Raw genomic sequence first — 259347 nt, 5'->3', positions numbered from 1 at the left:
AAAAACCATTATAAGAAACCATATTATATGAATATATACATATATTTTTTTTACTGATTTACTCTAAAACAATAACATATAGTTTTAATCTTGTCCAAAAAATGTCAAATAGTTTGCACCAGTTATTGGGTGTCTTTTGTGTTTTATTTAAAGCTGTGATTCTTGTCATATTAATTGATACATAACAATGAATGAATTGGGTAGTAATTAAAAAACAAGCAAATTTAAGAAAATTTTTTCCATTAACTGTTGAAAAAATTACTATTTTTCTCAGTATAAAATTAATTAACGAAATATTGCATTTATTAAGAGTAAAAATTTTCATAAACTTAATAGATTTATTTTAGATTTTCCTAAATTTTTAGAATAATTTTACATAATTACTTTTTTTTTCTCAAGACATAACTAGAAGTGACAGACATCTAATGGTTTCTAGTTACACTAATTAAGTTAAAAAAAAAGGAATAAATGAGACATTAAAGTTATAATGACAATATGTATACTTAAAAGATTTAAAAACTTATTAAGAAACTACTTCAGTCAACCGTACACTAATAGACGACTATCAAATATGAATAGAAATCTACATATCACTCTTAAATAGAAATCTAACGATTTCTATTGTCTTTGATATCATCATTCTACATATTAATCCGAAGTTTGCTCGCTTGGAGTAACTCATCGGCTTCGGAGACAGTCAAATAGTTTTTACTATCAAGGAAGTCCCAGTAAAAGCGTTGCACCTGTAAAATATAAATCATAAGCCTACTATTTAAATGATTTAATTAAATTGTGTCTGAAAATAGCCGATATCTAATAATTTTCACACACACACACACGCACACACACACACGCGCGCGCGCACTTATATATATATATATACACACACACACATATATATATATATATATATATATATATATATATATTACATACCTAGGCCAGTAAAATACAAAAAGTCTCAGATCACAAGTTTGTCAGCCTCAGCTTCGCCTCAGCCAACAATTACAATGATCTGAGACTTTTTTTATCTTACTGGTATAGACATGTAATAAACAATTTTTTTTCTTTTTGAATAAATAAATTATAATAAAGAAAAAAATTTATGAAATGGATACATGTCAAAATTGAATATTTATAAGTTGAATTAAAAAATAAATTTTTTCTTGATATAATTTACTTGCTAAAACAAATATGATTATCATTAGATTGTAAATGTCAGGTTCATAAACAATTTAAAATTTACCTTGTTGAAATGCAACTATGTTTACGTATGCCTCAAAGTCATTGGATCCCATGGATGATTAAAGTAATTTGACGAGTCCTCGTATTTTGCCATGATGGATGGAAAAACTAACTTGGTTATTGTAATTCTGAATCAAACTTAAAACAAAATTCTTTTATTAACAAAAAATATGATTCGTATTTACTACTCAGCAATAGAAACAAATAAACATAATAATTTTGTTGTTTTTTCAGAAAAAATTTATAAAAAACTTTTAATAAAAACGTATACATCTAGATATTCCAAAAAACAACTTTTTCTTTAAATAATTCATTTTCCAAAATATCCAAAAATGGTCGAGGCCTATGAATTTCAATGTCATACTACTCAGTAATAAAAACTGACAGTTATATAATGATTTTTGATCTGTTTTTACGAATTATTTATGAAAAAAATTATAAATACTTAACTGAAAATTTGGAAAACTAAAGGCATTTTTTTTTAACTATTATTTTTTTGATGAAACATCTGGAAATTATTGACGGTCCGAACTCTAATATCATATGATTATTTAATAACGTATTTTATTCATGTTTTTCATTTAATAAATTATTCATTTCACTCACCAATTATTTATGTACATTTAATGGATTTTACTGCTCTTTCAAGAAAACGAGAATGAATATAGAATACATGACGAGGCTAAGCATCATTTCCTAAAGGTCGTCTCAAAAATAAAAGTATTTAATGGTAAGCAATTACCGATTTTGACAAATCATCATAAATAATGAAGACATGTTTGCCGTTGTCACAAAAAAAAAGTTCTGCCATGGCACATGGCAAAAAAGTGTAAGAAAAGAGCAGCATCAGACACGGTATCGAATACGATGATAGAATAGTTAATAGCAGTGCCGTCACTATTTTCACGATCCAAGTTACTGTAGATCTCATTTGACCGATAGCAATGTAGATACAGAACTTTTTCTTCTCCGCACCAGCATAATCGAAACGCTCTTAATTAATAATAGTCTCAATAGCCAAAAAACTCTTTCCGATCGGTCCATCATCAACGATCAACTTATATTATCTACTGTACCAATTATCACCAGTGACTCAGTGAGTCTACATCCCGGATTCCAGTTTGCATAGCCTCTCTAGTCAACTCTGTATAGAAAAAATAATCGATATAATAATATAATCATAAAATATAACTGTTACCCTGATCAACAAAAATAATTTGGAATGATTCAAAACAATTTGAATCGACTAATATATAGATATACACTCAACATCAAGCAAATCATTTTTCTTAATCAGGGTACTGATCAAAAAATTTTCAGAGTTCAAAAACTTATTGATAATAATACTAATAATTAATGGTAATATACTTACATATAAATGAAGGACAAATAATGTTGGAGATTAGATGAAAGAATCACATCCGATTGGTGAAACATTATAGAGTTGAGCTCCATTTTGATAAGTGGTATAAAAATATTGTTTTCAAAACTGAAAAATAAAAAAAATTTTAATATTTGGAAAAAAAAAAAAAAAAAAAAAAAAAAAAAAATTAGAAAAACATCTTTAATTATAAAATGATGTTTAATAATAAATATTAATTAAAATTTTCATCAAATTTCTTAGGCTAAGTTATTTTGAGTCTCAATGTAGACGCAAAATATAAATTTATAAAAATTGCGCAAATGAATAATTAATAACTTCAATTGTATAAGTCTACTCTAATATTAAATAAATAATTAATTATTAGTTTAATTTTACAAACCTGCTCCAATATTATATTTATTTATTATTGACTTCGATGATACTTGTAATTTAGTAATTGGTTTACCAACTATTTATGAGACCAACTGTGTAACACAAAAATACTAGTTGAACGGCAAGTTAAAATACTTGATAATAGGTGACACACCACGTAAGTTACAAAACAGAGCGGTAAATTATAAAAGAGTAAATGAAAATAACATTAAAATGTTTTCAGTATTTTTAATACATAATTAATATTGATAAAACAAAATAATTAGTCGAGTGTATTAAATATTAAATAAATAAAGATAATAATAATAATATTAAAAGTGGTTTTCTAAGATTCTTTGAGGACTCTTTCGTTTCATATTTTATTGTGGCTTATTGACATTTCTCTCCGATAAATACCTGGATACTCTTACGATGTGCTAGATGATCAACAGGATTTGATAATTACTTGATAAGATTACTAATTTAATTAAAACATAAATAATAATGAAAACAATAAAAAATTTTAAACCTAGAGCAGACACTTGCGCATGCGCACAACTACTATTAGATCAACGGGCATAATTAAAATTTTAATAATTAATTATAAATATAAAAACAAACAAACAAACGCTATTTTTGGTGGGGTATTAACAAACAAATCAAGATAAATGGAAAAAAAATTAAAAAAGATAGAAAATGAGTATAGTCACCGCTAACTTCAAATAAATTTTTAAAAATTTATTTAAAAAAAAATAAAGAACGAACAAATAATTATTTATAGCGAACATTGACGAACAATCGACGAACAAACGAATTGCTAAAAAAAATTTGCCAAAAATCGAATTCCCCCCGCCAACTTAAGGGAGCTGCTTTGTCTTGACTTATAAGTCTTCAAGTTCTTATATGTGTATATATATGACGGATGGTGTATATATATAAATATATATGTAATATATAATATATATATACCTATATACTGAATAGGAAGTTGAGTTTGCTGTATTACTGTAAATTTCAAAAGACTGGAATATTGTTGGTCAAGCTGCTGGATGATAAATCGCTTGCTGGTTTTTATATATATTTGTACGTTAGTATATTGTTTATATATAATAATACTTTATATATATTTGTAAAATATCTATAGATTAATGGATCTCGGTAGTATGTAAAAAAATATTTATTTGGCACACGGAAATACTTGAGCTTTAGCTCACGCGCGAAAGTACGATAACGTATTCGGACACTCACCAGCTACATCATAATATATAACTAAATTTTACTGTGGGGGAGAGTAAAAAATATATATATGAGTAAATGTATGTCTTTCAATCACGACATATGTGCTTATATATATATATATATATGGTTAAGAAACGCGAGGTTGGTAATTTAGATAATTTTTCGGGGAAAATCTGACAGCTGGTAAAAAAAAATTTTTGAATTTCACCGCCAAATGGTAAAATAGATTTGAATTTTTAGTTTGTGATGAATATAGCAACTAAATATTATTGTATTGGTAAATTTATAAACAAACAATAATAATTGTTAATTTAAATAATAATTACGAGCACGGAAGTTAATTAACTGAGGAAGCTCATTAGTTTTGCTGACAAATCTCCAGGAAATTTAATGGGGGATTGAAAAAAAATTGACGATCAACTTGGGTTTGGAGGTTAGTGTCATCTCCATTGTTAAATTAAATAATATTTGTGATTATTTATAACAAAATACTTATTTTTAGGTTTGAATTTTTTTAAATTTAAATAATGGCGAAAAGAAAACGCAAGAGTGATGCTGTGGAATCTCCGTGCGACTTTCAAATAAAAATAACGGGAAATTCTGATGATGTCCAGGATATTGTTCATGAAATTCGTAATACTTTTAATTTTGATGACTTTTTCAATCAACCTGCGACGAGTAACTCACAGGAAGAGGTAACTTTTAATTTATTGGAGTCATCTCCCTCGCCGCTGGCTCCCATCAACGGCAAGAACACGGAAGACAAGCCCAGGAAAAAATTAAAAAAGGTCGACGAACAAATACTTCCTAAACGGGTCGTCCTGGTCGTTCCGAAAAACTCACCGTCAAGAACAACGCCCGGAACTAACAGCAATCAGACACCCAGTGATCCAGTTCCCAATGGAGATGACAGCTGTCAAAAAATTGCTACTCCACTTTCAGCGGCAAATGACAGTGATAAATTTAAAATTCCTGATGAATCATCTGGGATTAATGACACCCCGGTTAAAATAACCGCCAAAAGTACCAATCAAGAGGTTAAAAAGACCAATCGAGTGGCGGGAAAACGAAATTTAAATTCAAATTTAAGTGCGGATATATTAAAAAATTTACCAAAGCTTCCAGTTGATAAAAGTAAACTAGTTGACATAATTAAATTACCGAAAGTTGAGATAAATTTTCAAGAAACCGCGCCAAGTTTAAATGGTAATTTTAAAAAATCACCTAAAGTTAAATTGCAATTGCGCGCAGCAGATCCAAATTTATTAAAAAGTGATGAATTTAAAGAAAAAATAAGAAAGTTCAGAGAGAAATCAAATGATTCTATCAACGAATCAATTAATTCATCAATTAATAATAGTCCGATTAATATTTCATTGATACCCAGAGACTCTATCAGTAATTATTTGGTAAAGAAAAAACTTACTAATGATTCTTTGGAGAATGACAAAAATAAGTCAGTTGATAAAACTGGCGGGAATTTAAAAATAGCAAAATCACCGCAGAAAGAAACGGCAGCGGTCAATAGTGCGAGCGCTAATTTAAGTGTCAATAAAAAAAATGTAACCGAGGTGTCGGAAAATTTGGTATCAACGACTACTGAGTCGACTCAATTGAATAAAAATAATAACAAGAACTGTCAGTGCAGTAAAATGAATATAATGGTCGACATTGTCTCGGGACTGTTGGCGAAAATGAAGGAAAAATCAAATGAAATAGACAAGAGCAAAATAAACATGGACCAGTTGAAAGGATTGAAGGATCACCAGGACACCGATGAGTTGTTGAAGCGGCTGAGAGAAAAAGACCAAATGATAACTCAGCTTGAGGAAAAGAACAGAGAAGTCACTGAGCACTTGAGGAGAGAACAGTTGTCTAGTTCGAAGCTGAGGATAAATTTGATGAGCTGTCAGACGGAGTTGCAAAAAATAAAAAGTATTGTCAAGATGAAGACGGATCTTATCAATGAAACTGTTGATAGTGTCGTAAAAGTAAAAGAATACTTTGGAGACGAAGTGATAACCGGTGGAATCTCTGACACTGAAGACGAAACTTTCAGCCAGACGTAGCTGTAGTTTATTTTTAAAATTTTGAATTAAGTTGTGTTGTTATTTATAATTAATTTGAAAGAAAAACAAATGTACATTTTAAATAATTCATAAGATTACTGACAATTGTTTAGATACGTTAAAGTAAATGTCATTTTTTAATAATAAATGATGCGTCTTAATATTAATTTAAGTTTCGTAGTTAATTAAGATAAATATTTAAAAAAAACATTTGTATTTTATATATATAAATTGTGTAATACTTTTTATACAAACTAGTAAATTTAATTAATAATTATACACTTTATTTGTAACTTCAACAAAATATAAATTATAGATTTTAAATTACTAATTAGTTGTTATTTTTAATGATACTGAAGTTAGCCGACGTCGTTTTTGAATTTTTTTTTCAATGATAAGTTATAAAAAAAAATATTTCAAATAATTGCACCCATAATTTTTAAAATTTTCCACATATGCAATTTTTAAAATTTCTTTTTTTGTAATTAAAAAATTTTTAATTATCTAATAGCTATAAGCGTGAATGTCTGACAAGAATTTTTTAAATTTTTGAATAAAATGTAAGTAGAATAAAAATTAAAAAATGCATATTTAAATAATTCAAAAAGCGCGCGGATTTTTAAAAATTTCATTTAAATTTATTTATTTAAAATTTATAAATTGTCTGATGTCTGACACTCATCTGCTAACTGATCATATTTTTATTACAGAATTTGCGCGGCAAATATTTGAACTGAAGCTGTCAGTTTATAAAAAATGGAGGCAACTTAAAAAAAAAAAAATTATTGTTGGTGACAGGTTTGTAAACTTGACAGAATGATAACAAAAGTAAGAGTTAATAGTTTCAGTATGTAGTACATACTATCATTACTGTTCATTAGTCAATAGAGCAAGTTGGAGTAAAGAGTGAAGAGGAAGAGGAAGAGGAATAAAGACTGACGACTGTCGTAGTGAGTCTAGAGGTGAAGGAAGTGGTGGAGACTTTTAAAGCCTGCTCTTGGATGCTTTTTAATTTTAAATAATATATACCTATATATATATATATATACACATATAAACGTATATATATATATTTATGTGACAGTATTATAATGGAGACTAAAGAGGTTCTTTAATTAAAATAAATAAAATAAGTAAGTAATTATAATAATTTATTTAAATATTTGATATAAATTTATATTGTCATATTTATAATTTAGCAGGTAACGATCAAAGATCTTAATGATGATAATTTTCTGTATGGTTTGAAATATAAAAAAAAATCAAAGAAAAAATTGACAGGTCGGTTTATTTATAATTAAATCAAGATGACAGAAAGTCTTATAAATGAATGGTTAGCTGACTATGCTGATGTATCACCAGCGGAACTGCCTACCTTTGCTAACACATTGTCTCAGGACAACGAAATAGTACGTGCTCTGTATGTACTTCTTGAGGAGAGAAATAAATATAGCGAGGTATGTTTAGTTTATTGTTGAGTTTTATTTTTATTTAACGACCGGATGTCTGAGACTTTACTGGACTTGCGACGAGACAGGCTGAGGTGACTGATGAAAAATTGCGATGATTCATACTTGACCTACCCGTTGATAATACTAATAAATAGCAACTTTTTTTTACAGTTAATTGATCCTGTTTGTAATCAACTGTTCAATTTTTATCGATCAAGAGAAGTTCAGTTACAACGATTTGCATTACAATTTGTTCCTACACTTATTTTTATTTATCTTAATGCTCTAGCACATGGTGATATTAAGGTAAATTATTTATTACAAAATTAATTACTTAATAATTATTTTTTAATAAGGAAATGATCCTGGGATCAGCTGAATAATTTTTTTATTTTTTTTATATGATAAATTATAAAAAAAAAATTATTTTAAAAAATTGCACTTAAAGTTTTTTTAATTTTCTACATGTGCATTTTTTTTTTTTTTTTTTTTTTTTTTTTTTTTTAAATTAAATTGTTAATTGTCTGTTAATTTTAGGATCATAATATACGAGCACATAAAAAAGAATAATACTTATTATTATTTATTACAAAATTTACAAAAAAAAAAAAAAATAAAAAAATGCATATGTAGAAAATTAAAAAAACTACAAGTGCAATTTTTCAAAATAATTTTTTTTTTTTAAAGTTGCATTTTAAAAAAATCATTAATAAATTGATAAACATTTTAATTTAAATGATAAACCAAAAATAAATTTTATCATGACAAATATAATAAATGAACTAGTTTATTATCCAAGTAATATTACATAATATAAATGACTGGTAAACACCAAGATTAAAGTCCCAGTGTTTAATTATACGATATCACGTCATCTTGAATTAATAGTATGCAAACAAACACTAATTAAATTCACATATATATTTAAACAACAATTGCTAAGCTAAAAAATATTTATAAATTTTTTATCTAGAATTGCCGGTCGGTAGAGACGCTGCTGATAGGGCTCTACAACCTCGAGGTAATAAACGAGAATGGAGAATCGAAGACCGTGTCATTTCGGCTGCCCTCGCTGGCGATGCTGTCGATTTACCACGAGCCCTCTAGTCTCACTCACGCCTCCTTGACCGAGAGCGCGGTGAGACACTTCGAGGAATGCAACTCAAAACTCGTTAGCTGGGGTCCACTTCAACAAATAGAGACACTCAATGCCCAGAACCGACTAAAAGTCATGACAGCGCTTTTATTTATTTATAACCAACAGCTGAGTTACATCAACAAGTCCGCGTTAGAGCAGTTGTGCAAAGTTGCTACCAAGTACGTTCATTAATTAAACAATTAACGTTGGTAAATAATCTGCTGTCTACTGTAGCAATTAATTTTTCAGACTCGTAACTCAGGGGTTCTCGAAACCAGGACACCATCAGCGGGCCTCTTACAGCGAGTCCAGTTTTGTTCCGAGACTGCTACCCCGTATTCCCGTTTCAAATCAATTTCTTCTTGAATTTCTTCATGGAATTTATTTCGCGATGTACAATGACTGCTGGTACACCGGATGTCAAGCTGTCGAGGACATTCACAATCGTGCGTGCTACGATTGTTACCCAGATGTTATGCTCGTTACGAATGCGATACGTAATTCCAGCAGTTCCGGTCCTTCTGGACTACTTGGTGACGCTTCTGTGGGAATAAGCGTCGCGTTATCACCAGCAACTACTACTCCAACGATATCTAAATCAATGATCACCAATGCGTCATTCCGTACAAAAAAATTACCAGGTTAGTAATTAAATTATTTAAATTATAATTTAAATAGATTTAGATTTAGACTTGGACCTAAACCTAGACCTAGATTTAGTTGAAATTAAAAAAAAAAAAAATTAGTCACCCTTGTAATAAAATGGACGAATATTAGACGACCTGGATGTGAACTTATTCGAGGAAGAGTCAAAAAGTGGGACAGACGATAGAGAAAAATTGCCACGACCGTCACCCAGTGGCGGGAAACGACGTGCTTGGCTACGAAAGCACATGCACCAGTCGTTAGACGAAGATGAGGTCTTGCAGATACGCAGCGGTGGGTCATCTGTTGACAATTCGAGGCGAGAAAGTCTCGCTAGTCAGGCCAGCGGATCCCCCAGTCGCACGTCGCCTAAAAAATTACGCGACCGCAAAGCTGGATCTGCTCAAGAAGAAGTTGTCCGAAGACCGAGGAGAGACCGCAGCGACTCACCTGGAAATGAAAGCCGACTCAGTGCTGGTGCGCGACTGTACCGCGTCCTTGAAGAGCAGGCTCTTGGTGAAGCTATCGTAGCTTCGGTCGACGGACTTTACATCAATGGACTGAGAGCCATTGAACGAGGCAAGCCAGGCAATGTCACTGCTGGCGCACTATCAAGTCACTCACGGTACCAGTTGTTGTAATTATCGAGAGTTTAATTCATCATGAAAACTCTCGTTATCCATAAGCACGTCATGTGGAATTTATATACCGCTTTCACGTACATTACATCACCGCTATGGAGTAATCGCGCACATCTACTTTTTTTTTTTTAAATATATATACATACATATGTATATTCATTTATTCATCAATATGTGGTGCATGTGTAGTTAAATTACACGGTCTATTAATGTAATTATTACTAAGCACGCTTTAGGTTTCAGGTTAATGAAGCCTAGGATTTTATAAAATATCACGCAACTGTTAACACACGAGTATTACACTGAAAAAAAAAATTATAAATCAAAAATTATAATATGAAATACTGTTTTTATAGGGGAGAGACTTAACCAATTAAAGTCTCCCGGTAGATGGGAAATATTTTGATAAATTTTACTGATGTTTAAAAAAAAACAGACTCAATTTTTTAATACAACAATGTCTTGGCCATGAGTTAATTTTTTTTTATCATAATTAAAAAATTATGAAAAAAAAAATTTAACTATTCAACTATTGGTTGACTTACTGGGTTTTTATTATTAAAATTTTTTTTCAGTGTTTTTAAATATTGAAACTTGAAAAAATTGCAATTATTATTAATATTAAATATTTTTCTTTGTTTTTAGATGATATCCCAATCGTAGCAAAAGAAGACGTAGGTACTGATAAAGCAAACTTGGTATCAATATCAGAGGAACAAGACACCACGGAACCCAGTCGCGTTGGATCTCTCCGGCAAGGAAAAGACACCAAAGGAAGTTCCAAGATCACGAACTTCAGCTTGACCAAAAAACCCCGGGAGAAAGACGGAAAACCAAAGAATGGTTATGTTGAGAAAGAAAAAAAATTGGGGCAAAAAGATTTTAAAACTCGCGGGCTAGACGGCGAGGAGGCTAATGGTTCTGTCAAAAAGAAGAATGACTCGATAATAAGTGACGGGAATTCTAGTTACACTGACGTCGGGCTGTCTAATGACTTGGCGGACCTCGAATTGGAGAACTCAGTCAACATGAGAGTTCACGATCCCGACGGTTCCTCTGTGCAAGTCAGTTCGGTTTAGTCTTTGTTTATGTTTTTTTAGTTCCCAGAGATTAGGAATCTCTGAAGGTGAGGAAGACAAGATAAGAGACGGGAACAATTATGTATGCTTTACTTAATTAAATATGTTGAATATTGTTGACTGTTGATTATTATAGATGTTGTTAATGATTGATGATGGAAGCTAATGATGGCAATAATGAATTTAAGTCTGTAATTAAAGTTTTTTTTTTTTTTTTTATTCAATCAATGCATCCCTGGTGCCTAATACTTATTAATTAATTAATTAAATTAATCTTTAGCTTATTTTTATTGAAGGAGTCCTCAGACTCCCCCACTTTTTAAAAATGTACAGTGACCTTAGCCGTGATTAAAATTTAATTAATTAATTAAAAATAAATTAGTGTTAATTGAAAAGGTGACGTAGTGACAATTTAGCTGATGATGGTTTTTAAAAAAATTGCTTACCAAGCTGTTAATTAAAAAAAAAAAATATTTCAGGAAATTGCACATGTAGTTTTTTTAATTTTCTACATGTGCATTTTTTGTAATTTTCTCTTTTTTTTAATTTCATTGTTGAAAAAAAAATCCTAAAATTTTAACTGTCAATTTTACAATTCGAACTGTCAAATTTTGTATGATTCAGTAGCTAATTAACAAAATTTTAATTACGGTTACGACACTCGAAAGTCATTAAATATTTTTAAAAAAGTGGAGACACTGGTGGAGATTGCCCTCAATAAGTATAAAAAATTGTCTGTCTAGATTCACTATTTTTTTTTTTCTTTTTTTTTTTAATAGTCAGTCTATTATCACTGCCATCTAATCTAGTTGTAGGTGGTGTCAATGACACAATATTTTTATCAGTTGTACCACTAATTAATTCCCCACTCGATTTAAACGAAACAAGGTAGAAAAAATATTTCAAATAATTATTTGAATCCAGTATATTAAATCACAAGCGTAAACTACAAATGTGACATTTAAATAAAATAAAAGTGAGTGAATTTAAATGATTTAGTTTGATATATCTTTTCTACAGAGCTTACAAATATCAAAAGAACAAAAATAATGATAATAAATCTGTCGGAAGTGCAAGTTTGAAAGCTTATTAATTTAATTTAATTAAATAATAATAATCTTATAAATATAATATATATAAATATAAACATATGAATTCATCGGCTCGTATGATCCAAATACAATAGCTGTATATAATCAATATCTTTTATTCAAACTTATGAATGTTGTATATTTTTTCTCGTCTATAGTCTATCGTTGTATAAAAAAAAAAAAAAAAAAAAAAAAAAAAAAAAAAAAAAAATACAAAGGTGAGAAAAAGTAATAAGATTATCATGTGCTCTAGTTAAAATTGTTGACTCTTGTTCTATATTATATATAAAAAATAATATATATATATATATATATATTTAAAAATGTACATACGCGATTATTTCATTAAAATATATATATATTTTTTTCTTCGTAGCTTAGGAACTAATCATTGTAATTAAATGTTAATTACGTCATTTTTAATCCGTAGTAATTATTTTTTTTTTTTTTTTTTTTTTTTAGTAATATATATAAATAAATATGTGGCGCACAGAAATTGTCTTGTATAAAAATTTTTGTTTTAAATTTAAAAATTCGCGCCACTAAATTTAAATTTAATTTAATTCTACGGGTTAAAAATAAAGATAATTATGCAAATTTTATTTAAAATTTTGAAAATATATTTTTTCATTTAAAATCTAGAAATTTGTAAAATAAAAAAAATATGTTTTAATTTTTAAATTAAATAAATTTTTATTTTTTAATAATATATGAAATTACTGCATAATTATCAACTCAATAATTAAAAAATCCTTGAAATTTTGTCCGCAATAATAATAAAGTAAAAATAATTATTATTTCAATACAAGATTATATTTTAATTGTACTTAATTTAATTATGGTTTCAAAAAATTTAAAAAATTAATCAACTCTTGATTTACTGCACAATTATATAATTTACTGTTCAATTCCTTTTTGATCATTCCACTGTAAACTATTATTATTATTATAATTATCACAGTTATTTTAATTAACGCGATTAATGTTACCCAGTATTATTTAATTAAATAAATAATAAACTGATGAAAGATAAAAAAAAATTATATTAATACTGTATTAAAAAAAAAAAATTAACAAGCAATATATCCAAAAAAAAGAAAGAAAATATAATACTGGATATGAAAAAAAATGTATTATTAAACTCCTAGTGATTCCTGACTGTCCGGGAGCCAAAAAATTCCCGCGCGATTTAGAAAATGTCTGTTTACTTAAACTGGAGATTCTGGATCTGCCTGATGCACTAGTGCTTCTAATTGGGCAACATAATCCAGTCGTTCTTTGACGAAGTCTCTGATGTCTTCGTTGCACAAATCCTGAGACTGTTTCAAAAATTCTTTAGTCTTATTTTCACTTTCTGCTATTTTTATCTTAACTTTGTCCAGCTCAGACAAAAACTCCAACTGCTGAGTTTTCATGTCAGCTATTTTTTCTTCCAGAATTTTTTTTTCATTTATTAATTTCGTCTGGGTGTTGCGAAGCTTCACAAGATTGCTTTCATGCTCAGCTTCATATTTCTTGATCTCTTCTTGCAGTAGTGCTTCATCATTTTCGTGGAATAATTTTTCTTCAACGCTGATTGCTTCCTTTAGTTCTTGTAGCTGACGATCCAATACTTCAAAGCGTTTTGATTCTTCCCTGAAAATTAAAAGCAAACAAACAATAAAATAAAAATCATTCAGCTGCAGTGGAAAAAGAAAAAAAAAATTACATTAGACGTTTCTGAAATTTGAATGTATCAGGAAGTTTACTGTGCAGCTGAGCAATAAACAGTAAAAGTTTTTCAAAATGTTGAATCATCGGTTTCTTTTGCTGAATTGCTTCCTCACTTGCTATCCTCTTTTCTTCCTTATCCTCACGTTCCTTCTCCAGCTCCTGAAGTCTCAACTGGTCTTGATTTGGGTCAGCGACTATTTTAGTCTTCAATTGCTCGACAGTAGACTCCAATTTTTTGACATCAATGTATTTATTTTTCGCTATTTCTTCAAGCTTGCTAGTCTTGATCTGCAGCTTCGCATTTTGCTTACAAACTTTATCAATATTCTCCTGTCTCTTTTTCAACCTGCCGCGAATTTCCTCAGCCTTTTTGTCCATAGCTTCTGTCTGGGCGATCATGATTGCCATCTCAGCAGCACGACTGTTCATTCTTTCTTTAATGTCTTCAGTTCTCTTCTTGGTGTTTTCAATTTGCTCAGCTTCTGCGAATATTTTGTCCGTCTCCTCTTGCAATTTAGCTGAAGCATTTTGCGCGTACAGGGTAAAGTTGGCGAGAAATTTGAGAATCTTACGGGTACGCTTGGATCCTGGTGATGTGATATCAGTTACGGAAAAGTCTTTCACGAATATTTTCTCACCAATTATTCCAATCACTTCTGCTAAATTTAATAAACAGACGATATGTGACGCGTTTTGTTCTCCGGTTACTTTCAAAACGTCAACTTGGTCAAATGCCAGCTGCAAAATTGGAAATTAATATTAATATGTTTATAAAAAAATAATTGCTGTGGTAATTACCTGAGTTAGAGTTCCAACGTCGATGTGAAAACGTTGGAATAATTCGGTGATAAATTTAATCATGAATGATTCCGTTGGATTTTTAAGATCTTCCATGGAAACTGGGAACTCTAGTTCAGTCAGAAGAGAATGAACGGACTCTGGTGAAAAATCCATTTTTATATTTTTTAAATATTTAGATTTAAATGATTATTTGATATTTATGTTAATTATTGATTTTTTAGTAATTAGTTTTTAATTATTTTTAGCTAAATAAAGACTTGAGTGTTTTTGCGCGACCGTTGAAATTTAAATAAAACATAACCTAGAATTTTTCAACTATTTGTTGACAGTTATTTCAAATGTGATTCTTAGAATTGACTTATCGCGCCCTCTTTTATTAAACTAAAAATAATTGTAAAAATTAATTACAACTTTAATTATTCGGCAAAAATTATTTTAATAATTAATGAATGTGAATGCAGCAGACATCAGACAAAATTAAAAATTTTAAATAATGAAATTTAAAAACAGCGCGTACGGATTCTGCATTTAATTCATTTTTTAATTTTTACTTACATTTTATTCATTTATTATAAAATTTAAAAAATTGACAACTGTTTGCTACATTCACTCATAATAATAAATATATATAAATTGTTTAAAAATTTATCAGATTTTTAAGTGCATTGACAGTGCCCCTAATTTAAAAAAAAATTCTATGATTTTAACTGTCATGACTAGAAAATTTAATTAATTAATTAAACTCCTAATTGATGACAATTGTAAGTAATTATTTTTTAAAATTAAAATCTCAGCTTATTTTAAACTACCTTACGAATTAATTAAATTTTAAAACCATTGACAGTTGAGTCATTAAATATTTTTGAAAAGTGGGGGGTATTGTTTGAGAATTTCCTTAATTAATAAATATGAAAGTTTGAAATGAATGAAAGTATAAAATAAATGAGTAAAAATGATTTATTAAATAAAAAAAAAAAAAATAATAATTAATAATCTTAAGTATAGAGTAATTTATTAATCATAAATTAAAAATAAAAGCTAACATGAATGTATTACAATAATAATCAATAATTATTATTAACTTTTGTGTAAAGCATTGACTGAAATAATATAAATTTGAATGGCCTATACACTTAAACTCAAATATAAATATTTTCAATATGTGATTTTAAAAATTTTATAATTGAGTTTATAATTATTCAATTAAACTGAAATAATAAATTTACAAAACATAGTCAAGCTCGTAACGAATATATTGATTTTTTGGGTCATTCAAAATTCGCGGGTAGCCCGCGACCAGAGCGTCCTGTCCCCCGATGTAAAGGGAGTTGTAAATTTTCCAGTAGACATCTCTGACTTTTCTCGCAGGATGGAACAGACCTTGCAGAGTGTACTGGAGAATTTTTATAGGTCCCAGAGCAACACGGAGGCCATCAACTGCGTCCATGAATGCTTGGACAAGATGCGGCGAGGTCTCAAAGACATTTGGCCAGACGTGATTCAGCAAATGGATCAACGCGTCTTCGCACCCGAATCCATAGACTCCCAGTGCCATGTGTTTGATAGCAGCGCAGGCTGTCTGCCGATGAACCAGATCCCGATCCATCAACGCGTCCTCCAGCAGCGGACTCACCGCGTAAATATAATCCTTGCCCATCTCTCCAATGTATTCAAACAAAAATGACAATGACTTCAGAACTCCATTCTGTACATTCAGCTCAGGAACCCGGTACTCATTCATCAAAGCCGGAAGTACCGTGAAAGGACTGCAGGTTTCCGCGACAATGGCGATGGCCACCGTTGTGCAGACTCGGTTCTGTCGTTCCTGAACCTTCAGGTTATTCAGCAAAGTCGCCAGGACATCATGGGGACCAATCGCTTTCGCAATGTAACCAAATGTGTTGACAGTCGCACGACGAATGGCTTTTTTGTGGGCCTTCAGGAGCTCGAGCAGCTCAAAGCAGATGCGCATCCACTCACGTGCTGACACATACTCTGGACCACGGTCAGCTATCCTACCAACCAAATCAATGCAATTTTCTTGCACTTTCTCATGACGATTCTTGAGAATTGGCGTCAAACGCGGCAGCAAATCTTTTATTGGCGGTGTCATCTTGGTCATACCAATAACATTTACAATGGCTTTAAGTGCACCTAGAATACTACCCAGTACTTCTGGGTACTCTTCTCCAAGATATTCGTAAAGTACAACACCCAAGTGACCCATTAATTTTTCTTCCTGACACGTTTTCATTACAACCGCGATACGCGATATCAAATCAGCGGCTTGCTGTCTTACTTTAGCTGACTTATTATTCAATCGCCACAATATCGTACCACAAATTTGTGGTAAGTAAGCTTTGACACGTTTGCCAAGTGTGTTAACAATGGTACCAAATCCATTTAACATAACAACATCTTCAGTAGTTTGTTCCTGGAATGCATAGAGAATTCCATCAATCAATTGTTCTTCAAGACGTGAATCAACATCAGCGGCACCAAGATTCCCCATTATTTTTTCTATTGTCTCCATCACCATTTTACGATACTGTTCATTTTCATCCTTAAGATCATCAACTACACGATTTATTATCTCGGAAGCTCCAACTTTGTTGGCAATTTCCACAGTGGTGTCAACAAGCTGACGATAATTTCTGCGATCCAGTGCCATTCTGTGATTCCAGAAGTGTTTGAAAAAGTGGGGCAGTATCTCGTCTTTTATGTACTGAGCTTCTACACCATCAGTACCGCAGCACTGCTTCACTACCTTCAGTACAATTTTCTTCATCTCTTCATCCGGGGACTGGAACTCACGGATGAGAATCAGCATCACTTCACGCGTGTAATAATTTGCGTACTCGGCGTCCATGAGTGGGATTAAATAACCGATGGCTTTTAAAAAGGCGGCTAGACCTTTTCCTCGGTGTGTCCTGATACCTTTCCACAGAGGTTTTAACACAGAGTCGAAGCTCTCGATACCGTAGGGAGTCGCTGCTTCGGCGAGCGCAGCGATAGCCAACGCGGTAATGGTTCTGACTTTCTGCTGCTCGTCCACTAAACCGTGTTCGATAATTTCGACGAGACTTTTCAAATGCGGGAGAATAGCGCAGCCCATTAGAATAGCAATCTGCTGGACAATTTTAATTCCCGTGTGTCTGGCTTGCCATGACTTTTTACTCCGACAAACGGCTTTCAAAAATGGGAGCAGCGAGGGGATTCCCAGAGCTGAAGCAACGACGGCGAATGCACGAGCTGTGGTATTTCTGACGTACTCGTCAATGTTATCAATATCAGGTCTCATTGTTGAGATCATCGTGGCCAGACCTGCGGCTTTTGCTAAATTTGAAATTATCTCACGACCTTCGACACGCGCATAGTAATCTTCGTCAATCAGCAGAGGCTCGATGACGACTAGAATTTTGTGGACGTACGGACGCACCAGGTCGTCGAGTTTGTAGAGAATTCGGTCGATTACTTTGACGAGAAGATGCCGCTCTTGATCTTCGAGCGTCGGCGACATCAAAAGCGGGAGGATTTGATTGAAAAGAGGTCCAGCTCCGAACTCTCGCGCTTTGTCGGTGATCTGTCTCAGGGCGGCTTTTCTCATTGGTGGAGTTCCATTTTTTATTTTCAACAAGAGCTTCATTATTTTACGTTCCTTTTGCTCGTCGGGACTCAGCGACTCCTCGTCGACGTCAACGAGAAGTTTATCAAAGTACTGAGCATCCTCGGGTTTCATAAACGGCAAGTTGCCTTTGGGTTGATTGTCAACAAATTTCGCGCTCTTGTCTTCAGTTTGAATGAAAAATCCCTGAGGAGTTCCCGCCATTGGCGTAGGAGTGGCCGTGAGTTTTCTCGCCGGGGTGCGAATGGGAACGTAACCTGCGGGAGGTTGGAGAATTTTGTAACCTGGAGGGAACAAAGAGTCGAGCTCGTCGTCAGACAACGGGCGATTACGTTCGTCTATTTCACGTTCCCACCGGTAGGCTTGGAGCTGCTCTGGCGTCATCGACATGAGATGTCCAGGTGTAGGTGTCGTCATGCCCATTGCTTTGGGTCCAGTGGGTGTTACTGCACTGGGAGTCATTATTGTCGTCTGATGCGGAGTCGTCAAAGGTGTCGCGGGTGTCTGTGGAGTCATTGAACCCGGGGTTTGGTTAGACGGAGTCTCGTCCCAACGACTGCGTCGCTTAGACGCCGAGGGTGTTGGCGTTTCTTGAATTAAATCACCAGCCACTCGATCAGTACGTGGAGTCTCAGCCCATCCGCTATTGTGACCTGGTGTTTCCCGCTCTGTTTTCGGTGTCTCGTCCCATCGGTTTCGACGGCTAGAAATTACTTTGTCGTGCGACGGAGTTTCGCGTCCTGGGGTCACTGCTCCAGGTGTCGCGTGACTCGGAGTCGTTTCCCACATTCTCGTACTAACTCCAGGTGTTGCTCCAGGTGTCTCACCACCTTTACCATGTCCTGGTGTTTCGTCCCATCGTATTGCTGCTGGCGTGACCTGGAAAATTAATTAATTAATGACTGTTTGTAAAATCTGTACAAATTTTTAAAATAAATAAATCTTACATCAGCATTGTCCCAAGATGTTGGTGTTGCTGCAGTACCTGTAGGTTTTTTAGCAACTGGTGTGTCGTCGGTTTGATCCCACCGACCACGTTTTTTTGGAGCTGGTTTAGGTTCACCGTTTGATTTTAGTGTTCCGTCTTTAGATTTTTCAATTATTTTTTTACGTATCTACAACAATAATAATAATCACATTAAAATAAAATTACTCAGTAATTTACAGTAGTCGAGTTTTGATCTTTCAGTCTTTGAAAAATCATAATCTGTACTTCTTATTCCCTTAAATAAAATAGAATAAAATTTACCTCAGATTCTTCGCCTCTGATCATCTGCTCTTTCATAATTTCCGTGTAACCACGTGATCCAATATCTGGAGTTTTACCACCTGTAACCAGGAATCAAACGTCACGTAAAACGTAACAATTAGTATACTTTTATAAATAACATTCAAATATAAAAATAAATATAAATATTAAATATAAAAAAAAATATTTAAATTGTTAATAAATGACTTCCTAGTCCAGTTTAAACTTTTTATCTTGTGTTCAATGTCCGAGAGTGTAATTGAAGCTACTGAGTTCACTCTTAGATTAATTACTTGGTATTTAAAAATAATATATTTAAATAATTAAATATTTATTATAATAATTAATTATTAAGAGTTGCGTCAGTAGCCCAGGGACATTATTAAATACGTACGTGATGGTTTATGGCCATAAGGAACACTCGCCTGCTCATGTCTTCCACATCGTTATAAACTTTTAGCCATCTAAAAATTAACTCATTCTCGTTATTAATAATATTTTCATTCAAAACCACTCATACTAAGAGAACTCAACAGAATAAATTTAACGGTCGCGATCAAAGCTTGCAATTAAATGACAAAACTTTCTGCATTTTTACTTTCAGTAGAAAAATTTTCTTAAATAAAAAATTTAAATTAAATGGAGACATTTAATGATGATGATGATGATTATTGATGACAAATTTATAAAAAAATAAGGAATGTCAGATTGCAAGCTTTGTCGCATGATAACAATTCAATTGCCGGTTTTGTTTAACCTTCGACAAAGTATCCTGGGAAAGTGGATGATTCCAAATGTGCTGATCGTCACTAAGATTGAAAAAAAATTCATACATTAGTATGGCATATTTATTAAGTAAAAACACACATTCATTCATCATACATTCATACAAAACTAATATTTTAAACTGACAATTGACAACTGAGTAATCAAAATTTAATTCAAATTCTACTGAAGCGTAAGATTTTATAGCGAGTCAAATATTTTATAAAGTTTAAACTTTAATTAACGAGTTTTTTATTTAAAAAAGAAAAAAAATAATAATAGTAATTAAGTGGTTATTTATTTTAAAAAATACAAACCGTCAGCAAATGGATCAACTCGCTCTGGCGATATGATCATACGGCGACGTTTCTGACGATATTCATCTTCACGATCGGCGATTGTGGGACGTCTCCGATCAGCAAATGGATCATATTCTTTTTCACTCTGAAAATAAATTAAGAAATTAATTAATTAAACATGTGGATTTTTTTTTAAATTTAAATTGCTAAGAAAAATTCAAAAATTAGTGTCTGCTGACTTCAGGATCAAGTTTTGTAATTATGAGGAAACTTTTTGACAGGACTAGATGATAATGACTAAATACCTGAGCAATATCATTAAGTAAAGCAGCTGGGGCAGTGTAACCAGGTCTTTTATTAGAGCTAAATGTACTGGGTTCGTAATCCTCGTCATCAATCTCATCATTGGCTGCAATGGACGTAACATATCCGTCAAATTTGTTGTTCGATCCATCATAAATGTCTTGGTCATAAAATCCTGTTTCTCCAAGTCCGACTTGCTCTTTCTCAGACACTACGTTTTGGATTTCTTTTTTCTTGGACTGGATCTCACGAATCTGGGCCTCAATGTCTGTAACATTTTGATTTTAAATTAATTGCATCCTAACCTCAATGCTAAATATTCAAACTTTGTTTGTTTTTTGTTTTACTCTGGTATTTTTATAAATGAAATTTGAAATAATAAAAATATAAAATTTATACATGAAGATAAATTTAAATATATTAATTTGAAATGAATAATTTAACAAATTTATACCTTCGTGAGTACGTGGAATGGAGGCCATGGTAGAGCCGTTGTCTGGATTTGTTGGTCTCCAATAAAAGTTAACTTACGGTGCTACTGAAACTTATCGTTGAGTTTTTTTACAGCACTTGTGTAGAATTATTTTATAATCACGTTTTTTAATTTAGATTTTTTTTTTTTTTAAATGTTTATTTATTTAACGCTAACATCCCATAACTTGGAATGCACAACGACATTAAATATTAATTCAACGTTTGTGAGTTTGTAATTGTAGGGGGTAGAGTTAATGTAAGCAGGATGGGTAGTAATTTTTTGAGTAGACCAATGATTTTAAAGCTACGGAAGTGTAAAGGTTAAGGCTGGGCTGCAACAAAATACATGAGTGTAAATGCAGCAGGTATATGAGACAATTTATAGATTTTCTGTAGATTTTCAATGAATTTTCCATGGATTTTCTTATTCGGTGACAAGTCTATGGTTATAATATGAATTTTCTATAGATTTTCTTATTTGGTGACGAGTCTATGGATTTTCAATGAATTTTCTATGAATTTTCTTATTCGGTGATAAGTGTATGGATTTTATATGAATTTTCTATAGATTTTCTTATTTGGTGACGAGTCTATGGATTTTCAATGAATTTTCCATGAATTTTCTTATTCGGTGATAAGTGTATGGATTTTATATGAATTTTTTATAGATTTTCTTATTTGGTGACGAGTCTATGGATTTTCAATGAATTTTCCATGAATTTTCTTATTCGGTGATAAGTGTATGGATTTTATATGAATTTTCTATAGATTTTCTTATTTGGTGACGAGTCTATGGATTTTCAATGAATTTTCCATGGATTTTCTTATTCGGTGACAAGTCTATGGTTATAATATGAATTTTCTACGAATTTTCTATAGATTTTCTTATTCGGTGATAAGTGTATGGATTTTATATGAATTTTCTATAGATTTTCTTATTTGGTGACGAGTCTATGGATTTTCAATGAATTTTCCATGAATTTTCTTATTCGGTGATAAGTGTATGGATTTTATATGAATTTTCTATAGATTTTCTTATTTGGTGACGAGTCTATGGATTTTCAATGAATTTTCCATGGATTTTCTTATTCGGTGACAAGTCTATGGTTATAATATGAATTTTCTACGAATTTTCTATAGATTTTCTTATTCGGTGATAAGTTTATGGATTTTATATGAATTTTCTATGGATTTTCTTATTTGGTGACGAGTCTATGGATTTTCAATAAATTTTCCATGGATTTTCTTATTTGGTGACATCCTAATTTTCTATAGACTTTACGTTGCTACTTTATACTGTCTATTTAAATTTAAATTTTGTTTTGTAGTCAAAATCCGCGCGCTTTCATGAAATCCCACCCTAAGATTTATCATTCGAGATTCAGATAATGGACCTGATTCCAACCTAACCTAATTGTCATTAAAAAAAATTACAAATAATAATTGTAAAAATGAACAATTTCACTTAAAAAATCACAATAATCAATCAATAATAAGGTAACACATTTTTTTTTTAAATATTTGATTTTAATATTCGAAATTAATTTACTAAATAATTATATTTCCACTTCTGTAAATACCAACAACTTTCCATTACTTAACGACGTGATTTCCAGTTGCCTGCAGAATTTAAATCAAAACGTCAAAATGAAACTGGTGGCAAAAAATATTGAGAGAGATGGTGGCGGGTAAGCTGTCAAAAATTAATTTTATTTTTATTTTTATTTTAAAAGTCTACTCCATATGGAATTAGTCAGAATTTTAAAAATAAATTTTCCATGGGTTTATTCAGGAGCGTTTGTCTCATTCCCGAAAATCCTGAGGACATGTGGCACGCGTACAATCTCATAGCAGAAGGTGACTGCATCTGCGGATCCACAATCCGCAAAGTTCAAACAGAAAGTTCTACAGGAAGTACCAACAGCACTAGAGTCCGCACCACGCTGACAATTAAAATAGAAAATATAGACTTTGATACTCAGGCATGTGTTCTAAGACTGAAGGGACGTAACATTGTCGAGAATCAATACGTCAAGGTAGTAAATTAGTCATCAGCAGACTTAATTAGCAACGTCATTGAGTGATTAGCCATCAGAAATTGTCCTGTTTAATTCCTAATTGTAAATTTTTATTTTAACTACAGATGGGTCAGTACCATACCCTAGACATTGAACAGAATCGTAAATTTACCCTGAAAAAAATAAAATGGGACTCGATAGCCTTGGAGAGAATAGACCTGGCGTGCGACCCAACTCAGAATGCCGACGTAGCTGCGGTAGTTATGCAGGAAGGAATAGCGCACGTGTGTCTGATAACTTCAAACATGACAATAGTCCGTGCTAAGATTGATCAAGTCATTCCGCGAAAGCGCAAGGGCATGGTGTCGCAGCACGAGAAAGGACTGAACCGCTTTTTCGAGAACGTCGTCCAGGCGATTCTGCGTCATGTTAATTTCGATATCGTCAAGTGTGTGATCATCGCCAGCCCAGGGTTCGTCAAGGATCAGTTCATGGAGTACATGATCCAGCAGGCGATCAAGACTGATAACAAAGTTCTGCTGGACAACAAGAGCAAGTTTATTCTGGTCCACGCGAGCTCGGGGTTCAAGCACTCGCTGAAAGAAGTCCTGGCTGATCCTGCTGTGGTCGCAAGAATGGCGGACACTAAGGCTGCGGGTGAAGTAAAAGCTCTGGAACAGTTTTACGCTATTCTGCAAAATGATCCCGCGAGAGCTTTCTATGGGAAGAAACACGTCCAGGCGGCTGCTGCTGCTCAAGCCGTTGAAACTCTGCTTATTTCTGATAAATTATTTAGGTATCATATTTTTATAAGTTGGTAATTTAATTTGTTGATTGATTTATTAATTTAATTTGTCCTCCAGGTGCCAAGATGTTGCGACGAGAAAAGAATATGTTGAATTAGTTGAAAGTGTGAGGGATGCCAATGGAGATGTCAAGATATTTTCAAGTATGCACGTGTCTGGAGAACGTAAGTTTATTTTTTTCACTTTTAGTTGATAAAAAAAAAGTAATGAAATTTATTATCTAGAACTTGATCAACTTACGGGTGTAGCAGCAATTTTAAGATTTCCAATGCCAGAGTTGGAAGACGAGAGTAATGAAAGTGATTCTTCAGATGATTAACATGATTTTTTTTTTACTACTGTTGATATTTTTTTGTAATGATGGCAATTTAATTTATAATGAATTACTAAAGTATCTTAATAATTATAAATTATATATGTTAACTTATTGTATAAATAATTTGAATAATTTATTAATAATTGATTTTTCTTTTCATTGATTTTTTTTTTCATCTCTCCAGAAACTAGCGTAGTACCCATTGGCTTCAAGTAAGTCTTGATGAGTTCCACACTCTGATATATATCCACGGTTAATAAAAATAATTCGCGAGAAAATTTGCGTTGCAGAAAGCGGGTCGTGGGTCGACGCGATACACGTCCGTCCAACTGATACCGAAGATATCACATCTTGTAGTCGCTGTGAAAATGATTTCACGAGTTGGTACTTTTATTTATCAAATATATATGATATATAATATTTTAATTAATTACTTGCTGCGCGTCTTCAGATTCGCATCTTTTTAAATTATCAAAGAGTAAAATTCTGGGATTTCTTACCAGAGCTCTTGCGAGAGACAACTTTATTCTTTGACTGGTTGTTAATTGGACTTCTGATTCGTCCAAAACTGTGTAGTATCCCTGTATATTTTAATAATTAATGATAAGATTTATTTAATAATTTGAATATTCATAAAAATATAAAATACTTTAGGTAAAGAAGAAATAAATTCGTGTAACCCAACATGTCTAGCAGTAGCGATAATTTCACTAGCTAACATTTTGCGATTTCCGCCGTAAGAAATATTATAAGCAATAGATTCATTAAAAAATCGCGGCTCTCCCTCAACTAGACCCATCTGACGTCTGAGTTCTTTTAGATTTGAATCATTCAACTGCTGGTCATCGAAAAACTGAAGAAAAAAGTTATATTTGCATGGAATATTTGAAATAAAGTGAAGATTTGTCAGCAAAATTTCTTACAATGTCACCGGAAGTTGCTTTATAAAATCCTAAGAGCAATTGAATGGGGATAGAGACCCCAGAGTGCAATCTGCCGACGAAGGCGACGAGTTCTCCAGGCTTTATATTGATATTTACTTCATATAACTTAGGAATAGCCGCGTAATACGAATGAACGAATGACACTTGTTTGAAAATTATTTTTCCCTGGAGTTCTGATAGTCTGTTAACTTGATCTGTTTTAAATTGTGTGACGTCGTCGAGAATGTTGACGAAGTTCGCCGAAATGTCGATCTCTTGGGAAGTTGACTCCATAGGAAGAACTAAATGACCAACTAACAAAGTACCCAAGATTATGGCCTCCGCGACTCTGAAAAAAATAAGTGAATTATGATGGAGTTGAGAGAAGTTACTTCGGTGTAATAAATACTTAAAAACGGTCGCCGAGTCAATTTCCTCGTGACTTAGCATATATCCGCCGTAAAATACCGCGACTGAGTATGCAAATTGGGGTAATGCGACGCAGCAGCCATGGACAAATGCCTGTAGCTTGACATTATTCTGATTACTAGTTATTAAGTTATCAACATCCTCGTCAAAGTCGATGAATTTATTCTCTAAATTTAATGCTGCTATTGCTTCGGCGTTTCTTGTTGCTTCGATAATGGTCTGAAATAGTTTTTGTATTTTATTAGTTCTAAAAATAAAGATATAAAGTTATTAGTATATTTGAAATTTTCGTGCGGGATGACGATGTTGGGTTCTGACATCATGTATGACCTCTCAGAGGGCCACTTTTGTGTTGTGAGCCGCTGTGAGATGTTGTGACTCATCTCGGGTCGCGCAATAATTTTTTTTGACTGCAAATTGAATTTATTTTACTCGTTTCCGTGCCCACGGATGCTACAGAATTGATTTCAAGTTAATTGATCCCCACAAAAAAATTTACTCAAAGATTCTGTGATCAAAAGCTAGATTTACTAAAAGTAAAATAATTAATCAATTGTCATACCTTCTTAGCTTTATTCAAACTAGCAGCAATATGATGACATCGTTCTGTTATTAGCTGCTTATTAAATTGCAAAATTGATAGCGTCATAGGTGTAAATATTAGAGAAGCAAGACCCAGTTTCCAGTGATAGAACATCGAGAGAATAACGCTGACAGTAACGGACGCCAGAGTTTCTATCAAAAATACTAGTCTCCGAGCACATCCTTGCTGAGCCTCAGGTGGTTTCCTCAGCACCCCGAGAATTTCGCAAATAGTCCTCGCTTCAGTGTCGAACCATTCCATGTTCTTCTGCAAAAATTTTCTAAACGTCTCTCTGCGTATTCTTGTCATCAGTTTGCTGTCCACGAAACTTAGCATCGAGTCCTGGACGATTTTGCAGAAGCTCGCGACGAATCCTGCCGCAAAGAACATGGTCGTGAAGAATTTGTAGCGTTTCAAGAGTTCGGAAGTGTCGAATAGAGCCACTAGACTCAGTGTTTCTCCATAGAGGACTGTGTACATGGGCGCATTTAGACCCAGGATGATGGAAGCGAGACTCGCAAACAGTAAATGCAGCCATCGTTGTTTGTCTTGTAGAAGAAATTTAATTAGCTTCTTAAAAGCGACCGTCCTGCTCTCTATGGAGTACGTGGCCACGTTCGGCGCTTGAAGAAATGCCTGCGATCGGCCGATTTGGACCAGGCCCGATCGGAGCAATTGCTGATAACTTCTTCCGAAGAAACTCGACGTCCGGGGAAATACTGCATTACATGATGGCTGCTGGTCCCGACCCTTTGCCATAGTTTCGACTAAATAAACATCAATAATTATCACAATTATCAAGACTGAGATAATAAAAACGAACCTTCAAAGTTATCAACTTTGCCATCTTTTTCAACAATCAAATTATCAATCTCTGGGTATGCTTGGATCATATCTGCAATGCTATTAAACTCATCAATGTTCCCATCATTTAAGTACAAAATTTTATCAACTTTGTCTAGGATTCTTGGGTTATTTGTTACGATAATAATCGTCAGTTCATCATATGCCTAAAATAAAAAAATATTTCGTTTATTTCGAGTCAGAAAAAATTTTCCAGAGAAAAAAAATTTATTAACCTGTTTAATGTCATTGAAAATCTTTTCTTCATCAATCGACGACAATGCCGACAATGAATCGTCCATCATCAGAACCTCTGGCTCGCGGTATAAAATCCTAGCTAATGCAAGTCTCTGTCTCAGATCCACCTGGAGATCCCAAGTAAGCGGAGTGTTGTATCCTTGAGGAAGTTCAGTAATCAACGAATGCATGCCGACGATTTCAGCGACATGGTGTACACGTTCATCGCTTTTGCAAGTCGTTAAACAGGTGATACTCTCCATCATAGTCGTGCCAAACAGCACTGGACACTGCTGAGCAAATCCAATTTGCTTTCGTAGCCAGGACAGATCAATGTCTTCGATATTCATTCCATTGAAGCTGATCTACAATTTTAAATCACAATTATTTGACCAATAAATTAAATCATTTGTAATTAAATACTTTTCCACGTTGGAGAAAATGAAACCGATGAATCAGCGACAGCAAAGTTGTCTTCCCTGAGCACTGGGACCCCAAAATACCAACTGTTGTCCCCCGATCGATGTCAAATGACACATTCCTCAGTATCTGGAAGTAAAATTCCATTATTATCAATTCATTTACATGGGAAATTTATTTAAATTCAAAATTTACCGCCTGTCCAGTCAATGAATATCTGAACGTGACATTATTGAAGACAATGATCCTCGAGCCGACATCACTAGGCTCAGCGCCTTCAATTTTCAAAGTGCTTCCGCTCATCATCAGAATCCTTCTCGCAGCAGTGCTGGCTTTCCGCATCAAGTGAACATACAGGGGAATTTGAAATATATAGAAAACCGCAATATGTGTGCAGAAAGAAACAATAATCAACGAAGCAACGGAGTAGCTTTTGTCGATTCTCAGCAAGTGGACACCCTGCCAGAAAGCGAACCCGTACATCCCGTAGATGATAATCCAGAGCGTAGCACCAGTTACGCTGAAAATCGTTCCCTTCAGGATGTCACACTGCTCGACAGGTACTAGGTGTCTTATATATTTGTTGACCTCGTACTCTTCTTTTGAGTAAGCGCAGACGCATCTCATGTGATTCAATGTCTGCTTGACCATCGCCTGGGCCATGCGATAGTGATTCGCTTCTTGTTTCTTGACGTAATCAATTACACGTCGTGTTACAATTATTATTGCGGCAATCACTGGGACAACTGCGAGTAATGTTCCTGTTAATTGATAGCCGTAGTAGATCGAGACCATAATGCATGAAGCTATTGTTGATAAAGTCGCTATGAAATTTCCAACCTTTTCATCTAATCCTGTCTGCAAGTATCTAATATTCCTGTAAATATTCGAAATTTACTCCCGATTTTTTAAATGGATGCTAAAAATTAAAACAATTGATTAATTGATAATTCAGTTACTTGATACTATTTGCTGCCAATTCCTCAGGATCTTGTTGACTTATCCATGAGATATTCTGCTGCAATATCGATTTAAATTGAATATTTTTGGCTCGGCACACTTGACTCAGTGATGCATTATTGAAACAACCAACGAACGTTGATGTAAAGATAAGCTGAGCTAGACCTAGAACTGCTGACGAGGTAGAAAATTTAAGAGCTCGTGATGCTAATTCACGTGGCGTTATTTCTTCTTCAGAAATTTTACGTAATCCTACTGGTATTCTTGTGGTGTCGTTGTAGGAACTCATTGACAAGGCGATCTCGTACTGGAGAAATACTTCTGCTAAATTTGCATAGAGAACTATTATCCCTGGCGTACATATTCCAGTTAGTATTGCTGATATTAAACCAATTATTATTTGACTGATGTCTCGGCATGATGCAAATGAAAACTAGTAACATTTAAATATTTTATTAAATTTATTATTTCAATTTTTTAAATAATTTATCAATTACTTGTGGTAATGTACATTGAATTGTATCCGAATAATCTAAATTATTGACATTTGTTTTACTGTTTTCCATTATAATTACAATTATAATTACTTATTATATATAAAATATTAAACAAATGACTGTAAAAATTGAATACAGCGGGAATAAAATATTCAAATCAGTACAAAGGGAATGACGAAGAACGAGAAGCTAATGGAGCAGCTTGATCGAATAACCAGTTGACCAGTTTCTTGTGATCAGTCAGCATGGCAGCTCGCAGGTAAATCCTGAACCACTTGTTGGTGTTGTCTAGTGAGCATCCGTGCCTCTGGAGCATGTAAAGGCAGTCTAGGGATCCAGTCGGGTGTTTTATGCACCAGTTTATAGCCAGGCAGAGTGCGTTTTCTCCGGAATCTGTTGTCAGCCAGGGATCAGCACCTTTGGACAGCATGAAAGACATCAAGGTAGCGTGTCCGTGGTTGCAAATACGGTGGAATGGTGTCAGGCCACCTGGACCTAATTTTACGTTGACCAAGTGAGGACAGTAGGTCACTATTTCGACGCATTGCTTGGCATTTCTTCTCAAGTAGCATCTCTGAAGACATACAGAAATTTTTTTAGCTCGTGTCCTTCATAAAGGATAAGCTTTTGATTCTTAGGACAGACTTCTTGTAAACATTACAATTTTTTACAGTGTACTGAATTCTCCAGGAACTAAAACTAAGTTCTAATGTTTGTAAGAAATCCTTCCTAAGAATCAGCGATTCCTTAAAATAAATTTTTGATTTCTTTGTCATATAAATAAATATAAAGACATAAAATGTTGATACCTCAGTAGCAATATGAAGAGCTCGTAGACTTTTGATATGATTCAACATCACTGATCCCTTGGCCATTCCATCAGCAATAATATTTATCTTCTCCCGCGATAATTTATTCGATACTTGAAAACATTTTTTGGGTTTTAAAATCTCTGCAAGACAAAATTAATTATAATTTATATCTTTAATTAAAATAATTAATTAATTTACCAGACAACCGAAGTATTATGATCACCACAGTTGATATCAGCACCAAGACAACCCAGACCATCAAATTTTTAGCAGTGACCATGTCATTTAATTCAAAAATATTATTAAATATTTTATGAACATCATTTTTAAATGACGCTAAGTCTTTCGACATTTTGAAAGTTATTTTATTAATTAAATTTATTGCAATTGATTAATTATTAATGAATTTCTCATCAGATCACCCGCGAAAGCAGCAAAATTTGAATCCTGGAAATGAAATTCGATACGAGATATCGATACTCGATATTTAAAATAAATAAAAAAAAACCACTTGCGCGCCATCTTTTCATCAGAGTAAAAAACAACACGAGTGTTGATCTCGATACCAGCTATCTGATAAATAAAATAAATTTTCAAGTATTACAAGCAGTAAGTAATTTATATTTGATAACATCAGGTAACTAAATAATAAAATATATAATTTGCTTATATATATTTGTAAATTCAATGTAAATATCGTTGCTAATTAATTGGTAATAAATAAATTTATTTGTTGTTGTTTACGATGATGACCAACCAGATCAGTAATGATGGCCACAGATAGCTGTCAAACAAAATCAACTTTTTTTATTATCTACCACTCAGCCTGACAGTTTTGATCAGATAGCAAGACCATAATTTCTGGTATCATGATGAAGAAATTAATCACTTAGTGTTTTATTGCTCGCTCAAGGACGCAGTATTGACGTTTTGTTATTTTTTTTATTAATGAAAAATTACTTAGACTTGATAAATAAATAAATGAACGATGTTTAGAGCTGAAGAATCAGCAAAAGGTAATTTTCTTCAACAGACTAAAGCTGCAAGAGAAGAAAGAGCTAATGAAAAACGTAAGGAAGCTGCTGTTGTTTGCATCCAAGCCTGTGTACGTGGGTGGCTCGCCAGGACTAAATTTGCCACTAGGATATTGTGAGTATTTTTTATTTTTAAAATTTCCAGCAGCTTCTAATTTATAGTAATAATTTTTCTTATGCTGTAAAATTTCGGAGTGAACGCGAATTAAATCCGGAGCGGACTTTATTTGAATATTCAAACTCTGGATTGAAGTAAATGAGAATTTAAATAAAATCCAGACTCCAAAATCATTATGCTGAAAAAATAAACTCCGTAACTGAGAGTGATGGAGTAAATTCGAATTTAAATCCGTATTCACTCCCCGTTTTTTTATAGTAGATTATTATTTAATTAATTTTTTATAAATTTATAGAAAAGAGTTCGATAATTATTTTCCCCTTGAAACTGCGACTGATGTCTCCATAGAATTAAAACCAGCGTTACAAGTTTATAAACAAATATCAAGATTTTTAATTGTCTTTAAACGTGACCGGGATCAAACAAGAATAGAAAGAATATGCAGGTAATTTTTAGTAAAATTTAAAATAATACTGAAGTCAGCTGACCTCTAGTAATTTTTGAATTTTTTTCAAAGCGATAAACTATTCAAAAAATTGCACGTATAGATTTTTTAATTTTCTACATGTGCATTTTTTTTTTTTATGATACATTTATTCAAAAAAAAATCCGAAAATTGTCTGTTATCTTCAGGATTAAAATTAAAAATTTAATTTATTTATTTTTTGGATATCATAAGATATCTAGTGAAAACGCTGGACTCGGAGCTCCCGAAGCTGTCGTATGTGGGCGTAGCCTTGAACAAGGACCACTACATATCCTGGATATCGCAGATGAAGACGATACTGTACCAGTGTATGGTCGGCCTGGATGACTTGAGACCCGAGAGGCCAGCAGACCACAGATGTATTTTATTGAGACTCCATACTCTGGTGAGTTTTACGTCAGCCGGGACCTGGGCAATTCAGAAAGCCAAAGGAATGGACAAGCTCAGAGCGGGTATGAATCAATTGTGTGCTAATATTATGGGACATCTAGTCAATTCTGGTTTTTATACAATCATGCAGGTGAAAAATTTTTTAAATAAAATAAACGTAGTAAGTTACTGGACATTTTAATTACTTACTGCAATTAAATTATTTCAGACTCTATTAGTAAAAGGATTAGGGAGAGAAAAAATAGCATTGAAACCACTTGCGCTGTCAGCAGCCGTTACATTGACAATGCGGCCATTGATATCATCACAAATGTCCGATAAACTAGTATCGTTATTTCTTATAAATATATTTAGTGTACCTGCACTCGTTTATCATTTGAATATTTATTCATCAGAGGTAATTATTTTATTTAATTAATTTAATTATAAATTATTATAATTAATTATTTTTCTTTTAGTGCATAAATTTATTTATCAGCCATAATTTATTTACGCGAAGTCTTGAGTTACTTAACTCAGAGCAAAATTTACGGATAATATTTAATGCACTTGAGGGAAGTTACGCTCTCTGTTTACTGGCAAATTTAATTCAGTTGGCAAATATTGAGCGAGATGAAGTTTTAAAAGATTTATATTTTCCATCATTTACATTTGTCGTGACAAAAATGCTCGAGTCTTGTCAGCAGTACGTGGTAGCAAAGCAAAGTAATCTGACTCATTGGCATCCGGTGTTGGGTTGTTTTGCCCAAGCAGTTGATTCTTCTTTGCATGGTGCCATAGCTTACACTAAAATTCAATTGTCTTATCTTTGGACCGGGAGAATTGTATCGCAACTTATTGGTACTGATAAAAAATATAAATATCAATATTTATATTTATAAAAATAAAAATATATTTATTTTTTTTAGGACTGCCATTAGTAGAAATAGTAGAAAAAGAAGTGCCGAGTCCACCGGAACATCAAAGCACATCAGTTGGTACAAATATATTTCGCCGCGCATTTTTAGAAGCGCGTACGAATCGCAACAATAGTAACAAAAATTACCGGAAACTGGGAAGTCCTGACACGACTAAAATATCATTGATCTGCTCGTTGTTTCAAACTGCGCTGCACACTCTGACGCAGATGAAACTGGACATACTCACGGGTCTGTGCTACCAAGACAAAGTTCTCTACCACATGTGGCTTTTTCTTAACACTCTTGGACCCCATTGCGGACTCCGCGCATTCCTAGACCACTTGGCAGCAAACACTAAATGTAGCGCGCCGGAATTCCAGATGCTTATACTCTTCAGCGACTGCATGACCCACTACGTGACGTGAGTTAAAATAAAACTCTTGATAGTCTTTGATATTTAAATATTAAATAATTAACGCGACTAGGATATTGGACGACATGGAGATGTATGAGCAGCAAGATCCATTCAAGCTCACGGACTTTGTCACCATGTCGTATTTTTTAAACCAGTTTCTGTACAAAGCCGTTCTCAATAATCTCTTTGGTAAGCTAGATGCCAATAAATAGTATTAATATGTGATAAATTATTATTATTTATTATTTATTGATTACTTTACTTGTCATTACTGATATAAATTTCAGTATCGTATATTATAGTACGACGTACTGAGTTTCAGATGTTACAGATGTCAAGACAGTGTCCAACAATCAGCTCTTTTCATCTCTGCACACTCTGCTGATGGCGATCTATCGTCGCGATTGCCGGAGAACGTTCTGTCCTGATGGCCACTGGCTGGCTAAGGTAGACCCGATTACTCACCAATAATTAACGCGTAGTAAATAAATAATTAAAAAATTAATTATAGGAAGTAAGAGTGTCGGGATTCCTAGCAGATCTAGAAAAAGGCAGGAGAGGCGCAGCCCTTTTACTCTCCAAGATGCCGCACGTGATTCCTCACTCGGAACGTGTGGTACTTTTTCGTAAGCACGTCGCTGATGAGAAAGCAGTCCTGGGATTGACAGAAAGTGCATGCAATAGTCCATCGTCGACTTTGATATCTGTCCATAGGACTCGAATAGTCGAGGACGGGTACCGTCAGTTGGCGATGCTGCCTCCGCAGGCTCTAAAAGGCGTGATACGGGTGCGGTTTGTCAACGAACAGGGACTCGACGAGGCGGGAATTGACCAAGATGGAGTGTTCAAAGAATTCCTCGAGGAAACGATAAAACGGGTGTTCGATCCGTCATTAAATCTCTTCAGAGCAACCAGCGAGAATCGTTTGTACCCATCCCCGACCTCTTACATGCAGGAAAATCATCTCCAGCTTTTTGAATTCGTGGGTCGTATGCTCGGCAAAGCCGTCTACGAGGGAATCGTCGTCGACGTACCTTTTGCTTCTTTTTTCGTCTCCCAATTCTCTGGTCAAGCTGGCGGAGCGCTCTACAGCTGGCTGGACGAGCTGGCTTCACTTGACCGCGATCTATATCGCAGTTTGACTCTGGTTAAGCACTATAAGGGCGACGTCAGTGAGCTCGAGTTAACCTTTTCCCTCGACGAAGACGTGATGGGTCAGCTGGTGACACACGAACTGAATCCCGGTGGTAAAGCTGAAACCGTAACTAATTTGAATAAAATAAATTACATTCATCATATGGCGCACTTTCGTATGCACAGACAAATTAAAGACCAGACTGCAGCTTTTACGAAGGGGTTCAAGTCCATCATTAACCCCGACTGGCTCTCATTGTTCTCGACGCCTGAACTGCAGAGACTAATATCCGGTGATAATGTTCCTCTAGATTTACGAGATTTACGCCGGCATACTCAGTACTACGGCGGGTTCCATGATAGCCACCGCGTTGTTTGCTGGTTGTGGGACATCCTCGAGAAAGATTTCAGCGAAGAAGAACGCGGTCTGTTTCTAAAATTTGTCACCAGCTGTTCCAAGTCTCCGCTGCTGGGTTTCGCTCACCTAGAGCCGCCTTTCTCGATCAGGTGCGTCGAGGTAGGCGACGACGAAGACACCGGCGACACTATAGGCAGCGTAATTCGTGGATTTTTTACAATACGGAAAAAAGATCCGCAAAATCGTCTGCCCACTTCATCGACTTGTTTCAATCTTCTTAAATTACCAAATTACCAAAAAAAAAGTACTCTTCGTGAAAAATTACGGTACGCAGTAACAAGTAACACCGGTTTCGAGTTGTCTTAACGCGAGACATTCGGGGCTCTTCTACATTTAGTCAATCAGGAAGATCCTCAGTACTTTAATTTATTTTATTACTCTAATTCTGATCATCACTGGACGAAATTTGATCACAAGCTTTTCTTTAACGATCTACCGCCGTCGTCATAATCTATTAATACTCTTCATTCCCTTTTACACTCGACTTGTTTCAACTATTCTATTTTTTTTCTTTCTTACACTCGGCTTCAATTTTATTTTATACAAAAATAGAAAAAGTAAATAATTTAAATAAACTGGCCGTCAATTTATCTACCTCGAGTAAAAACTTGGTGCAGGAAATTTCACCAATGACCAAATGATTAATATGACGGCAATCAACATCAATGCTTTGTAAATTGCTCGCCTGTATTCCGTAGCTCAGATATTTTATAAAATAAAATAAAACTATATTGTAAAATTGTTAATAATTACAAATAACATAACTTTGTATGTTTAATACAATTGATAATTATGTAAATATTTAAATAATTGTTATTTATTTAAATCCACTGCTCATTCCTCTGATAGTAAAGTTAGCATGAGTGAATGTAGCAGATATCAGACAAATTTTTACTTATTAATAAATAGAGTAAATAATTAATAAAATAAGATTTTTAAAAAATGCGCATTCAAAAAATTAAAAAAGTAGTAAGTGTATTTTTTTAAAATATTATTTTTTAAATTATTTACTCGCTTTATTTATAATTTTAAATTTGAAGTCTGCTACATTCACACTCATAAGTTAGCTGGCATCTGAAAATTTTTAAAACTCAAATAATAAATTAAAATATTCATAAAATAAAAATTTAAAAAATTACACATTTAGAAAATTCAAAATTCAGTACATGTATTTTTTAAAATATTCATTATTTTAATTACATAATTTTTTGTATGTAATTAAAAAATTATGTTTGCTACACTCATCCCATTCTTTCAATTCAAATAATTCCCGCGCAAAGCCGCATCCTGCGCAGAGCGAATTACCGCTCTCGCGCAGTCACGTGATGTGAAAACCGACGGCAGACGGCGCGATCTACGAAATAGAAAGAAAAATTGTAAGTGATCAGTGAACAGAACTCCAAGGAGGCAGCTAGTGGCCAACGAGCCTCGGCAATAATCGGACGTGTTTACGTTTTCCTTTCCTTTTTAAATCACAAATGAACAATAAATACATATACATATACATATAAATACAAATATATGTATATCCATACATTTCTCCACCCAGTGTACAGCAACCGCGCGTGAATCTGCGTAAAAAACTCCGAGAGAAAAAAAAGGTAATTATTTGAATCAGTGATCAATCAGCAGCTAATCAGTCCCTCCCATAAAGTGTTTTCCGCCCAAAAGACATAACGACAACGCGACCAAGCCAAGCTCTGTTCCACTCTGTTCTCTGTATCAGCTCTTGTCTACACTCTAGTGCTCTAGTGACTTAAAGTTTCATTAAAACTGTGCGTGTGTGAAAAAAAAAAAATTCAAATTCAAATAATTCAAAATAACTTATGATTGTGATAACCGATAAGTTGGTATTTAAATGAACATTAAGAATATTAACCTAATATAATTATTATTCGTATTGTGTACGACGTAGTATAATAATAATAACAATAAAAATAAAAAAAGATAACGAAACCCGAGGACACTGGCCTCGCGTCCTCCGTCGTCATCCCCCGCGTTCCCCTTGTTCGGACTTACTCCTAAAAATAATTTTCTGCTAGAAGATAAATTAAATATTAAGACGTGGGATAAATTTCCAGGCGGTGAACTGATAATAGGTGACACTGGAACGTGGGGATTAAACGGGGATCAATTGTCGATGTGGAACCGACGGTTGCCGTACGGAGTAAATATGCGCGAGTGTTGGTACAGTTGACCTAACCTCTGCAAGAGAGTGCGCGAGGTACTCCTGGATAATAAATACGAGTTGTATTTTATTTAAATTTGAATTTTATTACATTTAATTAAATTTGTTGTCCAGGTGTCTGCTGGAGCAGGAGGTGATGAATAAGCGCACGGGTGGCTTAGAGCTCCAGTGCTTGTGAAGTCTGATAAGTTTTTGTAAAACCTGATAAGAGTTATTGCTGTCATAGTTGGAGACAGTGATAAGAGTAGACGTAGAGATAGACGTAGAGGCAGCTGAGGTAGTCGGGGTATAACTGGACGAGACATTCCTGTAATTTGATTGAGTAATCTCGAGTCTTGGCTGTCGAGGAGAACAAAGGAGTGAGTAATCGACAGGAGTCGATAAGCGTGCTCGGGAATAGTTAATTGCCTGGGGTATCAGATCCCTAGGAACACTTGATGGCAGTAGTGGGGCCAAGCCGGCACTCGCGGGTGTCCATGAGCGTCTCGATGTCGCTGATGCAGGGGGGTGGAGCAGCCGGTGGAACCGCTGGCAGCTCCACGGGGACACATCCCGGTCAAGCAGTTCTTGCTGCTCAGGCACCCCCTAATTATTATCATCCAGCTGCTCCTGCGCCTCAATCTCAACCACCACCAGCTCAGGATCCTGTTCAGCCTGATCGGCCTATCGGTTATGGAGCTTTCGGCGTCGTCTGGTAAGTCATTGTCCCAAATACTTTTCCTTTAAAATTTTTATACATTCTTTTCATTCCTTATTCGGGTTTTGCCATTCAGAAACTTGCATTCTTTCATACCAGGATCTAGACCTAGACCTGAAATTTATATTCTATGCTAGACGTTAGTTTGGGCTTAGAATTTTTCTACCTGGACTTGAACCCAGACAAAGGCGCAAAGATTTTTTCTTTCGGAGCAAGAATCTACAGTGTGGTTTTTTTTTATTTAAAAGAAATTCAATATCGGGAGTGCGTTGAAGATAAAATTCAACGAAAGATCAACGACACCAAAGAATTTTATTTCTTTATATTTATAAATGCACTTTAATTTACTGACAAGTTAATTATTTTAAATGCGCTCTCGATTGCTGCATAATTATTTACGTCAGAAATTTACCACGAGTATGCAAAAAAAAAAAAACGTCATCAAGTACATGAGAGAGAGAGAGAGAGAGTTCCCTCAACTCGTCAATTAAAGTTTTCTACCCCTATGATATTTTTCAGCTCCCTGTGCATTTTTCGGCGGCACTGAGAGAATGAAACCGTCTGTTCTATTGAGAGTTGAACCACATGCTGCTGCAGTATTAGTATAAAGTATAGTGTAGAGTATAGTATTGAGTGTATAGTAGTGTACAGTATTGAGATTGTTAGGGATGAGAACCAGAGAGTGCAGCTAGTATTTTTTTTTTTTTTTTTTTTTCGAATACGAGCGGGCATTCGTGCCCTATTCGCTCCGGGTTTTCCCCCCGTGAGTTACTACACCACAACTACTCCCCCGTGTTGGTTATACGGAGCCCCCTTGGTCGGACCGTCTGGCGTTTATACTTCGAGTGAATGCCCTGTCAATTCACATATCATCTATCCCATCCCCCGGTGCTTTGTTGTTATATTACATGTCCTTCTTTACATTCAACAGCACATGGAAAATACATTTTTTTTTTTTCATGCCTATTTAGTTGGTTTTTCAAACCAACAACCAGTTTTACTCTGGTAGTTTTCATTTTTTTCATTATAAATTAATGGGATTTAAATTTCAAATATCTGCTTTGAAAATTGGCGGTTTTTTTTTTTTTTTAATTTGACTGAAAGTGATTTTTAAAAATCCAAGAGGAAATTTTTATTAAAGCGGGTTTTTAATTGAACATTTAAAAGTACATACTTGAGTTACATAAATTACAATTTGAATTTAAAATTTAAAAAATGATTAGTAAATTTGATTGGGAGTTATTAGTTATCGAAATTGGTTACTAAATTCAGACAAAGCAAAAAAAGTTTAAGTAAAAAAATTTAAACCCAAGACAAGTTTCGTACGAGACTGCAGGATATTTTAGAGGGTGGAAAGTCCTTACGGTGTACGACAGCTGCGGCGTCACCTGCCTCAGCAGCTGGCACGCCCGTATGAAACCGGCGCCGGTGAAAAATCCCGCGGGAAGAACACAAGAAGCCCCGATACCAGTTCGAAATCAAATAAAATGAGACTCACTGAATTACTGAGATATATATCTCATATCTGATTCGTTCCTTCTTATCGCTTCTCTCCCCTCTTATCAAAATTTTCAGATTTCAAAGATTTAAAAAAAGTTTAAAAATATTTTAGCATTTTATGTCATGCTCTACATATTTACTGCATTAATATACATGTCTTCAAGGATGTAAGTTTTCTCTCAGATCCGGATTATCTCGTGACATCTCTTTAATTCAAGTATTTGTATTTTCTTTTTTTTTTTTTTCCTTTATCTCAATATAAAAAAATTCGGTCGACGGTGCCGGAAGTGACGGGCCAAGTATATATCTATATACACATATATATACATGCATACATATATATGTGTGTGTATTTAGTACGAAAGAGAATTAAACAAGCAAATGAAGAGAGAGTAAGTGAGTAACATACAGTAAGAGAGCAAAGAGAAACGGGAAATGACGCACGTGTTGCCGCCATTTCCGTACAGTAACAAAGTTAACTTGGTTTTTCATCGAATGCTAGCAAACATGATGTGAGAACATGAATTTAATGAAACTCGTTTTGGAAGTTGAGACCCGCAGTCAGTATTTCCCAGGACCAGCTGCAACCTGGATTCGCCGATGAATTTTGCACGAGTTTATAAAATAAAGTTTCAAGAAATTTTGTCAGACTTTTGATTTTTTTTTTCTCTTCTTTCATTTTTTATTGCAACGTGTCGATTCACCTGTCATACCACGACCTCGAGATAGTGGTTAACCGGTCTCTATTTTTTCTCTCGCTTCCACTCTCATGTTGATCCTTATGCTTCGCTACTCTATATATATATGTATATATACTATCGTGCTATAGGTATACAAATACACGAGTACATACACGACGAATGCAATCTCGCGCCGTAAAAGAAACAAAGAGAATCGTGTCAAGTCCGTATACCCGCGGTTTCATCATTGTCATTTGCCTTCCTCGCAGAATGTACAGCACTGTAGTATTTGATCTGCAATAGTAAATTTAAAATAAAATTATGTACTGAGTCATTAAAAAATTCAAAATTTACTCGGAGTTATTTTGAGCGACAGAGCTCGCGCTTTTATATAAATGGGAGGTAAAAAAAATTAAATCTGCGATTACAAATAAATTTAAAACAAGTATTAAGTAGCTTTGAAAGAGAACAAAGAAAGTTGAGTCACGAGTGTTTTGAGTGCGCCAAGGAGAGCAACGGCACAGTAGTCTGTTAAAGTAAACGAGAGCTTTACAGAAAGACCGAATGAACAAGAGAGAGAGAGAGAGAGAGAGAGAGATGAGTTTAGCAAAGAAAAAAAATTTTAAGACTTAGAGAAGTGAAGAGAAGAGGAGAGAAGAGAAGGAGGTTGTATGACGATAGAGGTATAGGTAGAGGTATATTGGACATCGAGTGAAGCTAATGTAATGTAATGTAAGAAAAGAAACAGGAATACAAGAGAAGCCAGAGGTAAAGGTACAAGTTAAGGTAAAGCCCGTACTCTCTGTGTGTAAGACACCGTGACGGCCACTGGCCTTCTTCCCTTCTTTCTTCGCTACCTCCCTTATATTATATTCTCTTTACTTCATCATCATCATTTTCATTCTCATCTTTATCCTTTTATTCTTATTCGCCAATTATGTGTCCTTTATATATACAGGGTTGGGGGGAGGGGGCAAAAAATAGTACTCAAGGAAATTCTGTTTTCGAGGACTCAAATTCGTAAATATTTTTTTTTTCAATGGCTTCAAAGTAAATTGAAAAAATTTTCAGTTAAATGCTGAAAAAAAATTTTTACTTTTGCAGGTAAAATGGGGTACCCCCCAAAAAAGTGAAAAAAAAATTCTGGATATTAAATTTAAAAAATTTAAGCTCAATATTTAAAGAATAGAGTTGGCGCACGGAGGGGAATTTCCTTTACAATTTAAAATACATAAGAAATTATTTTTCTGAATTTCGGTTTCATGGTCTTGTAGGAAATTGAATTCCCTACAAAAAAGGTCATTAGTGTCATTTGCTAAAAGTTACAGCCCCCCTCGGCAGGTCAATTTTTGAGATAATCAGCCGTTTCAGGATTTTCATTATTTGTTGAAGTAACTTTTGAAAAATATATAATCCAAGAAAAAAAAAATCTTTTTTCTAACGGTCTAATGTATACTTAAAGCCCACCTGCGAGCTCACGTGCACTCCAAAGCAGATTGAAAAGTTTTCATAACCATACGTGGTATTTAAACAGTTAAAACTATTGAATTTATTTCACAATCTATAATTAGCTGGACTGAAAATAATATTTTTATTTGTTCTCTATAGATATAATATATGTGTGTATGTATTAACGAATAGCAGAAGCGTTCCGGAAGAAGGCACGAGGTGAAAGCTAGTTTTGTACTCGTAGTCGTACAGTTCTTACATTAGGCGAGACAAATCACTATCAGAGAAGAAAGCGAAAGAAGTGAGGCAAGTTTTCACGTTCTTCAATAAATGTATGTTGATATAAACGAAGAAAAAAATTTAATAAAACAAGCTGACCGAAATCTTGGGCATCTACGTCATCGGGAAAACGTGTTTAAGGGGGCGCTGACGATAATCGATAACACGACGTCCAATTGGTGTCCGAGATTAGGCCACGTGTGTCCATGTGCTTGTAAAATCGTGTATCACTATACCCAGAAATTCTGTCTACGTGTCTTACTTTAAGTACTTGTACAAGCATTGGTACTTGAAGTTAAGCCTAAGGCACAAATAAATTCGAATGGAATATAATGTAAGAGTTTGAAAGATAATTAAGGGAGAGATGGGTTGTATTCAAATTAGCATTCTTTTATAATTATGTAGTTTCCGGTTGGTCAATGGGGCAATTGCAAACAAATAGGCTTAGACTTAGGCTTAGACGGACATAAAGACGGCCCATAGCCCATAGATGCGGGCTATGGATTAAGTAATTTATGTTGGTAATTGTCTAGGTACTTTACAAGTTTACTTTAATGTCTTTATAATTTTATTTATTTTTTCTGAAGTAGAAAATTTAACTTCATAAAAGTTAAAAAGTATTTTTGGGAAATTATGGGTTTTATTTTTAAAATGTCAGCCCGTCACAATTACTGACATGTCTATTTATTTTATTACATAAAGTTTTTTTTTTAAGTAAATGTTTCTGATGATATAAATTTTAAATATGCCAGTAATTAGAAACTCGGGTTTTCTGGTCATTGATTTTGACATACGAGTATTACCAATAGTTTATTATTATATAAGTAATTTTATGTTTTAATAGGTTGAGTACAAAAATATATATTTATATTGGAAATCGTTAGATTGGACTTAAAATTTTGAATTTGAAAGTATTGCGGTCTTTTATATTTTTTGGCGGGTTAATTTTTGAATAAAGATTAATAATTAAATGATTGTGATAAAAAATCATTGATTATAATTAGTATAGATATTTTTTAATTTGAAATTTTTATCTAGTATTCGAAAGTAACTTTTAATGAATTTCTTAATTAGTGGAAATTTTCTGACAGTTATTTTTGATATAAGTAATTACTCCAAAAATAAAAATTTATAAATTAAAAAAAAAAAAAAAAAAAAATAGTACAAGTAAAATTTAAAATCCAGGGATTATATTTATTAACTTTCTTTTCTCATTTCTCATGTTTATAATTATTATCTATGAACATTATTAGAAAATTAATTTAAATAAAAATATGTTACATTTAATGAATGATTAATATTTTTTGTGAAAAAAAAAAAAAAAAAAAAAAAAAATCATAACATTTATTAAGTGTAATTACATTTAAAAAGTTTCAAGAGTAATTTTTCATAAATATGCTGCAGCTTTTCAAAAGTAATTTCCTCGGAAAATTTTTTTTTTTTCATCAGAACCGGATAAAAAAAATAAATTTGACTTTTTCTGACTTAAATTTGTCAACTAAACTAAAATTACATGAAATTTGACTTTTTTGACTTGAATGGATGCTAAGTAGGTCAAGTTAATCAAAAGAAAGTCAAAAATTAACGAAAATCACTCGGATTTCCGGAGTTCAATAGAAAAATCTCTCCGCATATGAAGTAAATCGGGAGTTTATTTTTCAGCAGAGTGATTTGAATTTTATTTCAACCCACATTCACTCCTTTAGAGTGAATTTCCACAAATTTTTTAGTCTAGTATCCGTTTAAGTCACAAAAGTCAAACGTGAGTTATTTTTTTTACCCGGGAAAATTCAAAAAATACAAAATTCAAGTACCAGTCTACAGATTTTCAAAAATTGATTCAAAAAAGTCTACTTTAGCTGTAGTTGGCTTGATTACAAAGTTTGAATAATTTAAAAATAATAGTCGTGTCGAAAGAGATTGAATGGTGACACAAACAATTTAAAATTTATTCAGTTCTCATTGCAATTACTGTATTATTAGTAAATCTAGAGCCCTGAGGGTTTTTAAATTCTGCTACTGTTGATAATTATGATGAGAAGCTAAATTGCGAAAAGATGTCAAGGTCCATAGTATTATTTACTATGAAATTATTGTTTTATTTCAAAATATATTTCCGTGTACTTTTATTTTCAATCGCCAAGTAAATATTTGATTTCGTACCATCGGCCTTATCATTGATAGTTCATAATCATGTGTTATCAGTATCCTGAAGACTTTGTTTTGTATTTGGTCTCGACTCACCTGGATGTTTGCAACACATCGAGTCTACTGAAGAACATGATATTTTTCAAAACACTTTGCGTCAATCGCAGCTGGAAAACTGAACTAATTCTGAAATATAATTTTTTTACTCCTTTGGTACTTTGTGAGCTATATAGCAGCTGTTGGGAAGCAAAAAGATGCCAAAAACTTATGGAAACCTTGTAGCAGTAAATTATTCACGAGCAAATGAGCCAAAAATTTTATTCCTCACGATAGTCTGGAGGACTTCCAGATGTTTTAAGGAAAGATGAACAAGAAAAAGGAATAAAAATACGGATAAGGTGAATGTGAGGGTTTATGCAACAAGAAATAACATTGCTCTACTCGTGCGGTGTGTCAGGATTGCCAGGTGCGTGTCAGGTGCGAGTTTAACATACATTGTATAGAATAAAAATTATTTTTATTTATTTTTAAATAATATATAATATAAGAAAGAAATAAAAGATGAGTGCATAAAAGTTACGACAGGATGTGGCGGTTTTTGTTCATCCTATCGACTTTTCCCATGGTGGGTGTCTGACCAACCAATGCAATTTAAATGCTAATATATAAATAAATATATATCAAGTTGGTCTAATTTTTTAAAAATTCTATTTGCCAGTAAAATATATATGAATATTAATTTGTCATTAAAAAAATTTTTTTATGATTTTTTACCCAAAAATTAAATGGTAATTTTGTCAAATTTTTTTTCATTTAATTTTAATGATTAAAAAAACAATTTGATATATTTTTTATCAAATATATAATAGGGTCAGCAAAATTGTGAAAAAAAAGTCCGCTATTAAAAAATTTTATTGAGACTTTTGATAATAATCCAGATATTTTTGGGTTGAAACTGATAACAGCAAAAATAAATTATCACCCAAGATATTTATATATAAAGCAAAATTATGACGCATTGGTATGGGTCGTGTAACTTTACTGTAGGATCAGAGAGTGAGCTGAGTTTTATTGGCAGGGCAAGAGTTGAGTGTAGAGATCCAGATGGAAAGTAAAGGCATCAGTGAGCCAGTATAGATATAAGACACTGGCTGGAGACTAGAGAGAGAGAATGGAGCCGAGGATAACCAGGGGCTTCTATAATATAACTGATACCAAGTCAAAGTCGACTAGACAAGACCAGAGTGGTGTTTGCTATTATATTAGTCGTCCCAAGGCCTCGCCATATTCGATCCAATCTGTGGAAGCCGGCTTAGTAGTAAACCACTAAAAACCTTTTTATAATTATCAATACCAACGGCTAAATTCGCTGCAAGATTGGTCTTTTCTCCAAGACTGCTCGTAAAAGTCATTTATTTTTTTTTCGGCGCATTACGGTACTTAGATACTGACCAACCGGAACTTTAGCATCGTGTCCAAGGTCAACTGGGCCTAGAAAGTATCAGACATTTAACACTATTTGGATTCCAGTCGACTTGCTGGCGGTTTTAAATTGCACTGTCTATCTGTCTGGGTATTTTTGTTGGTACAAAGATGATGATAATAATGTGTATGAGTTAAAAGTTTAGCCCGGTTGATACAAGTGCTATCAGTATTAAAAGTCTGGTGGATCGATAGCAGAATGTCTGGTAGCAAGTCGTTGAATCTTCAGATACAGTCCAAAATGAGTTTGTTTGAAGATGAGTAGACAGGAGAGACGGGAGAGACAGAGACTGGGAGCGAAAACTGAGGACTGGGACAAGAGCAAAGAGAGCAACGAAGAAGAGCTTCACTTTGGAGTTTGAAGAACGCAGAAAAGGTGTCCTCGTTGGCATCCCTCCTTGGTCCAGGATCTCGTTTCGATCCCGGGTAAAGCACACGTCGTCATGGCAACACCCGAAGTAGAGTAGGCAGCGGCAAGAAATATTCCCCACGATCGTTATTGTCGTCATCAACATCATCGACAACGTCATTATCGGCGTCATCAATATCCTCCATTATTTTTACTTCAGCTTAGTTGGTTTTTTTCTTTAATTTTTTTTCATTTTTTCGTCGTATTAAGAGAAACATGAGCATGGAAGAGCATTAATTTTAAACTTTACCGACACTTTTGCCCTTTAGCGCAAGTAGGAGGTAGTTGTGTGATGCCTGTGCTGCATAATGAAGGTAATAGAAGCAGGACAAAGCGACTGAGGAGAGCTGAGCAATGCACGTGCTGGTCTAGTATCATATAGTCACCGTCTCGCCCAGGAATATGCTAATTGCGACGCAGTTATTACGCTGGGCGACGCTTGGCCGCAGAGCCACCAATGAGCGACAGAGAAACCGCAACAACAACAGAGAGAATGAGACAAGGAACAGGTACAGACGTACTGAGGCTGCTATTGAGGGACAATCGACCCCCTGTGTGGATATTGCGTCGACAGGTTGACGTGGATACATGAATATCGATTACGAGATAACTAGAATACTCATGTCTCGTGGGAAAATTTTTTTTTTAAAAAAATAGAGTCCATGTTGACGCAAGAAATCATCTCTGTCTTGTTATCAAGGACTGAGTCCTGGAAATTTTAAAATGCGCGCAAGACGGTGAAAAGACAGGTGATTAAAGATAATTATTTTCACTGTAAAATTGTGAATTTAATTTAATTTATTGCGACACGGACGAGAATACTCAAGTAGATGCCATTCTGTAAATTTATTTAAATTGATTTGATTTAGTTTTAGTTTTAGTTTTACTTTTTCTTTTTTTTTAGTTATCTTTACGTTTAAATTGCCGACAAGAGTAATTAATTGTCGCTGCTCAGCTCTGAGAATAAAATCACGTGATGTAGAAAAATAGAGCGAGACGGATTACGTGAGATGTCGTTTGCTTGGTTTGCTGGTGAGCTAAATGGCGGCGAGAAAATATCGAGAACGCTGGACAAAAGATATTGGCTTGGTGGTCACGAGGGGAATAAAAAAGAAACTGAGGGACTAGTAGGAGAAAGAGAAGGTGGAAGACTAAATGTATGTTAAGAATGAGTAAGTGAGTAAATGTGAGTACGGGTGAGGGCGAGGGTGGATGTGTGATTGGTGGGTGTGTGAGGCATAAAGAATAAAAAAAAAGTAAAAAAGAGGCCGAGTTATAGTAATAGTGCACCAGGAGACAAGAAAGATATAGAGCCACGTGCCGCAAAGCAGATAGGCACGTAACTGCATTACGCTGCCAGTTTTCCCACTGGGCTTCGGATTTGCGTTTACGTCATCGCCGATGTGCTCCGGTTACAACTCCGAGACCAAGACTATCTACTTCACTCTGGCACACTGTAACACACAATACAATTGTGTGTTCTCTGCACAGTATTTGTATTAATACTGTAGGTACTGGTATATTACTCACAACAATACTTACGGCAATGTGTCAACGTGACACTCGACAATTGCTGCTGAACTACTCATGATGAAAAATCTCTTTGTTCGTTTTTTACTCGCGTTATCTTATATTATTCTTGTATGTCTATATGTCGGTATATCCAGATATGTATATTAATATTTTTTTTAAAATCAATGTCGAAATCATACTTTATCGTACGTACATTAGTACGACAATTGTTTTAAATACTTATCACCTCAAAATAACGGCTAATGGTTCAATGAATGGCCTAATTTTCATTGGAAATTTTTAAAAAAATATTAAGACTAAATTTCATAGATGGGAAATTTTTTGTAATAGAAAAATTTCGAACTTGAGTAAATTTTCTCATATTTTATTGAAAACAATTTGACGTCAAAATTTATGACTAGAGTTAAGACAATTAGAAATTTTATGATTTTTCTTTCAAAAAATCAATTACAAAAAAACTAAAAATATGCACATGTAGAAAATTTTAAAAACCATATGTGCAATTTTTTCAAGATTTTTTTTTTGTAATTTATTGTTTTTTAAAAAATCCTAAAACAATTAGGCGTCGGCTACAGAATCATATTTTTTTTTGGGTTCCATACAAAGGAAAATTATAAAAATTTTATTTTTCAAAATATTGACATTTCGCGCTCTATTCTGATACTAATTCTCAATCACATTCTGGGTTAAAAAAATTAAAACAATTTAAAATTATATTTATATCAAGTATTACAACAATTACACTAATCGTAGTAATGTGTTCGATGATCAATAAATATTAGTGATTCAAATTTAAAAGCGCCAAAAAAAAGTTTAAATTTTCCGGCGAATTAACGATCGCACCCGCACGCGAAGCCGCTTTCTAGTGCCAGCAATCGATCGTCCACAAGTACAAGACAATAAGATGAAATTTGTTTATTATTTTTATCCTATAAATATACATATAGTCATACATATATATGACTATATAGTAATTGGTTTTGTTTTTATTGCATTGCATTGCAGTGAATTTAGTGTAAAGCATGTGTGATATTTGCAACAGGTGCAAGTCGACGTATAAAAAAATTTATTGCGAAAAATAAATGCTGACGAAATTTAAAGCTGAAAAGTTTAAAAAAAATGTTTTTACAAGGATCAAATAATTGAAATAATCACACGAGGGAATATCAAAGGGTCTACACACATACATATATGTATATATAATACAATAGATACTATATACTGACCATTTGCAATTGGTGCGTTCCCGTTACGTCGCGATTATACTCAGGGTTCTGGGTTGCGTATCACCCTCGTCCTCGTGTCACGGTGACGGTGTAATGGAAAGGGTGCGTGACGAGGATAGCAAATGAGAAGGGGAGTTGTACTGGCCAACCTCTGGTTCTATATACATATAGCCTATCCCCAAGCCATGGGATATGGATCGATACTGTACTATTCTCCTTCTTCGTCTCTCCCTTACCCAACTGCTTTTTCGTTTCATAGATATACAATAAACTGACATAAATTAATAAATAAACTTTTTTAAATAATGAATTTTAAAAAAAAACTCATTTTTTATCAGTTTGACTTATAGTTCACCCCTTGTTTACTCTCAGATAAATGTAACCAGAAAAAAATGTATTTATGTGGCAGGGTGACAATTATTTGTTTTTCGAGTTTATCAATCTCACTTCGATATATCTTAATTATTATCGAAATAGAATCTCCACTTTGAGCCTTTGTTATTTTTGTTGCTCACGAATTTATTGAGGAAATCATAAAAATAGCTGATTCATTTCTTTTATCATGATTTTCTTGATGAAATTTTGCTGATAAAAATAAACAAAATTTTTTTTACCCTTTTATTATTTTTCTTAATTTAATTAATTATATATTTTACATAGAAAAATATTTATATATATATGTATATATATTCTGGATAATTATTGAGAAATCAAAATTGAAAAAAATAAAAAGACAAAATTTTAAAAATTATTTTACCGCGAAAATTTTAAGTGTGATATAAATTTAAAAAATATACTCAGTAACTATTCTTACAGTACATAAATATTAATAAAAATATATATGAAAATAAAATTTAACTATTTAAAATTAAAAAAATAATTCTGTTCTAAAAATGAAACATTTTCTTGACTGCGACTGTATAAAAATATCAATAAATATATGATACTAAATTTAAAAATTAGGCGCGTAATAATTTGACAAGTATAAAAAATTGGTTATTAAATAAAAAAAAGAAGTTAAAATATCTAAGTCTCGATTGTTAAAAATTAATCAGAGTTAATAATTGAATGTAGTAAATTGATTTAATTATTTTAAATGACATTAAATGTTGGCACGAGTATAATAAACCAAACGAGCAGACGACCAAGAGACCTAAGAGAGAGATATCGAGAGACTAAAGGCGTGTGTATTAAATGAAGAGGCTGCAAGCGATTAATCTGATGATTGACGCCAATAAATAAATGAGATTTTCATCGCCGACGGTGGCTCGTTATACCCATGCACACATCCAGCCTCTACTGCAAACATTTTTTAAGTATCATATTAAGTTTTGTTACTTTTAATGAACCTTAGAGATTTTAATTACCAGTTTTCATTTTTTTATTCATTATATATATATCCAAGTATGTAACGTATCATATATCATATCATACCTTCAAGTAAACTTGTATTACGTTAGACGTAACATTAGTTTCATTAGTTCCCTCGAGTGCACGCACTTTGCAAATGCACTTCAAGGGCGAAGTACGCTAACGACCTGTTGCGTGTGATTTTTATGTCCAGCGGGGGTATTCTCTCATCTCTCTCTCTAGATATTTTTTTTATTTCATCACATCCCAATTGCCATCTACATTCCGCTAATACCGCAATTCACACAATTTAAACCATTCGTCACTCTCAGGAATTAAAAATAAATATTTTATATTCACGTGGATCCGCGCCCGCACCCGTACCCACACCCACACCCGCTCTATTTTATTACTACCGGTATAGTAATACACGAATTTATTTACCAAACGGGTTTTGCATAAAAAATCTAGGGCAATCCAATTTTAAAATCATAAGAAATGTACAGAAAAACAGGATTTCTTCTCGTCGAAATCTAAGGCATACTTTGAACCTGATTGACCTACACTAGACCTTATGGACATAATATTGTAAAAGCTTGAAATGAACCAACTTAGACTGGCAAAGGCATGAATTAGACCTACGTGCGTCATAAAACGAACTAAATTTTTTAAATCGACCCTCTGTTAGTTTCAGTCTGGGACCCAATTCACTCTTGGGTATCATTTGCTTATGGGTCACTTGCATCAATTCTCCAGTATTCCTTGCAAGTTCTTCCTCTTGTCAACTTTAGGTACGTTCGTTCCAGGATTATGTCCACGCAGGTACAATTCTGGCCTTCCTTTATGTCCTGAAAAGTCTAATGTAGGTTTTCAATGCTTGTTTAGGTTCAAGTATGCCTTAGATTTCAACTCTGGTTGGCACAAGAAAAATTTTTCATTATGAAATGAAGGCAAATTTTTTTTTTCTTCAATTCATAATGAAAAAAATTTCTTAGACCAAATTAAAATTTTCTTGGGGCAAATGGAAATTTCTCGCGCCAAGAAATCCTTTTTTTCTGTAAAAATTAAAAATTCTTGGAGCAGTAAGCAGATTGAAGACTCGGATCATCATAAAATGAGTTTTAATTTCCATGAGCTGGTTAAATATTTAAATAAAAAAAAAAGTATGAAAGGTTAATGTAAAAGGTTGTTTGAGAAAATCTAAACAGATATTAGCGTAGATAACCAGTGTGAGAGGTAACCCTGTTCATCGAACCGGACGGCTCACTCTGGTCTCTGGTTCTCTGGACGTTCTCCTGGACACTCAAGATCAGTGGTATGGTTATGCTGTATATCTGGATGATTCACCTACACGGGTTAGCTCTCACCAACAACGATGAGAGAGGCACTTGCCAAACCGGATAGCGCAGCCCTGGGATCTGGATAACCGATCTCGCACGCCCCACTATCTTCTTTCTCTTTTATATTCACTCTCTTTATCTTCCCCGTGCACGTACTCTTGAAAACCAAATGCCGCATCCTTTGTGTCATCATCCAGCTTTTCATCTTTACATACATATATAGACCCCAAAATATCAGCAAATCCAATTAACATGCATCAGTTACTTGTCTTAATTTTACCTGACGGCCTACTCATTAAAATCCAGTCTTTATTTTTTCTACAAAACCTAACTAGATCAGCAAGTGTACGATCAGGTTCTAATGTGTCTTCGTCAGCATTCATAGCTGCAGAAAAGTCTTACTTGATACTCTGCTGTATATTTCACGCTGAGCTGAATCCCGCGGGTTTGAAATTATTTATAAAAAATAAAATAGGAAGTTAATGATACACTTATTAAAACAGACAGGTGGCAAGTGCGTGCCAGGTGATTTTACCTCGCGCAGATGCCCTAAGAAAATCACGAGTGACCCGCAGGATCGCGTGTTATTTCATCGCTTATTGTTTATAATCATACGGGTTTTTAAATAATAAAACAATGCGCGCTTCTCTTTTAAGCTGCTGGATATTTTTATTAATAGAATTTCAAGTGCTTTTATCTAATTTTTTTTTTTTTTTTACAGGGCTGTGACTGATCCACGTGATGGGAGAAGAGTTGCTTTAAAAAAGTTACCAAATGTCTTTCAAAGTCTTGTGAGCAGCAAGCGCGTGTTCCGCGAACTCAAGATGTTATGTTTCTTCAAACACGAGAACGTAAGTAATTACTAAAAAAAAACATTTTTTATTAATGCAAAAGTAGTTGATAATTAATAAATGAAATATTAAACAGGTACTGTCGGCACTGGACATCCTGCAGCCGCCGCACCTTGATTTCTTCCAAGAAATGTATCCTTTTGAAATGAAAAAATAAATAAATAATTATTGTGGCAATAACGGAGATGGCTCGCGGCTGAAAAGTTTTAATTATTTGAGAGAATCGGTCTGCTGGTTAGGATACAAAGTATGTGACGTCCAAAGAAGTTTAGGAGGAGTCTAGTGTGCTGAGTTTGGGAGCCACCACAGCCACCGCGGTATCGATCCGTCCTGTGTTGTAGCCCGTCGTGGGAAAGCTCGAGATTCTCACGTACACGCGTCCTGATGGCTTGTACTGGCTGCTGGTTTTAGTTTTTAAATTTTAATATATTTAAAAAGCCCTAAACTTACTCAGCTTTTCTTTCCGCACATCATCTTCACTGACATCACCAGCAGCTTACTGAGGATTCACGATATTCCAGGCAAAGACCGTAGCAGCTCGCGAGAGATAAACCCGTGAAAGAGTTTAAATAAAAATAAAATAACGATAAAGAGAGTATATATATATATATATATATATATATATATATATGTATATGTATATATGTATATAAATAAAATAAGAAAGAGGAAAGAAGCCTGAAGAAGTAAAAGGGAGAAACAGAAGTCGTTTCCCGCACGGTTGACCGGTCGGACGAGCCTGTACTGGCCTTGCGGATTCTCGACCTTCTTCTCTTTCGTTTCTTCATTTTATCCATACTCGGGTCTCTTTTTATCCAGCCTTTCTTCCATTATTTCTCACTCTCTTTTGCTCTTCCTCGTAGCTCGTTACCTCTTCTCGGTGGTTCGTGTACTCCTGAGCTGAAGTAGATCCACTGCAAGGCAACAAAGCGAAAGAGCATTAGCATTACTCGCGGATGCTTTAAAAGCCCAGTTAGAGATCGAGATGATGATGATACACACGTTGATTTGCGCTTTTAAAATAAAAAAACCAGTATTGCTACATATTGTGCTGCTTTAGTCTAAATCGCTGCACACTTTCATCCTTTATTGCTCTTGCTCTTGCTCTGGCTCTTGCTTTTACTGTTGCTGCTGCTGCTGCTGCTATTCAACTCTCAGAGCTGTACCTTTACTCAGTCTACCCGCATTCCTAACTACCACGACCTCATTCCGCCATTCTGTAGACACGTTTCGTGGCCCAAGCCGTTCGTTTTAGATTGATTAAAAAAAATATATATAAATATATATAACAATCTAGCCGCTCGATGACCCAATTCCCTGACTAAACGTATATACTTTCTTGACTATTTACTTTCAAAAGATATGTGATAACGGAGTTACTTCAAAGTGATCTTCACAAGATAATCGTCAGCCCGCAGCACCTCAGTTCGGACCACATCAAGGTTTTCCTCTACCAAATTTTACGGGGTAAGTCAGAGATAAATTTACTAGCTCGTATAAATCCTTAGTTTTAGATTTACTTTTCATGAATTCGTGGGTTCCAAAGTGCATTGAATTTATGGTATATATATATATATATATATATTAAAGTAAGCATTGAATGAAGAGACGTATCTTGATGGTGAGCACAAAGAGATCCTTGGGACCAACGCCTAGCATATCAACGAGAAACTAGAGAGAGAGTAGTCTGGATAGATGGTGGGTCATTGAACCAGCTTTTGACTGGTTAGAGGCCCGGAGGCGTCAAAGGAGCGTGATGGATCGAGAATTCGTCGGCGCTTTCGTCGCACACGTCGTTTTAGTTACTGTGAGATGAGCAGAGATGAGGAGAGACTGTGCCGTAGCGAGATGCGTGTCGTAGACCAGACAAATAGAAGTAGAGTCAACGTTATTCCAGTCGAGGGCCAAAACCAGTCCTGCGGCCGCCCATCCGTGACCCCCGGACCCCGTCATCCGGTCGGCTCATGCTTTCTCGCTCCTTCTCGGCGATCATCGTTAACACTCTTTATATATTTACAGCCCGCCTGGATTCCAGTACCCGACAAATAAAATCTACTGCATATTTTGTCTATTTAAATATTAAAACACCAAATACCAAATAGTTCCGCCCGCAATCAATAGGCAGATGACTAATTGTCATTACGCATGTCATGAGTTATTAAATAGTTGTTTTATCAGATAAAACTTAAATGATGATAATTTAGAAAAAAAAAAAGTACATTGACTGTAGCAAAGGGCTGTCGACCCTCATGTTCATCCGGTATCATTGCAGGCGTGTCAGAGGTTCTGCCTCCCTCTCACTGGTGTTCTTGTCCGTTCGCTCGCTCACTCAACACTCGACCGGAAACAGGGGAAAGTGATGCCAGGAAGAGAACCGATAGTCTGTTGCTCTCTTAAAACAGTCTCTCTTATTCTGATGCATTATTTTCATGTGCAGTACAGACACGAGTGTCTGTCTCTGTCCGATAGCTACTGAGGTCAGTGATAATACGCCAGTAAATACAAACAATTAGACAGCAGCAATAGTTGACTCTGTTGCTGGTGGAAATGGAGTTGGAGTTGGGGTTGACGCTGGGACTGGGGTGGAAGTCATACAGATGTGTCATGATGCTGGACAGCTGAGAAAATGTATCTAGACACACTGAGACGTGTGGTCGGTTGTTTGGTTAATAGATATACAGCAGTGTTAGTTATAGTTGTAGTCTGGCTACGTCTGAGTCGTATCACTGATAAGGAGTGATGACTCGCTCGCGGTCGGACTTCCTTGTCTTGGTCTTAGTCTTTGTCTTGGTGTCTTGGTATCTCAGTATCTCAGTATCTCACCCGTTTATAAGCTCAACTAGTTCACCGACACGTCCGGCATTTGAGTCAAAATACGATAAGACCAGGCGGCAATAATTATAAATAATAGTCACGGTGATAATTTTTTTTTATCCATAGCTGAGACTTAAAACTGCTAAGTAAAAAAATACCACTCCTTGGTCACGTTTTAAATTTTTTAGTTCAATGATCTTGGTTGGTATTTTAAAGGAGTGATGATAAAAAGCTGAATAGAAAAGGAGTAAGAAAAATAAGAGTAAGAATAAGAAGAGGAAGAAGAATAAATAAAAATAAGTAAGATGCAGCGGATAAAAAGAAGAGGAAGGTGGTAGACTAGATGAGAATCAATTGAGAGTTGTAACCTTGCGTAAGAGACAACGAGAACGTCAGTGAGGTCGATACGGTCGATACGCCGGGAACGGGGGAACTCACCCAGTGTAAGCGAGACAAGAAAGAGTAAAAGAAAAAAAGGTTGAAGTAAAAATAAAAATATAAATACTGGTGCGTCGCGTGCAGCACCAACACGCGGTTATTGGCCGTGCCGAAAATAAAGTTCTCCCTCACGCCCGGACGCGGTTGCTCTCCATTCTTTGTTTATTCCTTTGCTGGTCTTGAGAATCTCTCCCTGTTAATATAACAAGTAAACTGTCAGCAGGAAGAAATTATCAGAGAGAGAGATTAATTTATTGTCTGAGCAAATCTCAATTAATCCTCAACTAGACGGATGATCTTAAACCAAACGAGATGACCTGACAATTCCACCATAAATTACATATTTGATTATCGAATTTAATCGATTTGTTTGATATTACGATCAATGTTGACTACAAATGGAGATGGAGATGAAGATGAAGATAGAGAGGATGGCGTATAAATTAGATAGCGCACTGCGATTAGAAGTTGAACTGCCGTAAGCCAGTCGGAGAGAAATCGGGTGACCATTGCTGGTATAGGAGCTTGTAATCAGCAGTCGCGGCATCGCGGGCAATTAATCACTTGACTACATTAACCCAGTAGTAATTTATCTGGATGCTACCCGGGAGACACGCATAATGGCCTAGACACTCCCCATCGATCGGTAAACTCTATCCAAATTACATCTTTATCGCGATTTAAACCTCGCGGCAGGTATTTTTTAATTTATAAAAAACATTTTTATCGCAGCAAAGCCAACGCACGGTTCGGTTTAATAATTCCAGTCATGTGCTTTTTCGTGGATCAAAATTTCGTGTGTCTGTGTGTATATCATTTAAGAGCACGTTTTGGCTCATAAACTTCACTCGAATACCTCCCAATGCTAGAGCGTAATGTGTATGCTTGTGTAGGCAACCATGAGCCATACCGACGACGAGTTTGGGGTGCAAACTGAATAGGCTACGGATTACCACCGCCCTCTACTCTACTCTGCTCTCTATATATATACAATGAGCTTTGGTGGGTGTATATATAAGAGCGAGACAGAGTTTAATCGGAGAACAGAGACAGAGAAATAGAAACAGAGATTGAATGAGAGAGAGAAAATGATGCTTGACTCGGTATAATCTACCGTGAATATCAGGGAGAACTATTTGAGGACGACGGTCGAAGCTCTTGCTCTAGCTCTAGGTTTATAAACACGAGCTACAGAATTTATGATAGAAAGAGATGAGTAAAATAATATAAAAATGTATATCTGAGTCATGGATCGATTTTACAATAAAAATTATTGTTCATGTAATTTAATCTTGTAAATTTGCTGTATATATTAATAATAATAATAATAATAACGCAATTTTAAATTTTAGGACTGAAGTATCTGCACTCGGCGAGAATTTTACATCGCGACATAAAGCCGGGGAATCTATTGGTGAACAGCAACTGTGTGCTGAAGATATGCGACTTTGGTTTGGCGAGAGTCGAGGAGCCAGATAAGAACAAACACATGACCCAGGAGGTTGTTACGCAGTACTACCGCGCACCGGAAATTCTCATGGGCGCCCGTCATTATACTGCTGCGGTGGATGTCTGGAGTGTCGGGTGCATCTTCGGTGAGCTTCTGCGTCGGCGGATTCTTTTCCAAGCCCAGAGTCCTGTTCAGCAGGTAAATAAAACTCAGATTCACAAGTACAGACTTGCTGAGTTGATTATTAAGTATTAATTATTTTTTTTATACCTTTAGCTTGAACTGATCACGGAGTTGCTGGGCACTCCGACGATAGAAGACATGCGATATGCCTGCGAGGGCGCAAGGACTCATATGCTGAGACGGGCACCTAAACCTTCTTCCCTGACGGCGCTGTATACTTTGAGTAATCAAGCGACTCACGAAGCTGTTCATTTACTCTGTCAGATGCTCGTCTTCGATCCCGTGAGTATTTCAAATATAATTGTGATATATTTATTGGGTTCATCGAACTTGTTATTGATGTAAAATGTTTGACGTTTCTGTTGTTGCTGATGATGTTGATGTTGATGCTCGGTAGGACAAGAGAATCACTGTCGTCGACGCCCTTGCGCATCCTTATCTCGACGAAGGAAGACTGAGATATCATTCGTGCATGTGCACGTGCTGCTACACTACCAATGCAGGCATGAGACAATACACGTCGGAATTTGAGCCTTCGACGTCGCATCCTTTTGATGACCTGTGGGAACGTAAGCTCACTAGTGTACAGCAGGTCAAAGGTCAGTTTAATTTCCGTTTGTTTATTCTTACTCTCCTTACATTATATTTAAATATCTTAATATCAATCAAACATATTACTTAACTTCCTGTTACGGCTTTGTTGTTATTTATTATTAATAATAATCACTTTTTATTTTAATTATTCATGTCTTATAAATAAACTTTTAGCTGGTTATTGAATTTTTGTAAATATTTAATTTAACTTACACTTAAATTGACTGTATCTTTTAAACCATTGAATTTACGAGATTTTTCAATCAGACCAAAGTTGTAGAAAATTAAATTTCCTATAATTTTGGTCCTTATAAAAAATCTTTCAAAACCAAGCGTTCAAAAGTTACAGCTGTTTTAAAAAAATTCATAGCTATTTTTTAAAATATTCAATTTAACTTACACTTAAATTGACTGTATCTTTTAAACCATTGAGTTTACGAGATTTTTCAATCAGACCAAAGTTGTAGAAAATCAAATTTCCTTTCCAATGACCATAAACAACGTCCTTATATCTCTAATACCTTCAAATATTGCCCAAAATTAATTTTCCAAATTTTGAGTTTTCCTCCAACTAAAAAAAAAACAAAAATAACGTTATAATAATAATATTAAAAATGAATTATATATTACAGAGGAGATGCACAAATTTATTGCCGAACAATTGAACACATCTCGAGTGCCTCTGTGTATAAATCCGCAGTCCGCGGCATTCAAAAGTTTTGCCAGGTAATTTTTTAAAAATCCCCATATTTATTATTTATTATCATCGCAGCCGTAGTTTATTTATCTAACAAAATAGAGTGTGAGAGAGAGAAAGAGACAGAGAGAAAGAAATAATAAATAAGTTTAAGATAAATTGATCAAGTTGAGAAGAAAATCCTCTACCTTCGTCCTGTCCGTTCCATCTTTGACATTGAAGATTAAATAATAATAACAGTAATAAATAAATTTAAAAAATTGGTAATTTAATAAATAAAATTATGAAGTTTGAGTGAAATCAGTATGCAAGTATCGGGAATAATTATATTAATAATGATAAATAATTATTGATAATGATGACCTGATTCAAAAGATATATGATATTAATATTATTAATTTAACATCACGATTTATTATGTCGTCTTGCTTTACTGCCCGTTTCAAGTTAGAGCAAGTGAACCACCAAGCCAGCAACTACGTGCGCCGCGTATATGTATACAATTACTTCTACTACTACTACTACCACTACTACTACTACTACTACTATCCATATGAGCTATCTACCGCTGTGTCAACTACTATCGTCTACTTACGTCTCCTCCTCAACAAAATGATTCGAGATAAATCAGCTATAGTTGGCACAACCTCGCTCGCAGAGGTACTTAAAACCTTAAACTTTACCTTTACTATTTTTTTTCATTTTTCATTTTTAAAATAAGAGACTCAATACCAAATACCCAGTATCCAGTACCCCGGTCACTATTTTTTTTTTAATTCGGTTATTTTATTTTATTTTATAAATCCAATAATCAGGAAATTATTTTAAAACCATTAAATCTACTCCATTATTACATGACCTTAATACTTTATCAAGGAAATATATATAGTGAAATATATATGAAAGGATTGTTAAGAATTTTATTTTATACAAATTTAATTATTTAATTTTTATTAAAAAAAAATTTTTTTTTTTATGAATTTTTGCAAAAAATAAAATTTTAATTAATTAATTAATTTTTGAGCTTTAATTTGAATAAAAAAATTTGACAATTATTTTTAGCAATAATTAATTAACTAATTAAATAATTAATTACAGTCTATAGACTCAAGATTTTTTTTACACAATTTCTAATTCATAATTTTTAAAAAATTAAAAAAAAATCTAAATCTCAGACTTATGAATAAATCAAATATATAAAATTTATGAGGTATCGGGTCTCTTACAAAATTTATTTAGTTTTTATTTATTTATTTAAAGTAAATTAAATGCTCTTCCAAATCCACTCCTATAAATTTTATCAAAAATAATAATTTATTTTATTTTATTATTATTATTTTTTTTTAATATATATTTAGTATCCTTTGACCCTGGAGCGATTCGAGTAGTAGACGTTCGATAAAATAAACAAAAAAATTTAAAAAAAAAATTAAATAGCAACTGAGAATGCGACGAGTTTGGCTTTTTCACGGGATACCAATAATAATATTAATAAAAATAATAATAATAATAACAATAGTGAGGGTTGAGATCGCGTGGTGGTGACACGCGACTTGTCGTCAGTAAAATCTTTGATAGTTTCTCACGCCCAGACAACTGTCTGTACTACAACTGTCTAACAGGACAACTTAGGGGTGATAAAGTGAATCTGAGTGTGAGAACCGTTTAAAGAAATAAATAAAATAAAATAAAACAAGAGAATAAGAGAAAAAAGAGAAAAAAGAGAGAAGAAATGTTGTATTGCTATTGGAGATGGAGTCGATGTTGATGTTGATGTTGATGTTGGTGATGGCGATAGGACGAGGAAGAGGATGTAGCCGGAAGTGTTTGAGGTACGCGTGCCTGGCTCGATATCGATCGACATCGAACCTCGAGCTTAGCCGTAAACACTTTGAGAACAAAGGCTAAATCGATTGAGGAATAAATTAAATGTAATATTATTATTATAAAATAGAAGTGAATGAGACTGAGTGGATTTACTTGAATATAAATAATTAATTAATTAACTAATTAATTTGAAATAATGTCACCACGCGTGAACTCTAAGCATGCTCGTCGCTTTCGATCTTTATCTTTTTTGCTAAAATACTTTCTCAGCAAATTTTTTTGTAATTATTGATTATTGATTTTATAGAATTTGTAGTTTACTTTTTTTTTATTTATGTAGACTGGTCGAGTTGTCGATGTGGTTCCTGATATAGATTCCGGGTTAGACTTTATGTGCATTATTAATTTACATTTAATTATTAATGAATAATTTTATTGCTAATTAAAAGCTTTATTGATTTTTTTTATAAATATTTTATCCTCATGCATAATTATATTAATTTTAATTACTATGACAATTGATACTGAGTCAGTTCTAAAAAAAAAAGTATTGACAAATTTTTCAGATAAAAAATTGGTCGGATAAATTTTTAAATGTATTTCGCAGAGGTACCGATTTTGGCGCCACTTTTTGAAATTTTAAATAAAATGCGCAATGATAATTAATTTTTAAAATGTCTACTCAGATGTTTTTGTCACTCTATTGAAATAGAAATTTTATTTTATACTTTTTTATTAATTAAAATAAAGTATTAAATATCAAAAAATGAAACAGTGGCCAAAAATGATATACTTTTACCGTATATTTAAATAAAAAAAAATATATCATACAGCTGCATATAAAGTCGACCCAATTTGTTACCGTACCTAATCCGTAAATTCAATAAATAATTTCTCATAATCTTAAGACACAAATATATAAATAAAAAAAAAAAATATCAAATGTCCTGCACACAATTTTCTTAATTACAATTTTAAAATCCCTCTTACCACGACAATTACAAAACAACTAAATATTAAAATAATTATTTCAGTTCCACTGTGGCACATCCTTCGGAATTACCACCGTCACCTCATCAGTGGGAGTAATCATCAAACGTCACTACAAAAAAAAAACAAACAGTGATAATACTAATGCATTTAATTGGAGTATTATCAGTAGGACGTCCTCCAGCTCATCCTCAAGGATGTCCCGACGACATTGAGTTGATTATTAATATCCGATACGATCTGATCTTATATATGATTAAATAAAAAAAACTAACGGGGAGAAGCCGCAATAACGTTCATGGACGTGATAATAACGTTCGTGAACCGAGAGCCAAGAGAGACAATAGACTGCCGAGTACTTTGTAGCTTCGAATTTCAATACTAGCTGATAAAAAAAAAAAAATGTTTTAAACAAACATTAGTTCTGTTTTATTAAAAATAGATAAATCTTTTTCTTTAAGAGACGAGTACATAAGACTGGGGAATTTAAAATAAAATCAAGGGATGGGAAGGTAGATAATTTTTTCATTGATAAGTAGTAGACAATTTATCCAGTTTTTTTTTTTTTAATTAAAACGAGGAAGGCCAGTTTTTACTATTAGATTTTTTCATCATTTAACTTAACACTATTCCTCGTTTTTTCTTATTAATTAATTAATTAATTGATAAATAATTACTATAATAATAAATAATTATAGATATAAATATTCAGGCGTACGTTTAAAAGCTGGCAAAAAATGCAATCCTCGGATTGATTTGAAATAAAAATTAAGATTTAAAATTTATCAGGAAGCTGATGCGGTATCGCAAATTTATGATATTTATTAATAAATGCTTCCATGTTATAGGAACGTGCAATTCCTAAAGCAATTGAATTTAAAAAGTAATTAAAATAAAATAAAAAATTTAGGCGGGAAAAAGAAAAAATTTGAATTGAGATTTAAACAAATAATTGAGGAAATTATTTGGAATAGGATCTTGTAAGTGCGATAACATTCTCACAGAGTCGTGCTGACTCGAGTGTCTTAAATAATAATAATAAATTTAAAAAAGATACTCGGAAATAACGTTATGAGTGTGATTTTAGTGATAAGTTAACGGCTTGGAGATAATTTTTACCACGAGATCCTAGGCCTAAATATAAATAGCTACGATTGTAATTGTAATTGTAATCTTTAATTTTTAAAGACAGGTAACAAAACATACGGATATTAATTATAATTATATTGATAATAAATATAAACAAACGTAATTATTGTACGAAACATAAATTTAACGTTTTAATAACAGTAATGTGTTCTTTTTTAACGCGTAGGGAATGTCTACGTATAACTTAACGTTTATTTCAATTAGCTAATTTAAAATGTTCATAGATTGTAATAATTAATGAGTTTGTCGGATAAAGTAATTAAGGATATTCTTAGAAATTACTCTCCACTTATTTTAAATTATCCAGATTATAATTTGGGAATTTTATCAATTAATTTAAAAAGAATTAGAGTGTTAAGTAAAAAGGACGATGTATTTATAATTTTCCAGGATGTAGATTTTAAAAAATAACTTCGTTTAATTAATTTTCAAAATTTATATCCTGTCAAAATAAAGACATAGTCCTTTTTTTAAGACACTGGAATTTTTTTTTTAATTAATTAATAAAATTGAATTTGGGACAGTCAGACATGAACTTGCCCTAGAGAGAGAATGAACTTCAGAGTCTCTCCCACTACTAAAACTTTTCAAACTGCGCATGCGTAAAAAACAGTGGGAGAATCTTTAGTATACAGAACCCCCAGAGTGGGGTAAAGACCGAAAATACGTGAGGTAATTTTTGACGGATAATTTTGAAAAATGAAGGGTAATTTCTGAGGCTGTCTGAATAATTGAAAATAGTTATTGTACTCAGTTAATTAACTAATCAACTGAATGAAAATGCAGATTTAACCCTCCTACGTAACCTAAAAATATTGCAGTTTGTGTAAAGAAACGCATTTGGTTATTTGTTGCTGATCATCTCTGCGTCACATGATTCACATGTAATAATATTTAGTGAATTACTCTTGTCATTTAAGTGCAATGGAGTAATTTCACTTTACATTAGTGAGTGGGGGTAATCATACAATTAAACTGTTTCTTCACGCGAACTTGAAATGTGGGGTTCGCCACCTAGCGGCGTATAGTTTAATCAACTAACGCTTAACATTATTCCATTTGTAAATAAGTCATCACTGTACATATTTATTGATATAAATAAATAAATTTATCCTTTTTTGGGTTTCTCACAATTTTAAATATTTATCCGACAAACTTGTTAATTAATTTCTTTTTAAATTGTAATTCATAAAATGTCAGGTTCTGTAACATTTAACCCGAGGACAAAGTTACTGAAGTTTATAATCATATATTGTTTATTTAAATAAATCAGTTTCTGTAAATTTATAATTCAAAATTTCAAAATAAAAACTAGGAAAACTGCATTAGAAATTAAATAAAAAAATTTTAAGCTCAGTGATCAATTAAAAAAATTTTAATTATTGTAAAAAATTTTAATAATTTATTACTGAGTTTAAAAATTAATTTAATTATAATTTATATTAAATTGTTGATAATTGATGTCTAATTTAAATTTACGATTATTGAGCTTCTGATTATTTTGTCCTCGGGTAACTAGTCGCGGTACCATCAAAAGATTTTGTTAAAAAAAAAGAAAAAAAAAAGCTGTTCCATTAAGCAAATGAATTTGCAATTGTAAATAATTATTCTATAGCCAGTAATGACAAATTGATGGATTATAATAATAATAATATACTATTATTATTAAAATGTTTATAATAAAATTGTAATAAGCGTATTTTAGACTGTCCTGCCAATTTAGCCAGCGAATGCTGCCGAGTTAAAAGAATAAAGATGAAAACAAAAGGAAAAATAGCAAATAAATAAATTTGAGTTGACAGAGGAGTTAAATTAAATTTGAAATAACTATTTCTATTTGTATTTGTACATAAGCAAAGTGCACTGCACTATTATTTGGATATATATCCAGGATTAAAAAACTAAACAAAAGCATTTCTCGTAAGATCTCATTTAAAATCCATGGGTATTTGGATTTTATCGAGTACGACTAAATAAAATCTCACGAGCATGGAGATTTATTAAGAATAAGATATACTATTGTAGAATTTAAAATAAGTTTACGTAAAAATAAAAATAAATAAACTTAATTTATCGATTTATTAATATTGCTAAATAATTAAGGTAATTAATTATTTATTTGATATTTAAATTGCCTTGATTATATAGAAAGTGTGAAAATTCGATGCACCGACTTTACTTTTTTTTTTTTTTTTTTTTTTAAATTACAAATATGTTTGTTTAGTTTTAATTGGAAATCCTACTCTCTGATTACCTTCCGAAATAAACTTCCTTATTGTTATTATTGTTTTAGTCTCGTGGATGACTAATTGGCCATTTTAAATTATTATTAATAAAATAAAGTGCAGTGATAGTGAAAGGATCGCTTTCTTATGTAGAATTTATGGATTAATGAATGAATAAATAAAAGGAAATAAATAAATAGAAAATCATTTTTAAAAAATCGGCTGTCTAATTTTGAAATCCAGTTAAACAAAAATATTTTTATAAATTCACTGAAAAATATTTTAATTTTGCAGTTAATTCATTTATGAAACGATCTTAAGGGTGGGGAGGTTCCGTAACACGAATTTTTCGTATTCATTTTTTAAAAATTTAAATTTCGCGCGTATTATTTTGGTGGCGATTTTTCTATTTTTTAAAAATAAAACGAAAATTAAATTAATTTGTAAGACAAAATATTTTTTTTACACTGAGAAATTCTTTTCTTGAGTGCGTTCAAGTAAGAGATGGCGGGAAAGTTTAAAATTAACTTTTGGTATTATTTTTTTTTAAATTTAAATTTCGCGCGGCGGGGGAGGAGAGTTAAAAAAAAGGATTTATTTATAACCCATTATTAAAAAAAAAAAAAATTTAGATAAATTATTTCAAAAAATTGATTTACAAAAATTTTGAATTAGAATTAGACTGGATTTGAAAATTAAGCAGTCGAAAAAAGTAACAGTGTGATTACCTGTTTTAGTAACTAAGAGGCCTTAATATTATCATGTTTAAACAATTAGTTAATAAGTATAAAAAAGAATAAGCATATATTGTATAATTAAAGTTAAAAATTTGAGCACTGGTAGTTAACAATAATTTAAAAAATAAAAAAACTTATTAATAATAACTTGTAAATATTGGCACTAAAAAAATAGTTCTGTTTGTCACAGCACTGCCATTGTCATGCGAATGAAGAAAGAGTAAATAGAAAAGACAAAGACAAAGTTTTAAAAATGAACTTACTGTTTCCGAATTTCTGTAGACCAATTAGCCAGTTCTTATTATTCAGATAATAATTGTCTCAGCCTATTGTAATGTAAATAATAGTGTGTTTAATCACTTGTATAGAGGCCGAGGCCGTATATTGTAACCATGTAAATAATAATTATTTGTAAATTTATGAGGTTTTAAATACTAAATCTATCTCGCGGATCATATATATTAAAAAATTCAAATTCAAATTTATAATAATTCATTAAAAATATTTAAAGTAAATCGTAATTACGCTGATAGAATTCAAATTTATCTTGCAAAAAAAAAGTAATTAGGTACTGATACAGTTTAAATCTCAGTGTCAATAATTAATTTTTTCATATATTAGATTTTGTATTAAAAAATGATAAATTTTTTATGTAAAATTAATTGTTTATTTGAATGGAATTTAAATTTATGTTGGTATTTTATAAATATATAAATCATGTCTTTCACTTAATCCGTGAGGTATAAAGACTTCTCTTTGTATTAAATATTAATTAGTTAATTAATTAATTGATTAAAGAAGAAAAAATTGTAATAATTATTGACTAACAACACGTAGATGTGGCTGCGCACTTTTCAAAGTTTTCTTTCGTTGGCGGCAAATTTAAATTACTGAATTTTAAAATTTATTTACGTCGACGGAAGATGCTTTTCTTGTACATTAATAATTATAAATATATATTTAATATAAATATATGTGTGCGTGTTGAATCAAATTTTTAGGATTCAAAATCTCGTGGCGACGATACAGATTTAAAAAGAAAAAAAAAACATAATTATTTATCATGGCAAAAATAGCAGAGCATTGAAGACTGGCAATCAAAAGTACACTTTAAGATTAAAAAAAAAATATATATATATGTATGATTAATAATAATTATAATAATAAAGGCTTCACATTACGTAGTCTAGTCTAACCACGAGAAGAAAAAAATACAATGAGCATAAAGGTGAATTGTAAGGATTAATTATATTATTATTATGATTATTATGATTAATATTTAAATTAGAGAGTAGCGATAATTAAAAATATGAAAAAAAAAATTAATAAAATAAAAAAAAAAATAAAAAAAAAAAAAAAAAACTTGGGTAGGTACCTGCATTTCACGATAATTAAAAATTAATTGCTTGAATTAGCTCCTCAATAAATCGTTATACATGTTTTGATAACTAAATTTTATTTACTTATCCTTGATATTTATTATTATTTTTAATAGAAATCGTGTAAATAAGAAAATATATTCGAGTGAAGGAGAAGAAGAAAGAGAAGATTGTCGGACGTTGTAAATTAGTGAATTTAAAATTTAAAATTTGATATGCTGATAAGAAGATAAGAAGGAGAACAAGTAATGAGATGTTATGAAACTGTTTTCATTGCTGATTAATGATACGAGAGAAGTGGACACGATTTGGACGTGGGTGATGATGGACAGAGGAAGGAAGAACAATAAGTATAACATATTTTTTTTTTTTTATTCTAAATAATTATGGAGAATTTCTGGTATTCGAATTTTGAATGATAAATTTCATTATTTTATTTTTTAAAATTTTTATAATTAAAAACAAAATTAAAACGTAGTTAGAATTTCATAAAAAATTTTAAATTATTTCTGAGCTACAACTGACGTAATTAATTTAGATTGCAGATAAATTAATTAGTTAGATATTAATGAATGAATCTATCAATAGGCTTTTAGTTTATATTATATTTGTGAAAAATATATAAGAGTAGTGAGTGCGCGTTACTGTACGGTCTTGCTGATATTGTTTGTCAACAGTATAATTTAAAATGTCAAATCTATTAGTCGAAATTTGTTTTTTAAATTTTATTTAACCAAATTGATAATGTCCTTAAGGTTGTTTTCTAATAATAATAATAAAAAATGATCGCGATATATTTTTATACGTATAATTTGTTTATAAAATATGAATATCCTTGACTTTTTAAGGTCATTGTTTTTTTTTATGAGGGCAGTGTTTGAAATTGCCCTTAATTGTTTAAAAATTCGAAGCGCCGATTTTAAAATTTAAAAATATTTCGCGCCAAATTCAAAAATAATTAAAATTTAAAAAATCTTTTTCGTAATTAAAAGTCAGAGGTCCTTTTAAATGACCAATTAAAAGTGAACTAATCCTATAGAAATTTAAATAAAAAAACAATCGTTATGAATAAAATAAAATATGTAAAAAAAAAAGTAAACTTACTTAACTTATAACGTTGATTGCACAATAACTCTAGAGTATTATCGCTTCGGAACAATCTGCCGGCGTTGCGAAAAGCCGGCACTCGGTTAAACTTAATGTCGATGATGATATAAAAAAAAGCCATTGAGTACTTAAAGTTGGAGTTGTTGAAGAACGAGAAAGATTTGTGAGACAAGTCTGTGATTTTTTTCTCAGTCCTTGATTTTTTTGCTTCAATGTCTACTTAAATGTTTATCTAACTCTACACATGTACTCGATCTCTAGCTTCTGGATCTCTAATTATCCGATGGTTTTTCCGTAAGAATATCTTCCTGCATTTTTTTTAACGATACGAGATATTAATGTCCATTAATCGTCGTTGTGTAATGTGAGGCACAAGGCACAGTAATATCTTCGGGCTCTGTATAAGTTTTTAAATAAAATGAGTACACGGCCTTCGTAAAACGTTAGACACGTTGGTCTACTACTTGAATTATTAGCTTGTAAAGTCAGAAAATTGTTTGCGAATAACTATTAACATGAGAAAATCTTATATTATTCACTTGTACTTTTGTATTTTTAGATTTTATTTAAATATCTGATGGTTTATCTTTTTTATGGCGCCTTTTTTATTACTAATATTATTTATTAAATAATTACATTTCTTACAGTTTATTCAGTTTTTTATTCAATTTATTCTGTGGAAAATTTTATTATTCATTAATTTTTAATTAGTTTTAAAAGTAATTTGTAAGATTTTTTTTTTTAAATAATTACATTCTAATTTGTGGTAAATTATTTTTATAATTTTTTAATTTAAATTAATTTTAATAATTTGCTATTAAAGTTTTTTTAAAAATAAATTTACAATAAATTTTGAATTCAAATTATTTATATTAATTTTGGTGTTAAATTTTTTTCAAAAATTAACTTGATAATTTTTGTATTAAACTTTTTTAAAAATTAATTTAGAATGAATTTTGAATTCAAATTATTATTAATAATTTTTATATTAAATTTTTTTAAAAATTAATTTTCAATAAATTTTGAATTTGAATTATTTATATTAATTTTTGTATTAAACTTTTTTAAAAATTAATTTAGATTAATTTCGAATTAAAATTATCATTAATAATTTTTATATTAAATTTTTTTAAAAATTAATTTTCAATAAATTTTGAATTTAAATTATTTATATTAATTTTTGTATTAAATTTTTTCAAAAATTAATTTTTAATAATTTTTGTATTAAAATTTTTTCAAAAATAAGTTTATAAAATTTTTTAGCCCAAATAATTTGAAACTTTATCTGTGCAAAAAATAAAAACAAAAATTTTAATAAAAAAATTACTCGTAAAAAAAAAAATCTAAATTTCCTTTCACTACAAATCCATAAAAGTTAAAAACAAAGGCGTTGCCTATTATTAACTTTTCATTGTAACAAGTAATAACACTCTTCTATCAATAATAAGATAATAATACATTTCTAGATCATCAGACCATTAATGTCAATAATTACCCTCATTGTCTAGTATAATCAAAAATAATCTCCGCCATCAATATTACACCAGTATAAATATTAGTTGAGTAACACACGTACGGGAATCACTCCATTAAAAATTATATACGTCAAATTAAATTTTATTTCTCATACTTACCTTCCAACTCATAACACATGTATATTTATTTGGTCAGTATTCATTTACATCCAACTTTTTTATTTATTTTATTATTATTTCCAGGGTCAGTGATCATAACTAAACGTTAACTCGCATGCCACCTGCATACTGCACACCGTTATTATTTTTTACTGTCAATAGAAATGTCAACACTAATCTCTGTTTTTAAAATTAATATGCAGTTTCTTAAGATCTCACATTACTTCTCATTAAACAAAAAAAAAAATACAAAACAAACCGAAGAATAAAATAAATTAAATAACAAAGTGAGATGAAGAAAATAAATTGCGTTCAGTAGACGATTCAAAAAAAAATATATCTATATATATGTAATTACAACTACTACTTCTGAAGACAACAGGTAATTTTATGTTACAATTTAGTATAATATGAATAGCAATTACCTTTTATAGAACACCGACATGTAATACACGACCTGTCTCAATTAACTTGTAATTTAAATTAAATCTCTCAACTTATCACCATCTGATAATAAATATTAAATAATCTGCATTTATAAATTCCTGATTGACGAGTACATCATCTTGATTGTGCCAAGGTTATTAATTTAAATCATTACATGATAATAATTAATATTAAAAATCTATAAAAACATTTTTTTATTATTTATTTATTTATTTATTTTTTAATTACCAGGATTTTTATTTACCTTTTAAAAACATTATTCATTTAATTAATTTAAAATATTAAATATGTAAAGCTATTTGTATGCAAATATTATATGTATATGTATATACATATTTATTAATATATAAACAAGTTAATTTTCTTGAGGAATAAAATCCTGACTGTCTTCCAAGAATATTTAAATAATATCTTACTTCTTTTATTACGTTATAACTGAGTCAAGTTGACTTTTCAGCCAGAATATGACGTCGCGGTTTCGCGATACGCGTGGGCGTATGTTATATAGATATATGATAGAGTTTAGTTGGTAATGCAAGAAAATTATTGCAAACTACAAACCACTCGACCATTAGATTTATATATTTTATATTTGTAAGTATGTATATATGTATATGTATATATGTTTGTATGTATATATTAATGGGCATGTGTGATAGACATGGAGAGTGGACTAGAGAGGCAAATTTTACTATTACTATTAATTTAACTGTATATTTAAATGATAAATTTAAATTTACTATCGATAGTAAGGCAGAGTTTGTTTTAAAAATACGATAAACTATTTTTGAATATTTTTTTTAGATGTATTTATACTGAAAAATAGATTTAAAAAGGTTATTTTATGATTCAGTTTACGAGAATTTTTTTTTTAGTTTTTTTTATTATTTGAATTTTGAAATTGGGTCATTAACTTTTTTATTTATTTTAAATTACCAAAATAGTTATTTTTTTAAAATAAATTTTGGTTTATTTTTTATTCAAAAGTTACCATAAGGTTATGGTTCAATTCCTGTTTAAAATTTTTTAAAATTATTTTTAATAAAATTTAAATAATTAATTTATTTATTAATGAAATTATTTAAATTTTAATTTCCCGCCTAAAATTTTATATTTAAAACTTCATTTCAAAATTTATTTTTTCCGCCATAAATAAACTTTAAAAAAAATTCCACAAATTTTCTATTTTAAAAAACGAAATTTAATTTTGTAAAGAAAATTTGACACCTCAATTTGAATAAAATTTAATTACAAAAATAATTAATTAATTAATTTATTCAGTCATTAAAATATTTAATTTCAACTAACAAACACTAATAAAAATTCATTAAAATTATAAACAAAAGAATTCCCGCTCGAAACTTTTTATTTGAAACGCATTTCAAAATTAATTTTTCCCGCCATAAATACCAAACTTAAAAAAAAAAATTTAATTACATTTAAAATAAAATAAATAAAAACAACACAGCAATAAAATAACAAAACAAAACCCCAAGTCTATTAGAGCCTTGTCTAGCAGCTTTCAAATGCCTGGTATCGAAATACAACCGATCGAGAGTCGAGTTGGCGGGTCGACATCTCGGTACTTCTCCCGCTCCTTTTAGTGCCGGTTGCGACGCCATCACCTTCTCGTGTCTTAGCTTCCTTTGAATAATTATCTAATAAATAAATAAATAAATAAATTCATAAGTAAATAAATAAATATAAATAATTATAAATCCAGTCCGCTATCTATAATTAAAAATCAAAATCTTTAATTTAAATAAACCAACCTATTTACATGCAATGTATATTTATTTAGAAATAACTTGAGTACTGAGTGAGTGTTGTGTCGATCTGTGGTGACTGGCAACAATGAAGACAACAATGGCCAGGGGTAGCAAGCCCTTCAGAAGAAGTATCACTGCTCCGGAAGTGTCACCGAATGAATACGGGCGATTCGTAAGTTTTAAAAATAAAAAAAACTGCTTAGTAGTTTTACTAATTAATAATTAATTTAAAAATAAAGTAAAAATGTTTTGGTAATTCAAGAGAAAGGAACATGGACTTTGGCTCACGTGATGAGGTCATTGAGCCTCGTGGGCTATTCTTGCTCTTCATCTTCTTATTCTTATTAATCTTCATCTTATTCTTACTCTTATTCTCACATATTCGTCTCATTTTATTTTCTCGTCCTCAGACCTGGATCTTCCACATTCGGACTCATTTCCTTGCTACTCATTTTTTTTCGGACATGCTTTCGATTTACTTTGGCTACCACACATTTTTTCATTTTTTTATTACAACTTTTACCAGATTAAATGTGTCGTTTTTTACTTGTTCTTTGTAAAAAAAAAATATCAATAATAATAATAATAATATCGGGTTCTGTTATCAGGTTTTATCAATACGACGTGTTAAAAATGATCGTGCAACGTGTACGTACATTAGTCTTTTATATTTTTTTTACAATTCACACTATCTGACACGCTTTACATTAGTTGTGTTTGGAAACCGGAGAACCATGTAGACGTCAATATATATGTATGTATATAAATATGCTGGGTATGTATGAATTCTTATCGGGCGTTTTTAAAAATAATTGAAACCTATCAGTTATATTTCCTTACTTTGCTAATAAATTTATAATTGATATTGAGGAATTTATAAATATCGATGGATATATATGAAGATTTTTTTTTTAAAGTATTCAAGTATTATGAGTATTCAAGGAGATGTTGATATGAGTTATGCTGTAAAAAATCGGGAGTTAATTCGGAGTGGATACGAATTTTATTTGAATTTGAATTCGCTCCGAGTTACGGAGTTTAAAAAAAATCCATCTGTATGCGAAGTAAATAGAGAGTTTGTTTTTACAGCGGTGATTTGAATTTTATTTAAATCCGCAGTTCGTTTTAGTATTAAAATAAACTCCCCGGAGTAAATTTTACTCCGAGGGAATTTAATAAGTCGCGCATTTCACATTTACTCCGGATTTAATCTGCGTTCATTCAAAAAATTTTTAGTGTAAAAATTTTTAATTTTTTATACCAAATAATAGATGAGATGAGTGTGAATATAGCAGACAAATTTAAAATTATAAGTAAATAGAGTAAATAGTTGAAAAAATAATATTTATAAAAAATGCGCTTATTAATTTTTTTAATTTTTTAAATACGCATTTTTTGAAAATTTTATTTTACTAATTATTTACTCTATTTATTGATAATTAAAATTTTTTTGATGTCTGCTACATTCACAGTCATTAGACAAGGGTAAGAAGAAATTACGGGCTAGAGGTACCGTTTTTGGGCACTTAAGGGCCAATTTTGGATACCAAAAATTTAAATTAATTAATTAGTAAACGACACAATAATAGAATTTTTTAATTAATTAAAATAAAAGCAGTGGTCTACAAATGGTACCTCTACCCTACAAAATATATCTATGGGTAATTTTGTAGCATTTTTAATTTTAAATAATTTAGCAAACACTAAAGCCCTTAATTTTAAAATGTCTTATAAAATTTGACATCAAAAAATTGGAGCATTTAAAATCCCGCCATTTTTTAAATAATATTGACTTATTCTGTATACAGAAATATATTTTTTTTATCACTGTAAAAATTTTCTTATAAAAAATAATCTCTTGTTAATTTTTCTTCACTGTGTTGAAATTTAAAAAAAAGCGCGAACTTTTGAAATTCCCAGTTTTTTTATTTTCATTTAAAATTAAATAATTTGTGACATCTAATAGCAAATTTAATTACAGTAAACATGAAATTTATGAAGGAGAAAGGCGTAGTTTCAGTTGAATGAAATAAAAATAGGTCGCAAGTACAATGAATGAGATCAAATAAAGTCGCGTCTTGAGTCGCGGGTTGGTTGTAGTCTCGTCGCGGTCTTTGAGGCTGATAAATTAGACAAATTTAAAAAAGTAAAGACACGACTACTGTATATTGTAATTGTGTGGTAATAAAATATGTAATTTAATGTGAATGTGAAAGATTGAGAGATTGAAGAGAGATGAGGAAAAATGAGTAAAGCGAGAGGTAAACCGTGAGGACGTCGCGTGGGCGACCGGATGCGATCTTTCTCCTTCTACAATTCCAATCCCAATCGCTAACCGGTCTCAGACTGCCGATCTCGGCCTTCATGACTATCGAGATCGATGAATTATCGCCTTCTCTTTTTTCTCATTTAAATCCATCTTGAATAAAAATTCAAAAAAAAAATACTTGCTCACTTATCTGTGTGACAGTAAATCAACACTGACCTGTCACTCTTTCTATGAGTCGCCAGTTGCTATTATTATTATAATTATAATTATAATTATAATTTTTTATTCTAACTCTATCGCTATTATATAAAGTCCCTCAAGCGCTTATTGTCTAATTATTTTATTATAATTATCTTGTCTAATAATAATAATTGCAAGTCATAAAGGTAAATAAAGTTAATAAATTATCTCTTTTAAAATTCGTGGAATTGAAAATACGATCGGTGATAATGATCAAGACTTGTTGAATAAAATTTAAATAAAGATTTAAATATAAATTCAAATAAATAGTTATATCAGACATCACGCATTGCGTGATAACTTCTCGGTCTTTATATATTTTAAATAGGCGCCAAAGCTCCGTCTCAGCTACACTTATTTTTATATTTCAATTGTAATTAATTAATAGAATTAATGTCTTATTATTAATCTGGGGGTGTGGTATATGTTAATTCATTTTATAAAATATATATATATATATATGAAAAAACGACAATAATAAATAAAATGGTTGAAAAGAGCAATATACTGGTCCCTGACATAGACTTGCCAGGATTTAAATATGCCAGCTACTCCAAACAAAGACTCGTGATTCATGTCGTACGCCATTTCAAGAAGCTTTTACATACTCTATACACTGGGGCTACTACTGAGCAGCATTAAAATAGACGACGACGGTGTAAAGCGTCGCAACGCCTCTGCTATTTTTAAGGAGGATATACTTTTATGCCTTTCTGCTTTAAACTATATATATACATTTATGTTTAACAGTAACCAAAATTACACTGTAATACTAATGAGTGTGAATGTATCTGACAATTGTCAATTTTAATAATTTTTAAATAAATTTTGAATAGAATTTAAAAAATGCGCATTTTCATAATTTTAAAATCAGAGTGCATTTTTTGAATTTTTTAATTTTTAATTGTTGATTCGTTTATTTGTAATTTCAAATTTGTCATCTGTTATATTCACAATCATTGATATAAACATATATTAGGGGTGTGCTAATTTATAAGTGATAAATTATAATTATTTGAAAATTTTCGTGAAATTTATCGCGGGTAATTTATTCAAATTTTGAATCGAGGTAAATTTGATTCGATTCAATACAAATACTCACACCCGTAATTTATATAATTTTGCTTAGGGTTCAAAATAATATAATAAATAACAAAAGAAATTTTTAAAGGACAGCGTGGGAATTTCAAAATTTCGCGCACTTTTTTAAAATTTCTACACTGCGACAAAGAATTTATGGTAAAAAAGTAAACTTTCATAGGGATCATAAAAAAAAATATATATAGAATATATAGAATTGAGATTTCAAATTTTTTACGTGATGTCAAAATTTCAACTCCAGGTTTTTGATGTCAAATTAAATAAAAGACATTTTGAAATTAAAATATAAGGGCTCTAGTGTTTGCTAAATTATTTAAAACCAGAAAAATGCTTCAAAATTATAAATCATACATATATTTATATATATTTGGTTATTACCCCCAGCTATTATTTGATATAAAAAATAATAATTTCGTAAAATGGATTAAAATATAAAGTAAGATTCCAAGATTTTATATTTAAATAATTATTTATAATAACAACAAGTATATCAAGCGTTTGATGCAATGACTTCTTGATACACTTGGCACATATGTAGACATCAACATTGGCAAGTTTATTTAGTAGACGAGTTGTTCCTCTTCCCCGATGACTAAATTGACGAAAGAAATGTTCGAGGTCTCTGTTAAGTATTTATGTATATTATTAGTTTGTCTTATTTTTGCTAATATCTAATATTGTATTTATTGCTGTAATTGTTTTTATAATCAAGGATATCTATGTGTTGTCATAAGTTATGTCGATTGTGCATCAAACGAGACATCGCGAGCTTGATTTATGGGTGAGAGATTAATCGTCACTTGGTATTATGAGGTTTTTAATTCATCCAGACAAGATGATATATTATAAAGGACGCCGACTGAGATGATTGAGTTTCTCTACTGTAACAATAACTTTTTTCTCTGATCTACATTTTTTTAGTCTGCCGTCAGTTCATCGCTTGCTATCTACCTCGTGTTGGTTTTTCTGCCCACGTAACATGAATATTTTATTGTTTTTTTCTTCTTTTATAATCTGTAGAAAAAGGATTTTTTAGAGCAAAATATATCCATTATTTATTCATTCAAAAATTTATTTATTTTTGACAAAGATTTTTTGAATTTGACTCATGTTAGTCATTTTTTAAAATAAATAGACATCTTTGATGGTTTTTGGAATGGAAATTTAATTTCCAACAACTTTTGTCCTCTTAAAAAATACCGTAAATTCAAAAGTTCAAAAGATACAGCCATTTAAAGTTTAAAAATTTTGCTTTCCCGCCAAAAATTTTCAAATCATTCAAACTGCTCTATTTCCCCACAGTTAGTCTCTGCTACTGTCTTAAGAAGACAAAAATGATAGAAAATAAATTTCTGTTGCAAAAATCACATATTTTTTCAAAAAGCTGACAAGATATCAAAAGAGCAAATTTTTACATAATCATTTAAATTTAAAAAAAAACCGCCTACAGAAATAGAGTCAATATTTTCTCACAGAAGTATAAACATTAATAAATAATAATAATAGTTAATCCTCATGACATTGGAAATGATAAACTGTTTAATGTCAGAACTAAGCAATTATTAGTGTCCTGGACAATAGAGATCCTGCGATTAGTTTAACACCTACACAATCTTTAAATAAATTTATCACAACGGTCCCGATATTAAATATTTATAAAAAATATCCATATGAATATTAAAACCAAAAATATTATTTAAAAGTTTAATGAATTCTCATGTCAATTATTCTTACAGTAATCGAGGCTTATTAGTAATTCCGTTCTCCAGGAACGTGTTCCAATTACCAACGCAAACAAAAGTACATACAGCAATTTATTATTCCCCCGAGTTGTAAGAGTAAGAGCTTTTATTTCTTGTACAGTTTGCACATAAGTACATACATAACATACTTAAATAAAATATTTTTATCATTATTATTACTCATCTCATTCTCTTTACTTGCTACTTGTGAGAATGAGAATTAATTTCTTAAATATATTTAATGTCTTAGTTTTTATTACCGATTAAATGCAAACGAGGGTGACATATTTTTTTTTTTTTTTTTTTTTTTTTTTTTTTTTTTTTTTTATGCAAAAAATTATTATTCAACAACTTTAATTAAACCATATATACTTTACATATTTTAATTTATTTATATCATATATTTTAATCCAAATTTTATTGCTTATAAATAATAAACAACTTTTATAGCATCCAGTAAAAAAAATTTATGGTATCATAAAATAGTTAGAATTATATTTTCCTTTTTTATGGATAATGTTAATTAATTTTTTTTTCGAGGACATTTTTTTTTATCCTGAAGTTAGCAGACAATTAATAATTTTCAAATTTTTCTTTTCTACAATTTAATTTAAAAAAAAAAAAAAAAAAAAAAAACTAAAAATATGCACATGTAGAAAATTAAAAAAACTACAAGTGCAATTTTTCAAAATATTTTTTTTTCTCACATTTATCATTTTAAAAAAAATCTAAAAATTATTAGACGTCAGTTATTTATGATATTGAATTTTCGGGTTGGTTTTAAAATGATAAGTTATGAAAAAAAAAATATTTTAAAAAATTGCACTTGTAGTTTTTAAAATTTCCTAAATGTGCATATTTTTATTTTTTTTATTTTTTTGTAATTGATGTTGAAAAAAGAAATCCGAAAGTTATTGATGTTAATTTCAGGATCATAGCTAATTTTATTATCATTTTTTTTTTTTTTTTTTTTTTTTTTTTAATAATTTTAATTGCCTTTATGTAATTTAATATTAATTAATCATAAATCACACAATTAAAAATGTGCAAATTTCTCATTGGTAGTAAATGATATTAAAAAAAAAAAAATTATTACTTACGCATTTACGATGACACTTTTATCATTTGATAATTGCTAATGTATAAATGATGATTAATTACCTTGAATAATGTCGTTGTTCAGTAGATGCGCTAAAATACGGTCAAGGCTCGAAAAGTTGCTTAATTATAAAACATAAATCCTGGAATATTATTTTTAAATTTAATCTGAGTAGACAGATGATGGATAGACTATATATTTTCCTTCGTAATTGTTCGGGCAAATAAAATTATCATTAGAGCTTAAAGTCATCGTAAATTATTTTATTTCATCGTTTGTTATTTAATTATGGAGTCGATTGACAATTTATTTGTTGGCGGTTACAGTTTTTCAAATAATTATCCCAGGCTTCGGTAATTGGCAAATTAAATTATTTATTTTTAATTGACATTTACAAATAGTCTGTTAATTAATTATTTTTTTCAATTAAGATATTAATTAGTGTTTTGCTAAATTTTTAGTTTAATAATCCATTAATTTATTTTTATTATTAATTAGCATAATTATTAAATTAATCAACTACAAATTTTTTAATTATCGATTTAGAAAAATGATCTGAATTAATTTTTTAAATTAAATTTTAATCGATAGTCTCTCCTTCGATTTTTAAGCAATTAATAATTATTATTGTATGTAATTACATAAATAATTATTAATTATGTCATTATAAATTAAAATGTCATATATTACATATTACTTTTTAAAAATTATCATAAAAAAAACGGCTATAAACTTCAAAAATATTTAATTTATTACTAATTATCAATTAATTATAAAAATAAAAAAATTACTATTACGCAATTTAAAAAAATAAATTATTCGAATAGCGTAAAAAAAAAATTATCACTAAAAAAAAATCTCTCCTCGCCTCTTCCGGATTTCAAAGCTCGTTAAATATACGCGATACTTCTAATCAATCCACATCAAATAATTATAATACATAAGCATCAGCACTGACACAAATTACTAATACTAATAAACGATCCATTGAGTTGTATATAAATATATACGTATATATATATAATATACATCCATAAGTTTCTCATGAAATTTCCATGCATTATCTGAAAGCGTTTCCGCGACGATTAACCGCCGACGCAATGCCAACAGCTAATGAAGGTGAGCGTTAGAGATTAAAAAAAAAAAAGTTAATAGTTAAATAAATAAAAAAAGGAGAGACGCCGGCGTCAATTTAAAAGGGCCGCGACTGTGTCAGGGACAATATATATTTATATTTCATATATAATAATCGCGTAAAAAAAAATATTTTACATTAACATGTGCAAAATGTTGTGGTCAAGAGGCGAATGAGACGTTTGATATAAAAAAATATATGAAAAAAAAAAAAAAAAAAAAAAGAGTCGAGTAGAGGAGGCGGTACCTAGTCTTGTAGGTATGTATCTCCTACGCTTTAACGAGAATTGATGTTTCCGACGATTATCCATAAAGACTCGACTTCTTGCTCCAGGCAGGAAATCATTTTACTCTTCTCAAGACGAATTTAAAAATATAAAAGTTTATACACGTGAATACATAACACATAATATAATAATTCTTGATGAAAGAAGTCGGCGATGATTGACGTATCAAGTATTTGTTATAAAGTACATATTGCATGGCAGATGATAATTAAAAACACGATGAAAGTTCGGAAGTAGTCAGTCGGTTGGCTGTCATGTAAACTCGGTTGTGTATTTAACTTTTATCTGGTATTATGTTGTATTATATGACAGATATTTGCAGTGCATTTTAGCAAACGTGTGGCCTGAATTTTATTTATTTTACGTGTCTAAGCAAATTTTCAATTCTGCCTACGACACCGGCCACAATCTGATGAGCTACAACCGGGAAATAAAAATATCATAGTTGCAAATTTATTAACCCACTTTTTTACTCGATTGTTGCTTTGTTTGATTACTTTTTTTTTTTTTATTTTTATACTTACAATTTTCTATAAATATAAATTTAAATAAATTTATTTTTAGACTTTTGGCGAAAAATATATTTTAAATTTGATATTTTTATGCGAAAAAATTTTATTTTAAATTCACCAATTTTTATTTTTGTTTTTTTTTTTTTTTTTATAAAAATCCTATTCAATTTATCAGAATAATTTTTTTATGAATCATTTTTAAACAGAAAGTTAAAAAAAAAATCAACTAAATTTAAAAATCATTTTTAAAATTTTATTTAATTTTTTTTTTATCTAGAATTTAAAAAAAAAATATTAAAGTATAAAAAATATATAAAAGTAATAAAATACCTTTTAAATAAATAATTAAAGTACAGTAAAAAAAATTAATCATCAGCAATAAAGTTAAAAAATGCAAATTACTATTATCCATTAATCCAAGTTACATTATAAACATAAGTATGCGTGAATGACAGGGGTTAATACTTGTAAAAGATCTCGAGCAATGATAATAAGCTCATGTGTCTCGTCTCCTTGTCATTTCACTCTCTTATTATCATTATTATTATCATTATTATAATAATGATTAAACCAAGAGTCTAGAGTCTACTCTTTTTACGACTCGTCCCTAATTCGGGACGTCCCGTCTAGCGCGATAATTACCGGACAAGCAACGTCAACTTTATTTTTCTTTACTTGATGGCATCCAGTAAGATCCAGCATCAAACAACTAAAGTATCAAGAGCGCACGCAGCTAATCATCATTACCATTACATTTTACTTAGCATTACTATGCACACAAGCAGTCGTCAACAAGTGTCAATTGCATCCGTTACACTCTTTGATATATATATAAAACAATATAAATAGCATAAACATCAATTATTATTACGATTTTACTCAGCCATTTCCCTGAAGTTGTCAGCGGCAAATTTAACAGATTGACAGTTTATTTTTATAATAAAAAATGGAAAAATTAAAACCAACTGTTTTGCAAATACAAGTGTCAACTAACGAGCAATGGAATGAATTGTTAACAAGACCGGGTTTAATACTAGTTGATATTTATTCCTCGTGGTCTGGACCTTGCGTCGCGATGGTGTCAACTCTGAAGAAAATAAAAGTCGAGTTAGGAGGTGACTTGCTAAATTATGCCATCGCCCAAAATGATGACATTGATGCGCTAGAAAGATTTCGTGGACGAAGCGAACCTGTTTGGATGTTCCTCCAAAATGGCAAGTCGGTTAATTTGACCTTTGGGTCCGACTGCAAGAATTTGAAAGCCATTTTGGTGCAGGAAATAAAACGCGCTGGAGAAAATGAACTGCCAGAATGGGAACTGAGACCTGAGGATCCTTGTCCAGCTGAAGCTGATAAATTCGGTGACTTTGATTGGAGAAAACAGAGGGAGAAAGAAAAGTTGGCTAGAGATGAAGACGAAAAACGTAAAAGGTATGAAGAGTACATGGAACAGATGACCATTGAGTTGAGTGAAGAAACGGCGCTAATTATATTCCCTTGGATATTTATGGACGATCATGGCCATCAGAAAGACAAGGAACAGAGCCCGCCGTATTTAGAATTGATGTACCGAGTATTGCCGGATAGATTCGACGTATTGGAGCAGACTCGGATACAGCTGACTGAAGATATCGTCGAGAAGATGTTTGTTGAAAGCCAAGTGCCGCTGACAGACGGTTTGTTGATGAGATTCATCGAGGGCGAGAGTGTGGCGATGAGATTGAAAGCTAAAGCGCCACCAGCAGATTGGCCAGTTCCTTATCCGTTTATCGGTTCAGAGGGCAAGAGATGTCCAGTTAGAGCTATCGATGACGCGGAGAATTTCATCAGATACGTGGTACAAGAAGCCGTGTCCACCAGAGACGACAAGCGACTGAGTTTCGTGCAGAGATACAGCCTCGTAATTGAGAATGAAGAGAATGAAGACCAAGATGGAGATGAATCCAGCGAAACTGTTTATCCCCCCGTCTGGTTTCCCTCAAATGCCAGGTCAAAAGTTCACGTTTTCAAGACACTTTTCCCAGGTTACATGGAAAAAGCCCATGGTTACAAACCAGTAAAACAGGCGGCACGATTTGTATTCAAATTTGACATCTTTAAGCTGCCAATTGTCAGAGAAAATTGCCGGATGTTTCCCGATGCTATTGATCACTTTGGAATTTTCGAGTCCGATGATCCAAATTCTACAAGACTCGCGTCGACTCCTGACACTGAAGCTTTTGATGGACAATCGTATGGGCAAATTATAATAATAGTAATGAGGAAACTAAACGACGCGGTTTTTCTATCATTTGCTGGAAATTATCCAATTTATATCGAAGATAATGTTATTGAAGTTGCGAGAATTATTGAGGAATATTTTCCGACGGTTCCAGATGCTGAGCAACAAGAGGAAGAGGAAGAAGAAGAAGAAGAAGAGGAAGAGGAAGAGGAAGAAAATTATCGAGAATACGAAGAATCACTTGATTGAATAAATAATGAAAAATTAGTAGACGATGATAAAAATATCTGTAGAAGGTTAATGATATTAAAGTGTCATAATTACTGGCCTGCCTCAATAATCTATTTTTAATATTTTAGCTGTAATAACCCGTCGTTTACACAGTAGTTAAGTCACTACTCCTTCCCATGTGTATCAACCCCATGAAGTTCGAAGGTCGCGGGGAACTGATTACTGCGCGGCAGCGTACTGCGCATCACTCCTTCCTTCCGGACGCATGCGCATCTAAAAAAATGATTTACCGCGCGTGCGTATGAGTTTCGCGTATAAAAGCCGTTAAGATCTTGCGCAGAGCTTCAGTCGCGATCTTTCTGTCGTGAGTGATTTAACAGTTTTAGCGGTAAAATCAAAACTTCCGATGTCTCGTTACCAAACGCGGTGTTGTGTCTGTGTTTCAAATAATTATTTATGTCTTTTAAAATAATTTTTTAAAAATTTGTTTAACTGTTAGCGGGGTAAAGTCCTATGAACTTTGAACAAGTGAAAAATATAATATTTTAAATTTACAACCGACAATGGTCATCAATAACGTCATAATGCCATCGTTTACCACAACACGGCATTCGCTTTTCTCTAAAATCCGCCCAGAGGTATTTTATTTAATTAACATTTTTTTTTTTTTTTATCACTTAAATAAATTGCTGTCATTATTCATTGTTCTGCCTGCAAAGGTAAACAAAAACAAGCAAATAATTATTTGCAAGAGATATTTAATGAAAACTCAAGGACTTCAAGTCTCGAAACTTGGATCCATAAAAGACCTTGAACCTCATGTATAAAAGTAAAAGAGTTAAATAATCATCCACATATTCAGTTATTTTCGCTCCATTCACTTCAATAGAGTCTGGATTTGAGCTTTTTTTTTTTTTTTTTTACGAATATTCCTTTTTTTAAACTTATTTTCTTGTGATTCTTCTCAGCTCTTGGCATAACACCAACTTGTTTTGTTTAATATAATTGGCTAGTGTGTAACGTTTGCCAATTGATTTCTTTGAATTGACGTTTGAATAAAAATACAATAATCATAATAATTTTTTACTGAACATTAAGAATTATTCTTACATTCAAACATTGAAAAAAATTTCATTTTTATAAAAAATATTTAAAGTTCACGGGTTTAAAAGTTACCGCCTTTTGAAAAAAATTTTTTTTTTTTTCAATTTAATTTACAACTTACACTTAAAATAATGATATCTCCTAAACTATTGAACTTATGACATTTTTTAATCAGACAAAATTTGTAGGAAATTAAATTTCCTACAATTTTAGTCCTTTGAAAAAATTATCTAAGACCAAGCGTTCAAAAGTTACAGCCGTTTGAAAAAAAATTCGAATTTTCTTTTCAAATGTCTAATTTACAATTCACACTTGAAATGACTATATCTCCTAAACTATCAAACTTATGACATTTTTTAATGAGACAAAATTTGTAGAAAATTAAATTTCCTATAATTTTAGTCCTTTAAAAAAATTTTCTAAGACCAAGCGTTCAAAAGTTACAGTCGTTTGAAAAAAAAAATCTAATTTTCTTTTCAAATTTTGAATATAAAGCCCACTTAAAGAGACTATATCTTAAACTATTGCTTCTATACCATTTTGTAATAATCCAAAATTAGTACAAAATTAAATTTCCTATCCAATGACCATAACATCAACATCTCTATTAATTACCAAAATATCACATCACAAAAAAAAATTCTTGAATTTCGAATTTACAAAAAAATAATTTTAAAAATACCCAATAATAATAACAGTCAACAATAATAAAGAAAAATTTATTGGACAAGAGAAAGTAAAGTGAAATTCCAACGTAAAAAAACCAGCTCAACAATATAAAAAATATTTTGTAAGAGGTATGACGTCTGTAGACGTAATTTTGAATCGAATTGATAAAAAAATCTATTGAAAGCAACTAAGTATGTTAAAATATTCAAAGTATTTAATATTTGAGTGTCTGGTTACTTAAAAGTAATTAATAAAACTTTCAAGAGTATAAATTCGACGGAGGCTTTCCATATTGCCAGTTATCGCGGTTTAAACTCTTGAAAACTAGGTTCTGAAACTATAAATAGTTACAAACATATCCACATTTCTTCGTACAAAATTTAAGCGCGAGTTTATCCATATTTAAACTTCTCATTATTTTATTTAAATATATTTTGTTTTATAAAAATATAAAATAGACCAGACCGGATGTATTTAATCCAAGTAGTGATAGAATTTGTTGCTCTTGGGTCCATCAGGGCGCGAGTAATTGCCACGAGCCACGCACGCGGCATGTCTGACCTTTTTACTCTCTTTTTAATTGGATCATATCAACCGGAAGTTCTTTCTTAATTGTCTACTTCTCCCAAAATTCCAGAGCCCTGAAAAAAAAAAAAAATCTTACTCTTGACCACTTGAAGTTTATTAATAAAAATTATCTCTTGATAATTTTTGAAATACTTTAGGGTTTAAAATCTGGTTTAAAACTTTCTTAGTTGCGCAATTTATTAAGACACTGCCAGTTTTTTCGCAATTTAATTGCATTATAAATTTTTGATAAAATTCATTTCTATATATGGATTTGTAATTTTTTTTTTTTTTTATATATTTATTATAAATTATCTGAAAAATGAATTTATTAACGAGTAATTAATTTGAATCCATTACGATCAGGATCTAATCTAAAGAACTCGAGGTTACATTGCATTAATTTATTGCTAAAAGTAAATATATAAATATATATAAAGTAACCAGTGGCATTACTGATGTTGATATCTTTGATGATTGTTGGTACACTACACTAGCACTGCAGACAAGAGTGCGTCCCGCAAAGTGAATCAAAGAAAATGCCGCCGTTTATTAACTGATACCGCACTCGCATTTTATGCACGAGGTCAAATGAGGAATCTCGGTTAGATAACTTGCTATAAACAAATTATGAAACTTAACATAATTATTTTTCATATTTTATAAATAATCAATTACTGTTATTTTTTTTTTTTTAAATACTCCAGTTTTTTTTTTTTTATTTCACTAATAAGGGCTTCAAATAATTCACGTCAATTAAAATTCCTCAGTGACTCATTGAAATATTTAATAACTGAAATACTTTTCGTCATCAAGTATCATTTTTTTTACCCTAATTATTATTATTGTTAGTAATAATAATAATAATAATTTTACCGCAAATTTAAAATTTAAAAAAAGTAATATTTCATTTTTTTAATTATTTAAATTATAAATGGCTGTAACTTTTAAATGAGTGGTCTTAGGAGATTTTTTATAAGGACTAAAATTGTAGGAAATTAAATTTCCGATAAATTTTGTCTAATTAAAAAATAGCGTAGAATCAATAGTTTAGAAGATATAGTCATTTTAAATTTAAGGTGTTAATTAAATATTTAAAAAATGAATTATAATTTTTTTCAAATGGCTGTAACTTTTGAACGCTTGGTTTTAAAGGATTTTTTATAGAAACTAAAATTGTAGAAAATTAAATTTCCTATAAATTTTATCTGATTAAAAAATCTTGTAAAGTCAATAGTTTAAAAGATATAGTCGTTTTAAATAAAAGATGTCAATTTATTCCTACGGCGGCAATTTTAAAAATTCAAATCCTTAAAAAATTTAAACCAGGACTAAAATTCTGAAAAATAAAATTTATATTTTATAGTCCACTTTAAATGTCTACTATACTTTAAGATATTACTAATCAAATTTAAAAATTATTATTATTATTATTATTTTCTCCGAACAGCCGCGACCGTTACATTGCATTAATAAAAAAATATATGGTGGGAGAATATATGAATGAATATGATTCATCGTGATAGTAACATAACAACCGGAAATACAAGGCCGCATTTTTATTTTTTTCTTCATCAAAATTAATGAATTAATTGTTTTGATAATTATCAATACTAAATAATAATTAAAAAAAAAAAAAAAACAACCGGAAGTCGAGGAAATAAATTTTAATTAAATTAGAAATTGTGTTTTATAATTATTTATTTTTATTTTAATTTTCATATCAGTTATATAAAAATGTATGTGAAATAAAAAATATAATTTTCTCCGCGTTTTATATTCGCGATACGTACGATTACGCGTTCGAAGAGTATAATAATCGCATGACCGCACCTCTTACTTTTATCCACACAATTTACTCTGCAATACAATATACTATAACATTAAATATATGAGTAAGCAAAAGAAAAAAAAACGGAATGAAGACTCATCTAAGATTGCAATCATAGTCTCGAACTGAATTTGCGATAAAGTTGATTCATCCGGGATACCCTTTCTTCTAAATATATATATACATCTCTACATATATATGCATATATTTAACTCCTTTTATTTCGCTATATTTATTATTATTATCATATTTTATTTTATTAATGAATTTCGTTAACCTGAGATCGCTTGCCGCTGAATCACCGGGCGTTTGTCGAAAAATTTTTTAAGTGGCATCATTGAAGATTGAAAACAAATTATCATTCATGAGTCACCCGTGGATTCAGACAAGTTGGTGGTATTATATTATTATAGTCGCCTCAAACATCTCGCGGCGATGATAATAATAATATAATAATAACAATAATAATAATAATAAAAATGATAATGATGTTTGTGATGTAACGTCACATGTGACGTCGCGGTGACGTTTATTTACTAATACAAATATGTATATATATGTTTAAATTATATATTTTTATATATTAAGGTACCTTGATCTCGATTTTTTATAAACATTTTTTTTGTCCATAAAAATATTTTTAAATTTTATCTGTGAATCTTCTGCAGTTTGAGATTAAAGTCAAATAATTTTTTAACATAAAAAAATTTTCGCAATTACTTCTGTTATGGTCTGTAATAAAAACTTTTTTTTTTTAATTAATACAAGATTTGAAAATTTAAAAAAAAAATTCAAATTTCGCGGGCAATTTTTGAATTTAAAAAAAATTTTTAAATATTGGAGCTCTAGTTATTAATTTAAAAATTATTTAAATCAATTAAATTTAAAAATATTTTTAAATTTTATCTGTGAATTTTCTGCAGTTTGAGATTAAAGTCAAATAATTTTTTAACATAAAAAAATTTTTGCAATTACTTCTGTTATTGTCTGTAATAAAAACTTTTTTTTTTTAATTAATAAAAGATTTGAAAATTTAAAAAAAAAATTCAAATTTCGCGGGCAATTTTTGAATTTAAAAAAAATTTTAAATATTGGAGCTCTAGTTATTAATTTAAAAATTATTGAAATCAATTAAATTTAAAAATATTTTTAAATTTTATCTGTGAATCTTCTGCAGTTTGAGATTAAAGTCAAATAATTTTTTAACATAAAAAAATTTTTGCAATTACTTCTGTTATGGTCTGTAATAAAATCCTTTTTTTTTAATTAATAAAAGATTTGAAAATTAAAAAAAATAAATTCAAATTTCGCGGGCAATTTTTGAATTTAAAAAAAATTTTAAATATTGGAGCTCTAGTTATTAATTTAAAAATTATTTAAATCAATGAAATTTAAAAGTATTTTTATTTGATAAAACTTTTTTAAAATTTCTGTAATCAAACTAATAACTCTTAATTAATTAGATACGTACTCATATAAAAACATAGAAAGAAAAAAAAAATGATGATTAAAAATGAACAGAAGCTTTGACTGAATAATTAAATAAATAAAATTCTAAAAATACTTAATGATTAAATTTTATTACATAATATTCCAGATTATGAATAATAAAATGTCCTCAATATATATTTATACAAAGCGCCACAATACAAATTCCTCGAAAACCCATTTTTATTTCAATAACTTTATAAATATTAACATTCTGACAGAACTTGTCATTTTTCCCTGAAGCCGAGTCATGAACTCAAATTTAAAAATATGTAAAAAGCAACAAAAAATATATGAAGGGTTCATAATCATACAAGGTACAATATATATAATAATATACACACATACATACATACATATATATATATATAAAAAAAAAAAAAAAAAAAAAAAAAAACAGGAGATGCCAAGCATGTCTTCACGCAAGATGACTCAGAATAACGATAGACGCCACTGATTTTCTCATATTTATTATATATTTCATTAAATACTTTTTACTTCCCATTCAATCATTGGCGCTATAAATAAACTCAAAAAAATGAATTTAAAAATCAATACGATAAATTGAATCGTTATCAGATAAGGTCGCTTCCTTTATTTTGTCACCTTCCGGTTACTCTTATTTTATTAAAATTATATAGATGTAACAAACACCTGATTTCTTATATACATTACACATTACACCTCTCTCTTTTTCTTAAACAAATATTAAGTCAAAGTAATGTCACACTCTCTCATTCTCATTACTATCTTCGTGACACTGGCGCGCCGGCGATGAATCACCGACTCGCGCCTTCGAAGAATTTATTCACGCGAGATTACAAATAAAAAAAAACATTTTTTTTAAGAGTAGGGAGGTATACATGTATGCTATATCTTCTCTAGTCTTTCTCAAGTGTCGATCCGATGAAAAACGATCAATTACAGCTGATCTAAAGACAGTTAATTCGTGAGTGTCATTCAGTCGAGATCAAGACATTAAACCTTTTTTTTATTAAATAATTCGATTATTGAATCATCGGCAATTAATTATCTCTTATCGATCATCTATTGGTTGAATTTAATTAAATAAGTTTTTTAAAATGGAATAATTAAGATGCCGTCGTTTTATCCGGATATCCGAGTCTTTCTTCCGTTGTACGTGAGATGAATCATTTTTATATATTTTATATTTAATAATTGTCATTATTTTTATTGCAAGTGATAAATAATAATAAGAATAATAATAAACGTTAATGAATTATTACAATAACAACTCGCGGAATTTCCGTGAACTTAAGCGCGGATTTTTAAAACCAGCTGTAAGTTTTTTTTTCATTAAATAATTTTTTTTTTAATGTCATGATTTTTTTTAATTTTGTTGAATATTAAATTATAATAAAAATGTGTGTGAATGAGACAAGCGGGAACTTTTAAAATTTTGAAATAAATAAAAAAAATTTAAGAAAAATAAAAATAAAAAAATGCGTGTTTAGATAAATGAAAAATCTGTACGCGCATTTTTTTTAAATTTCATTATTTTAATTAATTAATTAATTAATTTATAATTTATAAATTGTCTAATTCCTGCAGACATCAGAAAAATTATAAATTATAAATAAATAGAGTAAATAATTAAAAAAAAAATATTTAGAAAAAATGCACTAACTAATTTTTTAATTTTGTAAATGCGCATTTTTTTTAAATTTTCAAAATTAATTATTTACTCTATTTATTAATAATTTAAAATTTAAAAATTGTCTCATTGTAAATGTAGCAGACAGACAAATTAAAAATTATAAATAAAAGGAGTAAATAATTAAAAAAAAAATATTTAGAAAAAATGCACTTATTAATTTTTTAATTTTGTAAATGCGCATTTTTTTTGTAATTTTCAAAATTAATTATTTACTCTATTTATTAATAATTTAAAATTCAAAAATTGTCTCATTGTAAATGTAGCAGACAGACAAATTTAAAATTATGAATAAATAGAGTAAATAATTAAAAAAAAAATATTTTAAAAAAATGCACTTATTAATTTTTCAATTTTGTAAATGCGCATTTTTTTTAAATTTTCAAAATTAATTATTTACTCTATTTATTTATAATTTAAAATTCGTGTGCTATATTGATACTCATTAAAAATATATGATTTAAACAAAATATAAAATATATTAGTTATTTATTAAAACACCAGCGTCGTCGAGGAATTATCTGTCAGTTACAATACATGTATTTATAATAAAAATTAAAAAAAAAAGTGTACATTGTATTGGAATTCCTGTACGAGTAATGGATAACTTTTCAGCTGTTCTTTGCGTCAGTTGTCTTTGTTTGAGTTAAACTTATTTTATTATTACGATAACGTGTGAAGAAAAATAAAGAGTGTGTGACTTTAAATACTAAATGGAAATGAAATAATTATTCGATGAGTCAATTATCGCAGATGATTGTTATTGATTTTGTACTTAATTTTTATTAAAAATTTACTTTTGTTGATTAGAGCTCGAGTGGCAAGAAAATTAATTGATAAATTATTTGTAGAATTTAATTAACATGGGGGGAAGGGGGTAATATGGGTTTTTAAGTGAAGAAAACAACTTTTTAGGTTTTGATGATGATGATGGAGTGAAGTTAAATGGTATGTTCATGTACCGGAGGCTGCGTAGCTGAGCAGTTGTCTTCCCATTCTCTTTCGCTGGCATACCGACCAGACGGCATTCCTGTTTTGTCTTCACTCTCAAAAGGCCGTGACGTTTATTTTTTTCACGTGCAAAAATCTACCAAATGACATTTTTTAAGTTTTACAACATTCCGATCATTACATTCCATGTTTTCTTTTTTTTTCAATGTTCATTTTTTTATTTTATTAAAAATTTTTTATTTTTAAAAAGAGAAATTACGCAAAAATTTTTAGTTATTTAATACTGAAAAAAAAAAAAAAAAAAAAAAAAAAAAAAAAACAATTTTTTTAAAAATCCAAGTTATTAAATTTTTTTTTTATTACTCATAAATAAACAAATTTATTTAAACACTTTTTTAGCGGCAATAAATTTAATTTACGCTTTAAACATTTATTTATGATTTATTAAAATAATTTTTTTAAGATTTAAATTAAAAATAAATTCTAAATGTCAATAAATTATTTTTTATCTTTGCAACCTTATAAAAATTATGGAAAAATTTTTTATCACTCATAAATAAATAAATTAAAAGTTGGAATACTTCCTAATTTTTTTTAACAAAAAAAAAATCGATTTATTAAATATTTATATTGTTTTTTTATCATAACTGAAAAACTATCAACTTTACCGCAAAAATTTATTAAATACTTTTTGTAGAGGATTAAATTTCCTACAAAAAATCTCTCTTAGTTTTTTTCATAAGTCTCATAGTTTCCGAGTTATCATTTTTCTAAAAAACCAAAATTGAATAGTAAGCAATTAAACCCAGACTCCAAATATGAAAACTACTCGTAATTTGAAATCTATTAGACTTACAAAAAAAATCAAAGAGACCTTTTTTGTAGCAAATTAAATTTCCTACAAAAAAGCTATTTAAGTTTTTTTCATAAGTCTCATAGTTTCCGAGTTATCATCTTACTAAAAAATCAAAATTGAATAGTAAACAATTATATTCAGACTTTAAATATAAAAACTACTTGTAATTTGAAATCTATCAGACTTACAAAAAAAATCAAAGAGACCTTTTTTGTAGCAAATTAAATTTCCTACAAAAAAGATCTTATAGTTTTTTCTCATAAGTCTAATAGTTTGCAAGATATTCAAAGTTTTGCTCCAAAAAAAAATAATTTCATCTCACACAAGCTAATTAAATGTAATTACTCCAATTGAAATAATATCTTGATTAAAAATATAAACATATATTCATATTCTTACAGTTCCCAAGACCACAGACCTTGAAAAAAAAATAAAAAATGAAAAATCATAACAATACTCCATGTAACAAAATCTTGCAAAGCAACACACATGCACCTTACATGTTTTAAAAAGTAATTAAATAAAAATAATAAACATTGATAATAGAAATAAAAAATGAAAAAATAAAGGCAAAGTAATATTACCTAATCTCGAGTTTCATGGATCACCACCACGTGTAGCGGCGCTTAGATCGTTACGAATAATAATTCTCCCACTATAAGGAGATACATCAGTACATGTTCAGACATACACGCAATTATCCACGTATCGTGATTTGTATTTGACGTTCAACAACAACAATAATAATAATATGGAGAAGAAAAAAATAAAAAATCCACTAACGAACATAACTGTCATTCAATGCCCGTACCAGTGGTTTTAAACTGAAAAATGTGTCCGTGCAAAACAGACGTTAAATATAAATATAATTTAAAAATAAAATGTGTTACAAAAAGTAAAAGTTGATACAAAGATTACCCGAAGAAGAGCACGGATCGGAAATTGTGTCAAGGTCTCGTCTCTAAAAGTAAAAGGGACAAAGGGCGTGTTAATTTATTTAATGTCGTAAAAAATTTAACTACGCACGCATTAATTTTTATTTTCTTGTTTATACATATGTATATGTTTATATATTATTTTATATATCAATACAATATTGGCTATCGTAGATCGGTGTTTTTCTCACCGATATTTCCACGTGGGCAGAATCGCGTGACGTATTTTTTTTATTCGCTCTCACGTGTTATTTCTACCTCGCGTTCTCTCATGAATTTTATTACATATATATATAGATATATATGTATAGGTATTTATATATTTTTATCATCGTATCATTTAAACTCCAATACGGACATTCCACTTAAACGTGATTCGATGTCGGCTAGACGTTCGAGACATTCGAGAAAGATCGAATTAAATATTTATATCCCGCGTAAAAATCAAATGTCACGTGCGTATTTTTTTAAAATTTTTTATTTTTACTATTAAAGTACTGGCCGATAAATTTTAACTCCACTTTATTTTTAAGGTGTGATATTTTTTTTTTGTTTAATTAAAAATTCTGTCATAAATTTTAATTTTTTGTTTGCATAATTAATAATAAACATATGACTTTTTTATTTGAATTACAGATGTCGGAATTTCCGAGCGAACTCGAAAACGGAGATATCCGTTCTCGAGCTGGAATACAACTCGATATAAACAAAGACTTTCCATCTAAAAATAATTTTGGGACGAGAACACACCCACAGACCTCGGCATTATCACAGGTATTAATTTATCCATTTTTAAAATAATAATAATAATAATAATAAATTTATACTTTTAAAAATACCTCTATTATATTACACTTTTTATTATCATCATTATCTTTCTTTAGTAAATATTTTTTTTGTAAACTTACATTACAACTGTATAAATTTCGTGGAATTCAAATTTCCCTCCTTTATTATTTAAAAAAAAGAAAAAAAATTACAATAACAAATAAAAAATATAAATAAATGAAAATTTTTCAGTAAATTTACTAAGAACCAAAAATAAACTCAAAAATTTGTCAGCAAATATTTAAATCTGCTGCTTTTTAAATTTTTATTTATAACCGCGGGAAAATTAATTATTTGAAATTTAATTGGCGGTAAATAAATTGAGTCAAAAAAATGAAATAAATAAATTGAAAGAAAAGAGAAGAAAGTAAAGTAATATTTAAGGGAAATGTTTTAGTCACTTGCATAATGTCCTCTACCTTGAATGCAAAATTGGCGAGTGGTCAAAACTCGGTGCCAATTAAAATTTTTTTATTATTTTAAACCTTAAAGATTAACTGATACAGACAGATGGATGAGTATGTGGTGTCTATCTGGTATAGACAGGTGTTAATTTTCTGAAGGGACTGGTGTTAAATAGCATCCTTGGCATTCTAACGTCGGCTTTAAACCCCGTGGGTTGCTCGTCGAAATGAGTCACGGGCTCTGAATAAAATTGGAAATAGAATTTTATTTAAGTTTCTCGTAGCTGTGATATATAATTCTTTTTTTATCGTTCACAGAGGCACCAGAGCCAAGGTGGTAGCAGCAGTAGTAGCAGCAGCAGCACCACGAGCAGTTCGAGCAGCACCAAAACCAGGAGCGTACTGTCAACAATAACATCGTCTTCGAAAAAAGAGTTGAATGCTGTCAAAACAAATATCACTGACTTACGTACTGGGATTGATGAAATGAAGACCATTTACTCTAGATCACACCGGGCGCACAATCTCGACAGGTAAATTCATAAATTTTCTTTCAATTTTTTAATTTTTATTTAAATTTTCTAACTTATATTTTTTTTTAAATTAGGGATGGAAGCGCGAGTATTACTGATGATGACCAGCCAGTTGTCACCTTCCCAGACTCGGACACTCCATCACCGACGAGTTTAAGACCCAGAAACATGAGCATCGACTCGACATCCCAACTGGACCCGCTAAATTCCTTCAGCGATTTGCATCACATCAACACGCCGATAAATATATCGAGCATCGGGTTGGCCGGTCAGGAGAGCATGAAGTTTGAAGAGAAAAAAATGACAAGCACGTCGACTACCAAGGTAAAAATCTCAGGTGACGATTGATTAGCTAATAAAAAATGTATATTTGTCCGGCAGGTCGAGGTTATTAAGACAAATTAGTTGCGTAAATAAACAGTGCCAATGATTTATTATTTTACATTTTAGCTGGTCACGGACAGATTCAGTGCGGAGAAAGCGACCGCTAATTGCGAGGAGATGAGAGCACTGCAAGCTGGAGATGTATCTTACAAAGAAGAAAGTGCAGCGACTGCTGCAAGAGCGCGGGTTGAAGTAGATGGAGTGTCTGCTGAAAAAAGCGTCGCTACTGCACGGGTAATTTCGAGTTTTTATATCTACTAAAATAAGTCTTACGCTAACGCTAAATTTATTTTTCGCGGTAAACTGAGTTTGGGAGTTGACGCGGTTCAGGTTGCGCTTAGCAACCCGCGGTCGATATGAAACTACTGAGGGGTTGCTTTTATAGATGTAGTCACAGTATAGCTAGTGGGTGAAAACTAGTGGTCTAGTATAATGGGCCCGAGACTTTCCCGACTGTCGAAATATTTAAATGTCGACTCACCGTCTTTGCAAAGTTCTCCGAAACTCGGGCAGCGGCTTGACTTGGTACCGATTTTGTAATTTATTTATTTTAATAATTAGCAGTAATTTAAGTTAGTTGATGTCGTTGCTTGACTCGTAAATAAAAATAAGACTACTTTATATATGTATATATAAGACAGATACGATGAATGACGTATGGATTTGTCGTGATAAAATTAAACGTTTTCCGTCATTGATGTTGACGGTGGGGACGTCCCACTCTTTTAAAATTCTCACTAATACTAAATCTATCAGACACTACATTGGCTCTTCTTTTATCCGCGTAGAGTGAGTACATCTGCGTATTTGTTAAAAACGTTTGATGTACGATTGTACTTTTTATTTTATTTTAAATTTACGAATCAGTAATTCGCGTGTTGTCTAATATGAGCGTACCGTGGCCAGTGAACAGACGAATCCACGGTTCCGCGCTAAACGCCCTGGTAAAGTTCATCGATATTTGAAATATAAAAAAAAAAAAAAAATAAAAGTGCTGAGCGAGATTCTTGGGCACTGATGCGGGACTTATATTTAGAATTGAAATTTTCCGAGCGTGAATCACTTTTCTATCAAACGATTTATACATTTATTTATTTTTTGTTTCAGGAACAGCGAAGTCTTAAGGCTGCTAATCTTTCCCATCAGGAGAGCAACAATTTGGCAGCATCTAGCATGAAACTACAAAGCGATTCCTTTAGTTCTGAGAAGGTAACTTTATCATGAGTTAAATTTCTTATCTCATGTTACATAAAATGATATCACGCATAGCTTTTATATCTTGACAAGCTGATATTAGCGAGTCGAGTCGTAATAAGTGCTAATAAAATAGTAAATTCAATTAAAAATTAAATAGCAAATAGAACTGGGACTGGTATCCAACAGTTTAGGTTGCTATTGATTTAGATAATTCATTTCTGCTGATGACATCATCGATACTAACGTGAGATTTAAGAATTTTTAATTAAACGTTGGCGTGATTTCAAAAATTCATGACTGTTAATTTGATGTTATTTAAATTGTCTATTAATTATCTATAATTGTGATAAACTTTATTATTCATATGTTTATAAATCACTTGAGTTTAATTTTTACTCAAGGCTGTAATTAATTTAAATAATTAATAACAAATATTTTATTTCTAATTAAGTAAATTATTTAAATTGCAGACGGCGATGGCAGCGCAGCAGCAAAGACAAACAGTAACGTCATCAGGAATTTCAAACCAGAAATATATGACATCATCTTCACAGTCAAGTGTAACGATAGCTTCCTCAAAAGAAGTTACTTCCTCGACGGCTGCTTTGATAACAGCGGCATCGGCTGTCAATCATTTGCTAAATGGGCCTTATACTGAAGACGATTTATTAGCACTGCCACTAGATGATTTGACGCAGCTCTGTACCAATGCCACTGCCCAAGATGTCGAAAAAGCGCGGCAAAAATATTCGGCGTTGCTGGATAAATTTGTCGAGTTTTTGAAAAGTTCAACAACAAAAGCTCCATGTTTGCTAAATAAAATTCATAGTATTATTCAAAAAGCCTGGGCAGTACCAACTCACGGTCACGAACTTGGCTACACTCTTTGTAACACACTGAGGATACGCGGCGGGTTAGATTTCATGATAAAAAATTGCGTATCAGCGGATCCAAAGTTACAATTTTCCTCGGCAAGTGTCTTGGAGCAATGCCTGATAACAGAAAATCGCGCTTATGTTGTTGAGCATGGTCTGGATGAGGTTGTCAGTGTCGCCTGCGCGTGCATGAACCCAAAAAATAAAGATTCCAGTTACGCTAGAGTGGGAATCGGTATTCTGGAGCATCTCTTCAAGCACAGTGAGAACACTTGCAGCAAAGTCATTCATCTAGGAGGATTAGAACAGTTGTTATTCGCATGCAGAATGGCTGATGTTGAAATTCTGAGACACTGTGCCAGTGCTCTAGTTAATCTCTCCCTGTACGGAGGCGCAGAGAACCAGGAACTGATGATCAGCAACAAAGTCCCCATTTGGATCTTCCCGCTGGCTTTTCAAAATGATGACAACATAAAATATTACGCGTGTTTGGCCATCGCTGTACTGGTCGCTAACAAAGAAATCGAAGCCGCTGTGCTCCAGTCGGGAGTCCTTGATCTTCTGGAGCCTTTCGTCACCTCGCACAATCCTTCGGAGTTTGCGAAGTCAAATCTGGCTCATGCTCATGGGCAGGCTAAGCAGTGGCTCGAACGCCTGGTGCCGGTTCTCAGTTCAAAGCGAGAAGAAGCCCGGAGTCTTGCGGCGTTTCATTTCTGCATGGAAGCTGGTATCAAAAAGGAACAGGGCAAGACGGATATATTTAGAGATATCGGTGCTATCGAGCCGCTGAAGAAAGTCGCCAGTTGTCCCAATGCAGTCGCTTCTAAGTACGCGGCAAGGGCTCTGACTTTAATTGGTGAAGAAGTTCCACATAAATTGAGCCAACAAGTTCCGCTCTGGTCCTCGGAGGACGTCAAGGAATGGGTCAAACAAATTGGCTTCGGTGAATACTCGCAGAATTTTGTTGACAGCCGAGTAGACGGCGATTTACTTCTTCAGTTGACGGAAGAAAATTTAAAAGAAGACATCGGCTTGACGAATGGCATCAAGAGGAGGCGATTCACCCGCGAATTGCAGAATTTAAAAAAAATGGCTGACTACAGCAGCAAGGACTCGGGTAATTTGAATTCTTTTTTACTGCAAATAGGCCAGGAATTCTCGATATACACTTACAGTCTTCTCAATGCGGGCATTGACAAAGATTATATACAAAATATATCAGAGGATCAGCTGTCAACAGAGTGTGGAATCACAAACAGTATTCACCGAGTGAGAATAATGGATGCTATTAAAAATATGCAGCTGAAAACACTGCCGTCAAATGAACTTGAAGCGCCGGATAAAAATCTTGACGTCTTCGTCAGTTACCGTCGATCAAATGGATCTCAATTGGCTAGTCTTCTCAAAGTCCATTTGCAATTACGCGGGTTCTCGGTGTTTCTTGACGTGGAGAGACTGGAGGCTGGTAAATTTGACAACAATTTGCTGCAAAGTATTCGGCAAGCGAAACATTTTCTGCTGGTTCTGACGACCGACGCGCTCAGCAGATGCATAAATGATGACGAAGGCAAGGACTGGGTCCACCGGGAAATAGTCGCAGCTTTAACGTCCCAGTGTAACATTATTCCAATAATTGACAACTTCCAGTGGCCCCAGGTTGAAGAGTTGCCAGAAGATATGCGCGCTGTCTGTCATTTCAATGGCGTAAGATGGATCCATGACTACCAGGATGCCTGCGTTGACAAATTAGAAAGGTAAGTCTTGATTTATTTATTGTTATTAATGAGTATCTAAATGATGTTTAATTTTTTTAGGTTCATGCGAGGTGACTTGCCACCAGTACGAACAGATACAAGTAATCTAAGACTTGGGTCCAAGGATATCACATCTCCAGGTACACCAGCGAGCTCGAATATGCGGCATCCACCTGCTTACCAAAGAATACCGAGCAACGAAAGCCAGAGCAATAAAGATAATAGTAAAGAAGCTATTAATAAAGACGCTAATAAGAGTTCAGAATGACTAGATGATCCGCCCATAGCTAATAGGTAATTTTTTATTTTAAATTAATATTAAGAATTACTTATGTAAATTCTTTTTTTAATTACACGCAGCCCTAAAGGCGATTAACGGAAGTAGGTTGGTTTGAATATTAACTCTGGGTCGCGTTGGGAATTTTATAAATTTATGGATTTTTATTGGGTCATTTATTTGTGAATTCATAAGGTCAGAGTAGAAAATTTTCTAGGAGAGACAGAAAATATTAATATTAAAAATTAATGTTCATAAATAAATTTGATTTATATTTTTTGAATTCATTTTAAAAATCCCGCCAAATACTTGAATTTTATAAAAATAAATTTCTTGAAAATTTTAAGGTTTCGTTTTGCAAAAATAGCGACGATTGTAAAAATAAAAAATTTAATGTTTAATAGTAACTGGATTTCATAATAATAATAATTTTTTTTTTAAAGATTTAGAAAAACTTCGAGTCCGAGTCGACCAATAGGAATGCCGTCAACTCCATCACGTAAATTTATTTACACAAATCCCGGAAAAAGTCCAGAGCCCAAGAGACCAGCGAGACATCCGTCGTTATCATCGACACGATCGCGCTCGCTGGAACTTCTGGATCAGCCGGAAAAAATAATTAAGAGACTGACAGATAAATCAGAGCCTTCAGCGAGACCGCGGTCACGTAGTCTCGATGATTTTCTTGATGACAATCAATCACCTGTACCAGTACCGGAATCTCTGCAAGAACCAAGTGACGAAAAAGCTAAAGTTGAACCGAGTCCAGTTACTCCTACGTTACCAGTGCCGCGGCCAAGGACTAAGTCAATTAAACTCGAAGTTAATAAATTAAGTAATAAATTTGATTATCCAACAAGACAACTGTCTTTGGATTGTGAAATAACTAAAAGTAAAGTAACTGATTGCTGTGATATAAAAGGACACGGTGATAAAGACATTGATATTAAAAATAATAATAATAATAGTAATAATGATAAGTGTACTCTAGCTAAATCTAAAAGCTGTGGAGCGGGATTAGATGAAAGTGAATCGATATCTTCAAATGAATTTAAAGATAACGTTGTCCAGGGGTCACTCCAATCACTCCAAAGTGATTTGGATAAACGTAAAAATAATTTTATGAACAAATGCGTTAGCAAAATGAGGTCGCTCATTAAAAAAGAAAAATGACCAAGGTGATATATATATCAATATATATAATATATTATATATTATATTAATCATTAATTATTATATATATATATATATATAAGAATTTTATTTAATTGTAAATTTTATGCAACTGACGTCAAATAATTTTTTTTGAACTTCCCGCTATGAAAATTTTAAATTTTCAAAAAAAGTCATCGGTTTTAAACCGATTTTTGGCCATTTTGGCGCCAGTTTTGGACACGAAAAATTTAAATAAAATACCCAATGACAATTAATTATAAAAATGTATACCTAGATACTTTTGTCACTCTGTTATATTGGAATTTTATTTTACACTTCTTCATTAATTAAAATAAAGTATTAACTGTCCAAAAATGGAGCAGCGTTCAAAAATTTTGTTTCAAAGCTCGGAAGCGGGAAGTTTTTAAACTGTTTTTAATATTTTTTTTGCTGAAATTATTTCTAATAAAATTAGACAGCGAAGTTATAAATTTAAAAAAAAAATTGTGCCTGAAATGTGTCTTATAAATTTGAATAACTAAATTATTTAAATCGCGCTTACAATTATAGCTTTATATTTATAAATTTATATATATGTATGCATATTAACGTATATTTTTTTTATATAAATATGAATTGTACTATATTTAAATTGTAAATTAGTTTATCTATATGTTATGTTATATTTTTAAAATTATTTTACCGTACTAAAAAAATTAGTCATTTTAATTACTGATAATATAAAATTGTTAAAAATAATTAATTAATGGCGTTTTAAATTAACGCTTTTTGACCGCAGCTTAATAATATTTTTATTATTATTGTAATATTTTTATTATTTTATTTAACAAGTTGTTAAGATATAAATATATATATATATATATATATATATTAATATAAGTTTTTTTGTATTATTATTGTTAGATATTTTAATTACTAGTTTTTAATTAAATTTAAATAAAAATTTTATCTAAGGCAGATTAATATAATTGTCATATTTTTTATTTATTTTCTTGACTATTAATTTTAATTATTAATTAATATATAAAAATTATAATTAATCAATTAAATTATTTATTGATATTTTATAAAAAAATTCAACAATTAGTTAATTATATTCACAATTAATGAGTTATAGAAAATATAAAACATAAATATATATATAAATTGTCATATTAATAATGTTAGTATTTATAATTTAGTAATAAAAAAATAATCATTGGCCTTAAGGCAATGAATTATCACTTATTTTAATTTGTGACACTTTGTCATTAAAAAATGATCTATCGTCTGTCAAACGAGTGGTAATTTGTCATGATAAACTCATTTATTAATTATATCATCGCGTCCACGGAGCCTTCGCATAAGTATCATGTCTCTGTGCATCAAAGTTACTCTTTTGCAATGATACGCTAGTAAAACAGCGTCTTCAAAAAATTGCACGAGATACATTTCCGTCGCTTCTTGAAGTGCTTCGAGTGCTGTCGCTTGCATTCTATAAATATCAATTTTTTTTCATTTATCTGTTATCAATTAGTACTCCGGATTTATAATTTTGAAAAAATAATTAATGATTCTAGTAATTACAACTAGTTTATTTTTTTTATTGAGGCTCCAATTACTGGCGCCATAATTTATAGTTTTTAAACTTTTAAAAAAGTGCCGCCAATTCTGATAATGAAAGGAGACGTCTAATAATTTTTATGTCCCCATTAATGAAACACTTATAATTAAAATAAATTATTGAAAGTACTTAGGATGTATTTTAATTTTTTTTGGCGGCAATTAATTTTAAATTTAAAAGACTAATTTTTAGAAACTGCGCCCGCTATCTTGTCACCATTAATTGTGTTTTTTAGTTTTATTTAAATTAAAAAATATTCTTACCTATCGATACCTTGCCTTGGAAAAAGTTCGTGCATAATTTCACGTACTAGCCTTGAAAATGGTAACTTAGGTATCAGTAATTTTGTTGATCTTCTTAAATATCTTATTTCTTGTAGTGCGCGTACTCCATTTCTTACTCTACGATTTTTATTAACGACAACTTCTGTCTAAAATAAATAAAATAATAAATTAATTAAAAAACAATTTAATTTTTAATAAATTAAATTTTTTATTTTTTTGAGTAATTTTCAAGTTCAAAAAACAAAATAATTATTATTTAAAATTCAAAATTCACTTACTCGATTAGATTTCCGTTGCTTTGATGAATTCGACGATCTTTTGGAGCTTGAATAATTAAATTACATAATTAAAAATCAAATTACATAAAAAAGTAAATAAATTTATAACCTACAAACCTGGGAGTGTTAGATTTTCTCCGCACCATTTTTAAATTAAATAAAATAAGAAAAAAAAAAATGACACTAAAAATAATTATGAAAAAAATATATATTTATAATTGCATATAACTAATATATTTTTTTAAGTCGTTTGTAATTAATAATTGTTTGTAAATAAAACGAAATCATAACAAAATAATTGCCGTTGACAAAAATCCCCGATCCCGCGAAAAATTTTTGAAGTTGCGCGCGCGCACTCTACCGGCGGTAATTTAAATTCCCCAGAACTTTGGCCGGTAAAATAAATTTCTCTACATACTTTTACTACATATATATATGTAAATATAAATTGTCAACGAATCTTGAGTTAAAAATGCCGGAAAGTTTAAATAATAAATTATTTTACAACACAGTTCTCTGTCAATCATTTTCTCCATCAGGAAAACATTTAGCTGCTGGGAATATTTATGGAGATATTTCAATATATGAGTAAGTATTTTTTTTTTTTATAAAACCCCAACAATGAGGTTATATATTTATTTGTTTAAATTATTAATATAAAAATTCAAAAATTTTAATTTTCAGTTTATCAAAATCATTGACTCCAATAACTGAAGAAAATGATTTACCAGGACCTTCATATAAATTTACAGCACATCCAGAGCAACATGTACAGACAATGTTATCAACTGATAATTTTTTGGTCACCGGAGCTGCTGGAGAAATATCCGGGTGGGATTGGAACGTCGTTACATCCAGCAAAGCTTCAAAAATAAAAGTTTCTTGGACTGTGCAGATTCCTGCTGACAAGTAATTAATTTTAATCATTATTATTAACATTAAGTAATTAATTAACTAATCAATTAATATTTTAGAGACAGTTCAGAAAAATCCGATGTTAATTACATGGTTTATTCAAATGACAAACATTATTTGTATGCTGGATGCGGTGACAAGAAAATTTATGTTATTAATTTGGACAATGGCAAGATCTTGAAGGCATTAGAAGGTCATGAGAATTACATTCATTGTCTAGCATTAATGTAAGTATTTTTATTATTTATCCAAGTGATCATAATTATAAAATTTAAATTTAAATAAAACATTTAATTAGAGCCTATAAAAGATAATAATCTAAAGCAATCGGCATTTAAACCGGAGTTTAAAAATAAAATACGGGGTAAGAGAAAATAATAAAGAGCTCGAGATTTAATACCATAAATTTAAATCAGGAACAACCAATTGGCGAGTGCCGGTGAAGATGGATCAGTCCGTCTCTGGGATTTACGAACATACGAGAATACGAGTATATTGAAGCCGCATTTAGTCGACAAGGTCGCGAGACCCAAGCTCGGAAAGTGGATTGGCGCCGTAGACTTTACCGAAGACTGGCTGGTAACTAAAAAAAAATATTTTAAATTAAAAGCAACAAAAAGTTCCTATTATTGACAGCTTTTTTAATCCCAGCTCTGCGGAGGTGGTCCGAACCTTTCACTCTGGCACCTTCGCACCATGGAACCCGCGACTATTTTTGACTTACCCGACCAGGGGATTCACGAGGCTAAAATTTTCGAGGAGCGCGTCATTGCTGGAGGCACAATGCCGTTTGTTTATCACCTGAATTATCAAGGAGAGACACTGGCTGAGGTACCCACTTCTAGTAACACCGTCTACAGTATCGTCTATCAAGAAAAACCCCACAAAGTTCTCAGCATCGCCGGTTCCAGCAACAAAATTGACATCTGCACCAACTTTAATTACCGGGAATTAGTATTTAAGTTTGCGTGATGTTAATAAAGTAATATTTTTTATCAACTTGTTAATTATTTTATTCAGTAGTTTTGTAAATTTATTACGCTTGCGTCATCAGAATGCCTCGCGATAAGTTTTAAACGAGCAGTAGCTTAGAGTCGAGGTATAGAGTCTTCCTTAAAAAAACTTGACGTCCTTAGAGGCCGCCGGAGCGCTAAATTGCCACCCTAATTCAACGTCTTGCTTCTGCTGGCATCAAGGCATTCTTTCTTAACCGTAGAGTAGAGCGAATAACAACAACAATATATATATATATATATGAAGTTAAGGGGAAGAACTGGCTCTTAACCGTCCGGCAGTCAAGGTCAGACTTGCAATTCACTGAATTATTAGAAAATACTTTAAACTTTTATTCCTGAGATTTCTTCAAGCGAATAAAGTAAATTGCTCAACTCTTAAACTTTAAGTATCATCTCAGTTATCCCAGGATAAATTTTATAAACATTTAATAGGATTTTAAAACCATATGTACCTACGTATCCAAGACAATTGTCGGTACTTCTTATGACCAAAACCGTCCAGCTGAATCATAGTCAATTTGAATAAATTAACATCTGCATGGAGAATTTAAATAAAATAAAATGGAAATCGTGAAACTCGATGAAGAAAACGCTCGTATTGCCTCAGATAGCGAACGTGGGCTGAACATTTCCACCCACATATTGAAGAGTGAAATGAGAAAGGATTACAAAAAAACAAAATAATAACAATGATTCCAAGGTTACCCGTCTCATGATTTAACGAAATCTTTTACCGGGTTTCGGGTACGGAGAAAGCACTGCCTTATAAGTCCGGGAAAAAAAGACCCGACTGCTCGGCACGAAAAATTCAACGAAAGACTATTAAAATTTATAAATTTATTTATTATGACGATTTCGCGGGTAATCATCACTTTCGCGACTGCTCATTGTCATCTGCAAGGTGGAGTTGCTCGATGGTAATGAAAAAAATAAGTCGGTGGTTCCCCGGCCCCGGCACCAGGAATCGTGATCGCCAGGATCGCTCTTCAGCGTAGGTGCTTATTAGTTTCCTCGGTGTAATTGCACCTCGCTAGAGGTAAAAATGAAACCGTAACGGTAAAGTTCCGAGCCGCAACTCGGATCATGAGTATATGAGTGCATAAGAATAAAATAGGGACGTAAATGCGAATCATTAAACGAGATTATATTTTTTATTCCTCATATTCTGCCAACTTTACATTACATTTTTTTTTTACTATTCTTTAAAATAAAATATATTATTTTTTATTCAATTACTCGAAATTAGTAGATCTCTTTTACAACCGATAATTAATCAAAGTATTTATATATATATAAATATATATGGAGGTAATTTAGTGTAATATATTTTAAAATAGGTATTTAGACTTTAGACAATTGCGAAATAATTATAGTCATTTATTATATTTTAAATCATCGATATTTTTATAATTTTAATTGAAATTTATCATAATAGATTTACTTAATAAGTTCCGTTTTTTTTTTATTACATAATTCAAGGCAACAGTTTTCATTTCATCCGTAAAATTGATATCATTTTCCCCCGTTGACATCCGATGCCTTGATCATTGAAATATTTATTATTAATTACTAATTAAAAAAAAATAACTTATATAAGTAATATATTAAAGATATATGAACAATAAGTTATAAAATTGAGTGGAAAACAACAGTAAACAAGAAGAAATATTTATTAGTTGTGCACATATATATTTATGATAGACATTACGTAATTATCCGGATTGGTATTATTACTTAAGAGTTTTACAGTTAAACATAAACAATTGTACACATAGATGAGAAAATTTATATTTATATGCGAAGACTAACTGAAGAGTGTATTAAAGTAATTACTGTAGTTTTAAATAATTTTTAAAAAGCCAATCAGCGTATTTAAATTCATAGTTTATTTTATTTTTACTGAGAAATATATTTATGTTTTGATAATTAATTAAAAATGGAATTAAGTACCGTCAGGTTTATTATTTTTTTTTTATTCTCACGACACTTGACTTTCGCCCAATTAAATAAACTCGCGAATCTTCGTACTTATTATAATTATTATAATTCACTGTAAAAAGTCGAGTGATTACGGATTTTATTTAAATTCAAATTTACTCCGAGTTACGAAGTTTTAAAAAAAACTATTTCGCATACGGAGTTTATTCTTCGGAGTTATTTGGATTTTATTTAAATCCACATTTACTCCGATTCAGAATTTTAATATTAAATTATACTCCGGAGTAAATTTTACTCCAGGGAAATTAAACAAGTAAACAGTCATCTACTCCGTATTTACTCCGAGTTCACTTTTTATTTAATCTGCATTCACTCCGAAAAATTTTACAGTAGAATAATAGTAGACTAAAAAAATCAGGAGTAAATTCCTAGTAAATACAGATTTTATTTAAATCCAAATTTACTCCGATTCAGAATTTTAATATTAAATTAAACTCCGGAGTAAATTTCACTTCGAAAGAATTAATCAAGTAAACAGTCACCTGTTCCGTATTTACTCCGAGTTCACTTCTGATTTAATTTGCATTTACTCCACAAGACTGTAAAAAATCGGGAGTAAATTTCTAGTGAATACAGATTCAAATCCGAATTAATTCTGTCGGAGTTACGGAGTAATTTGGATTTTATTTGAATCCTGATATGGAGTTTTAATATTAAAATAAACTCCCGGAGTAAATTTTACTCCAAGGAAAGTAAACAAACAAACAGTCACTCGGCATTTACTCCGAATTTACTCCAGATTAAATCTGCATTCACTTGGCAAATTTTTACAGCAATAATAATTCTTATTAATAATTTTTTTTTTAGATATTCTAATCGTCCTTCATAAGAGCCGGTGACCCTGAGGAGTTGCCGGGCAACTTGCTGCCATCCGGCATGCTACGGCGTCGGCGGATGACGCATCGACGAAAAGAATACCAAATGAACGTGAGTGCTACGAAAGAAACTGCGATACTCCGTTACATTACAGTGTACATATATATATATGTATATATTTATATGTAATACTTGTGGTCGTGATGATGATGATGATGATGATGATGATGATGATGATGGCAGAGTACAGAGTATAGTGTAGTCTCAGTACACTGGCCACAAGACTGCGAAAAGAAAAAAACATCAGGGTGTTATGGTGAGCACGAGCCACTTTTGATTTCTTCTCCTTCTACTCCATCATCTTCGGCTGTCTTCCATCCTCTTACTTCAGTCCTCTTCTTTAACTTACACTATTCTACTCTAGTGTTGAGCTACGTATTAAGTCTTGCTCATAATCTATATATAGTTCCGCGGGATTAAACTCCTGAGTGTAGTCCAGGTACTAGTCTATACCAACCACGTCCACCCAGCATCTCCAATTAAATCGTTATTTAGCTGCTAAACTAAGAATTCTTCATTTGAATAAAAGTCTAAACGCAATGCGACTCAACCCCCCATTTATTAATTCACAAATTTGCATAATAAATTTATATAAATAAATAAAAATAACATATATTACATATTTACTTATCAACTTTTATTGATGCTATTCAAATCATACTTTCATTTATTTATATTTTGCATTTATAATAAAGAATTAAATGTCATGTTTAGCAGGACTGGATTTTCACCGTCCAGTTTTTATTTTTTTATTTATTTGTATATAAATAAATAAACGAGGATTTTATGTGTAGCCATGCATCTTTACCAGGCGTCGAGCTCACTCTTGAGTACTAAATATATATCTATATATATATATATATATATATATATATATTTAATACCGCGGGTGCGTCGACTTCTCGGTATCTATTCCGCGTGTTCCACGAATTGCGCATCTCATGATCATAACTCGTAGGAAAGGAAGGGTTCGGATTATTTTTGACCATTAGGACAAAAATAACTCCAACTATAAATTCCTATTGTTGTCTCTCCCAGGTAAAGATGTCAAATGAAGATACAAATGGTCCCAAGTGATTTGTAACTATCATCCAAAGATATTTTTCTGACAATCGTTGATGGATTAACGCAATAAATCCCGATTTACTTTCAGATATAGACACAATTCTAGCTCCGTCCTCGGATTTTTGTCACGAAAACTCATGAAAAGAATACATAAAAAGATAATCTGGAGTTTTATTACTCGGATGGAATCAGCAGAGAGGGTGTAACTCATTTCCTCATCACGGATCGTTGCCCGGTTCTACTTGGGCTCCAGGACTGTGTTTACTGGGCGTCATCCGTCGCACATAGACAGTCCACCGATTTATCTGTCGTACATGAGCATGTATGTACTTGAGCTTCAATTCCTCGGCTTATGTTACATTACATTAGCTGAGTTGTTGGTTAGCTGTATATATATATAGAAATTATCCGAGTCCACGAGTCGACGAGTACATGAAACAAAACTCCAGCACAGAACCAGAGTCTATCCATGAGCTGGAAGCAGTCAAGAGAAAATAAGAGAGTATCTAGTGAGGATAGAGGAAAAAAAGAGATAAAGAATGAGGGAGTCGGTGAACTCATGGCTAAGGACGTACACCAACAGTCTCGCGTGCAATCGACTATTATAATGCCAAGATGACCTTTCGTCCATCAAATTCTTGTTGATCTTTACACTAAGACACGTGATAATGAGCCACTGACTTTACCTTCATTTATTTATCAGATCATTTTAAATAAATTAACTGTTAACTTTTTTTATTTTTCTTACAGACGTTGGCTGTCTGGGATGTCATAACATTTAAAAATAGAGTGGCATCATCAATAAAAATCAAAGAGAGTTTGAGTTGTCTTAAATTTATTAAACTCTATTCAGTATCCACCTATTTCCTCCGTGGGAGTATGAACCCCGCGAGAGTTCCGGAGCCCGTGCAGCGGACCGGGACGAAGTGAAGGAGTCGAAGAAGTCGGACAGCCCACGAGCCGTGGATATGACAGAGACACCAGAGCGGGCGTGGAGTGTGAAGGAGAGACGGTTATTGAGATAAAGCTTAGAACGGAGACGGAGATAGGAGAAGGTGCTTCTCGACCAATCGCAAGGCTTCGCGGCTTGACGTACAGGTAGTCAGTACTCGACGCTACGCCGGTAAGTCTGTGTTAGTAAGACCCGCGGAGTCTCGCCAAAGGAGTTACTGATGTGGTACCAGTCCGTCCGCGGTCTTCCCGGTAGGACCAAGTCGATATACACGAGTTCGAGAGTTCCGAGTGTCTGGTTTTATTATCAGTGGTTGTGATTATTGTTGTTGTTTTTATATTTATTTATTTATTAAGGTTCTTTTTTTTTCAATATTTATTTTACTTTTAAGTGGAGATTTATATTTTGTCTGAAGGTGATTAAACAGAACCACTGGCGCGAGAGGAGGAAAGATAACGTGGAGGCTGGTATCAGCCATGGGGACGGGTAAGTTTTTTTTTTAAAATAAAGTTGTATAGTTTTATTTTTTTTATTTTTTAACTCGCACCTGTCATTGCCGGCTGGTGAATTTTTTTTTTGAATAATTTACCCGGAATTTTTTTTTAATTTTTTATTTTGCAACCGCGAGCTTCACTGGAGCCGCAGAATTTTTTCAAATAATAAATCAATATTTATTTTTTTTTTTAATTACCATACGATGTACAGTGAGACCGGAAGTTTATGTACCGCGAATTAAAGACATTTGCCCGCCGAAAAAAACGGATTCACGGTTCGCTGTCCCGCTCGCCTTGAAAACAGAGTTATAAAGATCATTTTTTGACGACTATCACTTTTTTGTTTTTATTACTTTAGCTCTCAACTACTCGCTCATTTACTGGCCGACTTGAGATTTTTTTTTTAAAATTACAACTTTAAATTTGACCTTTGCAATATTACAAGCTGACATTAACGACAACCGTTACTATACTAGTAGTCAATAATTTAAAATATGTACATGTGTATATATATTTACGAAATTCGCTTGCAGAATCCTTCCGGTCATTTGGTATCTTGTTGTGCAGTCACCTTAACGCATTTAGAAAGTACTTGGGAGAGCCGACGAAACTGTGTCTCGACCGAAAAAAATTAATACGGAAAATGAGAACAACTATGAATAAATTAAAAAAAAAAAAAAAAAAATTAAAATCATAAAAAGCATCTCATTATAAATTTTCTCTCGTTAAAATTAAATGAATCTCGTAACGATAAAAATAAAACTCCATTCTTAGTCTAGACTCTCGCTGACCTTCGAGTTTAATGCGATTATAAAAATAATAATCTGATTAAAAATAAATAAAACCGTGGGTATATTAAATCAGAATTATTTTTATTATCAAACTGATAGTGCCCAAGGGCCCAACAGGATACCGGTTGTAGGCTCAAAAGTCCTGGAGATCACGAAACTTTCTATGCACAAAAAAAGCTGCCAAACTCTCCCCCCGATCATAAACAAAAATACATGACAGCGAACAAGTATTTTTGAATAAATAATAACTTGGTAATAAATAAACTCGGGTATGATAAAATATGAGAGTGAGTGCTGTAAAAAATTTTAAATCACTAAAATAATAATAAACATAATTAAATATTTAATATTTAAGTAAACAAGTCGCGGGTTCACTCTTAAGATCATGTGTAAATTTGACTCGAGAGATGGGACTGATGTAATCCTTTTAAAATTCTTTATAAGGACTCGATGACGTCAATTTTCTTCTTCTTCTTCTTCTTTTTCTTATTTTTCCTTCTTCTTTTTATAGAGACAACAATAGGAAGAAAATAATATCACGTAAATCAAGTGAGCAGAACAATACCAAGTGACATAATAATTTATAAATAAAAGTCTTCAATTTTAAATGAAAGTCCAATAAAAAAAAAAAAAATATTGATATTAAGAATTACAAGACAAATTATAATAAAGGATTGCATACAAGAGGTATAAAGTAATTAAACAAAAAGCAGCACAAATGCGTGGGTAATGCCTACGCGTGCGTGCAAATCATCGGGGAGTATCGTAGAAATGGCTTACATTAGATTTTGAAGGTCGTCTTTCTTTGCTTGCCCTCATTATTTATAAAAATCTAACTGCTGATCACTGATTGCATTATTAATTAATTAATTTTAAAAAAAGTCTCTATTATCCTTAGGTTTTTTTGTTCCCAACCCTGCGCATCTTGATGGAAAAATTATGCAACGATGAAGTAATTAACTGATTGCAGCAATGTTTTTTTTGATACGCGATGTGTGGCGATGTCCAGCAGCCCGAGAGCATTCTCCCGTGAATTTAGTTGTTTTTTTTTTTAAAATACACTCATGTGAGCTGGATCATGTAACGATGGTAATTTGAGCCGTTGTTGTTAAATCGACTCGTGTCACTAAAAGGAGCCGAAAGGGAACGAGGGCTCGTTGATACACACGGGGTTTTATTATTTAAATCTGTCGAGTATTATTTACTAAACCAGGTAATAAATCGACAAGTAATGCAACGATAGTTTATTTAAAAAGGCCGCGTCCTTGCATTTAATACGACACGAACGAGTGGTCAGTAATGATTAGCATCGGTGATCAAAGTGAAGGGGAAATCTATAGGTTTCAAATCTGGCCATATTGAGTTTGAACGGAAGATGAGTAAATATAAGCCGCCTACTAGTCATAGCCTTGTTTTTTTTATGCTGCTAAATCTGTAGTACACATTAATAAATTGTCCGGGTTATTATTCTCTTATTGTGATGATTAGATACCTCGGGAGAAAGAAAATGACACGATTCGCACGCTCGATAGATCCTCATTTGTAAATACCAGGCCTTGGAGTCCACTATATACTTCGAATTTTTATTATTTATTATATGTGTAATATTCTCATATAATTAAATATTTTTTGTAAAATATAAAAGGGGATTGAGAGAACATTTTGATGCTTAGGTAAAGAGAAAAAAACTACGGAGCTAGATTGCTCGTGGTGTCGATAAAAAATGTTTACCCTAGGTACTAATTTATACCTTTGATTGCATAATTTTTTTTGAATACCGCGGCACTACAAGTGGTAACCGGGTACGGGAATGCATTTAGCTTTTTTGTAAACCAGAAAATCTAGTTTTCCCTCTCGTGCGTTAGTACACGATCGGCGGAAGTAGTTTTCGATCGTTGATGAACGATCCCACGATCGCTGGCTGAGTGCTTCCTGCTCGGAGGCATCTTCCAAGAGGTCTTATCACTCTTATTCATGTCCTAGACCTGGACCTTGATGGAGTCGATTAAAAAATCATTAAAAAAGGATGACAGGAAAAATAAGTTATGTAAATGTGTGTGTGTGTTTTTTTACCATAAATTCCATCGATCCAGATTCAAACGACTAATAAAGTTGCCTTTCGCGATAACTCATGATGTTATAAGAGCGTACCAGGAGCAAAACACGTCCATCAAGTTGAAAGAGAGTTAGAGAGTCTTGCGTGCGAATTCCCTCCAGTCGTGCGACCGCAATATGGCGTTTTACTTTCCGGTTGTTCTGTATTCTCTATTTAAGTCTCAAGTCAAGACACTCTTACACTGGCATCATCATAATAATTATAAACTTTTTGTTCGCCGTCATAATCTCTAGCTCTTGCTGGCTTTGTAAACCAAGAGCATGCTAGCACAGCCAGCCTAGTGAAATAAAAAAAGAGAAAATTAGACTTGTCTAGCCGTATTTGATGGCACACTTAGCTCACAAAACTTTACGTAAGCCCGATTCTCGGGGATTCCGCAGTAACTCGCGTCATCGAGTTCACAGCCGCATACACTAAAGCATCCAATAAATGAGTCTAAGTGAGTCAACATTAAACTGGTTGGATTTTTACTCAACGCCCAGTGCAGCAGAAAGAGATGAATAAAGAGAGGCGTGAAAGTGGTACCTGGGTACCAAGGTGCGGTTGATTGGTCATTGCCGATTATAGTCATGGTCTTTTATAATGCGACAGCGCTCAACTCGCCCCACTTACAACATTTTAAATACTTTTTATTTGCCTTAATGTTAAATACTTAATACACAATACCTTTGTGCCAAGTTTAATGTTAGGGCTCTAGGAATTTGCTTTGCTAGTGTAGAATTCCAGTTGTAGTTGTAGTTGCCCGTAGGCGCCATTGCCATCTTCGTCCTCCTACTCTTCTTTTTGCTGGTACTCTTCACCGTCCACCTCGCCTTGTCTACTTTATATATATATATAAATATATCTATACATTCCCTTGACTCTACCCAGGAATCTTGTGCCTTTTCAAGCGCACTCACGACGCTTCTTCATCTTCTTCTTCTTCTACTTCTTCTTATTCTTCTTCTTGCTTGAGCCCTCGAGTCAAGGACCGTTCTCAAGGAGGTCGCTTCTTCGTGCCTGCAGATTTGCGCCCAAGCCCAACAACAACAACAACAACAACCATTTACTATCTCATATATTTATATACATATGTATATTGCTACTCAAAGATAGTTTTCTTTAAAAAATACCTAAAGTAATACTGATACCAGGTTATATATGTCCGTTGCAGATATTTGATCATTATTCGTTCACTTTTACCCTATTCCACGTACATTCAATCTCGAATAATCATTTTAATTTTTTACTTTTAAAAAATAATTAATACTTTAGTATGCAATGATGACAATTTCACAAATTCTATTTAAACAACTTTAGTTTTTTTTTTTTTTTTATTAACTCATAGGATTTTTTTTTTTTCAACGAGGAAGTCTTGAAGTTGACTTGATTGTAATTAAAATAATTAGTACCTTGATAATAGATTAAAGCAGACATGTTGTTAAGAGTAAATGAACAAGCTCAAGTTAAATTGAATTGACGTGTTCATCAATTTACAACTTATTGATAATATATCATCTTATATATGATTTTATAATTACACAAGTTACTAGTTCATCGTTTCTTCGGCATGTCCATAAATGTATACGTACATTACATTGATCACGTAATCTATAATAATAAATAATATATAATATATAATATATATATGATGGGCGAGGCACGTGGGTTCAACGACTACGACGCTTCTCGAGTAGTCGGATTTAAACCGCCTACGTAAATTAATTTTTTATCGGATAATTTAAATAATTAAGATTTGTAGCGAAAATATTTAAATAACAATACCTTTTGTTGCAGTGTCATGTTTTGTTGTTGTTGTTGTTGGTTTGTATTATAAAATTTTAAATTTTAAATTGCTGGTATTTTACCGTTTCACATCAGCCACACGACGTCAATTGAATGAATAATAGACCTGGATGATTGGTGAAAACGTGGCTTGGATCTCATCCAAGATTAGTCATACTAAATAGATTTCTCAGCTCCTTTATAAATGAATAACGAGAACAAAAAATATATCATAATAATAATAATATCAAATATATTAGCCATGTATGTACAAACAACTGTACAAATTTTTTCATTCAATTTAAATCCGAGGGTGAGAAAATTTTTAAATAATTCATTAATACATGACCAAGCATATATTAATCAATTATCTATTCAACACATTTTTTTTTATTCTGTACCCATGACTGAAAAAATCAGGTTTTATATTTTTCCCGGCTTAATTAGTACAAGGTCATTATTAAAATAATAATAATAATTATTAGTATTTTTTTTTAATAAAAAAAAATTTTTGTACAATAGTACAAAAATAACAGAAACCTTATGGTTTGTAAAAATTTTTGGAGTGAATGTGAAATAAAATCCGGAGTAAATTTGGAGTTAATATTTATTTAGTCATCTCGGAGTGAAATTTACTCCGAGGAGTTTATTTCAATATTGAAACTCTGATCCGGAGTAAATGTAAATTTAAATAAAATCTAGATCACTATAAAATTACTCCGAAAAAAACAAACTCCCAATTTACTCCGTATGCAGAGTAATTTTTTTTTAAACTCCGGAACTCTAAGTAACGGAGTGAATTTGAATTTAAATAAAATCCCAATTTTTTAGTCTGCGCTTTCACAGAAAAAAAAATTCTCGGCTGAAGATCTGCAGATCTTAATCTTATAAAAGTTAAATTACCAAAGTCAATTATAAAATTGACAAAAATTATTGTAATATTAACATATATTCAAATTTTGCCGCTAATTATTTTCTGTTAAAATTTTTTTCAAAAGATAAAATTTTTTAAATTAATAACATCAAATAAACTTTATAATTTTATTATTATTATTTATAGATTTAAATATATATGAGTGTAATTAATAATGACAATCGATTATGAAAATGACGTAGGTTTTATGAATCGTTCTCATTAAGTAAATCCATAACTGGATAGCAATCCGTGATCCAAACATACGGTTACAAATGCTGTTGGTAAAGAGAGTAAAGTAAGGCGGGAGAGTTCAATGCTTGTGCTTGCATCAGAGAGTGACTCTCTATCTCGAGTGTAGTCAGCAAGCTAATGAAAAGACACACAACACACATAACATAAACGAGTACAAGAGAGTCCACACAAAATACACGACACACAACTTCCTTCCATATTTGGTTATCTTGCGGCCTTACACTCCATTCCATTCTACCCAGCCTACGTCCACGACATCCCAATAAAGTTTCATCATCTGATGCAATGCTTAGTACACCATGCTCTGGTATGCATAAAGATTTTATTAAAAACCAAGTCGTAAAACAAGAAGCCTCTGTTATTAAATATTTAACTGTCAAAGATGAGAATAATGATGACGATGATGATGATGATGGTGTCGATGATGAGTCGGGTTATAATTGTATATTAAAAGACACGTGTTTGCTATAAACGACAATAATAAGCATCACGTAATGCCATAATAGACATTACGCGTGGATCTGTACGCGGTAATCGCGTACTCGTGCAGAAGGACGGTGGTCTTGAGTCAGTTCGCTATCTTACGGCGTCGTAAATCCTCCAGGTAATACGTCTTTGTGTCGTGAGAGTTGCATGCAATAGATTTATACTTATATTTTATTTATATATATATATATATATATATATATATATATGTATATACATTGGAGTATTTGTCAATTTAAATCTAAATGTAATCGTCATGATGATAACCCTCGTCATCCATTCAATCATTTTGATCGCGTCAATCAATGAAACCATCAATTTAAAAGCCATTTAACAATTTTAAAAAGTTATTAATAATATACTACTAAATTTATGGAGTGAATGTGGAGTGGAATAAAATCTAGGATACTCCGAAATCACTTTGCTAAAAAGACAAACTCCCTATTTACTCCGGTGCGGAGTAATTTTAAATTTTACGGAGTTAATTTGGATTCGTAGTGACTCCAAATTATGATCTTGAAGTTTGCAGCTGTAATAAATTAATAAAAAAAAAAAAAATATGCATATGTAGAAAATTTCAAAAACTACAGGTGCAAATTTTTTAAATATTTTTTTTTTGTAATTTATTTAAAAAAAATTACTATCTGCTAACTTCAGGATGGTTCCAAATTTACTCCCGATTTTTTACAGTATAGTAATAAGACTGTAAAAAAATTTCGGAGTAAACGCAGATAAAATCTGGAGCAAACTCCGAATTGGAGTGAAATAAAATCCAGAATACTCCGAAATTACTCCGCAAAAAGACAAACTCCATATGCGGAGTAATTTAAAAAAAAACTCCGAAACTCCGAGTGAATTTGGATTGAAATAAAATCCATAATCACTTCGAATTCTTTGCAGTAAATATATAAACAGCTGTTTAAGATCACATACTCTATTGATACAAAAACAATGTAGTGGGAAAAGTCCATTCTACTCCAGTTAAAATGTATAAAAGTCTTTGGGACTTGATGACTTTCACTTTAACAAATTTAAGTCTCGCCTGGACTCACACTCCGCTCGTTTCACTTACGTGTCTGTTACATTGGTGTTACACCAGTGGGCGTTGTTACGACTCCCTTCATCCACTCTCCCTTCTATCAATAGATTAATACCCAGTCTAGTCTCCAGTCTATTGGGTTTTGTCTCCGGCTTTGGATTTAGTTTCAGTTTTAACATTACTATGACACTGTACAGTAATACCGAGCACGCGAGTCCGTATTTTGCTCCATGCTATGCCGGATGTTGCTTCAAGCCTCAGGTATACAGCGACCCAAGGTAACGTTCCTCTCACTCTTACACGACAAGAGACTATAGGTTGTAAGAGCGAGAAGATAAAAAACGGGCGTGCTTGGCATACAAAAGATCTCTGATGATAGCACAGGTCGTGGGTACTCTTGCTTACAAATATTTTTTATTTTTCGTTAACGTTAATAGCAAAAAAAAAGAGTCACGCGTATGGTAATCCCTAATTTTTGTCGTTATTATTGAATTATTAACTATAACGATTAAATTAATTGAGTTGTGGTGATGATAGCCAGCAGATTAATTTATTCCTCCCCTTGTTAACACCAAAGGTACCGCCGAAAGGTCCTCAAGGATTTATTAACCACCATCGGAATTTTCTTGTCAAAGATAATCTGAAAGTTAAAAAGTTTATCGTACAGATCTTTGTCTCTCCTGCAATACAAGTAAGGAAGCAACAACAAAAAAAAAACAAAATAATACATGCTCGAGTAATTCCTTCACTTAAACGTTTTTATTCCCCTTGATTATTTATTTATTGTTAGTTTTTTTTAGCCATCCCGCATTCTGGGAACACCTGCAGGTACCTCGTGTATTTATTGTACTTGTTCAAGGGACAAAGTCGAGGTGTCGGGTATTTCCTTCGACAATGGACTCGTGAAGCGTGTCTGAAAAGAGTATTAGTATTTATAGGAATAACATAAGTAAAGATCAAGAAGAAGAAGAAGAAGAAGTTGAAAAATTATGAGAAGTTGGAGTTGAATAGAATAACAATAAGGATAAGTTTGTCCACCAGTTTTAAATACAAGGACCGGTCATTGAACAAGTCAAGTAGCTTATTGTGATCATATATATTAAATTAACTGTAAACGAGCTGACTGTATGAATAATTGACTCATTTGCATTATAATCCAGGCATATTTTTTTTTATACGTAAACTTTTACCGAAATTTTTTTAAAACCGACTTCAAGGCTGCCAAGGACTCAAATAATAATAATAATAATACTCTTTAGAAATTTAATTAAAGCTGAGTAATGAACTTATATAATTAATTGATGATGTAAGGATAATGACCTCATCTCCAGCCCTCTACTTTTAAACCGTTAATTACGAAACGGAGGTAATTAGTTTATTAGTTTGTAGAGGAGGCATAAACAAAGGACACCGTCAGTATTTTATTATTTTTTAACGCCACAGCGACATATGTTTATTAGAATCGGTGATGTAGGTGTAGTAGCTGGTATCTGTGTCTGCTTGCATACAAGTAATTTTAGCATTTGTATTACAGTACAGAGTACAGAGGACATAACAGGTAACAGGTCGAGGCGACAAATTACCACGGGAATTACCGCGATAAGACTAACGAGTGAGAGTCAGGGTCGTCTGGCTGTAGATTCTCTGGGACTGAGAATAAGGAAGTCGAGATCTTCATAACTTTATATATTTATTACAATTATAATTATTAAAAATAATTAATTATTAAAATAATTAACTTTATGGTTGATATTTAAGTTATTTTATAAATTGTATATATATATATAAATATAAATTACGAAATTTTATCAAATGCGGATGTATGCAATTTTCCAATCCTTTATGATAATTTATTTTTATTTTATTTAAGTATGCGCTCATCCTTTCTATTTTATTGTATTTACGTTACGGTATGCATACTTATTTATTTAAGTTTTTATTAAGCCGCTAGTAAAAATATAAATTAAAATAAAATTATTCGATTCTTTGAATTTAGACACGTATTTTTTTTTTTTTTATTTTTATTTTTATTTATTTTTTTTTGATATCACGCTGAAAGTTTGTCCATAAATGTACGCGCGTAGGCGACGATAAAATGACAAGTTTGAAATTTAAAAAAGTCTACGTGGGTTTAAGTTAATACACTCATTTAAAACAACATTTTATTTTCATTCATTTTCACCATCATTTAAATTAAAATTTTTTTATTTTTTGGTAAATGATTGATTCAGTGCAATTATATAAATTACGCTATTATCCTTGAGAAAATATGCAAAAATGAATTTTAAAAAAAATGTATATTTTTAGGATCATAGTCATTGAGAAACTTTTCCTTTTTAATTTATTCACTCATGACAAACTCGTTTGTTAAATAATGAATTACGTCACGTTATATTTAAAATTTTATGTTTATTTCAAACAATAAAATATATAAATAAATGAATCTATTAATTAATTATCTTAATAAATAAATAATTTAACAGATTGCCCATGAAAATAATGACTTTTTTTTACAATTCCCGTCGAAAGGCCTCGACATCGATTGCAATTCTCGTGCGTAGGAAGATCCATCAGACATGTGAACATTGATCATGATCAACTTAGCGCATTATTTTTTTAATACATATATATATATTACATAAATAGACAAGCATGTCACCAAATATGGAACACTGGCTATTATTTTATTTTATAACAACTTACAAAACGAGCTACAGATGGTTTATTGCACTCAGTGCATATACGAACTGTCATGCTGACTCTTCATTTGATTTTACGTCACGTGCATCCGGCAATCGAGCGTTTCCGGCGACGAAAAATTTCTTATCACATAAAAATATTTTTTACTAATTATTTTTACAAGTTATCAAAACACTAAATTAGACTTAATTTACTTAACAGATATTTTTTTAATGTTTGATTTATTAAGTAAACGTAAATAATTGTTTTATAAATGTCGATATCTCATACATTCACTGGTGATTCATAGTAGATAACTCGTGTTACTTATTATAGAAGCGAAAGTAACAGGTTTATCTCATTTCATTTTTTAGAACTAGATCTAAGTAGTTTATTGAGTATTTATTTATGTCTTACTTCAAAAATTCTATATAAGATAATTTTTTAAATTTTAAACCTTCTATAGAATCAGTAAAAATTATTAAAATTTTTTTAATAGACAAAGAGGATATTAAACCATAAAAATTAAATTTTTGAATTTTAAAAAATTTTAAATTCCCGCCATTTTTAAATTCGACCGAATTTACTTATTTTTGAATTTAATTACATGGAATAATTGTCCAGAAAGTTTATTAGGATTCGATTAAAATTATGGGCACTATCTGATATATATTTTCCATATATATAAATATATAAATTAATAAACAGAATTAATTAATAAAAAATAAAAAAAAAAGCTGCGTCATGAAAACAAATGATATAAATTAATATATTTAATAAAAATAAACATATTTATAATGATAAATTTTTTTTAATAGCTTTTTAAAAGCCAGTGATTTTGCAGGTGCAAGAGTTTATGTCTTCACTTTACTTAAGTAATTTTCTAGCCACTAAAAGGGCTTAGAAAAGGTAGAACATTAAAGACGAAAAAAAAATAACAAAAAAAAAATAAGAACCACAGGTGCATCCAGTAGCCCCCGGTTTATTATTTCCTGTTCTGGTCTGTTTTAGTTTTTTTTTTCTGTTTTCAAAGCAGCTTCTTCATTTTCATCTACATTTTTATAATTTGTTTAATATCCGGTTAATTAAAAACGGCATTATTCATACCCTGGGTAATTTCTATGATTCTAATATTCGTTATCACCACATTCTTAATGTGTTACATTATTGTTATTATTATTATCTTATAGCTGTCTAATGTTTACTTCGTACAGGTGTGAAGACGTCAGTACCTACCGCACCGTACAGAGAATCTAATAATAAAATAATAAAAAAATAAATAGCATGTGTATCCTAGTACTCGTGAATCCTAGTGATGTGTTGAGTAATTAGTTAAATAATAATTAAATAATTAAATGATAAATAATAATAATTTGAAATATCGTGATAACTGAGGCTGTTAATTTTAATTTTTATTTTAAATAAATATACTAAAGTGATCATGGGATTTGTCAAATAGTTTGAAGGTTGTTTTCTTAATTCTTATCTGCACATGTGTAGTGATAAAAAAATTATTAGGGCCAATAAAGTCTCAATTATATCTAATTACGTTACGAAATTTTTTACAGTTTTAGTAAATATTTTTTCTAATTTTTTCATCATTTATAAAAATAATCATTACGACTTTTTTTTTATCAGTAAAAAAAAAAGTTAAATATCGCATGACATCAATTTTAAAAAATTTATATTTGTATATTTTTTTACCGGTTTTTATTTGAATATAAAATATGCTAATTTAAAAAAATAGATTCCTTGGGAAAGATCGAAAATTAAATAGTGTTTACAGTTGGGAAGTTATTTGAATTTAAAATGACAAAGTTATGGGAATAAATAAAAATATTAAATCGATTTTATACAAGACACGATTTAGAAAAACGTTTTTAAATATTTTGTGTTTTTTAGAGAACTAGATAATTAACTTGTGGTCATAAAAATATTTTTAAAAATCTTATCTACGCATCTGAAGATTGATGACTAAAATCAGCAGACCCTGAATTTAACAGGAGTATCATTAAATTATTTTTTAAAAATTCATTTATTTAAAAATAATGTTTATATTTTTTCATCAATCCGCTGAATTATCAGTAAGATTTAAAAATAAAAAACTAAACCTTACATAAGATAATTATTTACAGCGAAAATTAAGTAAACTGTAGCACAGCTCCGCAATTACTGATACGGTAATTAAATAAAATAAATATTTATGATTACAGCGAAGATGAAACATCTTTGGCCGTTGGTGGTGTACATAATATTATCAGCATGTCCTGTAAGTACAAGATAAATATAAATATATATATATGTATATCTTTTTTTAAAAAATAATTAAGAGAAAATTTTTACCGAATATTTTTAGGCCGACTCTGCAAGAGGAGTTGGACGAGGACCCAAAAGAGAAGTGTTTTTTTTAAATTTAGAAGACGGTTACTTCGGTTGTCAAGTAAACGCATCGACGGATGTACTCCAATTACTGGAACTCTCGAGAATATGCGATGGAAAAAACGATTGTTATCAAGGGGCCGACGAAGCCCGACAAATACTCAAATGTTCAGGTAAAATTTTTTGCCAGTCCTTCATCTTCATCTTCACCATCTTCATCACATATATGAGGTCATCACGATCCTCATAAGTGGATACTGATGACGAAGATGATGATAGCCCATCCTGCCCATCAGTTTTCCAATGAACCCGCGGAATTGATTTAGTGGCTTGACCCCTCGTTGCACGATTGTCGTGATTGCCCACAGTAAAATTTTATTGCTAAATTACGGGCCGTTCATGAGAAAATAAATCCCAGTAAAAAATTTGTACGAAATGCCTGAAAATATTGTTATTTGTTAAGTAAAAAAATAAATATTAAATAAAATAGTATGAGAGGACGCGTTGATTTCCTCATGGTTCTCACTACACTCGAGTGTATTCAGTAATTTTGCAGCAAGTAACTAAGTAAAGTCTATGTCTGTAAGCCTGTACTCACTTGTACCGAGTCTTCCGCGTGGGCACAGGCGTTACCGTTATGATCCGACGCTCGTCACGCAGTTTGTGATCGGCCAGTCACGCACACATCTCACTGCTCATAAAACAACTTCATTCCGCGGCTTTACTTCATTCTAAATTTCATGAAAAAATATAACATACAAGTAGTATAAGAAAATATGGATTACAGTAACATATAAATTATATATACTTATTATTTAATATTATTTTACAGATGATTGTACTAAAGAGGACGGTACAAAATGTCAGAACGGAGTTTGCCTTGACTCAGTTTGCCATTGCAATGACGGTTTCGGCGGATGTAATTGTCAAGTGCCAGGTAAAAATTATCCACTTCCTTATGGTGCTCACTGTTATTATTATTACTTTTTTATAACATGTTCAAGTAAGTTAAGACCGTTGGATTAATGGTAAGACTTAGAATCCGTTGGATTAGATCGTAAACTCGGAATTCCAGTTGTTAAATTTACCATCAATTTCAAATGTCTTTTAACTTGTAGATGTTTTAAATAACTACCAGAGTACTCTAGCTCAAGATTTTAATGTCTCCATAAATAATTTCAGATGAGAACGAGTGTAAATACAGGCCCTGTGATATTTTTGCTCACTGTACGAATACTCTTGGTGGTTTCCACTGTTCCTGTTACCCCGGTTACCGGGGCGATGGCTTTACCTGCGAAGGTAACAACTTAATAGCAACAGACCTAGATAAAGAAATAATCTATCTATATAAAATAACTCTTCCTTATTGTTTTGTTCAGTTATATATAATATCGGTATAGAACTTGTCTGGTTCACTTCATATATATATATATAAATACCTATATATATTGTACAGTAATATAATGATTTAACGGTTGTATGATTTTAGACATAAACGAATGCGAAGATCCAGTTCTCGCGTCCCGATGCGTCGCGAATGCCGAGTGCTGCAATTTACCGGCAAATTTTCTCTGCAAATGCAAGCCAGGGTACAGAGGCGATGGCGAAGTCCACTGCGAGGATATTGACGAGTGTCAGCTACCTCACTCATGTGGTGAAAACTCACTCTGTCATAATGTACCTGGTAATTTTACATGTACATGTCCCGAAGGATTTACAGGAAATCCATACGAAAACGTGAGTAGCTGCCTCATTAATTCACCATCAGTTCACCACTACCTGAATAAATAAAATAACAATCTTGTAAAAAAATAATTTTCAGTGTTACGACATAAACGAATGCGATAATCCAGGAAGTTGCGGTCACAATGCGCGCTGTATTAATTTATCTGGCGGTTATCGATGCGAGTGTCCCGATGGATTCGAAGGCAATCCGGAGGACCACTGCAGAGACGTTGATGAGTGTGTAAGAAGTCCATGTGGACGGTCAGCTCTGTGTACGAACGTTGATGGAGGTTTCAAGTGTCACTGTCCTGATGGTATGGACGGTGATCCATTCAGCGGTTGTAACGGTAATGATTATTATCAATCGCATTTAATGATTCGGTTTGTGGCTTGTCCAGTTATTCGGTTGTCAATTTAAAATTTGTCACCCCTAATTACATGCATTTAAATTAAATTAAATGTGTAGTATTATTTAAAGCCGTAGGTAAACTTAATAATGCTTTGCCGTTTAATTAACGTAACTAATTTTATCGGGACAGATATCAACGAATGCGAGTCTAATGATATGTGTGGCAAGGATGCCACTTGTGTTAATACTCAAGGCGGATTTGAGTGTCAATGTCTTCCGGGTTATCAGCGTGATCCAGTTCTAGGCTGCACGGACATTAACGAATGCTTGCGCGACAATGCCTGCGCGCCCAATGCCAAGTGCATTAATATTTATGGCTCGTATAAATGTGTGTGCCCTCAAGGTTTCACGGGACATGGACTAATTTTATGCGAGAGTCAGTAACATCATTATCTAACTTATTATTATTATTATTATCATTAAATAAAATAATTTAAATAAACAATTCCTGGCATAACTAATTGATCATAATTAACCATTTGTGTGTGATGTATAACAGATGTTAATGAATGCGAGAAAAATCCCTGCGGCGATAATTCCGAGTGTGTGGATACACTTGGGAGCTACATATGCCGATGCAACCAGGATTATACTGGCGACCCTTACAAAGGCTGCACTGGTTAGCTAAACTAATGATTTTAATCTTAGCTTTATTTTATATATTTTATATTCCTCTAACTGTGTTAATTTATATTCTGCAATAACATTAAATACCTGTTTGATAATTATCATTTAAATAATATTATTATCGTCATCTAGATATTGACGAGTGTAATGGACCAGAGAATCCCTGCGGCGCAAATGCAGTATGCAGGAATTCCATTCCTGGGTTCACTTGCGAGTGTCCACCAGGATACAGTGGAAACCCAAGTCCTGCGGTAGCTTGTGATCAGGTAAAGTTTTCTATAATTAACACCGCGTACGCTATATCTGGAGCGATAAAATAAATTGAGGCGGTAAAAGCCTCGTAAGTAATGTAAAGTAAACGGTTGTAAATTAAATGAATAATTAACAGACGGACGTAACGACCCTGTGCAAGTCAAACTTTGACTGCGTCAACAACGCGGAGTGCATCGAGGGCCAGTGCTTCTGCAAGGACGGATTCAAGGCCGTTGGAGCCGAGTGCGAGGACCTCGACGAGTGCGCAACGAACCTATGCGGCCCCTCTTCAGTGTGTATTAACACCCGAGGAAGTTATCACTGCTCCTGTGAGACCGGTTTCGTTGGTACTCCGCCGCAAATACCCTGCAAAGGTACATGGACTTACACATACGCTAGATACTATTATAAATTAAAATAAAATTCAATAGAATAAAAGGAGATGTAGTGAGCTCTTGGTAATCTTATTTTATTTGCTTGCTATCGTAAAGCATGCAATAGGATTTTTATGCCCCGGGGCTGGACTCAAGATGCTGATTGCCGATAAGACGTTGAGATATGAGGAAGTTACTCGGTCTTATATATTATATATACATATGACTGGTGTATAGAAGCTCATGACGTTCATAGGAGACTTGTTCTTCCTTATTTAAGCCATTAATGCCCCGTTTATTTTCCAGCCCCATGTGAGACGGTTACTTGCAGCGAGCATGCCTACTGCAAACCCGACGGACATGAGGCTTACTGCATCTGCGAGGAGGGCTGGACGTTCAACCCCAATGACATCGCCGCGGGCTGCGTTGATATCAACGAATGTGACCCGGTCAATGGACCCTCTGGACGATGTGGCAAAAACTCAATATGTACCAACACGCCTGGTGGTTTCAGTTGCCAATGCAAGCCCGGTTACTCCGGCAATGCCTTCAAGCAGTGCATAGGTACCTATTACTTTTACTTTATATTTTATTACTTTAGTTTAAAAGTAACATCTAGATACTCGTGCATTTATACACTCGCTGGGTATGCATATGAGTATTGTATAAATATGAGTGGGAGGTTTATGATTAATCTGCGGTTTTACTTTGAGATGTGGACGAGTGCGCAAGGACTGACGCCTGCGGTCATGGTGCAACTTGTACTAATACCAATGGTGGATATACATGCGCTTGTCCCGAGGACACGATACCTGATCCTGATCCTTATACCAAGTGCGTTGGAGTTGTGACATGCGATGCTGACAATGACTGTCCTGGTAATGCTATTTGTGACTTAGCTAAAAGATGTCTCTGTCCGGAGCCAAATATTGGCAATGACTGCAGACGTAAGTTAAATATTTTATTTAATGACACGGGTTATTATTTTATTTATTACGATTATTATTATTATTATTATTATTATTATTATTATAGATCCTTGTGAAGACGTATCATGTGGCCCGAACGCCCATTGCATGATATTAAATGACATCGCTACTTGTCTATGCAGCAATGGATTTACTGGTAAACCTGGCGTGAAAGGAGGATGCGCGGATATAGATGAATGCGCAGTAAATCCTTGCCCACCGGGAGCTGTATGTAACAATGAAGCGGGTTCATTCTCCTGTCAGTGTCCAAGTGGTACTACTGGGGATCCCTACAACGGCGGATGCAAAGAAACAACAGTACCACATGTATGCGGACCAAATTCCCCGTGTCCTGCCGGTGAGCAATGTGTAAAAGATGAATTTGTTGGTAGTTATGTTTGCATTTGTCAGCAACGTTACACCCGAGATCCAGAAACCGGCAAATGCCGTGATATTAACGAGTGTCTTGAACACCGTGATAAACCGCCGTGTGGTGTCAATGCGATATGCAAAAATTTACCCGGAAGTTACGACTGTCAGTGTTTGCCAGGTTTTCACGGCAATCCATTTACTCTGTGTGAAGAATGCAACAGCATTGAGTGCCAGTGTCAGCCGCCATATAAGATTGTCAATGATAAATGCATGCTAGCGGGCTGTTCTGAAGGTGAAGCATGTCCAAAAGGTGCTGAGTGTATCACGATTGCCGGTGGTGTGAGTTATTGCGCGTGTCCTAAGGGATACAGCACCCAGCCAGATGGATCTTGCGAAGATATTAACGAGTGTACAGAAGGTCGTCAAGTATGTGGCTACGGAGCTGAATGTATTAATCGTCCGGGATCTTATGAGTGCATTTGTCCTCACGGTTATGGCGGTGATCCTTACAATGGTTTATGCTCGCCAGCACAAAAACGATGCACAAGTGATAATGAATGCAAGCCGAATGAAAAATGCGTACAGCCAGGTGAGTGTGTATGTCCTCCGCCATTCTACACGGATGCCTTGGATGGTAATCGATGTAAAAACCCGTGTGATCGTTTCCCTTGTGGTATGAACGCTAAGTGCACGCCAACCGACCCACCGAGATGCATGTGCGAGACCGGTTACGAAGGAGATCCTCAACACGGTTGCGTTGACGTTAACGAATGTATCAACAATCCTTGCGGTCATGGAGCTTACTGTTTGAATAATCGCGGCGGACATATTTGCGAGTGTCCAAGAGGCACTGTGGGAGATCCATACGGCGCTGGTTGCACTGGTGCCATTCAGCCGCGGCAAGAGTGCTCGGGCAACAATGACTGCGAGAATTATTTAGCTTGTGTACAAGGTAGCTGCGTTAATCCTTGTGATAACGTACCGTGTGGTCCGAATGCCTATTGTGAGCCGGACAAACATGTGCCCTGGTGTAGATGCGTCGTTGGATTCACCGAGGGCAAGAATAATGAATGCGTTTCACAGTGCGATGGCTTTGTTTGCGGAGCCGGAGCCCAGTGCATTGTTTCTTACGACGGACCGACTTGTAAATGTATTGAAGGCTTTATGGGCAATCCTTTCCCGGGTGGTCAGTGTGTTCCCGACGTCTGTTCACCGGAGGTAACATGTGCGGAGCCCAGTGTCTGCATCGGTGGAAGATGCAAGCGCAGATGTGAAGGAGTCGTCTGTGGAATTGGAGCAAGTTGCGATCCGCAAACAAATAAATGTGTTTGCAACCCGTACTTTGTTGGTAATCCAGACTTATTATGCATGCCGCCGATTGAGCCGCCACGTTGCGAACCAACTTGCGGGGACAACGCTCACTGTGAGTATGATGTAGCGGGTTTCAAGTGCGTTTGTAATCCGGGAACGAGTGGCAATCCGTACCAAGGATGTGGCGCTCAGAAAAAATCAGAGTGTACCAATTCAATGTGCGGCAGAGATGCTCACTGTCATGCTGGACCCAATGCTATCGAGTGTATCTGCCCACCGGGTTTTGCTGGTAATCCTTATATTCAGTGTCACGATATCAACGAATGCAGTGGAAATGCCTGCGGAACAAATGCCGTGTGTCTTAATACGCTTGGAAGTTATGATTGCAGATGCAAGGAAGGCTTCTTTGGTAACCCATTCGTCGGTTGTCTGGCAATTGAGTCAGGCCCGTGCACAGATCCAGCGACGTGTCACTGCAGCGATGAAGTTCCGTGTCCCTACAGCCATAGATGCGTGGAAAGAAGTTGCGTTAGCAAGTGTAGTGACGTACAATGTGGTCCCAAAGCAGTTTGTCAAGACGGCACATGTACTTGTCCATCAGGATACACAGGAAATCCAAATGATTTGGCTAAAGGATGTCATCTGAAGGCCCACTGCTCGAATGATCTTGAATGCGAGTCTCAGCAGATTTGTTTCCAAGTGGGTAAAGGCGTAAGGAAGTGTGTTGATGCCTGTAGCAAACTACAGTGTGGTCCCAATGCTCTCTGCGTTACGCAGAATCATGTGTCATCTTGTATATGCATCGATGGTTACTTTGGAAATCCCAGTAATCTAGTGGATGGTTGCCAACCTGACCGATCAATCGCACCGCCAGTCTGCTCACATGATTCCGACTGCGCTGCTGGTTACTTCTGCATTTTATTAGACAATGGCATCTACGACTGTATTAATCCATGCAGCAAAATAGTTTGCGGCGCCTATCAGCGCTGCGAGCCCGACGGAAGTGGCCACGCGACTTGTAAATGTCAAGATGGATACGAATGGAATCCCGTGAGTTCGAACTGCGAGAAACCATCAGTACCCGACTGTATAACTGACAGCGACTGTCATACGACCGCAGCCTGTCGCCCGGATGCTTTGGGTGTTTTGAAATGTATTCCGTCATGCAAATCATTTACGTGTCCACAGAATTCTCAGTGCATCGCTAATAATCATCAGGCAGCTTGCGAATGTCTTCTTGGATTCACGGGCAATCCGAACGATCGTCAAGGATGCCAGAGTGCTAGACAAAATAGATGTACAACAGACTCCGAGTGCTCTGAAGATCAAACATGCAGATCTTCTAATGACGGTACTCTACTTTGTCTACCAGTCTGTGATTTTGTAACTTGTGGGCCTGGGGCACTTTGCGTAGTCAATAATCACGTGGCAAACTGCGAATGTCCACCAGGACTGTACGCTGGTGATCCAAACGACTCAGCAAACGGGTGCAAACCAGTTCCCTGTGTCTACAACATTGACTGCCCGCCCACGCAGCTCTGCGACCGTCTAAGTCATACTTGTCACGATGTATGTGAAGAAAATGCCTGCGGTACAAACGCTGTGTGTATTGCCAATGATCACCGTGCAGTCTGTCAATGTCCTCCGGGCTTTAAAGCGAACCCAGTAGCTGACGTCGAGTGTGTAGGCGTCGAAGCGTGTAATCCAAACCCCTGTCATCCTACGGCAATTTGCGTGGTCGGTGCTGCCGACTCTCCTGTTTGTCAGTGCCAACCTGGTCACGTGGGTGATCCTTACACTACAGGATGTCAACCTGAAGGTTCTTGTGTATCAAATAAAGACTGTCCAGCTCAATCAGTCTGCCAGAATCATCGCTGTATCAACCCATGCGAAAACGCCTGCGGCAAAAATGCAATATGCGAGATAATTAATGGCGAGCCAATTTGCCGATGTGTTAATCGATTCGTTCCATCAGTCGAGGGTCCACAGCATGGCTGCGTACGTGCTACGAATTACTGCGTGACTTCAACAGACTGTGATGATGGTAATTGTTTGGATGGACAGTGTCGGGCTGTTTGCAGATCTACTGATGATTGTGCTAGTGGAGAAAAATGTATCAACAACTTTTGCTCGATTCCTTGCGTCACACCGAGCCAGTGTCAATCTGACCAGACTTGTTATAATGGAGTATGTATACTAGGATGCCGTAGCAGCAAGAGCTGCCCGTTAGATCAATCATGCATAAATAATAGATGTCAAAACCCATGCAGGCTCAAAGAAAACGTCTGCGGCGCTAATGCGATATGCAGTTGCATCGATCACGCGATTTCTTGCTCTTGTCCCGCAGGTTTCTCGGGTAACCCAACGCCTCAGCAAGGCTGTGTACGTGTTCCCAATGTTTGCCACTCGAACCAAGACTGTCCAGCTCAACACTACTGCGACAAAGGCTTCTGTCAGTGTTCTTGCGCTACGAAAAACGATTGCGCTCACGGCGAAAGATGTAAGAACGGCTACTGTGTTAAAGTTTGCTATGGAAATGGAAACTGCTTGCCTGGTGAGCTGTGTATTGATGGAAGCTGCGAAATCGGCTGTACATCAGACACTGGGTGTCGTAAAGATGAAATTTGTATCAATGGTAAATGTAAGTGCAGTCATGGTTTCATCGCCGGTCCAGATACTTGTCTAGATATAAATGAGTGTGAAGAACATCCTTGTCATCCAAGTGCTGAGTGTATTAATCTCCATGGTACATATAAATGTCTGTGTCCTCAAGGAACAGCCGGTGATCCAGTGGGCACCGGTTGCTTAACTCCTCATCAGTGCGAAAGTCATCATGACTGTCCGGATTCGCAGTCCTGCATACACTACAGCTGTGCTGATCCCTGTAGTCTTGTTGACTGCGGTCCCAACACAATTTGTTCAGTGATAGATCACGTTGCTGGATGCCAGTGCCAGTCTGGTTACATCGGGGATGCTTCTGGATGCTTTAAAGTCGAGTGTCTAACTGACAACGAGTGTCCGAAAGACAAGTACTGTAATTCAGAGAGCAACAAATGCGCTAGTCCATGCAATCGAATAAATTGCGGTTACGGTAATTGTATTGCCGTCAAACATAATGCAGTTTGTCAATGTCATATAGGGTACGGATTAATTGGAGACACTTGCGTGGACATTGATGAGTGTCTTGATCATCCTTGCCACTCGACTGCTGTTTGTCAGAACACTGACGGATCTTTCTATTGTTCATGTCCACACGGATTGGTTGGAGATCCAATTGGATTGGGTTGCAAATTACCTGGAGACTGTTTCGCAGACAATGATTGTCCTGTATCAGCATCTTGCATTGACAATACATGCAGAAATCCTTGCGATATTCCAAACACTTGTGGACACAATGCTGAATGTCTTGTACGGAATCACGTTCCTGAATGCCGCTGCCCGAGTCAAAGCTCAGGAAATCCTAAAACAGAGTGCATTAAGTTCGAGTGTAATTACCACAGCGACTGTGGACATTCTCTTGCTTGCTTTGACAACAAATGTGTGGACCCATGCTCGGTACCCAATGTCTGCGGTCACGGTGCAGACTGTTCGTCGCTCAATCACTCAGCAGTATGTACATGTCAACCTGGAGGCACTGGAGATCCAAATCTGGGATGCACACCCGTTCAATACTGTAAGACTGACAGTCAGTGTCCAACTGGAGCTTCTTGCAACGGAGGTATCTGTACTGCTTTGTGTACTTCAATAAGAGACTGCATTGCCGACCAATTGTGTATCGATGGACTCTGCCGTCCAACTTGTAAATTAAATACAACTTGTCCTGAGTATCAATACTGCCAAAATAATATTTGTGTTCAAGAGTTACGCTGCACTACAGACAACGACTGTGGGTATGATGAAAAGTGCGTTAGAAATAATTTAGGCCAAGCGGAGTGTCGTCAAGCTTGCGAGTTAATTCTCTGCGGCAGAAATGCTGGATGTAAGTCTGATAATCACAAGGCCACTTGTGCTTGTGATCAAGGATTCTTCGGCGACGCTTATGATGACAAGATGGGCTGCCAACCGATTGAGTGCGAGAGCCACGATGACTGTTCGGATGAGAAGATCTGCGATTTACATAAATGTAGGATAGCTTGTCTTGCTCATAATCCATGTGGGTCCAACGCCATCTGCTCGACGAATCATCACGTCCAAGTCTGCACATGTCAACCAGGTTACACTGGAGAGCCTACGCGTGGCTGTGAGCTGATAGACTTTTGTCTCAATTCGCCTTGCGCACCAGGAGCCGTCTGTACCAACTCACGAGGCTCTTATCGCTGTCACTGCCAACCGGGAACAGTTGGAGACGCTTATAACAGCGGTTGTCAGACACCAGTTGAGTGTCTCAAAGACGTAGACTGTCCCGTCACTGCCAAATGTATTGAAATAAACGGCGTGCCCAAGTGCGCGGACGTGTGTTCAAGAATACGCTGCGGTCCTAACGCTGAATGTACTCCAGGTGAGCACGTAGCATCCTGTAACTGCAGAGTTGGCTACGATGGAGACGCTAATGATCTCAGAGTAGGCTGCCGTCCTTTGCCGACAGCCTGCGCAACTTCTTCCGAGTGTCCTGCCAATACTTATTGCTACGAGAATATTTGCAGACCTTCGTGTCAATCCGACGAGGAGTGCAATCTATCAGACCGTTGTCTCAATGGTCAGTGTCTTGATCCTTGCGAAATTCGTACGGCTTGCGGTATAAATGCCGATTGTTTTGTCAACAATCATATCAAACGTTGCAGCTGCCCTCCAGGATTCACTGGAAACTCAGAGGTCGAGTGCGTAAGACTTCCGGTTTCTTGTAATGGACATGAAGATTGCAGCCATGGTAACACTTGTAGAGACAATGTTTGTTTGCCAGTTTGTACTTCTGATAATCAGTGTGCGTACAATGAGAAATGTGTCCGCGGAAACTGTCTTCTGACTTGTAGACTAGACAATGACTGCTTTTTGGGACACATTTGTTTGAATAATATGTGCTCGTACGGATGCAGAGGCGATGAAGACTGCAATGCCAATGAAGCCTGTGCTTCAAACAAGTGTGTCAATCCCTGTGATCTGACACCTTGTGGCCCCAATGCTAAATGCACTGTGACAAACCAGCGAGCTTCTTGCTCGTGTCCTGATGGCTTTATGGCGAATCCTTCTGCAAGAATAGCTTGTTTACGAGCACCAGGACCTCTGTGCCAAGCAAACAGAGACTGTTTGACAGGTATGGCATGTGTAGCTGGTACCTGCACCGCAGTTTGCTCCTCCAATGCCAACTGTTTAAGTAATGAACGTTGTGATTCATCAGGAATCTGTCGAGCGCTTTGTCGCCAAGACGAAGATTGTCGCAGTGGTGAAATTTGCGAAGGTCTTGTCTGTCTTGCTGGCTGCCGAGCTGATATTGAGTGCGCGGAAAATCTTTCTTGTATCAACAATCAGTGCATAGATCCATGCAGTCTTCCAGATTGCTGTGGAACAAATGCGCAGTGCGCAATGTTCAATCATCAGAAACAATGCAGCTGTCCTGCTCCATTGATCGGCGATCCTTTGACTGGATGTCGCAGGAACTTCATTCCTTGTACTGGTGACTCGTGTCCACCTGGTCACGTTTGTAATGGAGGATCTTGCTACGCGGCATGCAGAAGTGACTCAAATTGTTTGAATGACGAGCGCTGCGAAGCGGGAATCTGCAAAGCAATTTGTAACACCGACGATCACTGTTCTCCAGGACAAATCTGCGAGAATCGTATCTGCGAAATAGGATGTCGTAGTGACCATGCCTGTCCTAGTGAGGAGTCATGTATCAACAGCAGATGCCGAAGTCCCTGCGAGGGTGGAAAAGCTTGCGGTGAGTGCGCCGGTTGTCGAGTAGTAAATCACGCTGCTCAGTGCAGCTGTCCTCCAAACTACTACGGAAACGCCTTAATAAGTTGTACCAAGTCTCCAGCTCCTTGTGATGGAGTCTGTGAGTGCGATGAGATCGGGTACTGCGTCAGAAGCTGCTCAACTAATGAAAATTGCGCATGTGGTGAAATCTGTGATCGTGGCAAGTGTCGCATCAAGTGCGACGCCAACAATTCCTGCAAGAAAGGGTACATCTGCGATTCTGGACTCTGTGTAACTGGATGTCGTACTCATGGAGACTGTCCTACGTCTTTGTCTTGCAACAATGGACAATGTGAAGACCCGTGTCTCTACAATGGCTCTCCATGTGGTATCAACGCTCTTTGCAAGGTCTCAGGTCACCGCGCAGTTTGTCTCTGCCCAGAAGGTTATCAAGGTGAGCCTAGTCAAGAATGTTACCAACTGGAATGTCTTCGGCACGAAGATTGCGAGCCTACTAAAAGATGCAGCGACGACGGAGTCTGTACCAATCCTTGTCTGCAACACAGTGTCTGTGGCTTCAATGCCCAGTGCCGCGTTGTTGATCGCACGGCCCAGTGCTCATGTCCACCAGGACACTACGGCAACCCGAAGATAAATTGCAAACCCGGAAGCGACGAATGCCAGCGAAGACCTTGTGGTATCAACGCTAAATGCCGCGAAACAGATGGCGGGTTCGAGTGTAGCTGCGCAGCAGGTTGCTACGGCGATCCTCATCAGGTCTGTATCTGCGACGGTGGTGATCTTTGCAGAGACACCAGCTGCGGAGTCAACGCTGCCTGTCGGGTTTATAAAAATCAGCCGCAGTGTTATTGTCCTCCAGAGTATCCCGCTGGTGATCCCATGCATGCATGTAAGTTCTCAATAAAATTCAAAATAATAATCCGTGATGATCAACGACTTGATAATTTTTTTTTCTAAATTGTAGGCAGCGTCGATCGTAGCTCCTTGGACTGCAGAACAATCGGTTGTGGTAAGGGCGCTGAATGTATTCGCGACGGTACCATTTTTGTCTGTAGATGTCCTCCAGGTACCACTGGATCTCCAGATGTTGAATGTAAAACAGGTACGTAATTAACTAACACATTAATAAGACTAATTAATTATTATAAATTCATTTAATCCGGCACTTTGTGATAACGATAGTTTTTAACGCGTAGTTTATTTAATTTTTTTTTTAAGTTAAAAATTTTTTTTGTAACCGTGTCGTTAGTCATTAAAATATTAATATAAACGTTTTTAACTATAGATAGACTTGTAATGACAGTGTAACTCGTTAACACTGAGAGACAGATGTGACCCAGGCAGCTGGTGCCTGCAAAGATTTTATTTATTTTTAATTACACCCAGACAGTTTAAGATTTTTTTTTTTTGTATATATATTTGTTAGGATTGTACATAATTTTATATACACCTGTGCGTGTCTCACATATAACAGCATACGCAGAATGTTCTTGGTCCTTAAATTAATTTATACGTATGTAGTTTTGTTATTTTTATTATTGTTTGTTGTTGTAAATATATGATTTTATAAATTTATTTGACAGTAAGAACATTCTCGTATACCCATGCTTGAAAAACAATCGCAGTGCCGTGATATTTCACATTATTTTCTACTTTTCAAAGTCTTTCCGGGGGCTTGTGTTGTAAATATACGCTATCGTCTATTTCTATTGAGGATACGGCTCATTAAATATATATTTTTTATTTTTACGTCGCGAAGGTACAAAAGTAAATTATAATTTTTAAAAAATGAACAAGTTTGATCTATTATAAATACGCGAAAGCATGTGGTTTTGTGTTATTTGTGAGAAATTTTTTCTCCAACATCACTCCAATATTCTATATAAATTGCTTTATTTTTTCTTTTTTTTCCTCTCCTACCACCTGAACCCCGTCTACCCAATTGCAAAATTTCCCCTACCCTGTAAAAAAAAACCAAACTTAAAAAAAAAAAAAAACAAACTATAAATCGTCATGAAATCCAATTGATTAGAACGAGAGTGTACGAGTGACTCGGAGTGTCCAAACGAGAAGTCATGTATAAATCTTCAATGCCTGGATCCATGTGCACTACGCGGTGCTTGTGGGAAGAACGCGTTGTGCCGAGTGGTGTTGCACAAGCCGCGATGTACATGTCCGCAGTGTTATGTTGGGATGCCCCAGACGTCATGTAAACCAGATCCAAAATGTACTTCACAATATCCGCGCCCAGAACCACCGCGTATCGAGTGCACGACAGACCTGGAGTGCCCAGAAACTCTGGCATGCAGCGGAACAACTGGAGAGTGTCGGGATCCATGTATGGCAACCATCACGTCAACGAGCATCAGCAGCACGTCGTCGATCCTCACCGGCAGCAGCCACGGCTGCGAACCAAACAAACGTTGCCAAGTGCGCGACCACCAGCCCATGTGCGTTTGCAAGCACGGGTTCGTTGTCAATGACATCGGGGAGCTGACTTGTGCCCCAGACACAGCATCTTGTGCGCGTGACGTCGACTGCCCATCAAACGCCGCTTGCATTCATGGCAAATGTCAGAACCCGTGTACCTCACGTGCGAAACCAAACGCACCTTGTCCAGCAGACAAACTCTGCGACGTACTAGACCATCGTCCCATATGCATTTGCACCCAGAACTGCAATCCTTCCCTGTCCATTTGCCTACGAGACAGTGGCTGCTCACCAGACCTCGCCTGCCGGAACTATAGATGTGTGGACCCATGCAGCAACTCGACATGCCCGGCAGATGCCCCCTGTTACGTCGAGGATCACAAGCCCGTCTGCAAGTTCTGTCCCCTTGGTTTTGTGCCTGATACTAAATACGGATGCATGAAAGGTAAACAACAGAACTACTGATCAGCAGAACATCAACCTCACCACAATATACAATAATATTTATTATTAAATAACCATCATCATTATTATTATAATAACTGTTCATTAAATGATCATGTTATCATTATTATCTTGCTCACCATTTCCATGTCCTATGACATCCGGGCTATTTTTTCCTACTCTACATATCAACTTATAAAACTTTTATAAACTTGCCTGGTCTCAATGGTCTGGTCATATGTCTTGATACCTATTTGTGGAGGAGTTCCTGATAAAAGATAAACTTATATCAGTCTCTTGGTTGTCCGTTTAAATTTATTTCAGGTTCTTGTATTGTGATCTGGATCTGTGTGCCCTCTGACTATTACCGATAAGCTTGACCTTCTGCCGACACGCGGCCCTACTGGAACACCATTTATTATTTCACTCCTTCCGTTGCATCTGTCTCTGCAAAATAAAAAACAAAATGAAATATAAATAATAAATACTCATATTTATTTATTTAATATTAATACACCAAGAAACAGCAACACCTCTGACAGTATTTTACCTCTACAGCTTTTGTGATAAATAATGCATGGTAGTTAGACATGTAGGATTGTGCTGATAAAATAGTCTTTATTAATAGCAGTACATTACCATAGTACACGCTTGCTTAATGTATTTATTTATTTAATAACCCGTTTTGTCTTCTATTGTATTAATATTAATCCTCAGGCCTTTACTCAGGCACCTGAGGACACCCATCAAGATAAATTACCGGCGATTACAAGGAATTACAGCTCAACTATTAATAAAAAATAAAAATCTTTTATATTTTTTGTTTCTTTTTAAAATACCAGCCCTATACTGGCACAGTCTGGAGCCTTTTATCAGTACGCTAAAGAAAATCTCCACTTACTCTGTCCTTTATCTTATTCTCCAGCATTTGGGCTTTTTTTAATAACTATTAAATTCACGTAGAACTTGAATATATTTTTTTTTATTTTTTAAATAATAAATCCCTGAATATTTATTTACTATTTAAACATAGTCTAGTTCCCAACGACCAGGAGTCTAATTAGTATTCATTTTAATAGATGTCAAGTGTACGCAGCACGACGACTGTCCTTCGCAACTCGCCTGCATAAATAGTCAGTGTTTGAATCCTTGTACTCTGGGAAATCCCTGCGATTACGTCGAGGAATGTCATGTCCAGGACCATCGGCCAGTTTGCGTCAAAGGTAACCAATCATCAGATTTATCTCCATCTTATTCACATCCTGATTAGACCTGCTGTCAAAAATTTATTATATTTTATTTGTAGTTGATGATAAATCACCCGGATGCCCGTACTGCCCACCAGGACATCAATGCGACCCGTCGACGAACTCTTGTATAAAAGGTATATTTATTTTCATTATCACTTGTATATATATGCAGTGTAAATACAATAAATGCAGAGAAAAAAATGTTTTATACACAATTTAAAATAAGAAATAATTTTGTCACGTGTAAAATTTTGACACATGACACTGGCACATTGTTTGATAACTCGAAGAATTTAAATTGTCTTAAAATAAAAATTTTTAATTATTTATTATAATATTTACACTCTGGTACTTCTTCTTCGAGTTTGCACTGGGTCTTTATGGGCACCTTCGCCTTTATCTATTTTCTTAGCTGGTTGCACTAGTGACAGAGATTGCACGCTGACGGAAACCTGCGTCGGACACATTTGCCAAGAGCCCTGTCTCATCAGGAATCCTTGTGCTGCTCATGCTGTCTGCATAAATACCAACCATGGCGCTGATTGCAGCTGCGAGGAAGGATATCATGGCAATGGGTTCAGTCTTTGTAAGCCTGGTGAGTATTTAATGATATGTTGAATAATTTAGTAGGTACTTATAATTAAAATTGTATTTTAAATCGCAGTATCGAGCACTGGAGACGTGTGCCAGTACAATGAAGACTGTCCACCGAATAAATTATGCGACCGACTGAATCGCAGATGCATAAATCCGTGCTTTGAAGACAGTTGCGGTAGCAACGCGGAATGTTATGCTGAAGATCATACTGCAAGATGCAGATGCTTGCCAGGATATCAAGGAAACCCGCAGGTAGCATGCGAAGAATCCGGATTCGGGACATCGAATCCTTGTGTTCCAAACCCATGCGGCTTGGAAGCGATGTGCGAAGTGGACAATGGAGATCCAATTTGCTTCTGTCCTAAAGGAATGACCGGAAATCCATTCGAGCACTGCGTGCCTGAAGGTGACAAGTGTCAAGGAAACCCATGCGGTCCCAACTCAGGCTGTCGGGTCATTCAAGGCCAGATCACGTGCTTCTGCGTTCCAGGTTACGAAGGAAATCCTCCAGCGAGTCCATGCTTGCTGCCGGATAATTCTTGCGAGCCATCACCATGTGGTCCTAATACTAGGTGCACTATTTTGGAAAGCGGAATTGCTAAATGCACGTGTCTTCCAGGTTTTATTGACAGTCCAAATACTATCAGAGGCTGCGTCGAGCAGACACATCCCTGTGAACCTAATCCTTGTGGCCACGGCGCTGTCTGCGATACTAATCGCTCGCCACCGTGCTACTGTCCAGAAAATACTGTTGGTAATCCATACAAAGAGTGTGCTGTCAGTACTGTGGAGCCATTGTGTCAACCTGGACCTTGTGGAGCCAATTCAGACTGCTATGTATCAGAGAATCGCGAGCAGTGTTACTGTAAGCAAGGATTCACTGGTAATCCTTATGTAGGATGCTATGAGCCACCGAACAGTGTCTGCCAACCGAACCCATGCGGTCGTAATGCTATTTGCCGGGTGACCAGTTCCAATAAAGCAATCTGCGAGTGTTCACCAGGTACTTCTGGAGATCCAACGAGTCCAGCTGGCTGCGATAGCTTCGAGTGTACTAAAGACGATGACTGTTTGTTAACTCACGCTTGCATCGGTCACAAGTGTCAGAACCCTTGCAATGGAGCTTGCGGAGTCAATGCTAATTGTCGCGTGGACTTACATCACCCAGTTTGTTACTGCAGAGAAGGACTCTACGGCAATCCAATACTCAGATGCTCAGCTCCAATGGTACCGGAGCCAGTGAAGAATCCCTGCTATCCAAATCCATGTGGTCAGAACACTTTGTGTCAAGTATTACAGAACCGCGCAGTCTGTTCATGTCTTCCTGACTTTTTGGGTGATCCTCAGACCGGTTGTCATCCAGAGTGTATGACAAACTCTGATTGTTCTAATGACAAAGCTTGTCTGAACATGAAGTGCGTGAACCCATGCAGTCTTGGTAATATTTGTGGTATCAATGCCGAGTGCAGAGTTTCGTATCATACCGCGACTTGTCTCTGTCAACAAAATTACTTTGGTAATCCATTTATACGCTGCTCACCTAAGCCTAGTATTGTTATGGACAAATATCCCAATATTACGCACCCATGCTCGCCGTCTCCGTGCGGACAATTCGATTACTGCGAGACTTACACTGACCAGGTTGCCATGTGCGGAGGCTGCGATGTCCAGGACAATTCTTGGTGTCGCCCAGAGTGTCTTTGCAACAGCGACTGTCCATTCGATCACGCGTGTATTGGTTGGAAGTGCGCGGATCCTTGTCTGGGAACGTGTGGAGTCAATGCCAACTGTGAAGTCATCTGGCATCAGCCAGTCTGTAGTTGCCCTATCGGACTCTTCGGCAATCCTTATCAAGGATGTATTCCTGAAGACGTCGAACACCGAGACCCCTGCAGCACTACTCAGTGCGGAGCTAATGCAATTTGCCGCGAAAATCACGGAGCCACGACTTGCGAGTGTATGGAAGGCTACTCAGGCAACCCATTCTTTGCTTGTCATGTCGAGTGTGTACAAAATTCCGACTGTTCGTTGATAAAAGCTTGCTCTAATCACAAGTGCGTTGACCCATGTCACAGCGCATGTGGAACTGGAGCTTCCTGCGATGTAATAAATCATTACCCAGTTTGTTACTGTGACGCTCACTTGTCTGGAGACCCATTCGTCCATTGCTACCCACACAAAGAAACAGGAATCGTATCGATACCTCAGTCAAATCCATGCGACCCATCACCTTGCGGACCAAACAGCAGATGTCTTATATCACCACTAGGTTACGCGATTTGCTCATGTCTACCAGACTTCCGCGGAAGTCCACCTCTCTGTAACCCAGAATGTATCGTCAGCTCAGACTGTCTGCAAATCCAAGCTTGCATAAACAACAAATGTGTGAATCCTTGTCACGGAATTTGCGGCCACGGCGCTTTGTGTTCAGTCATAAATCACAACCCAGTCTGCAGCTGTCCAGCAACTTATCAAGGAGATCCATTCGTTGCTTGTCTTCCAATAGAAGAAAAAGACCTGGAGCCAATATCCTCATGTCATCCATCTCCATGCGGACCTAACTCAGTCTGCCAAGTGAAGATGGGTCGCCCAGTGTGCTCATGTCAGAGTACTTTCATCGGTAGCCCACCAAACTGTAGACCAGAGTGTCTTATCAGCCAGGAATGTCCAATCGACCAGGCCTGCGTTGCCAACAAGTGCATTCATCCTTGTCCTCACAGCTGCGGACCCAATTCCGAGTGCGCTATCATTAATCACACGCCTTACTGCTCATGTAAACCCGGCTACGAAGGTGATGCTTTCGTTGGTTGTACTCCAGTTCCTGTTCAACCTGCAGTGCCTGAAGATCCATGCAATCCATCACCTTGCGGCAACAATGCGATCTGCAACGTAGTCAATGGAATCTCAAGATGCACTTGCATACCACCGTACGTTGGTAATCCTTATGTCGGTGGTTGTAAACCAGAGTGTATGATAAACTCGGACTGTGCTAATCATCTAGCTTGTTTGAACCAACACTGCAGAGACCCGTGTCCAGGAATCTGTGGCTTCAATGCTCAATGCGAAGTATCCAATCATATCCCCACATGTTCATGTCTTCCAGGATACTCGGGAGATCCATTCCAGACCTGTAAAATTGAAAAAGTAAACGTTCCACCACAGAATCCATGCACACCATCACCGTGCGGCCCGTACAGTATCTGCAGAGTGGCCAACGATCGTGCGGTCTGCTCCTGTAGTCCAGGATACAGAGGAACTCCACCATCATGTAGACCAGAGTGTCTCGTGAGCTCAGAATGTGCACCACATCTTGCTTGCATTGATCAAAAATGCAGCGATCCTTGTCAAGGAGTTTGTGGGTACAATGCGCTCTGTCAAGTCAGTAACCACAATCCAATATGCAGTTGTCCAGAAAGACATACAGGAGATCCATTTGTACAGTGCACTGAAATTCCTAAACAAGTTGAGCCGACCAATCCATGCGTGCCTTCACCATGTGGACCAAATGCCCAGTGCCGGGTCCAGAATAATCGTCCAGTTTGTTCGTGTCTCACAGGAATGTTTGGTGCTCCACCAAACTGCAGACCCGAGTGTCTGATTAATCAAGACTGTCCTAACTACCTCGCGTGTCTGCAAAACAGCTGCGTGAACCCATGTGTCGGTTCATGCGGCATCAATGCCAACTGTATTGTCAGAAACCATCGGCCAATTTGTCAGTGTCAAGAAGGATTTGAAGGCGACCCGTTCTCGGCATGTAATCCACGAGAAATGACACCAGTAGCGCCTCCAAGTGAACCTTGCAATCCATCTCCCTGCGGTTCTAATGCAATTTGCAATGAAAGAAACGGCGCTGGCTCATGCACATGCTTGCCAGATTACACTGGAGATCCGTATGAAGGCTGCAGACCTGAGTGTGTTCAAAATTCAGACTGTCCTCACTCGAAGGCCTGCATGAACAATAAATGCAAAGACCCGTGTGTCGGTGCATGTGGACTTAACGCTCAGTGTCAAGTATTTAATCATCAACCTTCATGTAGCTGCCTGTCAGGTTACACTGGCAATGCATTGACATCTTGCTACGTACCACAACCAGTACCACCAAGTCCTGAAGACGCTTGCGAACCATCACCTTGCGGACCTTACAGCAACTGCCGGGTGATCGACTTCCATGCAGTCTGCTCATGTCAACCAGGAACCATCGGAAGTCCACCGACTTGCAGACCTGAGTGTGTGATCAGCACTGACTGCGCTCAGAATAAGGCTTGCATCAATCAACGCTGCGAAGATCCGTGCGTTGGAACTTGTGGAGTAAATGCTCGCTGCCAGGTCATCAATCACAATCCAGTTTGCATTTGTATGAACGGCTACACTGGTGATCCATTCTCGGGATGTCTTCAAGAAGAACCAAAGACACCTAGACCAGAACCGGGTGGTAATCCATGTGTACCTTCACCTTGTGGACCAAACTCACAGTGTCGGGTGATAGATGGATTCCCAGCTTGCTCTTGTCTTCCTAACTACGTTGGCAGAGCTCCCAACTGTAGACCCGAGTGTGTTATCAATGAAGAGTGTCCTGGTAATTTGGCTTGTCAGAGAGAACGATGCGCTGATCCTTGTCCTGGGTCTTGTGGAGTCAACACATTCTGTAATGTGGTCAAACATAATCCAGTATGTAATTGTAATCCAGGATTCACTGGTAATCCATTTGTTGAATGTTCGCCTCAACTGCAGGAGCCTTATACTACAGAGAAGCCAAGGACACCTTGTGATCCTTCTCCATGTGGCGCTAATGCTGTTTGCAATGAAAGGAATGGAGCTGGATCTTGCACTTGCATGCCTGAGTACTTTGGAGATCCATATACTGGTTGCAGACCTGAGTGTGTGACAAATAACGACTGCGGAAGAACGAAGGCTTGCTTGAGAAACAAATGTATCAATCCTTGTGCTGGAACTTGTGGTCCCAATGCCTCCTGTCGAGTAGTCAATCACGCGCCGTCATGTACTTGCGTGGCTGGATACTCTGGAGATCCTACGACAGGTTGCTCAGTGCTGGAAATTGTTACAAAGTCTCCAGTTACTGATCCATGTGAGGCTTCACCTTGTGGACCCAACAGCAACTGCAGGACATTGAATGGCCATGCAGTTTGTTCATGTAAGAGCGGATTCATTGGAACTCCTCCGACATGCAGACCAGAGTGCACAATCAGCACAGAATGTCCAAGAAGCAAAGCTTGCGTGAATAATAAATGTATAAATCCTTGTCAGTCAGCTTGTGGAGAGAACACCAAGTGCCTTGTTGTTAATCATAGTCCAATATGTACGTGTGCTAATGGGTATACTGGAGATCCATTTGTTGCTTGCAGTAAAGCTGAGATAATAACATCTGGACCTTCGAAAGAAGAAACTGATCCTTGCTCACCTAATCCCTGTGGTCTTAATTCACAGTGCAAAGTTGTTGGTTCACAGCCAGCTTGCTCTTGCTCACCAAACTTTTTGGGCAGACCACCAAACTGTCGACCTGAATGTAGAGACAACTCGGAATGTCCATCAACAATGGGATGTATTAATCAACGATGTAAAAATCCTTGTCCAGGTGCTTGTGGAGACATGGCAAGATGTTCAGTCTTGAATCATTCTCCAGTTTGTTCATGCTCTGAAGGGTACACTGGAGATCCAAGTACTCAGTGCACACCGATACTGCCATCAATACCCGAACCTGGACCATCAAATCCCTGCTTACCAAATCCTTGTGGACCAAACGCCCAGTGCAGAGAACGTAACGGCGCGGGAGCTTGTGCCTGTCCAGCAGATTTTATCGGTGATCCTTATGACAGTCGCCGAGGATGTCATCGCGAATGTGAAGTAAATGATGACTGTGTTCCACACCTCGCGTGCGTTGGGTTCAAGTGTACTAACCCATGCCAAGGAACATGTGGAGCTTTCTCTATTTGCCAAGTAGAAAATCACGTGCCTAAATGTCAATGTCCACCTGGATACACTGGAGATCCATTCTACGCTTGCAGTGAAGAGCCTAAAGAACTTCCAATACCTCAAGATCCTTGTTCTCCATCACCGTGTGGCCCCAATAGCAAATGCCGGACTGTAAATGGTCAAGCAGTTTGCACATGTCTACCAGACTACGTTGGAACACCTCCATCTTGCCGGCCCGAGTGTGTTGTCAATGCAGAGTGTCCAGTTCATCTTGCCTGCATCAACAAAAAGTGCGCAGACCCCTGTCCAAATACCTGCGGCGTTCGCGCGCAGTGTACGACTAAAAATCACAATCCAATATGTACATGTCCTGTTGGATTGACTGGAGATCCATTTATACTTTGCACCCAGCAGACTGCAGTAGAAGTAACGTCGACAGCAAGGCCGCCTTCTTGTACACCATCTCCATGTGGTCCTAACTCACAGTGTCAAATAGTTTTTGGTAATCCAGCTTGCTCATGTCTTCCTAACTATGTTGGAGTGCCACCTGAATGTCGACCTGAGTGCATCATCAGTTCAGAGTGCAAGAGTCATCTAGCTTGTGTTAATCAACGGTGCCAAGATCCCTGTGCTGGTTCTTGCGGTTTCAATGCGCAATGTCATGTCTTGAATCACATACCAGTTTGCACATGCATGCAAGGATTCACTGGTGATCCTTTCACTGAATGTTCACTCGTGCCACCGAGTACGCAAGCGCCATTGCAATCAGATCCTTGCAGTCCTTCACCGTGTGGACCTAATGCCATCTGCAAAGCTGGTGACTGTGAGTGCTTGCCAGAGTACTTTGGAAATCCTTATGAAGAGTGTCGACCTGAGTGTGTACTGAACTCTGAATGTCCTAGAGATAAATCGTGTCTTCGTAACAAGTGTGTTGATCCTTGTCCAGGAAGATGTGGCCAGAATGCTGAGTGTGATGTTGTAAATCACATACCAGTTTGCTCTTGTCGTCAAGGACTCATTGGAGATCCATTTGTCAATTGCAGAGTACAGCCACAGAAACCCGAAGACAGACCAGATCCTTGTTCACCGTCACCTTGTGGACCTAATAGCCAGTGTCGCAATATTGATAATCATCCAGTCTGTTCCTGTCTCACAGGATACTTAGGGACACCGCCATTATGTCGACTCGAGTGTCTGATGAGCTCTGAATGCCCACCAACACGCGCGTGCATCAGTAATAAATGTACCGATCCATGTCTTGGTTCCTGCGGTCTCAGTGCGCGATGTGAAGTCATAAATCACTCGCCAATCTGCAGTTGTCCACCTGGACAAACTGGGGATCCATTTAGAAGCTGCTACGAAATTCCTGTACAACCTAAAGTGCCAGAAGATCCTTGCTCACCATCACCATGTGGCCCGAATGCTCAATGTCAAAACATCAATGGAATTCCTTCATGCTCATGCTTACCAAATTACATCGGATCTCCGCCTTCATGCCGACCAGAGTGTCTGATCAACCCAGACTGTCCTTCAAATCAAGCTTGCATCAACTCTCGCTGCGTGGATCCATGTCCAGGATCCTGCGGAGACTTCGCTGAGTGTCGAGTCATAAATCACGCAGTCACCTGCAGCTGCACAAGCGGTTACACAGGCAATCCATTTGTCCAATGTATGATTGAACAAGAAGAAACGATCAACCCATGCGAGCCATCACCTTGTGGACCCAATGCGATCTGCCAGCAACGAGACAACGCAGGCGCTTGTGTTTGTATTGATGATTATCGTGGCAATCCTTACGAAGGCTGTCAACCAGAATGTATTCTCAGCTCCGATTGTCCAACGAACAAAGCTTGCGAGAGAAATAAATGCCAAGATCCATGTCCTGGAGTCTGTGGTACTCAAGCTCAGTGCTCAGTTATTAACCACATACCAACTTGCACATGCTTGCCAGGATTTATTGGTGATCCTTTCACTTCCTGTACACTTCAGCAAGAATCAACTACTCCAGGAGTGAGTCTAGATCCATGCAATCCATCTCCATGTGGTCCCAACAGCCTCTGTCGCACGGTAAACAGTCAAGCTGTGTGTACATGTCAAGCTAATTACGTCGGAGCGCCACCAAACTGTCGACCAGAGTGTGTAGTAAACACAGAATGCCCTCAGAATCGCGCGTGTTATAAATACAAATGCAATGACCCGTGTCCAGGAACCTGTGGACTTGGAGCAGACTGCCGTGTCATCAATCACAATCCTCTGTGCAGTTGTCCAGCTGGTACTACTGGTGATCCATTCTCTCGATGCTACCAAGCTGTCGAAGTTCCACCAACAAGACCCAGTGATCCGTGTGTTCCAAATCCATGCGGACTTAATGCCGAGTGCCGAAGAGTTGGTGACCAAGCTGCTTGTTCCTGTCTGAATAATTACATCGGGTCGCCTCCAAACTGTCGACCCGAGTGCGTTGTCAACACAGATTGTCCTTCAACTCAAGCCTGTATTTCTGAAAAGTGTCGCGATCCTTGTATCGGATCTTGTGGACAAGATGCTGAATGCCGAGTACAAAATCACATCCCCACGTGTCTCTGTCGCGAAGGTTTTACTGGAGATGCATTCACACTTTGCTCCCAGATCATCGAACAACCGAAGCAGCCAGAAGATCCTTGCAACCCGTCACCATGTGGAGCGAACGCTCTCTGCAATGCAGGAGTCTGCACATGTTTGCCTGACTACCAAGGCGATCCTTACAGTTTCTGTCGTCCAGAGTGCACGATGAACTCCGATTGTCAACGAGTTAACTCCTGTATTAACCAACGCTGTGTTGACCCATGTCCCGGAACCTGTGGCACTGACGCACGCTGTGATGTAGTAAATCATATTCCAATGTGCAGTTGTCCACCAGGTAGCACAGGAAATCCATTCTCAGCATGCAGACCCTTCAAGCAAGAAGACACACCAAAGCAACCGTGCTCTCCATCACCTTGTGGATCCAACAGCATTTGTCGAGTAGTTGAAGATCATGCCGTCTGTTCATGCTCACCAGGATTCTTCGGAAGTCCACCAGCTTGTAGACCCGAGTGTGTCACCAGTGCTGAGTGTCCTTTAACCCGTGCTTGTTTGAACAACAAGTGTCAAGATCCTTGTCCTGGTACTTGTGGACAAAACGCTAAATGCCAAGTCGTCAATCACAATCCGATTTGCAGCTGCTTGGAAGGCAATACTGGTGATCCTTTCACTAGATGTTACTTATTATCAGGTAATTTATTATTTCTTATTTAATTAAAACCTCAAACTCAATGACAATTTGATGATAATTAATTAATTACTTATTCGTCTACAGTGGAGATACCTACGGAACCAGTTGATCCTTGCCAGCCATCACCTTGCGGTCCTAATTCCGAGTGCAATGTCCGTGGTGAGAGTCCAGCATGTTCTTGTGCTCAAAACTACATCGGTGTGCCACCAAACTGTCGACCTGAGTGCACAATAAATCCAGAATGTGCTTCACACCTCGCTTGTATCCAACAGAAATGCCGTGACCCGTGCGCGGGTCTCTGCGGTATCGGTGCAAGTTGTTCAGTTGTTAATCATCACGCAGTCTGCGCATGTCCTGAAGGATTCACTGGCGATCCATTCAGCAACTGTATTCCTGCTCCTAAGGGTAAGTGCGCTATTTCACTAGGGTACTGCATGGCTGATGGTTGTGGTTTTAAATTTAGTTTGTAATCTTAATCTTTGACTTTGCTGTCATTGAGATCAGGTAAGAGCTTTCAATAGACACTAAGTGTCGCTTTTATTGACTAACGACACAAATGATGCAGCTGATTATCACGAGGATAAAACATATATTAAATATCCTCAACACTTTGATGACACACGCCTAAAAGCGATTAATCAAATGCCCAAAAAAAACCTGAAATGGTGGTGAAGCCTCTAACCAAAGGCTCACAATCCCTGGCAAAGATATTAGTAGTAATTAACTCAATACCCAAGCCCTTTAAAACCTAGACCTTAGACCCTTGACCCTAGATGTTAGACCTAAAGACCAGCCTTTGCAAATTTTATTTAATTTAAGACGCAATTAATTTGTTGTTATAAAAATAAAGCTTACCATCGTCATATTATGCATTAAAACTGACCCAATTCACCCACAAGCATTCACCCGCAAATAAAAATTAATAATAAATGTAGCACATGCTTAACTTGAGCAAGCTCTCATGTCACTAAATGCCGTAACAGTTAACCATAACCCGAAGATAAATTAGTATTAAGTTAAAAAGATTTCCCTCTAGAGCCCCCGATGGAGATGAGAAGACCCTGCTCACCGTCACCCTGCGGCGCCAATGCAGTGTGTCGTGAACAAAACGGCATTGGATCCTGCTCATGTCTGCCTGATTACTTCGGTGACCCTTACGAAGGCTGCAGACCTGAATGTGTTATCAACTCTGACTGTCCCACGAACCGCGCGTGCATCCGGACTAAATGTCAAGACCCGTGTCCTGGTACCTGTGGTCCCAATGCCCAGTGCCAGACAATAAACCATCTAGCTTCCTGTACCTGTGCGATAGGTTTCTCTGGTGATCCGTTCCGGTACTGCAGCCCTGCGCCTTTGATAACTCAGCCATCGATTACCGAACTTTGCTCACCCAGTCCCTGTGGACCTAACAGCCAGTGTCGGGTTATCAATAACCAGGCCGTCTGTTCCTGTCTCTCTGAATACATCGGTACTCCACCTGGTTGCCGACCCGAGTGCACTATCAGCACAGAGTGTCCTCGCAACCGCGCCTGTGTTAACAGAAAATGCGTTAATCCATGCCCAAAACCATGTGGAAGAAATACTGATTGCATTGTTCTGAACCACAGTCCCATTTGTTCCTGCAGAAATGGATTTACTGGTGACCCATTCACTTCATGTTTTACTGCTCCACGTAAGTTATTATTTTATTACAGCGCATCAGTCGACCTGGATACTAACAGGTTGCAGATAAAAAATAAATATTTACAGCCCCAAGCCCAGTTGAACCCCAGAACCCGTGTGTGCCATCACCATGTGGACCCAACTCCGTCTGCCGTGACTCTAATGGACCCTCTTGCTCATGCTTGCCTTCTTACGTCGGTTCTCCACCCAACTGCAGACCTGAATGTACAATAAGCGCCGATTGTCCTACCAATCAAGCTTGCATGCGTTCAAAGTGCCGCGATCCTTGTCCTGGATCCTGCGGCATTCAAGCGCGTTGTGAGGTCGTTAACCACACGCCCGTCTGTACTTGTCCCGAAGGATTTACTGGTGACCCATTCAGCAGTTGTGTTATTCAACCACAAAGTAAGACCTCTTTTTCTTTTACTTTTTTCTTAATCTTAAACTTTAACTTTTATCAAAACTTATAACTATACTTTATCTTTCTATCTCTCTCTATCTTAGTGGATCCAATACCTACAGACCCATGTAATCCCTCACCCTGTGGATCAAACGCTCAGTGCCAGCGAGGAATCTGCACCTGTTTACCTGAATACCAAGGAGACCCGTACTTTGGATGTAGACCCGAGTGTGTTCTCAACACAGATTGTCCTCAAGACCGTGCTTGCATTCGCAACAAATGCAAAGATCCCTGTCCAGGAACTTGTGGGCAAAATGCTGCCTGTAATGTTTATAATCACATTCCTATGTGCACTTGTCCTTCAGGAATGTCAGGAAATGCTTTCTTTAATTGCAAACCTATAAGAGGTACTTGTTTACTTGTTACTTACCACTTTTATCACTAGGTCAATCTTTAATTACTGAAAATATTAAATAGATCCAGTGGTAACTCAACCCTGTACACCTTCACCCTGTGGCCCTAATAGCCGTTGCCGTGAAATTAATAACCAACCGGTCTGCACTTGTATCGACGGGTACTTAGGCAGCCCGCCGACATGTAGACCTGAGTGTATTGTCAGTACAGATTGTTCGCCAAATGAAGCTTGTTCGAATCAAAAATGTCGCGATCCTTGTCAAGGAACTTGTGGAATAGCTGCTCAGTGTCAAGTTATCAATCATAATCCAATATGTAGCTGTCGCGATAGATTTACTGGAGATCCATTTGTCCAGTGTACACCCATACGTAAGCATCAAATCTTGATGAAGACATCAGATTATTTATTGAAAATGTAAACCTGAAAATTTATTTTAGCTGAAAGACCTCCAGTACAGACAAATCCATGTCAACCTTCACCCTGTGGACCGAACGCCCAGTGCCAAGTCTTCAATGACTCCCCTTCATGTTCCTGTCTACCTCAATTCACGGGTTCTCCACCCAATTGTCGGCCCGAGTGCATTAGCAACAGTGAGTGTGACAGCAAACTCGCTTGCATTAACCAGAAATGCCGGGACCCGTGTCCTGGATCATGTGGCTCCAATGCAATGTGTCGTGTTTTCTCGCATACTCCAATGTGTACTTGCGACTCGGGCTACACTGGAGACCCATTTACTCAGTGCTCACTAGTCCTAGCATCTGAACCAGTTGCTCCTTGTACGCCAACACCTTGCGGCGCTAATGCAGTTTGTAAAGCATCTGGTTCTGCTGGTTCCTGTTCATGTTTACCAGACTATCTTGGCAATCCTTACGAAGGCTGTAGACCTGAGTGCATCGTCAACTCAGACTGTGCTCCCAGCATGGCTTGTACGCGGTCGAAGTGTGTGGATCCATGTCCTGGCGCCTGTGGACAAAATTCCATGTGTCAAGTTATCAATCATTCGCCAACTTGCACCTGTTTATCTGGATTTACTGGCGATCCTTCGCGATACTGCTCACCTGTACCTTTAATCAGTAAGCAATCTACTACCCAATCTCCATTATTTTTTATTTCTTACAGTGAATTTAAACTTATATACTTATTTAAATAATACAGCAGCAGAAACAGCAAGAGAACCTTGTAGTCCATCACCATGTGGTCCTAATAGTCAATGTAGAAATGTCAACAACCAAGCTGTCTGTTCATGTCTTCCTACCTACCTCGGTGCACCTCCAAACTGTCGTCCCGAATGTCTAGTGTCCTCAGAATGTCCTTCTAACCGCGCGTGCATTAATCAGAAGTGCGTGGACCCTTGTCCTAATTCCTGTGGCCAAAATGCACTCTGTCGGGTTATTAATCACAGTCCTATTTGTAATTGTCGACCTGGATATACTGGAGATCCATTCACACGTTGTTTCTTCATTGAAGGTAAACTTAATTAACCAGAAAACAAACTTAACTCTTTCCAAACCCTAAATTTATTGAAAACCAACAGCTACCGTGACCTCAGTACCTGAAAATCGTGATCCCTGTGTACCTTCACCCTGCGGAGCCAACTCTATATGCCGAGCTATTGGCACCACTCCCTCGTGTTCTTGCCAACCTAATTACATGGGATCACCGCCCAATTGTCGACCCGAGTGTACTATAAATCAAGAGTGTACCAGCATTAAAGCCTGCATGCGTGAACGCTGTATGGATCCTTGTCCTGGATCCTGCGGTTTTAACGCAGAGTGTGTTGTTATCAATCATACTCCGGTCTGTACATGTCGGGAAGGATTCACCGGTGATCCTTTCTCTGAATGTCGACCTAAGCCAGTTGAAAGTAAGTCATTAATTATAAATCTTTACACATTTAGAACAGGATCAGGATCTTAATTAAATTTCTTTTAGTTGCTCCTGTTAATACTGACCCATGTAACCCGTCACCTTGCGGGCCGAATACTAGATGTGACAATGCTCAGTGTTCTTGTCTTCCCGAGTACTTCGGAGACCCAACAATCGGCTGTAGACCCGAGTGTGTTCTAAATGACGACTGTTCAAGAAATTTAGCTTGCGTTAAAAACAAATGCCGAGATCCTTGTCTAGGAACTTGTGGGCAAAGTGCTGTCTGTAACGTTTTCAATCACATCCCGATGTGTAGCTGTCCTGCAGGAATGTCAGGAAATGCTTTCGTTGTTTGTTCTCCTGCTCTTGGTATGAATTTTAAATCAATTAGATCCAGTTGGAAGGTAGTTGATTGCTGATGGCCTCAACATGATTTTAATTTTAGCGCCTCAAGTAACTGATCCATGTAACCCGTCTCCTTGTGGCCCGAACAGCAGATGCCGTCAAAGTAACGGTCATGCTACCTGTTCATGTATCACTGGCTACATTGGAAGTCCGCCTAGTTGTAGACCAGAGTGTGCTGTTTCCTCAGATTGTCCTTTGAATGAAGCTTGTAGTAATCAAAAATGTAGAGATCCATGTCTAGGTACTTGTGGGCTCCAAGCAACTTGTAATGTTATAAATCATAATCCCATATGCAGTTGCGCTTCAACGATGACCGGAGATCCGTTTATTCAATGCCAGATTATTCGTAAGCCTCATCAAAATTTAAAATTTCCTTTATTTGATCATTGGAACTTAATAATACAGAGTAAAATAATTTTTCTGAAGCTGAAAGACCACCAGTGCCAGTTAATCCATGCCAACCATCACCTTGTGGTCCAAATGCCGAGTGCCGGGTAGTTAATGACTCGCCTTCTTGTTCCTGTCTGCCTCAATTTACTGGTACTCCGCCAAATTGTCGACCTGAGTGTATTAGCAACAGTGAATGTTCTAATCATCTCGCGTGTATTAATCAGAAATGTCGGGATCCATGTCCTGGTTCTTGTGGAACCAGTGCCGAATGCCGAGTTGTCAGTCATACGCCGATGTGTGTCTGTACGACCGGATTTACTGGTGATCCTTTCACTCAATGCACTCCAGCACAATGTAAGACAACTTAATTAATTACAAGGAGTATCAGAAATTAATAAGTAAATTATTTTAGTTGATGAGCCAGTTGTAACGAACCCTTGCTCTCCATCTCCTTGCGGTTCTAATGCCGAGTGTCGAGTCCAACAGAATGCTGGAGCATGTTCATGCTTCCCTGGATACATTGGTAACCCCTACGAAGGATGTAGGCCTGAGTGTGTATTAAATTCAGACTGCGCAGCAAATCTCGCGTGCATTAATTCGAAATGTAGAGACCCCTGTCCTGGTACTTGTGGGCAGAACGCTCTTTGCCAAGTTATTAATCACTTGCCTACATGCTCGTGCATTGAAAGATATACTGGAGATCCTTTCAGATACTGTAATATAATTTTACAAACAGGTAATTTAGTTGTTCAAGTTAATTGTTTAATTTAAAAAATTTATCAGACTGAAGAGTAAATAATTTTTAGAAGTGGAAAATAAAGGAAGCGCATGTAGACCTTCACCTTGCGGACCTTATAGCCAATGTCGCGAGTCAAATGGCCAAGCTGTTTGTTCTTGTTTACCAGGGTACAATGGTAGCCCACCTGGATGTCGACCAGAGTGTACGACTAGCTCTGACTGCGCTTTAAATCGCGCTTGCGTTAGTCAGAAATGTGTTAATCCTTGTCCTGCACCTTGCGGAAGACAATCCACTTGTAGAGTTGTTAATCACAGTCCTATATGTTCATGTAATGTTGGATTTACTGGAGACCCATTCACTGTTTGCTTCCCTGTTCCACGTAAGACTGAAATAATTCTGATAATTTTGATTGATTTTTTTTTAGAAATAAAGTAACTAGAAAATTATTGTAGAATCAACAATGAGTGATGTACCAAGAGATCCATGTTTCCCATCACCATGTGGACCGAACTCCCAGTGCAGAAATGCTAACGGCAGTCCAGCTTGCTCGTGTTCAACAGGTTACAGTGGAAGTCCACCAAACTGTCGTCCCGAGTGTGTCATAAATTCAGAATGTCCAAGCGATCGCGCTTGCATGAATGAAAAATGTCGGGATCCCTGTCCCGGTTCTTGTGGACAGAACGCCATGTGCACAGTTTACAATCACGTTCCAGTTTGCTCATGTATAGAAAGCTACACCGGTGATCCCTTTACCGGGTGCTTTTACCAACAAGCGACCGAAACCGTTGTCACTGATCCTTGCAATCCATCACCGTGTGGTCCCAATGCTCAGTGTAGCAACGGCGCCTGCTCATGTCTGCCCAATTACTTCGGTGACGCCAATTACGGCTGTAGACCCGAGTGCGTTTTGAATAATGATTGTTCCCCGGATAGAGCTTGCGTGCGAAACAAGTGCGTGGACCCGTGTCCTGGCACTTGTGGGCAAAACGCACAGTGTAATGTTTTTAATCACATTCCCATGTGTACTTGTCTTGCCGGAATGGCTGGCAATGCTCTAGTATCCTGTCAACCAGTCCAAGGTACACATATTTGCTTAGCCAGACAATTTTTTCAATCATCATTATCATCACCATTATTATTAATTAAGATATTTATTATACCGTAGCTCCATCACAAACAAGACCATGTAGTCCCTCACCCTGTGGTCCCAACAGCATTTGCCGTCCAGTAAACGGTCAGTCCGTGTGTACCTGTGCACCAGAATACTTAGGAAGTCCACCCACATGTCGCCCTCAGTGTCTAGTCAGTTCTGATTGTCCTCGAAACGAGGCGTGTACTAATCAACGGTGTCGTGACCCTTGTCCTGGCACCTGCGGCTTGGAAGCGCAGTGCCAGGTCATAAACCACAACCCCATTTGCTCTTGCCGTGATGGTTTTACTGGAGATCCATTCACTCGTTGCATGTTAATCCGTAAGAAAAAACTATTATCCTAATTTAAGTTATAAGTTATATATACATATATTACAAATACTAAGTTAAGAAAATTTATATACAGAAAATATCCCAGCTTCGCCACCAGAAAATCCCTGCCAACCATCACCTTGCGGCATGAATGCCGAGTGTCGTGTAATAAACGATTCCCCGTCTTGTTCCTGCCTATCTGAATTCATAGGCTCGCCACCCAACTGCCGTCCCGAGTGCATAAGCAACTCAGAGTGTCCCAGCAATGAGGCGTGTGTCAATCGAAGGTGTCGAGACCCTTGTCCAGGTTCTTGTGGCATCAATACTCAATGCCGAGTAGTTAGTCACACTCCGATGTGTGTTTGTCTAGCGGGACAAACTGGTGACCCTTTTACCGGTTGTCAGCCAGTCTCATGTAAGCATGCAATTAAAATAATACCTAAATCCCATAAAAACGCTAATCCTTATAAGCTTACTTGCTTACCCAACCAATACTCAACCTTGTAAACTCTTTTTAGCAACACAAACGCCCGAAAATTCACAATCGCCCTGTGTACCCTCACCCTGCGGTGCCAACGCCGTCTGCAAAGAGTCCAATGGCGCGGGTTCATGTTCCTGTCTGGCTGACTACATCGGGAATCCATACGAAGGCTGTAGACCCGAGTGTGTTATTGACTCCGACTGCCCGTCCTACCAGAGTTGCTCTAGATCCAAGTGCCGAGACCCTTGTCCTGGTGCTTGTGGCCAGAATGCCGAGTGCATTGCTATCAATCACTCACCCTCTTGTACCTGTCGTCCAGCGTTCACTGGTGACCCGTTTACTTACTGCACCCTGTTACAGACCAATCGTAAGTTTATTGATACCATTTAATTACAGATATTACCCAGAAACCCAAGTACCTTATTACCATGTAATTAATTTTTCCACAGCCATAGACGTCGATAGACCAAGAGAACCTTGTAACCCATCACCCTGTGGACCCAATAGCCAATGCCGGGTGAATAATGGACAAGCAGTATGTACTTGTTTGCCAAACTACATTGGTAGCCCACCAGGATGCCGTCCCGAGTGTGTCGCCTCCTCCGAATGTCCCTCCCAGCTGGCTTGCATCAACCAAAAATGCGAGAACCCATGTCCCGCACCCTGTGGACTTAATACCAAGTGTGTCGTCGTTAACCACAGTCCAATTTGCAGTTGTATGTCGGGATACAGCGGCGACCCATTCACCCGATGTACTCTCATACCACCACGTAAGCATTCAACCCATAATTATATTTATTATTTTTTAAGTACCACCCTCTTACCTCTTACCTTTTACCTTTTAGCAACTGAGTCAGTTAATGATGTACCCAGAGACCCATGTGCCCCCTCACCTTGTGGAAGTTTCTCGTACTGTCGTAATATCGGTGGATCACCAGCTTGCACATGTCAGGAAGGCTACATAGGCCAACCTCCTAATTGTAGGCCTGAATGTTCTATCAATTCGGAGTGTCCAAGTAACGAAGCTTGCATCAACGAAAAATGTCGGGACCCTTGTCCAGGATCGTGTGGGTTCAGTGCGATGTGCGCTGTTTCGAATCATATACCAATTTGTACATGTCCTGAAGGATTTACTGGAGATCCGTTTACTAGTTGCAATGTCCAGCCAGTTAAACAACCCGACGAGCCGCTAGACAAATGTAATCCGTCGCCATGTGGAACCAACGCTCAGTGCAATGATGGCCAGTGCACGTGTCTGCCTGAATTCCAAGGAAATCCTTACACTGGATGTCGACCTGAGTGCGTACTCAATTCAGACTGTCCGCGAGACCGCGCGTGCTGGAGAAATAAATGCAGAGACCCTTGTCCGGGAGCTTGTGCTACAAATGCTAACTGCGCCGTCATAAATCACGTGCCGATGTGCAGCTGCCCTCAGGGAATGACTGGTAATGCATTTAGTCAGTGTCTGCCAATCCAGGCTTCAGTGCCAACTAATCCTTGTAGTCCTTCGCCTTGTGGAGCCAACAGTGAGTGTAGAGTCATCAATGGCCAGGCAGTTTGCTCATGTATACGTGGATACTTAGGAAGTCCGCCGACATGCAGGCCTGAGTGTATCGTCAGTACGGATTGTCCACCTAATGAAGCCTGCTTCAACCAAAAGTGTCGCGATCCTTGTCAAGGTACTTGTGGAGTCGGAGCAACGTGTCAAGTTATCAATCACAATCCCATATGTAGCTGTCTGCCAAGATTTTCTGGAGATCCGTTCATCAGATGTACTCCAGTCCAAGAAGACACTCCGGTGACTCAGAGTCCATGTCAACCATCTCCATGTGGACCTAATGCTCAGTGCCAAGTGGTTAACAATTCTCCATCGTGTTCATGTCTCGCAGAATTCACTGGCTCGCCACCAAACTGTCGACCTGAGTGCGTAAGCAACAGTGAGTGTCCATCAAACTTGGCTTGTATCAATCAAAAATGTAAAGACCCTTGCGTTGGATCTTGTGGAGCTAGCGCGGACTGTCATGTCGTTAGTCATACACCGATGTGTGTTTGCATGACAGGATTTACCGGTGATCCATTCACTCAGTGTCTTTTACAACAAACTCCACCATCAGCAGTACCAGAAAGTCCTTGTACTCCGTCACCATGTGGACCTAACGCAGTTTGCAAAGAGCAGAATGGCGCTGGATCTTGTTCATGTTTGCCAGAGTACACAGGAAATCCTTACGAAGGCTGCAGACCTGAGTGTCTCGTTAATTCAGACTGCGCATCGAACATGGCTTGCATAAGATCCAAGTGTCGGGATCCTTGTCCAGGTACTTGTGGTATGAATGCCGAGTGCCGAGTGATGTATCATCTTCCACAGTGTTCCTGCTTCCAAGGATACACTGGCGATCCATTTAGCTACTGCAATGTCATCCAGGATGAGCAGCCAAGTACCAAAGATCCTTGCAGTCCATCTCCTTGTGGACCTAACAGTCAATGCCGAGTAATTAATAGTCAGCCAGTGTGCACTTGCTTGCCTGAATACATCGGCAGTCCACCAGGATGTCGACCTGAGTGTACAGGAAGTTCAGAGTGTCCAACAAATCGAGCTTGCGTCAATAGAAAGTGCGCAGATCCTTGTCCAGGTACTTGTGGATTTAACACAAGATGTGAAACAATCAATCATAGTCCGATTTGCTCATGCCAAGCTGGATATACCGGAGATCCTTTCGTAAATTGTTTCGAAATGATGACACCTATTCCTATGCCAAACCAGCCGTCGTACGTCAATCCTTGTGTGCCTTCACCATGTGGACCCAATTCAGAGTGCCGTGACATCAATGGCCAGGCCTCGTGCGCTTGTCTCTCCGGATTCAATGGATCTCCACCAAACTGCCGACCCGAGTGTGTAATAAATCCAGACTGCGCAAGTAATCAAGCTTGTCTGCAATCTAAATGCCGTGACCCATGTCCAGGATCTTGTGGAGTCGGCGCCACATGTTCGGTAGTTAATCACACGCCAATTTGTACTTGTCCTGAAGGATTCACTGGTGATCCGTTTACTCGTTGCTCTCCAAGACTTCAGACACCACCAGAACAAACGCCGTCGCCTTGCAGTCGATGTGGATCCAACACTCAGTGCATCAATGATCAGTGCGTGTGCTTACCTGAATTCCGCGGCGATCCTTACACAGGTTGTAGACCAGAATGCGTTTTGAACCCAGACTGTCCTAGAGACAGAGCTTGCATAAGAAATAAGTGTCGGGATCCTTGTGCTGGAACTTGCGGACAAAATGCGCTTTGCAGTGTTGTAAATCACGTTCCAGTCTGCACATGTCCTTCAGGAATGGCAGGTAATGCTTTCGTGAGCTGCTCACCTGTACAAGTGCCTCAAGAAACTGATCCATGCAACCCATCACCTTGCGGGTCCAACAGTCAGTGTCGCAAGATCAACAACCAGGCAGTTTGTTCTTGCATACCTGGATACTTAGGTGCTCCACCAAATTGTCGACCAGAATGTGTTATCAGCTCGGACTGCACTGCCAACATGGCTTGCAGCAATCAAAAGTGTATAGATCCATGTCCAGGTACTTGCGGCATTCGTGCGCAGTGTAACGTCGTCAATCATAACCCAATATGTAGTTGTCTTGCTGACTTGACTGGAGATCCATTCGTAATGTGTACGCCGATTCCTCAAGAACCAGAAGCACCCAAAAATCCATGCCAGCCATCACCATGTGGTCCTAATGCTTTCTGTCAAGTGATCAACAACTCACCCTCGTGCTCTTGTCTGCCAGAATTCACTGGCATTCCACCAAACTGTAGACCAGAGTGCGTAAGTAACAGTGAGTGTTCAACAAACTTGGCCTGTATCAATCAGAAATGTCGGGACCCATGTCCTGGATCTTGTGGAGCTAATGCAGAATGTCGTGTCATCAGTCATACGCCTATGTGTGTCTGCATGCCAGGATTCACTGGTGATCCATTTACTCAGTGTTCAATCAAACAAATGGACCCGTTACCTGGAGTCCAAGCAACGCCATGTGTTCCTTCGCCATGTGGCAGCAACGCCGTTTGTCGGGAACAAAATGGAGCAGGTGCTTGCTCTTGTCAACAAGATTACATTGGCAATCCTTATGAAGGCTGCAGGCCTGAGTGTACCGTAAACTCAGACTGTACATCAGATCGTGCATGTATTAGATCGAAATGTCAGAATCCGTGTCCAGGAACTTGTGGACAGAATGCAATTTGTCAAGTAGTCGACCATCGGCCGTCTTGTACATGTCAGTCAGGTTACAGTGGAGATCCATTTAGATTCTGCAGCGTTGTGCAAGACCCACCAACACCAGATGTCGCTAGACCATGTGATCCATCTCCGTGCGGACCTAACAGTCAATGTCGTGAAAATAACGGCCAGGCAATTTGCTCATGTTCTCCAACATTCGTCGGCACGCCGCCTTACTGTCGTCCCGAGTGCTCAGTCAGCTCAGAGTGTCCTCTAAACCGCGCGTGCATCAACAACAAGTGCGTGGACCCATGTCCTGGAATATGCGGTGTCAATGCTAAATGTAATGTCATCAATCACAGTCCGTTCTGTAGCTGTAATGCCGGACTAACTGGAGATCCATTTATAAAATGTTTCGACGCACCAGTTGCTCCTGAAAGCAAACCATCAACTAATCCATGTCTTCCATCACCTTGTGGGCCATTTTCCATGTGCCGCGATATTGGAGGCATTCCGTCATGTTCCTGCGAAGCTTCTTACGTCGGATCGCCACCAAACTGTCGACCAGAGTGTACCATCAACTCAGAATGTGTCAGCAATCTTGCTTGTCTTCGCTTCAAGTGTCGAGATCCATGTCCAGGTTCATGTGGAATCGACGCTCAGTGCAGTGTAATAAACCATACGCCAGTTTGCACATGTCCTGAAGGATTCACAGGTGACCCATTCACCAGTTGCACTTTCAAACAACCGGTTCAAGACGTCGTACCAGCAAATCCATGTGATCCTTCTCCTTGTGGAGCAAATACTCAATGCCGTGACGGTATCTGTACATGTCTACCAGAATATCACGGAGATCCTCACTACGGATGCCGACCAGAGTGTGTCCAGAATCCAGATTGTCCATCAAACAAAGCATGTATTCGCAATAAGTGTGCTGACCCTTGTCCAGGAGTCTGCGGTGCTAACGCTGAATGCAACGTAGTTCAGCACATTCCGATGTGCAGTTGTCCTGCTGGAACAACTGGAAATGCGTTCGCTAACTGCATAACTGCCATCGAGCCAACAGTGACCAATCCATGTGACCCGTCACCTTGTGGTCCAAATAGTCGTTGCCAGCAGACAAATGGTCAAGCCGTGTGTTCCTGTGTCCTAGGATTCATTGGTCATCCACCAGCATGTAGACCAGAGTGTGTCAGCAACAGCGAGTGTTCTCTGAACGAAGCCTGTGTGAATCAAAAATGCCTTGACCCCTGTCCTGGATCTTGTGGAGTATCAGCGCGCTGTCAAGTGGTAAATCACAATCCTATATGCAGTTGTCCTTCTTCTTTCACTGGAGATCCATTCATCAGATGTACTCCCATGCAAGAAAGACCTGCGGATACACAGAATCCTTGTCAACCATCTCCATGCGGAGCTAATGCTCAGTGTCAAGTTATCAACAATTCGCCTTCCTGCTCATGCTTACCAGAATATCTTGGATCGCCTCCAAACTGTCGTCCGGAGTGTGTCAGCAATGGAGAATGTCCTAGTCACCAAGCTTGTATCAACAGAAAATGCCAAGACCCTTGTCGCGGATCATGTGGGCAGAATGCCGAATGCTTTGTTATCAATCATACGCCAACTTGCAGCTGTATGAATGGATTTACTGGTGATCCGTTTGCTCAATGTGCCACGATACCGCCTCAGCAACCGGAGTCATCACGTCAGCCTTGTGTGCCATCACCCTGCGGTTCAAATGCCATCTGTCGGGAACAAAACGGTGCCGGGTCTTGTAGCTGTATGCAAGATTACATTGGAAACCCTTACCAAGGATGTAGACCCGAATGTACTGTCAACACAGATTGTCCAGCAAACTTGGCATGCATAAGATCTAAATGTCAAGATCCATGTCCGGGAACATGTGGACAGAATGCCAATTGTCAAGTAGTCTCGCATTTGCCTTCTTGTACATGCAACCCAGGGTATACTGGCAATCCGTTCAGCTGGTGCAACCAGTTCCAGCCAGAAAAAGATCCTGTTGTTAATGATAATCCATGCAGCCCTTCACCTTGTGGACCAAACAGCCGCTGCCAGGTCAACAATGGCCAAGCAATCTGTTCATGTGAAGCTCAATTCATTGGAAGTCCACCAAACTGCCGTCCCGAGTGTACGATAAGCTCTGAGTGTGCAGCTAGTCTTGCGTGTGTAAATCAAAAGTGCAAAGATCCTTGTCCTGGTACCTGTGGTACCAATGCTCAATGTAGAGTAATTAATCATAGTCCGATATGTAGTTGTAAAACTGGAACAAGTGGAGATCCCTTCGTCCAGTGTTTCGCTGTTGTTCTCCCAGATCTCCAGCCGATAGATCCATGCAATCCGTCACCTTGTGGACCCAATTCAGTATGCCGAGCTATTGGTGACAGTCCATCGTGTGCGTGTGTCAATAATTACATCGGCTCGCCGCCAAACTGCCGACCGGAGTGTACAATTAACCCGGACTGTACCAGCGACAAAGCCTGCATGAGAGAAAGGTGCCGAGATCCTTGCCCAGGATCATGTGGACTCTATGCCCAGTGCAATGTCGTCAATCACACACCAGTTTGCACATGTCCTGAAGGGTTCACTGGAGACCCATTCACCAGATGTTCTCCAGCTCCACCACCAACTCCTTTAGTTCCGGAAGATCCTTGCAATCCATCGCCATGTGGTCCCAATGCTCAGTGTCGCAACGGACAGTGCTCGTGTCTTCCCGAGTATCAGGGAGACCCTTACGCTGGGTGTAGACCCGAGTGTGTTGTCAACGAAGACTGTTCTCGTACTCAAGCCTGCATCAATCAGAAATGCCGCGACCCTTGTTCAGGAGTTTGTGGAATTAACGCTGAGTGTAATGTAGTAAATCACTTGCCTATGTGTAGCTGTCCAGTTGGAATGTCAGGCAATGCTTTTATTCAGTGTTCAGTAGTCCAAGACTCTCCAGTTCAAGATCCATGCAACCCATCACCTTGTGGATCCAACAGTCACTGCCAGACTGTCAACAGTCTCGCGGTATGCAGCTGCGTCCCAGGTTTCCTTGGAACACCACCTTCATGTAGACCCGAGTGCGTCGTCAGCGCAGATTGTCCACGTAATCGCGCGTGTAATAATCAAAAGTGTATAGATCCTTGTCCAGGTACTTGTGGACTCAGCGCCGAGTGTCTCGTTATAAATCACAATCCCGTGTGCAGCTGCCCGGCTGGATTCACTGGAGATCCATTCGTCCGTTGCTTACAGACGCCTAAAGACCCAGAACCTACTATAGATCCCTGTCAGCCATCACCTTGTGGACCTAACTCTCAATGTCGCGTCATCAACAACAGTCCCTCGTGTTCTTGCAGTCAAGAATTCATCGGCAGTCCACCGAATTGCAGACCCGAGTGCGTCAGCAACAGCGAGTGTTCTTCCCACCTCGCATGCATAAATCAAAAGTGCCGCGACCCGTGTCCAGGATCCTGTGGATCCAACACTAATTGCGCTACAGTCAGTCATACTCCCATGTGTTCATGTGTCTCAGGATTCACTGGAGATCCATTCTCTCAATGTAATCTTATGCCTGGTAAGTCAACCTGATGATGACACTTGATTAAAATCTTTCAGAAATCGTGTTATCGTGAATTACTGATCTCTGATCATTGGATAATTTTTTTTTCAGCAACTCCCTCGCCTCAGCCTCAGCAAAATCCCTGTGTGCCATCACCCTGCGGCGCTAATGCAATTTGCCGCGAAACTTATAATACAGCATCCTGTTCCTGTGCCCCAGACTTCTTTGGAAATCCCTACGAGGGCTGTAGACCCGAGTGCGTTGTTGACAGCGACTGTTCTGCAGATCGTGCTTGCGTCAGATCTAAATGTACTAACCCGTGTCCTGGTACTTGTGGCCAGAACGCCATGTGCCAGGTTGTAAATCACTTACCAACTTGTTCATGTCTGACTGGATACACTGGAGATCCATTCCAGTATTGCCGACCCGCTGAGCAAATTCGTAAGAGCCACCGTCATCTAAATAACTTTCCATTTATTAATTATCATAATTCTCAAGATTTATTTCCTCCACAGCAACAGAAGTAACCGATCCATGCAATCCCTCACCTTGTGGACCCAACAGTCAGTGCCGAAACCTTAACAATCGTGCTAGTTGCTCATGCCTGCCCAATTACATCGGCAATCCACCTGGATGTCGACCCGAGTGCATATCCAGCACCGAATGCTCCACATCTCTCGCGTGCATCAACCAAAAATGCGCTGATCCTTGTCCAGGTGTCTGCGGCGTTGACGCGAGATGTGAAACAAGAAACCATAGTCCTATTTGCAGCTGTAGACCTGGACAAACTGGAGATCCTTTCGTTAAATGCTTTGACATGCCACGTAAGTCCCCGATGCCATTTCCCGTTCCCAGACCTACAGAATTAAATAAAAAAAAAAATGTTAATAATTTTTAGAACCCGACGAATCAATAAAACCAGCAAGCCCATGTGTTCCGTCACCCTGCGGTCCTTTCTCAATGTGCCAAGACAATGGAGGCTACCCAGCGTGCTCATGTCTCCAGAACTACGTCGGTTTCCCACCAAACTGTCGACCGGAGTGTTCAATAAATACTGATTGTAACCGTGACCAAGCATGTATCAGAGAAAAGTGTCAAGATCCTTGTCCAGGGTCTTGTGGTACCCGAGCCCAGTGTAATGTCGTTAATCATACTCCAGTGTGTACCTGTCCCGCAGGGTATACTGGAGATCCATTTACTTCCTGTACCTTACAAATTTCACCACGTAAGCTCCGATATTTAAGTCGCCTTTATTTAAATTGTCACTGTACTTGATACTTAATGATCGAATTCTTGCAGCTGAACCTCCGGTAGCTAATGACCCATGTGACCCTTCACCTTGCGGACCAAACACTCGATGCCGTGACGGTATCTGTACATGTCTATTAGAGTATCACGGAGATCCTTATTTCGGTTGTCGACCTGAGTGTGTACAGAACTCAGATTGTCTCTTCAACAAGGCCTGCAGTAACAATAAATGTGTTGACCCCTGCCCTGGAATATGTGGTCGCAATGCCGAGTGCAATGTCGTCAATCATATTCCTATGTGCAGTTGTATTGCTAATTATGAAGGCGATCCTTTCACTCTTTGTCAACCTGTCCAACGTAAGTTTGTAATGATGATAATCTAAGAAACCCTGGATCCCTTGATAAATCCCGACCACGACTAATTTATTATCTACCTTAGGACCAACTGGTAATCCATGCGAACCTTCACCATGCGGACCCAATAGCGTATGCAAGAGCTTCGGAGAGCAGGCTTCGTGCTCATGTCTCCCAGGGTTCTTTGGCAACCCACCGAGCTGTCGGCCCGAGTGTATCGTAAGCTCTGACTGTGAGCAAAGTCGCGCGTGCATCAACCAGCGGTGCCAAGACCCTTGTCCTGGATCCTGTGGACAAAATGCCCTCTGTGCTGTCAGAAATCACAATCCTATATGTAGTTGTCCGCAGAGATACTCCGGTGATCCGTTTGCTTACTGTTCTCCTATGAGTAAGTCCCAGAATTTCCAACAGTCTCATTACCTGATGACATAAATCACTAGGTATTAAGTAAACTTTTTTTTTCCTGTAGAAGAACCCGATGAACCAGTGACTAATCCGTGCAGTCCCTCGCCCTGCGGATCCAACGCCCAGTGTACTGTTTCCAACAATTCGCCCTCTTGCAGTTGCCTACCAAATTTCGTTGGCTCACCACCCAATTGTCGGCCAGAGTGTCGGGTTAACAGTGAATGCCCTACCCAGTTAGCTTGCATCAACCAGAGATGCAGAGACCCTTGTCCTGGTTCTTGTGGCATTAATGCTCTTTGCCAGGTCACAAGACATCAACCCTCGTGTTCTTGCCAACAGGGATTCACTGGTGATCCCTTCACTCTTTGCTCATTTATTACCAGTAAGAATTTTTTTTACAGGATTCAGTTATTTATTATTTTTTTTATTAAATTACTAAAATAATTGTTTGCTTTTTTGTTAACAGTTTTATTGTATATTTGTAGATAAATTGCTTGTAAAATTTGCAAATTGCATGACTTGTAGATATGTTTATATATTTAATTTATCGACTAGTTCTTAGTTGACAGCTGACAGTTCACTGTTGATAATGTTGATGATTAATTGAGAATTTATTTTTTTTTTTAGATAAACCAGAGCCATCAGTACCACCAAGACCATGCAGTCCATCACCATGTGGAGCTAACGCGTACTGTCGCGAACGTTACAACACCGCGGTCTGCGAATGCTGGCCAGACTACCGAGGAAATCCATATGAAGCTTGTCATCCAGAGTGTTTAGTAAACACAGACTGTCCAAATGCTCTAGCATGTATACGTACCAAGTGTCAAGACCCTTGTCCAGGTACTTGTGGTATTGGAGCGACTTGCACAGTTTCTAATCACGTGCCAGTGTGTTCGTGTCCTCACCCAACAGTTGGCGATGCTTTTACTCTTTGTCAAACTCCACCGACGAACAAAGTCTCAGATCCATGCAACCCGTCGCCTTGTGGACCCAATACAGTCTGCGAGAACGTTGGGCAACGCGTGGTGTGCAAATGTCTTCCAGGATTACAAGGAGAGCCTTCGAGTCTAGCTGGTTGTCATCCAGAGTGTGTATTGAGTTCAGATTGCGCTGGCGACAAGGCTTGTGAGAACAACAGGTGCGTTGATCCATGTGCTCGTGGAGTCTGCGGAGCTGGTGCTGTTTGTCGTGCCATCAACCATAGTCCAGTTTGCAGTTGTCCTGTTCCGCTGATGGGCAATCCGTTTGTCGAGTGCTACGCCAAGAAAGAAGCGGATCCTTGTAATCCATCACCTTGTAACATAAACGGAGAATGCCGCGTACGTAATAACGTCGCGTTCTGCGTCTACCCCGAGTGTCTTATCAACTCAGACTGTCCGCGAGACCGCGCTTGCTTCTCGCAGAGGTGTCGCGACCCTTGCGTTGGTGTCTGTGGTGTCAACTCAGTTTGTCAGACCATCAATCACAATCCAATTTGCTCATGTCCAGCTGGATTTACTGGTGACCCGCAGATTCAGTGTAAGATCACAGCGCTAGAGATACCAAGACCTGAATGCACGAGGAACTCGGAATGTACCAATGACAAAACTTGCTGGGAACAGAAATGCGTTGATCCTTGTACTCTGGGATCGTGTGGGTACAACAGTAGATGTCAAGTGCTGCTTCATCGTGCTGTCTGTGTCTGCAATGAAGGAACTACCGGCAATCCTCAACAATTCTGCAGAGAAATCGGCTGTCGCAGTGATCATGACTGCCCTGTAAGTCAATCGTGCATAAATGAGCAGTGTACTGACACTTGTTCGCTGATGCAGTGCGGCATCAATGCAATTTGTCAATCAGATGGCTACCGCAAGCCTCAGTGTGCCTGTCACGATGGGTACCAAGGAGATCCAAACCGACGTTGCGAACGTACTGAATGTGTTAAAGACACTGATTGCCCATCATTCTTGGCTTGCAATAACAACAAGTGTACTGATCCATGTGCTGGACACTGTCCAACAACTGCGCAATGTCAAGTTGCTAATCATCGAGCATTCTGTCGCTGCCCACCAGGATTCATTGGTGATGCTTACAAAAATTGTCTCAAAGAACCAGAAGCGCTGCCGGAATGTACAGTTGACGCAGATTGCCCAAGTAAATTGGCTTGCTTCAGCGGAACTTGTAAAGATCCTTGCAGAGAATCACAACCTTGTGTCACCAATGCTAAGTGTACTGTCGTAGACACTCTGCCAGTAAGAACAATGATCTGCGAATGCGCTCCAAATTACATCGGGGATGCTACAGTAGCATGTGCGCCAGTAGCTCAGCAAGTAGAGGAAATCTGTCGGTCAAACGGAGAATGTCAACTGAACATGGCTTGTCTTAACAGCCGATGTGTCAACCCATGTACCATCAATCCTTGTTCAAGTACTGCTGAGTGCCGTGTCGACAACCATCAGCACACGTGCGTATGTCCTAAAGGAACAACTGGAGATCCGTTTGTGAGCTGTCACAGTCATACGATAACACTTCCTGAGTGCACGAGCAACTCGGACTGTTCTTACAACCTAGCCTGCATAAATCAACGCTGCCAGAATCCTTGTTCTGGTGACAGATGTGGGCTGAATGCGGACTGCATCACAATAGGACACCATCCAACCTGTCACTGTCCTCAAGGCTACGCTGGAGATCCACAGAATCAGTGTTTCAAACCCGAGTGCCAAGTGGACAATGACTGTCCCTATGACAAGACATGTAGGAAAGGATACTGTACTAATCCGTGTGTAGGTGACGTGATGTGCGGCCGTGGAGCTGAGTGCACAGTCTCTAGCCATCGAGCTCACTGCACTTGTCCTCAAGGAACTCAAGGAGACTCCCGAGTCGCCTGTATATCAGCGATATGTCACTACAATGAAGATTGTCCAGATGATCAAGCTTGTGACAGACTGAACCGAGTTTGTAGACCAGCTTGCGATGATGAAAGCTGCGCGGAAACTGCGACATGCATTGCCAGGAACCATCAGCCCAAGTGTGTCTGTGGACCTGGTACCACTGGAAATCCTTACGTCGAATGTCTTGGCATCCCAGATGTCCAAGAAGAGTGTCGAGTTGACTCTGAATGTCCACCACTACTCGCTTGCATCAACGCGCGCTGTCAAGACCCTTGCGTCCTCTCGGACATGTGTACACCCGAGCAGCAGTGCCGTGTGCTCAACACAGCTCCTCTGCGCACAATGATCTGCGTCTGTCCACCAGATACTTTCACGGACGCGAATGGCAAGTGTCAGAAAATTATCTGGGCTGATGTCCAGTGTCATTCTGACGACGAATGCGACAATCATGAGACTTGTTTCAATGGAAACTGCGTGGAAGCTTGTTTGACCATTCGCTGTGGCATAAACGCTCAGTGCAAGTCAACATCTCATAGTGGACTGTGTGTCTGCGCTGCAGATTTCACTGGCAATCCTTACATCGAGTGTTCAGCAACACCACGGAACCCTCTGCCTCCACCACTGCCTGAATGCTACAGCAACAGCGAGTGCGCTAATGACAGACAATGTATTAATCTCAAGTGCGTAAATCCTTGCGCGGCTGGTGATCCCTGCGGTAGAAATTCGCTCTGTCATGTAGATGATCACAATCCGATTTGCAAGTGTCCTATTAATTATATGGGAGATCCAAGGATCGAGTGCATACCACCAGCAGTAATTTTGGGATGTCTTTCTAACGGAGAATGTGCTGGTACTGAAGCCTGCGTCAACGGAAGGTGCATCAATCCTTGCAACTGTGGACCAAACTCTAACTGTGTCGTTGCTAATCACTATCCATCTTGTGTCTGTCATCCAGGATACTCTGGTAATCCTCAGCTGGGTTGTACCAAGCTCGAGTGCGAGACAACTCAAGACTGTCCTTACGAAGAGGCCTGTCATACTGGACGATGTGTGAACCCTTGTCTGCTGGAGAACGAGTGCGTTATCAACGCAGAATGCTACGGAAAGAATCATCGCAGCGCTTGTCGTTGCGGTCCAGGTTACTTTGGAAACCCGGAAGTACTTTGCGAGCGTGCTGAGTGCACTAGTGACTACGAGTGTCCTCAGAATCTCGTCTGCGAGAATAAACGATGCGTGGATCCTTGTGTGGATCGTTCACCGTGCGCGTCGAATGCCATCTGCTTTGTCAGAACTCACACGCCTTCATGTAGATGTCCGGAGAGCTTGCCAGTCGGTGATCCATTTTCGTACTGCGAGAGACGTCCACCGATCGCTGCTGAAGAACCTGAGTGTCGTAAAGACATTGACTGTCCGAGCAAACTCGCTTGCATAAAAGAAACTTGCGTGGATCCTTGTCATGTAATTCGTCCTTGCCTAGAAAACGCACGATGCGGAGTTCTGGACACTGTACCAGTAAGAACAATGGTATGCACATGTCCAGATGGATGGGTAACTGATCCAGATGGAGTTTGCCGACAAATACCAATCACATTAGTCGGCGCTTGTACATCTGACTCCGAGTGTGCCGATCAGGAAGCTTGCGTCAATCGACGATGTCGCGATCCCTGTAACTGCGGTCGCAATGCCAATTGCTTCGTACGTAACCACAAACCCATATGTTCCTGTGAGCAAGGATATCAGGGTAATCCAGAGGTCGCTTGTTACTCGGCCGAGTGTCAAGCTGACTCGGAGTGTATGCCAGACAAGACTTGCATCAACAACAACTGCGTAAACCCATGTTTGTTCTCTTCAGACAAGTGTGGAGTAAACGCCGAATGCTTCCCGAGCAATCACGCGGCAGAGTGTCGTTGCCGCGATGGCTACGTAGGAAACCCACGAGACAAGTGCCACGTTATCGGGTGCTACAGCAACGGAGACTGTCCAAGTGACCTTTCTTGCGTTAATAAACAGTGTACTAATCCATGTCTTCATGATAATCCTTGTTCCGCACGCGCTGAGTGTCATGTCCGCGGACATTTGCCCACTTGTAGATGTCCAACCGGCTATGAAGGCAATCCTCTGGTTGATTGTCGTCTTGCGATTGAACCAGAGTGCCGAGTCGACGGAGATTGTCCATCATTGTCTGCATGCTTTAATCAAAAGTGCCAGAACCCGTGTACTGTCATCGAGCCATGTCTGAGACCATCTGAGTGCCGGGTGCTACCAACTTTGCCCGTCAGGACGATGGTTTGTGTATGTCCTCCAGGATACATCAGCAGTGGAAGTGGTACCTGTCAACCCACAGCACCAATCATTCAAATCGGCTGCACAAGTGACAGTGATTGTGCTTCCGACAAGTCTTGTGTCAACGGTATCTGCAGAGATCCATGCGCTTGTGGAAGTAACGCGATCTGCAATGTCATCAACCACAAACCCATCTGCTCATGTGTCACTGGCTATGATGGAAATCCTGAGATCGATTGTACTCCAGTCACTGGGTGCAGATCTGACAGTCAATGCAGTGAAACTCACACGTGCGTTCAAAATACCTGCGTCCCAGCTTGCTCGCCACTATTATCAGCTTGTGCTAAAGGAGCAGAGTGCTATGGCATCGATCATCAAGCCGTCTGTGAGTGTCCTCCAGGCTACGTTGGTAACCCGAGAGTCTCCTGTAGCCTCCTTGGGTGCCGTACCAACTCAGATTGTCCCACCAACAAGGCCTGCATAAATAATCGCTGCGAAAATCCTTGCACCAAGAACCCCTGCACCGGAGAAACAGAATGCAGCGTCTACAATCACGCGGTCGAGTGTTCATGTCCACCAGGTTACGTCGGTAACGTCAGAGAAGGCTGCGAAAAGATTCCTGGAACCTGTAAACAAGACTACGAGTGTCCTGCGCAGACTGCTTGTTTCGACGGCGAGTGTATCAACCCATGTACCAAAATAGAACCTTGTGGAGTAAATGCCGAGTGTAATGTCTTGGATACTAAGCCCGTAAGAACGATGATTTGCGAATGTATTCCTGGTTATCGAGGCAATGCAGTAATTCGCTGTGACAAGACTCGCGTCTGCGCTGTAGAAAAGGGCCAGATAAAAGACCAAAATGGCAACTGTGTCTGTCCTCCAGGGACAGCTAAAAATGTCCAAGACATCTGCGTTCCTTGTCTTCCAGAAAACGGATTCAAAATCACTCCAGATGGAAGATGCGAGTGTGCACTAGAACGTGGCTTCATTGTCGACGATCATGGCAACTGCGTCTGCTCAACTGAACACGGCTGGAGACTAGACCACGAAGGAAATTGTAGACTAGTTTCTATCATCGAGTGTGCTGAAGATGACGACTGCGCTGATGATAAATACTGTAGGAAATCAACTAAAACATGCGAAGATCCATGCCAGCCTTACAATTGTACCCAGAATGCTTCGTGCACCGCAACGAGACATCGCGGAATATGCAACTGCATCAAGGGCTACACTGGCAATGGGTACACCCACTGCGAGCCTCTCAAACCCATGGTAGGTCGGACAGACTTCCCGCGACCTGAAATGGAAGCCAGCTGTTTGTCTGACGGTGTCCAGGTCCAGATCCACGTTCAAGATGAAGGATTCGAGGGCGTGCTGTACGTCAGAGGACGCAGTAAAGATGAACAGTGTCGGAGAATTTTGTCTATTCCCGCTGACAAGAGCGACAGAACCGAGACCTTCAAAGTAAACTTCGGCAGCTGCGGTTTGATTCACGTAAATGGCGAAGCCAGCTTCGTTCTTGTCATACAGAAACATCCTAAATTAGTCACTTACAAAGCTCAAGCCTATCACGTCAGGTGTATGTATCAGACGGGCGAGCAGAATGTCACGTTGGGCTTCAATGTCTCGATGCTGACCACTGCTGGTACCATTGCCAACACCGGACCTCCGCCCACGTGTCTAATGAAAATTGTCACGCAGACTGGCAGCGAAATTCAGTCTGCAGAAATCGGTGACAATCTGATGCTGTCTGTTGAAGTACAGCCCTCGTCAATTTACGGCGGGTTTGCGAGAAATTGTGTCGCGAAGACAATGGAAGACAATCAAGAAAATGAATATATTGTTACGGATGAAAACGGTTGCGCTACTGATCCAACTATATTCGGAGAATGGGAACAAGATCATGAGACTCAGACTTTGACGGCTACTTTCAATGCTTTCAAGTTCCCGAGCAGCGATAACATCAGGTTCCAATGTAATATTAGAGTCTGCTTCGGTAGATGTCAACCCGTAAGTATTTATTTATTAATAATTTGTCGAAGTGTTTAATTAAATTATTAATTATTGTTATTATAATTCTAGGTAAATTGTCGAGGCTACAATGCATTTGGACGTAAACGTCGAGATGTCGGTAATGATTACAATGACACATCTCTATCAGTTACTGAAGGATTTGATGGTCAACTCAGGGAAGAGATTACAATACAATCAAATTTGATACGAACACTTGAGAGACGAGAGGAAAGATATACTGCTGATCCTGCTGAATGTATGTATACTTTTATTTTACTTTAAATAATTCGTTAAAAAATTTAATAAATTTATTTTAGTAAAAAAAATTAACTACTCTCTGATTTGGCGCAAAATGGCCGATTTATTTAAAATATTTTACATAATTCTATTTACTATAAAAAGTAATAAATTGGCCATGAAAAAATGAACAATAATTTTTTTATGTCATATGGATACGATAATAAATAATAAATTTTTGAATTACAGCACCAGCAGCGCAGCGAGCTGAAGATATTTGCGTATCAATGGTCGGTTTCATAATAGCACTGGTAATAACAGCGCTGCTTGCTCTAGTAGCCGTCGCCATAGCCGTATCCTGCTGGCTCATGGCCTACAGACGTCAGCCAAAGACTGCCGGACCACTGCCACATCCTCCAGAGTTTCCAAACCCTCTTTTCACAACTGAATCTGTTGCTGAACCTTCACCCGACTATCACCTCTCATAATTCGCTAGTATTTAAAAAAAAAAAAACAAACAAACAAACAAATGTTTTTATACGAATTATTTTTAATATAACTATAACTATAACTATAAATATAAATATATAAATAATAATAATAATAATTACCAATTTAGAGGAATGCATTCCCGACCACTTCGTCCTCACTGGTCGGCAGTGTATTTCGGAACGCATTTCCTCCAGTGACTAATTAGATTTCTTATTTTATTTTATCTTTCACACGCTTTTATTTTTTGTTTAATACTGCGAAGGTGCTTAATTAGTTAAAAAAAAAAAAATTAATTATAAAAAGCGTGTTGGGGAATGATCGAATTTAGTAATTCATGGTGACGGTCTTCGTTCCACTATCTACTTATCTCGGAAAAGTTTTACTTTTCCCTCGTGTTTCTATCTCTAGTCAGTGGAGGACTTGTCTAATATATATATATAAATAAAGTAAATAAATAAATAATTATAGTAAAATAAGTAATTAAAAAATTTAATTATAAATATAAATAAATGTTACGGCGAATGTAATTCCTGTGCAAAGTCAAAATAGTCTAATAGCTTTTTCATAATAAAAATTAGACAAATTGTACATTACTTATAATAAAAAAAATATGAAAATAAATTAATAAATAATAAATAAATAAATAAATAATTTATTTAATAAAATAAAAAACATTATTATTAACAAATGATTTTATTTTATTGATGTTAAATAATTTACAGTTTTAAATTTAAGTATGACGTAGAAATTTTAACAAAAGTATATAAATAATGTACTGGGTAATTAATTTATTTATTAATTAGCCCTTGATTACAGCGATGGGTCGTAACTTTATGCATTTCTTTGATATTCCAGCAGCGTGACAGGTGTTGACGACGTCGGTAACGTTTTTGTATGACTCTGGAGCTTCTTCCATGACCAACTTAGGAGAAGCGATGCGAATTGAAATCCCCATGCTCTCCAATTTATTTAGCACGTCTTGGTAGTCAAGATTTCTCCGGGACTTGGCACGAGAAAGAGCTCGACCTGCGCCGTGACAAGTGGACCCAAAGGTTTCGCGCATTCCTTGATCGGTGCCGGTCAGTACGTAGCTGCAGGTGCCCATGGTCCCGCCGATGAGCACCGGCTGCCCTGTGAGCTGGTAGTCTACGGGTATGAGAGGATGATGAGGAGGAAAAGCGCGAGTTGAACCTTTCCTGTGAACCAGAAGTGTTTTCAGTTTCCCATCCACGAGATGTTCTTCAACTTTGGCGATGTTGTGAGACACGTCGTAGATTACGTGCATGTCCAGGTCGTCTGGAGCCATGCGGAACTGCTTGGCGAAGGCCTGGCGACTGAGGAAAGTCATGGAGCTGCGGTTCACCCAAGCGAAGTTTGCGGCTGCTGCCATAGATTTCAAATAATCTTGACCTTCTTGGGATTTAATGTGAGCGCAGGCCAGTTGTCGGTCATTTGTTTCGATATTGTCGCGTTTCATCGCCTTCTCCATGGCGACGAGGGCGTCAGTGGCTACTTGGTGGCCGAATCCACGGCTTCCTGAGTGAATCATCACGCAAACTTGACCTTTTTCTTCGATTCCCATTTTGCAGGCTGCTGATTTGTCGTAAATTTCATCAACTACTTGGATTTCTGCGTAGTGATTACCAGCGCCGAGTGTTCCCAGCTGGGGTAGCCCTCGTTTTTTAGCTCTGTCAGATACTTTTGATGGATCGGCATTCAACATACGCCCGTATTCCTCGCAATGTTCTTTGTCCTCAGCCCAACTGTAACCTTCGCGCAGTGACCAGTCCATTCCCATCTCCAGAGCTTCTTCTAGATCTTGTGCCTTCATGGGAATTATTCCTTTAGACCCGACACCGACAGGAATATGATCAAACATACTCTGTGCAATTTGTTCTTTAACTGGCGCGACATCTCGCTCCCATAAATTTGTTCTCAGCAAACGGACTCCGCAGTTGATGTCGAAACCTACTCCTCCAGGTGATACTATGGACTTTGGGTCGTCCATGTCAAAAGCTGCCATATTTCCAATTGCAAATCCATAACCTGAATGTACGTCCGGTAATCCAACGGATCTTCCAACAATTCCAGGCAAAGCTGCTACGTTTGCTATTTGTTTTACTCCGGGTAAAAAACCACCGACAGCTCCGGGTCGACAGGCATTACGTAGCTCCTCCAACATCAGTCTTTCTAGAGTATTATTTACATAGAAAACTCCTTCGACCTATAAAATAATTTATGAATAAGTACAAATTTTATTTATTTAATTGATAAATTATTTTTCTTACCTTCATATTCGGCTGGAAGCCTTTTTTTATTTTCCAACAATGATCATTTATTTTTTCTAAGTATTTTAACTCTTCTTCGTACTTTCTCACAACCATTTTAATTAATTATTATTTTTTATTATTATAATATATATGAAAATATATATGAAACTAATGTCAGTGCGATTACAAATAAATTCTGCCGGCTGTCAAAACTTTTAGGTTACAACTTTTATTTTTTTTAAACCTTTTTTACCTCGCGCGATAAAACCGCGGGAACTTTTTTTAAATTTGAATTCGCGGTATTATTTAAAATAAATTTAATATTTTTTTTTTCTTAATGTCATCAAATTTTCAATATAAATATATATATATATATATATATATATATATATATATATATATATATATTTACTTTTCATATATTTTTGTAAAATGGAAGTGGATTCCAATAAATAAAAAAAAAAAATAACGAAAATTACAAGTAAAAAATTTTTAGGGGAATTTTTTTTTCTTTTTTCAAATTTTCTATTGAACATTTTGCGTTCGTCTGTTTCCATCATTATAAATTTAATAGTTTTTTATATTTATATTTATATTTATTAAATTAACTAGGTCGGTTACACGCAATCATCAGACACGATTGTTTGTAAAAGAAATCGATCATTGATAAAAGTACATAGTGTAGATATTCAGCATAAAGTTATTTAATTGTACGTAATTATATTTATATAAGAATCTATTTAATTGCTTTAAGTGGTATTATATTGTTAGTTTTTTGAAATATTAATTATGAAGCATCAGAAAAACATGACAGCGCGCAATTATATATGGATTTATTTTTTTTTCAGCACAGAATGAAATTTTCATTCAAATCAAAGAAAGCAGTGAAAATATAAAACTTAAAAATGTTAGTCTATAAATTAATTAAAATAATAATATGTTTGTTATTTTTTGTTGCATTAACATCTGGATGGATCATAAAACCAGCGGAGAATAAATTTTCAAAGTTAACAGACACTGTGGTAAGACAATGTATATTTTACATAAATATATATGTATGTATTAGATTTTCTGATCAATATTTAATGTATTTTTGTTTAAAGGCGCGGGTATTCAAATTTTGCAATGACTTTAGAACGGTTGTAATTAATGGCGATGCGGATCGAAATGTAATTAAATCAATCCGTGATTTGGAGACTGCTGTTATTTTACAAAATTCATCAGCTGATTTGAAGTTAAAATTGAAAAACAAAGTTGACTTATTTGTCGTTGCTGCCCAAGATTCGGTTCTTACAAAAATTCTACATGTATTCAAACAGTCTCCGTGGTGGAATATCATGACACCATTTTTTGTACTGAGTGAAACTGAAAGTGGCTGCCTTAGCGCGAAAATTATTTTTAAAAAATTGTGGAAAATGGATTTATTGAAGTGTTATTTTATTTGTTTTGATTCGCAAGAAAAAGTATTTATTTATACTTTCAATCCGTATTCAAATTCTGCGCCTGCTCAGTGGGAAATTTTTGAGGAAGTAACAGAAGATTTTAATTACATGGCAATTTTTAGTCGACCATACGACAAAGGTAATTGTATATTTTTTATTTACAATAATAATAAAAATAAATATATCCAATTTTGTCTGACAGAATTTTACTATTTACCGAAAAAAAAAATATTTGAATTCCTGAATTTTTTAAAATTAATTTAATTTTTTATTAACAGAAAATATCTGCAGAGATTTCAATTTCGATCGAACAAAACGTCTTGACAAAGCAACGATAAATATCGCATGCTGTGTTCCTGAAACCAAATCTCACTTACTCGAAAACGCAACCGACAAAAGTAAAATCTACAAGCTTTCAAACCACGAATCGCGGTTAGTAAGTGCATTGAAAGTAGCATTCAATTCATCTGTAAAATTCGACTATGGATCAGCAGTTTCTGACGCGATTTCGGAACTCTCTGGTTTTTACAGCCTTCTAGAAAATAAAACGTCTGATTTCGCACTGTGTGTTAAGTCCCACAATCACTTATTCGGATTATCAGCAAGTTACACAGTCGTCTATTCCGGATTTTCAATTTTTTCAAACAATCGCGGTTTCCGTACACCTCTGGAAAAAATTTACAATTTTTACGGACCCTTAATGATCGCCGCAACAATTATTATTTCACTGATAACGTATTTTGTCATTTATAAATCTAATTATCCTCGAGGTCATGGATTTGCTGTCTTCGAAATAATTCGACTGTGGATCGCGACTTCTATTTATACCAAAATAAATACTCTGCCGCTTCGTATATTTTTTAGTGTAATTTTTATGTATTTTCTGATACTTCAAGCGACATTTCAAGGACATTTATCGAAATTTCTAACCAAATCCGAATTAAGAGACAATGCCGAATTATTAATTGATTTACACAGTAATTATTATGGGAAAATTTATGTCACTAAAGTCACTAAAGTATTTCTTGAAGACGAAAATCTGAAGTCAAAATCTTACGTCACCTCGATTTCAAAATGCGCTGATGGTGTTTTGAATGACAAATTTGGCGCATGCGTCACGAATTATTTGGGACTTTTATTACAATTTGAAAAGAGAAAATTATCTAAAGATGTTTTGAAAAATTATTATTTATCGAAACATTCTCTAAGAAATAGTTATTTAATTTTCGTAACTCGACGCGATTGGCCACTAAAAAAAAAACTTGATTACATTATCATGGTGCTGGAAAATACTGGAATTTTATTGAAATTAAATAGTAATTTAACTTCTAGTCTTGAATCTTCGTTGTTTCATAAAAAAATAGATACGGAATTCAAACCTATTAATTTGGAATCACTGCTATTTATTTTTTATTTTCTAATTATTGGACTTATATGTGCGAGCGTTTGTTTTATTATCGAAAAATATACAGCCAGGAACAATAATAATTTTAAAATTGTCAAAATTAACAAAAAAATTATTAATTAAAAAATGGAGCGAAATTTAAAAAAAATAAATTAAATATGTCGAAAATTGTAGAATGATTATTTGCTGGCAGAGTAATGAAGTCGACACATAAATTTTGATAATCTGGATAATAAAATTATTGATAATATGAGAATTTTGTTAAAATATTATTAAATATTTTTTATAGTTGACAGTGTCGATAATTTTAATTGTAATTATTTTAATTTATATTTGTATTAATAAAAAAACTATACCAACAAAATTTACTTGAAATTTTTTTTTATGATGAAAAATCGATGCGCGCATTTTTTTCAAATTTCATTATTTGAATTTATTTAAAATTCATAATGTCGCATGTCCGCTAGAGCTAGAGCATTTCCGAAATGTACCCAGACTATAAAATATATTCGGAATTTTTATTAATTATTCTCGTTACTTGCACAGTAAATTTAAATATTTAAAAAATAAATTATTAGAAACGGGAAAAATTTTAAATCGTTCGTCAAAAGAAAATGGCGGCAGAATATGATAGAAAAAAATTTTGAATATTAAAAAAAAACACTTGAGTGTTTGAACAAACCTTGGCGGAGAAATAATATGCAGAAGGGTGTCCTAATACACTTGGAGATTTGATTTAAATTGCTCCAAGTGTATTTCAGCTAAAAAAACGTCACTTAACTGCTATTTCCCACCAGACGATGCCAGATGAATTGGTTCAGGAACTGGGAAGATATCAGCATCAGCCATCAGCAACACCACACTAGCACTGAACACTCAACACTTTACACTACCACAGACACTTGGCATAATTTAAATTTTACAAACAGCACACAATTTAATTAAACAATAACTATGAGCAAAAAATTTTATGGATATTTACATGACGCCACTAGAATACTGGGTTTCGATTTAAACGCAAAAGAGGATCTGGACTACTACTGCCATGGTCGAGATGATGATACTGACTGACGCTATCGAATCGTCAGTTGATACAAAACAATCGATTTTGCGATTTATCGAACTTCCCAACTTTAGCAAAAATACGCTGAATACAGCAACGCGCAGTAGCGCCAATTTGGCGCGAAATTTCAAAATTGAAATTTAATCATTTTATTAAAAATTATTTGTGTCGATAATTATATTAATTGGGGTACATTCGCCAATGCAGTAATAAGTCATGACAGCCGAAAGATGGCGCGCGCAGTTTCAAAATGAACTGATATTTCGTTAAAAATTTTACTTTACCCACTGTTCAAATTTACCGCCCGATAGAATCAGCTGATCAACAATGAAAAAGTCTGTCTCTCGACCTTCAAAACTTTGAAAATAACCGTCGGGTTAGTAATTTATTTAACTACCTCAGATGTTTTAAAACTCGTCCATTATCTTAAATTATTCAGCGGCCTAAGTAACTGCCAGAAACATTAAAATGAATTACAAGTTTTTATTTATTTTTTTAAGTATGACATTTAGCATGACATTGTCTGTTGATAGTTTAAAATGTACTAGCAAAAGTGATGATTTTAATTGTCGCCTGACTTCGATGACTCCGTATCGTTACATCGCCAATTATGACGACAGTGAAATTAATTTCCCAGGTAATTTAATTGTTAAAATAAATTTATAATCATTAATAACTTATTTTAAATATTTGAATCAGGTTGCGAAGCTAAAAAAATGTGGCTGCTGATAAGACACGGGACTAGGTATCCAAGTAAAGGGGTATTGAACGAAATGGAACAACTTGTAGAATTGCGTGATAAAATTTTATTAAATTGTAATGCTGGTAATTGTAATCTGACAGATACACAATTAATTAATTTAGCTAATTGGAAATTTAGTATCGATAAAAATAAAGAAATGACATTGGCTGAAGAAGGAGGCGTTGAAATGCGAGGACTTGCTGAAAGATATCAATCAAGATTTCCTGAATTGATGCCTGATAAATATGACAATCGTACTTATAAAGTAATAAATATTATAATAATATCATTATCATTATTATTAATTATGGTTGATTTGTTTTAGTTTAAATTTACGTCAAAGCAAAGGACCAAAGAGAGCGCTGGTAATTTTACTGTAGGTTTATTTGGTAAAAATGGTAGTTTTGATGTTGAATATCCATTGGCTGAAGAAAAAGATCGTATATTAAGAGTATTTATTATTATTATTTTTTTAATAATTTATAATTAATCGCTGGTTATTTATTACAGTAATTAATTTACAGTTTTACAAAGCGTGTGATAAATGGCTACGAGATATTGATGATAATCCTGAAGCTTATTCAGAAGTTGAAAAATTTAAAGCTTCAGAAGTGATGACCAAGGCATTGAATGATTTATCTAGCCGTCTTGGTGTGACCATTGACTACGGTAATTATTTGTCTTAATTTAAATCTCTTGAGTAGTTCGAGTAATGAAATATATTTAGATTAATCTGGTATGATATTTGTATATATATATATATATATAGATAGAGCGAAATCAATTCGGTCAACGTGCGCATTCGAGACAGCTTGGCATGAGAATTCAAAATCTCCCTGGTGCGAGCTTTTATCGCCAGATGAATTTCAGATTATGGAATTCAGTCATGATCTTAAGTATTATTGGATTGATGGCTATGGGTATCCATTGACATATCAACATGCGTGTACTGCTATCGGAGACATGTTCAAATTTTTAGAGTAAGTACTTTTGTTTTATTTGCTTTTTTATTTAAAAATTAAAATTAAAATATTTTAATTAAAAATTATAAAATATTTATATGACATATATATGTAATAAAATATAACAAATATATATTATTTATTACAGGACTAATGATGGATTAAAAGTATCGGCTTACTTCACACACTCGGGAACACTTCTAAAAGTTTTATCTCTCTTGGGATTAGCTCGAGACCCCACCCCACTCGTTCATAACTCGTATAATTCATCCGAAGACAGATTATGGAGAGTAAGTCTCATCGATGCTTTCGCAAGCAATTTAGCGTTTATTTCCTACGAATGTAAGTCACCAGCACAAGAACCTGCTGAGGATGCGCAGACAAAAAAAGTATCCGTAAAAAATGACCTAAAAGAGCGGAGTATTTTATTAATGCATCAAGAACGTATCGTAAATCTCCCCGGTTGTCCAAAAGATTTTCCTTGTCCGCTGGCGGTGATGAGAAATAAATATCCCGACGAAGAAGATGAATGTGAGTTTGATAAAATGTGTAAGCTATGATTTGTGATTGATGCAAAGATTACAGCTGATCCAGCTCTTCGATAGCCCAATCAGTATTTTTTTCCCGCGCAATCATATCAAGAATTATTTCTTAGTACAATATTTTATTTAATCAGGAGTTTATTTTTTTAGCGGAGTGAATTCAGAGCGATCTGGATTTTTAAAATCCGCGTCCACTCCGAATCGGAGTTTTAATTTTTAAATAAAATCCTTCTAGGAGTAAATTTCACTCTGATCCGGAGTTTAAATTTAAAATAATGGAATTTCACTGTAATGTTTTAGCATTAGTATTAAATTACGTTCAATGTAATTGAGGGAAATGTAGATAAATAATTAATATCGTAGTTAGAAACATTATAGTTAGCGTTATATCAGGATGTTTGAGATAAAATGAGTGCGATGTCAGGAATTTAGGGGAAACAGTAAGAGGATCTGTAGGGAAGACGGAATCTCCGGAATGCTGGGATCAACTCGACCTCATCTGCCGTATAAACGCCTCAGGATGCATACCCTCTTGTTCTTAGCTCCTACCCAGTATCTTACACTGTACCAGGTCACAAGGATCATCTACTGGGCCGTGTAAATATAAACGGTAATTAAAGTCTTAAAGCCCAACCGAAATTAAACAGACCCGACCAAAAATAGTAATCAAGGTTACTCTGTGTGTGTGGGCTGTCTAATCCAAGATAAACATCTCGCGATTACGAATAAACCATTCATTTTAACTTTTATAACTTACCTGAGTTATGATTATTATTATTATTATTTTACCAGTGGGAATGTTATCTCTGTAATAAATGTTTATATCACACAATGGAAATATTTACTCTGCGAAAATTACATCCGTTGCTATAACGAAATTTCCCAGAATAAATATTTTAGTTGTCGTAATTAATTAAAAATTATTTTTATTATTTTAAAATACGTAAGTAACACTCGAGTGAGTTTGACACTTGAATAAATTTTATATTATGGCACTTAATATTTGCCATTATTTTAAATAATTATGTTTATTTTATATGATAATGGAAATTAAAAAATTTCAAGCCTAAATATGAAATTTTTTATTGGCCAAAATGTGACCAAATAAAGGCGGAAAATTAAATAGACCGAAAAATGGCTGACAATTAGGTCTGAAAAAAAACCGAAAATAGGCCGACTCAATTTGTCGGTCTGTTTATGAAGAATTATAAAATTTCCGAGTGTTTTCGGCCAAATTTCAGGTTTTTCCAATAAAATTTGTCAGTTTCAGTGAAACTTTGGTAAAATTTAGTCTTTTCAGGCCATTTCCGGCGAAATATTTTTACGGAAATAAATTCAATAGATTTCTGCAATAATGTAACTCGCGTTATTTGAAATTCCACGACATGTGCAATGACTTTGACATTTAATTTAAGAATCAATAAATGAAATTTAATTTATTTCGACACTTGATGTTTATTTCCACTTCGTAACTATAAAATAAAGTAAAGAAAATCAGTCATATAAACATCTAGTTTATCATCACTGGCATCAATCCATCAAGAGATTGACCGAAAAATTTTAAGATGCTCAATAATTCTGTCTTATTGACCGAATTTTTTTATAATCTTGATCTAAATATTTACTCGAAAAAATAAGTGTATTAAATATATGTTTCATCACCTCATACATATATTGTGTGATTAATGTTTTCCACAATTTATTTTTACACGAGTACTTTTAAATAAAATGTTAACGATAACAATTTAATAAAAATTTTAATTGAATTATTTTGTTAGGTTTTTTAATTGATAATTTATTTATTTATTTTTGTTTTTAATTTAAGATTTATAAATAAATTCGTAAAGGAAATAAATGTCCAGATGTTATGTGATGAATAAAAGAATTCACGATGGGTTTACACTGGAATTCTATTGCCCTGATTTTCTGCATTTACGGTCAAAGCAATAGTATTACTAGTAGTCGTAGTAGTAGTAGTAGTAGTATTAGAAGTAGTAGTAGTACAGAGTCAGAGACACCCCAGTGAAGATAAATTACTTGGATGCTCAGTACACACGATATAATACAAAACGAGACGAAAGAAATACAGCATTTAACTTCCTTTAACTATTTCATTTAATTTCTTTCTCTTTCTTTATCTTTTCCAATCCACTTTTATTATCTTACTTTAAATTTCTATTTTAGCTCTTTTATAACTCTCTTTAACTGGAGATCTTTATGTTTTTTGTTCGGTTTATTATTTCAGCATACTGCGGTGTGGTTTATATCGATGGTAGCCGTAAATCTTCAAATGTATTCCAGATTTTGCATTTACGTGAAAACATTCAACACGCAATATTCATCAGCAATAACCAGTGATGCAGCGACCGTTGGAGATGAATGTATTTAAATTCTTATAAAGCTGTAAAAATTTTTTTTCTGTCATTCTATGGCTTCGTGCTTATGGATCAACACCACAACTAATTTATTTCCTCAAGTGTCGCGGTTTTGAAAGCTCCTTTTATGAGTGACTGATAAATCCATCAATCTCGAGAGTTTGTCCTTGACGTCCTAAAAATGTGTGTAGCTTAGAGTGACTTTGATTGATGTCAGATGTTTAGTACACAAGTTTGGTGATCATGCCTCCGGTTGCCAGAAATTCAAGAGACGTCTTGCAATCTCGCACCCCTAAGGTAAAGTTTTTTTTTTTTTTATTTATTATTTATGTTGTATGAAAATAAAATTATGAATTTTACTGAGTATTTTCATAAAAAAATTACGATTAAGAAAATTGTTTGCTCTTACATAAATTTTTGAACAAATGTCAATGTTCTGATTCTACTCCACTTTCTGTGCTTCCGCTCTAGTTTTGATAAAATGTTTTGGGTGAGTGAATGTAAGAATTTGGTCGATATTCTATATAACTTTTGCCCCAGAAACTTGGAAAGATAGAAAAACATTCGGTTAGTTAATAAAAACTAGCGAGTTTGGAAACGCTTTTTTTTATTTTTAAGTCGAAGCTCTGCTCTACTTTTCACGAATATTCTAGATGACTAAATTTGTGATTTATTTCATGTGATTTTTCTTTTAAAATATTTTTTTTTTAAATCTTTGATAGTAAATAGACAGTACTGATAAAAATTGAAAGAGAAATTAAAAGATTTTAATAAATAATAAATAAATAATTATTTGATTCCAATATTTAAAATATTTTTGATAATAAAATTTCATTTTTTATAAATTTTTAATTTTACTATAAACATAATTCGTGAAAAAAATTTTGAATTCACTAAAAATATGAAGAACTTTTTTTTATTAATTTAAAAAATTCAAATTTCTTAATAAAAAAAAAAAACAAAAAGATTTCAAAATGTCAATTTAAGAATCTCAGTAAAATTTAAAAGTTTCTAGATTTTGTTAAGAATTTAAAAATAAATCGGCCTAATAAATTTTTCAATACTAAGATTAAAAATTAATGATTTCAATTTAAAATTTAATTTAATCATTCAACAGAATCAACATGAGTGACAATGCAATTAACTTCGTCAGAGATCTATATAAACGTACATACATTTATATGAATATGTATATACAATAATTATATATATATAATATATTATTAAACATCACGTGTCTACCATCATCTGCGCGTTCATTATACTCAAACAAGAGATCAATTTTGAATACATGACTGACGTGATTTTCCTCCCTCGAGACTTATTTACGCGAGCGCGCTTTTATTCCATTGATAATTTATGGTAATTATTTTCGGACTGCCGCTTGCATTACATCAGTAAATACTTAAAACTCAAAACTAAATGTTACAATTACAAAATACGATTATTAAACAGTACAAACTTTGTTGTTGCGCGTTTGAATATTTGAAATGTCAAACTTTACACTTTAGTTTAACTAAAATTAATTAAAATTTTATTTTTAAAAATATAACAATACATCTAGATGGATATGAATATGTATAAAATATTAGTGCATATATATTATATCATGAATTTGCGTTATAATTATAATGAGGACATATTTATGCGTGTCGTCCTTAATTTCTCTGCTGGATTCCGTGGTAGCTTTCCACACATGACGTTTAATTAATTAATAATTCCTCCAATGGGCTAACATGATTATCAATCATTATCTTTTATTAATATATCACTCATCACATATTTAATTTATCACTATTTTTTTTTTTTTTTTTTTTTTTTTTTATAAGAAATAATTCATATTTATTTTAATAGTTGATTATTATTTTTTTAATCAAAAATTTCAGGCTGGTAACTTTTGAAGTGGTCACGCTAAAAGATTAAATGAAACCTGTTTGAATGTAATCGATTTATGAAAACCGAGTGTTTACTTGATCGCGTGATTGTTTGCCTTTTTATAATTTTATATGTGAATCGATATATGTTTACTTTCAACTCATGCAACAATTTTTCACTAACTTCACTTTAAATCGATTCCATGCAGTATATATAGATATATACATATAAGTGTATGCAAGCAGTAACAATAAATGTAATTAATTTCTAAAATTTACATCTGATTAATTAATAGACGCGATTAATTTAATTATTTATTAATTAATTAATTATCAAAAATATTACTTTGTAAAAATTTTGAAAAAAAAAAAAAAAACTTATTTACTCCGTACTCGGAAAAATTTTTGAAAAAACTCTGAAACTCCAAATGAATTCGAATTTAAATAAAAAATCATTGGAAATTGACTTCCAATTTTTGACATCATAATGCATAGATTTTGGAAAAGAATGTTAACTACAAAAAGACGCACATTTGCAGATTCACCTAGAGGCTATTTAATGAATTAGGAAATGAACTGATACGAAATTGTACTGCGATAACTAAATACGTTGCAACTGTACCAGCAATCTGAAAAAAAATGTTTTAAAAAATCTATAAAATGAAAACTGAGTTTAATTTAATTCACCATTGCTAGAAGAGTACGATCCAGTGGAATAAGATCACAGACGGTGAATTCGACAGTCAAATGCCAGAGGTTACTTGAAAATTTCGCAAACTGTAATCAGAAAAATTGATCTTATTGCAAAATTAAATTCATTAATTAGTGATGTCATTAGAATATCAAGTATTACTTTATCTTTGATTTTTTCATCGGCTGCATATCGATCCATAAGTAAATTTATAATTCTAGCGGTTTTTTTGTTCTGAAAATAATGAAAATGCAAAAGTAAATAAATTTTTATCATTTGTGATAATTTAATGATGTCGCATACCTGTTTCATTGTTTTTGTGACCTGAGTTGCCAATACTGTGAACAAAAAACTACTCCATGAAAAAAAAACTGCACATAAATGGATTTTAATGTCGACCTTTTCTATTTGAATTAACACTAAAATTGCGTAATATAAATTAAATAAATTTCTAACGACGAAAACGATAATGACAATCAACATGACAAGTCCATAAAAGTTAGCAATATTTTCAGACATTTCACATAACTCGACGTATGCGCGTTTAATTTTTCCAATATCATCAAGAACTGACACACGCGATAGCGATATTTTGCTTTCAGAAGTTCCCAGTTTAAAAAGTGTTGAATTAATACTTTTGAATCGTGTTTTTATCATATTTAGTAACATTGCATACTGTATTATCACAAAACTACCGATAAAGTATGAAAAACTTATGATGAATACTTTTTTCAATGACATGTAATAAATTTCCCTCATTATTATTATGCAAAACGCCAACACAAAATTTATTGTCAATATTAAACAATTGGTAAAATTATTTTCTGCTTTATAATCCGCACACTTATGCAATTGTTTATCCAGATTTTCGAACCGATTGAGAACATTTATCAGCAATTTTTGCCGAAAAATATAAATAAATGGTATTATACTTGTACACAGTAATAAAACGAATGAAAGTTTTAGTTGCGCTATTTTTAATGTCAGGCGGGAATCAACTTGCACCGGTAATACATCGTATATTATATAAATATTCAATGAAACAACAACTAAAACTAATAAAATATTATAACACGATCCTGCGTATGAAAAAGTTGATTTTAAATTTTTATTTTCGACTTTTTGAATTTTATTAAATAATCCGGTCTCCATTTTCCACGGCAATAATCCTATTATTTTGAACCAAATGTATAACATAAATGTCAAATAACGGTAACACACTGAATTATATCTTTTGAAATTAAATTCTTCCTTCAACTTGTCAAATTTTATTCGTCCCATTATTTTGTTCATATTTTATTGGAAAAATATAATAAACCGTGTTTATTTTGCAGTGTCGCAATTATGACTGATGGATACCGCGAGAATGTTTTCCAATTTAGTACCTGGCTTTTAGTTTATCGCGTGATAATTGCCGCCTTTTTTTTTCATTTGCAATACTATTGACACTCTGTTTAAAAGCTGCGGTCAAGGCTGGAAATGAACACATTTTCCAATTTCTTTTTTATTAAATTTTATACTATTGTTAATGACAATTTAGATTTCTTAAAATCAATAACAAGCACAAATACCGAAGAATACGTCAATTACAATTTAGTTAATGTACACACGAACTTTTGAATAATTAAATAATAGATCGAATAGAAATATTTCTAATTCTATAAAATATCTATTAAGCACACGACACGCAGTAATAAAAAACTGTAATCAATTTTTATTTTATGAATCTTTAGGCATATTAAGAGCAAATTGTATGCTAATAATAAGATATGTTGCAATTGTGCCGGTAATCTGAAAAAAAAAAAAAAAAAAAAAAAAAAACATTAACTAGAAAAAATTTTTCAGATAATTATAGAATAGGAAATAAAAATAATCAATTTGACTCACGATTCCTAGAAGAGTACGGTCTAAAGGTATAATATCGCAAGCAGTTATTTCAATCTTCAAACTTCGGAGGTCACTCGAAAATTTCGATAACTGAAATTTAAAAATTATTTCTTATTTAAATTCAGTACATAAATTATCAACATCAATACAGTATCAATTTTTTTACTTTAGTTTTTATTCTCTCATCCATTGGATTCTGATCCGTTAGTAAATTTATTGTTCTCCCTAATTTTTTACTCTGAAAACAAACAATTTTCAAATTTTTAAAAATTCACTTGATAAATCGTTACTTGAGTTCTCAAAGGTCGTGATCCGAAAATTTGAATGAATTTTTTTTTTATAAAAATAAAATTTTTAGCATCATTCATTATCTTTTAAAATATTCCAAGTAAAAAGAAGTAGGAATTAAATTTTCAAAACGCTCGCGATTTCTAGATTTATTTTATAAAATTTCCATACCTGTTTCATTATTTTGGTGACACTTGAAGTTAACACAATGAACAGAAAAATAATCCATAGCAAACGTGTTATATCTACTGGCCATTCAATATGCAGAGTTAGTACGCTAAATAATGACAAAATAATAAGGTATACAGTAATAATAGTTATTGCAGCGAAACAGAAAATGGCAATCAAAATGGGAACTCCGTAAAAATTTCCAATATCTTGACACATTTCCCACAGCTCCATGTAAGCATACTTAAGATTTTCAATATCATTAAAAAATGATTGACGGGACAGTACTTTATGTGTCACAAATGACACTTGTGGCTGAGTTGCCTTGGATTTAAACTCAACCAATCTCGAAATAGCCAAATTGATACTTTTGAATCTTTTTTCGAGTCTATTAATAATCATCGCGTACTGTACTATTATCCCACCACTAATTACTGTTGACAAATTTTGAAAAAATACTCTGCTCGCTGGATAATAAAACAAACTCATTATAATTATTAAGCAATAAGTGGTGAACAAATTGATAACAAATATAAAATCATTGACATGATTTTTTTTAATTTCATAATTTGCGCACTTGTTTAACACTCGGTCGACATTTTTGAATCGATCGTTAACACTTATGAATTTTTTTTGTCTAATTATGTAAATAAGTGGTATTAAACTTGCGCATAGTATTGTTATGAATGTCAATTTAAGTATCACTGATAGTAATGGTGATTTATCACTAGCCGCAGCTAATAATTTACCAAGTATTCTATAAAAACCAAATGTAATCATTCCCAAAGACAATAAAATATTGTAACTCGATCCAATGTAAGAAATATTTAATTCGTAATTTCGATTCTTATTTTTATGGTTTTTGGAAGTGATTCCGGTGTCCATTGCCCAAGGCGACAGTCCAATTATTTTGAAAAATATGTGTTGAATATGTATGTATAAGTCGTGTCGAATATAACTATTTTTTTTTACCGCAACCCAATTTCTACCTTCCATTGTTTGATTCATTTTTTACGTCATCAAAAGAATCAGACCGATTTTTGATGTCTACTTTGTGGTGTCACGATTCTTACTGATGAGCAGCACGAGAATGTTGTTTGTTTCTGTATCTAGATTTAACTTTTTTCTGTAATTATTGTTATTTTTCTTTCAATCTTCACTAGTGTGCTGATAGTTTTAGTAAACTAGTCTGTAAGTCGCGTGCAAGATTAATAACAATTCTCTTTTCTGTATATATTTCTTTTTTATCTTTAATCATGCTATGAATCATTATATCTAATGATGATCAATAAATTTATTTTCCTGCCCAAAAGTAATGTAAAGAAAAAAAAATGGACAATATATTAGACAATATCGAATGATATTAATATTAAGGGTATAATACTTTGTCTTATAATTTTTTTCCTAGTCAATTAATTTTTTTTTTTGTGATAATAAATTACTATTTTATTTAATCATCAACTGAACAATTACTCACGTCGATAAAAAAATAATTAAGTGGTGAATTATTAAAAATATAATTGTTCAATCCATGTAGTGAAGATAATAATGATAACAGACAAGGGCACATGCACAAGAAGATTTATTTAATATTCGAATTTAAATATTTATGATAATGCGCACTAATAATAAATCACTAGTAATATTAGTATTGATTTAAGTGTCGAAGTAAAAAAATAGACGCACATTTGCATAGACAATAAACCGGTTAATAAAATTTGAATTGATTAATTAGTTGATGGGTCATCATAAAATTGTATGACAATCACTAAATACGTTCCGATTGTACCGGCGATCTGAAAAAAATTAAGGTTTGAAATATTAGATAGATAAATCTATGATTAAAAAATTGAAATTGCTTACAACTGCTAGAAGAGTGCGATCCAGTGGTAAAATTTCGCAGGCGGTGAATTCAACGGCCAGATACCAAAGATCGTTAGAAAATTTCACTAACTATAATCAGAAAAATTAAATTAGTTCGGAAATTAATCATGAATTATTTCGGAAATTGGTCATGAATTATTGAAGTAGTTTTAATTACTTTTTTCTTTATTTCATCATCCATTTCATATCGATCGGTAATCAAATTTATAATCCTAGAAGTTTTTCTATTCTGAAAATATTTAAAAAAATATCGCGTTACTAAAACCATAAGGGCGTATCTCAAAATATACGCCCTTTTGGTTCTGCAGAACCAAAAGGGCGTATAAAAAAACTTTCTTGCTTCAATCAATGTAAAAATGTTGACAACATTAGAATCTATTGAAAAAACGAAAGAAATTTTTTTTTTGTTTTACGCCTTTTTGGTTTTAAGAAAAAATTTTTTTAAAATCATAAGGGCGTATCCTGTTTTTTCGATTTATTATCAATTATAGGTAAGAGTAAGAAAAAAAATTGCCAGCGTAATAAAAATTATCACTCCACAATTTAATTTATATGAACAAATATTTATTTAAGTGAAAAAACAAATAAAAAATAGAGAAAAAATAAATTCATCAGGGTATTAGTCCTATACCATCTCCATCGTCAGAATCATCTGTAGCTAAGAGTATGAAAAAAATTTTTTAATTTTTTTTAGAACATAACTTGACAATAATAAAAAAATTTATAAACTATTATCATCGCTGAAAATTAATCTTTAATAATATTGATAACATTTTTGTGGGACGGTGCCTGATGCACAAAAATGATTTAGGTCATTAAACTTGCTTTGATATATTGGTATTCTAGAGCCATAACAATTCTCAAGAACAACGGTAATTGATTTTTGAAAATAAAAAGAAAAAAAAACAGGAAACAGAAAATGAAACTTTGATTGAAAAATGAAAAAATGCACCTTTGAAAAATTGAACAATCTAAATGTGCATTTTTTTAATTTGATTAAATTAAATTTCACAGCACTCATAGAATTTAGAATTTTTTCGTTCCCGAATTATACATATTTTTTACATTAATTGTTGAATTAAAAAAATTGTGACAAACTTAAGATTCGATCAAAATTAAATAAAGAAATTTGGTTTTTTATTCAAATAAATATTTGTTCAGATAAATCAAGTTGTGGAGTGATAATTCTTATTACCCTTGCAATTTTTTTTCTTACTCTGACCTATAATTAATAATAAACCGAAAAAATAGGATACGCCCTTATGACTTTAAAAAAATTTTTGCTTAAAACCAAAAGGGCGTAAAACAAAAAAAATTTTTTTTTCGTTTTTTCCATAGATTTTAATGTTTTCAATATTTTTACATTGATTGGAGCAAAAAAAAAAATTTTATACGCCCTTTTGGTTCTGCAGAACCAAAAGGGCGTATATTTTGAGATACGCCCTTTTGGTTTTAGTAACGCGATATATAAATAAATAAATTTTAATAAATTGAAATTAAAGTGTGGTATCAATAAGATAAAGAGACGATTTAAAACGTCACCCGAAATCTAAAATTGGGGTTGAACCATGTCATGTACTATATTTTCCATATTACCTGCATTGAAACTGGAAAGTTTAAAGTCTGGCAGTCGAAACGGGTGAAATTCTGACTGATAGCATGGTAAAAAAAATTATGCAGTATTAATTCTCTAATAAAAAAATACTGATCAGTTTCTGCTGACAAAATCGAATTGATGCAAAATTTGCTTGTCTTGACTGTCAAAACTGCCATTGAAAATCGCAGTTTCAATGCGAGTGTTGCGAAAAATATAATTACATACCTGCTTTATTATTGTTGTGACGTTAGCAGTTAATACCATAAATAAGAAAATATTTCTTGCTAAAAACGCTCCACTCTGACATATTTTTATGTCTAATTCTTCTTTGCCAATAAATACCAAAACTGCCGAGTACAAGTTCATTATATCTCTCGAACATAAAATAATAATAACAATCAATATGGGTATTCCATAAAAACTTGCAGTATCGACACATACTTCACATAATTCCACATACGCTCGTTTAATCACGGCAATGTCACTAATAACTGATTCACGTGATAGCGATATTTTGCTTTCCGAAGTCCCCAGTTTCAAAAGTGTTGAATTAATACTTTTGAATCGTGTTTTTATTATATTCAGAAACATTGCGTACTGTACGATCACGAAAGTACCAATTTGGTATGGAAAACTTACAATTAGTGCCGTTTCCAGTGACTTGAAATAAAATTGCCTTATTAATAATATGCAACAAGTCATGATTAAATTGACAGTAAATATCACACTATTGCTATTATTAATTTCCAGTTTATAATCCGCGCATTTATTTAATTTTTTGTCCAAATTTTTCAGTCGTGTGTTAACACCAATTAGCAAATTTTGACGAATAATATAGTAAAGTGGTATTAAATTTATGCACAATGTTGAAATTAATGAAAGTTCTATTGCTATCATGTTTATTGTCGGAAGCGAAGTAATTTCTATTGATGATATTAAATTTCCAATGTGACAATTCAATGCAATTATAAGAAAAAATAACAAGACATTATAACATGATCCGGCGTGTGAAAAATCACATTCAAAAATTCCATTTTCAACCCTACCGGTTTTGCAGAATATTCCGGCCGTTTTCACGCTCCATGGCAACAATCCAATTATTTTTAAAAATACTTGTTGAATAAATTGAAAATATCGATAACACACTGAATCATCTTGACAATAATTACAATTTTTTTTTGATTTTTTCAAACTTGTTCCTTCCATTATTCGCTTTATGTATCACAGCTATGTGTTTACTTTGCAGCGTCACGATTGCTAATAATCGATAGCACGAGAAAAATAATTAAGTGGTTTATTATTAAAAGTATAATTGTTCAATGCATATATATGAAGATAATAATGATAACAAACAAGGGCACACGGACAAGAACACTATTTAATATTTAGATTTTTCAATACATGGAAATGTGGACTATCAGCAAATCGAATGTGATGAGTAAATGTTGAAACCACACGATATTATTATTGATTTTGAATTCAAAACAAAAAATATGCAAACCAATTTAGGAAAATTTAAATGACTAATTAGAAGATGAGCGCGCAGAAAACTGCACAACAATCACCAAATAGGTTGCGATTGTACCTGTTATCTGAAAAAAAATTTAAAGTTAAAAATATTGTTTTTGAATACATCGATGGAACAAAAATTGAATTATCTTACAACTGCTAGAAGAGTACGGTCCAGTGGTATGATATCACAAGCTGTGAATTCAACATTCAAAAACCAAAGATCGCTGATAAATTTCGCCAACTATAATAAGAAAAATAAATTTTGCAACAAAATTCAACTAATCAATTACCCAAGTCATTAAATTATCAAATTTATCTACTTTTTCTTTTATTTCATCATCCATTGCATATCGATCCATGATTAAACTAATGGTTGTAGCCGTTTTTTCATTCTGAAAATGTTGATAGTGAACAAATAAAGAAATTTTTATCGCCACTTAGGTCTGAAATCGGCTCGACCGGCAAAGCGACATTGAAACTCGTAATTTGAATACAGGTTATATAAAAAATATCATTACATACCTGTTTTATAATTTTTGTGACATTAGTCGTTAACACCATAAACAAGAATATATTTCTTATGAAAAATAGTCCAATCTGATATGTTCTGATATCAAATTCTCCATGTTCTATTAATGCCGAAATTATTAGGTATAGATTGAATATATCTCTCATAGATAAAATAATAATGGCAATTAATGTAGGTATTCCATAAAAATTTGCAGTATCGTCACATATTTCACATAATTCCACATACGCTCGTTTAATCACGACAATGTCTTCAATAACTGATTTACGTGATGGCAATATTTTACTTTTGGAAGTCTCCATTTTTGAAAGTGTTGAATTAATACTTTTGAATCGTGTCTTTATAATGTTCAGAAACATTGCGTACTGTATGATCACAAAACTACCAATTAGGTATGGCAAACTTACAATTAGTACTGTTTTCAATGAATCATAAATAAATTTCCTTATCATTAATATGCAAAAAGTCATGATTAAATTGACAGTAAATATCACACTATTGCTATTATTATTTTCTAGTTTATAATCTGCGCACTTATTTAATTTTTTGTCCAAATTTTTCAGTCGTGTGTTAACACCAATTAGCAAATTTTGACGAATAATATAGTAAAGTGGTATTAAATTTATGCACACTGTTGAAATTAATGAAAGTTTAATTAATATTATGTTTATTGTTGAAAGGGAAGTAGTTTCTATTGATGATATGAAATTTCCAATGTAAATATTCAATGCAACCAATATAAAAAATAACAAGACATTATAACATGATCCGGCGTGTGAAAAATCACATTCGAAAATTCCATTTTCAACCCTACCGGTTTTGCAGAATATTCCGGCCGTTTTCACGCTCCATGGCAACAATCCAATTATTTTTAAAAATACTTGTTGAATAAATTGAAAATATCGATAACACACCGAATCTTCTTGAATACAAGTATAATTTTTTTTTGGTATTTTCAAATTTATTCCTTTCATTATTGACTTTATATTTAAATTGATGTTTACTTTGCAGTGCCGCGATTGCTACTAATGAGAAGCACGACAATGTTTGAATTCTTATCTAGATTTAACTTCTCTGTAATTATCGTATTTTTTTCTATTTTTTATTTTTTAACACTAGTACAGTATTTTAATATTTTTTTTACGTATATTACAGTTAATTTTTTTGACAACAGATCAAAAATTTTAAATCGATTGAATAAAGAATTAAACACTCAAACATCAAATTTTGACAAAATTTAAAATTCACAATAAAATTATTTTTTTAAAAATAATGCATGAATTTAGTATTGAGAAAATTACAGATTATATTAATTAGACAAACAACACACTTATAAATTTATAATTATTTTTCAGATTTTGCATTAAGACCAAACTGTACGCCAATAATGAGATAAGTTGCCATTGTACCGATAATCTAAAATAAACATGAGAAAAAATTTTTTTTTAATAATAATTGAATACAAAGTAAAAACAATAAATTTAACTCACAATCGCTAGAAGAGTACGATCTAGAGGAATAATCTCGCAAGCCGTTAATTCAATTTTCAAATTCCAAAGATCACTGGAAAATTTCGATAACTAAAATTCAAAAATTATTTATTATTTCAATTAAATACATAAATTATCGATATTATTTAACCAGAAATTTAATTTACTTTAATTTTTATTTTCTCATCCATTGAATGCTGGTCCGTAAGAAAATTAATCGTTTTTCCCAGTATTGTATTCTGAAAAAAAAACAATGCCCAAATTAAAAAAAAATTCATTTGATAAATCGTCTGTCGATTTGAATTTTTTACAATTTCCCGGTAAAATTAAAAAAATAAGGGTTTATGTTATCAAGTCGGCATACCTGCTTTATTGTTTTAGTGACAATAGTAGTAAACGTTGTAAATATAAACGAAGTCCACAATAAACGGATCGTATCCACCTGCCATACATGCTGTATAATAGATACTCTGAATATAGACATTACTACAAAGTATTTAGTGGATATAGCTCGTAAACCAAAACAAAAAATGGCAATTAAAATGGGTATTCCATAAAAATTAGCAACATCTTGACACATTTCTCTCAACTCCATAAAAGCTAATTTCAGATTGTCAATGTCATTAAAAATAGATTCACGTAAAAGTAATTGTTGTGTCACGGATGATATTCGCATTCGATCTTCATTATATTTTAGCGTAAATGATTTCAAAACAGTTGAATTGATACTTTTGAACCTGATGTTAATTTTATTAAGCAGCATTGAATATTGTATTATTAAAATACCACTAATTACTGTTGGTAAATTTTGAAAAAATGTGCTTATTGATGGAAAGTAGCACAGATCCATTATTATTACACCGGCAATTGTTAATAAAAAATTTATGACAAATATAACGTGATTAGTATTATCCTTAATCTTTTGATAGCATGCGCACTTGTTTAATACTCTGTCGACATTTTTGAATCGGTTGTTAACACTGATTAGTCCTTTTTGAAAAAATATATAAATAAGTGGAATAAAACTTGTACAGAGTAATGTAAAATATAAAAATTCTATTACAGTTGATACTAATAGTGACTTAAAAAGACTCGATTCTATCAGTTTTCCGAATAGATTATAAAGGCTTAATATAGAAAGAGCTAAAAATAACAAAATATTATAAAATGATCCGATGTATGAAAAATTCCACTGGAAATTTTGATTTCCAACTTTGCGGGTTCTGTTGAATATTTCAGAAAAGTTTATTGCCCATGGTGCCAATCCGAATATTTTCAAAAAAATGTATTGAAAAATTAGAAAATATCTATAGTACACTGAATCGCCTTGACTATAATTAGAATTATTTTTGGACTGATTCAAATTTTGTCTTTCCATTATTCGGTTCATATTTATTCCGTTAATTATCAGACCGGTGTTAACTTTGCGGTGTCAATATTGCTACTAAAGAATAACACGATAATGCTGTTCGTTTCTATATCTGGATTTTATTTTTTTCCGTGATTGTTGCATATTTTTTCCATGTGACACTAGTATATTGATAGTTTGAGTAAAGTTGTCTAGAATATGCATGCGAGGTCAAAACGGACATATTTTTCTGTTTTATTCCGTTACCAATAATATAATGAGTTCCGTTGATATAAATATAATTACGGTTATTAATTATTTATAATAAAATTAGTCGATAAATATTTATAAATGATGAAAATAATAACGCTCATGCATAAAAATACCATTAAATATTCAAATGTAATAATTAATATGAATACTAAATTAATGTCTTTTATATTACTATCAAAAATAGTATTTCCAAAAATGACAAACCAGATAATAACCTTTATTGAAAGAAGCGATTTGAAACGACTTTTAATATTTAATGCGATTCAAAAATATTCAAAGTATTCAAATCTTTTTCTAATTGTTTTAAATCGCTTCTTCTAATAAGGGTACAAAAATAAACTTTTTCAAAAATTTTTTATGTTTTTTTTGATAATAAAGAATTTTTTTTATGAAGATCGTAGGCATGACAATTTCAAAAATGGTCACAATATCCAACTGAATGAAACCTGTTTGAATGTCATCGATTTGAAAATTGATCAATATGGCGCTAATCAAAATATGTGTGTGCGAAGGTTATACAAATATGTTTTACTGACATACTCACCTTTCATTGTTTTTCATGATAAATATCATGATCGATTTCCGAAAATTTGAAACTGATTAAATAACAGACTAGACACTCAGTCATTTATTAAACAAAAATACAACTATTTATATCTTTCTCGGTAATAAAATAGTTATTTTGATTATCAGTTACTTAACATACCGTTGCATACATTAAGTCAAATTTTTTTTCACAACAAACTGACAAAGATTTTCGTACTGATTAAATCACTTTAGCGAATGTTTATTAAATTTATTAATCAAGGAGTGGGCTGATGCGAAACTGTACCGCAATAACCACATAAGTTGCAATGGTACCATTGATCTATAAAAAAATATCAGTTAGAAAGTTATTGTTATTAAAAAAAATCGGAATAAAAGTTAAATTTTCTTACTATTGCCAGAAGGGTGCGATCCAGTGGTTTGATATCACAAGCGGTGAATTCAACAGTCAGATGCCAGTGGTCACTTGAAAACTCAGTCAACTACAACCGGAAAAATGAATTGTATGAAAAAATTTGAATTATTAATTTTTAATGTCGTTAGAATGTAAAATTTAATTACTTTTTGTTGTATTCCCTCATCCATTGCATATCGATCCAGAAGCAAATTTATGATCATGGCCGTCTTTTTATTCTGGAAACAGTGGCAATACAAAATAAATAAATTTTTATGATTAAATTATTGTCTTATACCTGTTTTATTATTTTAGAGACATTCGTAGCCAATGCCGTAAATAAAAAATTGTACCATATTGATAGTAGTCCACACAGATATATTATATTGTCAGTCTCTCGTAAGTCAAGAAAGATCAAAATAATGTAATATAAATTATAAATAGTTTTAAAGGAAATAAGAATAATGTCAATCAACATCGGCATTCCATAGAAACTCACAATATCTTCACACATTTCACATAAATCAACGTACGCGCTCTTAATTCTGTCAATGTCATCTAGAACTGATGAACGCGATAGAGATATTTTACTTTCAGAAGTCCCCAGTTTTGAAAGTATCGAGTTTATAATTTTGAATCTTATTTTTATTATACTGAGTAACATTGCGTATTGTACTATTAAACCATTAACTATCAAATCCGGAAAACTTATCATCACATTCACAAACGCCTTGAAATACAATTGCCTCATTATTATTGTGCATCACATCATCACAATATAGATCGAAAATATTAAATAATTGATATTGTCATTTTCCATTTTGTAATCCGCACATTTATTCAATTTTTCATCCAGATTTTTGAACCGGTTGAAAACATTTATCAAGAGTTTTTGCCGAAAAATATATGTAAGTAGTATTACACTTGTACACATCATTGAAAATAATACTAAACTTACTGATATTACTTCTAATGTAAAATTAAAATCATTAGCATACTTTGAAAATATATTTCGTAAAAAATAAAATACTAATGCAATAATAAATGTAAATATTAAAATATTGTAACAAGATCCCCCGTATGAGAAATAAAATCTTGAACTTTTATTTTCAGTTTTTGGATTCACCCGTAATTTAGTGTCCATTTTCCACGGTGATAATCCAAGTAATTTAAACCAAATGTGTAACATAAATGATAAATATTGATTACAAACGAAACCATATTTTTTAAAATTAAATTTAAGTAATTTTATACGTTTTAAAATTTTATTCATATTTTATTTTAAAAATATGTAGATAGTGTTTATTTTACTACGTCGCAATTGTTACTGATGGTTACAACGAGAGTAGATTCCAATTGAATACCTGGCTTTTACTTTGTTGCGTGATTATTTATTTCCATTTGCTTTATTAAGGTGATAATCTGACTAATGAGAGCTATGACGAGTAGAAAATTAAATCAATTAGTATATTGATAGTTATATATTTTTTCTTCCACTTATTGTAGAATATTTTATATTTCCTGTCTGCAGTCACACAATAAATTTAAATCAATAACACTCTTGCATAAATTATGTGGAAGAATTTGGGGTACTGAGGATTAGAAAACTTTTGCAAAGACATTAAAATACTTTGGTAAAATTTTATGTTGTTAATCAGAGGGTGAGCTGACACGGAATTGTACCGCAATTACTAAATATGTTGCAATTGTACCAGTAATCTGAAAAAAAATTTCAGTAATTTAAGAAAATATTTTTTTCAAATAATTTAATAAATAAAAAATAAATTTACTTACTATTGCTAGGAGGGTGCGATCCAGTGGTATGATATCACAAGCGGTGAAATCAATGGTCAGATGCCAGAGGTCATTTGAAAATTTTTCCAACTATCAGAAAATTTATGTATGTAAAAAAATTAAATATATTGGGTACTGGTGTATTAAAAATATTAAATTTGAATACGAGGAAAGTGGGAAAAATTAAACACCATTTTTTAACAAAAAAATTTTTTCTATGTAGAGAAAAATATGGGGTAAGTTGGTCAGTCCAAGTAGTACGGCTATTTTAGATTTTTTACCAAAAAACAAAAAAATTTCAGTCATCAAAATTTCGAAATGGTCGAACTACTTGGGCTGACTAACTCACCCCATATTTTTTCTACAGTTCGTAGGAATTTTTCTGTTCAAAAGTACAGTCTCATTTTACCCCACTGTCTCATTTCTCCCCCTCCCCCTCCTTACCTTTTTTCTAATTTTCTCATCGGCTGAAAATCGATCGACAAGTAAATTTATAATCCTAGCGGTTTTTTTAATCTGAAAAAAGTGTCAATGCTCAAGTAAATTTTACCCAAAAAAATCTTACTCAAATTATTATCACATACCTGTTTTCTTATTTCTGTAATAAAACTAGTCATTACCATGAATAAAAATATAATTCGTAATAAAGATATTCCATACTGATACATGATAGTGCCAGCTTTCTGTATGTGAATTAAAACTAAAATCGTGTTGTACAAGTTCAAAATACTTCTAACACACAGACTTATAATAATAATCAATATAGGCAACCCATAAAAATCTCCAATATCTTCACACATTCCACATAATTCCACATACGCCCTTTTAATCACGACAATGTCATCAATAACTGACTCACGTGATAGCGATATTTTGCTTTCAGAAGTTCCTAATTTCAAAAGTGACAGATTTATGCTTTTAAATCTGGTTCTTATCATGTTCAGTAAAAACGAGTATTGTATTATCACCCAACTACCGATAAAATATGGAAAACCTACAGTTAATACTAACATGAATGATTTATAATGAATTTGTCTCGTTATGATTGAGCAAAAAATCAAAACGGAATTGAAAGCAAAGATTAAATAATTGTTATTATTAATTTCTAGTTGGTAATCTGCACATTTACTTAATTGCTGATCAACATTTTTAGATCGCTTGTTAACACTTATTAACAATTTTTGCCGAAAAATGTAGATTAATAAAACTAAGCTTGTACACATGATCGTAATAAACGAAAGTTTTATCGATATCAAGTCGAACGATGGATTCAAATCGATTTCAGTTAATGAAATATTTAATACAACTAAAATATCAAATAAAATATAGACTATAAATATCAATATACTGTAAAAAGAACCAATGTATGAAAAATGACAATCAAAATTTCGATTTTCAGCTTCGCGGTTTCTGCGGAATATTCCGGAAGTTTCCATTGTCCATGGTGACAATCCAATCGTTTTGAAAAAAATGTATTGAAATAGTATGAAATATCGGTAGTACACTGAATCATATTGACTATTTAATTTTTTTTTTGACCTGCTCAAATTTATTCCTTCCATTATTATTATTATTATTTATATCGAACTCCATTAATGCGTCAGACCCAAGTGTTTACTTCGCAGTGTCGCGATAACTACTGATGAGTAGCATGTTGTTCGTTTCTATATCTAGATTTTTTTTTGTAATCATTGCATATATTTTGCTGTGTGACAATTGTTTGTTGATATTTACAGTAGAGTACTCTATTGTAGGAGCAACATGCAAGGCCAGGAAATAATCAATTTTTATGTTTTCTTGATAAATCCCGAATAATATGGTCTACAAATAGAATATTGTAGGTTTTAAATTCAAATTTTGAATTTTAATGATCATTTGGAAACTTTGGAAATAACCGATGACAATTTTTCAAAATCACACAACAAAAGACTGGTAATTTTTTTTAAAAATTATTTTATTAATCAGATTGTGTATTAAGAGCAAATTGCACGCCAATAACGAGATATGTTGCCAAAGTACCGGTAATCTAAAAAAAAAGAACAGAAATTAGAAGAAATTTTTCAAAAAATTATGAAATAGGAAATAAAAATATAAAATTTCTTACGATTGCTAGAAGTGTACGATCTAGGGGGATAATATCGCAAGCAGTTAATTCAATTTTTAAATGCCAGAGATCACTTGAAAATTTCGATAACTGAAATTTAAAAATTATCTATTATTATTTTTAATAAATATATAAATAATTTATATAAATTTTATTTACTTTAGTTATTATTTTCTCATCCATTGAATGCTGATCCGTCAGCAAATTTATAGTTTTTCCCAGTTTTTTATTCTGAAATCGATGCCAAATTTAAATAAATAACTTAATAATTCGTTAGGTGAATTCTAAAAAGTGACCTACAAATTATTCAAATTTCCCGCTAATAAAATTTCAAATTCATAAAGATTAATAATATATTGATTTTATGGTGAGCTAGCAAAATAAAGTTTAATCTTATTGACCCTTACATCAGGTGCCATTTTGACCCCAGACCATTTTCAAATATTTTTTTTTTACTTCTCGATAAAACTAATATATGATCAAGGTTAAGGGTTCTCTGTAAAAGTAAGAAATATTTTACAGAAGTTATTGAAGATAAATTTTGAAAACCCCCGGTCGTTCTATGCTAGGGTCAAAATGTTACCATACTCACACGAAATTTCACAGGGGTGTCATTTTTAAATAAAATTGCTTTACCTGTTTCATGAGTCTGGTAGCACTGGTCGTTAACGTAGTAAATAGTAAAGTAGCCCAGATCAATCGAATTCCGTCCACATGCCACACCATGTTTATAGTGGGAACATTGAAAAATGACAATATTATAAAGTACACAGTAGAAATGGTCCTTACAGCAAAACAAAAAATGGCAATTAAAATGGGTATTCCATAAAAGTCAGCAGTATCTTGACACATATCTCTCAACTCCATGAAAGCGAATTTCAGATTGTCAACGTCATTGATAACTGATTCACGTGAAAGTACTTTCAGTGTCACAGAAGATATGTGTGTTTGAGTATCATTAGATCTTAATGTAACCAATTTCGAAATAGTTGAATTTATACTTTTGAACCTCTTGTCAATTCTATTGAGCAGCATTGTATATTGTATTATTACTGCACCACTAATAACGGCTGGTAAATTTTCAAAAAAGACGCTTAATGACGGAGAGTAAAATAGATCCATTGTTATTATTAGGCAAATAGATGTAAACAAATTAACGGCAAATATTAAGTCATTGGTGTAGTCCTTATCGATTTCATAGTCTGCGCACTTATTCAGCACTTCGTCGACAATTTCGAATCTGTTGTTAACACTTATTAACAGTTTTTGACGAAATACATAAATAAGGAGAGTAAAATTTGTACAGAATAGTGTGAAATATAAAAATTCTACTACTGTTGATACCAATAATGAGTTGTAAAGAGTCCATCCTATTAGTTTGCCAAATAGTCTATAAAGACTTAATAGAGAAAGAGCTAAAAATAATAAAATATTATAAAATGATCCAATGTATGAAAAATTCCAGTGGAAATTTCGATTTCCAGCTTTGCGGGTTCTGTTGAATATTTCAGAAAAATCTATTTCCCATGGCGACAATCCGAATATTTTTAAAAAAATGTGTTGAACAAGTAGAAAAAATCTATAGTACACTGAATCGTCTTGACTATGATTAGAGTAATTTTTGGACTGACTAGAAATTTGTCTATCCATTATTCGATTTATGTTTACTCCGCTAATGTATCAGACCGAAGTGTTAACTTTGCGGTGTCACAATTGCTACTAAAGAATATTACGATAATGTTCGATTTAATATCTGGTTATTTTTTTCCGTGATTATTGATGCATATTTTCTTTTATATGACACTAATATGTGATATTTTTAGTAAAGCTGCCTATAAACTGAATGTGTCGTTAAAAAGGGATTTAATATTTATTATTTATACAGTCAACAATAATCTAACGATTATGAATTATTTAAATGATTTACGTTAAGGTAATCATAACATCTGATATTTGCATAGTCGCAACACAATATTTAGATTTTACAATTGATGACAACATATAGGGGAGGCAGGGGCAAAACGGGGTATTTAAGGAAATACCAAGTTTTCGAGGACTCAAATATATTAAATTTTTTTTTTTTTTTAATGATATTCAAAGTAAATAGAAAAAATTTTCAGTTACCGTTAAAAAAAAAAATTTTTTATTTTTGCGGGAAAAATGGGGTACTCCCTAAAAAAAAAATAAAAAAAAAAATTTTAAATGAAAAAAAATTATATTTCACATGATTATTGGATTCAAAAGAAGAAAAAAAATTTTTAATAGTTTTTGTCACAAAATTTACAAAAGTGATTTTGGAATGTTTACAAACCATTTAAAATATAAAATTTTTTTTTTTACCAAATTTTGGGGGTATCCCGTTTTGCCCCCTCTTCCCCTTCCGTTTCTATCAACTAATTGAATAATGACAATAAATTTTTAAATTACACTAATAATCTTAAATAGAATAAATAATTTTTGAGTTCGTCATTAAAAACAACCAAAATTAGTTTGATATAAAAAAAAAAAAAAAAAAAACTAAAAACTATCAGATGTAGTGTTCATACATTGATTCGAATCAAAATGTATGCTCTCACTTATTCAAATATTGCGGACGATATAACTATCAAAGTTATCACCATGAAGTTTTCACACGGCATTCAATTAATTAGCAATTAGTTTCTGTATGTACTTTTGATAAAACGTAACGTCATTGTTAATAACAATAATTTATTTACCGTCATATTTATTCAAATACGGCTGATGTGCATCTTTAAAAGTATTCACGATAACAGACAACTGACTACTGACACCTGTTTGAATAAAATCAATTTGAAAAAAATTTTTTCGTGTCGCGTGAGAGTTTACTGTCTATATCTCACTTTATTGTTCATATATATATGAGTGAGATGTTCTATAGTCATACAATTATTTAATACTAATAAACTTACTTTTAATTGCTTTCATATATCTCATAAATAGATTTCCAATAATTGTGACAGTTAAGAGACGTCAATTTTCCTTTTAAATAATAGACTGGATTACCAAATTATTTATTAACCAGCAGTACAATTATCGTTTTTTTCGGTCACAATAATTTTTAAAAATGTAATCACGCATGTGAGCAAATTTTAAAATTCAAATAAATATGAATTCGCACACTCATTGAACACCTTGTAAACCTTCTAATTATTAACGAAAAATGCGCTGACGCGGAACTGGACTGCAATGACCAAGTAGGTTGCAATGGTTCCAGAAATCTGGAAAAAAATTTTATTAAAATATTGAATATTAATTAATTTTTAGTTTAGAAAATCTAATCATCTTACCACTACTAGAAGAGTTCGATCGAGAGGAATGATGTCATAGGCGGTAAATTCGACGGTCAGATGCCAGAGATCGTCAGAAAATTTGATCAACTGTTACAAAAAAATTAATCGTGTTACAATATTTGAATAATTATTCATAGGTATCATCGAAACATATAAATTAATTACTTTTTTTTTAATGATGACATCCGCTGCATATCGATCGATAAGTAAATTAATAATCCTAGCGGTTTTTTTATTCTGAAAATAATGACAATGTTCAAGTAAATTTTATCCAATAAAATCTGGGCGAAATTATTATTATCTCATACCTGTTTTATTATTTTTGTGACATTAGTCGTTAATACAGTGAATAAGAAAATATTCCGTAGTAAAAATAATAGGTACTGATACATTCTAAGATCGACTTCTTGTACTTGAATTAAGATCAAAATGATGTAGTATAAGTTGAATATATTCTTTACAGAAAAAATAATTACGACAATCAACATAGGTATTCCATAAAAACTTGCGGTATCGTCACTCATTTCACATAATTCGACGTACGCGCATTTAATACTGCCAATGTCATCAAGAACTGTCGCACGCGATAGCGATATTTTGCTTTCAGAAGTTCCCAGTTTAAAAAGTGTTGAATTAATACTTTTGAATCGTGTTTTTATCATATTTAGTGACATTGCATACTGTACTATCACAAAACTGCTGATAAAAAATGATAAACTCGTGAGAAATACTTTTTTCAATGACATGTAATACATTTCCCTCATCATTATTAGGCAACACCCCAACACAAAATTAATTGTCAATATCAAATAATTGGTATAATCATTTTCTACTTTAAAGTCCGCACACTTATTCAATTTTTTGTCCAGATTTTTGAAGCGGTTGAGAACATTTATCAGCAGTTTCTGCCGAAAAACGTAAATAAGTGGTATTACACTTGCACACAGTAATAAAACGAATGAAATTTTTAGTGTCACTGTGTCTATTGTCACACGGGTTTCGATTTCAGGCGGTAATATATCGTATATTATATAAATATCCAATGAAACAATAACTGAAACTAATAAAATATTATAACACGATCCTATGTATGAAAAAGTTGATTTTAAATTTTTATTTTCGACTTTTTGAATTTTATTAAATAATCCGGTCTCCATTTTCCACGGCAATAATCCTATTATTTTGAACCAAATGTATAACATAAATGTCAAATAACGGTAACACACTGAATTATATCTTTTGAAATTAAATTCTTCCTTCAACTTGTCAAATTTTATTCGTCCCATTATTTTGTTCATATTTTATTGGAAAAATATAATAAACCGTGTTTATTTTGCAGTGTCGCAATTATGACTGATGGATACCGCGAGAATGTTTTCCAATTTAGTACCTGGCTTTTAGTTTATCGCGTGATAATTGCCGCCTTTTTTTTCATTTGCAATACTATCGACATTCTGTTTAAAAGCTGCGGTCAAGGCTGGAAAAGAACACATTTTCCAATTTCTTTTTTACTACATTTTATACTATCGTTAATGACAAGTTAGATTTTTTAAAATCAATAACAAGCACAAATACCGAATAATAAGGAGTTTTTTGAATTGTAATTCATATAATTATTATTATTATTATTATTAATGAAATAAAAAATATTACTAATCAAAAATTATAATAATTTTACTTTCTGTTGCCAATCATTAACTATAGCTGCTTGACTTTTTCAAATATGTATTTTCTGTAGATGTATGGTTACCATAACACGAAACAATTAAAGATTTGTATCACAATTGTTCAAATTTATCGATTTTGAAAATTTTTCTTCCCCTGTATCGCGTGATTATTGTTCATGTTTTGCTCACTTTATACTGAATCAATATATATACTGTATTCATACAATAAATTATACCCGTATTTCTACTATCTATTGTTTCTATTAATTCTATATATATATTATAAATAAAAATGCATAGCATAAACCCGAAAAAAATTTTTTCAAAACTATAAATAGACTAAATGCTGTCGATTTTGTGAATAGCCAACTTTTTTGAAAATCACTCTTGTAAATTTTTATTCAATTAATCTGACCGTGCATTAAGAGCAAATTGTACACCGATAACGAGATAAGTTGCGATTGTACCGGTGATCTAAAATAAACACATTAATTAGAAAAAATTTTTTGAAATAATTATGGAATAGGAAATGACAATAATAAATTTAACTTACGATTCCTAGAAGAGTACAGTCTAAAGGTATAATATCGCAAGCGGTTAATTCAAATTTCAAATACCAGAGATCGTTCGAAAATTTTGATAACTAAAATTAAAAAATGATTTATTATAGACATAAATTAATGATATTATTAAAGTAGAAATTTTATTTACTTTAGTTTTTATTTTTTCATCCATGGAATGCTGATCCGTCAGCAAATTTAACGTTTTCCCCAGTTTTTTATTCTGAAAGCGAACACAATTCTCAAATTTAAAAAGAGTTCATTTGATAAATCGTTATCTGAATTCTCGAGGGTCATGATCAAAGGTAAGTGTCTTAATGAACTTTACCAATTTGAACTTTTGTAAATTTGAACTTTGGTAAATTTGAACTTTGGTGATTTGAACTTACCTTTTTTCTCCGATTTTTTAAATTTGAACTTTTGAAAATTTGAACTTTGGTAAATTTGAACTTTGGTGATTTGAACTTACCTTTTTTCTCCGATTTTTTAAATTTGAACTTTTGAAAATTTGAATATTTTATATGTCCACGCACTCAAAACCTGAGAAAAAGGGTAAGTTCAAATTTACAAAAGTTTAAATTCACAAAAGTTCAAATTGCCAAAGTTTAATTTTTAAAGTTCAAAGTGTAAAAGTTCAAATTTTCTAAGTTCTTTAGGTATAGAACCATGATCAAAAATTTTAAATGAATTTTTTTTTCTAAAAACAAGTAGGAATTAAATTTTTTCTGTTAAATTTTCAAAACGTTAGTCGCGGCACTTCAGGACAGCTTGAGATTTATGTACAAAAGTTATGTCATAAATTTTCATACCTGTTTCATTATTTTAGTAACACTTGATGTTAACACAATAAATAGAAAAACAATCCATGCCATACGTATTCCATTTACTTGCCATATAATAATTATATTTTGTATTTTAAATAACGACAACATTATGAGGTAGACACTAAATATTGTTCTCACAGCGAAACAAATAATAGAAATTAAAATTGGTATGCCATAGAAATCAGAAATATTTTGGCTCATTTCGCACAGTTCAATGAAGGCATATTTGAGATTGTCGATATCATTAGAAATAAAATCACATGATACAACTTTTCGGGTGACAAATATTTTTTGCGGTTGAGTCGCATCACATCTAAAATTACCAAATTTAAAAAAAGTTAAATTTATACTTTTGAATCTTTTGTTGACCCTATTAAGAGTCATCGCGTACTGTATTATTACTCCGCCACTAATTACTGTCGGTAAATTTTCAAAAAAAACTCTCAATGCTGGGTAATATAACAGGTCCAAAATTATAATACCGAAAATTGTAGTTAGAAAATTTATGACAAATATAAAATCATTGGTGTGATTATTTTCAGATTCATAATATGCGCACTTGTTTAACACTCTGTCAATAATTTCGAATCGATTGTTAACACTTATTATTATTTTTTGCCTAATTATGTAGACAAGTGGTAGCAAACTTGCACACAGTGATGTCACGAATAAAAATTTGACTATCATTGATGACAATACTGTCGATCCAGGATAACTCTGATAAAAAAAATCATCAAGAAGACTATAAGTACTAAATAGTATTAAAACCAAAAGTACCAAAATATTGTAAAATGATCCGATTAATGAAGTATTGCACAAATTATATTTATAATTTTCAAGCCGATTTGAAATAATTGCTTTGAGATAATCGATTTTCCATGGGGATAACCCGAAGATTTTGAAAAATAAATACTGAATAAATGCACAGTATTTATGACACACTGAATGGTTTATGTTGTGATTCAATTTTCTGTTGAAATTATTCAAATTTGTCCGCTGCATTATATCATATATATATTATTTTATAACTAAAAAACGGTGTTGACGTTGTAGAATCGTAATTATAACTGGTGGATCTCACGGGAATGTATTTTCCAGTGCATACTCAATGTTTACTTTGTTGCTTTTTTTTTATTGCTTTATTATCCTGATGATCGCTAATCTGATTAATTGCAGATACGACTAGAAAATTCAATTAAGCTGATTAATCATCATAAATTTTTTATATACTTTAGAAAATGTGACTTACTGATTAATTTGAATACCGTATTTCAGTTTTCAAATAATTTATTGATCAGCGATAAAAAACATTATTCATTTTTTTATTAATTATTTGGAAGGCGCATTAATACGGAACTGTATAACGATTATAAAATATGATACTATTGTGCCGCCGAACTAAAAAAAAAATTGTGTATTAAAAAATTTTATTCGAAACGAATTGATGTTATTAAATATATTTAAAAAAAAATTAACTTACGATTGTCAAAAGGGAGCGATCTAGAGGTAAAATTTCGCAAGCGCTCAAGTGAATTTTCAAATCTGAGAGATCACTTGAAAATTTAGCCAACTGTAAATTAAAAAATAATATTAATGCTGATATTAATGAATATCCTGGGTAAAAATATTTTGCCGAAATCACCCCAAAACTGATGAATTTAATAAGAAAAGGTCGAAAACATGCTGAAACTATATAATTTTTTTAGTTAACAGACCAAAAATTGGCCAATAAATTGAATCCGCTTATTTCCAATCGAAAATTGTCGAACTCGAAAAAATTTCAAGCAACTCAATATTAGATAAAAAATTTTAAAGATTTCAACCATTTTTAGGCGTAGTCGGCTAAATTTCGGCCTTGAGTTCTCTATTGGACCTTTTTTTGGGCAATCAAAAATTTTATTATTTTTCCAGCTTAAAATTTTTTTACCAGGGTACAACAAAGTAATTTTTAAACAGAAAAAAAATTTTCTTACTTTTTTCTCAATTTTAGGATCCATGGAAAATTGATCCGTAAGTAAATTGACAATTTTCTTTGTTTTTTGAGCCTGGAAATAATAAAAAATTTTAAGCTGACATGCACGCACAAAATTATTTAAAATTATCGTCTACCTGTTTGAGTAGTGATGTCACACCAGAAGTTAACACCGTGAATAATAAAACATTACGGATCAAAAATGTTCCAAGTTGATACGATATGATGTTATTTTCTTTTCCGACTCCCATTAATTCCAAACTCAAAAAGTATAGAATAAATATGTTCAGAGTGCCATTGAAAAAAACGGAAATCAAAATCGGTAGACCATAGAAATTGTCAAAATCCTCACACACTTCACACAATTCGATGTAAGTCTTCTCAAGATTGTCAATGTCACTGAGAACTGATTCACTCGACGGTGAGATTTGAATCACAGATGGCGTTATTGTTTGATCAAAATTACTTTTAATGTTACCCAAATTTGAAATTTTCAAATTTATTATTTTAAACCGTTTATTTATCGTATTTATAATCATCGCGTATTGAACCATTACTGCACCGCCAATAGTAGTCGCTGAATTTCGGAGAATCACCATTGGCATTGATAAAGTAGAATACATCATCATTATTACTATTATAGCGCCCATCATTAAAAAATTAAGAGTAAATATTAAGCAATTTCTGTAGCCATTTTCCACAACACAATTCCCACATTTATTAAACTTTTTATCGACTTCATTCAATCGATTAAAAACACTTATTAAAAATTTTTGTCGGACAATATAAATAATTGGAATTGAACTTGTAAATAATATTGAAGTCATCCAAAATTTAACTGAAGTGATTTCCAATATTGAGCCAAGATTAGTATGAAGATATGATTCATCGACGTCGACAAATAAACAAAATAAAGAAATAAGGAAAAACAAAAAAATTGTGTAACATGAACCGACATATGAAATTTTGCACAAGTCATTTTTGTCACTTATATCGGGGTTTTTATAAAATATACCGTAATTATTGGCTGTCCATGGCGCCAATCCGAGTGTTTTATAAATAAAGTATTGAGTAATCATAAAGTAATGATAAAACACTGAAGTGAAAGTAAAATTTTCTTTTAAATTTATTAGTTTCATTTTTCATTTAAATTTTAGCAAAGAGTTTTGTAGAAATTAGTATAAAATAAGGTGTACTTTACAGTGTCACAACTCACAATTCCTACTGACAGATATTATGAGTGTACTTTAATTGAGTACTTGGCTTTTACGTTGCATGATTATGCATTTCCATTTACGTTATTGTGTTGATAATCTGATAAATTAGAATATGACTCGAGTAGAAAACTCAACGAATTAGCTGATCGATATATATATATAGAGGAAACCGGGGCACTGCGGCTACCTTAAGTCGATAATTTACGCCGGGGAATTTATTTTTATATTAAAACTCCAAATCGGAGTAAATGCGGATTTAAATAAATGACAAATTTTTTATTTACTCCATATTCGAAGTAATTTTTTTTTAAAACTTTAAAACTCCGAGCAATGAAGTAAATTTGAATTTTAATAAAATTCATAATCACTCCCGATTTTTTACGTGTGGAAATTTTTCAAAAAAAAATCTTTTCCGGAGCACGAAGAGCCGGGGTGTAAAAACTCATAAGAAAAAATTTTGAAAAAATCAGACTAATTTGTCCTCGTGTTATCTCATAGTCATAAGTAAAAATATAAAATTTTTAGAGGACATAAGTTTCAGCATAATAATAATATTGGGGAATCTTATTTATTTAAATCTGTATTTTTATAGAAAAAACATCGCACAGGACGTTACATCGCCGTAGGCGCATTTCTAATAGTCACGTTGCTTACTCTCCATCACGTGCTCCTGAGAGACGCTTCGAAAATAGCTGGAATATTCGTACCCACTATCATAATGGGTTGTTACATTCTATGGATTGCCTACTCAGCCCGCAGAGATAAGCTCAAGGTCTGTCATTTTCATTTTATTTTTTCATTCACAAAAAATTTATATACTTATGAGTAATCTTCTTTTTACGTGTTATGCATAAAAAATATAAAGATCAACACATATATATATATACATATATAAGATAAATATAGATGGTATATAGTTAAATTCTAGCTATAGGGGAATAAGGTGCCGAAATGTAAAAAGTTTCGTGTACCTAAGCCAGATTGAGATTTACCATGATAAAAAATGATTGTGAGAATGATAAAAAAAAGTCGGATAAGAGCTTTAACCTTCTGCCCTTTCGTACGTTAAATTTTGTCTCCGAGATATAATGGAACTTTTTCAATGTTGGTGTGGATATATTATACATATATATGTCTATATGCTCGACGTAGCACAAGTAATCACATCCAGAAGGTGATTTTACTAAATTACTCAAATACTCGTGAAAATCCTTAACAATCCTCGTATATATTTTTATCTCATATATAGTATTAATTTTTTTTTTATTTTAAATATTACATTTTAAATTTGATCACTAACAACACAGATTTTATCTCTTTTACGTGATAAATTTAAGTTATTAAAAGAATCACAACTTATTATATATATATATATATATATACATATATATATATTTTTTTTTTTTTAAATTTATGTCAGGATTTATTTAGTTTGAAAATAAAACTCAAATTCAAATATTTAAAAATTAGCGCGCAATCAAATTGGAAGAATTTTTTTAACGAGACAATTTTTTAGTTAAAAAAAAAAAATTAATAAATATATGGTAAAATAATTATATATTTAGATTTATTATTAAATAAGAGATGACGTATGTTATGTGAATACGTCAATGTATTGATATACATAGGATATATCTCTAGGGACATGTATATATATATATATATGTATGTATGAAAAGGGGATGAATGGAAGCGTGAAACAAACGGGTGCAAATGAAGAATTTGATTAGCGTTGAAGCGTACAAACATTACCTGTGTACAAATTGTAATCAGTTATTATTTTGGCGATAGGTACGGCGACGTCGTGTGGCTTTGGCGATGCAACTGACGGAAGTGATTAGTAACCAGCCACTGGCATCAGTATCAGCATCAGCAACACCCGGCAATACGAGCAGAGGTAAAGGAGGTGGTAGAACTCGAGCTGGAACTGGAACTGGAGCTAGAGCTGCTAAGGGAGAAGCAAGGGGTGGAGGAGAGACAAGAACACATCAAGTTGAACCAATGACATTCAAGCACAACATTGTCATGACGAGCGTAAATGAAAGGCCAGTGATATTGTCCAGAGGTGACAATACTCAAGATAATATTAATATAAATTCTGGAACAAATTTAGATAACACGTAAATTCAAATTAATATCAAAGGTTTATTTTATTTTTAATATTTTTAAAAAATAATTCGCGGTGTATTTTTATTTAATTCTTTGAGTTTCAGATTAATTATCGGCTTTTGTTTTATTAAAGTTTATTATAAAAGGCTAAACTAATGTAATTAGTTGAGTTTGGTTTCGTAATTGAGGATGAGGAGCCCGAGAGAAAAAGTTGAAGGAGGCAGAGCTGGAACTGGAGTTGGAGGTGAAGGTGAGGGTGGAGGAAGAATGAGGAGAGCAGACACTAAAGAGGCACGCCTAGTTGTTTGACTTTGTCCACCGCTAATCAGTTTGGCCTTGTATGCTTTACTTACTCGATGCAGTTTACAACCGACAACCACCAGCGGCCGACCACCGAGGGACATTTTCTACCTCTGCCTTCTACCTCTAGATATAACATATATATATATGTCTATACCTTTGTACATTCAGCAAAAGCAAGACTAAGTTTCGTCGAAGACTCGGATATTAATATTGTACTGAATTTTATGTAACTCGTTTTCATTTATGAAACTTGAATTTCAATTAAATTATTTTTATTTATTTATTACTTTCAAAATTTATAATTACTATGACTATTCATTGAAAAAATATCGCGAGTTCACAAATAAAATCAATCATGTGCCATTTTAAAGTAATTAATTACTAATTACTAAGAGCATGAAATTTGAATTTAAATTTCCCGCTCAAATTCAAATGTTATAAATTTGAAAAAAGTTTGAATAGAAGAAAAAAGAAGATCGAGGTTTTTATACTTGGAGCTGAATAAAAATCCATTTAAATGTGACACTGACAAGTCTTTGAGTTTTTTATAAAAAAAAAAGTAATGAAAGGTTAACAACAAAAAAAAAATTTTCTTGAAAAGTCATGGCATGGCCGAGTGTATCAGATGGATAATCCAAGGACTCGAGAATACAATCGGAAGGATTTTAAGCTTTTTGCCTCATCGCCGACATTCAAAGTAAATCCTCATCTTTTATTCGTTAGCAACCTATTCATTGACATAAATATTTAAGACGTTTTTGCTCTATAATTAAAACTTTTTTTTTAAACTTCAAAATCGTTTATTCCTCAATCGAAAAAAATTTTTCATTTTTCATTTGAAAAAATTTATTATTTACTAACTTCAAATTTTTGAATTTGCCATGACCCAATTAGCCCCACATTCATTTTACACTTGTACAGTTTAAAAAAAAAAATTTGACTTGTTATTCCCCCCCCCCTCCTCAAAAAAAAAAAAAATAAAAATATTTTTAATTGAAAATTTTATTTTTCTCTGTGGTACATAAATGGTTTTAAATTGAAGTTTATTTATAATTGATGAAAATAAATAAATTTCTAGACGAGTAGTACGATTTTCTCAAGTAATATCATACGCCAGCGTACCGAGTTATTATTACCGGGCATCTTCCAATGAGCATTGTCTCAAGAGCTCGAACAAAATAATAATAAATAAAAAAGAGAAGATGAAAAACAAACGGAGCAAGAAAACCTGCAGATAATCGTCAGATCGCGTTGGCAATAAGCTCACAAAAAAATTATCTCGAGTCTAAGAGTTTTTTATTATTGGCTTTCTTACTCTCATTTTTTTTTTAATATCACAACTTCTTACTTATTCCACAGAGCGAAAAGGAAAAAAAATTATAATAGCATACTATTATTATTTATTATCATTTTTTTTTTACTCTTCACTTGGCTAATATACTCTTTTCACTCATCGAAAATTTTAATTGCTGTATTTAAAATAATTATGTGACTGAAATAGTTTGTCGTGCTCATAACAGTTTGAATATTTTAAAAGTTATAAATGGACAATGTATGAAACAAGAATGAAAATGTACTTGAGCATATAAATTGTTTGTCTATTTAATGTACCGTTAACTCATAGAATTTTCGCAGCATTAAGCACATTTTTTTATATTAAATTTATCTCTATCCTATGGAAATTTTGCTGAATTTTTAATCCGTCGTTAAAAAAGACGATATTTAAAAAATTCAAATTATTGTTTCCCGCTAATTTTTGAAAATCGAGTTTCCATAAAATATCATCGTTTTGAGGCCTAAGGAAGCTAATTTCACGTGTGTGCGTGTGTGTAAACTCACTATGAATCAAAAAAAAAAAAAAAAAAAAAAAAAACAATTTTTTTCATACCATAAGACCGTGGTCTAAATTTTCTACAGAATTTCTTAGATGATGATCCTGACCAAAACTATGACATCGTTTGGATACATGGAAGCCTCGGGGGTATCAGACAAGTCTTCTAGAAAACCACTAACCTATAGAAGAGTAGAAAAATAAATTTTTTCTATGGCAACATGAAATTTTTTTTAATTTTTTAAAATGGAAGTAAAAAAAAACGAGCCGCTAATTCAAATTCTTAGCAATTCCGTTTTTCCTGTCTCTCCTCTACACTGTAAAAAATTTCTATTAAATTTTACTATGGGTGCATTGTAACCCCGGACCATAAGGAAACTGGTACAAAATTTACAAGTGTCCCATAGTAAACGTATGCGCATAGGTCCCAATCGTGTCATCTGCGCATACCATTTACTATGGGACACTTGTAAATTTTGTAGCAGTTTTCTTATGGTCCGGTGTTACAATGCACCCATAGTAAAATTTAATGGGAATTTTTCACAGTGTAGTAAACGTATGCGCATAGGTCCCAATCGTGTCATCTGCGCATACCATTTACTATGGGACACTTGTAAATTTTGTAGCAGTTTTCTTATGGTCCGGTGTTACAATACACCCATAGTAAAATTTAATGGGAATTTTTCACAGTGTAGTAAACGTATGCGCATAGGTCCCAATCGTGTCATCTGCGCATACCATTTACTATGGGACACTTGTAAATTTTGTAGCAGTTTTCTTATGGTCCGGTGTTACAATGCACCCATAGTAAAATTTAATGGGAATTTTTCACAGTGTAGTAAACGTATGCGCATAGATCCCAATCGTGTCATCTGCGCATACCATTTACTATGGGACAATTGTAAATTTTGTACCAGTTTTCTTATGGTCCGGGGTTACAATGCACCCATAGTAAAATTTAATGGGAATTTTTCACACTGTATATTTATATATGTATATGAATATACACATATATTAGGTTAATGGCATCGGGTTGTTTTGGGGTTAATAAACAGAGTATGCTGTATTAAATAATATGGTGGCCGACAGGCGGTTGAAGTGCATCAAGAAAGTGCTTTGGCTTTATCGCAAGGGCTCAAGATAATGTTCCATGTTGTATACAGAAAAGGGTCAATGACTTCCGGTTAAATTTAACGTTTGTATTCGCGCAACTGTTGCATGCTTGTTTAGTTCACAGGAATTGATATTCAAGTCTAATGAGTATTCAAATATAATAATTCATTTTTTTACTCACTCAAATTATATCAATTTTTATGACATTAAAAAATCATCATTCATTTCTGATGTTAATTAACAGTTACCGGGTTTGTATTTCTTTGGTAAAAATTTTTTTTCATAAAAAAAAAAATATTGATATTTGAAATGTCAAAGTAAGTGCAATCTACGTGCTTTTAGTTTAGATTGAAAGCTTTTAAATGTATTAAAGGTTATATTTTTTTTGTTTAGGTGGAAAAAATGTAAATAACAGGGAATTTTTTTTTTTTTATATAAATTATTCAGGTTTTTTAGTGGCGTAATGGAACACTTGTAAGATCTGAGACGTATTTTCTATACGTAAGAAAATAAGCTGTCATGAAATATTCGACGGTAAAATATTTCCGCGGATCGCAATTCATAAAATTTTCTTCCTCAGAGAAAACGTCGATGAAAAAAATTTTATTTTTAATCTCTTCATAATTATTTATTGTAAATAAAAATGAGTTAAAAAATCTCAAAGGATAAAATTTTTTAATAGAAAACTTAAATAAATTTATTTAAATCCACATAAATTTTTAAGAACTGCTCCATTTTCTGTCAAAATTTATTCGGTGAAAATTTTAAATTTTTTACTGAAAATAATTTCTTGACATCAATTTGTGATGTCAACATTGAAATTCATGTAATAAATTAATAATTATCAATTACCGTTCGCTGAAATAAATAAATATGAGCTATAAAATTTAATAAATATTCTATAAACTGACTTTGTAATTTCTCTACCACCACATTCTTCTCTTTACTATTAATATATATTTTAAAAATCTTCAAAGTGCTCATATCAACGGTGAAAAATTAATTACTCTATCGATTTTATCATATCACCCGCGGCGTTTTATCCCTCGATTAACAAAACAAAATTAATTCACTAATTATAAAAACATCCTCAGCTCCACAAACATCAACATTCCAAAACCCCGAGTTTTTTCTTTTACTTCTTTTTATCTTCATCCATTAATTAATTTTCAGGTTAATTTCAACATTAGTTACAACATTTTAAATATTCATATTTTTTTTTTTAATTCATTATGTCAGAGATTCAAAAAATAAGATACCAAAGTCTATTTATATATATTTCAGATAAAAAAAATATTTAATGTAAATTTTTAATAACCATAAATTTATATGAAGTAGAAAAAAACAAAAACCCTCTTTTTTTTTATAATTACGTGATTAAACTCTTGATGTTGAAGTTGAAGTCAGTTTCAATCCAACATTGAAGATAAATCTCTTTGAATCAACATCAAATTTATATTTTTTTTTTTCTTATAAATTTTTTAATTGCTGTCTTATTTATTTAACATTATTATATATTTATTTTAATTATCTTTGTATCAAAATATAAATTTATATCATTTAATCCAAAAAATATTTTCAAAATTATAAGAAATTATTATTTGTACAAAAAGTTTATAAATAAATATAGAAATATATATACATATAGGGAGGGGGGGGGGGTCGGCCCCCAAAACTTTAAGAGTCCTTTTTGCCTCCCTTCTATATATATTTTTTTAATTATTTTAAACTCATTTAAAATTTTTGATCCCTGACATTTTTTTACTTGTAAATAAAACGTCATACTATTTTATTTATACTCGTATGTAAATGTAAATATTTGTTAATTAAATATTGTTAGGGGATTAAATAAAAAATAAAAATGTAATATTGAATTTTAAATAATTTCCGGTCCGTAGAATGAACTTTGAAAACTTTAACATTTAACATTTTCGCTTTCATGTCAAAAAAATCCCACACAGAAAATTTAAAAAAAAATTTTGTCGACTTAAAAATAAAAATTTATTATTTCCTTATCGTCCGCATATTTTCCTCACATGCTTTAATAAAAATACTCAAGTGTTTTATATTGAATATCGTAGCTCTTGTGTGCAATCAACGGTCATTATTTACCCCGGAAAGTTATTGGCTGAGCTATAAATTATATCCATACCAATAAGTCCCGGTCATTTTTCATACCTTTCTTTATCACTCAAAGGCATTCTACTTTTATTTATCTCATATCAAGTTTAATTTATATCTTTTACTATTTTAAATCTGGCAACTCGTCTTCCAAAGAAGAGCAACCTGCCTCAGACAATTCTCATGTTGCAAGATCTCGTTCCTCTTTATACTTAAGTTAACAAAGACCGTCAGACTTTGTTTAACAAACTCCATAGCCCGACCTAAACCTAGAGCAAGAGCAAGAGCGAACTGTTCAAACTACGTGGGCTAAGCAAGTCACGAACTGAAATAAAAAAATTTTAAATAAAAAACTGGAGCTGAAGTTTAAATAAAAAATAAAAATGACTCGCTAAAGAGAGGGAGAGAAGGCGGGAATGTTCACAATGTTGTAGTTTATTCGGGTCCTTTGTTAGATGAATACTCTTCCAACATCCTCAGGCTAGTTGGTTAATTATCTCCAAGTGTATACAACAAATTTAACCTCACTCGTATTACTTTTATAAATTAAAAAAAGTATATATTATTTATTACATTTACTATCTATTTAATTAATGTTAAATATTGTATCCGTTGTTTAAAAATACTTTGACTAGAAAAAATTTCAAAAATATTTTTATCAAACAGGACACAAACGTAAAATTTTTTAGGGTGTAATTATTATAATTAAAAATTAGCTTGAAGCCTAATTAGATTTTACTACTATATATTATAAATTAGATTTGTGTGCAAGTGATTTTATGTGTCTCTAAAACGCATGATCCAATTAATCATAAGTCTTGTTCTCTTGGCAATCTCTCTCTCTCTCTCTTTCTTTTCAGTGTGCTTACATACGTAAATTATTATCGTTACGTGAATACAAGGTACGACGTAACACGTTCAAAGTACCCGACAGGATATTATATGTGTGAGTGTGAGTGGGTTGTAGACATATCAGTTGATGATGTGAGCAAGGGATGTTGCTCTATATCTACTCAGTTTCACTATAGTTAATATATATATATATATATATATATATATGTGTGTGTGTGTGTGTAGTATTATATATATGTGAGTTGGAATAGGAGTTGAAGTTGTAGAGAAACAGGAGTGGAATACGATCACCAATCTCATGAGCACTTGCACTACTATTCTATGATGAGAATGTGGTTGCACTCTAGAATAACCAATCTAACTAAATCATATAAACTTGTAATGATGGTCATGCTTATATATTATTCTATAGGTACGAAAATAAATTTTAATACTAACTACTCAAATTTCATAAATTTTAAATTAGAAAATTTATAAGAAGAAAGTATTAAAAAAAAAAAAAAATTTTTTTTGTACTGCGTAATATTATTTTAAATATATATATATATGTAGGGATTGGTGGGCAAAACGGATCACTCCAAAAATTTGGTAAAATTAAAAATTTTTTTTTCAAAATTTTTTTTTTAGTGAAATCAATGTATTGTCAGTCACAAAAAACACATCCGGTGTCTTCGTCGTATAAAAATTAAAAATTTTTTTTTTACTATCAGTATTGAATTTTTTTTTTACTTAAATTAGATATAAAAAAATTTTATTAGTCATTTTTTTTTATGTTTCATTTCAACTGCCATGAAAAAAAAAATTTCTATGGCAATTTGGTTTAATGCCCAACTGGAAGTCAAAAAATTGGAGGAAACTCCATTATTTGTCAGCGGTCCATTTTACCCAGCCGCCTACTGTGCATATAAAAAAGTATATAAATTAAGTTTGTCAAAAAACGGTAATAAAATTCCCTGTACATCTAAATCGTTACTCCGAATTTGAAGTCTAGGTAAAAACCGCCCGAAAAGTTATAATCGATTTAGAGAGATCCTACAAAAGTTTGCCCGTCTCAGTCTCGTTGACTGATGCAACCGGAGCCTTTCGTCGTAAAGTTTGACGAGATCAACTGTCGCATTAAAGTTATCAGCAGATAAGTAACCCCCAGTACAGTAGCATGTTTAATATTTAAAAGCAATACACAAGTTTATGATAAATAATTTAAAATAAAGTGGGAGTACTTTCAAGAAAATACTTAAGATTTAATTAAATTTTTTTCCTAATTAATTTTTTAAAATGAATTTTCTTAATGCTTTTAAAAAAAGTGACATTGAATGAAACTAATTTGTGTGGGCGGTGTAATGATCGGTGTTGAGATGAATGGAGAAAAAATTAAATAAAAAATGTTAAACATAAAAGCCTGTGTAGTGTTATTACAGGTAATCCGACTTGAAGTGAACATTTATTTCTTATTGATGTATTACGGGAGCATTGGATTGAGTGGAAAAAAAAATTGATTCAAAACTAAAATAATATTAATACCGAGGGCAAATGGATTTTATTTTTTTACTATGACGCAAATGCGTCAGTGTAAGAGATCTGAGACAGTGAATATAAATAATAAAAAAAATTAAGTCAATTGAATTTTGCAGCGGAGTGTCTTTTTAAGGTTGTTGAGAGCTTTAAATCCTTTTTATTTTTACCCAGGTATGTTGAGAATTTCATACATTGAATATCTGGAATTTTATCGCACCCAAAAGAGCTCGAAGATGTAGAGACCTGAGATTGACTATTAGAGAAATTTTTTTTTTTGTTTTAGATAAATTTACATTTACATTTGACATTTCATTTTTTTTTACTCTTTCGATAAAAAAAAAAAAAAAAAAAAAAAAAAAAAAAAAAAAAAAAAAAAACGAGACAAATGGATTGGAAAAATAAAAAATTTAAGTTTTGAATTTCGCTCCATAAAAAATTTCCTGTTTAAAAAAATTTTACGAGTGGGCAGTATGAAATTTTAATTTAAAAAAAAAAAACTACCATCAGATAATTTTACCCCTCCGATTTATTTTCATAAATAATAAATTTTTCTCTATTTCACGTAATTTATTTTACTCAAAAATAAAAAAAGTACCGTCAAAGAAGAGATATAAAATTTGAATATATGATAAATTCCAGGAGCTATAAGAATATTATTGAACGTAATATTTGGATAAATTTTATCAAACGAATTATGCCTTAAGGTAAACAGACGTCTATTCACCTGCCCGCAAGCTTCAGTTTTAGTATACACAGTACACAGCAAAGCTTGTATTCTGTATATCGCAGTATACCTTCCAAGTGTGAGCTAGAGTCGAGGGACGAATAGAGGGAGAGACCAAGAGCGAGAGGTAATTCTACTTACGCGCTAGTAGTCACGACCAACTGTGTGGGTAGACGCCAACCACGCAACACGCAACACATCATATATATATATATATATATATATATATATATATATATATATATATATACAATACATCAGGGAATAGAATAACCAACGAGTAGATATGAGAACTAAAGTAGACTTCAGAATACTACAGTAGAGTATAGGGGATTCAAGTGTGTTATATATGTATAAATATATATATATATATGTATATATATATTTGTCGTAGCAAAGAATCGTTTGCCTTGTGTAGTGCGTTTCTGAACCCCATATCAGCACAATACTCGCACAGTTGAGCGTTTAACGTTCCACGTTCTACACTTTTCTCCAGCAATCGCAATCCTGATTAACACGCATGCGTCTAACTGAGGACACCACCATCCCGGAACGTTCGCGGGGCACCGGACAGAGCTAGCTCGTCTGTCTTTACGCGGTCTCTCTTTTTACTCTACAACGTACACGGTAGACAGTCGGAGTTCAGCCGATCAGGAACGCGGTTACGTTCGCTCCGATTACAATTCGCAAACGTAAACAAATTTTTTTAGTCATTTTTACTCATGCTCCATTAATTTATTGGCTAACCGAGTGACTGCTTACTCATCCGCGGTTTAATTTACCGTCATAAGGAGTTATTACTACGCTTTGGTCAGACGTTTTAATTTACTAGTTGCGTTGCCGCGTGATTTTGAATTTCAAATATTTAAAATAAGTAAATAAGTTAACAGAGGTAAGTTTTAGTTTTTAATTAACTTATTGTTTTTTTTTTTTTTTTTAATTACTTTTGTAGAATAAATTAACTTTGATGTATTTAAAATAACCGAGTGAGAGCTGCAATTTTGGTTAAAATTGTTACTCAGTATTTGAAATTGAGAGAAAGTTCTGAGTATATTATTATAGGAATTGGATGGATTCAATTCCCTGTTATTTTCAAACTTGTAGTTACCTTACTTACTTACTTTAATACAATCACTCCTATCTTTATTCTACTGAATCATTTATAAAGTGCAGACTGTAGTAATTTGAGTCTCAGATATAATCTAGGCTATGGTGTATATATTTGTATGATATTAAAAATATATATATATATATATTTTTCTTTATTGCACGGTGTAGAAATAATTTATTATGTTTAATTTTATTTATGGAGGTGTAGAGAATTGACGTTTCGAGAATTGGTTTTAGGGTGAAAGAATGACGGAGAAAATTACGATGATACTGAGAATCGTTTTACACTTGGAGTTGTCTCTTTGTGATGGAGGGAAGAAATTGGGTGCCGGGTTGAAAGGAAACGAGTCAAAGATGTGATAGTGAAGGGAGGATAAATGAAAGTAAGAGCGAGTTGTGGGTAAAAGGGAGGATGAAAATTATGTCTCGTCAGAATGAAAGGAAAATGGAGATCGTCTTGGTCTTGGGTACCATTCACTCCCTAATCGACGAGTGTTGTTATCGAATCCCTTTGGGATATTTTTATCAAGATTTACTTTGACAAAGATTTTTTTTTCTTGGACTACTAAAATGCTTGTAGACAATTCCAATAAAATTTAAATGGACGTTAGGAATTTTTTTTTAGTATGGAAAATTTTATCTACTGGAAATTTCTCAAGAAAATTATAAAATAATTATATAGAAAATATTTTTTATTACAAAAAATTTAGTCGTAATTTTTACTGAAATTTTGAAATTTTTTTTTTGTGGTAAAAAAAAATTCATTAAGAATTTTTTTAAAAAATTATCAGCAATTTAAATTTGATTAAAAAAATAGACTTTTATTTTTAAATTTAGAAAAAAAAATCAAAAATATTTGATAGAATTTTTTTTTCAAATTTTTCTGTAGATAAAAAATTTCAATTTAAAAAAATTCTCTATTTTAAATAAACTCAAAAAAAATGGCTATATAATAAAATATGTAAGCATTAGTTATCGCGCGAAATTTAAAAAGTTGTTTTCTTTGAATTTTTTCCATAGCAATTTAAGATAAAAAGTTTGTCTAAGCAAAAAATAGAGATGCAGAGAAGTAAGAGTAGAGGTGATAGGTGAAAAAGTGTAAACGTGTCGTGCCAACAAGTTCCAAGTTGGTTTGTCCCTCGACTCAACTCGACTGCTCGACTTGTTCACATAACAACTGCTACTCCACTAGCTCTTATATAACCAACACCTGTTCTTTGTTATATTTTATTCCAAGCGACGGCAGAACGTCTTGATTCTCATTTTAAAAACTCGCACGGAAAATATTATGCGACTTTATTTTTTAAAAATTTATATGCCACACAAAGATATTTAAATACTCTGATAAATCAATTTCGTAATAATAGAGCAGCTTTAAATTTTATCACTCAGCCGATAGCATGGCCTTGTGATAAAGGTACATGAATTTCCGCAGCTGTCAACTTCAATGAATATCAGACAATATTCTTTTATCTTTTATAGTCAAGGGTAAGTGACTAAGAAAGTCAAGTCTTGTGTGATAATTTTTTTCGGGTAAAAAGTAAAAGTTCAAATTTATTATCACTATTATTTTTTTAATTAATATAAAAAAAATAATAACTAATAAGAGTAATTAGTAAATTTAATTAATCATAAATTTTCTATTTACGAATCGTTAGAAAAATTTAATTTTTAACATGTGATAAATTACAAAAAAATTACTCGATAATTCGAATTGATCCCGACAAGTAATTAATAAGTGCGAATCATCTGCGCACCCTCAATAATAAATTATTAATGACTCACGATAATTAATACTAATAAAAAAAAAAAATAAATAATTGTGACAATAAAATAACTTGCGGTGTAGTGAACAAAAGAGTCATCTTTTCGATTACTCAAGAGAAATTTCATTTCCACCCTTATTTCCTAATTACTCTTTTTTACGTCTCTAGTTTTGTAGTGAATATAAAAATAAATAACAATGGTATTATTTTTTTTATAATTGTAATTATTGTTATAATTACAATTATTATTATTATTATTTTTAATTATAATAACAATTATGCTACACTGTAAAAAATTTGTGGAGTGAACGCGAATTGAATCTGGAGGAACTTTACTCCGGGAATTTATTTTAATATCAAAACTTCGAATCGGAGTAAATGTAGATTTAAATAAAATTTAAATCTGATTAAAAGACAAACGGAGTCATTTTTGGTAGACTCCAAAACTCCGAGCGACGAAGTGAATTTGAATTTAAATAAGATTTGAATTGACCGCCGATTTTTTACGGTGTAATAATAATGAAGATAAAAAGTGCCGTGAAAATAAAAAAAATATAAACAGATGGTACGAAAAATATATTATTTGAGGAAGTTGAAGTGTAGACAAGAAGGATTAGGAAATGTAAATGAGATTACTGTCTAGTAGATTTATTGAACTGATGAAAGCCGAACAGAAGCTTTGAATTAAAGTTACTTTTCAATGCCATAAACTTTATGTGAATTTGTCAATCTTATCTAATCTTATCGCGTTGAATTATCGATCCATTTTTTTTTTATTTTTCCATTCTTAATCTCGAGTTTTATTATGATAAAGTGCTTTCATGGATTAGTACAGCTCGCGGAGAGAAACAGCCTTTTTTTTTTAAGGGGGTAATTTTTTTTTTTTAGGTGAAATATTGTTTACTTTCGCAGGTGGTCGGGACGGAGCTGGTGATAAAAAATTTTTCCACACATTTTTTTTAGTACCGCAAATATGAGTTGGAGAAAATAAACTTTTTTTTTTTTTTTTTTTTTTTTATTATAACGGGAGTTTGAAATAAAACAGTAAAGTAATTTAGCATGATGTTCTGAATGCTCGATATAATTTTAAAATCACGGTAGAATAAACAGGCTATTAATGGAATCTGATATATTTATCAAATGCAGATTATATTTACTCTCACTAATTCTGAAACAAATTTTAATCTGATTATTTTTTTTCTTTAACAAAAAAATAAATAATTTTTCAAATATTTCTTAATTAACTTCGTCTAAAATTTTTTATTTTTTCAGTTGAAAAAATGATGCTGAGTTTTAATAAATTTAAAATTTTTATGCATTCATATTTTAATTTTACAAATCTTAATGTCTGCGCAAATGAAATTAAATATTCATTATTTTTTAAGTCACTCATAAATAATTTAAAAATAATCTTTTCAGTTTTTTGAATAATTTAAAAATAAATAAAATATTTTTCTCGCATTAAATTTTTTGTGCAGAAAAAATAAACAGAAAATTTTTAACTGGAGAAATGAATGAAAGTTACGGTTTTTAAAATAAATATTTTTTTTTTCAGAAGCACTTGAGGCGTCCTTTTAATTAATAGAATACAAGGCTGCTTTATTCTAACAGTAATAAGACTCCTAGTCAGTAATAAAGAGTTGTGATAAAGCGAGGTATGATAAAAGACAGGAAAAGAGTTAAATAACAGGAGGAAAAAAGTGAAAAAAGGTGTGGAAAAGTAGGAGAGCCAAGGTAACATCCGGGTCAAATGGGTGTCTCGTAAAAAAGTTTAAAAATTTGTCCGGGTCTTTGGTTTTGGTCGCGAGATATGGAAGTAGATCGAGGTCGTCATTTCCTGCCTTCGAAATCAGAACAATCCTGATAACTTGAAGATTCGCGGCGACTAGTTTTCCCAGCCAACTTGGGCTTTGCTTCTCTTCCCGGTCGTTGTTCTAGTTTTAAATATAATATATATGTAAGTGTATTACTAGTATATAGCGAACGTGCCAAGTAAACATGTGGATCGATGGTCATTCGAGTTCATATATTTTTTTTCTTCTATTACTGATTTCCATTTTCTATCCCTGTTGTATGCAGACATAAACTCAGTCAGGACTTATTGTTAGTTATACATGAGCGTGAGTTATTGTCCAGACGTTTTATGAGAATGAATGGACACTTTAATGTCTTCAGGAAGTCCCATATAACCTTCGATCCAAAGACCTCAAGCTTTTCTTCAGTTCACGTCAGGAATATTATCGCTTTAAACATCCTGTAATACGCTTATATTTTTTTAATATTATATAGACCTTTGTAATTTGAATTTCAAATTTTTTACCGCCAAACCAAAGAGCATTCGAGGCTTTTTTTAAATTTAATTATCACATAAAATATGTAATACTTATTTAAATTCAATTACTTTTGACATTAAAATGACAAAAGACTTTTTTATGTCCGCCATATTAAAAATTCAGACCCGATGGTTTCTAACCTCAATTTTTTAAAAATGATTATAGTTTTTTGTAGTTGAATTTATAAAAAATTAATTGCAAATTATTGTTCACTTTTTTTATGCATAAAGAAATTTTTTTTTATTTTTTGATCCTATATTTTTTTTTTTGTAATAAAGAAAAAAAATTGAAACTGATAACAGACCGCCATTTTTATTTGCTAGCTTACAGAAGCTCTTAAATTAATTTTGCACTTAAATTCAATTTCTTCATGCGTGAAAAAAATTTTAAATAATTTTTTTCTTCCCACATTTTTAACGCGATAATTAAAAAAAATTGCGTGATAAAAAAAAAACATTTGCTAACCTCGAAATGAAAAAACGTCTTGAATAATTAGTTAATTATTTAAATTCGTTGATTAAAAATGTAAAGAAAGAAAAAAATGAAAATAATTATCGTAGTAATATTTAAAGTGTATAAAGTAATTAACAAATGGCAAGAGAGAATTCTTAATTGAAATTTCTATAAATTTAAAGATAAAAGATAGAATCAATAAATTAAAACTCTTATCAAAAGTATCTTTTGTAGCCTTAAGCAGATACTCGTGTTGAAGTAAACCTGCGGGTGCCCAGTTACTTAACATTTGCAAGTAAGATATAAAGTTTATGGTACGATTAAGTAGTCAGCCCACCTGCGGTACCAAATACACTCAAATAAAAACACTCAGCTCGAGTTTACGCGCGCAAACAGAGCAACATATAAAAACTAACCACTTACAATGAATAAAAAATAAAATGTTTGAGGAAGAAAGTTTTGTTATTAAGAAAGCGTTTTAGTGTAAACAACAATTTCCTATCTAGATACTACATGCCGCGAACTGGATATTGACAAGCGAAAAATGATCGAGTCGAGAGGAAACACGAAAAAAACCACTCGCCGATGAAAAGAGAAAGAAACTCAATTTCCGGTTAGAAACGTCTTAGTATTTTTTTAACATTTTTCCGGCCATTTATTTTCACTCATGTTAAATTTAAGGACTTAGCTCGTAATTTATGTAATCGTTTTTTTCTTTAATGCCGGCTTAGTACGCAAATACTTATCGGGCTTATAATAAATTAAACATTTTTTGAGGAAATGATAAACTCGTCGCTAAGGACGTCTGTAGAAAATTAGCCTTTGAAAGCCTGATGATAAATTTTTTTCTACACTGTGAAAAATTCTCATTTAATTTTACTATGGGTGTATTGTAACCCCGGACCATAAGAAAATTGATACAAAATTTACAAGTGTCCCATACACTGTGAAAAATTCCCATTAAATTTTACTATGGGTGTATTGTAACCCCGGACCATAAGAAAATTGATACAAAATTTAGAAGTGTCCCATAGTAAACGGTATGCGCAGATGACACATTTGGGACCTATGCGCATACGTTTATTACACTGTGAAAAATTCCCATTAAATTTTACTATGGGTGTATTGTAACCCCGGACCATAAGAAAATTGATACAAAATTTAGAAGTGTCCCATAGTAAACGGTATGCGCAGATGACACATTTGGGACCTATGCGCATACGTTTATTACACTGTGAAAACTTCCCATTAAATTTTACTATGGGTGTATTGTAACCCCGGACCATAAGAAAACTGCTACAAAATTTACAAGTACCCCATAGTAAACGGTATGCGCAGACGACACGATTGGAACCTATGCGCATACGTTTACTATGGGGCGCTTGTAAATTTTGTAGCAGTTTTCTTATGGTCCGGGGTTACAATGCACCCATAGTAAAATTTAATGGAAATTTTTGACAGTGTAGTAAACGGTATGCGCAGATGACACGATGGGGACCTATGCGCATACGTTTACTATGGGATACTTGTAAATTTTGTAGCAGTTTTCTTATGGTCCGGTGTTACAATACGCCCATAGTAAAATTTGTTGGAAATTTTTCACAGTGTAGATGAGATTCAGTATCAAACGATGTGATAACTGATAATTACCCGCATGAAATACATTTTACGCATTATTCAACCAAGTCGGTCTATTAAGCCCGCGCAGGAATTAATTCTATCGCGGTTGAAGCTAGACCGACATTAGACCACGAAAATCGGTCGTTAGTCCATATATATACTCCACCAAGAGATAGCTTTGAACATACATTGTATATATATTTCACTTTATTTCTCATTATCTGTCACCTGTTGCATTAAATTGCAATTTTATCAAAACCATCCGCTGAATTATTACAGGAATTTTGCACCGTCAGCTGTACTACAGCCATATACTCAATTTATAATTTTATTTCTTTTTTCGTAGTTCAAAACTGCTATATATGGACGCTTATATTATACGTAGATTTTCTCCTGTCAGGAATAACTACGTATAATATAAACGTTTTTCGTTCTTTATACTGTTCTCCAGTAGAAAAAATATCAAACACGAGAGAAATTTTTTTTTTCCAAAAATAGTGTTCTCTAGTGAAAAAATTAGTGTCCTGTAGTAAAAAGATTCCAAAAAAGTAAAAGTCATAATTTTTCTGAACTTTTCAAATAAAAATTTTTCACGAAATTTCAAATTTCATCCGTTGAACTAAAGACTGATATTTTAATTTCTGTTAATCATTTTTAAATTTTCAAGTAATCATTTCGCTCTATAAATTTTAATACATAGTAATTAAATATATTTATTTTCAAAAACAAATTTCCAAAAATGTTATCTCACTTCCCAGCATCCTTTATTCCCAAACTTGGCAATAAAGTGAAAGATGGTTAATAAAGATGTTAATGAGTCAATTCGTAAGTCGTAACTGTATAAATAATTATAATTAGTAATATTTTATTAGAAAAGTAAGGGTAAGCGTGAATAGTGAAAGTTATCCAAGGGAGAGTACTAATAAAAATGACAAGGGTCGAATAGTTTGTCTTGCTGAAAGAACACGGTAATTTTGTAACCTCTTTCTTCTTGTGTACTAAGTGCGGGTATCCAAAAAATGTTATCGGCGTAATTTTATTTTTTTTTTTTTCCTTTTACCGACAAGAATAATGATAGCCAGGGGAGAAAAGCCAGTTTATTTATTCTGGTGTTTTACGTTGTCCTGTAATTTAATACATGGAACTTGACATGTCTATGGTACTAGCTTTTAACATTTTCATCCATTTTCTATTTTTTTTTTTTTTTTTTTTTTTTTTTTAATTGTATTATACGCGCTTTTTTTTAGTTACGTTTCAGATGAAACTGTAATTAAAGTGCAAATTGCTACACGTCAACTGAGATCGAATTGAAAAGATGTGATATAAATTTCTGTATACATTTCAATGTTTGTGTTAAATTGCTGATAGAAAAATATTGAAAAATATTATTTGTTTAAAGACAACAGAAAAAAAAAAAAAAAAAATATATATATATATATATATATATATATAAATTTTTTTTATTTTTTTACGATTAAAAAAAATAAAAATTTTTCGTAAAATAGAATTTTCATATCAATCTGACTAGTAAATCCATTTAGATCCGATGAATGCTTCCCATCTCACGAGATAAGAGGGTGCGAAAATAAATTCTATTGAAATCTACGTTAACATGTCATAACTTTTATATGGAATTATAAAATATGAACGCGAGTGTGGGTGGCATCGATAAATGACGATTCGAAGATTATAAAAAATGTGCAACAACCTCTTGACCTAGTAGTGGAGTCCTGATTTCAATACTCGAGAGCACTAGACATTTAAACTTTATTTACATATATCGGTAACGTAAAATTTAAATTTACATATAAATAACTTAATATTTTTATTGCTCAACAACTTTATTAAAAATTTAATGTAAAAAAATATAAATTTTTTTTTACTTGGTGAATTTTATTTTTTAAAATTGATGTTTTTCCAAGTATTTAAAAGATGAGATGATAAATTTAGAGTGGAAAAATTTTTATGCAAAAATGATTAGGATATTTGAATAGTTGATAAAATTCCCTGTTGAATGAGTACCCACAACGATAGAGTGCAAGTAGGTCATTGTTTAATTTATATGGTAATTATTTATGAAGCTGACATTCAGTGCTTTTAATGGACTAGTTTAAATATATTGATGTGGGTACTCATTTCACGTAGAATTTTATTATCTATTCTAAAGTCATATTTTTCTTTTTTTTTTTTTAATTTAAAAAAAAATTTCTCATAAATTTTCATATTTTGTCAACTTTGTGCAAATATATCAATGTGGGTACTCTTTTTGCGCAGAATCTCATCAGCAACTCGGTGATAATATTCATTAAGCACTTAAAAAAAAATCGTCGCCAAAAATTACACGAGTCGCGACGTCCGTATTTTTAAAATTTCAAATATTACCCGCGATAAAAATTAAATGAACGAGTTGGACCGTAATTTTTATCATGTTACATATTTTCTAAAATTGGTAAATTTGATTCACAACAGATATTACTCTTTTATTGCCAATCATGCTCGATGTTTCAAAAGTTTCCCAATAAAAAATTCATAAGCATCAAGAAAGAAAAAAAACGATAAAAAATGAACGGTGGAAAGTTCCTTTCCGAATCAATTAGAATAATTATTCCAAAGTTCAATTTCAGTTGTTATACATCTGTACTCTATATATACATGTATTTTGAAATTCATCAAGAATTTTATTAAAAAGTATAAAATATAAAATATCACGTATTCTTTTCTTTTTTATATTTGAAAGTTCATATTTCTGTAACACGATATTTTTTTACTTCACAGCTAAGCTCTTATTACTTTTACTTGATTTCATATCTATATAAATTTTTTTTTTCTAGAATTGTGTCATCAGAACCACGACGGCAAATGATGAAGAGTAGACATCAATTTCGTAGGAGATTTAGTCTTCAACCATCTTCTTCTTTAAAAGAAGAAAAAGAAGATGGACCTACTAAAAGTATCAGGTAATTATATATATATATATAAATTTTTTTTTCATTTCATTGATCCTTCTTTCAAGTCTCTATACTTTATATTTTTTATTTTGTACTAAACACATATTTCTCTATATATATATTTATGTAAAAAAAAAAAACTGGTGTAAGTTCACACACTATGCCGGTGTTAAAATTTTTCCTAGTATTATCAGTGTAAAAAAGTAGTATAGTTTTATTTTTCAATATCAGAAATTGCATTTCAAATTTTAAAAAAAATTTTTTTGTTTCAAAATGAATGATACGACAGATTTACCAATTTATGAAAAAATCCGAGAACATTTCGGCTGCCCGATTTCAAAACACAGTAACTGAAAAAAAAAGTTTTTTAAATATGCATTGAATCAAGTACACGAGACTCCATTAGAACTAAAAATACTAAAAAATCGATTTTTAAAAATTTTTCAGTTACTGTGTTTTGAAATTGGTCAGCCGGTTTCCCCATAATCACATATTAATGTTAGTTATGTAGTATGGAAAACAGGTTTTTGAGATTCAAATTTTTTTTCAAACTAAATCGGCGGGAAAATTTAAATTTAATTATCAATGATTCATTTTTCATCTTTAAATCTGTTCTTACCTCAGAGTTATGATAAAAATAATTATTATTTTGTTCCTAAATATTTAATTTGATATGCGATCAAAAATTTCCACATTTTGATAATTTTTTAATTTTTTAAAAATATTATTATTTTATTTCTGTTTTGTAAATTTCAAAACACGTGTACTCACACCCTTATACCCCGATCAGAATTAATTTACTCCATATATACACCACTTTAACACCGGTAGGATAACACCAACAAGTAGCACCGCTACACCAGTGTTAGTTCATTTATCATAGCCTTATATATATAGAGAAAGTGGATCTTTAAGGGATTAAAGATTTAACTGGATAAAAATCCTTAGGTAGTAAAACCACTGATGAGTCTTGTTACGTCAAAAAAACTTTGAAAGGAGTAAAATAAAGTGAGAAAATAAAATAAAAATAAAAAAAGGACCTTGTGTAACAAACGTTGATTGCCATCATTACGCTCATATCCCTTTTGCACAGGGCTAGTAAACCTAGAGAGGATTATCGTGGGTGTTTGTGAAACCGCCATAGAAACTCGGCAACAAAAACATAAAAAAAATATATTGTGTAACTTCTCAAGGACTTTAGGTAACGCTCATGAGCCGGCTTACGAAGGAACATTATTTTTGCTCAATTAAATTTAAAGAAATTCATTTTTTTGGGTTTTAAATTTTCCCGCGTTTTTGGTCGTAGAAAAATTTTTTCCGGCGACCCCATTGTCAAAGGGAATATTTTTTTTTTGAATTTTATGTTATTTAGAATTGCAAGAGCCCCTTGATGTCAGAGTACTTCAAAGAGTTGAGGGGATTGTCGAGTAAATTACGCTGTGGTAAAGTTTTGGCTTATTGAGATAAGAGAATTTTATAACTTTATAAGTTTTAGTTTTTAATTTCGGTACTAGAATCGGGGATTTTTATATTGATTTTAAAACTCTTTAAAGTTACACTAACGAAAAAACTTTTGTAATATTAAAAATATAATTTTTTTTTTTTTTATTAATTTAAAAGTGTGCGAGTCAACCTCCCTTGCAAAAATAATCAACAATTTAAATTCATAAATTTTTCATTTATCAAAAAAAAAAAATAATTATTGTCTGATACAAAATAAAAAAAAAATTTTAATTTTGTTAAATGTTAACGTAATTTATTTTTTAGAAAATTTCAAAGTTTTAATTTAAAAGTAAAAAAAAAAAACAAATTAAATTAAATGTATTATTAGTTAACTATTGTTTAAGTTTAAATTTATTAGTAGTGCGCAGACTTATTGACAGTCATTTCCTCGGTGGAGATACAGGATAGAGTACAGTAGATTGGGGTTTATTAAAGTTGACTAGAGAACACACATTGCTGAAAGTAAAGCTTGGATTTAATTACGACCGCCTGGTGTGCGTAATATTCTCCGACCTGTCGTTTTCTTCAATTAATTAAAACAAATTAATCAAGGTCGTTTTGTTGTTTCTTTATTATCCTTCTTCCTCTTCTTCTTCATCATCATCATCTTCTGTAGACTTCCAACCCTTTCAAGAGGTCAAAGTCTTCACAGAAAATTTTTCCAATAATAAGAGTAATTTAATTTCCGGCTTCCACTTTTATTTATTTTTTTTTTTTTTATAGAAATGAAAGACTCGTAGAGTCAGAAACAGACGAAAAATCATCAGATGCGCCAGCCCGACACAAAATAGTCGTTATGGGAGCAGCAAAAGTTGGAAAATCAGCGATAATAAATCAATTTCTTTACAATACATTTTCACCAAAGTACAAACGGACTGTCGAGGAAATGCATCGGGGCGATTTCAATGTATCGGGAATCCAATTAACTCTTGACATACTCGACACTTCGGGTTCATATGATTTCCCAGCAATGAGAGAATTGTCAATAAGGTCAGCAGATGCATTTGTTTTGGTCTATGATGTTAATGATGCCAGTACGTTTGCCGAAGTTGAAGCCCTCAGATCCCAAATACTCGCTAGTAAAGGAACCGTTCCGATAGTCGTCGTCGGGAATAAAGTTGATCTGGTTATAGAAAATGACAACGAGACTGATTCCGACTCAGAGGTATGCACTCATGTCTACATTTTGCTACACTAATTAACGGTGGGTTAATTATTGTAGTTATTGTTTTATAGTTACAAGTACTTGGTAACTTTAAAGTCAATTATTGTCACTAGTTTTAATTATTTATCGTGACCTGATTTCATGAGTTGATTTAAATAATTAAATAAATCACTTTTAAATTACTTTAGCGTCTAAACTATTGATTTTATTAAAAATTTCTCAGGAAGTTTTTTTTAGGAAATTTAATTTCCTATAAAAAAGGTCCTTATAAAAATTACCATAAAATCAATTGTTAAAAAGTTATAGATTTTTAAAAGAATTATTTTCATTGATTTAATTTTTTTGAAATTTTAATTATAAATGTAAATGCTTATAACTTTTGAAATAATGAGTCTATGAAAAATTTGTATGAGACATTTTTTATAGGAAATTTAATTTCCTATAAAAAAGTTCTTTATAGAAATTACCATAAAATCAATCCTTGCAAAGTTATAGATTTTTAAAAGAATGACTGTCATCGAATAAATTTTTTTGAAATTTTAATTAAAAATATAAATACTTATAACTTTTGAAATAATGAGTTTATGAAAATTTTGTATCAGACCTTTTTTATAGAAAATTTAATTTCCTACATAAAAGGTTCTTATAAAAATTACCATAAAATCAATCGTTAAAAAGTTATAAATTTTTAAAAGAATGATTGTCCATCTAATTAATATTTTGATAATTTTTTTGAAAATATAAATGCTTATAACTTTCAAAATAATAATTTTATGAAAATTTTACCTCAGACTTTATTTGTAGCAAATAAAATTTCCTAAGAAAAAGTATAATGACTTTTTTTTTTAAATTGAATAGTTAAGCCGCTAGAGATGTAATCTCTTATAAATATATAAAAAAAATTTAAACTCAAGTTTAAAATTATCGAGTAATTACTGAAATAATTAAATTATTTACTCCAATGAGTTCTTGAGAACTCAAATGATTTTCAAGTAATACAATAATTAAATTAGTTCCAGGTAAATACAGAACGGACAAGAGAATTAGTGGAGACTGAATGGGAAAACGGATTCGTTCAAGTATCGGCAAAGGACAACTTCAACATAACTCAAGTATTTAAAGAGTTGTTGGTCCAGGCGAAGGTCAAGTACAATCTGAGTCCAGCATTGAGACGCAGAAGACGTCAATCTTTACCTCCGCCTCAGCATAATTCGCGCACCAGCACCGCCCATGTACCGTCACTTCAACAACTGCAACATTTGCAGCAAATACGCGAGCGTTCCGGCGGTAAAAGAAACTCTTGTATTCTCTCGTAAACTAGATTTTTTATTTTTACATTTTAAATTTATTTATTTACAACAATAAGAAATTACTTAATAAACATAAGTTATTATTTATGACCAAATTAAAATGAGCTTTTCAAAATATTTTCATCTATAGAAGCTTTTAGTTACTTTGAGATATTTCCCGATGCTGAAGAGTGAGAAATATATATATATGTATAACATAACTTGGAGTAATTAATAAATTATTACATTACATAATTAATCTTGACATGTCAATCCGAGAAAATATTTCAAATCATATTTATAATGGTAATAATTAAATATAAATATTGTAAGGGTGGGTAATTATTTATCTGGAGCCTCTTTTAAATAATTAAACGTTAATTAATTAAATATATATGTATATTATGAATAAGTCTTTAAAACTTGAATATATAATGGTTGTTATTTTTTATTTACGCCGATTTACTAGTCAATAAAAAATTAACGAGGCGCAATAATGTCTCTGTAATTTTCTGCTATAAATTTAAATATGTAATAATAAATATATGTAATAAGTATAATATGTAAATTGTGAAAATATATTTATTTCACTCTACAACTGTAAACATATAAATATATATAGTATATGTATTAGGGTGGATAAAAAAAAAATTTGAATTTTCCCGCTCTCGCATTCAAAGTCTGACAAAAAAAAATTTGAATTTTTCCCGCCCTTTTAAAAAATTTGATGGAAAAAAAATGTTGAGAAGTTTGAGTAAAAAAATTTGAGACTGCTTAGAAATTTTGAAAATTTTCAAAATTTGTTTTTCGCGGCAAAATTTAAAAATTACAAAAAATTTTTTTCTAGCCGCAGATTTTTTGAAAGGCGACTGAAGAAAATTGAAATTTTTTTCTAAACTACCCTAATAAATATATAAATATATATATTAGTTGTAATCATAAATTGTAAACTTTTTTTTTTAATTGACATATAAATAAATAAAATACAATCAATAGTAACAGCACATGGAGTATGTAAATAGTTGTAATGACTATTAATGATAATAATAATATTTAAAAATGTCAATTTAAATAATTGGCTGTTTAAATTTTGAAATAAAATTGTAATTTAAATAGTCGTAAAAATATATATATTTGTCTTGTATTGAGGTATTTTTTAATGGACTATCAACTTTTATTGCTTTTACTTTTCACTTTGTGTTTATCATGGGGAGCGTTTTATTAGATCGTTAAAGCGCGAGGAAAATTACGATTGGAAAATTTTAAAAGGTCACAATTCTCTTGCGGCACTTGGTAAATTTACTCGTCAACCTAACCAGGGTTTTGGTTTACTTTTTAACGGATTAATTCATTTTATTTTAAGTTTAATTATAATTTATGGAGGAGGAATAATATTTATTCAGGGTGTTTACATATTTAATTATCTTGTTACTGTTCCACATTTAGTTTTAATTCATGAGGTGAATAAAATTTCATTTTAAATTCAAAAAATAAATTTGTATTTATTTCAAACCTCATAATCCACAAATAGAGATTTTTTTCGAACGCAACTGAAAATTAAAATGCCTCTAACTTCTAAACTAATACTCTAACGATAGTTTATTTTCAGAGAAACAAATTTCGCTAGGATTTGTCTAGGATATCTCTAGGATTTTTAAAGAAAGAAATTTTTCTAAGTTTTCTCTAGGATTTCTCTAGGATTTGTCTAGGATTTCGCTAGGATTTCTCTAGGATTCTCAGAAAAGTCTTGATTATCAGAACATCTGATGAAAAGTCGATTTTCAAAAATCGAACCGAAACCAACAACTTTTTTTTTTTTTAATTTTCAATTTTCATAGCAGGAAGTTTAAAAAATAAAAATAAAAATAAATAAATAAACGACGAATTTGAATTGTTACCGGTTTATTTTTTTTATTATACACATCCATGATAAATTTAACATCTCACTCATTTAAATAATAATTTTTAAAATTTTAAAATAATTTACATTAAAAATGCACGTCTGATATTATACAAAAAATTAAATTTAAAAACACATAATAATTAAAAGTGCTGTATGACTAGTGCACTCAACAATTATCTCTACCGATAATCCATTGATATTTTATTATTTTTGTTAAATTAACAATTTAATTATCAATTTATCATAATAACAATAGTGAAAATAAAAATAAATTAACTACTGAAAAAATATCAACAATTCAATTTAAATAATAAAAGACATTTTCATAAAAAAAAAAATATATATATATATATGTATGTGTATAAATATTAAATTTTGAGTATTTAGTATAAATAAAAAATTTTAAATTAACGAAAAAATGTCTTTTAAATAAAATTTAATACTATTGATTGAATACTCGTTATCATTTGAGTGATAGACGTGAACAAATTGACATCACGTCAATCATTTTAGTCGAGGTACTTCTTAATGATAATTAATTAATTAATTTGTTATTAATATTAACAAGTTATGTACAATCGTTTATTTATCTTTGACTGATTTATTAAATTAATTAATTAGTTAATTAATTAACTAATTAATTAATACTATTATCAAAATACTGATTCCGCAGAGCGCGAAATTTGAATAGGATGAGAAGGACTACGCACTAATCTTTTTTTCGGCAACTTATCGAGCTTTGATAGTAGAGTTGAAAAATCCGGACGTTTATCAGCGTGATAAGCCCAGCAGAGCATTAATATTTCCTGTAATTATTTATTGTTAATTAATCAATTAATTCAATAAATTAAAAAATTCCCAGAGCGGGAATTTTAATTTAAAATTAAAACTGGATTGGAGTAAATGCGGATTTAAATAAAATTTACGTGTTTATAATTTTAAAAAATAATTAATTGATTAAAAATAAATATAAGGACAAGTATGATTACCTTGACCTCACGTGAAGCTTGTAAGTTTGCTAGAGTTTGTTTCATTCCTTTACCGACTTGCCATATTATTGCCTCAGGTGGTTGCCCTTTAAATGGCCACTCTCCGCAGAGTAATTCATACCACACAGTTCTGTAATATTGTTCATTAAATATCATCATACTTTCTCTTATATATCTGTATATACATATACATTTATATGTTAATTTAGTTTAATTTTTTTACTTTAATTAAATAAAAAACAAACCCGAAGGCGTAAATATCAGAGGCTTCAGTAAATGATAATTCTTCTTGATCTCTTGTACGCTGGGGTCGAAGTCTCCGCACTATTTCCGGTGATAAATAACACAGCCAACCGGGTGGAATGCTCAATCCATTACTTTTTCTATATTTAATTAGTCATATTTTATATTTCATTGATTTATTAATTTAGTGTATGATGTAGGTTACGGGTACCAATTTTGGACACTTGAAAAATTTAAATAAAACACGCGATGACAATTTTTAAAATGTCTACTCAGGTACTTTTATCACGCATGTTACAGTAGAAATTTTATTTTTTACTTTTTCAATACCCCATCAAAAATCCATATGGGAATCCAGCCTAGATACCTATGGGGTTTTCGGACTTCTCATATGGTTTCTTGTAGAAATCCAGCGTAGATTCTGATATAGATTCTCACATTCCCTATGGAAATCTACACCATGCTAAATCCATATAGGAATCTATGGAATCCCATATCGATTTTTATATCGATGTCTCATGAGAATCTACAACATTCCAAAACCTACCCATGGATTTTTATATAAATCCATAGACTCCTATATTAATTCCTAAGGATTCTTATATAAATTCATACTTTTTTCAATGGATTTTTATGAATTCCCATGCAATCCCACATGGAATTATTTAATAGGGTAATTGAAATAAAATATTAAATGTCCAAAACTGGAACAGTGACCAAAAATGGTGCTGCGACTAAATTTAATTATTTAATAATGACACTGAAGTTTTCCGAAGTCTGATAATTTTTGGATTTTTTTTCAAACTGATAAATTGCGAAAAAAAAAATATTTACAAAAATTGCACTTAAAGATTTTTTAATTTTCTACAAGTGCATATTTTTTGTCTAATTGATTTGTTGAAAAAAAAAATCAAAAATTAATAATTTACCTGTTACCATAACAAACTTTTGTTACGCTGAATAAACCGAAGTCTGTAATTACGACTTTTCCGGTTTCCAAAAATATATTTTTGCTCTTTAGATCTTTATGAACTATTCCACGTGCGTGAAGGTAACCCATTCCCTACAAAAATAATTTATTCATTTATTCTCTTCAATGTAATTTTTAAACTATTGGAAAATTTTAATTAACAAGAGTTTATTTAATACATGGGAATATTCTATTAATAATTAATAACTAATCGATAATTAATTATAACGAGATTAAATAAAAAAAAATTTAATGCGCGTAATGGAATCAAAATCTCCGTAAAAAATTTCTAAATTTTAATTATAATTAAAATTTTTAATTATTACTTTTACCGTTAATTAGTAGCGAATTTTTTATCACAAATACATAGTTTAATTTTTGTAATGTGATTCGAAATTTAATTAGCATAAAATATTTAAAAAAAAAAAATTTCAAAAAATCTAAAAAATGACAATGATTTTTTTAAAAAATTTATTCCGTAGCTTTAATAGACCGCGTACTTAAAAACATCAATCAGGGGTTTTTCAGCAATTAAATCAATAAAAAATATTTCCAGAATCTCGATTTTTGAATTAAAAATTTAATTACCCAGCATAAATATATTTATAAAAATACTTACCTGAGAAATCTGTTGAGCAATGACAGTAGTTTTAAGCATATTAAACCTGTCCTTTCTCAAATGAATATGAGTAAAAAGCGTCATGCCTTTGCTCATACTAGTGACGATCGCCAAATGCGGAGGTTTCATACAAGCGCCCATGAATAAAATCAAATTTTCATGTCTCGTCTTACGGAATGTCGCAACTTCCAGTTTAAAAGCCTCAAGAGTTTTCTCATTATCCGAGTAGTGATCCATGTTCAGGACCTTGATAGCAACGTCTCCATGCCAGTTGCCCCGGAAGACGGTCCCGAATCTTCCAGTGCCTATCGGGTCCCCGATCTTCAGCTCGTCGTAGGGAATCTCCCACTCGCGCATCGACAAACTGTTCTGCCTCGGCCAGCGACTGTTGTCTCCTGGCTCTCCATCAGAGACCTGGGAGTCCTGGGAGTCGACTCTCACTGGCGTGCGCTCCGAGTCTGTGCTGACACTTCCCGATCCTGAGACACTGACAGTCTTGTCGCTGTCACTGGACATGACTGTGCTGTCAAGTCGATTGTGTCCATCGACCATCAGTGTCTTCTCATTGAGTGTCACGTCAGGAAAATGGAACTGCTGCTTTACCGTCAGCATGTGAGTGCTAGTAGCAGTACTGGTAACATTAACGCTCGTTATTGTTTGACTAGTCGTTTGATTACCCGGCAGTAACGCTGGACTAGAAGGAGTTGAGCTGTTGCAGCTCGAGGTAGTTGAACTTGAGTCAGCACTAGTGAACGGTATGTTTATCGTCGAGTGAGGGTGAGACCGTTTCCGGTCCTTGCGGTTAAGCGAGCTGAGTAAATTTGAAATATGATGATGATGATTCGGTGAAGTAACACTGGGTTTACTTAAAGTCGGCGAAGCATTTGCGAAACTGTCAGCTTGAAGTGTTCGTTTGAATTCGTCGAATAATTCCTGCGGCAGTCCGCAAGAAGGCGGGACCTTTGACTCACAGTCCCGGTGACATTTATACTTACACTCCTTGCACTTCAATCCCGTGCCGATGAACATCTGCTTCTCGCAATAGTCGCACGTGGTCATCATCTTGAAGGTCTTTGTGAACCGGTGGTTGATAATGTGACCCATTCCCCGAGTTACTGTCGGGGTTCGTGGTGACTTGGGTACCTGGAGACTGGTAACAGTTCCTTTGTAACTGTTGTCATCGCTCTCGGCACTAGAATAAGGTGGAGATTTAATGGGACTGCTGATATTCAGAGTATCAGCGATGTTGGCGTTGCTGCTGTCAGACCCCGGCTCCGTTGGCAATCTGATACGTCTCGGATGCTCGGTTTCCCCGTTCTCTAACCGATTTGCCAGCTGCGACTCATGAGATTTCGACTTTGTCAGCGGGAACACCTCAGGCGGTTGATGGCTCTGGTGTTTTTTGCTCGGCGGTGGGGTCGTGGGAAACTTTACATTAGCGCGCGCCTGCTTGCTCAGCAGTGGAGTCGACGGCGGACTGCTGGTGAGACAAATAATCGATGACGACTGGCTCAGAATGTCATTATTTACGTTTATGTTGTTGTGATAAGGAATACTGTCTTCAGATGGCACCGAGCTGCGAGTAGTTCGCGATCTTACGGGTCTCGGAGAAGGTCCACTGCGTAAATGGTGACGATCCCACGAGTCCCAGTACAAGTTCATGTCAGTTTCTTTGTCTCCTTCTAACAAAACGTCAATATAACGGCGTAGATTATGCAGAGCTCGGCAAAGTCTACGTAATTCTTCTTCATGCCGTAAATTATTTTCTCCCAACATCAAACTTAGCTCGCGTTCGGATTTTTCTTTCAGTGCTTCCAGGGTATGGGCTTTGCTGCAGACGCTCTAAAAATATTTTTTTTTTTACAATTAAAATAAATTCAATCATTTATTAATTAATTACTCACGTTTATGGATTCTGGAGTGAGACCAACAACACGTAGCCACTGTGACAATGATGGATACTGTCTCATTTCAGGTGGCAAAGACCCGACAGCTAATTTCGACTTGGTAACAAGTTGTTTTGAATAAAGTTTTATTAACTTCCCCTGAAAAAAAACAAAAATAAAAATGAAATTTACAAATTGATGACAAATTTATTGAAAAAATAGGCTCTTACTTCCAGAGTTCGAATTTCTTGCTGAGTTAATTCAGCGCTAGTCGAACACTTGGTCCTGAGACCTTCTAATCTCTCTGCTGAAATTTCAATCATTGACTGGACGACATCCAGAGCCCGACGTAACTCAGCATCCTCACCCTCCGCCATCGTTTTTATATATATATTTATTTATTTATTTAATAACTAATATATTAATTATTAATGTGTGTTGCCTGCATCCAGGCACCAACAAAATAAATCACTTAACAGACATCATAACCTTCTGCCAGCGCAGTTAAACCTCAGGACTACTAATTATTTAAATAAATAAACGTTAATAAAGAGCTAACCACCTCGAGCACTGGTATTTCCTACGGTAACCACTTATCAACATTGACAACCATCTTGGCGGTCTAATCAGTGACGTCAAACGATCAGTAAATCACCCGACGTCGTCCGAGCGATTCCGACTCTCTCCCGTCAGCTCTTTCTCCTCCTCCTCGTCTTCTTCTCGAGCCAGACACCCACCGTTCGAGCGACCATAACCTAGTTCACTATTTTTTATAATAAATTCTGCTGAGAAAAAGTGTCGGAGTTTTTGCAAATTCAAATTTTTTTTTTTTCGCGCGCTTTGTTAATTTTTTTATATTTGAATATTTATCGGAGATCCGGCTCCGGAATCGACTTCAGAGTGACAAGTGTCACTGAGTGACACGAGACATTAAATAAATAATAATAATAATATATATAAAATATAATAATAATATGAAAGTTATCAGTTAACATTTCGAACTCGTGACAATAAGCAGCAAAAGTTGTTAAATATTTTTGGGTTGAGTTGGACCAATTGTCAATGGACATTTGCTCATTACCTAGTTATGTATTCTGTAAAATTAAGTTATGTGTCAATGTCTACCTCGTGGTTATCATTTAAAACGTGACATCTCATCATTCTGTCATTATTATTATCATTATTATTTATATTTATAATAATTGCTGGTGATAAATGATAAGATTAGATTTAAAAGTAGATTGAATAATATTAATATATTTTATATTTATATAATAAATTTAATTTTTAATTACGGGTATAGTTTTATTTTTATATTTAATTAGAAATGGTGAATATTGATAAAATAAAAGAGACTTATCCACTGCATTGGCTGGTTTGGAATAATGATTACCATCAGCTTGATACTGTATTGTCAACTAATCAGGTAATTTTTATCACCAATAATTAATTACTTTATTATTTAATTAATTCAAGGTAATTTATTGCTGCTAATTTATTTGACAAGGTCGAGAGATGAAAAGAATGGAGCAGACATGCCAAATTTAAAATTTTTTAAATTCAAAAAAAATGCGCATTTAAAAAATTTCAAAACTAACAAGTGCATTTTTTATAAATATTTTTTTTTTAATTATTTATAATTTTAAATTTGTCTGCTAAATTCACTCATGGTCTAAAGTTGGTTTAAAAATAAAAAATTTTTTTTGTGAGTTAATTGTCTTAATTATTGCGAGTTATTATAATTATTATTCGTGCTGATGGATGTGGACATAATTAATTATTATGCTTGTGTGGGTAAGTGGGATTTGAAGCCGTATTTGCTGGGAAGCCGTATGAATTTCAATGATAAATTTATTATTAATGTTGAATTTAAATATATTTGACTGTAATGTCATTGGTGATTGTTTGTTTTATTGCTAGGTAATTAATTAATTGATGAATTGTTTATTAATTTCCAGCATGACAAAGAGAAACATGATGCTAGAGGCAGGTCGCCTTTGATGCTGGCGGTAACGCTGGGTTACAAAGAATCTGTGGAGGTTTTGTTAAACCACGAGGCTAATGTTTATACAGAAAATACGCAAGGATGGAGTGGTAATTATTTATATATACAGAAAAAATATTTATCGAGTTAGGAAAATATTTTGGAAGACAAATGTCTTCGGGAATCAATTCAAGATTTTTTTGAGCCACGTGGAATCAAAAATGAGAACTCTAGATCATTAAAAATTGAAATGAAACTTTTGACATCTCGATGACGTCTAGTATTTTGTGTAAAATAGCAGCTTTAATTTTACGTCATCGAGATATTATCAAAAGTTTAATTTTAATTTCTGAGTTGAAACTCTGGTTTTCTAGGTTTGTTAAAATTTTCTTGACTCGGTCGAGATTTTTTTCTGTATATTTATTATATTGAGAATGAGATTTATCACTGAGGATTGATTTCAGTGGTCCAGGAAGCAACGGGTACAGGTAATCCAGAGATATTGCAAATGGTATTGGCACGCAGAGACTATCAGAGATATTGCAATCGGATTGATGGAATCCCTGAATTACTTCATAAGTTAAAACAAGCACCGGATTTTTATGTTGAAATGAAATGGGAATTTACTAGTTGGGGTAATTTATTATTTTAATTTTAATGATAATTATTTATTAAAATAAAATATATTAATTTTCAGTTCCCTTGGCATCGCGTATGTGTCCCAGTGATACTTACAAAGTATACAAACAAGGAAGTAATGTAAGAATAGACACCACATTACTGGGTTTCGATCACGCGAATTGGCAACGCGGTAATCTCAGTTACGTCTTCAAAGGCCAGAGTAAGTATTTATTTTATCAAATAATTAAATATTTTATTTGCATGTAATATTTTAATTTTTATTAAAAAAAATTTACTTTACATGCATTGAAATTTCACACGTTTTATTTATTTTGTCTGTTACTTTATCTCTGCATTGTCTTTGTCTTGCTTACAATTTATGAAATTTAATGGAAGACGTACCAAGTGCACCTGTGACTATTAGGTGCGATCGAAGTTATGTCTTCCGCATGGTTGGAGATACACCAGGTGATTTAGTACCCGATAAAAAAAAAAATATTTGATCTACAGCACAGCCCGTCCTTTTAATTTTAATTATTGCTGTATATTTTACTGTAGATATTGAAGTAGGATATAAATTAATGAATTAATTAAGTGATTTAAGTAATTTATAAAATGATTTATTTAATTAAAGATGACGGCGCTACGATGATGGAAGTGGACCATGAGACACGAAAAGTCTACGTCGAGCACATGAAATTAATAGACGACGAAAATGTCCAGCTGATGGCGCCCTCCGAGGAAGGAATCGTCGCTCGACTGACCAATCCGATAGTTACGACCTACGTTGACACGGACAAAATAAGTTTCGAGAGAAACAAAGCCGGGATATGGGGGTGGAGGTCGGACAAAAGTGAAGTGATTAATGGCCACGAGTGTAAAGTCTTCAGTGCCAGTAATGTCGAATTGATCACTAAGACACGTCTTGAACATTTGTCTGAGGCAGATAAAGTACGGAGCCATACACCCCGTACTCCACTTCAATCTTTCCTAGGTATTGCTGAACAACAGCAGGAAGAAAATGGCGGTGCTACGTGTAGCGTGAGTTTAATTTACTTTTTTTTTTTTGTTAAAAATTTCCGCAGCATTTTTTTTTTTAAATTTAATTGAAGCTTGCCATGAGATATTTTTGTATAGGAATAAGATTTTTTAAATGAATTGAGTCGAATTTTTGATATTACGACGAAAATATTGGTCTTATTAAAAAAATTTTTGAACGAAAGTTGTAGGAAATTTAATTTTATAACAAAAATGTCTCTTATGATTTTATTATACAGCCAATATTTTCACCGTAATTCGACAATTAAGATTCATAATGAACGATTTAAATTTTTGTTAATTATGAAAATCTTAATTTTGAAATTACGGCTTTCGTATTAGTCCTAAGAAAAAATCATAAGAGACATTTTTTTTGTAAAATTAAATTTCCTACAACTTTTGTTTGAAAACATTTTTGATAAGAGTAATATTTTCATCATAATTCAATTAATTACAGGAAGAATTTATCAATGTGGGAAATCATTCAAACATAACTCCCGAAGAATACTTCGACCCGGATGTTGATCTAAATGGCCGCGACATCGGGCGACCTAAAGAAGTCAACACCAAAATTCAAAAATTCCGCGCGACTTTGTGGCTGTCAGAAGAGTATCCACTGAGTCTTCAGGAACAGATCATGCCGATCGTTGACCTGATGGCGATATCCAGTACCCACTTTGCTAAACTAAAAAATTTTATTCAAATGCAACTGCCTTCAGGTTTTCCCGTTAAAATCGGTACGAATAAGAAAATTTAAATGCAACCGAGTTTCCTTTTAACACAAATTCGTTTTTTTTTTTTTTTACTAGAAATTCCACTGTTCCATGTGTTGAATGCGAGAATAACCTTCGGGAACATCTTTGGACTAGACCAGGAAGTGCCGCACGTGAAGAGGATTCAAGAAGGCACCAGGACAACGTGCGTCGTTGATGATATTTGCTTCGAAGCACCACCAGGTTACATAAAACTCGGCGCGCTCGATCGTACGCAATTCAGTATTGAAGAGGAAGATGATCTTCTGCAATTCGCTATCCAGCAGAGTTTGCTCGAGGCCGGCAGTGAAAGAGATGAGGTCGATATTTGGGAAGCTCTGAGAGCCCAGAAGCCCTCACGACCGACAACCCCGAATTTGCTGACTGAAGAAGAACGTCAGCTTCAAAGGTATTTATATAAATGATATATTTATTTACTGCATGCTTTATTTAATTGTTTAATTGTTTTGCATGGTTTCAATTTAATCATCAGTCAGGTGGGTCTGTTCTAATTTTTTTTTTTTCTTTTTTAATTAATTTTTTTTCCAACGAAAATTCCATGATTGATTTTAGTTACTCACAGGAAGTGATCTATATATTTACTTATATATTTTTAGAGCAATCCAGGAGAGTTTGGAGCTCTACCAAGAGACTGCGGAATCTCTTGGCGAAAACGGGAGGACAAGTTCTAGGTCAAATATTATAGACGGGCATGAGATTGGGAATAATGAACTCATTGAAGATCCAACTGCTGATCAATTGAAAATAGCGATGAGACTTTCAGAACAGCAGCAGTTAGAAGACGAACAGAGACGACTGCTCGAAGAAGAAACTTTTCGTCAGGTGCTTGAACTTTCGCTTACTGATAAATAATTTAAGTTTTTACTTAGGAATTTATAATACTGGATTTTTATTAATAAGGAGGCCAAACTATTATGGTATTGAGATCTTCCTTAAAGGAAAAAAAAAAAAAAATAAAAAAATGATTGATAATTAATATGTTTAAGTAAAAAAAAATAATCTTTTGATTACGATGCTTTTAATAAGCGTCTGGATAAAATGGCTGCCGATAATTAAAATTTTATACTGCGATTAGCAAATATAAAAGTTAATAAATAATAAATAAATTAACATCTTATATAATAGATAATTTAAATAAAAGTATCAGAATGTAGCTTAGGTATGAACGAATTGAAGATTTTATTAATTTCTTAAATTAAATATTTTATATGGGAGTGATGCGAGTAGCTCACGGATTCATGATAATGATAATAAGTATTATTATTATTATTGATAAATAATTTGGAAGGTGAATATCGATAATGGTGTCGCGTGAATTCTAATTGATTGAAAGTAAATAAAAACTAATGTGTAAGTTACCGCTAATTGTCAATGTAATTGACGTAAATCACTCATTAAATAATTCTTTATTTGAAAATAAAAGTCTGTTTATTTTACCCTGATTCATTTTCAAGTTATTTTTTTTAGTTTAGATGAGCGAAGAGAGAGAAGTTGGAATGTGCGCGTAAAAATTGTGAATTTTTAAGTAAGTAATTATTTTTAAAACGAATTTTTTAGTTTTTATAAATATGAAAAAAATCTTTTAATTTGAAATTTTTGGGCACATTCCGAAATGCGCCGCGAGTTGCTGAGTTGATTATGCATTTTTATTAATTATTTTTATTACTTACGTAGTAAATTTCAATATTTAGAAATTAAATTATTTGAAATCCAAGGAAACTAAAAATCGTACGTCAAAATAAAATGGCGGTAAAATATCTTAGAAAAATATTTAAAAAATAAAAAGAAACACTTGAGTGCTTGAACAAACCTTGGTGGGGAAATAATATGCAGAAGGGTGTCCTAATACACTTGGAGATTTAATTGAAATTGCTCCAAGTGTATTTCAGCTAAAAAAACGTCACTTAACTGCTATTTCCTCACCAGACGATGCCAGATGAGTTTGATCAAGAACTTGGAAGGTATCAGCATCAGCAATTCACAACACTTTACACTAGCACTGAACACTTAACACTTAACACTTCCACTGAACTCTCAACAACTACACTGTAGACACTTTACACAATTTAAATTTTACAAACACTGCACAATTTAATTAAACTATGAGCAAAAAACTTGAAATATAATTACGCGATACCTCTGCAATACTGTGCTTCAATTCGAACGTAAAGAAAGATTTCGACTACAACTGCCGTTTTCGATTATACTGGCTGTCGCTATCAAACCGTCAGTTGATACCAAGCAATCGATTTTGCAATCATTCGACCTCCCCCACTTTAGCAAACATTTGAACGTCGAATACTGCGTCGCGCAGTGGCGCCATCTTGGCGCGAAATTTAAAAATTTAAATTTAATAATTTTATTAATTCGACTAAAAAATATGCTCGAAATTTTTTATTTTTATCAATAATTCATTAATTATTCTTATGACTTGCATGATGAATTTAAATAATTGAAGAATAAATTATTAGAAATTGGAGAAAAATTAAAAATCGTATGACAAAATAAAATGGCGGCAGAAAATGACACAAAAATATTGTAATATTAAAAAAAAAACACTTGAGTGTTTGAACAAACCTTGGTGGAGAAATACTATGCAGAAGGGTATCCTTATACACTTGGAGATTTGATTTAAATTGCTCCAAGTGTATTTCAGCTAAAAAAACATCACTTAACTGCTATTTCCCACCAGACGATGCCAGATGAATTGGTTCAGGAACTGGGAAGATATCAGCATCAGCCATCAGCAACACATCACACTAGCACTGAACACTCAACACTACACAAGCACTGAACACTTCACTACACCACAAATACTTTGCACAATTTAAATTAATAAATAAATTTTACAAACACTGCACAATTTACACGACGCCAGAATACTGGGTTCCATTTCAAACGTAAAGAAAGATCTCGACTACTGCTGCCATTCCCGATGATACTGACTGCCGCTATTGGGCCGCCAGTTGATACAAAGTAATCGATTTTGCAATTCATTCTTCCTCCCCCCACTTTAGCAAATTTTAACGACTACCGTGATGCGTAGTAGCGCCATCTTGGCGCAAAATTTAAAAATTGAATAGTGTTATTGAAATGTATATATGTCAGTAATGACATTAATTAGTCGAAGTTTATTTGAAATTTTTTATTTTTATTAATAATTTATTAATTATTCTCATTACTTGCGCGGTAAATTCAAATATTTGAAAAATAAATTATAAGATATTGGAGAAAAATTAAAAATCATACGATAAAATAAAAGGGCAGCAGAATATAAAAAATTTTTTAAATATTAAAAAAAAATACGCATGTGAATGAATGAAAAAAAAAATTCCTGTTTGATAATTAATTTACTTATAAAATTTATTTAATTGTTACATTTGTTTATTTGTAGTCACAAAAATTTATTTATAAATCGTCAATTACATTAACGAATTTTCAAGTTGTCCTTCAATTACTCAAACTCTGACTGAGCCCTGAAAAAAAAATTATATTCATAAAAAAATATTCAAAACATCGGTTGGCACAAAAAGTAAATAATTAGTTCCCAGTAATTAATACTAATTAATTTAAAGTAATAAATATTCAAAAATGTTAACCAATAAAATGAATACTGAACCTTTTAAAAATAGTTTCCAGTATATTAGCACTTTTTTGAAAACGTTTTTCATTTTTCTGTGCCTGTTGGTGCCATTTACGTCTGACCGAATTCCAATGCAACCGATGACTTTTCATCAAAGTTTCTTTAGACTTCAAAGTTTTTCCTTCCTGAATAAAAATCAATAAATAAATAAATAAATGTAGACTATTAATGATCTAATACATAATACTATTAATGATCTAATTACATAATTAAGATCAAGTTTTTCTTTGGGCTGCGGAGTTGGCGACGGGATCCGATTCCTCGGGAAAGCTTCTTCAGCAGGTTTAGGTAAAGGCAAATTGAAAACATCCCTTAATTCACCATTTGAATCCTCAAGATTATGATCTGTGTGAAGCTCGTCGACTATTTCAGGACTAGGAGTCCTGACTTTTGGTACTAGGTTTGGATTTCGCGGTTGATTTGCCAACCAGGCACGACAAATTGGATACAGCGGAGTGTCTTCGCGAAATTGCGCTAAATCTACACTCCTGTCAAATAATTTCATGACATATGTGTGGTGGAATAACTGATCAGCAGGCAATTGCTTGCGTCTTTTTATTTTGCGTGTTGGTGGAGGTTTCGATCTGTAAAATAAAAAATTAAAACATTTTATTTTCTGAGACTTGATATTTCAATCGGAATGATAATCAAATTATTGACAGTAATATATAATTAAAAATAATAATTATACCAACTTTTTAACTGGTGTCGGCTTCATTTCTGGTGGTGGAACCTCGTCTGCGGACTCTGCTGATGATCCTTCGTCGCTATTGCGTAGCAGTTCTCGTAAGGCTCCTTTTAGACGATCACGTGCAACCAATACTTCATTATCATCTAATTTATTTAATTTATTATTTAACAAAATTACTTATATTTTATAATTACAATAAATAAATAATTAAATAAAATAATAAACTCACTTATCTCATCTTTAACTTCTATTTTAATACTTTTTGCTGATACGTTTTGTATACTGCGTTTTTTACCCATTCTTTAATACACTTTACTATTTTTTTTTTTTTTTTAATTTATTTATAGTTACTTTAATTATTTTTGAAAATTACTGATGACTGCACAAACAATAGAAATGTAATTTGCAGGTTATGTTTTGAAACCCGGACGCCATTTGCGCGCGTTGATTTGAAAAGAGCGCCATCTCTATTTCAAATATTCCCGCGCTTTTATTTAAAATTAGTAAAATTATTTTCTGTATTGGTATTTATTTTTAGTGGCTAGTATGGTCACTAGGCGGCCTATTAAAAATTATTTCTCGTACAGAAAATTTTCAAATTTTAATTTTTAAATGGAAAAGTGTAAAGTTGAATATTTTCGCCATTTCAGATATTTTTTTCAACAATTTAATTAATAAAATAAAAAAAACTAAAAATATGCCCATGTAGAAAATTTAAAAAACTACAGGCGCATTTTTTTGAAATTTTTTTTTTTTAATTTATGGTTTTAAAAAAAATTCAAAAATTATTCGACTTTGATTAATTTTAATATCATGATTTTTTTTAATTTTTACCGCGTAAAAGTTTGAAATATTTGTAAATAAATAAATAATTTAAAAATAGTCCATTAAATTTTCAAAAATTAAAATAATTCAGGCAGCAAAGAAACTTAAATTTTTTTTTTTATTCAAATTTGTTTTCATATCAATGCCTGAATTTTTTTTTCTCCTCATTTTATTTTACAAAAAAAAAATCAGTCACAAGTCGCCATATTTTCGCGCACTTATAATTTCCACGAATGACAGCGGCGGATTCGAATTCTGTTATCAGGAAGTGAATAGAGCATGAACCTTAACACAGGATCTGGTTTGTTATCAAACGGAGGCGCGAGTGTTGTGTCAGTATATTAATGCCGTGAGATTCATCTCTGTACAGGCGGTCTCTCTTGGAAGTTTGTGCTCTGGTAATTTGTTTTTCCCATCTGCTCAGAGAGCCAACGGAGAAGGTATTATCTGTTATTTAACTCAACAAAGTGAGACAATATACATAACACATATTCCCTCACCCTCATCATCTGTTAGTATCTATATAAAAAGAGAGTAGTATGGTTGTATTGTAGGTAAACGGTAAATTGTGTGACACGGTGTGCGCTCCCGGTAGGATCGATCTACGGAAATTCTGCGGATTCGCCGCAGTAAGAACGTGAGCTGTTCTTTGGCTTCTGAAGAGAAGACGTCTAAGATACGACCATTTAAGAAACTGGGTAACAATTTTCGATACTTATTTTCAAGTGATTTGTTATTAAATACTTAAAAATTTTAATAATTTTTTGTTTTTTTTTTTTTTTTTTCGTTAGAACGTTTCGGAGCCAACGGGTTGGGGAAGACGTCACTGGAAGCTGGAGCCAGTGTCAGAGTAAGTCATAGCCGGAACAGATTTAGAGACGAGTTGGAAGTTGAGTGAGTGATTTGGTAATTGGAGCACTCGAGATTGGGAAAATAAGTAGAAGGATGTCAGTTGAAAGGACGTAGAACCAGAGTATCCATCAAGGGTGTTGTCTGGTCCTCGTGTGTCTCCTGACCGTTGGGGCGTCGGTCCATCCAATCTTTCTGTTTCAATAGCTCGTGTGGTGGCGTCTGTGTCGGGGTTGACTGTCGTCGGTGGTGCTGGCGTCGAACGGTCGCGCAGACGACGCGCGTCCGTCGACGGAGCCAGGTCGTAGTACTGGCTGGCTACTGGTGGTGCTGGTGCTGGTGGTGGTGGTGGTTGGGGTGTCGCATAGGAGGCCAAGTTTATATGGACCAAGGTGCGCCGTGTTCCGTGTTGTAGCGAGTGGAACACTTGGTATACTGTCAAGCTATAACGCTGAATCTTTTATTAAATAAATAAGTGAGGATCCAGAGGTATCGAGGTGTGACAGCAGCCCCATGCAGGACAAGTCATCGCAATATTTATTGGAGCCTGCTAATGATAGACAGGATGCTGAGTGAAGTTGGTCATCTTCTTGGAAGTTTACGTCGTAGGTAATACGGCATTCTCTGGTGGGTCAACAGAAATTATACTGGCCAATTAATTCTTCAAGAGCGTTGATGGTTTGTTGCTGTATAAACTCTAGGACTTGATCATCGATACCGATTGCCACCGATATTGCTGGGGTCAAGAGACAAGAGACGCACAATAATGCGACGTCGTGCCGCATTCACTTTTTAATAAGTGCCAAGTGGGACGGTCCCGAGACCTGCTGGGATATGACGTAATGGCAAGAGAGGTAAAAATGTGATAAAAAATTTACTATTATTGAATTTTTTAATTATTATCATTATTGTTTTATTTTATTTAGTTTTTCTTTGTCGGTAAAATAAATAAGGGCAGTTATGAAATTTAGTGGTGTGTAATTTGAGGCATGGGTGTGTGTAAAAGTGTGTGATTGACAGAAGAAACAAGTTAATGTGGGCCATAAAAGCACCCTGTCCCAAATAGAATCTGACGTGACCTAGTTTCCCTCGCCTGGTAGATGACCCCGTGACACGGCGGCCGTTCGAGTTCCCTGATTGAACGTGCACCAAGGGAGTAAGAGGGAACGAGGGGACTGGTGGCAGTGGTGTGGGAGGCTGGCCTAGGATATTGGGGACGGCAACCTCCTCCTTCGGCCCGTGACCCTTTTTTTTATATATACACACACATATATATATATATATTTCTATCTTTTTCTCTTTCTTCGGGTTCTTGTGCTCCGTATACTCGTACTCTCTCGCGCATCCGGCGTAATCCCGAGAAAGGAGGACCGCGGAGACACGGCGGAGACGCGAGAGGTGAGACGCGAGAGACGGGGGCGGTTGTGATGATGGTGGACCCCTCCTTCAGCGTTTTTCATTACTCTAAATCCAGGAAATGGGCGCAATGCCTTTTTACCTTTTGGCAGCGAGCATTAGCTTCCACTATCAGACGAAATCTAAAACTACTCTCCTCATAAATCGATACGTCCTTCACATTTCACGATTTACGACCTCGTGGAATGTTTATTCAAAGAATAAAACACATTTATATGCATATATGTACATATATATTATTTCGTTCATCTCTCTCTCTCTTTTTTTAATTTTCCCTCGAGATGAGCTTTGTTCGTTTTGTCAAGTGGAAAATTTTACTCATGATTTACGCTATCATCCCCTAAGTACTACCAAGACACTTGACTATGTATTATGCTAGTCTTTATTCTTCATCATCTTTTTCATTCTCTTTACTTTTCACTCATCCTCATCCTCATCCTCATCCTCATCCTCATCCTACTTCTCCATCTTTATATCATATCATATCCACATCCACATCCACTTCCCCATATCTCTTATCCTCGAACTCTTATTTTCTCAATACGTTAATTTAACGAGTATAACGTTCCTTTAAAGAATGATTGAATCAGGTCAGTGTTGTCGACCATAAGTTGCGCTTGCGTCTGCGCCGAACCAGTCTAGCGCCACCCTGTTGAAAACGCGGAACGACCCAAACATAATTTCGTCCTAATCCTCCTTCATACAACCCCTCCAGCCTCTCAACCCTTCTTCAGCCTCCGTCGCATCGCCCGTATTTTTTTTTTTCTTATCCATCCGTCCAATGACCTATTGCGCTAATACTTTAACTCATAAGCTAATTTACCCTACAAATTGAATTCCGTCCAATCAAACTCAAGTCTGTTTCCTCCCTCAGGTCTTCGGAAACACTACTCCGAATAAAATTCGCTGTTTATTTTCCCTGGTGGCGTTTAAATGCCGATTCGCTGGTCAAATAGACGACGGACTTAACTCGTGGCCAAGATATCTAATGTGAAATATAAATTTAATAAGAGTACAATATAACCGTGGAAAACAGGTTGGGCGAGGGCTGACAGTCTGTACTCAGTAGAAGAGAGAGGATGTTCATAGCACGTAACCGCTTCTCTGCTCTGCTCTGCTCTCAACTACTCTCGTTCGATAACGCATTCCGCCCATCCGGGGACCTGCCACTTAGACGCCGCTTTTCTTTCCCACCCAACGACGCCTTGTTCACCTCAACTGCACCACACATCCACCCATTTATAAATTATTTATTTATTTATTTATTTATTCCGCCATGTTATGTTACGCGCTTACTTATTTCAAATATTAAATTTAATCTAAATCCACTCGAGATGACACAAGAGCTATCTATCATAACTCTTACATGGGAACTTGTCGACTCGATATAAATTACATTAGACATATTTGACCGAGCAATTTATGGATGCCTCAGGTACACGACAATAATCTATAGAGTGTAGGCCAGTTGGTTATATGTATTTATAAACCCAGGGAATAAAGCGCGCGTCTCATCCAAGTCTCGTTTGCCATTCGGTCCGACTCGTGTGTGCATAATAAAAACTATGGGGTAAAATTGCCACGACCCTCAGCATCATCAGTGCCAGCGCACCGGCATCGAGAGAAAGAGAATCCGATATAGCGAAGATAAAATTAAAGAGAGAAGGAGAGTTAATATGCAGGGTAAATTAGCTTTCCGTTGACCCGGTATGGACACTCTATTTAACAGCCATCCGATTATCTGATGGATGCTGCAGGAATACCCGAGTCGATTATTCCAAGAGCAACCTTATTTTATTATTATTGTTTATATTTTTTTTTTTTTTTTTTATTTTTACCGCAGTTTATCTAGTGACGCTGTCACTGTGGTATAAATACTAAATGAAAGTGTATTTTTATGAGCAGGAGTTACGGAACAAGAGACCTTTCAAGATATGGGACAGCTGGCGCAACGTACGGAAGGGTCTAGTCGTAAGCAATTTTGAGGAGCTTCTACACCGAGGTAAATATTGATAAAAATTATAATTATAAATATTTAGTGGAGATAATTGGTGATGGGGGTGGTGATAATGGTAATAATTGAGTGTATTATCGACAGGTAAAGAAAAGTTGGGCGTGCCACCGAACGAAAATGTGTCCCTGGTGCTAGAGTCTGACGGAACACAGGTCGAGGACGGGGAATACTTCAAGACCCTAGCGAACAACACAATCCTGCTGTTACTGCGGCATGGCGAGCGCTGGTGTCCAACAGGCGTCGACATCATCCGCGCAGGTACTGCTACTACTTCACTGGAACCCTGTTACCAAGATCACAAATCTGATGGTCTGATGTACGACAACAGGAATTGCAAAAAAAAATTAGCTAAAAAACAATATTTGTCTTTCACAGCAATATCAGCAATACCAAAAATAGTTTGTGAGACTATCCATGCCCTGGAGTTGCACGATGAAACGCCCTCGTGGAAAATCATGGACAACAAGGGACGTGTCACGGTGGTGCTACATTGGGACCAGCGCTCGTCAACATCCTCGTCTTCCGGAGCTGGACAATCACAACAGCCCCCGGTTCAGCAACCAAAATCATCAGATCCAACGAGTTCTAAATACTCACCAACTAAGAAGGCTGATTTAAGTGGACCCGGTCAACGTCCATCCCTCGTGATACAGACGAGTTTGGACAAACTTGGTTACGACAAAACGGGACATGTGGCAGAGCTATTGCCGCCTCGCTACAGTAGCCCCCAAATCACTGTGATAAATCATGACGATATGGTGCAAAAAAGTTTTACTAGTCCGAGTAATAGTACGTACGTTGGTGTCACTACTGGGACTGGTGGTGCTCCTGGTTCTGGGCCTGGTCCAGGTGGCGTAGGTGCTAACTCACACTCAGGTATGACTGGTCGTCTTGTTAAGCAGGGTACCAATTCATTTGAAAGCAGTTCAACCATTCATATCCATACGCCCGAGTGCTCAAATCGTATCCACCAGCCAGTGACACGTAACGGCAGTCCCGTAAACGGTACCGACGGTAACAATACCAGCGAGTGTGACTTTCACTGCTGTGCATTGCACGAGGAGGGTCGACGTATTGCTGTACACAAATCAGTTGCTACCTCACCTATTCAGGACCAACATTCGGTCCAGCGCGATCAGCACCAGCAGCAGACTCAGACTCAAACGCCTTCTCCGCAGCCGCCTTCCTCTCTCTCGGACGGAACTCGACGCCCGGGGATGGTGAAAGGCCACGTCAGGTTTCGTGACACCGCGGAGGAAGAGTCATCGTCTCCTCGAAACTCGGGCTTTCACATGCATCATCATCATCTCAATAACCATCATCAGGAACACGACAGCTCCGAGTCCGAGACCGAGAACACGATAATGGAGGACGAGATCGTCACTTCCGAAAAGTTTTTGCTGCTGATCGACCAGCTCACTGTCGACCAAAAGCACCATCTGAGCATCAAAGACATCGGGATTATTTTGGAGAGACTGAGTTCGAAAATTCTCGATGTCGAGAGACTCGACCGGGAAAGCGAAAGTGAAGAATGCTACAATTGGACCATTAAAGCTATTATACGTGGTGACGTCCTGAGGGAACTTGGGGTTATTTATAATGGTAATTATTATGCAATCAGCGAACATCCTGGTTACAAAGAAGAGTCTGAGGAAAATAATGAAGACAATGAAGAAGAAGAAGAAGATCGTCTTTAATAATCCTGTTTTTTTAGGTACAATATATATTATTTTTATCTTTCTTTTTGCATTTTCATACCTTTTTTATCGATTTATCATATTAATTATTAGTAATAATAATAATAATTATGATAATGATATTGATAATGATAATTGTCGTCGGTACGGAACACTCGCACTTTTTCTGGCTCCGACTGACTTTATTTAACTAAATCCAACTAATTTTATCAAAATTATGGTAATACTGATGATTATTATTATTACCCGCAACTAAAATTTTTAACTTGATCTTGGATC

General features: G+C 33.9%; 24 protein-coding genes and 2 long non-coding RNA genes across 50 annotated transcripts; 14 read left to right on the top strand and 12 right to left on the bottom strand.

Moving 5' to 3' along the window:
• Positions 1-280: 280 nt before the first annotated feature.
• LOC128667365 (uncharacterized) lies at positions 281-3968 on the bottom strand. Of its 4 annotated transcripts, none has more exons than XR_008403334.1 (7): positions 3950-3968; positions 3009-3093; positions 2618-2734; positions 1852-2389; positions 1696-1778; positions 1247-1383; positions 281-743 (listed from the first exon to the last, which is right to left on the bottom strand). It is a non-coding gene; the product is annotated as an uncharacterized LOC128667365 (long non-coding RNA). The 4 variants fall into 4 exon arrangements; XR_008403335.1 differs by lacking the exon at positions 3950-3968 and adding an exon at positions 3398-3415; XR_008403333.1 differs by lacking the exon at positions 3950-3968 and having other exon boundaries at positions 3009-3208.
• Positions 3967-6491, top strand: LOC103579788 (uncharacterized). The gene is made up of 3 exons (XM_008561315.3): positions 3967-4063; positions 4460-4652; positions 4722-6491. Exon 3 carries the CDS (start codon positions 4747-4749, stop codon positions 6286-6288), a length of 1542 nt encoding a protein of 513 aa, XP_008559537.1. The 5' UTR covers positions 3967-4063; positions 4460-4652; positions 4722-4746; the 3' UTR covers positions 6289-6491.
• Positions 6492-7137: 646 nt separating this feature from the next.
• Positions 7138-12482, top strand: LOC103579787 (hyccin). 2 transcript variants are annotated; one of them, XM_008561314.3, is made up of 6 exons: positions 7138-7421; positions 7488-7745; positions 7911-8045; positions 8713-9056; positions 9127-9518; positions 10809-12482. In XM_008561314.3, the coding sequence occupies exons 2-6, from the start codon at positions 7596-7598 to the stop codon at positions 11240-11242; spliced, it is 1455 nt and encodes a 484-aa protein (XP_008559536.1). In that variant the 5' UTR covers positions 7138-7421; positions 7488-7595; the 3' UTR covers positions 11243-12482. The 2 variants fall into 2 exon arrangements, with proteins under 2 accessions (XP_008559536.1, XP_053593034.1); XM_053737059.1 differs by having other exon boundaries at positions 7170-7421; positions 7491-7745.
• A 560-nt stretch (positions 12483-13042) lies between these two features.
• On the bottom strand, positions 13043-15146 carry LOC103579786 (kinetochore protein Nuf2). The gene is made up of 3 exons (XM_008561313.2): positions 14845-15146; positions 14042-14784; positions 13043-13968 (listed from the first exon to the last, which is right to left on the bottom strand). The coding sequence occupies exons 1-3, from the start codon at positions 14998-15000 to the stop codon at positions 13542-13544; spliced, it is 1326 nt and encodes a 441-aa protein (XP_008559535.1). The 5' UTR covers positions 15001-15146; the 3' UTR covers positions 13043-13541.
• Positions 15147-15842: 696 nt separating this feature from the next.
• LOC103579785 (splicing factor 3B subunit 1) lies at positions 15843-21812 on the bottom strand. Of its 2 annotated transcripts, XM_008561312.3 has the most exons (6): positions 21543-21812; positions 21091-21356; positions 20804-20930; positions 19722-19801; positions 19420-19587; positions 15843-19351 (listed from the first exon to the last, which is right to left on the bottom strand). In XM_008561312.3, exons 1-6 carry the CDS (start codon positions 21568-21570, stop codon positions 16070-16072), a joined length of 3951 nt encoding a protein of 1316 aa, XP_008559534.1. In that variant the 5' UTR covers positions 21571-21812; the 3' UTR covers positions 15843-16069. The 2 variants fall into 2 exon arrangements, with proteins under 2 accessions (XP_008559534.1, XP_014300835.1); XM_014445349.2 differs by lacking the exons at positions 20804-20930; positions 21091-21356; positions 21543-21812 and adding an exon at positions 20116-20771.
• A 940-nt stretch (positions 21813-22752) lies between these two features.
• Positions 22753-24854, top strand: LOC103579784 (protein pelota). The gene is made up of 6 exons (XM_008561311.3): positions 22753-23059; positions 23179-23250; positions 23355-23598; positions 23706-24376; positions 24444-24550; positions 24611-24854. The coding sequence occupies exons 2-6, from the start codon at positions 23210-23212 to the stop codon at positions 24703-24705; spliced, it is 1158 nt and encodes a 385-aa protein (XP_008559533.1). The 5' UTR covers positions 22753-23059; positions 23179-23209; the 3' UTR covers positions 24706-24854.
• A 270-nt stretch (positions 24855-25124) lies between these two features.
• On the bottom strand, positions 25125-29663 carry LOC103579795 (multidrug resistance protein homolog 49-like). Its single transcript, XM_008561322.1, has 11 exons — positions 29595-29663; positions 29097-29530; positions 28333-29014; positions 28141-28266; positions 27717-28082; positions 27461-27647; positions 26617-27404; positions 26035-26273; positions 25626-25974; positions 25352-25555; positions 25125-25283 (listed from the first exon to the last, which is right to left on the bottom strand). Exons 1-11 carry the CDS (start codon positions 29661-29663, stop codon positions 25125-25127), a joined length of 3603 nt encoding a protein of 1200 aa, XP_008559544.1.
• Positions 29664-29737: 74 nt separating this feature from the next.
• LOC103579783 (uncharacterized) lies at positions 29738-30834 on the bottom strand. The gene is made up of 3 exons (XM_008561310.2): positions 30605-30834; positions 30404-30546; positions 29738-30168 (listed from the first exon to the last, which is right to left on the bottom strand). Exons 1-3 carry the CDS (start codon positions 30756-30758, stop codon positions 29752-29754), a joined length of 714 nt encoding a protein of 237 aa, XP_008559532.1. The 5' UTR covers positions 30759-30834; the 3' UTR covers positions 29738-29751.
• A 95-nt stretch (positions 30835-30929) lies between these two features.
• On the top strand, positions 30930-36102 carry LOC103579782 (ubiquitin-protein ligase E3B). 3 transcript variants are annotated; one of them, XM_008561308.2, is made up of 10 exons: positions 30930-31015; positions 31167-31555; positions 31854-32003; positions 32238-32565; positions 32644-32832; positions 32894-33275; positions 33344-33755; positions 33820-33938; positions 34072-34196; positions 34261-36102. In XM_008561308.2, the coding sequence occupies exons 2-10, from the start codon at positions 31395-31397 to the stop codon at positions 35605-35607; spliced, it is 3213 nt and encodes a 1070-aa protein (XP_008559530.1). In that variant the 5' UTR covers positions 30930-31015; positions 31167-31394; the 3' UTR covers positions 35608-36102. The 3 variants fall into 3 exon arrangements, with proteins under 3 accessions (XP_008559530.1, XP_008559531.1, XP_008559529.1); XM_008561309.2 differs by having other exon boundaries at positions 30945-31043; positions 34081-34196; XM_008561307.2 differs by having other exon boundaries at positions 30945-31043.
• A 597-nt stretch (positions 36103-36699) lies between these two features.
• On the top strand, positions 36700-64644 carry LOC103579781 (serine/threonine-protein kinase NLK). 4 transcript variants are annotated; one of them, XR_549558.2, is made up of 10 exons: positions 36700-38183; positions 52304-52433; positions 52510-52565; positions 53794-53900; positions 57038-57333; positions 57412-57600; positions 57716-57917; positions 58545-58638; positions 59057-59269; positions 61471-64644. XR_549558.2 is itself a non-coding variant. In XM_053742967.1 (10 exons), the coding sequence occupies exons 2-10, from the start codon at positions 37927-37929 to the stop codon at positions 61523-61525; spliced, it is 1386 nt and encodes a 461-aa protein (XP_053598942.1). In that variant the 5' UTR covers positions 36700-36902; positions 37604-37926; the 3' UTR covers positions 61526-64644. The 4 variants fall into 4 exon arrangements, 3 of the variants coding, with proteins under 3 accessions (XP_053598942.1, XP_008559528.1, XP_008559527.1); XM_053742967.1 differs by lacking the exon at positions 59057-59269 and having other exon boundaries at positions 36700-36902; positions 37604-38183; XM_008561306.2 differs by lacking the exon at positions 59057-59269 and having other exon boundaries at positions 36700-37525; positions 37604-38183.
• A 7073-nt stretch (positions 64645-71717) lies between these two features.
• Positions 71718-99570, top strand: LOC103579779 (NAD(+) hydrolase sarm1). Of its 6 annotated transcripts, none has more exons than XM_008561302.3 (9): positions 71718-72045; positions 93422-93559; positions 94336-94550; positions 94625-94874; positions 95001-95168; positions 96042-96143; positions 96602-98760; positions 98821-99054; positions 99481-99570. In XM_008561302.3, exons 1-8 carry the CDS (start codon positions 71959-71961, stop codon positions 99026-99028), a joined length of 3327 nt encoding a protein of 1108 aa, XP_008559524.2. In that variant the 5' UTR covers positions 71718-71958; the 3' UTR covers positions 99029-99054; positions 99481-99570. The 6 variants fall into 6 exon arrangements, with proteins under 6 accessions (XP_008559524.2, XP_014300819.1, XP_014300815.1 ...); XM_014445333.2 differs by lacking the exon at positions 71718-72045 and adding an exon at positions 72627-72648; XM_014445329.2 differs by lacking the exon at positions 71718-72045 and adding an exon at positions 83072-83347.
• On the bottom strand, positions 84610-102699 carry LOC103579780 (uncharacterized). Of its 2 annotated transcripts, none has more exons than XM_008561304.2 (4): positions 102496-102699; positions 102379-102424; positions 102080-102246; positions 84610-85123 (listed from the first exon to the last, which is right to left on the bottom strand). In XM_008561304.2, the coding sequence occupies exons 1-4, from the start codon at positions 102522-102524 to the stop codon at positions 85099-85101; spliced, it is 267 nt and encodes an 88-aa protein (XP_008559526.1). In that variant the 5' UTR covers positions 102525-102699; the 3' UTR covers positions 84610-85098. The 2 variants fall into 2 exon arrangements, with proteins under 2 accessions (XP_008559526.1, XP_008559525.1); XM_008561303.3 differs by lacking the exon at positions 84610-85123 and adding an exon at positions 101368-101687.
• Positions 99518-100210, top strand: LOC128668986 (uncharacterized). Its single transcript, XM_053742859.1, has one exon. It carries the CDS (start codon positions 99518-99520, stop codon positions 100208-100210), a length of 693 nt encoding a protein of 230 aa, XP_053598834.1.
• Positions 102700-102802: 103 nt separating the features above from the next.
• On the top strand, positions 102803-104292 carry LOC103579778 (THO complex subunit 6 homolog). The gene is made up of 5 exons (XM_008561301.1): positions 102803-102966; positions 103063-103287; positions 103353-103520; positions 103710-103872; positions 103945-104292. The coding sequence occupies exons 1-5, from the start codon at positions 102851-102853 to the stop codon at positions 104263-104265; spliced, it is 993 nt and encodes a 330-aa protein (XP_008559523.1). The 5' UTR covers positions 102803-102850; the 3' UTR covers positions 104266-104292.
• Positions 104293-109461: 5169 nt separating this feature from the next.
• Positions 109462-173999, top strand: LOC103579777 (uncharacterized). Of its 4 annotated transcripts, XM_053742825.1 has the most exons (46): positions 109462-109686; positions 121951-122006; positions 122094-122289; positions 122949-123053; positions 123299-123415; positions 123606-123853; positions 123939-124188; positions 124381-124626; positions 124750-124869; positions 125010-125143; positions 125266-125503; positions 125810-126067; positions 126217-126450; positions 126539-134917; positions 134993-135130; positions 136061-136903; positions 137982-138125; positions 138209-138286; positions 138565-138747; positions 138817-147930; positions 148015-148335; positions 148967-149602; positions 149680-149997; positions 150097-150399; positions 151163-151480; positions 151563-151874; positions 151942-152271; positions 152340-152642; positions 152719-153024; positions 153105-153422; positions 153481-153804; positions 154260-154886; positions 154973-155278; positions 155364-155684; positions 155788-156117; positions 156200-156520; positions 156596-163531; positions 163628-163957; positions 164032-164340; positions 164415-164741; positions 164816-165121; positions 165204-165506; positions 165588-165905; positions 166151-172689; positions 172762-172948; positions 173179-173999. In XM_053742825.1, the coding sequence occupies exons 1-46, from the start codon at positions 109677-109679 to the stop codon at positions 173415-173417; spliced, it is 42579 nt and encodes a 14192-aa protein (XP_053598800.1). In that variant the 5' UTR covers positions 109462-109676; the 3' UTR covers positions 173418-173999. The 4 variants fall into 4 exon arrangements, with proteins under 4 accessions (XP_053598800.1, XP_053598797.1, XP_053598799.1 ...); XM_053742822.1 differs by lacking the exons at positions 148967-149602; positions 149680-149997; positions 150097-150399; ... (7 more) ...; positions 154260-154886; positions 154973-155278; XM_053742824.1 differs by lacking the exons at positions 109462-109686; positions 136061-136903; positions 148967-149602; ... (9 more) ...; positions 154260-154886; positions 154973-155278 and having other exon boundaries at positions 121892-122006.
• A 96-nt stretch (positions 174000-174095) lies between these two features.
• On the bottom strand, positions 174096-175901 carry LOC103579776 (RNA-splicing ligase RtcB homolog). Its single transcript, XM_008561296.2, has 2 exons — positions 175710-175901; positions 174096-175645 (listed from the first exon to the last, which is right to left on the bottom strand). The coding sequence occupies exons 1-2, from the start codon at positions 175803-175805 to the stop codon at positions 174221-174223; spliced, it is 1521 nt and encodes a 506-aa protein (XP_008559518.1). The 5' UTR covers positions 175806-175901; the 3' UTR covers positions 174096-174220.
• Positions 175902-179926: 4025 nt separating this feature from the next.
• Positions 179927-183578, top strand: LOC103579775 (multiple inositol polyphosphate phosphatase 1). Of its 2 annotated transcripts, XM_008561295.2 has the most exons (7): positions 179927-180238; positions 180301-180417; positions 180466-180608; positions 180669-180794; positions 180868-181012; positions 181113-181323; positions 181454-183578. In XM_008561295.2, the coding sequence occupies exons 1-7, from the start codon at positions 180070-180072 to the stop codon at positions 181863-181865; spliced, it is 1323 nt and encodes a 440-aa protein (XP_008559517.1). In that variant the 5' UTR covers positions 179927-180069; the 3' UTR covers positions 181866-183578. The 2 variants fall into 2 exon arrangements, with proteins under 2 accessions (XP_008559517.1, XP_008559516.1); XM_008561294.2 differs by having other exon boundaries at positions 180301-180608.
• A 520-nt stretch (positions 183579-184098) lies between these two features.
• Positions 184099-214742, top strand: LOC103579774 (uncharacterized). Of its 2 annotated transcripts, none has more exons than XM_008561291.1 (4): positions 184099-184519; positions 212745-212924; positions 213944-214295; positions 214366-214742. In XM_008561291.1, exons 1-3 carry the CDS (start codon positions 184466-184468, stop codon positions 214274-214276), a joined length of 567 nt encoding a protein of 188 aa, XP_008559513.1. In that variant the 5' UTR covers positions 184099-184465; the 3' UTR covers positions 214277-214295; positions 214366-214742. The 2 variants fall into 2 exon arrangements, with proteins under 2 accessions (XP_008559513.1, XP_008559514.1); XM_008561292.1 differs by lacking the exon at positions 184099-184519 and adding an exon at positions 200541-200603.
• Positions 188489-189319, bottom strand: LOC103579770 (uncharacterized). The gene is made up of 4 exons (XM_008561289.2): positions 189134-189319; positions 188841-188912; positions 188675-188764; positions 188489-188578 (listed from the first exon to the last, which is right to left on the bottom strand). Exons 1-4 carry the CDS (start codon positions 189140-189142, stop codon positions 188507-188509), a joined length of 243 nt encoding a protein of 80 aa, XP_008559511.1. The 5' UTR covers positions 189143-189319; the 3' UTR covers positions 188489-188506.
• Positions 200335-201164, bottom strand: LOC128667294 (putative gustatory receptor 28b). The gene is made up of 4 exons (XM_053736859.1): positions 201082-201164; positions 200942-201013; positions 200498-200587; positions 200335-200422 (listed from the first exon to the last, which is right to left on the bottom strand). The coding sequence occupies exons 1-4, from the start codon at positions 201118-201120 to the stop codon at positions 200354-200356; spliced, it is 270 nt and encodes an 89-aa protein (XP_053592834.1). The 5' UTR covers positions 201121-201164; the 3' UTR covers positions 200335-200353.
• Positions 203962-207293, bottom strand: LOC103579773 (putative gustatory receptor 28b). Its single transcript, XR_549557.2, has 5 exons — positions 206221-207293; positions 206078-206149; positions 205910-205999; positions 205532-205840; positions 203962-204016 (listed from the first exon to the last, which is right to left on the bottom strand). It is a non-coding gene; the product is annotated as a putative gustatory receptor 28b (long non-coding RNA).
• Positions 214743-223292: 8550 nt separating the features above from the next.
• LOC103579768 (ras-related protein Rap-1b) lies at positions 223293-238354 on the top strand. Of its 2 annotated transcripts, none has more exons than XM_008561286.2 (4): positions 223293-223612; positions 232834-232959; positions 235177-235618; positions 236632-238354. In XM_008561286.2, exons 2-4 carry the CDS (start codon positions 232862-232864, stop codon positions 236932-236934), a joined length of 843 nt encoding a protein of 280 aa, XP_008559508.1. In that variant the 5' UTR covers positions 223293-223612; positions 232834-232861; the 3' UTR covers positions 236935-238354. The 2 variants fall into 2 exon arrangements, with proteins under 2 accessions (XP_008559508.1, XP_008559509.1); XM_008561287.3 differs by lacking the exon at positions 223293-223612 and adding an exon at positions 231685-231785.
• Positions 238355-238808: 454 nt separating this feature from the next.
• LOC103579767 (kinase suppressor of Ras 2) lies at positions 238809-244122 on the bottom strand. 2 transcript variants are annotated; one of them, XM_008561285.3, is made up of 7 exons: positions 243748-244120; positions 243536-243676; positions 241632-243473; positions 240972-241105; positions 240045-240182; positions 239800-239929; positions 238809-239616 (listed from the first exon to the last, which is right to left on the bottom strand). In XM_008561285.3, exons 1-7 carry the CDS (start codon positions 243892-243894, stop codon positions 239464-239466), a joined length of 2685 nt encoding a protein of 894 aa, XP_008559507.1. In that variant the 5' UTR covers positions 243895-244120; the 3' UTR covers positions 238809-239463. The 2 variants fall into 2 exon arrangements, with proteins under 2 accessions (XP_008559507.1, XP_053599005.1); XM_053743030.1 differs by lacking the exon at positions 238809-239616 and having other exon boundaries at positions 239824-239929; positions 240023-240182; positions 243748-244122.
• A 132-nt stretch (positions 244123-244254) lies between these two features.
• LOC103579766 (ankyrin repeat domain-containing protein 13D) lies at positions 244255-249348 on the top strand. Its single transcript, XM_008561284.2, has 8 exons — positions 244255-244943; positions 245476-245611; positions 245966-246136; positions 246199-246342; positions 246757-247163; positions 247618-247897; positions 247970-248321; positions 248530-249348. Exons 1-8 carry the CDS (start codon positions 244845-244847, stop codon positions 248783-248785), a joined length of 1845 nt encoding a protein of 614 aa, XP_008559506.1. The 5' UTR covers positions 244255-244844; the 3' UTR covers positions 248786-249348.
• Positions 249349-251278: 1930 nt separating this feature from the next.
• Positions 251279-252689, bottom strand: LOC103579765 (protein lin-37 homolog). Of its 2 annotated transcripts, none has more exons than XM_008561281.3 (5): positions 252497-252689; positions 252272-252410; positions 251782-252160; positions 251553-251701; positions 251279-251409 (listed from the first exon to the last, which is right to left on the bottom strand). In XM_008561281.3, the coding sequence occupies exons 1-5, from the start codon at positions 252564-252566 to the stop codon at positions 251388-251390; spliced, it is 759 nt and encodes a 252-aa protein (XP_008559503.1). In that variant the 5' UTR covers positions 252567-252689; the 3' UTR covers positions 251279-251387. The 2 variants fall into 2 exon arrangements, with proteins under 2 accessions (XP_008559503.1, XP_053599072.1); XM_053743097.1 differs by having other exon boundaries at positions 252272-252371.
• A 1662-nt stretch (positions 252690-254351) lies between these two features.
• On the top strand, positions 254352-259110 carry LOC103579764 (uncharacterized). The gene is made up of 4 exons (XM_008561280.2): positions 254352-254795; positions 257263-257359; positions 257456-257629; positions 257747-259110. Exons 1-4 carry the CDS (start codon positions 254784-254786, stop codon positions 259066-259068), a joined length of 1605 nt encoding a protein of 534 aa, XP_008559502.1. The 5' UTR covers positions 254352-254783; the 3' UTR covers positions 259069-259110.
• The last annotated feature ends 237 nt before the right edge of the window (positions 259111-259347 follow it).

The sequence above is a fragment of the Microplitis demolitor genome, chromosome 2 (genome assembly GCF_026212275.2).
Source record: "Microplitis demolitor isolate Queensland-Clemson2020A chromosome 2, iyMicDemo2.1a, whole genome shotgun sequence".
In the NCBI taxonomy this organism is placed as follows: domain Eukaryota; kingdom Metazoa; phylum Arthropoda; class Insecta; order Hymenoptera; family Braconidae; genus Microplitis; species Microplitis demolitor.
The sequence above is the reverse complement of the archived record's forward strand: the minus strand, read 5'-3'. Positions and strand labels throughout refer to the sequence as shown.

Coding starts and splice junctions, on each gene's coding strand:
- LOC103579765 (XM_008561281.3), bottom strand. CDS start 252,566: ATGGGTAAAAAACGCAGTATACAAAACGTATCAGCAAAAAGTATTAAA. Junction 251,702..251,781: donor AAAAACTTGATCTTAATTAT/GTAATTAGATCA, acceptor ATTTTTATTCAG/GAAGGAAAAACTTTGAAGTC. Junction 251,410..251,552: donor CTGGAAACTATTTTTAAAAG/GTTCAGTATTCA, acceptor TTTTTTTTTCAG/GGCTCAGTCAGAGTTTGAGT.
- LOC103579770 (XM_008561289.2), bottom strand. Junction 188,765..188,840: donor ATGAGAGAATAAAAACTAAA/GTAAAAAAATTG, acceptor TTTAAATTTCAG/TTATCGAAATTTTCGAGTGA. Junction 188,579..188,674: donor ACCGTACTCTTCTAGGAATC/GTGAGTCAAATT, acceptor TTTTTTTTTCAG/ATTACCGGCACAATTGCAAC.
- LOC103579781 (XM_053742967.1), top strand. CDS start 37,927: ATGGCAGTAGTGGGGCCAAGCCGGCACTCGCGGGTGTCCATGAGCGTC. Junction 53,901..57,037: donor CCTCTACCAAATTTTACGGG/GTAAGTCAGAGA, acceptor TTTAAATTTTAG/GACTGAAGTATCTGCACTCG. Junction 57,601..57,715: donor AGATGCTCGTCTTCGATCCC/GTGAGTATTTCA, acceptor GATGCTCGGTAG/GACAAGAGAATCACTGTCGT.
- LOC128667294 (XM_053736859.1), bottom strand. CDS start 201,120: ATGGTAATGACTAGTTTTATTACAGAAATAAGAAAACAG. Junction 200,588..200,941: donor ATGAGAAAATTAGAAAAAAG/GTAAGGAGGGGG, acceptor ATTTTCTGATAG/TTGGAAAAATTTTCAAATGA. Junction 200,423..200,497: donor ATCGCACCCTCCTAGCAATA/GTAAGTAAATTT, acceptor ATTTTTTTTCAG/ATTACTGGTACAATTGCAAC.
- LOC103579775 (XM_008561294.2), top strand. CDS start 180,070: ATGAATTACAAGTTTTTATTTATTTTTTTAAGTATGACATTTAGCATG. Junction 180,239..180,300: donor CAGTGAAATTAATTTCCCAG/GTAATTTAATTG, acceptor TATTTGAATCAG/GTTGCGAAGCTAAAAAAATG. Junction 180,609..180,668: donor ATGACAATCGTACTTATAAA/GTAATAAATATT, acceptor GATTTGTTTTAG/TTTAAATTTACGTCAAAGCA.
- LOC103579782 (XM_008561308.2), top strand. CDS start 31,395: ATGTTTAGAGCTGAAGAATCAGCAAAAGGTAATTTTCTTCAACAGACT. Junction 31,556..31,853: donor AAATTTGCCACTAGGATATT/GTGAGTATTTTT, acceptor ATAAATTTATAG/AAAAGAGTTCGATAATTATT. Junction 33,276..33,343: donor AATTGTATCGCAACTTATTG/GTACTGATAAAA, acceptor TATTTTTTTTAG/GACTGCCATTAGTAGAAATA.
- LOC103579764 (XM_008561280.2), top strand. Junction 257,360..257,455: donor TGAGGAGCTTCTACACCGAG/GTAAATATTGAT, acceptor TATTATCGACAG/GTAAAGAAAAGTTGGGCGTG. Junction 257,630..257,746: donor CGTCGACATCATCCGCGCAG/GTACTGCTACTA, acceptor TGTCTTTCACAG/CAATATCAGCAATACCAAAA.
- LOC103579774 (XM_008561291.1), top strand. CDS start 184,466: ATGCCTCCGGTTGCCAGAAATTCAAGAGACGTCTTGCAATCTCGCACC. Junction 184,520..212,744: donor TGCAATCTCGCACCCCTAAG/GTAAAGTTTTTT, acceptor GTATTTTTATAG/AAAAAACATCGCACAGGACG. Junction 212,925..213,943: donor CCCGCAGAGATAAGCTCAAG/GTCTGTCATTTT, acceptor TTTTGGCGATAG/GTACGGCGACGTCGTGTGGC.
- LOC128668986 (XM_053742859.1), top strand. CDS start 99,518: ATGCCGTCAACTCCATCACGTAAATTTATTTACACAAATCCCGGAAAA.
- LOC103579783 (XM_008561310.2), bottom strand. CDS start 30,758: ATGTCGAAAGACTTAGCGTCATTTAAAAATGATGTTCATAAAATATTT. Junction 30,547..30,604: donor CATAATACTTCGGTTGTCTG/GTAAATTAATTA, acceptor TTTGTCTTGCAG/AGATTTTAAAACCCAAAAAA. Junction 30,169..30,403: donor CTCTTCATATTGCTACTGAG/GTATCAACATTT, acceptor GTATGTCTTCAG/AGATGCTACTTGAGAAGAAA.
- LOC103579778 (XM_008561301.1), top strand. CDS start 102,851: ATGCCGGAAAGTTTAAATAATAAATTATTTTACAACACAGTTCTCTGT. Junction 103,288..103,352: donor GTGCAGATTCCTGCTGACAA/GTAATTAATTTT, acceptor TTAATATTTTAG/AGACAGTTCAGAAAAATCCG. Junction 103,873..103,944: donor ACTTTACCGAAGACTGGCTG/GTAACTAAAAAA, acceptor TTTTAATCCCAG/CTCTGCGGAGGTGGTCCGAA.
- LOC103579768 (XM_008561286.2), top strand. CDS start 232,862: ATGATGAAGAGTAGACATCAATTTCGTAGGAGATTTAGTCTTCAACCA. Junction 232,960..235,176: donor GGACCTACTAAAAGTATCAG/GTAATTATATAT, acceptor TTTTTTTTATAG/AAATGAAAGACTCGTAGAGT. Junction 235,619..236,631: donor AGACTGATTCCGACTCAGAG/GTATGCACTCAT, acceptor TAATTAAATTAG/TTCCAGGTAAATACAGAACG.
- LOC103579767 (XM_008561285.3), bottom strand. CDS start 243,894: ATGGCGGAGGGTGAGGATGCTGAGTTACGTCGGGCTCTGGATGTCGTC. Junction 243,474..243,535: donor TCACTCCAGAATCCATAAAC/GTGAGTAATTAA, acceptor AAATATTTTTAG/AGCGTCTGCAGCAAAGCCCA. Junction 239,930..240,044: donor TCTGATATTTACGCCTTCGG/GTTTGTTTTTTA, acceptor ACAATATTACAG/AACTGTGTGGTATGAATTAC.
- LOC103579779 (XM_008561302.3), top strand. CDS start 71,959: ATGAAGACAACAATGGCCAGGGGTAGCAAGCCCTTCAGAAGAAGTATC. Junction 94,551..94,624: donor CGGGCGCACAATCTCGACAG/GTAAATTCATAA, acceptor TTTTTAAATTAG/GGATGGAAGCGCGAGTATTA. Junction 98,761..98,820: donor TGCGTTGACAAATTAGAAAG/GTAAGTCTTGAT, acceptor TAATTTTTTTAG/GTTCATGCGAGGTGACTTGC.
- LOC103579785 (XM_008561312.3), bottom strand. CDS start 21,570: ATGGCCTCCATTCCACGTACTCACGAAG. Junction 20,931..21,090: donor TACTTAATGATATTGCTCAG/GTATTTAGTCAT, acceptor ATTTATTTTCAG/AGTGAAAAAGAATATGATCC. Junction 19,352..19,419: donor CATCTTGGGACAATGCTGAT/GTAAGATTTATT, acceptor TTAATTTTCCAG/GTCACGCCAGCAGCAATACG.
- LOC103579787 (XM_008561314.3), top strand. CDS start 7,596: ATGACAGAAAGTCTTATAAATGAATGGTTAGCTGACTATGCTGATGTA. Junction 9,057..9,126: donor TTGTGCAAAGTTGCTACCAA/GTACGTTCATTA, acceptor TTAATTTTTCAG/ACTCGTAACTCAGGGGTTCT. Junction 9,519..10,808: donor CCGTACAAAAAAATTACCAG/GTTAGTAATTAA, acceptor CTTTGTTTTTAG/ATGATATCCCAATCGTAGCA.
- LOC103579786 (XM_008561313.2), bottom strand. CDS start 15,000: ATGGATTTTTCACCAGAGTCCGTTCATTCTCTTCTGACTGAACTAGAG. Junction 14,785..14,844: donor ACGTTGGAACTCTAACTCAG/GTAATTACCACA, acceptor CCAATTTTGCAG/CTGGCATTTGACCAAGTTGA. Junction 13,969..14,041: donor AAATTTCAGAAACGTCTAAT/GTAATTTTTTTT, acceptor TTTAATTTTCAG/GGAAGAATCAAAACGCTTTG.
- LOC103579766 (XM_008561284.2), top strand. CDS start 244,845: ATGGTGAATATTGATAAAATAAAAGAGACTTATCCACTGCATTGGCTG. Junction 245,612..245,965: donor AAATACGCAAGGATGGAGTG/GTAATTATTTAT, acceptor GATTGATTTCAG/TGGTCCAGGAAGCAACGGGT. Junction 247,164..247,617: donor ATGGCGGTGCTACGTGTAGC/GTGAGTTTAATT, acceptor AATTAATTACAG/GAAGAATTTATCAATGTGGG.
- LOC103579784 (XM_008561311.3), top strand. CDS start 23,210: ATGAAACTGGTGGCAAAAAATATTGAGAGAGATGGTGGCGG. Junction 23,599..23,705: donor TCGAGAATCAATACGTCAAG/GTAGTAAATTAG, acceptor TTTTAACTACAG/ATGGGTCAGTACCATACCCT. Junction 24,551..24,610: donor TATGCACGTGTCTGGAGAAC/GTAAGTTTATTT, acceptor TTTATTATCTAG/AACTTGATCAACTTACGGGT.
- LOC103579780 (XM_008561303.3), bottom strand. CDS start 102,524: ATGGTGCGGAGAAAATCTAACACTCCCAG. Junction 102,425..102,495: donor AGAAAATCTAACACTCCCAG/GTTTGTAGGTTA, acceptor TAATTATTCAAG/CTCCAAAAGATCGTCGAATT. Junction 102,247..102,378: donor AGCAACGGAAATCTAATCGA/GTAAGTGAATTT, acceptor TATTTATTTTAG/ACAGAAGTTGTCGTTAATAA.
- LOC103579788 (XM_008561315.3), top strand. CDS start 4,747: ATGGCGAAAAGAAAACGCAAGAGTGATGCTGTGGAATCTCCGTGCGAC.
- LOC103579776 (XM_008561296.2), bottom strand. CDS start 175,805: ATGGTTGTGAGAAAGTACGAAGAAGAGTTAAAATACTTAGAAAAAATA. Junction 175,646..175,709: donor GCTTCCAGCCGAATATGAAG/GTAAGAAAAATA, acceptor ATTATTTTATAG/GTCGAAGGAGTTTTCTATGT.
- LOC103579795 (XM_008561322.1), bottom strand. CDS start 29,663: ATGGAAAACAGTAAAACAAATGTCAATAATTTAGATTATTCGGATACA. Junction 28,267..28,332: donor ATTCATTGACTGGACAGGCG/GTAAATTTTGAA, acceptor TTTTACTTCCAG/ATACTGAGGAATGTGTCATT. Junction 26,274..26,616: donor GTTTGAATAAAGCTAAGAAG/GTATGACAATTG, acceptor AAACTATTTCAG/ACCATTATCGAAGCAACAAG.
- LOC103579777 (XM_053742825.1), top strand. Junction 152,272..152,339: donor TCGACCTAAGCCAGTTGAAA/GTAAGTCATTAA, acceptor AATTTCTTTTAG/TTGCTCCTGTTAATACTGAC. Junction 156,118..156,199: donor CACCCTGTTACAGACCAATC/GTAAGTTTATTG, acceptor ATTTTTCCACAG/CCATAGACGTCGATAGACCA.